Source organism: Budorcas taxicolor, chromosome 17, assembly GCF_023091745.1.
Source record: "Budorcas taxicolor isolate Tak-1 chromosome 17, Takin1.1, whole genome shotgun sequence".
NCBI classification, from domain to species: Eukaryota; Metazoa; Chordata; class Mammalia; order Artiodactyla; family Bovidae; genus Budorcas; species Budorcas taxicolor.
In genome coordinates this window covers 31,609,061-31,897,418 of record NC_068926.1, presented here as the reverse complement: position 1 = coordinate 31,897,418, position 288,358 = coordinate 31,609,061, and positions in this window count along the sequence as shown.

Below are 288,358 nucleotides of genomic sequence, written 5' to 3'. Positions count from 1 at the left end.
ACAGAATTTGGTATTCAATTTGGTATTACTGAACTTTTTAAATAATAACTTCAGTTTCTTTAGTAATTACAAAACAACTCAGGTTATTTCCTCTTGGTTGAGTTTTGGTAATGTGTATTACTTTAAGATGTTGTATTTATAAACATATAATTGTTTAAAGTATCCTGTATGATTTTTCCAGTGGTTGCAAAATCTGCAGTGATATCCCATTTCATTCCTCAAGTTTAATTTTTTTTAATGTGTGGGAATATTTTAATATATGTGCTGGTTATTTATTTTTTTTACAGAGCATACCCTGGTTTATAAAAACAGGCACTATTTTAAAAATGTCCTTTTAATACGGTTTGTTAAAATAAGTACCAAACTCAGGACCAGGTATCACACTGTGTTAAATGCTTCTGCCCCACTTTCATATAGTGCAGTCCCTTCTCCAGATATTAACTTGTTGAAGAGATCAGGCCTGCTGTCCCACAGACTGCCTTATATTCGTTATTTGTCTCATTGTGTCTGTATGATGATGTCTAGTTTGTTTATTCCCTGTTCCTCCTGATGATCTGATATTAAACTTTGACGTGAATACATCATAGATGTTGTCTGTTACACCTTAGATCGAGAGGCATATATCTGACTTACTATTGGATTACCATGAAAATAATCTAATTCTTTCACTGTGCATGCTTTCCCTTTACAAAGTTATAAGTATAGTTCTATGTTGGTATTATAAAATTATCTGGACCCCTCATAAACCAATGTATTAAAATTGATGATCTTTACTCAAATCAATAATTTCATTTGGATGTTTTTATTCATTTCAGTTAGTTGCTTTGTTTCTATTTGTGTATATTTGAACATGGAGAAATCTTGGGTCAGGCTCTACCACATAGAAAGTAAACATGAGATTGGTAATTTCAATTGTCAGGTCTAAACTTGAATTTTAACTTGATGGGCATGTCATTCCTCACATTTGTGATTTGTGTTATCTCTCTTTTTATTTTAGTAGTTTTGTTAGTGTGTGCTAAGTTGCTCAGTCATGTCTGACTCTTTGTGACCCTCTGAACTGTAGCCTGCCAGGCTCCTCTGTCCATGGGATTCTGCAGGCAAGAATACTGGAGTGGGTTGACATTTCCTCCACCAGGGGACCTTCCCCATCCAAGTATCAAACCCGCATCTCTTAATCTCCTGCATTAGCAGGTGAGTTCTTTACCACTAGCGCCACCTGGGAAGTCCCAGTTTTGTTAGAGGCATACTATTTTTATTGTTTCTTAAAGAACTAACTTCTGGTTTCATTAATTCTTCTTTACCGGTTTCCTTTTTTCAATTTCATTTTATTCTGCTTTTATTTGTATTACTATTGTCCTTCCTTCTGCTTACTTTGGGTTGTCTTTTGCTCTTGTTGATCTAATTTAGTGTCAGGGATTTAGATTACTGATTATAAACACTTCTAATGAAAGCATTTAGTGCTAAATATTTCCCTCTTTTCATTGCTCTAGTTGCATCCACACATTTTTGATATAAAATATTTTAACTTTCACTTAGACCTATGTATATATTTCTATTTATTTTGAGATATAATCTTTGACGTATGGGTTTTTTAGCCCCATGTTGTTTACATTCCAAGTGTTTAGTATATTTTCTGTCATTTATCCTGTTTCCTTATATTTCCCTGTTTCTTTTATTAATTTCTAGTTTGGTTTCATTTTGGTCAAAGAATATAGTTTGTGTGATTTCAATTCTGATAAATGTGTCAATCTTTATATTACAAACCTGGGTATGATTTAGAATGGTAAATCTATGGATGCTTGAAAAGAAGGTGTAGTCTACATTCTGGAGGTGAAGCATTCTATAAATGTCAACTATATTCTTTTGATTGATAGTCTTATTCAGTTCTACTATATCTTTACTAAATTTTGTCCAGTACTGTGGAAAAAATTAAATGTGGGGCACTGATGTCCCCAGTAATTGCTTATTTGTCAATTTCCTCTTTCATCCCTATCAAGTGTTATTTTCTTCATGTATGTTGAAGATCTCTTGTTTTGTGTTTATACATTTAGGATCACTATGTCTTTGGGGTGAATTATATCATTGTGTAATGTCCCTCTTTGTCCCTAGTAATTATCCTTGCTATGTGGTGTATTTTAATATGAATAAAATTATTCCTGCTTATTAGTTGATGACATTAGTATGATGTATATTTTTCGTCATTTTTTATGTTTAGCTGTGTCACTGTGTTTAATATGAGTTTCTTAGATGGTATACAATTGGATCTTTCAAAGGAATCCATTCTGGAATCTCTATATTTGGATAATTAAAAAAAATCATTGATATGTTAAGGCTTATATCTGATATTTTATTATTCATTTTCTGTGTATTTCCTTTTTCTCATTCCCCTGCTTCGCTTTTTTTGACCTCCAGAGTTGGACGGTGAAGAAAGCTGAGTGCCGAAGAATTGATGCTTTTGAACTGTGGTGGTGGAGAAGACTCTTGAGAGTCCCTTGGAACTGCAAGGGGATCCAACCAGTCCATCCTAAAGGAGATCAGTCCTGGGTATTCATTGGAAGGACTGATGCTGAAGCTGAAACTCCAATACTTTGGCCACCTCATGTGAAGAGTTGACTCATTGGAAAAGACCCTGATGCTGGGAGGGATTGGGGGCAGGAGGAGAAGGGGACGACAGAGGATGAGATGGCTGGATGGCATCACCGACTCGATGGGCATGAGTCTGAGTGAACTCCAGGAGTTGGTGATGGACAGGGAGGCCTGGCGTGCTGTTATTCATTGGGTCGCAAGGAGTCGGACATGACTAAGCAACTGAACTGAACTGATGGGCTATTTCAATATTCTATTTTTTAGGATTCTTTAACATAACTTGTTACAGCCTACTGATATTGACATTTTACCCCTCCAGGTTAGTTGTTGAAAGCCTACTTCATAAATGGTCTGTTAAAGTCAGCTCATAGAGGAGTGATGGACCCCCACCCAGTCTACAATTGGCTCAGATATCTAGACTGGGAATATCATGCATGCCCCCAAAAGGTATGAAATGTTTATTTCCAGTCACATAATGAGCAGAAAAGCTCCCAAGCAGGTCCACAAATAACTTAAGAGAACTGGAAAATAATTTTGGCTAGGGTATAATTATGAAGAATTATTATTTAAGAATTATTCTTAATCCTCAACTGTTAAAGATATTTAATGATTATGTTTGGAATTGGAATAAGATTCTTATGCGTGATCTAGGGCTTGTATAGTTTGAAATTCCCAAAGAACAGAATACCTGGGCTTTCATATCAACTTCCCTAGGTGTGGTATAATGGTGGAGTGGGGAATGTTGAGGCATAAACATCGTTAGCTATCAAATGTCAAAAGTAAATTCAGACTTTTCATTGCATTTACCCCTAATGTTTGCTAGGTAACTGAAATATGCCATGTTTTATTTGAAATTGTGTCATTAAGACATTTTTGCACATATTTGTTCCCCAGAGCTAGTAAGGAAGTTGAAAGGAGGGAGGGAGGAAGGAAATAAAAAAGGTAAGGAAGGTGAATTTTCTGTTGAATGCTTTGTTCAAGAACTCAAACATAAGTATTCTGTGAAGTGAATGTGTGTGTTGGTCACTACCAATAATGTCTGGAACTCTGAGGGGTCACTAAGTGTCTTGGTGGGACCATGTAATGTGGCCATCACATGCAGAGGCATTTTTTTCACCTTCAATTTATATTTTGCGTATCTATGAGACAGGAGTTTCACAGTGTTCTTTATCCCAAAGGAGGCAGTCTTGGATAAGAAACTGCTGTTGCTGTTGCTGGCTGGCCCAGGTAGTTAAGATCAATGAAAATATCCCAAGAGCCTTTAAACATGTGCAGGTGGGGCTGTTATTCCTGGGTCTGCAGTGTTAAGATTAGAAGTTAGGCCAATCGTCAGGCTTCCCTGGTGGCTCACATGGTAAAGAATCTGCCTTCAATTCGGGATGCCTGGGTTGGGACGATCCCTTGGAGAAGGGCATGGCAACCCACTCCAGTATTCTTGTCTGGAGATTCCCCATGGACAGAGGAGCCTGGCAGGCTTCAGCCCATGGGGTTGCAAAGAGCGGGACACAACTGACCGACTAAGCACAGCACAAGTACAGCACAGGCCAATCATCACGACTTTTGAGTCTTGCTGATGATCTGGGACATCTTGATTAAGGGATGAATAGCAGCAGCGAGGGCCATCATGTATTATGGTTCAATATCATCCACTGCCTACTAACTCCCTTGCTGTTCACTCACTTGATCCCAAAAAGTTTCAAGTGTAGTCAAGAGGTCTGGGTAAAGGATGGCTTCCTCCTACACAATAGGCTCTTAAGGTAAGCTTTTAAGGACAGTAGAGGCCACTAACTTCCATAGATATGGTGTACTAGAGGGCTCAGATTTGACTCTGTCCTGTAGATACAATTTTTATTTAGAAAATAGACACTGGTGGCTATGCACAGCTTGCAAACTGTACCATTAATGACCCAGAGCGGAATAGGCCATTTGGTACATGGTGTATGGATTCAGATCCTGTCAGAGTCTGCTGTTCTAGGGGATTTCAGTATACAGATAGTGTTTTTCTAAAGATTAGTATGCCATGTTGGGCTAAAGGATGCAGTGTCTTGCACCAGAATGCCATGAGCAACTTAAGGCTATTGTGGGTACAGAATCTCCAGGAGGTCTAAGTTATTCAGTGGCTCAGTTGTGTTTGACACTTTGTGACCCCAGGGACTGCAGCATGCCAGGCCTTCTTGTCCTTCACCATCTCCTGCAGCTTGCTCAAACTCATGTCCACTGAGTCAGTGATGCCATACAATAATCTCATCCTCTGTTGTCCCCTTCTCCTCCTGCCTTCAATCTTTCCCAGTATCAGGGTATTTTCTAATGAGTTGGCTCTTCACATCAGGTGGCCAAATGATTGGGGCTTCAGCTTTCAGCATCAGTCCTTCCAATTCAGGACTGATTTCCTTTAGGATTTACTGGTTTGATCTCTTTGTAGTCCAATGGACTCTCAAAAGTCTTCTCCAACACCATAGCTCAAAAGCATCAATTCTTCGGCACTCAGCTTCCTTTATGGTCCAACTCACCAATCCATACGTGACTACTGGAAAAACCATGCCTTTGACTAGACAGACCTTTGTCAGAAAAGAAGTGACTCTACTTTATAACAGGCTGTTCAGGTTGTCAGAGCTTTTCTTCCAAGGAGCAGGCATCTTTTAATTCCATGGCTGCAGACACCATCTGCAGTGATTTTGGAGCCCAAGATAATAAAGTCTCTCACTGTTTTCATCATTTCCCCGTCTGTTTGCCATGAAGTGATAGGACCAGATGCCATGATCTTCACTTTTGGAGTGTTGAGTTTTAAGCCAGCTTTTTCATGCTCTCGTTTCACCTTCATCAAAAAGCTCTTTAGTTTCTCTTCACTTTCTGCCATAAGGGTGGTGTCATCTTCATATATGAGGTTATTGGTATTTCTCCCAGCAATCTTGATTCGGGCTTGTGCTTCATCCAGCCCAGCATTTCTCATGATTTACTCTACAAAGAAGTTAAATAAGCAGGGTGACAATCTACAGCATTGACATGCTCATTTACCAATTTGGAACCAGTCTCCTTGTTCCATGTCCGGTTCTAACTGTTGCTTCTTAACCTACATACAGGTTTCTCAGGAGGCGATAAGGTGGTCTAGTGTTCCCATCTCTTTAAGAATTTTCCACAGTTTCTTGTGATCTACACAATCAAAGGCTTTAACATAGTCAATGAAGCATAAATCAATGTTTTTCTGGAATTCTCTGACTTTTTCTATGATCCAACGGATGACGGCAATTTGAATCGCAATTTGATCTCTGGTTCCTCTGCTTTTTCTAAAGTCATCTTGAACTTCTTGATTCACATGGCAATTTGATCCCCGGTTCCTCTGCTTTTTCTAAAGTCATCTTGAACATCTGGAAGTTCTCAATTCACATACTGTTGAAGCCTATCTCGCAGAATATTGAGCGTTCCTTTGCTAGCATGTGAAAAGAGTGCAGTTGTGGAGGCCTAAGGACAGACTGCAAAAACCTCCATAGTAAAGAATCACAACAAACTGTGGAAAATTCTTAAAGAGATGGGAGTACCAGACCACCTGACCTGCCTCCTGAAAAATCTGTATGCAGGTCAAGAAGCAACAGTTAGACCTGGACATGGAACAATAGACTGGTTCCAAATTGGGAAAGGGGTATTTCAAGGACGTATATTGTCACCCTGCTTATTTAACCTATATGCAGAGTACATCATGAGAAATGCTGGACTGGATGAATCACAAGCTGGAATCAAGGTTGCTGGGAGAAATACCACCTCAGATATGGAGATGACACCACCCTTATGGCAGAAAGTAAAGAAGAACTAAAGAGCCTCTTAATGAAAGTGAAAGAGGAGAGTGAAAACATTGGCTTAAAGCTCAACATTCAGAAAACTAAGATCATGGCATCTGGTCCCATCACTTCGTGGGAAATAGATGGGGAAACAGTGGAAACAGTGACAGACTTTTTATTTTGGGGGGGCTCCCAAATCACTGCAAATGGTGACTGCAGCCATGAAATTAAAAGATGCTTGCTCCTTGGAAGAAAAGCTATGACAAACCTAGAGAGCTTACTAAAAAAGCAGAGACGTTACTTTGCCAACAAAGGTCTGTCTAGTCAAAGCTATGGTTTTTCCAATAATCACGTATGGATGTTGGACTACAAAGAAAGCTGAGTGTCAAAGAATTGATGCTTTTGAACTGTGGTGAAGACTCTTGAGAGTCCTTTGGACAGGAAGGTGATCCAACCAGTCAGTCCTAAAGGAAATCAGTCTGAATATGCATTGGAAAGACTGATGCTGAAGTTGAAACCCCAATACTTTGGCCACCTGATTCAAAGAACTGACTCATTTGAAAAGACCTTGATGCTTGGAAAGACTGAAGGCAAGAGGAGTAGGGGATGACAGAGGATCAGATGGTTGGATGGCATCACCGACTCAATGGACATGAGTCTGAGTAAACTCCAGGAGCAGGTGATGGACAGGGAGGCCTGGCGTGCTGCGGTCCATGGGGTCCCAAAGAGTTGGACATGACCGAGCGACTGAACTGAACTATAGTCAAGAAGTCTCGGGGATACAGTAGGAGTGATATTTTTATTCAATTTGGACAGATTCTAGAGATTTCTGGGAAATTACATTCAAGGTGGTCTGATTTGTAACAGCCTATATGGGCTTAGGTCTTCCCTGGTGGCTAGGCAGTAATGAATCTTCATGCCAATGCAGGAGACTCAGGTTTATCCCTGGGCCAGGAACATGCCCTGGAAAAGGAAATTACAACCCACTCCATTTTTTTTTTTTTGTCTGGAGAAAATTTCATGGAGAGAGGAGCCTGTTGGGCTACAGTCCATGGGGTCACGAAGAGAAAACAACTTAGTGACTATACACCACCAACATAGGGGCTTAAGTAAAATTTATAAATGAAGAATATGTTTCCAAGATCCAGAAGACTTAAAAGACGTTGCCTTTGTTTTCACATTGTGGATGCTGAGAGGGTAAATAGCTGTTTCTTGACAATGTCAAGGTCTTCCCTGGAGGCTCAGATGGAAAAGATTCTGCTTGCAAGGTAGGAGACCTGAGTTCAATCCCTGGATTGGGAAGATCCTCTGGAGAAGGAAATGGCAACTCACTTTAGTACTCTTGCCTGGAGAATTCTGTGGACAGAGGAGCCTGCCGGGCTGCAGTCCATGGCGTCACAAAGACTCAGAAGCAACTGAGCAACTTTCACTTTTTCTCAGTGTCAGAGATAGAGTGACTCTTGGCAAATCAAAAAAACTAAGGTGGTGAGGCTTCCACCATGTGTTGGGCAGCAATCCATCCATCTCTTTATGTGAGCTCCTTTGTTACCATTTATGTCCTAATAAGTGTATCAAATCTCCTTGGAGAAGGATACCAGCAATGAAATATCATACTTGTATTCTGGATAAAGGTGCATGTGGTTAAGAAACTGCCTGCTAGGTAGTTGTGAAGACTGTTAAGGCTGGTGGGATACCATATGGCATCAGACTTTTTATTACAAGATCCATTTACTCTTCCTGCTTTAAATATGGTCTCAGTTATTCTCTCTACATATATTGAGTAATATAATAGATGTAATTTTTGCTTTAATGATCAAATACAATTTAAGAAACTCCTGAAAAGTTTTTACCCATATTTTCACCCACTGTTTCTTTTTTTTTTTAATTTAAATTTATTTTAATTGGAGGCTAATTACTTTACAATATTATATTGGTTTTCCCATATATCAACATGAATCTGCCACAGATGTACACGTGTTCCCCATCCTGAACCCCCTTCCCACCTCCCTCCCCATACTATCCCCCTGGGTCATCCCAGTGAACCAGCCCCAAGCATCCTGTATCCTGCATCGAACCTAGACTGGTGATTCGTTTCTTATATGATATTATACACATTTCTTTTCACTATTTTCTAAAGTTCCAATCGTTTTTCTATCATTGTCTTATTTTTATCGGAGAGCTTCAGTCAGCTTTTATCAGTAGGTCTGTGAGTGGTGAATTTTTCAATTTTCCTTGACCTGGAAGTATCCTTCAGTTCAGTTGCTCAGTTGTGTCTGATGCTTTGCGACCACATGAATTGCAACACGCCAGGCCTTCCTGTCCATTACCAACTCCCAGAGTTCACTCAAACTCACGTCCATCGAGTCAGTGATGCCATCCAGCCATCTCATCCTCTGTCGTCCCCTTCTCCTCCTGCCCCTAATCCCTCCCAACTTTAGGGACTTTTCCAATGACTCAACTCTTCTCATGAGGTGGCCAAAGTACTGGAGCTTCAGCTTTAGCATCATTCCTTCCAAAGAACACCCAGGACTGATCTCTTTTAGAATGGACTGGATGGATCTCCCTGCAGTCCAAGGGACTCTCAAGAGTCTTCTCCAACACCACACTTCAAAAGCATCAATTCTTCAGCGCTCAGCTTTCTTCACAGTCCAACTCTCACATCCATACAAAACTGACCACTGGAAAAACCATAGCCTTGACTAGATGGACCTTTGTTGGCAAAGTAATGTCTCTGCTTTTGAATATGCTATCTAGGTTGGTCATAACTTTTCTTCCAAGGACTAAGCGTCTCTTAATTTCATGGCTGCAGTCACCATCTGCAGTGATTTTGGAGCCCCCCCAAAATAAAGTCTGACACTGTTTCCACTGTTTTCCCATCTATTTCCCATGAAGTGATGGGACCGGATGCCATGATCTTCGTTTTCTGAATGTTGAGCTTTAAGCCAACTTTTTCACTCTCCTCTTTCACTTTCATCAAGAGGCTTTTTAGTTCCTCTTCACTTTCTGACATAAGGGTGGTGTCATCTGCATATCTGAGGTGATTGATATTTCTCCCAGCAATCTTGATTCCAGCTTGTGCTTCTTCCAGCCCAGCGTTTCTCATGATGTACTCTGCATAGAAGTTAAATAAGCAGGGTGACAATATACAGCCTTGATGTACGCCTTTTCCTATTTGGAAGCAGTCTGTTGTTCCATGTCCAGTTATAACTGTTGTTTCCTGACCTGCATGTAGGTTTCTCAAGAGGCAGGTTAGGTGGTCTGGTATTCCCATCTCTTTCAGAATTTTCCACAGTTTCTTGTGATCCACACAGTCAAAGGCTTTGGCATAGTCAATAAAGCAGAAATAGATGTTTTTCTGGAACTCTCTTGCTTTTTTGATGATCCAGTGGATGTTGGCAATTTGATCTCTGGTTCCTCTGCCTTTTCTAAAACCAGCTTGAACATCTGAAAGTTCATGGTTCACGTAATTTGAGCATGTGAGATGAGTGCAATTGTGTGGTAGTTTCCTTATTTCCCCTTTAATCCTAAAGGATATTTTAACTGAGTATAGAAATCACAGTGTAAAATTATTTCCTTTGGGGACTTGCAACATGTTCTTGTGCACCATTCAGCCTCAGTGATTTTTAATGACAGATCCATTTGCCTCTGCTGTGTTTTGCTACTAGCAACACACTAATGTTTTCCCCTGGCTGCTTTCAAGAGTTTAATTGTTTCTTTGTTCTAATATTTATTTCCTTTTAATTGATTGATGTTTGCTTTACAATAATGATTTCTGTCATACATCAACATGAATTAACTGCATGTGTAAGAGTTTAGGCTTCCCTGATAGCTCAATTGGTAAAGAATCTGCCTGCAGTGCAGGAGACCAGGGTTCAATCCCTGGGTCAGAAAGTTCCCCTGGAGAAGGAAATGGCAAACCACTCCAGTATCCCTGCCCTTTCTTTAGTTTTTAGAAATTTAACTCTGATATATGTTTTGGTGTGAACATTTTGGTACTTATATATTCCAAAAGTTAAGTGAACCACAGATTTAATAAGTTTACATCTTTCACCAAGTTTGGGAAATTTTCAGCTATCCTTTTTTTTTAACCTTTAAGGCTTACATGCTTTCTCTTTACTTTCTGGGACTTCAAAGATACAGATGTTAGATACTGTCCTTATGCCCTAGTCCCAAAGAGCCTGCGTTTTTTCTTGGTTTTTTTTTTTTTTTTTTGACCATTTTTTTCTATTTTCAAATAAATTTTATTGCTCTGTCCTCACCCTCACTGATTCTATATCACTGACACTCTACTATTGATCTCTTCCAATATAAGTTTTTAATGTAGTTATTTTATTTTTCAGTTCTACATTTCCCTTTGGCTTATTTTTATACATTCTATTTCTCTGTCGATATTTTCTATTGTTTCATATGTCTCAAATAAATGCATAATTACTTGTTGAATCTCTTTGAAGATTTCTGCTCTAAAGTCTTTGTCAGATAATTCCAATAATTGATCCTTAGCTGTTGGTTGACTGACTTTTATCATTTAATTTGTGATTTTCTTGGTTCTTGGTATGACAGTGTTTTTAATTGTATAATGTATAATTTGAATATTGTGTTGGGAGACAATTTGTCCTATTTAAATATATGTTTTAGCAGGCAGTTTTCTTTTTCAGGTTCAGCATATTCATTTTGGTGCCCTCTCAGGCTCTACTGAAATAACCACTAGGGATAGATCAGAGCAATATTTATTTGCTATATTATACAAATAATGGAACAACTAAATATTGTGCTTTATTGTTGACTATTTATACTTTCAATGAGCTTATAAGTTTTAAGAATCTAGAAGCATTTTTCACATAAGAAACAGTAAAAATATTAAAGAAAGAAAACAAATATACTTTAAATTTATCTAAAAACTCTTAATGAATTACCATGAAATAATTATATTTCAGTTCCACCTCTGAAAATTCAAAGCGTATTTAATTTTTTCTTGTTTCATAAGAAAATTATGTCTTCTATAGCAGTATAATTACTAAAAGTAGATTAAAATGAAATACTTGATAATATATGGTTTCTAAGGATTGAAAACAAAGACCATGTTAATATGCAAGTGGAAGAAACAGAAGTTTATCCTGTCTTAATAGATAATAACTGACTTAGATGGGACAATTTCCAAATTTTGAAGTAATGACAGAAAATCAGTAAAGTCTTTAATTTCAGGCAAATCTATTATATGTAAATAACTTTATTGATTTTAAATTATATATGTTGAAAATAAAAATGAGTAAAGTTTTCAAATGTATATTATTTTAAAATATGGTAACTGAAATTTGTCTTGATGTTTTAATTTTTTTATGAATAAGACTATTTCACTAGACATGAATTATCAAGCATCAATTATGCATATCTAAGTAAGACTGAAGTTGCTCTCAAAGAAAATCATAATTACAGAAGTCTCAAACACTAAAAAAAGTATGAAAATCTTAATAATTTTCTCTCCAAGTTTGATTTTCATTTTGTTATCTAATTCATTAACCAGAAATATGAGCATATTTTATTGCTAGCAAATGTAATATTATACTTCATTTTCTAAATTGGACTGAATGTACATAGTCTATAGATTGACTATGGAAAAATATTAATTAGAATATTGTGTTTAAAATATCCAATCAGAAAATTTATGCACAATTGAATATGAGGCTTGTAGACCATTAAAAAAATAGAGGTGAAATGTATAAAGCATAAGAAGAAGTATTTAAAATCTTGCAGGTCAGTAATTAGACTTGTACATTTGAGTTTTATTACCTCCTTTCTTATAAACAGAAAATGAGTTTTCATAAATTTTCATGCATTTGAATATTTGGTTTATTTGGAAACATACTGCATAACTTATTTTAATTTATTTAAATTTGTTTATTTGCTTTAAATTAAAAAAAAATACGTTACTTAAACCATGCCCAAAAGAAGTAAAGAATACCCTTAGAACATAAAATGTCTGTCCTTCTGACTCTCTCCAAATTTATATTGAAACTTTATTTTCCCCCTGAAACCAGGAACATGTACTGATCCATGGAACTGTAAGGTTTGAATCATTATTTCTTCCCCTTCTCATGTTCTGTTTTTAAGTTGGGATCTGTCACAAATAGTAGTATTATCATGTGGATCTGATTAAATGTAATGGACACCCAGTTTGGGAAAATAACCCATGTTTTTTTGCCTATTAGTAAATAATATTGATTCTTCTTTACACAAATCACTAAAATCACACCCAGTAATACAATGGTCTTTAAAAGCTTGCCCAGCCTTGTATATAAAGTTTTATTTTCATAGTTTAATTCAGTTGATTATTTTCATTGTTTTTTTTTTTTTTACCATAATAGCTATGAGATTACCTACTGACATAAAATATTTTAAACATCCATAATTAAAAACTAGGGGGAAAAAAGACAATAAAACTTCAAAACTAGTTTAAAGCTTTGCAGTAATATTTTACTGCCAAAGAAAGCAGATAAGACTTTCACACTGTGCTGAAAACTGCAGGTAATTAATTCCCATGGCAGAGAAGTGAAGGAAAAGCACATTCCATATTCTCAGGGCAAAGTGTAAAAGGAATTTGTAGCAGATCCTATTAGGTTTCAGCATTAGACTGCAAGGGATACTTAGAGTAGACTAGGAAGGGGGGAAGCTGTGAGAGTACAAATAATAGAATAGAAATGCTTCTGACAACAAATCATCCACAACAAGAGAAAAAGCTCTAGGTGATACAGTGGAAGGACTTATTAGGTATCCAAGTTTTTCACTCATTTCACTCTTAGCCAAATCATTGCTTTCCTTTCCCTGCCATGCTTTCCTAACTCAACCACAATTAAGCTCAGATTTTCAGAGTATCCTTGGCTTTTGCCTACTTTATATTCTGAATTTTAAAAACTAGATGTTTCTTCCCTTTAGGATTTGTAATTCTGATTTGCCTCACCCATTTCAGTCATTGATTTCAAGGGGGTAATCTGTAGTTTGTCACTAATTCAAGGAAATATGTGAGATCTCACAAATTCTGGAAGTTGTAAAAAAAAAAAAAAAAAAAAAAGGTGGGGATGGAGTGAGTAGAAGACAAAGGCCTGCACACAATTAATAAGGAAAACTTGTAATTTTCCTGGATTTTGCCAAAACTTGACTGTTTCAAACTGTCTGCAGTGTGTTTGAAATATCAACAGGGAATATAGTAAACAATCCACCAGGGTAGCCAAGGCAGATCATAACATCGTACGCACGGCATCTATAGAATATCAGCTTTCTTTAAATTCTTCATAAGCATTCAGTTGGGCAATGTTTAATATTAAGATTATGACTATGTGTAGAACAATGAAAAATATTTTTAGCAGTGACTATATTTTAGGTCATAGACCCAAAACACACCTTGATGAAAGCATTGTCTCATAATTTTAAAGAGTTAATGAGGGCAGAGTTTGGATGAAAAATTTAAAAATATGTGATCCTGCTTGAGGGCAAAATGCACTTTCAAGGGAGTTTGTAATTTCCTCAGTTCTGTCTCTTTGCAACAAAAATTTGAAGCAATGGACCAGTGTTACAGCTCTTGGACAGACCAGTGTTATAGCTCTGTGTTACAGCTCAGTTTTATTCAGAAAGTAAAGGAAAATACATCCTAGAGGAGTAAGGGCATGCTGACCCAAAAGACATGAAGAGAAGAGAGGCCCCCAGCCCAATTTTGGCTCCTCTTTTTTATGGTTTTTTTTTTTTTTTTTCTCCTCCCCCTGGGCCTGCTCTATGAAAATTGGACTAGCCAGGAGTGCTGTTTTGTTTTTCTTTTCTTACCTGAGGTCCTCATTCTGGTCCTCAGACCTTCCTTTGTTCTATTTTCTTGGGCTTTTCCCTTCTTTGTCTTTTAGCCACCTCCATTTTGGACTCCTTTTTCCTATTCTAACTACCTAACAGCACAAACTAGCTTAAAGAAATCAATGCAAACATCTCTGAGAATAACCTCACAAATCCCATAGTTATTCCTGTTTTCCACAAACACTTGATAAAATTTTAGGTATTCAAGAATTTTAAAGCCTATGCCAAGTACGAAGGTCCCGCAGTTGGAGGTGCCTTGTGCTAGTAAAGTAATGCTCAAAATTCTCCAAGCCAGGCCTCAGCAATACATGAATCGTGAACTTCCTGATGTTCAAGTTGGTTTTAGAAAAGGCAGAGGAACCAGAGATCAAATTGCCAACATCCGCTAGATCATGGAAAAAGCAAGAGAGTTCCAGAAATACATCTATTTCTGCTTTATTGACTATGCCAAAACCTTTAACTGTGTGGATCACAATAAACTATGGAAGATTCTTCAAGAGATGGGAATACCAGACCACCTGACCTGCCTCTTGAGAAACCTATATGTAGGCCAGGAAGCAGCAGTTAGAACTGGACATGGAACAACAGACTGGTTCCAAATAGGAAAAGGAGTACATCAAGGCTGTATATTGTCACCCTGCTTATTTAACTTCTATGCAGAGTACATCATGAGAAATGCTGGGCTGGAAGAAGCACAAGCTGGAATCAAGATTGCTGGGAGAAATATCAATAACCTCAGATATGCAGATGACACCTCCCTTATGTCAGAAAGTGAAGAGGAACTAAAAAGCCTCTTGATGAAAGTGAAAGAGGAGAGTGAAAAAGTTGTCTTAAAGCTCAACATTTGGATAACTAAGGTTATGGCATCCGGTCCCATCACTTCATGGGAAATAGATGGGGAAACAGTGGAAACAGAGGCAGACTTTATCTTTTGGGGCTCCAAAATCACTGCAGATGGTGATTGCAGCCATGAAATTAAAAGACGCTTGCTCCTTGGAAGAAAAGCTGAAACCAACCTAGACAGCATATTAAAAAGCAGAGACTTTACTATGCCAACAAAGGTCCATCTAGTCAAGGCTATGGTTTTTCCAGTGGTCATGTATGGGTGTGAGAGTTAAAATATAAAGAAAGCTGAGAGCCGAAGAATTGATGCTTTCGAACTGTGGTGTTGGAGAAAACTCTTGAGAGTCCCTTCGACTGCAGGGAAATCCAACCAGTCCATCCTAAAAGAGATCAGTCCTGAGTGTTCATTGGAAACTCTAATACTTTGGCCACCTGATGTGAAGAGCTGACTCATTTGAAAAGATCCTGATGTTGCGAAAGATTGTAGGTGGGAGGAGAAGGGGACGACAGAGGATGACATAGATGATTGGATGGCATCACCGACTCAATGGAGATGAGTTTCAGTAAACTCCGGGAGTTGGTGATGGACAGGGAGGCCTGGCGTGCTGCAGTCCATGGTGTTGCAAACAGTCGGATACGACTGAGTGACTGAACTGAACTGTAAACATATTAAACGCCATTGAATTTACTGAAAGATCCTGTCCATGTGTGCCAATGGAGTCTTCTACCATTCAAATCATTTGGATAGATGAAGAGAGAAAGATAGACACTTTACTTTTCCAGGTAGTATTTTTGAAGAGGTGTTCTACAAACCAACAGAGTTCTAAAGATACAGAAACCTATTACAAGCAGTGAGGGAGGGGGAGCCAAGGGCCAAGCAAGCAATGTTTTGAGTTCCCCAAATGTACTTTAATCAGAGCAGGTTTGTTTTTATCTGCTTTACATTCTGAAAACCTTCTCCCACTTAAACTGTCACTGCATTACAAAGGCTATTCTGGTATAAGTTAAAAGATCCAGACCATAATTACACATATGTAAAAAGGAGAATAAATTTTATGTGTCCTAACTGTTTTACTGCTAAACTATTAGAGAACATACAAAGAATTTGCTTTTGTGTTCTTCGTGTGCTTGCTTAACAGACTGCCAGGTAAACAGTCATAATTAACAAAGGCTTTCCACTCCATTGTGTTAATTTCAAGTTGTCCTTATTACTCAATACAGAACTCTTAAAAACTTAGCAGTGATTTATTAAATATGAGGACATTCATTAGTGTTCAGAATTATGAGTTTAAGTTCTTCTAATTCATTCTGTATTGATCCCCACAGCATAAATAAATATCAGTCTGTAGCAAGTTCCTCAATGTAAAAGTAGTATCCATGATAAAGTGTTGAAAGCAAGGAAGCACCTCAAGTTGACTCTCACAAAGTTTTGTGAAAACCTAGAAATAAAATGTCTATTTAAATTTGTGAATAGTAAGTTTTCAGTGAAAAAGCTGACTCCTCATTACCCACCCCCATTCTCCTTATTTAACTTAGATTCCTTTACTTTATTGGCTTCGCCATTAAAACATAACCAGAAAAAAAGTTTCTTGCTTTCCAAAAGTATTTTAGAATGTTTGGCTCACTTTTGGTTTTATGTCAATTTAGGATAATCACATAAGTTGTTGACAAATAAACATTCAAGAAATTTTTATGAAGGATAATCTTGGCAAACCACAGCAGCCTTTAAACTTTGCTTTAAATTAAAATTCTAGCAGTTTATTATGTCACTTTGTGCCAGGATAAGGCTATAAACTGCTCTCATATTCAAAAGAATGTTTCCATTTAAAATTTACATTTACAAGTCTAATAAGATATTGGAGCTCATTCTAGTCACAGAAAATCTATTGAGTTGTATAACTTCATTAGGAACTCAACTCACATTGTTTCTTGAATCAGCTGAAGGTTAGTTAATAGCTTTTGATGATGGAATTTTGTAGGTAAATTAGAGATAATGATAGCATCTTTAAATTACAGGGTCGTTTACTATAGACAGCTAAGTTCTTATTGTCAAGAGAGTTTGTCCAATGATTCCATTTTAAACCAACTTTGAATTGCGTATTACTTTTGGATCAGTTTAAGTAGATTATTTGGAATCTTCTGTCATGTCCAGTTTAATTTTAGAATATAATTTATAGAAGATATTTAGAGAACTATATGAAGTACATTAAATGCATATGGCGTTTGATTTCATCCACAGGAGATTCCTCCTCAGTTATGAGAAATATTATGGCCAATAAGCTTATTATGTTTTATAGGTAGAGGGTAATAAATTATATGTCAGTTTTTTGAGAATATAAATTGTAATCTTTAAAATTCTTACAGAGTTTCAAAATTCAAAATTATGGGACATAATTGACAATTTAAAAAAGTTAAATGCTTGCAAATTATTTTGGCAACTGAATTACTTCATGAATATTATGTAATCTGACAAATTCATACCCTGCATTTTGTGCTTAAGTTATTTAAATTTTGAGCAGTGTGGGTATTTTGAGCACTGTGGATGATATATAATTCTCTTAGAAGATGTATTCAGTTCCTTAGATAATCATGTGTTGGAAGTAGAAAGAGAAAAATATGATAACTAAATTGGCTTTAGTGGGAAAACTTAAACTGATTTCTGTGAGAACCAAAATGACTTGCATTTTATTTACAGCATGTTGTATAAGTATTCTCTAAAAAAAGGTCTGAATTGAGAGTTAGAATTTGAACTACTCCAGAGGACCACAGCATCTCTATTAAAGTCTTCACAGTAGTTATTTATTGGGTCACCTAAGGAGTGGCAAGTGTTTACAAACCATTTATAATCTTCCATTGTACCTTTAAAAAAATAACAGAAAGTTCTACCAAGTGGTTTGATTTTTTTTTATGAACATAAAGAACACATACACACACACACAGGCAAACACACAAGTATACACATTGGGGAAGATTTCCCAAGATTGAGGAGTAGCACAGATATGCTATTGAAACTGAAATGAAACAAAAATGTCTGGTCTATTTCATGGTGAGTAAACTACCATGGATGTTTTTAAGTGAAGTGGAAGATATGAAAATTTGTAAATCTAGCATTTTCATAATTATGTATGGTGATGGATATTTACTAGACTTATTGTGATCATTTTGCAATATATACAAATATCAAATCATTTTGTTGCATAGCTGAAAATAAGATACTCATATGTCAATTGCATCACAATAAATAGATTAAAAAAGAGAAAAGAAACTGGTGCGTATAGACTCTATGGAGATGTAGACCGATAATATGCCACTTGCTAGCTCTGTATATGTACAAATGTAATAAAAATTATCACTAATTATTAACATATAAGTAAATTTAAGGAAACTTTTCTCTGTTTTGACAGATGAGAAAACTGATACTTACACACAGTATCTAACTTGCTCATGATATACAGGTATGTATAAATGGTAAACTCATGATCTGAACCCAAATTTAATTTTAGTGTAATATCTCCAGTACATTATGGCTTGGTTGTGTGGATTATATAAGGTAACATTCATAAAATACCAAATATAGTGCCTGAAATACAGTAGCTGTTAAATATCATCTATAGTTATTAAACTTTATTAGCAATTAGTGCCTACCCTTTGGAAGATTGTTGGCAGTTAAATAAATTATTTTGCATCTTTTTTATTCTCCATTTAAACTCATTATAAACTGATTATAATCCTATAGATAGTTATGGATATAAGAAAGAGTATAATAAGCTGTGTCTTTGTTGCATATATTCATCATACTTTGTTTCTGATAGTGATGACAGTTGCAGTAGAGCTTGGTATTCAGCTTCCTACTTACAGCCTCAACAGACAGGGATTTACTTATGGTAATAATTGAAAATTCCATCATAAACTAATTATATTTTCATTAATCTTAATTCTTACAGACTTTTTGTCTGCTACCAAATATTTTCAGTGTTCAAGTTGTGGTTGGAATGAAGGAAGTTCTAGGGAGATCAAATCCTCACTAGGCATATTGTAAACCTCATCCTAACTTTACAACTCTCTCTTATTCAACATTTCTTCCAAAATATATATTCCAGTCTTATTTTGTCAGAAATGTGTGCAAAATCATTGAAGATACAGTTGTGTGCGAAGAATCCACTGTATCTTGCCAGCACATCAATTAGAGCCTTTACTGTATTCAGACAATACTAACTTCAAATACAATAATGTGTGCTAAGTGCTTTGATAAGGGAAAAAACAGACTGCTGTGAGATGAAATACAAGGAAACTTTTGCCCCGTCTAAAAGAGTTAGAGAAATTTCCCTAGAGAGAATGAAGTTAAGGCTGAAAACTGCTACAAATTATAAACTGTGATTGCTTTTCAGCTTTTTTCAATTGCAATGAAAATCTTTTCTACCTACCATGTCATACTTGATATAAATGTTATTTTATTCTAACATTTGGACCTTTGTCCCCAAACTGAATAAAACAAACAAATATTATGAAAAGAGTGAATATAGTATCTCCCCCAAAATGCATTTTATTAATAAATGTGTATATATTCAACTGCTCTTATGCCTACCAAAGAAGCAGAGAACTAGACAATTTGACTTGCCTGGCTTGTGTATAAGTGTGTGTGTGTGTGTTTATATCCCAAAGAGGCATTATATCAGATGACATAATTATTGTTTAACATTTCATAGGATGAGACTACTCTACAAACATTGTACTTTGTGATACTCTGAATCTAAGTGGATAGAGTAAAATTTCAGAAAATGAAAAACAAGTAACAAAATAATTAAGAAACAGAGGAATGTGAATTATATAAAAGATTTATTGTGATTCTTTCACATTATATAAAAATATTAAATCATAGTGTTGTATACCTGAAACTAATATTAATGTTATATGTCAGTTATACCTTAAACATTTGTTTTTTAAAATGTCATATTCTGGCTTCAAAGGAAAATGAAATATATAGGCAGCTCTGTATTTCTGTATAAGTATTTGTGTTAATTTTAGTCATAAATACAGAAAGGTGACTATGAGTATTTTGCTAAGTGGCCTATTTATACCATGGATAACATAAGGAAACATATGGTAGTCACTGACAGAAAAGCAAATTGAGAAGCATTTTGATAACTGAAAAGTTATATCAATTCTTACATCGGGGAAACAAAAGCAAGCAAGCTTTTCCTTTACAATACCAATAATTGAACCTGACAGGCAAATTTTCTGCCAAAGAATGAAAATAAATCCTAAATTTCAGATAGTGATGTAATGAAATAGCATAAAGTGAGAATAATAGTGTCCCCATTGTTCTATAAAAATAGCAAACCAAACTTCTAATATTAGCTAATATTTTTAGATTGCTTACATGTGGGAGGTTCTTATCGATATGATTTAGACGTTGGTAATCCCAAAACAGTAATCTTCATTCTAGCATTAATTATATTCATTTTACAGATGGGGAAATTGAGGCAAATTGAGTAAGGCAATTTTAATATACAGTTGATCTTTGAACAATGTGGGCTTGACTGCACAGATCCACTTACATGTGGGATCTTTTCAGTAGTAACTAGTGAAGTACTCCACAATCTGTGGTTGGCTGAATCCTCAGATGAAGAACTGTGGACACAGAACTATGTGTAGGAGGGCTGATTCTCAGTTATATGGGGTTTTTAAACTGTACTAAGGGTTGATGTCCCCAACTCCTGGAGGTATTCAAGGGTCAATTGTTTATCCACATACTCTGGTAGTCCTTCCTTCAACAGGTGAATACTCCTTTCTGTATTTATGGCTAAGATGAACAGAAACATTTGTACCAGAATACAGAGCTGCCTATATACTTTTATTTTCCTTTGAAGCCCAGTGCTCTTCTGTTGAGTGTGAGCTGGACGCAGTGCCTTCCTTATTGTGAATAGAATGTTGTTAAAATGTAGTGTGTGACTTATAAGACTCTTTCATACAAGACACGTTTGCTTCTCCTTTGATCTCTGTTAGATCACTTGCTCAAAGGGAAGTGAGCTACCACGGTATGAGATCTCCCAAGAAGTCCTGAGAAAAGGCCCACATGGTGAGTAACTCAGGCCTCTAACCAGCAGATAGACAAGAACTGAGGCCTTTTATAGACCACTGTGAGTGTAAACTTGGAAAAGAATTCTCTGGTCACAGTCAAGCCTTCAGATAGTATAACCCTGACTAACACCTTGACTGCAATAATGAAGAAACTCTCAACTCAACCCACAGAAAATGGGAGATAAATGCTTATTATTTTAAGCCATTAAATTTGGGTGTAATTTGTAGAAATGGAGAGTTATTTGACTTATTTAAGTGGAATACTTCAAAATTAAATTCAGAAAGTATTTCTTCAGAGCTGAAGCTCTGCATATAGAGTGATGATAATGATGACAGTCATTGATGACATTCTGTCATGTACTAATAATTTTCCTCACACTTACAATAGCACCAATCAGTTGATAATATTGATATTTTATTTTACTCAGGCTCACATGGGTCATATTCCATGTTCAAAGTTACTGTGTTACCAAGGTGGAGAAAACAAAAAATGGTAAGGACTAATTTAAGGCTATAAAATGAATTAAATTGGGAAAATAAAATTTGATACTAAAACTTTAATACTATTTTATACTCACTCTATCTACCTATAGGAAAATTGAAAATTAGGCAATGTAATACTTGAAATCATTTTATAACATAATTTTTAAAATACACCTTAGGATTGAAGATGTTACTACTGCTGCTGCTGCTAAATCGCTTCAGTCGTGTCCAACTCTGTGCAACCCCATAGACGCTAATAATAATAATACTTAATATATTTAAATAAAAAATGAATAGATATGTACCTAAATGAGAAAGGTGAAATGTCATCTTTTTTGATGCAGTCTTATCAAAAATTAGCAAAGTTTTTACTTAACATTTTAGATAGTAAATATTTTATGTTTTGAGGGCAATAAGAATTCAGTTATAACTGTACAATGTAGCCACTGTAGTACAAAACCAACCATAAATAATATATAAATAAATGGTATGGTTTTGTTCTAGTAAAACTTTATTTATAAAAACTGGTAGTGAGCTGCCTTTAGTCTGTGTGTCATAGGTGGCTGATCCCTTCTCAGATATGAAGTATTTGATATAAGAGAAGTAACAAATATTTCTGATGTATTTTAGTTTATAGGTATTTTAGCCTACATTATTCCCATTCCCAGTATTAGACAAGGCTGTTTAAAAACGGGGTATATAGAGAGAGTACCAAAATTAGCAAACAGGATTTAGTTATACTCCCTTATCACAAATAAAAACGAACAAAACCAAAACAGTTTTTCTAGGAGGCAAATGAGAACAAATCAGGATAGGGCTCAAGATATCCCAGAGAAGATTATCGTGAAGCAGTAAGTGTGACCACAGTGCTGGATATATAGTGTGAAGACTTTTATCAGCTTTGTCCCGGATCATTTGGGCTACTATATTAGAATACTGTTGCTGTGTGATGTGTAAACAAGAGAATTTTTTTTATTTTTTTCCTCACAGTTCTAGATGCTGAGAAAACTAAGATCAAGGCACCAGCAAATTCTGTGCCTGGCAAGAACTTTCTTCCTGGCTTATAGATGCCTTTCTTCTCTTTGAAGAAGGAGCAAGGGGACTATCGTGGGCTTCTTCTAAGAGGGCACTAATTCTATTCATGAGGACTCCACTGTAATGATCTAATTACCTCCTCAAGGCCCCATATTCTATTACTGCCACAATGGGGATAAAGTTTCAACATATGAGTTTTGAAAAGACTCAGATATTTAGCCTATAGCATTCTAGCCCTTCTCCCTCCACACACCAGATCCATGCCCTTCTCGAATGCAAACTATGTTCATTCCATCCCAATATTCCCCAAATTCTTAACTTGCTCCAGCATCAATTTTAAAAGCTGAATGTGCACAGTTCAGTTCAGTCGCTCAGTCATGTCTGACTCTTTGTGACTCCATGGACTGCAGCACACCAGGCCTCTCTGTCCATCACCAACTCCCACAGTTTACTCAAACTCATGTCCATTGGGTTGGTGATGCCTTTCAACCATCTCATCCTCTGTCATCCCCTTCTCCTACTGCCTTCAATCTTTAACAGCATCAGGGTCTTTTCAAATGAGTCAGCTCTTCACATCAGTTGGCCAAAGTATTGGAGTTTCAGCTTCAGCAGCAGTCCTTCCAATGAATGTTCAGGACTGATCTCTTTTAGAATGGACTGGTTGGATCTCCTTGCAGTCCAAGGGACTCTCAAGAGTCTTCTCCAACACCACAGTTTGAAAGCATCAATTCTTCGGCGCTCAGCTTGCACAGTCTCATCTAAATGTCATCTAAATCATGTATGCATAAGATATGAGGTACGATTTATCCTGAGGCAAAATTCCTCTCCAGCTGTGAACCTGTAAAACCAAACAACTTATGTGCTTTCTAAAATTCAATGGTAGAACTGACATAGGATAGATATTGGCATTCCAAAGGGAGAAAAGAGTGACAGGTCCAAAGTAACTTCAAAACCTAACTGGGGAAATTCCAGTAGGCCTCTAACATTTGGTAATAATCCTCTTTGGCTTGATGCTCCGTCTTCTGTACTCACTGGGTTGTCTACCCGGGTCCAGCCCCAGTTGGATCCAGGGTATCCTCAGGGTGACAGTGTCGGCGACTGGGATTTAGAGATAAAGAGATAAGGAGAGAATGACATGGGGTTGACCAAGCTTCAGTGAGTGAGGCACCCCACTTTATTTTCAGAGAGGGCTTTTATACCCTGAGTTGTACATACAGCAACGTGAAAAATGCAGAGTCAACTCAACATTCCATCAGTATTAACTTTTATCGATACCAGGTTCTTTCCTGCAAGAGTCTTATTTTTTGTACATTATCTTCTGGCCCAGAGGCCTGTTGATATTTTATGACCCCTTTTTGATAAAGGTTGGTCAGCTAAAACACTTACTTTTCCTTGAAATGTCTTTTCTTAAATTCCTTAGCCTGCATCACCCTTAAAGTACAGAGTTACATTTTTTATGGGGCAAAGATTCAGCGGGTTACAGCAAAGAAAGAACTTATTAACTCAAAGTCTAATGTTGCTAATGCTAAAGCTGCTGCTTGTTTTTTCTACATCCTGACTATATGCACTCCCAGGAACACAATGGATAAGGGATGTGAGAACTTGGCAGCAAGCATTGGCTCAACAATGTTGCAAGAGTCTGGATAAACCTGCCAAGTAAGTTAGAATGCTAACAGGGGGTTTGAATTGAAACACTCTTTTCATGCCCAGAAGATTTATTAGCTAGAGCCCTAAGTTGATTTTCTTCAGAGAAAGGTGGTCAGGGATAGCCCCCTGTTAATGTCAGAGGAGTTGGTGAAAGTCAGGAAAAAACAGATTCTGGTTTTGGGGTAGATGCTCGAGAAGGGGGGCCCCTCGAGGCCCGATCTCGCCTTTGCCCGTCAGGCCTTTTCCTCATGACCTTTGCCATGGGCGGGATTCTCCACGCTGGCTCCCGGCAGTTGTCAAAGTCTCCCTAGAATTTGGAGGGCTGCTGCCGACAGTGTGACTCTTTGCCAGGGTCCCACTCAGGTCATGGCCCCACTGCACTGGCTGTAAATTGTGCTGCAGCAGTCTGATGGGGTCACAGGCATGAGAGTCTAGGCAGGACATCCTGGCCCACCTGTACTAGAGAGGTGGCTGCATTCACTGGAGTAGTTGTTTCCCCTGGAAATGTGGTGGGAGTGGTGGCCCTGATGACCTCTGAGACACTTTCAGGTGGTCATTCTTGTCTTGAAGAACAGTTTCTGTGTCCTGACAAGATGGCTGTTAAGATCCATGGTTTATATCCACACTAATCTCCTTATCAAAAAGTCACTTGGCCACACCCTGAGTAATCTCTTCTGAATACCCTTTCTCAATTTATTGCAGTATGAATAAGCTAAGAATATTCCCAGAGGGTAAGTTCTGCTTTCTTTTAGCTCAGTAATTCCATCTTCAAATCATTCCTCCTGTCTATCATTTTATAATAGGAGAAGGCGATGGCACCCCACTCCAGTACTCTTGCCTGGAAAATCCCATAGGCGGAGGAGCCTGGTAGGCTGCAGTCCATGGGGTCGCGAAGAGTCGGACACGACTGAGCGACTTCACTTTCACTTTTCACTTTCATGCATTGGAGAAGGAAATGGCAACCCACTCCAGTGTTCTTGCCTGGAGAATCCCAGGGACGGGGGAGCCTGGTGGGCTGCCATCTATGGGGTCACACAGAGTCGGAGACGACTGAAGCGCCTTAGCAGCAGCAGCAGCAGCATTTTATAATAAGCAGTTAGGAGGAACCAAACAGCAGCTTTAACACTTTGCTTAGAGTTCTTCTCAGGTAAGTATCCAATTTCATTGCTTACAAGGTCTAATTTCTATAAAACGCTAGTACATGAACAAAAATCAGTCAAGTTTTTTCCTACTTTATAACAGAGACCAGCCTTTCTCCAGTTTCTGATAACGTGTTTCTGATTTCCTTCTGAGGCCTCAGCAGAAAGATCCTTACCATCTGTATTTCTTTCAACCTTTTGTTCATGATGACTTAGGTATTTCTAAGAAGATGAGGCTTTCTCTCTAGTTTTCCTCTTTTCTTTCCCTTCTCTCTCCAGAATCATCCTTATTTCTAGCTTACAGTTCATAACTCTTCCATCCTCTACCTGTTACCCAGTTCCAAACCCACTTCGACAATTATGGTATCTGATGCATCAGCACCCTACTTTGCATGACTAATTATTGTCTTGGTCTGTTCAAGGTGCTATAACAAAATATCATCAGCTGTGTCTGGGTAACTTATAAATAGAAGATATTTCTCACAATGCTGAAGGCTGTGAAGACCAGGATCAAGGTGCCAGCAGATTCAGTGTTAATAAGTACCAGCTTCTTGGTTCACAGGCAACTGTCTTCTCTCTATGTTCTGCTGTGGATGAAGGAGTGGGTGGGTGGGGGGACTCTCTGGGATCTATTTTATAAAGGCACTGATCTCATTGATGGGGATTATAGACTTATACCCTAATTACCTCCCCAAAACTCCATTTCAAAATATCACATTGGGGATTATGCTTCAACATAATTTTAAGGGAGCACAAATATTCAGCCTTTAGCAGTGTTTATGCTACATTCACAAAATGGACTATGAGGTGCTATTGAAATGAATAAACCCCTTTTACATTATTCACAGGAGTTATGTTCTATAAAATTGGTTCTGAATTAGCAAATACAGAACCATTGCTCCTAAAGGAATTATAGTGTTAGGTTCCATTTGACCATAACATTTTTGCCAACTGATCAAGTGATAAACTTATACTATGTGTGTTTCTGTTCAAAGGCATATTATGTAATATATATTTCTTATAAGTGATTAATGATACTGAAGTAATGTAAAGTCAGAGGCTCTAGGGGCCATCTGTGTTATATAGATTTGTTTAACAATTTTTTTATAAACAAGCCAGTCTTATCAGCATTGAAAATCTGCTCTTAATTCATTACATGTGTAACACTTAGTAGGTATTTTTAAAAATTGCTTCCACAGCCTCCTGATGTGAGAACCAGCCTCGTTTGCATGTTTAACATTTTTCAAGCTGTATCACCTTTTAAAATGTGCAAGTCAGCCAACACTAACCAAGAAGTTTTAACATTTTCGTGACCCAGGGTAAAGTGACTATAAATTTCTTTGGCTTTCAGCTTCACAACAGTGCTGTCCACTGCACTTTTATTATTAGTCATCATCTCATGAATCCACAAATTTGGCTTCTTTTTCATTATTTCCATAGCTTCATCCCACATTACAGATGTTGCTTAGCACTTCTGGAGTGGCCTCACAGACAGATAGACACATTTGCTTTTTCTTTCTCTGGATGTACCCTATTATTAATTAATTAACATAGAACTTATGGTCCAAAGCAGTATAAATCAAGCCTGGATGAAGTTTATCTAACATGTATCTTCTACATAAGACACATCACCGACTTCTTGTGCTAACAAACAATAGACAACAGTTCATCACTCTGCTTGGGGGCCATTTAAACAGTGAAATCATTGACAAAAGCATACAAAAGCAAAATTTAAAAATGTGCTAAGTAGATAACAAGAAGAACACTTGTTTAAATAGAAGAGCTGAAATAACAAGGCAGAGTGTCACCTTGTTTGACCTCAGTTGGAATGTGCACATCAGACAGCTCAAATTTTTAACTGTTCTGCATGTCTGCAAATGATCCTGTAAAACCCACAAGTACTGACTGGGATTAAAAATAAATTTTGGTGAGTAAGCAAACCCTTAAATACAGAATCCATGAATAATGAGAATCAATAATACATATGAAGAAGGAATATTATAGCATATTTTATCTGCTTGGATTCACTTATGAAATATTTTAAAAGCATTTGATACCTGATAAATACCAAGTTTATAAGGATTTATGAACATTCATTCTCTTAGAAAGTACACATACATGTATGTACAGTAGAATGAATATGAAATTATTCTTACTTTGTCAGTTTACAATTTAGTGTGTTTACACATTTTAAAGTACAGTTATATTTTGTATATGGGCACAGGAAAGAGAAAATAGATTCATCTGATTAACAGTGGAAAGTTGATCTTTCCCTTCACTTGTGGTATGCACCTCACTCTGACCAGCACTCTCTTTACTCCTCCTATATTCTATACTCTTCATACCAATATAGAAAATGAATAGAGAATAATAGAATGATACTAATTAAACTTTACAAATTATCTGCTTTCCTACAATTTTAATAGCAAGCTAATGAATATATTAGAACTATAAAAGTAAAAAATGTAAAAAAGTAAGATTTTATATTTTTTACTGAATTTTTAAATTTTCTTACTTAGGATCACTGTACTTGGAAAAGTGGCATGCACTGACAAGGTAAGCTTTTTTTCTTTTTTTTTTTTAATATATTTGAGCATATTCAATTTAAGGTCAGTGGCATTTACTTATTTATGGCTGCGATGGGTCTTTGTTGATGCACAAGGGCTTTCTCTAGGTGAAGCAAGTAGGGGTTACTGTTTTGTTGCCCTGTGCTGGCTTATAATTGCAGTGCTTCCCTGGTGGCTCAGAGGTTAAAGCATCCCGCCTGCAATGCGGGAGACCTGCGGGGTCTGGAGAAGGAAATGGCAACCCACTCCAGTGTTCTTGCCTGGAGAATCCCATGGAGGGAGGAGCCTGGTGGGCTACAGTCCACGGGGTTGCAAAGAGTCAGACACGACTGAGCGACTTCACTTTCTCTTGTCACAGAGCACAGGCTCTAGAGCTGTGGGCTCAGCAGTTGCGGTACTCAGTCTGTATTTTATTTCAACAAAAAGATAGTCCATCACTTAAAAACTGCATAGTGAAGTCTGTCAGCAACAGTTCAGTTCAGTCCAGTCGCACAGTCGTGTCCGACTCTTTGCGACCCCATGAATCGCAGCACGCCAGGCCTCCCTGTCCATCACCATCTCCCGGAGTTCACTCAGACTCACGTCCATCAAATCCGTGATGCCATCCAGCCATCTCATCCGCGGTCGTCCCCTTCTCCTCCTGCCCCTAATCCCTCCCCGCATCAGAGTCTTTTCCAATGACTCAGCTCTTCGCAGGAGGTGGCCAAAGTATTGGAGTTTCAGCTTTAGCATCATTCCTCCCAGTGAACACCCAGGACTGATCTTTAGAGTCGACTGGTTGGATCTCCTTGCAGTCCAAGGGACTCTAAAGAGTCCTCTCCAACACCACAGTTCAAAAGCATCAATTCTTCAGTGCTCAGCTTTCTTCACAGTCCAACTCTCACATCCATACATGACCACTGGAAAAACCATAGCCTTGACTAGACGGACCTTTGTTGGAAAAGTAATGTCTCTGCTTTTTAATATGCTGTCTAGGTTGGTCATAACTTTCCTTCCAACGAGTAAGCATCTTTTAATTTCATGGCTGCAGTCACCATCTTCAGTGATTTTGGAGCCCCTCAAAATAAAGTCTGACACTGTTTCCACTGTTTCCCCATCTATTTCCCATGAAGTGATGGGACCGGCTGCCATGATCTTCATTTTCTGAATGTTGAGCTTTAAGCCAACTTTTTCACTCTTCTCTTTCACTTTCATCAAGAGGCTCTTTAGTTCCTCTTTACTTTCTGCCATAAGGGTGGTGTCATCTGCATGTCTGAAGTTATTGACATTTCTCCTGGCAATCTTGATTCCAGCTTGTGCTTCTTCCAGCCCAGAGTTTCTCATGATGTACTCTGCATAGAAGTTAAATAAGCAGGGTGACAATATACAGCCTTGATGTACTCCTTTTCCTATTTGGAACCAGTCTGTTGTTCCATGTCTAGTTCTAACTGTTGTTTCCTGACCTGCATATAGGTTTCTCAAGAGGCAGGTCAGGTGGTCTGGTAGTCCCATCTCTTTCAGAATTTTCTGCAGTTTCTTGTGATCCACACAGTCAAAGGCTTTGGCATGGTCAATAAAGCAGAAATAGATGTTTTTCTGGAACTCTCTTGCTTTTTTGATGATCCAGCGGATGTTGGCAATTTGATCTCTGGTTCCTCTGCCTTTTCTAAAACCAGCTTGAACATCTGGAATTTCACAGTTCATGTATTGCTGAAGCCTGGCTTGGAGATATATATTAGAGTACTTCAAAACATCTTGGTTAGTACTAAAGGGAGAATAAAGATATTGTCAGTGTCATAACTTTAAAATCAAGAGCCCCAAGCCAACAATTTAAAACATACTACCTTTCTTTTGAAGCCTGTATTTTTCCTGGCTACAACTTTGCCACTAATAGTATCAGGTTTACAGTGAACAATCCAGTGTGTTTATTATTAGAGTAATATTGTTTACAATGTTGTGTTTGTCTCTGCTGTACAACAAACTGAAAATCCCCTCCCTCTTAGCCTCCCTCCCACCCCCTCATCCCACCCCAGCCCTCTGTGTCATCACAGAGCACTGAGCTCTGCTCTCTGTGCTATACAGAAGCTTTCTACTAGCTATCTCTTTTGTACATGGTACTGTATTTATGTCAGGGCAACTTTCTCCATTTGTCCCACCCTCTCCTTCCCTCGCTGTGTCCATAAATCTGTTCTCTAAGTCTGTCTCTCTATTCCTGTCCTGCAATAGGTTCACTAGTACCATTATTCTAGATTCCATAAATGTGCAGTTATACATGGTATTTGTTCTTCTGAGTCTTTTTACTCTGTATGGCAGACTCTAGTTTCATTCACATCACTACAAATAATTCACGTTAATTCCTTTTTATGGCTAAGTAGTATTCCATTGCATATATGTGCCACAGCTTCTTTACCCATTCACCTACTAATGTATACTTACATTGCTGCTATATCTTGGCAATTGTAAATAATGCTGCAATGAACATAGGCATGCATATAACTTTTCAAATTAATGTTTTTTTTTCTTCAGATTCTTCAGATATATACCCAAGGGTGGAATAGCTGGATCATATGGTAATTATATTTTTTAGTATTTTTGAGGGGTCTCCATACTGTTACCCATAGTTGCTACACCAATTTACATTCACACAGTGGAAGAGGGTTCCTTTTTCTCCACATCTTTGCCAACATTAGTTATTTATGTTCTTTTTGTTTTTTAGATATAATTCATTAAGTATATAATTCATCTATTTAAAGTATACAATTCAGTGTTTTAATGTATTTGCAGTGGGATGCAACCATGTAATTTTAGAATATTTCAGTATAAAAGAAACCCTGTACTATCAGCAGTAAATTTTGCTCTCTTCCACCCTTCCACCCTCAGTCCTAGACAAAAACCAAGCTACTTTCTATCTCTCTAGATTTGCCTCTTCTGGACATTTACTGTAAGTAGAATTGTACAATATATGGTGTCTTATGACTGATTCATAATGTTTTAAAAATTCATCATGTTATAGCACATGTCAGTACTTATTCCTGTTTACGCCTTAGTGATATTTCATTATATGGATGTACCACATTTTATTCATCTATCTCGCAGCTAATGGGCATTTGGGTTGTTTCTACATCTTGGCCCTTTATCATGAATAATGCTGCTATGAACCTTTGTGTGATTATCTATTATTTCTCTTGTATAGATAGATAACCAAAGAATAGAATTTCTTGTTTGTCTAGTAACTTTAATATTTTGAGGAGCTGCCAAACTGTTTTCACAAAGTAGCTGTACCATTTTACATTCCTACTAGCAATCTATGAGGGTTTCAATTTCTCCTGATTGATACTTGTTCTCATCTGTCATTTTGACTGTAGCCATTGTAGTGGGTATGAAATGGTGTCCCTGTGGTTCTGATTGACATTTCCATGATAACTAATGACACTGAGAATCTTTTCATGTGCCTTTTTGCTGTTTGTATACTTTCTTCAAAAGACGTATACTCAAGTCTTTTACTCATTTCTATATTGGGCTATTTGTCTTTCATTGCATTTTAAGAATCCTTTATATACTCCAGTTACTAGTCTCATATCAGATACATGGTTTGTAAGTATTTTCTCCCATTTTGAGGTCTTTTTGATGATAGCCATTCTGACAGGTGAAAGGTGATATGTTATGGTTGTTTTAATTTGCATTTCTCTAATAATTAGTGATGTTGAGCATCTTTTCTTATGCCTACAAGCCATCTGTTAGTGTTCTTTGGAAAAATGTCTTCAATTTTTCTTTTGGATACTGAGTTTGAGTTGTATGAAATATTTATACATTTTAAATATTAACCCCTTATTGGTCATATCATTTGCAAATATGTTCTCCGATGTGGTAGGTTGTCTTTGTTTTGTTGATGGTTTCCTTTGCTATGCAAAGGCTTTAAAGTAGGTCCCCTTTATTTTGCTTATCTTCCCTTTGCCTTAAGGAACAAATCAAAAATGTATTGCTACTGTTTTTATCAGAGCATTCTGCCTGTGTTTTCTTCTAGGAGTTTTATGGTTTCCAGTCTTACATTTAGGTCTTTAACCTATTTAAGCTTACTTTTATATATGGTATTAGAAAACATTCTCATTTTAGTCTTTAAATGTAGCTGTCCAGTTTGCCCAGCACCACTTACTCAAGAGTTTATCTTTTCTCCATTGTATATTCTTGTCTCCTTTGTCTCCAATTGTTTATTTTCTACAGCCTTTCCTTTTTCTGTTTTATAAGCATGCTTGTTCCTATTTGTCAACCAGTTAGGCTGGTGTCTGCATGTCTGTAGATTACATGGGTATAAATAAACCATCCAGTGGTACTCTGAGATCCAGATGCAGAACACATTCTTTCACAGCTTTTTTTTTTTTTTTTCCAAATACTACTTTTTATAGGTGGTTGAAAGTTGAGACTGGGGCAATCTCTTTTTAGTCAGGCTTGTCTAGTGTTCTGCCATCCTACAATTGTGTATACTTTTTAAAAAATAGAAAAGGAAAGCAGAGTGGGAGGGTTTGTCTTCATTATCTTGCTGAAAATGAAGAAATGGGGTGTTTTGTTCATAGGAAAGTCTCCCCTGCAAATCTTTTGGAAGTTAGTGGTATTTTATAGATTCTCTACTCATTCTACTTCTGCTGTGCCAACCACTCCCCACCAAATTCAGAAAATGCCTTTGATAGATGGAATTATTGACCTCAATTCTTTATCCATTCCCTTTACCATGTAACTTTGCAACCCTTCCCACAAAAGAGTTTTCCACTAGCTATGACTTGCTTTGGCCAATGGGATGTGGGTGGCAGTTACCCTGTGCAAGTTCTATACTTGGAACTTAAAAGGTATCACTGCTCCCATCTCTCTGAGAAAAGCTTTCTCTAGGCATCCACTACTCTTCTACACAAGGCCTAGAAGAATGCATTGGGAACTTCAGCATGGAGCCAACTGCAACTGGGTGTACAGCCTCAGGCAGAGCCACTTAGCTGAAAATAGCCTAGCTGAGCCAATATCTTGCAGACCTGTGAGCAAGAATAAATGATTACTGTTTTAATCCACTGAATTTTGGAGTGAATTACTTGTTATGTAATAGCAAGTTATAGCCAACTGATATGATGCCCTTACTCCTTTTGTCTCCTCAATTCATATATTCATTCTTAGCTCAGTATGTTGTTGTTGTTCAGTCACTAAGTCATGTCTGACTCTTTGCAACCCCATTGACTACAGTATACAAGGCTTCCCTGTCTTTCACTGTTTCCCAAAGTTTGCTCAAATTCATGTTCATTGAGTTGATGGTACTGTCTAACCATATCATTCTCTGCTGCCCTCTTCTCAGTTGCCTTCAGTCTTTCTCAGCATCAGGGTCTTTCCAATGAGTCAACTCTTTGCATTAGGTGGCCACAGTTTTGGAGATTTTCAGCATCAGTCCTTCTGATGAATATTCAGGGTTAATTTCCATTAGGATTAACTAGTTTCATTTCCTTGTATTCCAAGGCATTCTCAAGAGTCTTCTCCAGCACCACAATTCAAAAGCATCAGTTCTTCAGTGCTCAGCCTTCTTTATGGTCTGACTCTCACACTGATACATGACTCTTGGAAAAACCATTAACTTTGACAATATGAGCCTTTGTCAGCAAAGTGATGTCCCTGCTTTTTAATATGCTGTCTAGGTTTCTCATAGTTTTCCTTCCAAGGAGCAAGCACCTTTTAATTTCATGGCTGCAGTCACTGTCCACAGTGATTTTGGCACACAGGAAAAGAAAATCTGTCACTGCTTCCACTTTTTTCCCCTTTTATTTGCCGTGAAGCAATGAGACTGGATGCCATGATCTTAGTTTTTTTTTAATGGTGTGTTTCAAGCTAGCTTTTTCACTGTTCTCTTTCACCCCCATGAAGAGGCTCTTTAGTTCCCATTCACTTTCTACTATCAGATCAGCACATTTATGGACAGATGAGTATTTCTTCGAGCCCTTTCAAAGTGTTGCGAGAAATGATTGATTATATGCATTGGCTTTAGTAACAACAAACTGCTAGCAAACAAACAGTTCCCTCTTCCTAACGAATAATAACTTTGTGGAAGGGACTACATCTTCCAGTCTGTATGTCCACAGCACCAAGCTTGTGCATGAGACAGTGCAGTCTTGTAAAGTCATGCTTCTATCACTGAATCACTGTGTTGAACCCTTTAATCTCTCTGAATTTCCCCATCTGTTGGGGAGAGAGTTAGTAAAGATAGTGTACATGAAGTGCTCAACACACAGTGTTAACAGCTTCTATTTATTTATGTTTGTGGAATAAATCAATGAATGCTATTTTTCCTTAATGTTGGTGACCTGGTATCCTTTAAAAGGTACCCATCTCTTCCTTTTTGCCAAATATGGCACTTTCCTTGAGCACTTTCTGGTGCCTGTCTAGGTCTAATAGCACATGTCAGCACTGTGTCTTTCTTCCCTAGTTTCTACTCAGTAAGCTACCTTCCTAGTGGGTGTCCCGCAGGAAACCTGGCCGTCCTGGTCAGATGGTGCTCTTTACTCAAACAGCAGCAGTGGTATCTGATGGTACACTGAATGATTAGTAAGCTCAAATACTTCATATGAATAATCTAATTTTTCAAAAAATTAAATGATATGGGCTGAACTGTGTTCCCTTCTCCCCCAATCTCCCAGATTCATATGCTAAAGCCCTTACTTCCAATGTGATTGTATATGAGGACAAGACCTTTCAGTTCAGTCACTGTCATTTCCGACTCTTCGCAACCCCATGGACTGCAGCATGTTAGGCCTCCCTGTCCATCACTAACTCCCAGAGTATACTCAAATTCATGTCTGTTGAGTCTGTGATACCATCCAACCATCTCACCCTCTGTTGTCCCCTTCTCCTCCCACCTTCAGTCTTTCCCAGCATCAGGGTCTTTTCCAATGAGTCAGTTCTTCGCATCAGGTGGCCAAAGTATTGGAGTTTCAGCTTCAGTCCTTTCAGTGACTATTAAGGACTGATGTCCTTTAGCATGGACTGGTTGGATCTCTTTGCAGTCCAAGGGACTCAAGAGTCTTCTCCAACTCCACAGTTCAAAAGCATCAATTCTTCAACACTCAGCTTTCTTTATAGTCCAACTCTCATATCCATACATGACTATTGGAAAAGCAATAGATTTGACGAGTCAGACCTTTGTTGGCAAAGTAATATCTCTGCTTTTTAATATGCTATCTAGGTTGGTCATAATGTTTCTTCCAAGGAGTAAGCATCTTAATTTCATGGCTGCAGTCACTATCATCTTCAGTGATTTTGGACCTCAAAAAATAAAGTCTGCCTCTGTTTCCACTGTTTCCCCATCTATTTGCCATGAAGTGATGGGACTGGACACCATGATTTTAGTTTCCTGAATGTTGAGCTTTAAGGAAGTCATCATGTCATAAGGGTGGGGCCTTAATCTGAAGGGATTGCTATCCTTATAGGAGGTGAGGAATATTATTTTATAATTCATATATTATAAAATGTACACTTTGTTATGGTTTATGCTTTTAACCCTCAGATACTCTAGACTACACTTCTGACTGCAATGGTAAGCTTCAAGTTGACAAGCTGAGGATTTTAATGTATTCATTCAAGGTATAGTCAGAGCACCGTAAAGCTTCTTTGACATTGGAAGAATTTTCACCCTGGGTTGAAGAAGTTGAAAGCCAGAGACTGAGTTTGATTCAATGGTTTACAGTATTAAGAAGTAAGTTAATAAGTTAACTTCATGGTCTCAGCAGTTTCTGGTGCTACTTCTGGGAATTTGATTGGAAAAGAGTGGGAATCTGCATATTGGAGTAGAGAAATTATAATGGATTTGGATAAGTCTGAACATGTACATTCCCTTACTGCTGCTGCTGTTCCCTTGCTAGGAGAAGCAACATTTTCCCCTTCTAATGAATCTATTTCTTCTTTGAATGAAGAGCACAGTATGCCAGCTTCAATCATTTATCTTTCAAAGATATGAAAATTTTATTTATGATCTTTACCTATCAACCTGCATATCTTCCAGACCTATAATGAAGTTGCAGCATGTTCCATAGACAAATACAGAATCTGACTTCTATGAGGTGAATTTTTTGTCAAAAAAAAAGGTAAGTTTTTTTTAAAAATTTACATTGTCAGAAATATAAATATGTAGAATATGTTTTAGAATGAATTCCAAATCTGTTAAACCATGCTGGAAAGAACATATGAATGGCATGGATTTATCACTATGAGTATAGCTTTCAGATAATTTTTGAATTCAGTGTGCTACTTGAATGGTTGGAAATGGCTGCAAAAGTTTTCCACAGTGATTTTCTAGAAGAAAAATGTGACCCACATTAAATAATTCCAAAGATATTTTGGTGTAACACAGAGAAAACAATCCAAAGAGTTAGTGAGACTGGAATGTTGGAGTTCTGACATCAAATACAAGGTCTCATTTTAAACTCTTAAAATTTATTACACACTTTGAAATAACAGTCTATGCACTTTGTATACCTCAGATATATGCTGTTTCTTTTTGATATTCATAAATAAACACAGGGTCAAGTTTTATATCTCTAGGCCTCAGTACTTACCAACATTAAAATATATAGCTGACTTGTGTGATGATAAAGCATCTCTGTTAAATCTACCTAAACATAGAGAGTAAACATTTAAATGATTTCTAATAAACCACACCAGAGCAGTAAGGCTCATTATGGGCACTGTTATCAGGCACACTTGTACACCCTTCTCTGCTTCCCCCTTCCAATAGCAGCAACCAGATGTGCTGCTGTAATTGTGCTATATCCAGCCCATCTAAAAACTGTGGACTGCCTGCACCAAAACAGATCAAGGTAACAACACTATAACTTTTATGATACTAAATCTATTTCATCAGTTCAAACTTCACTTAGTGATGGCTTCACAATGCAAATCTGATCATACTACTCCCCTTTAAGACACTTCTGAGTTGTCTCATTGTCCTAGAGATGGACACTCTCAAAATGATGACTGAGGCACACAGAGGCTACCCTCTAACTAACTTTAGAGGGTCATCTGGTTAACCTTTCCCTCCTTGCTCTCTGCCTTTCAGAAAACTAACTCTCCTTCCCTTTGTGGAACATAATACCTTCTTTCACATTGCAGGCCATTTGTATATGTCATTCTGTGTCCAAAATTCTTTCTTACTCTCCTTTACCTAGGCACTTCCTAAATTTATCCTCATATTGTATCTCATGTATTATTTGTACCCATCAACATAGAACACTCCTTTATAGCATTTAGGCCTTTTATGTGTGTTAAGTCGCTTCAGCTGTGTCCAACTCTTCATGACCTTATGGGCTATAGCTCTCTAGGCTCCTCTGTCCATGGAATTTTCCAGGCAAGAATACTGGAGTGGGTTGCCATGCCCTCCTCCAGGAGATCTTACCAACCCAGGGATCGAAACCTTGCCTCTTACTTGTCCTGAATTGGCAAGTGGGATTTTTACATCTAGCACCACCTGGAAAGCCTATTATAGTTATATACTTATTATATTTATTTAGACTCTTTAATAATTACATATTAGTCTGGGTCCTCCAGAGAAATAATAATAGAACCAGTATATTATATATGTGTGTGTATATACACACAGAGAGAGAGAGTGGCAGGGAAGGGAGGAAAAGAGTAAAGAGTAGTGAGAAAATGTATATGTGTATAGAGGGAAAGAGAGAAAGAAGATATATCTATTTTAAAAATTTATTGTAAATGGTTCAAAAGAATATGGAGGCTAAATTCTAAGATTTACAGTCTGCAAGGTGGAGATACAACAGAACTAATGGTATGGGTCCACTCCAAAGGCAGGAAAAAATGATGTGTCAGCCCAAGCAGTCAGGTATTTCTTCTCACGCATAGAATGTCAGCTGCTCAGTACTATGGTAATATTTTATTTATGGTGACAGTGGAATAGTGTTCCTCTAATATGTTTGCAGTGATGGTTGCAGGAAGGGATGCATCTACAGAACAAAACAGGTGAGAATGAGTAAAAAGGACAGAGGAACCTCAACTAGAATAGCTCTTGCCAAGTGAACAGGCTTGACCACAGGTAGGTCATCCTAATAGGAAGATCGGAGTTGTTGATCATTCAGATTGACCTCAAACTCTGCATGCACCATGGCCTCAAGCCTGAGAATTTAAGAAAAGTGGGCAGTAGGACCAAAATTGTATTAAAATATTTATAAAGTACTAGAAGCATGAGACACAAGTCTTGGAAATACTGGTGAAGATATAGTAGGGTAATTTTGAGACACAGAATTGTATATTAAAACTACTGTAGCAACTTAGGGCTGTAATATGCACTATTAGTGGCTGAATAGGATGTATCATCTGGTACCATTGCAGGGTCAATAGCTGCGTTATTTTTAGTGCTTAGATATTATCATTGGCATTTTAAGCTTTGCAACAGCAGACATCAGGGAATGGAAAAAAGAATGGCTAGCACCACACATAATCCTGTGTGAAACTCTGTCAGGAAATTTTCAGATATGTGTGGAATATTAAACTGCTGGGAGGTCTCACAATATTGAATGGAGTCAAAGGTAAACTGTGATTCCAAGTTCCACTGGAACTCTAGATTACAGAAGGTCATTGCAAACAGCTGCTACTATTTACACTGTTTGCATGCATGCTTAGTTGCTTCGGTCATGTCCAGTGCTTTGCAACTCTATAGTTGGCAGCCCACCAGGCTCCTATGTCCATGGGATTCCCCAGGCAAGAATACTGGAGTGGGTTTTCATTCCAAGGGATCTTCCTGACCCAGGGACTGAACCTATGTCTTCTCTATTGCAGGCAGATTCTTCACTGTTTGAGCCACCAGGGAAGCCCTTACAGTGTTTAATGAACTATTAATTGAAATATCGTTACTTGGTCATAGAGAAATACAAATGTATTTTTCTTTCTCACTGCATTCCTTCAAATTAAGAAAACATATAACAGGTGATGATTGCTTGGACTCCACATAGCTTCATATTATATACCATAAGAAGTCTTTGAAATGCATACAGTGTAATAGCATTCTTTTTATATATTCATGTCTGTCCAAAAGTTTCCATTTGAAAGAAAATATTATCAACCTATTGCTGCTGCTTCATACGTGGTTCACCCATTCATCATCACTAACATACTATGGGATGCAGAGTGACTCTGAAATCTTTCCCCAAACCTATGTTTTGAGAAATCTGCCAGATTATTTTGACTCCCAGGGATTGAAACTTTGATGAGGAGAAGAATTCCTCACAATATCAGCAGACACACACAACACACACACTTGTGTGTACATATGCACACTATTCACATGTAAGTAAAACTTTGGGTTAAATACTGAATCTGTATATTCTACCTGTGTGCCCATGAATCACTTGCATAAAAACTTTCTGAGCCTTGATGTATTTGTTTTCAAATGTCTGGAGATAATTATATCGGCCTCAGAAGATCTTTGGAAGGACTTAATGTCTTTCTAAACATTACTTCATTAACAGAATGCCTGAGTCACAGTAAGTGCTCAATAAATTAGTAGTTGTTTGCAAATTGAGTAAAGAAAATAAATGTTAACTCCAAAATCACTTCACTGTAACACCTAAAGAGAATAACAATTTTGAGCAGAGATTATAGTTTTTTATTGCTTCATCAGTAAAAGTATACTTTCAAAACTACTCATATTCTTTTTTTACTTCATTTCCTTCTAGTTCTAATTTCGCTGTTACACAAACTTAAGGTTTGTCTGTAGCTTCATAATTTAGTTTTTTCCAACCAATTAATTCCTTAAAGTAGTTAAGCCAACTATCTCCTCTTAGAGTTTACTCAGTGCTTTTCCCTATAAAATATATTTATTTAACTATATGTATAGCTTGTTTGCTTTGACTGAACTAATTGCACATTTCATGTTTACATATCCATAAAATTTTACCTTCTGTAATGTCACATGATTAAATACATAAAATGGATTTATGACAAAAATTTACTTAATAGTTTTATGGATTTCATGAGCCTCTAATTCAAGACTCTCATTGTTTCAGGTTAACTCAAGTATTGTTATCTCAAGATGAACCTATCTCCTTTATACAATACTACATGAAGTGTATATGTTACATAGTTTTTCTACACAGGTAATACAACAAGAAATCGCCCAGCACATTACAAGCAAAATTACACTTAGAATTTATATATCATTAGCTTCCTGTCTAATGTTTTCTGGGGGACAAAAGAAGCTTAGTCCTGATGTTCAATTCTTGATAAGAAAGGCCTGGAACCAAAATGAATTTGACTGTCACCTAGTAAATTGAGTAGGCTTTGGGCTCATTCCATCCTATCTTACCTGGTAAAATTTTAAACTGTGTTCTATGCAAAGTCTATTAAACTGACAGCCTAACCAGTGTTCCTATTTCTTTCAGTGTACTGATTCTCAGTACCCCTTCTCCTTCTCTGGATGGCTCCTTAACTCTCTGTTACTCTCCACTGCTTAATTATTTCATTAAATTTATTAATTTTACCTAGATCAATCCCAGAACCAAAGAAGAAACTTGGAATTTTCTGATCATTATATTTCTTAGCCATAGTACTTAATATGTGAGAAGAACAGAGCTGGCGGAATCATGCTCCCTCACTTCAGACTATATTAAAAAACTGTTGTAATAAAAAACAGTATAGTACAGGCACAAAAACAGATACATTGATCAATGGAACAGACTAGAGAGCCCAGATATAAACCCGCAAAATTATGGTCAATTAATTGGTGACAAAGGAGGTAAGAATATACAACAGAGAAAAGACAGTCTCTTCAATAAGTCGTGCTGGGAATACTGGACAGCCACATGTAAAAGAATAAAGAGAGAACATTTGATAGTACCATATACAAAAATAAACCCGAAATGGATTAAAGACCTAAATGTAAAACTGGATACCATAAACCTCCTAGAGGAAAACTAGGCAAAACCCTCTTTCACATAAACTGCAGCAATATTTCTTTGGATCTGTCTCCCAAAGGAAGTAAAAACAAAAATAAACACATGGGACCTAATTAAACTTAAAAGCTTTTGTATAGCAAAGGAAAGCATCGACAAAATGAAAACACAACCTACTAAATGAGAGAAGATATTTGCAAGTGATACAACCAATAAGAGTTAATATCCAGCATATATAAACAGCTCATACAATTCAACATCACAAATACAACCTGATTAAAAAATGGGCAGAAGAACTGAAAAGACATTTTTCCAAAGAGGAAATACAGATGGCCAATGGGCACATGAAAAGATGCAAAGATATTCAACATTCCTAATTATTAGAAAAATGCAAATCAAAATTAAAACGAGATATCATCTCACTTCTATCAAATTGGCTATCATCAAAAAGACCACAAAGAAACAAAATAACTGGCCACGATGTGGAGAAAAGCGAATACTCCTCCACTGTTGCTAAGAAGGTACATTGCTTCAGCCACTGTGATAAACAGTATGAAGGTTTCTCAAAAAACCTAGAAATAGAACTACCATATGTTACACCAATCCTGGGTATATATCCCAAAGAAACCAAAATACTAATTCAAAAAGATACATGCACCCTAATATTCATAGTAGTGTTAGTTACTATTGCCAAGGTATGGAAGCAACCTTAGTGTCTACCATAAAGACATATCTTCTTTCTCTACCATAAAGAAGATATGGCATACATACAATAGAATGCTACTCAGCTATCAGAAAAGAATGAAATTTTGTCATTTTTGTAGCAAGGTGAATTGGCTTGGAGGCACTATGCAAAATGAAATAAATCAGACAGAGAAAGACTAATAATGTATGAAATCATTTATGTGTGGAATCTATAAAACTAGTGAATAATAGAAACAAACACAGATATAGAGAACAAAGTAGTGGATACCAGTGGAGAGAGGGAAATGGGAAGAGGTAATAGAAGGGTAAGGAGAAAAAGGATTATCGTGGGATTATATGAAATTATGTGTGTAAAACTTCTGAAATGTACTGTAGAATTTAAAGCTTTAATTCATTAAAATTTTATTTTTAAATTAAAAAAATTTTATTGAACCAGTCAATTTACAAGATTGTGTTAAATTTCAGGTGCATAACAAAGTGATTCAGCTAAACATGCATATGTTTTGCTTTTCTTCCCAGGTCCTTTTCCCTTATAGGTGATTTAAAAAGATTGGTTGGTTATCTCTTTTATATTCAGTAGTATGATGTTAATCTCAAACTCCTAATTTATCCCTTCCCACCACATTTTACCTTAGGTAACCATAAGTTTGCTTTCTATGTATGTGGGTCTATTTTTTTTTTAAGTTAAAGAATACTGTAAAGATAAATTTCGAAGTCAGTGGCTAAGACAGATGAAGTCAATTAAAAGAAAGATTGAAAGGGAACAAGTTTAATAAAATTGTCAAGATTCAAAAATTATCTGTCAAAACCCACAGAACTCAACAATGTAAGTGAAACTATGCAAATTAAAAAAAATCACTTAGGAGGTTGGGGGATCATAGGATAGATATATTTACACTTGAACTGAACAGCTTAGTAAATGTATGGCAAATGACGGGACTCAAATTTCTCACTGTTGGCATAGGAGGTTATATTTATACTTAAAGAGAGGAGGCTGGAATGATTCATGTGGTGATGGATTAGAGGTGTAGACATCAGTATGAACTCACATTCAGCTTAATATAAATACAGTTGGTTACATATAGAAATATTTATAAAGATATGTTTACTACATGGGTGAGTATACCCTGGCTTTGTCAGCTGAGGAGGTCCTAAAAACAAGAACTCAAAAAAGCAAAGAACATACCTAGCTTTTAATACCATTCTCCAATAAAAAGAGGCAGGACTCCTTGGAGAAATGGTTGACTCTAGTTCAAGGGTGGGAAATACACAATATGTGCCTAAATTATGTAATGCTGGAAGTCAGGGAACCTTTCAAAGCAAGCAAACAAACTATAATGATGGAGGTATGTCAAAAGGACACAACACCCACTAGAGAGCTTCTAGGTGGCCAAAGATAGAATAGCTTGTGCAACAAAATAAGTAAATATTATTAGATTATAGCTCAGTGTATAAAATAAATATTTAAATTCCAACTGATAGAAATGACTGAATAAATAAATACACAGAGGATATGAAACAAATCTTCTAAAACCAAAAAATTTAACATAATTTATGGATTATTTCGTCCTCAAGAAGATGGTATAAAATTACCCATTCTTTAAGCGTGAGTTGCACATACTGATGTACTTCCAAAGATCACAGTATAGAAAACGGAGGAGTAATTGTTCAACAGGGAAAGCTGGCAAATGCTACCTCTGCCAGATTATCAAGGTTAGTATTAATAACAACAGACTGATTTCAAACGGGGAAAGGAGTACATCAATGCTGTATATTGTCACCCTGCTTATTTAACTTATATGCAGAGTATATCATGAGAAACGCTGGGCTGGGTGAAGCACAAACTAGAATCAAGATTGCCAGGAGAAATATCAGTAACCTCAGATATGCAGATGACACCACACTTATGTCAGAGAAGAACTAATGACCCTCTTGATGAAACTAAAAGAGGAGAGTGAAAAAGTTGGCTTAAAACTCAAAATTCAGAAAACTAAGATCTATTATCTGGTCCCATCACTTCGTGGCAAATAGATGGGGACACAATGGAAACAGTGAGAGACCTCATTTTGGGGGGCTCCAAAATCACTGCAGATGGTGACTGCAGCCATGAATTTAAAAGACACTTGCTCCTTGGAAGAAAAGCTATGACCAACCTAGACAACATATTAAAAAGCAGAGACATTACTTTGCCAACAAAGGTCTGTCTAGTCAAAGCTATGGTTTTTTCCAGTAGGCATGTATGAATTGAGAGTTGGAATATAGAGAATGCTGAGCGCCAAATAATTGATGCTTTTGAACACTGGTGTTGGAGAAAACTCTTGAGAGTCCCTTGGATTTCAGTCCAACCAATCCATCCCAAAGGAAATCAGTCCTGAATATTCATTGGAATGACTGATGCTGAGACTGAAATCCCAATATTTTGGCCACCTGATGTGAAGAACTGACTCATTGGAAAAGACCCCGATGATGGGAAAGACTGAAGGCAGGAGGAGAAGGGGACAGCAGAGGATGAGATGGATGACATCACCGACTTGATGGACATGAGTTTGAGCAAGCTCCAGGAGAGGATGATATACAGGGAAGCCTGGCATGCTGCAGTCTATGGGGTCGCAAAGAGTTGGACACTACTGAGTGACTGAACTGAATGATATGATTAAAATGTCATGTTTGTGGTCTTCCTTTCCCAAACTCATAAACCAAAATAATCCTGAGAAAAAGACAAATCCCAGTTGACAGACATTCTACATAACACCTGACCAGCATCCCTTAAAACTACCAATGTCATCAAAAACAGGAAGACCCAATGAGTAAGTGCAGTGTGAATCCTACATGAGATCTTAGAAAAAGGAAACTGGATAAAAAGTAGGGATGTCTGCATAAACCCGGTGTTCAGTTAACAACCAATGGTAGTTGTTCAATTGTGACAACTATACCATACTAATGTCAGATGCTAAAAACAGAGATACTAAGTGTGGAGTATACAGGAACTATCTATATCACTTTTGAAATATTTCTAAAATAAAAACTTTAATAATGTAATACATAACAAATCTGTTTTGACAGGAAGAGTAAAAATAATCTATACAATCAGTGGGAAAACCAAGAAATCTTTTCACTGTATAGGAAAATACTTGGCATTTTATTTTTTTATATAAATTTATTTTAATTGGAGGCTAATTACTTTACTATGTTGTATTGATTTTCACCATACATTGACATGAATCCACCACGGTGTGCATGTGTTCCCATCCTGAACCCCCCTCCATCTCCCTCCCCATACCATCCCTTGGGTCATCCCAGTGCACCAGCCCCAAGCACCCTGTATCATGCATCAAACCTGGACTGGCGATTCATTTCACATATGATATTATACATGTTTCATTGTCATTCTCCCAAGACATCCCACCCTCGCCCTCTCCCACAGAGTCCAAAAGACTGGTCTATACATCTGTGTCTCTTTTGCTGTCCCACATACAGCACTATCATTACCATCTTTCTAAATTCCATATATATACATTAGTATACTGTACTGGTGTTTTTCTTTCTGGCTTACTTCACTCTGTATAATTGGCTCCAGTTTCATCCACATCATTAGAACTGATTCTAATGAATTCTTTTTAACAGCTGAGTAATATTCCATTGTGTATATGTATCATGGCTTTCTTTTTCATTCATCTGCTGAGGGACATCTAGGTTGCTTCCATGTCCTGGCTATCATAAACAGTGCTTAAAAGCTGAACAACAAGGGAAATTATAAGCAAGGTGAAAAGACAGCCTTCAGAATGGGAGAAAACAATAGTAAATGAAGCAACTGACAAAGAATTAACCTCAAAAATACATAAGCAACTCCTGCAGCTCAGTTCCAGAAAAATAAATGACCCAGTCAAAAATTGGGCCAAAGAACTAAATAGGCATTTCTCCAGAGAAGACATACAAATGGCTAACAAACACATGAAAAGATGTTCAACATCACTCATCAGAGAAATGCAAATCAAAACCACAATGAGGTACCATTTCACGCCAGTCAGAATGGCTGTGATCCAAAAGTCTACAAGCAACAAAAGCTGGAGAGGGTGTGGAGAAAAGGAAACCCTCTTACACTGTTGGTGGGAATACAAAACTAGTACAGCCACTATGGAGAACTGTGGAGATACCTTAAAAAACTGGAAATAGAACTGCCATCAGTTCAGTTCAGTTGAATTCAGTTGCTCAGTTGTGTCTGATTCTTTGCAACCCCATGAACCGCAGCACACCAGGCCTCCCTGTCCATCAACAACTCCTGGAGTTCACTCAGACTCACATCCATCGTGTCAGTGATGCCATCCAGCCATCTCATCCTTTGTCGTCCCCTTCTCCTCCTGCCCCCAATCCCTCCCAGCATCAGAGTCTTTTCCAATGAGTCAACTCTTCACATGAGGTGGCCAAAGTACTGGAGTTTCAGCTTTAGCATCATTCCTTCCAAAGAAATCCCAGGACTGATCTCCTTCAGATTGGTCTGGTTGGATCTTCTTGCAGTCCAAGGGACTCTCAACAGTCTTCTCCAACACCACAGTTCAAAAGCATCAATTCTTTGGTGCTCAGCCTTCTTCACAGTCCAACTCTCGCATCCATACATGACCACTGGAAAAACCATAGCCTTGTCTAGACGGACCTTAGTTGGCAAAGTAATGTCTCTGCTTTTGAATATGCTATCTAGGTTGGTCATAACTTTTCTTCCAAGGAGTAAGCGTCTCTTAATTTCATGGCTGCAGTCACCATCTGCAGTGACTTTGGAGCCCAAAAAAATAAAGTCTGACACTGTTTCCACTGTTTCCCCATCTGTTTCCCATGAAGTGATGGGACCAGATGCCATGATCTTTGTTTTCTGAATGTTGAGCTGTAAGCCAACTTTTTCACTCTCCTCTTTCACTTTCATCAAGAGGCTTTTTAGTTCCTCTTCACTTTCTGTCATAAGGCCCAGCAATCCCACTGTGGCATACACACCGAGGAAACCAGAATTGAAAGAGACACATGTACCCCAATGTTCATTGCAGCACTATTTATAATACTGCATTTTAAAGCAATTTTCTATAATATATATTTAGAGTATCTTTCAGAGGTGTCTAAATATAAGTCTAGAACTTAACATGTGTTTTCTAGGAAGAATACACTTATTGATTTAATAAAAATTAAAATATAACTTCAATTTCTAAAGAATTGTGTGATTTACTGAGTGACTTCATTAAGTCTCTCACTTCTTCTAAAGAGAGTAGAACAATATTGCTTTCATAACTTTATAATGAGAAAACTAAAGCTCGGATACATTAAAGGTCATGTTAGTGCCATAACAGGGTTAGCAGATGGCAGAGTCAGAACCTAGAAATGATCTCCTCCAATTCATTGACTTGCTTTTCAACTTTGCCTTGAAAAAAAACATCTAATGAGATTCTTTAGTCATCTGCAAGACAAGTGCATATTGGAATGTTGGAATTTCAGCTACCTTTAAAGAGAACAAGGTTAAAGGATGTTCAACTAAAATTAAGTATAAACTATAACTACATTTTCTCTCTGCTTTCTTGCAATGTTAGAGGCTAAATTTTTATCTTAACTTCAAAAGTAGGAAATTAGCGAGGGATAGTTTTCATGCCAGGACTGTGGATTGTGCTACAGACACCCAGTCATGGAAAAGACAGACCCATCTATGTGCTCCAAGACCAATAAGCAGTAATGAGAAGTCCAGGTACCCAGTCTTTTCACTATCCCCAGTAGGAAGATTTCAAACCGACTGATGACATCTTCACTTCTTTTTATTTGGTTCTGATACTGATTGATGGCTACTAATATTTTGGTTTTTATCTCTTGTAGCCACGGGAATTATTTCAGGAATGGATGTGTTAGAACTGACCTGATGAAAGGCAATCCTTGAATTCATAGGAGTAAATTACAAAGAGTTTTTCACACTGATGTTGGCCCCTCTACTGTCCCTATTTGGGGATAATTTATGTAAAGTGTATTTGTATTATAAGTGTAAAATTCAATGATTATTAATAAAATTATCAAATTGGGTATTTTAATAAAACCATCAAATTGTTCTAACATCTGTTAGAACATTACTACCACTCCAAATCGATAGTTGTACCTGTATGCAATTAACTCCTTTATCTGTAGTCCTAGATAACTACTAATTGCTTTCTAACTATAAATTTGCCTTTTCTGGACATTTCATATTGGTGGAATCAAGAAACTTATGGTCTTTTGTATATGGCTTCTTTTATTGATAAAATGTTTGACTTTTGAGACACACATGGTGTGCCATGTATCAATATTTCATTACCTTTTATTGATAAGTTCTTCTATTGTATGGACGTACCACATTTGACATTTGAATTGTTTCCTGCTTCGGCTACTATGAATAATGCTGTTATGACCATTTACCTACAAATCTTGTATGACACATTTATTTTTCTTTGTTGTATTCCTAGCAGTAAAATTACTGGCTCATATTCAGTATTCTTGCCTTGAGAAACCCATGGACAGTAAGAAAAGTGAAAAAAAAAAAAAAGATATGACACTAAAAGATGAGCCCCACAGGTTGGTGGGTGTTCAATATACTGCTGAGGAAGAGCAGAGAAAAAGCTACAGAAAGAACGAAGAGGCTGAGCCGAAGTGGAAACAACACTCAGTTGTGGATGTGTCTGGTGGTGAAAGTAAAGTCCAATGCTGTAACGAGCAATATTGCATAGGAACCTGGAATGTTAGGTCCATGAATCAAGGTAAATGGGATGTGGTCACACAGGAGATGGCAAAGTGAACATTGATATTTTAAGAATTGGGGAACTAAAATGGACAGGAATGGGCAAATTTAAATCAGATGACCATTATATCCCCTACCTTGGGTAAGAACCCATTAAAAGGAATGGAATAGCCCTCATAGTCAACAAAAGAATACAAAATGCAGTACTTAACTGCAATCTCAAAAATGACAGATTGATCTTGGGTTGTTTTCAAGGTAAACCACTCAACATCACAGTAGTAATCTAAGTCGATGGATGCCCCAACCACTAACACTGAAGATGATGAAGTTGAACAATTCTTTGAAGACTGGAAAGACCTCCTAGAACTAACACCAAAAAACATGTCATTTTCATCATAGGGGACCGGAATGCAAAAGTAGGAAGTCAAGAGATACCTGGAGTAACGGACAAATTTTGCCTTGGAGTACAAAATTAATCAGGACAAAGACTAACAGGGTTTTGCCAAGAGAATGCATTGGTCATAGCAATGCCCTCTTCCAACAACACAAGAGACAACTCTACACATGGACGGCACCAGATGGTCAATACCGAGATCAGATTGATTATATTCTTTGCAGCTGAAGATGGGTAAGTTCTATACCATCAGAAAAACAAGACCTGGACCTGACTGTGGCTCAAATCATCAGCTCCTTATTGCAAAATTCAGGCTCAGATTGAAGAAAGTAAGGAAAACCACTAGGGCATTCAGGTAGGAACTAAATCAAATCCTTTATGATTATACAGGGGAGGTGGTGATTAGATTCAAGGGATTATATCTAGTAGACGGGGTACCTGAAGAACTATGGTGAGAAGTTGTTAACATTGTACAGGATGTGTGTGTTAGTCACTCAGTCATGTCCGACTCCTTGCGACCCCATGAACTGTAGCCTTCCAGGCTTCTCTGCCCATTGGATTCTCCAGACAGAGATACTGGAGTGGATTGCCACCCCCTTCTCCAGAGGATATCCCCAACCCAGGCATCCAACCCTGGTCTCCTGCACTTCAGGCAGATTCTTTAAAGAGATGGCAACCAAAACCACCCCCAAGAAAAAGAAATGCAATAAGACGAAGCGGTTGTCTGAGGAAACCTTACAAATAGCTGAAAAAAGAAGACAAGTGAACAGCAAAGGAGAAAGGGAAATATATAACCAACAGAATGCAGAGTTCCAGAGATTAGCAAGGAGAAATAAGAAAGCCTTCTTAAGTGAATAATGCAAAGAAACAGAGGAAAAAATAGAATAGGAAAGACTAGAGAGCTCTTCAAAATATTGGAGGTACCAAGGAAACATTTCATGCAAAGATGGGCACAGAAAAGGACAAAACTGCAAGGACCTCACAGAAGAAGAGTAGCAAGAATACACAAAAGAACTGTCTTTAAAAAAAAAAAAAAAAGCTCCTCTTAATGACCCAGATAATCACAATTGTGTGGTCACTCACCTAGACCCAGATATCTTGGAGTGTGAAGTCAAATAGGCCTTAGGAAGAATTACTATAAACAAAGCTAGTGGAAGTGATAGAATTCCAGCTGAGCTATTTCTATTCTTAAAAGATGATGCTGTTAAAGTGTTGTACTCAATATGCCAGCAAATTTTGAAAACTCAGCAGTGACCATAAGACTGGAAAAGGTCAGTTTTCATCCCAATGCCAAAGAAAGTTCAAATTACTGTACAATTGCACTAATTTCACATGCTACCAAGATTATGCTCAAAATCCTTCAAACTAGGCTTCAGCAGTACATGAACTGGGAACTTCCAGATGTACAAGATGGATTTAGAGAAGGCAGAGGAACCAGAGATCAAATTGCCAACATTCACTGGATCATCAAAAAAGCAAGAGAATTACAAAAAAAACAAAACTACTTCTGCTTCACTGACAACATTAAATCCTTTAACTGTGTGGATCACAACAAATTGTGGAATAATCTTAAACAAATGGGTATACCAGACCACTTTAACCAGCCTCCTAAGAAAGCTGTATGTATGAAAAGAAGCAACAGTTAGAACCAGACATGGAACAATCAGTTCAGTTCAGTAGCTCAGTCGTGTCTGACTCTTTGCAACCCCATGAATCGCAGCATGCCAGGCCTCCCTGTCCATCACCAACTCCCGGAGTTCACTCAGACTCACGTCCATAGAGTCAGTGATGCCATCCAGCCATATCATCCTCTGTCATCCCCTTCTCCTCCTGCCCCCAATCCCTCCCAGCAGCAGAGTCTTTTCCAATGAGTCAACTCTTCGCATGAGGTGGCCAAAGTATTGGAGTTTCAGCTTTAGCATCATTCCCTCCAAAGAAATCCCAGGGCTGATCTCCTTCAGAATGGACTGGTTGTATCTCCTTGCAGCCCAAGGGACTCTCAAGAGTCTTCTCCAACACCACAGTTCAAAAGCATCAATTCTTCAGCATGGAACAATGAACTGGTTCAAAATTGGGGAAGGAGTACATCAAGGCTGTATATTGTCACCCTACTTATTTAACTTATTTGAAGAGTACATCATACAAAATGCTGGGCTGGATGACTCCCGAGCTGGAACCAAGATTGATAGGAGAAATATCAACAACGTCAAATATGCAGATGATACCACTTTAATGGTAGAAAGAGAAGTGGAACTAAAGAACGTCTTGATGAAGGTGAAATAGGAGAGTGAAAAGGGTGGCTTAAAACTCAACATTCAAAAAACAAAGATTTTTGGCATCCATTCCCATCACTTCATGGCAACTAAATGGGGCAACTTTGAAAACAGTGAGAGACTTTATTTTCTTGGGCTCCAGAATCACGGTGGTTGGCGATTGTAGCCATGAAATTAAGACACTTGCTCCCTGGTAGAAAAGCTATGGAAAACCTAGACAGTGTATTAAAAACCAGAGATATCACTTTGCTGACAAAGTTTCGTCTAGTCAAAGCTATGGTTCTTCCACTAGTCATGTATGGATGAGTGAGTTGGATCATAAAGAAGGCTGAGCACTGAGGAATTGATGCTTTTGAACCGTGGTCCTTGACAAGACTCTTGAGAGTCCCTTTGGCTGCAAGGAGATCAATCCAGTCAATCCTGAAGGAAAACAACCCTGAATATTCATTGGAAGGGCTGAAGCTGTAGCTGAAGCTCCAATACTTTGAACACCTGTTGCAAAGAGCTGACTCATTAGAAAGACACTGATGCTGGAAAGGATCTTTTGGGGTATTAGTTCTAAAAGGTCTTGTGGGTCTTCATAGAACCATTCAACTTCAGCTTCTTCAGCATTACTTGTTGGGGCATAGACTTGGATTACTGTGATATTGGGTGGTTTGCCTTGGAAATGAACAGAGATCATTCTGTCGTTTTTGAGATTGCATCCAAGTACTGCATTTCAGACTCTTTTGTTAACCATGATGGCTACTCCATTTCTTCTAAGGGAGTCCTGCCCACAGTAGTAGATATAATGGTCATCTGAGTTAAATTCACCAATTCCAGTCCATTTTAGTTCGCTAATTCCTAGAATGTCGACACTCACTCTTGCCATCTCCTGTTTGACCACTTCCAATTTGCCTTGATTCATGGACCTAACATTCCAGGTTCCTATGCAATATTGCTCTTTATAGCATTGGACCTTGCCTCTATCACCACTCACATCCACAACTGGGTATTGTTTTTGCTTTGGCTCCATCCATTCATTCTTTCTTATTTCTCCACTGATCTCCAGTAGCATACTGGGCATCTACCGACCTGTGGAGTAACTCTTTCAGTATCCTATCATTTTGCCTTTTCATATTGTTCATGGGGTTCTCAAGGAAAGAATACTGAAATGGTTTGCCATTCCCTTCTCCAGTGGAACACATTCTGTCAGAATGTCCACCCGAAAAAGATGTCATTTTCATTATAGGGGACTGGAATGCAAAACTAGGAAGTCAAGAAACACCTGGGGTAACAGGAAAATTTGGCCTTGGAATATGGAGTGAAGCAGGGCAAGTAGAGTTTTGCCAAGAGAACACACTGGTCATAGAAAACACCCTCTTCCAACAACACAAGAGAAGACTCTACACATGGACATCACCAGATGGCTTAGATCATGAACTCCTTAATGCCAAATTCAGATTTAAATTGAAGAAAGTGGGGAAAACTGCTAGACCATTCAGGTATGACATAAATCAAATCCCTTATGATTATACAGTGGAAGTGAGAAATAGATTTAAGGGACTAGCCTGATGAACTATGGAATGAGGTTCGTGACATTGTATAGGAGACAGGGATCAAGAGCATCCCCATGGAAAAGAAATGCAAAAAAGCAAAATGGCTGTCTAGGGAGGCCTTACAAATAGCTGTGAAAGGAAGAGAAGTGAAAGCAAAGAAGAAAAGGAAACATATTCCCATTTAAATGCAGAGTTCCAAAGAAGAGCAAGAAGAGATAAGAAAGCCTTCTTCAGCGATTGGTGCAAAGAAATAGAGGGAAACAACAGAATGGGAAAGACTAGAGATCTCTTCAAGAAAATTAGAGATACCAAGGGAACATTTCATGCAAAGATGGGCTTGATAAAGGACAGAAAGCAGAAAGACCTAACAGAAGCAGAAGATATTAAGAGGTGGCAAGAATACACAGAAAATTGTAAAATAAAGAGCATCATGACCCAGATAATTACAATGGTGTGATCACTCACCTAGAGCCAGACATCCTGGAATGTGAAGTCAAATGGGTCTTAGAAAGCATCACTACTGCCAGTGGAGCTACTTCAAATTCTGAAAGATGATGCTGTGAAACTGCTGCACTCAGTATGCCAGCAAATTTGGAAAACTCAGCAGTGGCCACAGGACTGGAAAAGGTCAGTTTTCATTTCAATCCCAAAGAAAGGCAGTGCCAAAGAATGCTCAAACTACTGCACAGTTACACTCATCTCACACGCTAGTAAAGTAATGCTCAAAATTCTCCAAGCCAGGCTTCAGCCATATGTGAATCGTGAACTTCTGATGTTCAAGCTAGTTTTATAAAAAGGCAGAGGAACCTGAGATCAAATTGCCAACATCTGCTGGATCATCGAAAAAGCAAGAGAGTTCCAGAAAAACATCTATTTCTGCTTTATGGACTATGCCAAAGCCTTTGGCTGTGTGGATCACAATAAACTGTGGAAAATTCTGAGAGAGATGGGAATACCAGACCACCTGACCTGCCTCTTGAGAAACCTATATGCAGGTCAGGAAGCAACAGTTAGAACTGGACATGGAACATCACACTGGTTCCAAATAGGAAAAGGAGTATGTCAAGGCTGTATATTGTCACCCTGCTTATTTAACTTCTATGCAGAATACATCATGAGAAATGCCTCGCTGGAGGAAGTGCAAGCTGGAATCAAGATTGCCAGGAGAAACATCAATAACCTCAGATATGCAGATGACACCATCCTTATGGCAGAAAGTGAAGAGGAACTAAAAAGCCTCTTGATGAAAGTGAAAGAGGAGAGTGAAAAAGTTGGCTTAAAGCTCAACATTCAGAAAATGAAGATCATGGCATCTGGTCCCATCACTTCATGGGAAACAGATGGGTAAACAGTGGAAACTGCCGGGGGGCCAGCGTGAGGAAATCCGCCCATGGCAAAGGTCATGAGGAAGGAGGCTTGGCATACACAAAGGCGTGATCAAGCCTCAGGAAACCCCCTGTTCCCGAGCATCTACCCCAAAACCAGAGTCTGTTTTATGCTCTCCCCCAAAACCGTTTTTCTCGGAGAAGGAGTAAACGTGCAGCTCCAAGGCAATAAAAATTCCTGGGCATGACAAGAGTGTTTCAGCTTACGGACTCCTCTGAAGGTTATCTAGCCCACCTGTATAGGTTCGTCTGGCCACATGTGATTGTTTACAGCCTCCCAACCTGAGAGGCATGAGATGTTTTAGACTTACTAAAGGCAAATTCTTTTGGGGAGTTGGAAATTATTAGTATAGTGGGTTGATTAGGAATTATATTGGTGAAGGGTTTGCCAATAATTGCTGCTAATTCCCTACCCTGGGTGTGACAAGGGTGTCTTAGGTCAAACCTCTCTGCTGACAGACTAGCTTGTGTGACAGGATTATCCATACTCCTGCCACTATGCACATGATTGTTTACTACCTCTTAACCATAAACAGCACAGAGAGTTTTGGAGTATTTTGAGAGTCTTAATTAGCATACGGCTCTTCTCATTGTTGAGTCAATGATTGCCACCAGGCCTCCATATCCTTAGGCACCTGGGAATATATTAATCAATGTATTTGGACTATAGAAAAGGAAATACAGTAGTTTTTAAGGTTAGCAATACTAGACTTTTTGAGTTAATGAATTTTCTCTTTTGTAATAGATCACTGTACTTTGTTATAAATCACTGTGTCCTTGCTATGTAAAAATGAAACTTTATCACTATCTTAAGACTAAATAGATCTTAAGGGGAACATTGATGAAAGGATTTTCATTTGTTGGGTTGATGGTTGCTGCTAAATCTCCATGTTCCCTGCCCTTATAATGAATATAACTAGCATATAGGAGAAATAAGTATTAACCTTTAAGCATATAGGAGAAATAAGCATTAACCTTTTAGATTAATCATGTTAACCTTGGGTTAAATAAATTCCTTTCTTGATTGTAACTCACTACACCCTCACCCTATAGGAATGTAACTTTATTTGGAGGGTGGTGCCTGGTTTAAGAAAAAACATCCTTGGAAGAAATAAGTTTTTTGGTTATCAGAAAGAAAGGATCATAAAATGTCAGCAGGTCTCACTCATGGCCAGAAGATGATGTAAAATCCCTAAGACCTTTTTATGTGAAGCACCTGATTTTGATAAAGGTCAGGACTGCTGACCCCCGCGTGACTCTGTATTCATCCCTATGTGTAACAAAAGGTATATAAGCAAACCCCAAAATAAAGAAATCGGATCAGTTTCTGGAAAGACTGATTCCCCCATGTCACTTCTTTCTTGCTCCCTGTTATTCTGGCTGAATTCCCATCTGGAGCATGGATGCTATTCCACGTAAACCAAGTTATTCAGCCTCTTTTTCTCCACTAATTTTCCTACTACACTATCCGTATCTAATCTCTCTATATATCTGTAATTAAATATGTATTTTTCCAAGGACGCCGACGCCATCCCCACCTTCGAATTCCCTGGATCCACCGGGGCTGGACCCCGGCAGGAAACAATGTCCGATTTTATTTTTTGTGGCTCCAAAATCACTGCAGATGGTGATTGCAGCCATGAAATTAAAAGATGCTTACTCCTTGGAAGGAAAGTTATGACCAACCTAGATAGCATATTAAAAAGCAGGGACATTACTTTGCAGACAAAGGTCCATCTAGTCAAAGATATGGTTTTTCCAGTGGTCATATATGGATGTGAGAGTTGAATTGTGAAGAAAGCTGAGCACCAAATAATTGATGCTTTTGAACTGTGGTGTTGAAGAGGACTCTTGAGAGTCCCTTGGACTGCAAGGATGTCCAACCAGTCCATTCTAAAGGAGATGAGTCCTGGGTGTTCACTGGAAGGAAAGATGCTGAGACTGAAATTCCAGTACTTTGGCCACCTCATGCAAAGAGTTGATTTATTGGAAAAGACTCTGATGCTGGGAAAGATTGGGGGCAGGAGGAGAAGGGGATGACAGAGGATGAGAAGGCTGGATGGCATCACTGACTTGCTGGACATGAGTTTGAGTGAACTCCAGGAGTTGGTGATGGACAGGGAGGCCTGGCGTGCTGCGATTCATGCAGTCTCAAAGAGTCGACACGACTGAACTGAACTGAACTGATGCTGGTAAAGACTGAAGGCAGATGATGAAGGGAATGTGAGAGGATGAGATGGTTGAATGGCATCACTGATCAATGGACATGAGTTTGAGCAAGCTCTGGGAGATGGTGAAAGACAAGGAAGCCTGACATGCTGCAGTTCATGGGGTCACAAAGAGTCAGACATGACTTGGCTACTCAACAAACAACAACAGTTTTACAAACTAGGTAGACTACAGCATTAATTGCATCTGTCTACAATGCAGAAGACCCGGGTTCGAGCCCTGGGTTGGGAAGATCCCCTGGAGAAGGAAATGGTATCCACTCCAGTACTATTGCCTGGAAAATCCCATGGACAGAGGAGCCTGGTAGACTATAGTCTATGGGGTCGCAAAGAGTCGGACACGACTGAGTGTCTTCACTTTACTTCAAGATATGTTTATGTTTGTGTGTCTATTCCTTGAGTTATCTAACTGCTAGTTCATGTGATTTGTAAAAACAGAATAGTGTCTTACTCTTTTCTTTCTAATATGGGGGCCTTTAATCTCTTTCCCTCCTCTCATGCTTCTTGAGTGGGCATGTACCTTACTGTAGTGCTTAGAACTTCTAGTTTTATATTTAAGTGGAATAGGCTTGATGGACATCCTTGTTTTGTTCTCTTTCTTAAGGGACTGAGACCCTTCTATTTTCAATCATTAAGTGTGGTTTTAGCTGTGGGTTTTACTTAGATGTCCCTTACCAGATTGAGGAAGTTCTTTTCTATTTATAGTTTACTGAGGATTTTTACACAGTGTGGGTCTTCTCAAATGATTTTTCTGTATCTGTTGAGATAAGCCTTTTTAAATAATCTTTCTTTCTGAATTATGACACAGTAATTGACTTTACCATGCTAAATCCACAATGGGGTCAAGACATACATGTTTGTGGATTCTATTTGAAAATATTTTGCTAGTGATTTTAATGTTTATGTTCATGAAGGATATTAGCCTTTAGTTTACTTTCCTTGGGATGTCTTTTCCTGGCTTTGGTATATAGGTGAGCACAACCTCATAACAAGAGTTTAGAAAGCCTCCCTCCCTAATTCTCTCTTTTCTGAAAGAATTCCTAAAGTACTGGTGTTATTTTTCTTCTTTAAATACAGAGAAAAATCATCAGTAAAAACCCAGGGAGGCCCAGCTTTCCTTATGGCTACAGTTTTAATTGGGCTTCCCTGGTGGCTCAGAGGTTAAAGTGTCTGCCTGCAATGTGGGAGACCTGGGTTTGATCTCTGGGTTGGGAAGATTCCCCTGGAGAAGGAAATGGCAACCCACTCCAGTATTCTTGCCTGAAGAATCCCATGGATGGAGGAACCTGGTGGGCTATAGTCCACAGGGTTGCAAAGAGTCAGACACGACTGAGCAACTTCATTTTCACTTTCATAGTTTTAATTACTAATTAAAGTTCTTTGTTAATTTCCTATTCACAATTTTTATGATTAATTTTTATTTGAGTATATTTTCTTCACAATGTTGTATTAGTTTCATTTCTACTGTAAAGCAAAGTGAATCCTATATATATATTCACCCTTATTATCTTTCTTCCCATTTAGGTCCACACAGAACACTGGGTAGACTTCCTTGTGCTATGCTATAGGTTTGCATTAGTTAACTATTTTATATGTTAGTTCAGTCATGTATAACTCTTTGCAACCCCATGGACTGCAGCATGCCAGGCTTCCCTGTCCATTACTAACTCCAGGAGCTTTCTCAAACTCATGTCCATTGAGTTGGTGATGCCACCCAACCATCTCATCCTCTGACATTCCCTTCTCCTGCCACTTTCAATCATTACCAGCATCAAGGTCTTTTCAAATGATTCATTTCTTTGCATGAGGTGGCCAAAGTACTGGAGTTTCAGCTTCAGCATCAGTCCTTCCAATGAATATTCAGGACTGATCTCCTTTAGGATGGACTGGTTGGATCTCCTTGCTGTTCAAGGGACTTTCAAGAATCTTCTCTAACACCACAGTTCAAAAGCATAAATTCTTCCCGGCTAGCTTTCTTTAAAATCCAACTCTCATATCCAAATATGACTACTGGATAAACCAAAGCTTTGACTAGATGGACCTAGGTTGGCAAAGTAATGTCTCTGCTTTTTAATATGCTGTCTAGGATGGTCATAGCTTTTCTTCCAAGGAGTAAGCATCTTTTAATTTCATGGCTGCAGTCACCATCTGTAGTGATTTTGCAGGCCAAATAAAGTCTGCCACTGTTTCCATTGTTTCCCCATCTATTTGCCATGAAGGGATGGAACCAGATGCCATGATCTTCAGTTTTCTGAATGTTGAGTTTTAAGCCAACTTTTTCACTCTGCTCTTTCACTTTCATCAAGAAGCTCTTTAGTTCTTTACTTTCTGCCATAAGGGTGGTGTCATCTGCATATCTGAGGTTATTGATATTTCTCCTGGCAATCTTGATTCCAGCTTGGGCTTCATCCAGTCCAGCATTTTGCATGATGTGCTCTGTATATAAGTTAAATTAGCAGGGTGACACTATACAGCCTTATGTATTCCTTTCCTGCTTTGGAACCAGTCTGTTTTTCCATCTCCAGTTCTAACTGTTGATTCTTGACTTGCATACAGATTTCTCAGGAGGCAGGAGAGGTAATCTGGTATTCTCATCCCTATAAGAATTTTCCACAGTTTTTTGTGAACTACACAGTCAAAGGCTTGGCATAGTCAATAAAGCAGACAAAGATGTTTTTCTGGAACTATCTCACTTTTTCAATAATCCAACAGATGTTGGCAATTTGATCTCTGATTCCTCTGCCTTTTCTAAATTCAGCTTTAACATCTGGAAGTTCACATATTGCTAAAGCCTGGCTTGGAGAACTTTGAGCATTACTTTGCTAGCGTGTGTGATGAGTGCAATTGTGCGGTAGTTTGAACACTCTTTGGCATTGCCTTTCTTTGGGATTGGGATGAAAACTGACCTTTTCCAGTCCTGTGGCCACTGCTGAGTTTTCCAAATTTGCTGGCATATTGAGTGCAGCACTTTCACAGCAGCATCTATTAGGATTTGAAATAGCTCAACTGCAATTCCATCACCTCCACTAGCTTTGTTCGTGGTGATGGTTCCTAAGACCCACTTGACTTCACATTCCCAAATATCTGGTTCTAGGTGAGTGATCACATCATCTTGGTTATCTGCACCATGAACATCTTTTTCGTATAGTTCTTCTGTGTATTCTTGCCACCTCTTCTTTGTATTTTCTGCTTCTGTTAGGTCCATACCATTTCTGTTCTTTAGTGTACCTAACTTTGCATGAAATGCTTCCTTGGTATCTCTAATTTTCTTGAAGAAATCTCTCGTCTTTCCCATTCTATTGTTTTCCTCAATTTCTTTGCACTGATTACTGAGGAAGGCTTTCTTATCTCTCCTTGGTATTCTTTGGAACTCTGCATTTAAATGGGTATATCTTTCCTTTTCTCCTTTGCCCTTAGCTTCTCTTCTTTCCTCAGCTATTTGTAAGGCCTCCTCACAACCATTTTGCCTTTTTGCATTTCTTTTTCTTGATAGTGGTCTTGATCACTGCCTCCTGTACAATGTCACAAACTTCTGTCCATAGTTCTTCAGGCACTCTGTCTATCAGATCTAATATCTTGAATCTATTTCCCACTTCCACTATACGTGGGGGAGGGATGGATTGTAAGTTTGGGTTTAGTAGATACAAACTACTATATATAGAGTGGATCAATAACAAGGTCCTACTGTATAGCACAGAGAACTACATTCAATATCCTGTGATAAATCATAATGGAAAATATACAAAAATGTGTGTATATGTATATAACAATAACTTTGCTATTACAGTAAAATTAACATGTAAGTCAACTATACTTCAATAAAATAAAATTTTAAAATATTTGATTTCTTGATTCATTTATTGTTTTATACCTTGTATATTATTTTATTTTATATCTTATATATTATTTTACTATCTTAATGAATGCCTAGGTCAACTGTGTGCCATGTTTTAAGTGGTAAAATATGCCACTATTGTCCTTCCTGATAAATTAAGTATCAAAGCACTCTGAATTAAGAAATTTAGAGGCTCTTTGTCCTACCTATTGCCAAATATGACAAAATATAAATTACTATTATAATTATAAGCCCTACCTCTATCACATTCCTGCTTAAAATTAATATTGTCAAATACAAGTTGAAAATATTAATATTTGTAGGGAAAAAGCAATTATTCTGTTTCCTGGTTGCCCAACATGATGAAAACCTCTACCCTTATATGGTGAATCCTTAAGTTCATGATCCCATTTGCTAGTACTCAGGTAGTACTTACCTTATCAATCAGGTTTCATCTGAATGCAAGAAATATTTGCTTTTTATCTTCAAATAGAAAAAAAAAATACTGGAGAATATTTGAGAAGTTGACAACCTGATTGATAAAATACCCTACCATTGTGGAGTAGATTGATAATATTATCATCATAATAATAATATACAAAGTCATATTATCAGTTTAGCAACAGAATTCAATTAAAAATAGATTTACTGAAAAATATTATTGTAGTTATTGAAATGTCACAGGGGTTTTGAAGACAACAGTATCTACTAAATGTCATTGTCTCCATAGATGATGTGTAAACAACCATATCAATTTATTGAATGTAAACTTGGATTGATATAATTTTAAATTTTTTTTAAAAGCAAGAATTTAGACACAAATGATATTGAGACATTAACACTTTTAGATAGGTTAGTATTCTTGCCCTTGGAAAAAGAGCTCCTCATTATTCCTGTAAATTTACTAAACAGAATTTGGGTCTTAAGTTTGCATTCCTCCAAATTCTTAAATAATGGAGAAGTATAATCAACTTTAGGGAATTTTTTCAATTCTATTCTGGAGTTCACAGAATTTACAGGTAGAGTGAAAGTGTTAGTCACTCACTAATGTCCAGCTGTATTTAACCCTATGGACTGTAGCCTACCAGGCTCCTCTGTCCATGGAATTCTCCAGGCAAGAATACTGGAGTGGGTTGCCATTCTCTTCTCTAGAGCATCTTCCCAGCCCAGGGATTGAACTTGAGTCTCCTAAACAAAATCCTAAAAATTTTCATTACTGGCTGCATACAGGGATAGGTTAAAATAAAACTCTTCTTGAAAGAGTTAAACTAAATTTCTTCTTCCCTCCCTCCCTTCCTTTTTTCTTCCTTCTACTGTATTTATCATATGCCTATGTATCAGGTACAATTAAATGCATCATGCTAGCAGTTAATGTGTTACTACAAATGATAATATTAAAATTTTCTTGTTTCCACATGTGCACATGCACATACACACACACACACACACAGTATTTTTAAATCCTATGTTACTCCATTCTAAATTCTTTTTAATGTAGGTATATGGCAATTACTTGTTTGGGAATATATGTGAAAACCTAAACAGTTTCACTGAGGTCTAAAATGCTCTTGTGTGTTGAGAGATTTTTTTCAAGTATAACTGCAATATTCAATGCTTCTAAACATTATGCTATTTCTTCTTTTCTACTACATGCTACACAGGACCTATAATATAATAGAAAAACCGAGGTCACAGATGGAAGTGGTAAAAGGATTCTTGAGCCTATGAATATGATCTCACTGGCAGTCTTAAAATCCTATTTTCCTAAGCTATCTGAAACTCCAGCCAAACATTAGAGCTAATTATACAGAGAAATGTAATACTAAGTTTATTTTTAAGGCAATCAATGCCCTTGAAGCTAAACACACACAGTGAGATTCCAGCATGCCCTGAAGATTTACAGCAACTCTCAGTGTGAGGTGAAATTATTTAATGCTCTTGAAAGTTACCAGTCAGAATTGTATCGGTATTTTTTGGAGAACTAGAACAAATAACTTCACAATTTGTATGGAACTACAAAGTCTCTCAAACAGCCAAAGCAATCTTGAGAAAGAAGAATGGAACTGGAGGAATCAACCTGCCTGAGTTCAGGCTATACTACAAAGCAACAGTCATCAAGACAGTATGGTGCTGGCACAAAGATAGAAACACAGATCAATAAAACAAAATAGAAAGCCTGGAGATAAATCCACATACCTATGGACACCTTATCTTTGACAAAGGAGGCAAGAATATACAATGGAGAAAAGACAATCTCTTTAACAAGTGGTCCTTGGGAAACTGGTCAACCACTTGTAAAAGAATGAAACTTGAACACTTTCTAACACCATACACAAAAATAAACTCAAAATGGATTAAAGATCTAAATGTAAGACCAGAAACTATAAAACTCCTAGAGGATAACATAGGCAAAACACTCTCTGATGTAAATCATAGCAGAATCCTCTATGACCCACCTCCCAAGTAATGGAAATAAAAGCAAAAAGTAAAAAAATAGGACCTAATTAAAAGCTTTTATACAATGAAGGACAGTATAAACAAGGTGAAAAGACAGCCTTCAGAATGGGAGAAAATAAGAGCAAATGAAGTAACTGACAAAGAATTAACCTCTAAAAGATACAAGCAGAGGGAGAGGGAGAGGGTGGGATGATATGGGAGAATGGCATTCTATCATGTATACTATCATGTAAGAATTGAATCGCTAGTCTATGTCTGACACAGGATACAGCATGCTTGGGGCTGGTGCATGGGGATGACCCACAGAGATGTTATGGGGAGGGAGGTGGGAGGGGGGTTCATGTTTGGGAACACATGTAAGAATTAAAGATTTTAAAATTAAAAAAAATAAAAAAAATAATTAAATAAAATAAAAAAAAAAAAAAATAAAAGATACAAGCAACTCCTGAGGCTCAATTCCAGAAAAATAGCAACCCAAGCAAAAAATGGGCCAAAGAACTAAACAGACATTTTTCCAAAGAAGACATACAGATGGCTAACAAACACATGAAAAGATGCTCAACATCACTCATTATCAGAGAAATGCAAATCAAAACCACAATGAGGTATCATCTCACACCAGTCAGAATGGCTCCTATCAAAACGTCTACAAGCAATAAATGCTGGAAAGGGTACAGAGAAAAAGGAACCCTCTTACACTGTTGGTGAGAATGCAAACTAGTACAGCCACTATGAAGAAAAGTGTCTATATTCCTTAAAAAACTGGAAATAGAACTGCCATATGACCCAGCAATCCCACTGCTGGGCATATACACCAAGAAAACCAGAATTGAAAGAGACACGTGTACCCCAATGTTCATTGCAGCACTGTTTACAATAGCCAGGACATGGAAGCAACCTAGATGTCCATCGGCAGACGAATGGATAAAGTCGTGGTACAAATACACAATGGAATATTACTCAGCTATTAAAAAGAATGCATTTGAATCAATTCTAATGAGGTGGATGAAACTAGAGCCTATTATACAGAGCGAAGTAAGTCAGAAAGTGTTAGTCGCTAAGTCATATCTGACTCTTTGTGACCCCATGGGCTGTAGCCCACCAGGCTCCTCTATTCATGGGATTTCCCAGGCAAGAATACCAGAGTGGGTTGCCATTTCCTTCTCCAGGGGGTCTTCCTGACCCAGGGATTGAACCTGGGTCTCCCACAGTGCAGGCAGCTTCTTTACCATCTGAACCACCAGGGAAGAAAAACACCAATATAGTATATTAACACACGTATATGGAATTTAGAAAGATGGTAATGATGACCCTATATGCGAGATATCAATAGAGACACAGATGTAAAGAACAGACATTTGGACTCCGTGGGAGAAGGCAAGAGTGGGATGAGTTGAGAGAATAGCACTGAAACGTATATTATCATATATGAAATAGTTCGCCATCCAGGTTTGATGCATGAGAAGGATGCTCATGCCTGGTGCACTGGGATGACCCTGAGGGATGGGATGGGGAGGGAGGTGGGAGGGGACTCAGGATGGGGAACATATGTACACCCATGGCTGATTCATGTGCATGTATGACAAAAACCACCACAATATTGTAAAGTAATTAGCCTCCAGTTAAAATAAAATTTAAAAATATATTCAAAAAAAGAAAATCTCATCCCCATTTCATCTTTGGTTTCCATAATTCACTATCCTATTATTAATTTTTTGTTGTTCCCTAAAGGTAAACAGAAGTATACAGTGAAGCAAAGAAATTAAAATTTACAAAAGCCAACTATATTAGACTTCTTACAGTACTTCAGGTAATTTGTAATAAAAATATTTGAGATAGGCTTTATAACTAATTTCCAGATGATGAAATAACTGATTGAGGTTAAGCACTGGATCTGTATAAACAGAAAGATGTATTGATACAGTCTTTCATTCATTCAGTTGGTCACCTAACAAATATTTATACAGACATGATAGGAATAAAATAGTTTCAATTTGGTAACTGAAAATCCTATAATGAGATATTGTTTGTGAATTATATTCTGCATATTATAATATTTTGAATTTGCATCACCCTGGAGAAGGAAATGGCAGTATTCTTGCCTGGAGAACCCCAGAGACAGAAGACCCTGGTGGGCTGCCGTCTATGGGGTCGCACAGAGTAGGATGCAACTGAAGCGACTTAGCAGCAGCAGCGGCAGTGTTCTCAGGGCCATGTTAACCAGATATAGTTGGGACTTTAATTTTCACATACTGTGCTTTCATTGCTGTGATAACTGTGTCTAAATTTTCTTGCCATTTAAAGTGTTAGAGATTTGTTAGAATGTAAAGTTCAAGAAAGAAAAGATTTTCTTATTTATCAGTGAAAATCTCCTGAATCTAAGATACTGCCTTATTAGGTCCTCAATAATGATTTATTTGAATGAATGTATGAGATTACAGAAATATGATATTTTTGTAAGTAAAGTGAGGATATATATTTTTTTCAATTAAATAATTAAATTTACATCTGGTTAAACTTAGAGTTAGAAATCATGGTAGTAATTTTCAGCTTAGAAGTTATCTGATAAAACATTTAAATTTTGTACATCATTTTGATTTTGTCCATACAGTGTGGAGCATAAATTTGAAATCAAACTTACAAACATTTGCATAGCAAAGAAAATCATTAACAAAATGAAAAGACATTGCCATCTTTCTAAATTCCATATATATGTGTTAGTATACTGTATTGGTGTTTTTCTTTCTGGCTTACTTCACTCTGTATAATCGGCTCCAGTTTCATCCATCTCATCAGAACTGATTCAAATGAATTCTTTTTAACGGCTGAGTAATACTCCATTGTGTATATGTACCTCAGCTCTCTTATCCATTCATCTGCTGATGGACATCTAGGTTGCTTCCATGTCCTGGCTATTATAAACAGTGCTGCGATGAACATTGGGGTACATGTGTCTCTTTCAATTCTGGTTTCCTCGGTGTGTATGCCCAGCAGTGGGATTGCTGGGTCGTAAGGGAGTTCTATTTGCAATTTTTTAAGGAATCTCCACACTCTTCTCCATAGTGGCTGTACTAGTTTGCATTCCCACCAACAGTGTAGGAGGGTTCCCTTTTCTCCACACCCTCTCCAGCATTTATTGCTTGCAGATTTTTGGATTGCAGCCATTCTGACTGGTGTGAAGTGGTACCTCATTGTGGTTTTGATTTGCATTTCTCTGATAATGAGTGATGTTGAGCATCTTTTCATGTGTTTGTTAGCCATCCGTATGTCTTCTTTGGAGAAATGTCTATTTAGTTCTTTGGCCCATTTTTTGATTGGGTCGTTTATTTTTCTGGAATTGAGCTGCATAAGTTGCTTGTATATTTTTGAGATTAGTTGTTTGTCAGTTGCTTCATTTGCTATTATTTTCTCCCATTCAGAAGGCTGTCTTTTCACCTTGCTGATATTTTCCTTTGTTGTGCAGATATATATGGAATTTAGAAAGATGGCAATGACAACCCTGTATGCAAGACAGGAAAAAAGACGCAGCTGTGTATAACAGACTTTTGGACTCAGAGGGAGAGGGAGAGGGTGGGATGATTTGGGAGAATGGCATTCTATCATGTATACTATCATGTAAGAATTGAATCACTAGTCTATGTCTGACGCAGGATACAGCATGCTTGGGGCTGGTGCATGGGGATGACCCACCCACAGAGATGTTATGGGGAGGGAGGTGGGAAGGGGGTTCATGTTTGGGAACACATGTAAGAACTGAAGATTTTAAAATAAAAATAAATAAATAAATCCAAAAATAAAAAATAAAAAAAAAAAAAATTAAAAAAAAAACCAAAATGAAAAGACAACTTACAGAATGGGAGATCTTTGCAAATGAAGCAACCAACAAATCTTTAACCTCCAAAATAAACAAAGAGCTCATACAACTCAGTAACAATAAAAAACAAATGTCTCTATCCAAAAATGGGCAGAGGACCTAGCAGGCATTTCTGCAAAGAAGACATACAGCTGGCCAACAGGCACGTAAAGAGATGCTCAACATCTCTAATTATTAGAAAAAGGCAAATCAAAGCTACAGTGAGGAATCACCTTACACCAGTCAGAATGGTATCATTAAAAAGTTTGCAAACCATAAACACTGGAGAGAGAGTGGGAAAAAAGGGTACTCTCCTACACTGTTGGTGAGAATGTAAATTGATATAGCCATGATGGAGAACAACTTGGAGGTTTCTTCAGAAACTAAAATAGAGCTACCATGTGATCTAACAATACCACTCCTCCTGGGCTTATATCCACAGAAAATCATAGTTTAAAAGGATGCATGTACCCCAGTGTTCATTGCATCACTGTTTACAAATAGCCAAGATATGGAAGCAACCTAATGTCCATTAATAGAGGAATAACGATGTGATATATATATATATATGTATATATATATATATACACACACACACACACACACACACACACACACACACACACAAACACATACATACATACATATGATGGAATATTACTCTGTCATAAAAAATGAAACAATGCTATCTGCCACAACATGAATGGATCTGGAGATTAGTATACTAAGTGAAGTAAGTCAGAGAAAAACAAATATATTGCTTATTGGACAATATTAAAAGGCACAAATGAACTTATTTACAAAACAGAAACTTACAGACTTAGAAAACCAATTTATGGTTACCAAAGGAGAAACATAACAGAGAGGAATTAGGAGTTTAAGATTGAGTAGTATATACATACTACTATTTTTAATATAAATAATCAACAAGGACCTATGGTATAGCACAGGGAATTCTGCTCACTATTATGTAAAAGCCTGAATTGAAAATAATTTGAAAAATGATAGATAGATGCTTATTCATAATTGAATCACTTGTCTGTATACCTAAAACTAACAACACTTTTCATGAATTATCATCTAATATAAAATTAGGATAAAGGAACATATTATTCATTTTTAAAAGAGAAATGAATGTCCAGGGGTGAAAACTGTAGGGAATTGTTGGAAATTAAATGAGGATTAATACCCTGAGTAACAGTATTAGTAAGTGAAGAAGATGGTCACAAACAGAGATCAGTCAAGTCTAGGTCATCTGAACCTTGGTAAGACATGGATAGGAGTTTTCATTTTATTCAGAGAGAATTAAGAAAAGCATTTTACATAGGTAGGGCACTTACATCAAAAAATCGGTTGATCTGAAAGAACACTCTGGCTAGTGTTGAGCACTAACCAAAGGAAAATACAGCTTGAGGTAAAGATATCAGTTTGAAGCCTGTTGTATTATTCAAAGGATACCAAATATTAGTATAGACTGAAGATGTGATATCAGCTTTGTTTATAGGAGAAGGAGTGAAGACAGACAAGTGCACAGATTTGAAAGAGATCTACAATATACAATTTTAAGGACTCAGTGGTAGATTATGTATAGATAACCTGCAGAAAAAAGAAGAATCATGGATGTCTCCGAAGACTGTGGGTAAGACTCTGGGGGTTTGGTAGTGCTACACCGTGTGATCATAAAACAGATCAATACACTGAGAAGAAAAATAAGCTTAGGCTTATGCACCTAGATAGCGTTTTCAAAAGCAGAGACATTACTTTGCCGACTAAGGTCTGTCTAGTCTAGGCTATGGTTTTTCCTGTGGTCATGTATGGATGTGAGAGTTGGACCGTGAAGAAGGCTGAGCACCGAAGAATTGGTGCTTTTGAACTGTGGTGTTGAAGACTCTTGAGAGTCCCTTGGACTGCAAGGAGATCCAACCAGTCCATTCTGAAGGAGATCAGCCCTGGGATTTCTTTGGAAGGAATGATGCTAAAGCTGAAACTCAAGTACTTTGGCCACCTCATGCAAAAAGTTAATTCATTGGAAAAGACTCTGATGCTGGGAGGGATTGGGGGCAGGAGGAGAAGGGGACGACAGAGGATGAGATGGCTGGATGGCATCACTGACTCGATGGACGTGAGTCTGAGTGAACTCTGGGAGCTGGTGATGGATAGGGAGGCCTGGCGTGCTGCAATTCATGGGGTCGCAAAGAGTGGGACATGACTGAGCGACTGAACTGATGCATATTGAATCTAACCTTCCTATATGTTATAAAGTATCCAACTAGCAAAATAGATTAAAAAAAAAAAAAACATCTGGAACTCAACAGTGAGCTCCACACAAAGAATACTATGGAATTTCAACATAGAGCTGGTACATAGAAGGTTTTAGTCTCACCTAGAAAGATGACAGGGTCTTGAACAGAATCATCAAGGAATCCAGAGTAGACGATGAAAATTTTAAACTCAGATTTCTTCTGGGGCCAGTCAGATGGTATAAATAATAACAGTAATAGCATAAAGAGATGATAAATGGCCACTGACACTATGTCTCAAGGTTAAGGGTCAAAGAAAGCAATGGAGGCTGTAGTGGCCGCAGAACAGATAGAGCTATTAGTTAATGGCCTTTCAGGTAGAGCTGTTAGTTAACTCTGAACAATTTTTCTTACTATAAAATGTATCAAGGAAAGCTCAAACTCTGGATATTCATACAATTGTTTAAATACTGATAACAAATTTTTAAACATTGTGAGTGCAAACAAAGCACAATGGTTGATCAGATTCTACATAGAGCCACCCCATTTTAAGGGATGAAACAAGAAGAAAGAACACCAACAGAGGAGACTGGGACTGTATGAATGGAGATATACAAATGCAGTGATTTTAAAGAGTTAACAGACTCCCTTATCCACAAGCAAGTGGTGATAAGCTGTGGGATAATATATCCTTGTGCTTGGAAACTGCTTCAAATATTAAACAGGCTGTACTGAAGTTATTCACAACATTGCCTTCCACCTCCTACTGTTCATCTTCATCATGTAGGATTTATTATGCTCCCATGTGCAGAAGTTGCAATGATAGTTGTTCAACTAGTAAATGGAATATACAGTTTATCTTTTTATCAGAAATATTTATCATTTGTGGTTTAACATTTTTTGTACACCAACATATTGTTTCAGGAATGTTTTCATCCTAAGTTCTCCTTAACTTGAAGATATTTTCTTCTATTTTTCTTTCCTTAAATAGCATGGCAATATATCCTTATTGGTTGGATTTCTTGATAAGATTTTGCAAATGCTCCAACTGGAACAGAATGTGATTGCCAGGATCTGTGTAGTTGGACTGACAGAGAACGTTTATTTTTTGAGGTATTTATTGGATAGAAGTCAAACACTATATTGACTTGGCTCTAACAAGCTTTCCCTTATGCACCCTATATGGTATTATTCTTCCTTGGCAAATGTGAAGTGCTAACTCCTCTCCCTTGGGATTGAGGTAGATCCTTCCCCAGCAGGATGGACACGATAACCTCACAGGTATTTTTCAATTCATGACTACTGTGATCTAAGTCCAATAGACAGCTCGAAATTTTAAAACATTTCATTTAAAAACAATTACACTTAAATTATCTTAAGATATATCCTATGAAATATATATTAGCTTTAACATATGTTGCAATATTCTGAGCAATTTCTTCCAGCTGTATTGTGCTCTATCCTAAAGTTTCCAGGAATCAACTTGGGAAACCCAATGTCCCATGGATTTTTAGGAGTATGTCAAAGCTGAATTCAATTTGCGAAGAATAATATTTTCTCAAGAACTGTATCAAGCTATTAGACGCTCAATTTTCACATTTTCTTATTTACAAATGTCACTCTAATCTATAACTTTCCTTATAAAATCTTTCAAATATGATAAAAAAAACTATGTGTGCTTCATACTTAAAATTTCAGTATATTATTTGAGTCATCAAAGTAAATTCTAGTATTTGAAACAAATCTTTTATGAACTATCTGTCCAAATAAGGCACATAATTTTGTGCAAAATTTAACTATAATATATATGCACTTGAATTAAGTATCAATGCAGCTAATCATTTCTGTTCACCTATCAGCTAAGTAGCCTGTTCCTTCACACTTTGGCATGTAAACTTTATATGTGTATGACCAGCAAAGTTAATACTTACTATGCTTTATGGATTTTTTGGGCTCCTGTAAATGAAAAAAGCTGGAGACACTGAAACCCCAAATGGCAAGCTTTAAAGAATAAATCAAAAGCTCAGGGAAGAAACAGTGGAACAGGCTGCACATGCAATTATTTTATTCTTCCCCTTTGCTACAGGTTGATTACATGGCTACCACAAAATACATTTATCTCTAGTCGTTCTCTTTACCCACCTCATTCTTCTTTGACTCCTATTTATCTCTTATTGTCTTGAGTTTCTTGCCTATTACATTTTTTAATCAGTTCATGAGGTATAACTAACATATAAAAGCTATATTTAATGGATATAATTTAGTTAGTTTGAAGGTAAGTATACATCCCTGAGATTAATTATCACCATACTTATGCCATGAACTCATTCCCTCCAAAAGTTTTTTCCTGCACTATTTCTTTACTATCAATGTGCATGTCTGTACAATAGAAACACTCAACAGAAGATTAACTCTCTTAGCAAATCAGGGAAGTATTAGTCTAAGAATGTGTGTGGCATACTTAGTCACTCAGTTGTGTCTGACTCTTGTTACCCCATGAAGAGTAGCATACCAGGCTCCTCTGTCCATGGAGTTTTTTCAGGCAAGAATACTGGAGCGGGTTGCCATTTCCACCTCCAGGGATCAAACCCATGTTTCTTGCCTTGCAGGCAGATTCTTTACCCACTGAGCCACTGGGGACACACACAGTCTAAGGATGTGTGTTGCATGTATGTGCATTGGTCAGTCATGTCTGACTCTTTGTGATGCCATGGACTGTAGGCCACCAGGCTCCTTTGTGCATGGGATTTTCCAGGCAAGAATACTGGAGTAGGTTGCCATTCCCTTCTCCAGTCTAAGGATAGAAAGTTTCAAATATACAAAATGAGTAACTCCTAGATCTACTGTACAACATATTGCCTACAGTTTACAAAACTGTATATCATATACTCACTGTGTCTACTAGTATATAATCCACCCTGACCTGGGACAAATAAAGCATGTTTCAGGTAAAATGTAGGAAAAAAGAAAAAGCAACCAAAAAAAGAAAAGAAAAAAAAAGTTACTTTGTCTGTCTCTTACGTGCCCTTAACTGTAATAAGGCTGTTTCCTAGCAACATTTTCAGTATTTATACCAAGCCTGAATACCTCAGTGCATCACACATTGTTCTTCATCATCACTTCCCATATTTAACTATCTCTGGGCCCTAGGATGAGACAGTTAGGTAGCATCACCGACTTAATGGACATGAATTTGAGCAAACTCCAGAGGATAGTGGAGGACAGAAGAGCCTGGCATGCTGCAGTTCATGGAGTCGCAAAGAGTTGGATACAAGTTACCACTGAACAACAACAACAATAGGCCCTAAATACTTTTATATGTCTTATAAATATCTTATCAAGCTACTTTTCAACCTATCAAGGCTAGGCACTATCATTTTTCACCAATAAATTTCTAACTACTCTCCCTATAAAGGCTCTTATCTCATTTAATAATATTAAAGACGCATGTTTGTCATGCCATTTCAACCCACTCTTACACAAAACTTGCATATTTCCAAATATGTGTAATTCCCAAATGATTTGCTCCTATCCACCCTTGCTAATTTGCTTAGCAACATTCTCTGGCTTCATACCTAGAATTATTCAGTCCCTCAAGCATTCCAAATTCTATACACCTGCAGGCCTGTCTATCTGCATGGAGTTCGGTTTGCCTCACCCTTTGAGAATACTACACCCACCACCACATTCCACATGTCCATCAGCTCTTCCTCTTTCTATGACAAGCATTTCCCCAAATTCCATTAGCTCCTCCAGTCTACACTTTGTAAAGACTCAATACTTCTTTCTGACAATTCATTGCATTTTTGTTCAATTGTTTTATGCATGTCTTTCTGATCTGGATTCTAAAACACATGCATCTCTAGTGTTTATGGTATTTGGTATATTAGAGAGTTAATAAATACTTAATAATAAATAAATGAAATAAAAATAAGCCAGAAAGAAAAACACCAATTCAATATACTAACACATATATATGGAATTTAGAAAGATGGTAATGATAACTCTGTATGCGAGACAGCAAAAGAGACACAGATGTAAAGAACAGACTTTTGGACTCTGTGGGAGAGGACGAGGGTGGGATGATTTGGGAGAATGGCATTGAAACATTTATACTATCATGTAGGAAACAAATCGCTAGTCTAGGTTCTATACAGGATACAGGATGCTTGGGGCTGGTGCACTGGGATGACCCAGAGAGATGATATGGGGAGGGAGGTGGCAGGGGGGTTCAGGGTTGGGAACTCATGTACACCTGTGGTGGATTCATGTCAATGTATGGCAAAACCAATACAGTATTGTAAAGTAAAAAAATAAAATAAATTAAAAAATTTTTAAAAATACCCATATTTAAATCATTTGGCTCATATTTTGAGAGATGAGATTCCTAAATGAACTCACCATATATGACTCACAAAAGTACCTTTGATTAAAAGTAAAACACAACTTGATCTATACTTAGTGTTTATGTCTTCCTCCTTAATATATATTATGTTAAAATGATTTATGAGTCAATTTAAAATCTTTTTCTGTTACATTACTATTTGATGCATCCAAGCAAAATTTATCAAATCAAGCACACCTAATTTTTATTCTTTAAACTACAGACAAATCCAAAGGAAGAAACAGGCGTTTTAAAATCCCACAGGAAATAGTGATACTGTCACTACATTAGTTTCATTGTCAAGACATTGTTTTCACTTACCTTCTGAATCTCAGGTCAAAATTTTTTTTTTGAAGTATTTAGGGGATATTTTTTAAAAGGGAACAAATTCCTAGGTATTGATAAATACTTTGAATTTTTAAATTACCATAGAGGGCATCTTGTTTTATTCACTAGAAAGATGCCACAATTATATTTTAAAATATTGTTATTCATCCATTCATTAATTCATCCATGAAGTCTCCTCTGATGCCCATTTTTCTTACTATTCTTTAGTTTCCCTGAACCACAGGATTTGTTTAGAATATCCCTCCAGGTCTGTTTACCTTAGTGCAGTGAGAGAGGTAGTGACATGGTTAACAGTGTGTCCTCAAGAGCCAGTCAGCTTGGATTTGCATGACTTTGTCACTTGCTAACTATAGAAACATTTCTGGAACATCAGAAATATGGAACAATTAATTTGATGGCCTTTAGCTCAGAATGAAAATACTTACAAGGTTGCCTTTAAGCCCTAAATAAATAATCTGCCAACCTCAACATCAACCTACATTTCTGAGGGAAAATATCCTATGATCTGTTACCTCAACAATCTGAAGCATGTCACTTACAACATTATTGTTACAATCTAAAGGTCATTTATTTCAGGCATTTCCTTAAACACAGACTGTGGTACACACACACACGCACACATGTAACACAGTAAGACAATTTTGGACAGTGCCAACATGCTGCCTGAGTTCTTTGGGGCAGTTTCTATTAATATTTATATTTCATAATTCTTCATTAATATAGGAAAAAAGTTATAACTTGTATATTTTAGATTTTCAACTAGAGGGGAGTAAGTTTATTATTTCAGTGTGCATAGGCATTTTTTCTTGCAATTTTATAGAAGATGAACACAAATTAATAAATAAGCCACTGGATAATAACACTAATAATTGTCTTACTAAAATAATACCTTACATACATTTGTATTCATGTTTGTATTCATTTATTTCATTCTTATAATGTGCTGTTGATATTAAATTATTTCATCTTAATTAATCACATTTAATTGATAATTAGAAAAAAGGGAAACTAATGTTTTTATTTTCCTTATTTAAGAAGAATAGTAAACTATTGGAAAATATAAATAGTTAATAGGATATTTAAAACATCCAAATTATTTGAAGCAAAAAATATATTTTCCTACAAAATTTGACTAACACTGTGTAGTCCAAAAATGACCTGCCATTGTTTGGGAGCTTAAAAAGAATTTAATATGTAATCATTGGCTATCCGTGTGCTCTCTAACTCACACAGTCTATAAAACATACAGCACAAAATATTGTCAAAGGCATAATGACAGTCCAGTGTAAGAGAAGTATCTTGGCTAGTGCACTACAATTAAGATCATCCTAGTTCAGAAAGGCATCTGATGCAGGTGTACTTGACTCTGGCTGAAGACCAATCAAAAATGATTGATGTCAAGATGGTAAGGCCTATGTAAGAGACAGTCAAGAGCACTTTGAACGTTCAATGAGAGAAAATCACTCTAATAATATGGAAGCTAAAGAACAAATAAAAGCATGCATACTGATTCATGTCATTGTATGGCAAAAGCCATTACAATATTGTAATTTTCTTCCAATGAAAATAAATGAATAAATTAATTAAAAAAAAAAAAAAAGCCCTTTGTCCTAAGGGCTGTATTACCATTCAGAGGCTCTTCCCTTTCTCCCACAATGTGATTGTTAAAGGGCTTCCAGGGTTAATAAAACAAAATTATTTAGACTTCTAAAGGACTTGAAGTAAAGAAAAACCTTCCAAAATTTATCAGTACAATTTGTTTCTTTAAGAAATAATGAGATTCTTAAAAAATGAGGAGTCTGTCCCCCTGTGTGTCTCACCTGCCTATTCTTATGCTCTTTTCCTAGCTGACTTCAGAAAACAGAGTAGCTCAGTGCCATCACCCATCCATATGACAGACCTTTAAATAGCTTAAAGCAACTCTTTAGTGTCCCGTTATACATATTCCCATTGAAAAGACCTCAATTTATTAGATTAAGGACAGTATAGAGTTTGGTAACTCCAGGAATCTGACAATAAGTACAGGCTTCATCATCTTCACAACCAGTATTCTAACACAGTGGTCCTCACTCTTTCCTTGGTCAAGTGTGGCAGCTCAGACTAAATCTGTTAGAATGACACTGAGATTTCCCAAGTCACATACAATTCCAGATCAATACATCCTGTGTGATAAATGATCAGCTGCTGATTTGAAAGTGAAAGTGAAGTCGCTCAGTCGTGTCTGACTCGTTGCGACCCCATGGACTGTAGCCTACTAGGCTCCTCCCTCCATGGGATTCTCCAGGCAAGAACACTGGAGTGGGTTGCCATTTCCTTCTCCAGTGGATCTTCCCGACCCAGGGATTGAACCCGGGTCTCCTGCATTCCAGGCAGACACTTTAACCTCGGAGCCGCCAGGGAAGCCCTGATGATTTGAGTTGCCCATAACTAATCTTCTCAACGCCTATTCTTTGGTATGGCTAAGAATCCTGTGTCCAACTCCCTTTACCTTCTCAGTCTGGCAGGCTCCATGGAAAATCTGAAAATTTCACAATGGAAGTCTGGTAAGATTCCTCTCCACCCAAACCAAACAGTTGGAGCTCTACCAGAAGAGTTTATGGTTCTTTCTGAAAAAGCAGGATTGGGGGGAGAACTCTTCTAAAGGCTGCTGCACTGTTGTGACAAAGTCAACCACAACCACTAAAACATAACATACTCCTCTTCTCTTCTGCCTAATTTTACCCTGAGTTACTCGGAAGAGTCAGCTTTCCCAAGTTGATTATTCCTGTTAATCAGCCTTTCTCTTGTTCCCCAGAAATTTTCTAGTTCTCTTTAAATAGGGTATATGACTTCCTTTGAAATGACCCTGCCGTATTCTATAGGCATTGCTTTCAGACACCTGGAATGTTATTCAAATAGTGTCCCTATTCAAATATTTCATGGATTTGTTTCTAATATTCAGTTTCAAATATTTGTTCCTAATATTCTAATTTTGTTTCAGTGAAACTATTTATATAGTAAATAAATAGATTTAAGATTTAATAGTTTTCTTTATTTAAACAAATAAAACATTATTTATTTATTTAATATTTATTTAACTGACACTAAAGAGTTGGACTGTGAAGAAGGCTGAGTGCCAAAGAATTGATGCGTTTGAACTGTGGTGTTGGAGAAGACTCTTGAGAGTCCCTTGGACTGCAAGGAGATACAACCAATCCATTCTGAAGGAGATCAGCCCTGGGATTTCTTTGGAAGGAATGATGCTAAAGCTGAAGCTCCAGTACTTTGGCCACCTCAGGTGAAGAGTTGACTCATTGGAAAAGACTTTGATGCTGGGAGGGACTGGGGGCAGGAGGAGAAGGGGACGACAGAGGATGAGACGGCTGGATGGCATCATGGACTCGATGGACGTGAATCTGAGTGAACTCTGAGAGTTGGTGATGGACAGGGAGGGCTGGTGTGCTGTGATTCATGGGGTCCCAAAGAGTCAGACATGAATGAGTGACTGAACTGACCTGAAAGGTTATAAAAATAACTTCCTGTGAATCAATAAACATGGCATTTTCTTTTCATATGCTCTAGTCAGCTAAAGATGATGAAGCATGATATTATCAAGGTACCAGCTTCTTTCTTTCAAACAGGCATTAAAAAATACCAAGTATTTATGTAGCCATGATATTCAATATGTTTATTTTCTTAAAAATGAGAGATATTTCAATTAGCAATATTTGTGAAGCCAATTGTTTTGTATCAGATTCGACATCAACAAGTGAATGAAACATATGGAGTTTATATTAATTTCACTTTAAGGAAAGTACTACCATTGTTGTTTTGTGCATAATTTCATATTTTCCTCTGAGATTCATTAAACACATATGCTGACATTTGGAAATGGTTAAGAGTTTCTAAAGTTCTGCATGAATTTACTTTGTGATATGAAAATATTTTATCATACAAAATCAAAATTATTCAGCTCTATTTGAATTATTCAGAATATTAAGTAGTCTAATGACTTTCATATGCTTATATCAAGAGACATTTTCAATAACAGATTAATCTTTCTCAACCTTCATGGAATGTTGATATTTCTTCCTTTAAATCTTGTTAAATGTTTCATTTTTTAAATATAAATTTATTTATTTTAATTGGAGGTTAGTTACTTTACAATATTGTATTGGTTTTGCCATACATCAACATGAATCCGCCACAGGTATACATGTGTTCCCCATCCTGCAACCCCCCTCCCTCCTCCTTCTCTGTACCATCCCTCTGGGTCGTCCCAGTGCACCAGCCCCAAGCATCCAGTATCATGCATCAAACCTGGACTGGCGATTCCTTTCATATATGATATTATACATGTTTCAGTGCCATTCTCCCAAATCATCCCACCCTCACCCTCTCCCACAGAGTCCAAAACACTGTTCTATACATCTGTGTCTCTTTTGCTGTCTCACATACAGGGTTATTGTTACCATCTTTCTAAATTCCATATATATGTGTTAGTATACTGTATTGGTGTCTAAATGTTTTAAAATATGTAAATCACTTAGGAAAATGGGTTGCATATAGTAAGCAGTATATGTATTTATTATGATAAATACTAAAGAATTATAAAATCTTAAACATAAAGAAATCTTAATATGAAAATAAATTCCAGAAAAATTGTGAAGCATTTGTCATGAAAAATCAATATATTAAGTCTTCAGTGTTACAAAGATAGATGGGTTCTGAATTCATATGTGTTTCAGTTATTTTTTATGTCAGTACACTACACATGTAACAAATATGTTTAATTATTTTACACTGTAATATGTAAAAATCAAATTTCACCTTTGGGCATAAAAAGAATCTACCTGTTAAAACATAATTTTCTCTCACTATAAATTGATGTTATGAAAATATGTTCATTTTTAAAGCAAAAATTATGCTGTCAAATTACTCTTAAAAAGCTAGTCTTAGAGTAGTAGTTCTATATACTTAAAAAAAAAAATAAACAAAGAACACAATATTCCCAGAGTTGACTGGAAATGTTGATGGGATTTTGCAAAGGTTGTTATGCAAGCCTGGAGTAACTGGAAGGCAATAAAAGTGTGACAAAAAAAAAATCATGGTTGGATTCCAAGATAAGCTATGTGCCGTGTTTTCTGTTGCCTCTTGGTGCAGATCTACTAAGCTCAGTCAACTGAGTTAGAAAGATGCAGAGGTATTCTACGATGTGCCATAATTTATAGTTTGTAATAAAAACCAACATGTTGTTTAAATAATACAGATTTTAAACAACCTCTGATTATTATATTTGGGAGTATTATTTATACCTATCAATTACTTTACATTTATTCTTATGGCTTAAGATATATCCATAAGCATTTTAATGAAATATCACAGAAAAAAAATTACCTTGAATTTATGTCACTTTTAAGAGAATTACCAATTTATTATTCCATGTTTGTTCATTTTTTTTTAATATGAAAAAGTGTGACAAGTTTGCTCACATTATGTGTAAGATATTAGTACTCTAAGGAATAAAATTGGTCTAAACAACTTAGTTTAAATGTTCTTTCATGAATATCTGCTAATATAAAAAATAGTCACTATAATGAGGCTTACAGAAATGGAAGAAGATTTAGCTAGTACCTGATTTTTAAGACATTCTCCAATATTCTGCTGCTTAACCAATCCCAGAAGGAAATCAAAACATGTATTTTAAAAGTAATAAAAGCACATGACTCAATTTTAAAATGGACAAATAACCTGAACGGAAATTTCTTCAAAGACTATATGCAAAAAGCCAAGAAATATATGGAGAGGTACTAATCATCACTAATCATGAGGGAAGTGCAAATCAAAAGCAGAATGAATTATCACCTCACATCCAACAGGATGGCTACCACTAAAAGCAAACAAAACAGCAAATAACAAGCATTGGTGAAGATTTAGAGAAACCAGAATCCTTGTGCACTGTTGGTCCTAACGTAAAATGGTGTCACTGCTATGGAAAACAGCAAAGAGGTTCCTCAGAAAATAAAATTACTGTGTGATACAGCAATTCAACTTCTGGGTATATACTCAAAAGAACTGAAAACAGGGTCTTGAAGAGATATTTGCACAACCATGTTCAAATATCATGTAGCACTATTCACAGTAACCAAGATATGGAAACAAAATAAATGACCATTCCTGGATGAATGGATAAACAGAATGTGATACATACATGCAATGAAAAGGAAGGAAAGGAAGCGTTCAGCTTTAAAAGGAAGGAAAATCCTATCACATGCTACAATATCAATGAGATTATGCTATGTTAAATAAACCCACACTGAATGAACAAATACTGTATGAGTGTACTTATGAGCTATCTAGAGAAGTTAAATTCATAGAAATAGAAACTGTAATAGTAGTTGCCAGTGGCTTGTGGGGAAAAGGAAATGCGAGTTGTTTATTAGATAGAGCACTTCAGTTTTACAAGATGAAAAATTCTGCACAACAGTGTGAATATACTTAACACTACTGAAATATATACTTAGAAATGGTTGGCATGGTAAATTGTATATGGTTTTTTTTAACCACAATTTAAAAAAAAGAGATTAAGCAATAGTTATAACAATTTATATTTAAAAAGTTTGCTTAGAAAGAGTCACTAGAAAGTAATGTCATCTTAATACATTTTGTCCTCATGGTTTCAGATGAGAAGTCAATCATTAAGTATATGAAGCACAACTATACCTACTGAGTTGATTTTCTGCTTTCAAGGTTTTCTCTTTTTCTTTGGCTTCCAAGGGGTCACTTTTTACCTATTTAGCTTAGTGGTTAGTCACTATTCAATGGTTTTCTTCAAACTCCACGAGTCAATAAATCTTGAATTCTCTGTAAAATGTCTGTATGGAAAGAAGAGCACTACTACTGTGCACTTAGCCATTATGTCATGTCCAATTCTCTGGGACCTCATGGACTGTAGCCCTCCAGACTCTTCTGTCCATGGGGTTCTCCAGGCAAGAATGCTGGAGTGCGTTGTCATTTCCTGCTCTAGGGGATCTTCCCAACCCAGGGATCTAATCTATGTCTCTTGCATCTCCTGCATTGGCAGCCAGATTCTTTACCACTAGCACCACCTGGGAAAAGTACACTCAGAGTTAATTTTTTTTTTTTTTTTTTACTGATTTGCCCTGGCTTTTATTTTATACTGGGTCCTTTTTTTTTAATATCCTGTGTACATGTTCTCATAGTTACAGTTGGTTGAAATTTGTATTTAGCATAGGCCCTCAGTGTTCACTGCACACGCACACAGCCTCAGCTAAGTAATTCATATGCCCCTACTACCACTGTGACCCTGACTAGTAAAACCATTTATCACCTGACTCACAGCATGTGAGGTCATTTCCATCAGCAATACCACTGCATGTGAGCCTGATGCAATTTCTTCAAATCTTATTTACAGCTACTATTTAAGGTACACAATTAGAAATTTTGTTTGAGTATTTTTGTGTTAGTTGCTCAGTTGTGCCCACCTCTTTGTGACTACATGGACTGCAGCCTGCCAGGCTCCCCTGTCCATGGAATTCTCCAGGCAAGAATACTGGAGTGGGTTGCTATTACCTTCTCCAGGGGATCTTCCCAACCCAGGGATTGAACTTGGATCTCCTCTTTACCATCTGAGCCATCAGGGAAGCCCCTTTTTTTTGTAGGATCAATATGGTAGGTAAATTATCTTCAATATAAAATAATACCTTGGCAAATAACTTAGTCTGTATATGGTAATCCCCAAAGTTTTTTAATTTGCAGGGAAGAAACACATTATGGATAACAAATGCAAGTCAGTTCCCATAATCTGCTTTCATGATTTCTCAGCAGTGGCCACAAGACTGAAAAAGGTTACTTTCATTCCAATCCCCAAGAAAAGCAATGCCAAAGAATGTTCAACCTACCACACAATTGCACTCATCTCACAGGCTAGCAAAGTAATGCTCAAAATTCTCAAAGTGAGGCTTCAACAATACACAGAGAACTTTCAGATGTTCAAGATGGATTTAGAAAAGGCAGAGGAACCAGAGATCAAATTGCCAACATCTGTTGAATTATAGAAAAAGCAAGAGAATTCCAGAAAAACAACGATTTCTGCTTCATTGACTACGCTAAAGCTTTTGACTGTGTGGATCACAACAAACTGTAGAAAATTCTTAAAGAGATGGGAATACCAGACCACCTTACCAGCCTCCTGAGAAATCTGTGTGCAGGTCAAGAAGCAACAGTTAGAACTGGACATGGAGCAACAGACTGGCTCCAAATTGGGAAAGGAGTACATCAAGGCTGTATATTGTCACTCTGCTTATTTAACTTACATGCACAGTACATCACGTGAAATGCCAGGCTGGATGAAGCACAAGCTGGAATTATGATTGCCAGGAAAAATATTCTCAGATATGCAGATGACACCACCCTTATGGCAGAAAGTGAAGAGGAACTAAAGAGCTTTTTGATGAAAGTGAAAGAAGAGAGTGAAAAAGCTGGTTTAAAGTTCAACATTCAGAAAATGAAGATCACGGCATCTGGTCCCATCACTTCATGGCAAATAGATGGGGAAACAATGGAAAGAGTGACAGACTTTATTTTCTTGGGCTCCAAAATCACTATTGACAGTGACTGTAAGCATGAAATTGAAAGATGCTTGCTCCTTGGAAGAAAAGCTATGACCAAGCTAGACAGCATATTAAAAAGCACAGACATCACTTTGCTGACAAAGGTCCATCTAGTCAAAGCTATGGTTTTTCCAGGAGTCATGTATGGATGTCAAAATTGGACTGTAAAGAGAGCAGAACATCAAAGAATTGATGCTTCTGAGCTGTGGTGTTGGAGAAGACTCGAGAGTCCCTTGGACTGCAAGGAGATCAGACCAGTCAATCCTAATGAAAATCAGTCCTGAATATTCATTGGGAGGATTGATGCTGAAACTCCAATACTTTGGCCACCTGATGTGAAGAACTGACTCTTGATGCTGGGAAAGATAGAAGGCAGGAAGAGAAGGGAAAAACAGAGGATGAGATGGTTAGATGGCATCACCGACATGATGGACATGAGTTTGAGCAAGCTCTGGGAGTTGGTGATGGACAGGGAAGCCTGGTGTGCTGAAGTACATGGGGTCACAAAGAGTTGCACAGGACTCAGTGACTGAACTGAACTGACTGACTGAAAAGTTGAATCAAGAAAAAATATATACATATTTTAACAGTATGGTTTTCCTCATGCATAAATTATAAAAATTAATAGTCACAGTATAAAATATGGGAAGAGCATATTAAATCTTAATTCAATTCTTTATAAAGTCTTATCCCTTGATATATTCAGAATAATCTGCGAGGGAGGCACCATGTGTTGAAAGAACAATGTCCTTTACTATCAATATGTTTCTCTTAATTATATGCATGTGTGGATTCTCTATTGATCTTCCTCAATATGGATGAGTTCAATTGACATCATTGTGAGTTTTCAATGCTGGGAACATTTATCTTAAAAAATGCAGGAAGTGGAAATTGGGAAAAGGCAGAAAAATAGTAGAACTCTTGAGGTGGAAGAATTGGTGCTTTTAAATTGAACTTATAGATTGATCCAACAGAGATTCAACAACTCATTCTCATGGTTGTTCAAAAATTTATTATAAATTAAAATCTATAGGGTTGCTGTGAAAAATAATAAACCTTATTTGAGTCAAATCCATAAATCAAATGTTCCCTATCACAAATATTTTTTTTATTTCAGAATTACAGATACCTTTGAATTTTAATGAAAATCAACCACTGTAGGATACATTAATTGTTCACCAAAAATAATTTTTGTGCAATTACTATGTTACGAATAGTAACATGTTCCGGAGATATGGCGTGATTAGGAAATGCACAGTAGCTGCCCCCTTAGAGCTCTGCATTCTTCAGGGATAAGGATATTAAACAAATTAGACCAACAATATTACACTAAAGGAGCAACTCCTGTGCACAACAGGAGCATCTAAACTTATCTAGATGTCATCTAGAAAAGTTCTTTCACAATATTCAAAATTTCTTCATAATAGTTTAATTAAAACAAAAAGCATGATAAACAATCATTAGGTAAGTGGAGATGTAGTAGAAAGGGAAAAGAAAATGTGCAAAGGCATGAGAGCAAGGGAAGATTGGTTTAGCGATACTGTGTGGAAAAAGAAATTCATCATGGCTAAGCAGGGTGTGCAGTAGAAAATGTGAAGTAAAGGAGGCTGGATAAAATGTCATGAGGCAGGACATGAGATCTCACCTAACCTTCAGTAAGGTTTTAAAATACATCCTCGTTTAGAAACACCATATGAGCTACAAAATGGAGAGAAAGAGGTTACAACTGTAAAGGTACAAGAAAGGGAAATGTAATTGCTTAGGTGAGGGATTCTGGTACCTAATTAATGATGAGAATAGTGAGGACTGTGTTGGAACAGAATTGTGTGTTGTAGGTGGAATGGTGAGAACATGATTGACATGATTGATAAGAAGGGCATACAGAGTAAAAGAAGGGTTTGCATGTTTAGACTTGGGCCCTTGAGCCAATAATGGTGATAGAGCACTGGTGAGAAACAGCCTGATATATTCAGCTTAGAACCTGGTAATTCTGTGGTAACTGAGCCACATATCAAGTCGATGTGTCTTGCAGACAGGTCCAGAGTGCATAACAAAGACACTAATCCTAGGAAGTAATTACAAATGGAGTAAAGTACTAGCTGATGGCGGCGGTGGCCAGAAATGCCTTTGGTAGAAGAGGGGGAACTCCTTCAGTACACAGCTCAGGACTGACCAGGGCTGCCCCACAGCTGAGGTATAATTACACAGTTGCCCTACTAGATAGTTCATAACTTGAAAGTTGCAATGTTTTACCGTCTTTACACGACTCTTCACCCTGCCACTCAGTCAGCTCCTTGGCGGAGCAGTTCTAGGACTATATCTGTGTAAAAGCATTTATCTCACGTGAAGCTAGATACTATCATCTGCTCCTTCTCTTTGGGTATGAGTCTAGAGCCCAGAGAATGCTTACTGAACTTACGTTCTTGAAGTCTCAGTTCTCTGACCTCAGTGCCAGATCATCAGATTCGTAAGTATATCAGATTATATGATTTGGAAGTCCTTCCTAGCTCCACGTATATAGCTTTCCAGCAGCATTTTATAACCTGGTCATCATAACTAGAGGATATTTTCTTAAAAGTTTTAAATGTTCACTTAAAATTATTCCCAATGTTGATTCACTATTTCTTAAATTACATTCGAACATTGATTTGGTCTCTAATTTTAATAATATTCAAAGTCACATTTTTAATGGTATAATTTTCTTTACCTTTGAATATTTTATATATCATTTATATATATTTATACATATATATTTTACAATTGATTTATAATGACCTAACCAGTAAAATACACTATTTATTCACTATGAATCATATACTTGCCTCATGATTCATCTTATTTAAAACATATTTAATCTTTTTATATCATTTAAGATATGAATTATCTTTAATATACAGACCTGTGTCTTGGGAAAATTCATGCATCTAAAATTCTATGATTTTAAAGAGTACAGTGAATGGCTTGTGTTTAACCTATCTAAAATTCAATGATGCAGTAAATATTGAATTACACATTTTCTATTATTGAATTATTTTGTAATGTGTTTGTAAAATGATCATGACTCTTTAATTGATGCTTTAGGAACACATATTTGGAAATCTCCCTCTAAATTATTTTTAAATTTTATTATATATTCTATTTTCTATTATATTATCTTGGGGCTTTTTTGAGTTCTGAAAATAATTTTGATAATATAATATATTTTGGGATTGTGTGTTTCAAATAATGACCTGTATTTTAAAGGAATATTTCCTGTGATATACTTGCACATCATTCAGTAGCCATTTGCATCTTATTCTAAGAAGGTGGCCAATGGACACATAAAAAGATGCTCAATATCACTAATCATTAGAGAAATGTAAATTAAAACCACAGTGAGATATCACCTCACAACTGTCAGAATGACTATCATCAGAAAGAAAACAAATAACAAATGTTGGAAAGCATGCGGAGTAAGGGGATCCTAGTACAGTATTGGTGGGAATGTAAATTGGTGCAGTAGGTATGGAAAATAGTATGGAGGCTCCTAAAAAACTAAAAATAGAACTACTATATGATCCAGCAATTTCACTCCTGGGTATATACCCAAAGAAAATGTAAATGGTAATTTAAGGACGGTACAGGGAGGGAGGAGGGAGGGAATTCAGGATGGGGACACGTGTAGGCCTGTGGCAGATTCACGTTGATGTGTCACAGAACCAATAATATTGTAAAGTAATTAGCCTCCAATTAAAATAAATAAAGGACTTCCCTGTAGCTCAAACGGTAGAGAACCTGCCTGCGATACAGGAGACCAGCGTTTGATCCCTGGGTTGGGAAGTTCCTCTGGAGAAGGGAATGGCAATCCACTCCAGTATTCTTGCCTGGAGAATCCCATAGACAGAGAAGCCTGGCAGACCAGTCTGTGGGGTCTCAAAGAGTCGAACACGACTGAGTGATTAACACATACATACAAAATAAATACATTTAAATTAAAATAAATAAATAAAAGATGCATGCACTCCAATATTCATAGGAGCATTATTTATAATAACCAAGCTATGGAAGCACCAAAGTGTACATGAACAGATGAATGGCGGAAGGAGTAGTAGTACACACACAGTGGAATATTACTCAGCCATAAAAAGAAACACAAACAATGGACTCTTACTCAGGCATCAATTAATGAAATTCTGCCATCTGCAACAAAATAGATGGACCTAAATGTTATTATGCTTAGTGAAATAAATTAGATCAAGAAAAAATACTACTGTATGTTATCATATGTGTGGAATCTAAAACAACAAAACGAATGAATATAACAAAATAAAAACAGACTCACAGGTATAGGGAACAGACTAGTAGTTGCAAGTGGGGAGAAGGATGCAGGGAGAGTCAGGATAGAGGTAGGGCATCAAGAGATACAAACTATTATGTATAAAATAGAAAAACAAGGACATATTGTTTAGTACAGCAATTATAGCTGTTACAGTTTTCATTCAAATCCCAAAGAAAGGCAATGCCAAAGAATGTTCAAACTACTGCACAACTGCACTCATCTCACATGCTAGCAAAATAATGCTCAAAATTTTCCAAGCCAGGCTTCAACAGTACATGAACCGTGAACTTTCAGGTGTTCAAGATGGATTTAGAGAAGGCAGAGCAACCAGAGATCAAATTGCCAACATCCACTGGATCATAGAAAAAGCAACAGTTCCAGAAAAGCATCTACTTCTGATTTACTGACTATGCCAAAGCCTTTGACTGTGTGAATCACAACAAACTGTGGAAAATTCTAAAGAGATGTGAATACCAGACCACCTGACCTGCTAACTGAGAGATCTGTATGCAGGTCATAAAGCAACAGTTAGAACTGGACATGGAACAACAGACTGGTTCCAAATTGGGGAAGGAGTAAGTCAAAGCTGTATAATGTCACCCTGTTTATTTAACTTATATGCAAAGTACATCATGGGAAATGCTGGCTGGGATGAAGCACAAGCTGGAATCAAGACTGCCTGGAGAAATATCAATAACCTCAGATATGTAAATGATACCAAACTTATGGCAGAAAGCAAAGAGGAACTAAAGAGACTCTTGATGAAAGAGAAAAAAGCGAGTGGAAAACATGGCATAAAATTCAACATTCAGAAAACTAAGATCATGGCATCTGGTCCCATCACTTCATGGCAAATAGATGGGGAAACAATGGAAACAGTGAGAGACTTTATTTTGGGGGGTTCCAAAATCACTGTAGATGGTGACTGCAGCCACAAAATTAAAAGATACTTGCTCCTTGGAAGAAAAGCTATGACCAACCTAGAGAGCATATTAAAAAGCAGAAACATTACTTTGCCAACAAAGGTCCATCTAGTCAAATCTATGGTTTTTCTAGTAGTCGTATGGATGTAAGAGTTGGGATATAAAGAAAGCTGAGCACTGAAGAATTGATGCTCTTGAACTGTGGTTTTGTAGAAGACTCTTGAATGTCTCTTGGGCTGCAAGGAGATCCAACCAGTCCATCCTAAAGGAAATTAGTCCTGAATATTCATTGGAAAGACTGATGCTGAATTAAAACTCCAATACTTTGGCCACCTGCTGCGAAGAACTGACTCATTTGAAATGACCCTGATGCTTGGAAAAACTGAAGGCAGGAGGAGAAGGGGATGACAGAGGATGAAATGGTTGGTTGGCATCACCGACTCAATGGACATGAATTAGAGCAAGCTCCAGGAGTTGGTGATAGACACGGAAGCTTGGTGTGCTGCAGTCCATGATGTTGCAAAGAGTCAGACACGACTGAGTGACTTAACTGATAATAACTTTTAATGGAGTATGCTGCTGCTAAGTCACTTCAGTCGTGTCCGACTCTGTGTGACCCCACAGACAGAAGCTCACCAGGCTCCCTCGTCCCTGGGATTCTCCAGGCAAGAACACTGGAGTGGGTTGCCATTTCCTTCTCCAGTTCATGAAAGTGAAAAGTGAAACTGAAGTCGCTCTGTTGTATCCAACTCTTAGTGATCCCATGGACTGCAGCCTACCAGGCTTCTCTGTCCATGAGATTTTCCAGGCAAGAGTACTGGAGTGGGGTGCCATCGCTAAAAATACTGAATCACAGTCTTAATGAATACAGGATTGATGGCTAAAAAAATATATATGTGTGTGTGGGTTTGTCTGAAACTGGCCTTTTTACTCACTTTTCCTTTCTTCACCCAACAGGTCTAATGCTAGCTCAATAATAAAGAGGTAATTATAGGATGAGCCCAATGAAAAAGCCAATCTCAAGGTTATATATCCTTTTAGAGATAAAGAACTACCTTTTTGTTGGTAAACTTGGAGAACTGAGTATATTTTACAACACAGAAAAGATAGCCATTATTTAGGTTAAACTACTATAGCTAATATAATGGTGTGAATCAACAATAGTGTGATAAAATAGTGCAAAAAATGAAAAAAATAAAATGAAAAAGCCATATATATATATATATATAATTGGTCATTTTTTAAAACATTTATTTAGTGAAAAGAACTTTCACCAAAACTTTATATTCAATATTACAAATTATGTGTTATTTTGCAAAGAATTCAATAATTCTGTTATCTCAGAAAAATATAGGTCACAATTTTTTTAAATGTCCAACTAGGCTACATTTTTTGTTGTTGCTTCTTTGTTTTTAGTACAAATAAATAAGATTTTATATATAACCATATTCTGACCTAATATAAAAAGCTAACAATTTTATAATCACTTTATTTTTGTGAATTAGAACTCATTATTAATAAAAAGCTAAGTTTTTTCTTTGTGATGTGTGTCTCCTTTCTCCATGAATTTAAAAATTCTACAAGGATATCTATCAAGTTAAAACAATATAATAAAGATACTCAAATATTAAAATACTCAATTAAGTTAAAATGTGTAGTATGATATAGATTAGAAATGTTATTTCTTCATTTAACCTTGATTTGCAATGACTTAAGTCAAACTGGTTTATGTAGCAGCCTATTTTAGGAATATCAAACTGAGATTGTTGACTTTTAATCAATATCAAATCCTTTGAATTACTGTATTTCTAGTTTTTCTTTTCCTCTCAACACTCAAAATTCATTCTGCATCATAATGTAATAAATACCTTTGCATGCAATACATTTAAATTACGAGTTAATAATTTGAACTTTTTCAATCAGTTATCACCCAGTATATACTCAATATTAAGTCAATTAATTGATACACCCTGATATTTGGGAAAATTGAATGTTCATTATTCATTAATATTAATAATATTCATTAATGAATATTCACAGATTTCTTGCAATGTGCCTGGATGGTATATAAATCCTCAGGACACACCTACAATAGACAGACAGGTAGATAGATATTGCTTCATTTTACAAATGAGGAACCTAAATTATAACTAGACTATTAATAAAGGTTACCCTCTGATCCACTGTTTGCTAAATGTTTTACTGAAGCCTAAAAAACTTCGTTCTCTAAAAGGTTAACACTTTATTGAATACTGCAAACTCATGATGCAAATTATAAGTTTTCTACCTAAAAGTCTTTGTATTCTGAGAAGTTATAACTAAATTCTTGAAATATGGAATTCCCTAGATAGTCAATCACTTTGATGAATGGTAGGAGGGGATACAAATATAGATTAACAGTTTATCCACATTTAAAGATAGGTTCAAGCTTCCCTGGTGGCTCAGAGGTTAAAGCGTCTGCCTGTAAGGCGGAAGACCTGGGTTCAATCCCTGGGTTGGGAAGATCCCCTGGAGAAGGAAATGGCAACCCACTCCAGTATTCTTGCCTGGAGAACCCCATGGATGGAGGAGCCTGGTGGGCTACAGTCCACAGGGTGGCAAAGAGTCGGACATGACTGAGCGACTTCACTTTCTTTCTGCTTTCTAAGGATAGGTTCCATTCAGACTCTACACTTTGAATAAAAATAGATGTTCATGATTGGATTGTTAGAGATTTTAAACCGAGGTAATGAACTATCTGACAAAATTAGTTCTATATTGTACCATGAAAAATATACCTTCCAAACACCCAGGAAGAGTAGGATGAATTTAAAGTTCTCAGGCTCCTTGGGAACGTGGTACTTGAATGTGTTAGCCAGGGGAGAGCTGGATCCCAGCTTCATGTCTTCAGTTCACAACTTGCCCCCATTATCCTTGGTCTTTTATTATTCCTGGAGGGGCATCATGCACATAAGTGGTTACATCCCAGCTGTTACTTTAGGCTTCAGTCAAACAACCTCTCTATGGAGCCTCCCCTTGGCCATTCTTTGGGCTCAGAAGCATGTACCCTTCAGTGTGTTCTGCCCTGAGGAGGACAGACTCAAAGGAACAGCTTATGCAGTAACTGAGAACAAGGTCTGGGCATTTAGACATTGACTTCTAAGGTCCTGGATACCTAGAATATGCCCCAGAAGAGGAACCTCTCAGTTTTGGTTCATCTTGACTCATCGGTTCTAAAGACTCCTCCCAGGGCATGTCCTCTGGTATAAAAATGATAGTTTATACTGCATATTAGATGTGATGTAACCCTATTCTATTATCACATTTGCTGATATTGTCCATGAATCCTAACTAACATAAATAAGTGAGGAGACATATGGATCATCGTCATCTTTCTAACAATCAATTCTCTTCATGAACATCAATTCACGTATTTCAGAGAACTTGCTATCCTCTTTTAACCATCACTATATAGTGGGGGCCATTCTTTTTGCCACACGTCTAAGGATGTACGAGCTTCCCTGGTGGCTCAGCACGTTAAGAATCCACCTGCAATGCAGGAGACCTTGGTTCCATCCCTTGACTGGGAACATTCCCTGGAGAAGAAAGGGTACCCAACTCTGGTATTCTGGCCTGATCGCAAATACATAATTTATTTAACCCCTGACTTAGGGGTAGGTAAGTATTATGAAAGGAGACTAAGTCTCTCTGAATTAGAGGAATTTCAAGGTATGAGATAGGAGAGAGCTATCTGGAAAGCAATTATTTTCAATCATCAGGGCCAAAATCTAAGAAAATGAGGCCAATATGTGGAACAAAGCACAGAAGGGAGCTAGTAAGCTCCAAACAATGTCCCTGATTCTCTTAGGATGAGCCAAGGCTCACAAGGTGCTTTTCTTCAAGGCTTAGGGACCTTACAAGACAATGGATTGTTCAAGAACCTAAATTATCTGGGCATTATCAAAAAAGTATGAGAACTGTAGAAACAGCCATAAGCTTGTTAAAGAAAATCTCCACTTTGTTTTACTGGAGAATATCAGTTATTTTCACTAGTTTGAGAGCAGCTTGCTTCTCAATACTGTGACAGATTTTCAGTCTGTAACCTGTGAGTGCAGAGGATCCCTGTGAGTTCTAGAGGCCATATGGTGCTTCTCTACAGTCATATGGAAGCCCAGCTGGGCCACCTAAAGATTTATGATCAATTATCTATGCTCAAAGGCCACAAACCCATTGAACAATGGCTCTTTCTGAGTTGCTATGTCAGGAAAACAACCAGCTATTGTAGAGTCCCTTTGTCAACAGGAGAAGTTATTAACTTAAATTACACAAGTTTATACTTCAAATGGGCTTTTTTGTTGATTATAAAATATTAAGTGCCTTGAAAGAAGTTTTAGTCTTCAAATAATAAACATATCCACAGACACAAACGTACACACAGAACACACACTCACACCCACATACATCAGCACTATAGAACTTTCTGGTATAGCTTATGTAAACACTGCCATAGGACATATGTAATAAAATGAACAATTTTTTCCTTGTTTCCTCCTATACTTTCATGATTATTTTATTCTAAGTTGGGCCAACCTGGAAATATTTTATGAGTTGAAATCCCATTTTTAAGTTGAGTTATCATCTTATTGTCTGTTATCCTCTATAATTTAACGGCAAACAGCTCTGGGGAAAAAACTGTGTTTTCTTCAGGTTCTCCTTAATTTAAAGATTGCTCAGTTTATTGGTAATATTTTCGCCTGTTTACCCTGCCCACTGGCACATGCACATGTTTTATTTCCACATTGTTCCAGGAGGAATTTGAGAAAGAATCTCTATAAAGTACTTTTACTAGTTTGAGTAAAAGTTTTATTTATTAGTACTTCATTTCCAATACTCTGAAATTTAGTATTCTAAAGAGAGTTGTCCCTATATATAAGAAAAATGAAAAATAGTTACTTCTAACTCTGTTGCTTAGAAAGGATGAATGGAGAATGGTGGAAAGACATAAAGTGAGACTTGGGCAGAATTAGAAATAGGGCCATTAATTTTCTAATCTTCTAAAATTCAGGATGAAAATCTCGGACTCAAAAATACTATATCTCTTCTGTTTCATCAGATGTCACATTATTTACCCCCAACAGCTTTGTATATTAGAATAAACTCTTTACTATAAATTATATTAAGCTTTCTCATATTTTTACCATTATTAGTTTATGACATATTTAAGTTTATTGACATACTAATGTACTACATAAATCCCATCCGATGGTTTTATATTGCAAATAGAGCCTTCCTTGCTTTGTGTTTATAATGCATCTCCACAAGGGTCCTTAATTATGATTAATTCTGAGAGTTAGCTGAACTATAACATGGATAGTATTTTTTTGACAAATTCTTAATCAATTAATATTTATTTATACCCTGCCATTTCAACAAAATAATCAGACTCATGTCTCAATATCACTACAGAGAAAATGACAATCTATTCTAGAAGTAATTTAGAAGTCTATTTTTCCCAAAACAAGAATTAACAAACTTTGAGTTATGAAAATTTCTTTTTAAAAATCAATGTAAGTTTTTTGGTGATACACTGCCAGTGAACATATCTTGAGCTTTTAAGTTACATATATCTTTTTTTTAAGACTATTGTTAATTTCCAAGAAAGAAATCATTCACATACAAACAAAACAAGTATTATTTTCACTAAATTAGTTTAAAAAATGACTAAATTCAATACAACAGTAGTTGTTTGTTTTCTATAAGTGTCAAAAAGCATGAGACATTTTTAAATTGTTTTTTAAAATTAAAAAATTTGCACAGATATTAAATGTTAATACTAATGTTAGTATGTTATCAAGTTTATAAAAGTATCAAAAGTATCAATGATGTTTTTCTATTAGGTAGTTACTTCATGTTATTAATGAGCTATTCAATATCTTTTATCTTTACATAATGAAAACATGTTTCTAAAAATTTACATTGCACATGAATATGACTCAAATTTTTTAAAAATGCGGCACACAATTCCAGAGATTTCTCCATTGCACTATGACTTATTTGTTCTCTTATTTTTGTGGATTGTTATATTGGGGGAGATTGTTAATCAGAAGAAAAGAAAGTATGTAAACAGGTGATTTCTAGAAAATTACTGATACAACTATTAATCTGCAAGGGCATATATGACCTTTTTCAAATCTCTGAGCTTCCCTAAATGCATCTGTTATTATCCAAAGAACTTCTTAGTATGTAGAAAGTCTGTACTACATGAAATTATAATGGCAGAATTTTTCACACAAAAAGTAGTCAGTGGGACAAAACAGATTTAGCAAGTAAATAATACAGTTGTTCTCTAGATAAAAGTTATCCTCATACACTTATATGTAGATAATAATATCAGATCCAAATAAGAATTAGGAATGTTGATTAAGGTATGTAAAATATACTGAAATCAATTATTATTTGTTTCTTTAATTAGAAAATATAATTTGTGTTTGCTTTTAGATTTTCAAAGTACTATTTTAGGTATGGCTATAAGCTTTACCTTAAAAAATGCTTTAGTGTTTATATGCTATTTATTCCTTGACATTTATTGTCATTGCTAAATCAATGAAACAAGAAAATAATTCAGATTTTGTGACACAGCAGTGTAATAAAAATAATGTCTAAAATTATAATGATTGAAGATGTGCATTTTTAAAACTCCAAAACATAATTAGGAAAGATGAAAATGATATCCAAAGTTTTCCTCTATTTGCACTCCTTCAGTAAAATCAGAATAATGAGATCCCTGTAGTCATTAAAAAATATGAGAGGTGCTTTAATTGTTTCGGGGGCTCCCAACCTGATGCTTATCCTAGAACTACAGCTCAGACAAACCATATTTATCATGGACCATAACAAGTGAACCTATAAAATCTATAGAGTAAAATGATATAAATCACCAGGCAGTAAATAGTCACTGGACCTCTGGACTTTAAGAATTCCCACTTCTTCAATTAAATGATATGAACTCTAAAGAATGGTAGAAGGAAAAATTTAATGATCTAGAATAGAGATGACAAACTGGTGGATTAAGACACTAAATATTCACTGGACTTATGGGGTTTAAAGAATTCTCATTTCTTTAATGAAGCAAATGAATTCTGTATATGGTTGAAATATATACAAAGATGATATATCAGAGACATTGCACACTAGAGGCCTAAGGGATTTAACTTAAAAAATGTGTTGCATTTGCACTGAATTGAGTAGGTAGGCAGTCTTGATTCCAATTTGAACTTCACTGGCAACATTTAAAAATTCTGAGTTTTCCTATAAAAATCCGTTTCTAATTTATGTTAAAATTGAAAAAATCTGGTCACTGGTACCTCATTAACACACAGTGATGCTCCATTAAGTCTATAGTGCAGCTGCATCTTAGCCAGGATGGATACGAACTTTTATCACACCCTTTACCTCTCCTTCTTTGAGTCATGAAGGTCAAATTTCACATGCAACTGTCTGTAGACCCTCCTTGCCTATCCATTGACTGAGTTTATTCCCTATTCTATTTCTCTGCCCTATATTCAAGGCAATTATCACTCCTGAAAAATCTTCTTTGCTTACTTGCTAATGACTGGTCAAATTTTTATAGAACTGAAGTGTTGACTCCTTAATACCTTAGCATGTTTCCTAGGAGCTAGAATAAAACCTGGGTATGCAAGGCTGCTTCAACATTCAAAGATTAATCAATGTAATCCACTATAATTTTTATTATCTTTTTAAAAAATTTTTATTTTTACCTTATTTTACTTTACAATACTGTATTGGTTTTGGCATACATTGACATGAATCCACCACGGGTGTACATGAGTTCCCCCCTCCCACCTCCCACCCCATATCATCTCTCTGGATCATCCCCATGCACCAGCCCCAAGCATCCTGTATCCTGTATCGAAAACAGACTGGCAATTAGTTTCTTACATGATAGTATACATGTTTCAATGCTATTCTCCCAAATCATCCCACCCTCTCCCTCTCCCTCAGAGTCCAGACGTCTGTTTTATACATCTGTGTCTCTTTTGCTGTCTCGCATACAGGGTTATCCTTACCATCTCTCTAAATTCCACATATATGTGTTAGTGTACTGTATTGGTGTTTTTCTTTCTGGCTTACTTCACTCTGTATAATCAGCTCCAGTTTCATCCATCTCATCAGAACTGATTCAAATGTATTCTTTTTAACGGCTGAGTAATACTCCATTGTGTATATGTACCACAGCTCTCTTATCCATTCATCTGCTGATGGACATCTAGGTTGTTTCCATGTCCTGGCTATTATAAACAGTGCTGTGATGAACATTGGGGTACACGTGTCTCTTTCAATTCTGGTTTTCTCAGTGTGTATGCTCAGCAGTGGGATTGCTGGGTCATAAGGCAGTTCTATTTGCAATTTTTTAAGGAATCTCCACACTGTTCTCCATAGTGGCTGTACTAGTTTGCATTCCCACCAACAGTGTAAGAGGGTTCCCTTTTCTCCACACCCTCTCCAGCATTTATTGCTTGCAGACTTTTGGATCACAGCCATTCTGACTGGTGTGAAATGGTACCTCATTGTGGTCTTGATTTGCATTTCTCTGATAATGAGTGATGTTGAGCATCTTTGCATGTGTTTGTTAGCCATCCGTATGTCTTCTTTGGAGAAATGCCTATTTAGTTCTTTGGCCCATTTTTTGATTGGGGTGTTTATTTTTCTGGAGTTGAGATGCATAAGTTGCTTGTATATTTTTGAGATTAGTTGTTTGTCAGTTGCTTCATTTGCTATTATTTTCTCCCATTCAGAAGGCTGTCTTTTCACCTTGCTTATAATTTAAAAAAATCATACAATCAGAGAAAAATATCATAAAAAAAAACAAGGTCCATTGATAAAAGTTCTAGTAAACTAGAAATATCACCAGAATTTGATAAACAGAATCTTAAAGCAAAGAACAAACTTATAGCTAACATCTTATTTAATGAGGAAAGACATTTTGTTCTGAAGATTAGGAAAAGGGCAAGAATGTTTGGTCTCATACTGCTATTCGATGTAATATGGCAAAGTGAACAATTAAAGGGCAGAAAAATTTGGAAAAGAGAAAAATAAAGTTGCCTATTTTTGAAGATGAAATGATAGTCTACATAGAAAATCTCAAGGAAATTACAACCACCACTGTTGGGAGCCAGCGTGAGGAACTCCGCCCATGGCAAAGGTCATGAGGAAGGAAGCTTGGCATACGCAAAGGCGTGATCAAGCCTCAGGAAACCCCCTGTTCCCGAGCATCTACCCCAAAACCAGAGTACTTTACGGGGAGCTCTCCCCCATAACCATTTCTCTCAGAAAAGGAGTTAACTTGCAGCTCCAGTTAATAAAAATTCCTGGGCGTGACAAGAGTGTTTCAACTTAAGAACTCTGAAGGTTCTCTGGCCTGCCTGATCAGGCTTGTCCAGCCGCATGTGATTGTTTACAGCCTCCCAACTGTGAGAGGCATGGGATGTTTTAAAACTTTCCAAATACAGACTCTTTTGAGAAGTTAGAAGATCATAAGTACAGTATAGTGGGTTGATTAGGAATTATATTGGTGACGGGTTTTTTCTTCATTTGTCATGCCAATAATTACTGCTAATTCCCTGCCCTGGGTGTGACAAGGATGTCTCAGGTCAAACCTCTCTGCTGACAGACTAGCTTGTGTGACAACCCCTAAACCATAAACAGCACAGAGAGTTTGGAGCATTAGCGTAGGGCTTTTTTCATTGATGAGTCAATGATTGATTGCCATCAGGCCTCCATATCCTTAGGCACCTGGGAATATATTAATCAATGTATTTGGAACATAGAAAAGGAAATATAGTAGTTTTTTGATGTTAGCAATATTAGACTTTTTGAGTTAATGAATCTTCTCTTTTGTAATAGACCACTGTACTTTGTTATAAATCACTGTGTCCTTGCTATGCAAAAATGAAACTTTATCACTATCTTAAGACAAAACAGATCTTAAGGGGAACATTGGTGAAGGGTTTACATTTGTTGAGCCAATATTTGCTGCTAAATCTCCATATTCCTGCCCTTATAATGAATATAACTAGCATATAGGAGAAATAAGTATTAACCTTTAAGATTAATCATGTTAAACCTTAGGTTAAGTAAATTCCTTTCTTGATTGTAACTCACTACACCCTCACCCTATAGGAATGCAACTTTATTTGGAGAGTGGCGCCTGATTTGAGAAAAAATCACCCCTGGAAAAATAAGTTTTCTGGTTAATTGACTGGTATCAGAAAGGGCCATAAAATGTCAGCAGACCTCATGGCCAGAAGATGATGAAACTCATAAGACCTTTGTATAATTTTATATGAAGCACCTAATTGTGACAAGGGTCAGGTCTGCTGACCCCCGCGTGACTCTGTGTTCATCCCTTTTTGTATAACAAAAAGGTATATAAACAAACCTGTAAAATAAAGAAATCGGATCAGTTTCTGGAAAGACTGATTCCCCTGTGTCATTTCTTTCTCGTTCCCCATTTTCCTGGCTGAATTCCCATCTGGTACGAGGGTACGCACCAAGCCTACTGACTTTGCCGGGGCTTCTAAGATCGGACCAGGGAGGCCTCGGTGCCTCCTCTCCCTTGGGAGAACGGAAAGATGCCTGTGGCCTGCATAGGTGGTGATTAGTATTCCACGTAAACCAGTTATTTAGCCTCTTTTTCTACTACGCTATCTGTTTCTAATCTCCCTCTATATCTGTAATTAAATAAGTTTTTTCCAAGACGCCGATTCCGTCCCCACCTTCAAATTACCCTGGATCCACCGGGGCTGGACCCTGGCAAGTGGTGCCCGAACAGGCTATTCGAAGGTAAATTCTTTGGAGCGAAAGCTCCCCCCAGAGCACTCTCTGTTGCTCCCCCGGGAGTGATTCAATCACTCCCCCCAGAGTAATTTCGGTTACTCCCCCAGTGTTGAGTTTTCGGGACGGGCAAAAATATTTGTAGAACAAATAAATGAGTCCAGCAAGGTAGCAGTTTGCGGAACCAGAAAAATCAATTGTGTCCCTATAAAAATAGCAAATACATGATAACTAAAATTAAAAGCATGATGTCATTTACAGTTACTCCAAGGAAAATGGAACACTTAGGTAAAAATAGAACAGGAGTATGGTTTGTGTGTTTAAAATTACTAAATGATCATAAAAGAGGTTTTAATGCCCAATGAATTGAAAGACACATAATGTTTACGTAAAGGAAAACTCAAAGATTCAAATCTCCTTGCATTGCAATACGGGATTAACACAATTCCTATTAAAAATAAACAAACAAACAAACAAGGAATGTTTCATGTAGACACAAACAAACTTGTTCCAAAATTTATACAGTAAGTTACAGGCCCCAGTACATTTAAAACAATCATGAGAAAGAATAAGGAGGGAGAAATTATTCTTCCCAATATTGAATCTTACTATACAACTACAGAAATCAATGATACTGGTGCAGTAACAGACATGCAGATCAATCAAACAGAACAGAGAACTCTAAATCTGACCACATTAATATCCCTAAATGACTTCTGACAAAGGTGCAAAGTAATTCAATGGAGGAAAGATAACCTTTTCAACAAATGATTCTAGAGCTATTGAAAATCTACTGGCTAAAAAAAAAAAAAGTATGTTTCAGACATTATCATACAAAATTACTTTAAAAAGCTAACAGACAATATCAAAAAACAAAAAAGAATTAAAAGGAAAGCTCAAGTCTAAGAGAATCTATTTATAAACTATCTAACACAGAAATTGTATCTGGGATATAAAAATAACTCTTCAAACTCAAAAGAATCCAGATTCGAAATGGATAAAAAATATGAGCAGATTTTACAATCTCATACTCCTAGAAAAGAGCTCAAAATGTAGTACTTGGATGAAGTCTCAAAAATGACAGAATGATCTCTGTTAGTTTCCAAGGCAAATCATTGAATATCATGGTAAACCAAGTCTATGCCAGACCAGTAATGCTGAAGAAGCTGAAGTTGAATGGCTCTATGAAGGCCTACAAGATCTTTTAGAACTAATACTGCCAAAATACATCCTTTTCATTATAGGGGACTGGAATGCAAAAGTAGGAAGTCAAGAGACACTTGGAGTAACAGGCAAATTTGGCCTTGGAGTACAGAATGAACCAGGGCAAAAACTAATAGAGTTTTGCCAAGAAAACGCACTGGTCATAGCAAACACCCTCTCCCAACAACACAAGAGAAGACTCTACACATGGAAATCACCAGATGGTCAACAATGAAATCAGGTTTATTATATTCTTTGCAGCCAAAAATGGAGAAGCTTTATACAGTCAGCAAAAATAAGACCAGGAGCTGACTATAGCTCAGATCAGAATTCCTTATTGCCAAATTCAGACTTAAATTGAAGAAAGTGGGTAAAACCACTAGACCATTCAGGTATGACCTAAATGAAATCCCTCATGACTATACAGTGTAAGTGAGAAATAGATTTAAGGGACGAGATCTGATAGAGTGCCTGATGAACTATGGATGGAGGTTCGTGACCTTGTACAGGAGACAGGGATCAAGACCATCCCCATGGAAAAGAAATTTAAAACAGCAAAATGGCTGTCTGAGGAGGCCTTACAAATAGCTGTGAGAAGAAGTGAAAAGCAAAGGAGAAAAGGAAGGATACACCCATTTGAATGCAGAGTTCCAAACAATAGCAAGAAGAGATAATAAAGCCTTCCTCAGCAATCAGTGAAAAGAAAAGAATAACAGAATGGGAAAGACTAGAGATCTCTTTAAGAAAATTAGAGATACCAAGGGAATATTTCATGCAAAGATGGGCTCGATAAAGGACAGAAATGGTATGTACCTAACAGAAGCAGAAGATATTAAGAAGAGGTGGCAAGAATACACAGAAGAGCTATACAAAAAAGATCTTCATGACCCAGATAATCACAATGATGTGATCACTCACCTAGAGCCAGACATCCTGGAATGGGAAGTCAACTGTGCCCTAGGAAGCATCACTACGAATAAAGCTAGTGGAGGTGATGGAATGCCAGTGGAGCTATTTCAAATCCTAAATGATGATGTTGTGAAAGTGCTGCACTCAATATGCAAGGAAATCTGGAAAATTCAGCAGTGGCCACAGGACTGGAAAAGGTCAGTTTTCATTTCAATCCCAAAGAAAGGCAATGACAAAGAATGCTCAAACTACCACACAACTGCACTCATCTCACACGCTAGGAAAGTAATGCTCAAAATTCCCCAAGCTAGGCTTCAGCAATACATGAACCGTGAACTTCCAGATGTTCAAGCTGGTTTTAGGAAAGGCAGAGGAACCAGAGATCAAATTGCCAACACCCGCTGGATCATCAAAAAAGCAAGAGAGTTCTAGACAAACATCTATTTCTGCTTTATTGACTATGCCAAAGCCTTTGACTGTGTGGATCACAATAAACTGTGGAAAATTCTGAAAGAGATGGGAATACCAGACCACCTGACCTGCATCTTGAGAAACCTGTATGCAGGTCAGGAAGCAACAGTTAGAACTGAACATGGAACACCAGACTGGTTCCAATAGGAAAAGGAGTATGTCAAGGCTGGATACTGTCATCCTGCTTATTTAACTTATATGCAGAATACACCATGAGAAATGCCTCGCTGGAGGAAGCGCAAGCTGGAATCAAGATTGCCAGGAGAAATGTCAATAACCCCAGATATACAGATGACACCACCCTTGGCAGAAAGTGAAGAGGAACTAAAAATCCTCTCGATGAAAGTGAAAGAAGAGAGTGAAAAAGTTGGCTTAAAGCTGAAAATTCAGAAAACTAAGACCATGGCATCTGCTCCCATCACTTCATGTCAAATAGAAGGGGAAACAGTGGAAACAGTGGCTGACTATTTTTCTGGGCTCCAAAATCACTGCAAATGGTAACTGCAGCCATGAAATTAAAAGACACTTACTCCTTGGAAGGAAAGTTATGACCAACCTAGACAGCATATTAAGAAGCAGAGACATTACTTTGTCAACAAAGGTCCATCTAGTCAAGGATATGGTTTTTCCAGTGGTCATGTATGGATGTGAGAGTTGGACTATAAAGAAAGTTGAGCTCTGAAGAACTGATGCTTTTGGACTGTGGCGTTGGAGAAGACTCTTGAGAGTCCGTTGGACTGCAAAGAGATCCAACCAGTCCATCCTAAAGGAAATCAATCCTGGATGTTTATTGGAAGGACTGATGTTGAAGCTGAAATTCTGGTATTTTGGCCACCTGATTCAAAGAGCTGACTCATTTGAAAAGACCCTTAAGTTGGGAAAGATTGAAGGCAGGAGGAGAAGGGGATGACAGAGGATAAGATGGCTGGATGGCATCACTGACAATGGACATGAGTTTGGGTAAACTCCGAGAGTTTGTGATGGACAGGGAGGCCTGGTGTGCTGTGGTTCAGGGATCGCAAAGAACTGGACATGACTGAGCGACTGAACTGATTGATTCCTAGAAACTCTTCTACTGTGTTCCTGTGAACAGAACCCAATTATCTGAAAAGGCCTGTATATAATGATCCCCACCCTGAGTGTTCTCTTCACCTTCTTTCTTACTCAAAGCAGGCTGATGAACATGACCCCACTGTTCAGAGATTAGTATGTGTAAAGTCACAACTCTCTCATTTGCCTATGTGTGTGTGTGTAGAGTGGGTTGTTGTTACCAAGCTCCACTCCCAGGAACCTTGATATTGAGCATATATTCTCCAGGCTCCTCAGAGCCACTCGCATATAGTTTTCTGTGGGTCTCAAGGCCTTCAGCTCTCTGAAATTACAGGTTGCTTCCTTTATATTGATTGAAGATTTTAACACCTGAATTCACCCTCTCTTCTTACATAATTTATTATTTCAGTACCACCACATCAGATCCTTTCAGTAGCCTATTCTTCTATCACCTTGACTTTTTATCCTGTATGCCATCTCAGCTACTCATTTATGTGATGATATATGAAAAACCTATTATTTCTAATGACATTATCTCTATTTAAATGCCACTTTCTGGAACACAGCCATATGTCTGTTGAATATTCTATCTCTAATATCCCAATTCCAATAAATATTCAAATGTAATGGGACCTATAATTTATTAAACATTTTCATTCTCTTCCAAATTGAATCCATTCTTTTCTTACTTACCCTTTAGAAACTTACTTACTTAACCTTCCCTGCATCTGTCTTTGACCCTGGTGTGCTAGGCCCACCCCCTCCCATCTCATTTATGGTGGTGTCAAGCTGAGAGCTTCAATATTTACCCCACATAGTCAGTAACATTTTCAAGCACATGACAGCCTTCAAATCCCTTAATGCTAGCACTTATACCCATGCCTTTGATAACATCATGTCCATAAATATGGGTCTGATTTTATCTTCCCTGCCCCTTGATCTCTGCCTCTCACCACAGATGACACACCGTATTTTTTTTTTAATAACCCGTCTTTGTGTTTCATAGTTATTTGTTCAATTATGAAGTCTAGCTGCATCTAGGAAAACACAACCTTCATAAAAGGAGGGTATATATATTTTTTTGCTCTTCCCCCCTCTGCTGTACAAAACACAATCTAGAATACTTCCTGGCATATTAATAACAAATATTGACATATTTTATTGAATCAGTTACTGAATAAAATATCAATATTGTAAAACATATTTTACCTATGTATATAATGTACCATTTTTTATTTTTAATATAATGATTTGGATGAAGAATATGTATAATTAGAATAAATACCTATTAAATATCTCCATTTTAAATATTAAATACTTAATACAGTATTTGAAATATATTTAATATTTGCATGTTTAAATAAAATACTTAAATATTTACATTTAGTATTTAAATATATACTTAATACAGTAGTTAATAAATATTAAACACTGGTATTACCAAATCAGTATTTTTCTCATCTATTCAATTATTCTGTCTCCCCTCCTTGGTAACAATTAAATCAAATTGGTCCTTGCTATTTCCATAATGTTAAAAAGTCATTTCATCTAAAAAAAGTACTGTTTGATTTTTAAATTATATAGAATTATATAATATGTGTAGTCTTCAAAAACTAGCTTTTTTTCATTCTCATGTATGTTTTAATTTAAGATGTTACATATAGTCATCATTTATTTTCAATACATGAATATCATGCTTTCAGTTCAGTTCAGTTGCTCAGTCACGTCTGACTCTTTGCAACCCCATGAATCGCAGCACACCAGGCCTCCCTGTACATCACCAACTCCCGGAGTTCACTCAAACTCATGTCCATTGAGTCAGTGATGTCATCCAGCCATCTCATCCTCTGTCATCCCCTTCTCCTCCTGCTCCCAATCCCTCCCATCATCAGGGTCTTTTCCAATGAGTCAACTCTTCGCATGAGGTGGCCAAATTATTGGAGTTTCAGCTTCAACATCTTGCTTTACTTGGCCTATTTAAAGTAGACTATTGTTTCATGTATTTGCATTTTTTGGAATTGTGCAGAGTACTGCAAAGACATTTCTTATAAATATTACCTGGTACACATTTTTATGATTTACTCTGGAGTAAACACTGGAAACAGTGTCAGACTTTATTTTTTGGGGCTCCAAAATCACTGCAGATGGTGACTGCAGCCATGAAATTAAAAGACACTTACTCCTTGGAAGAAAAGTTATGACCAACCTAGATAGCATATTCAAAAGCAGAGACATTACTTTGCCAGCAAAGGTCCATCTAGTCAAGGCTATGTTTTTTCCAGTGGTCATGTATCGATGTGAGAGTTGGACTACAAAGAAAGCTGAGTGCCGAAGAATTTTGAGCTTTTGAACTGTGGTGTTGCAGAAGACTCTTGAGAGTCCCTTGGACTGCAAGGAGATCCAACTAGTCCATTCTAAAGGAAATCAGCCCTGGGTGTTCTTTGGAAGGAATGATGCTAAAGCTGAAACTCCAGTACTTTGGCCACCTCATGCGAAGAGTTGACTCATTGGAAAAGACTCTGATGCGGGCAGGTACTGGGGGCAGGAGGACAAGGGGACAACAGAGGATGAGATGGCTGGATGGCATCACTGACTCGATGGATGTGAGTCTGAGTGAACTCCAGGAGTTGGTGATGGATAGGGAGGCCTGGTGTGCTGCAAATCATGGGGTTGCAAAGAGTCGGACATGACTACGCAACTGAACTGAACTGAAACAGAATCAATTGCATTTTCATTTCTCTCAGGAATCAATGGGGAAAATATTAAAATAATGCATTTAAAATAACTGTTCAAATATAAAATGCTTAAGAATAATCAGATTTTGAAAAAAATCTGCATTGAAAACTATAAAATGCGAGAAAATAAAGATTTAACTATATAGAAGATATATTCATCTATTAACCCAATGCTATTAAAATATTATCTTTAAATTTATTAAAAGATGAACTACAATTTCAAATATGTTGAACTTTTTAACTCAAAACTATAATAGAAGTATTACTTATATTTTTGGAATACTGTCCAAATACACATCACACTTATTTTTAGCATTACATAAAATATTAAAAGCTTGATGTTATGATAAGCATTAATGACTCTGAAATCCTAGAAAGGATACTCTATTTTAAAGAAATTTTCAGGTAGCTGTGATGTATGCCAAATTTTAAGAAGAAAGAATCTATCTCTGTACTCATTTTTTAAGGTTTAAGACTTTAAATTCTTAGTTCAATAATTGAATTCTCAATAGAATATAGTCATTGAAATCCAATCAATACTGCATTTTTGACTTATGGACTTATCAGAACACATCAAATTCTTCTCTTTCTTAATATCCTTCAAAAATATCCAGCACTTAAGATTAGAGAAGTAAATGAATATTTTACCCACAAATTTTATAATAAAAGTGATAATTATCTGTTAAAAGGTGTTGAAAAAGGAAAAAATGTTCAATATCTCATAAGCGGCAATAATTTCATGTACTTTGTGAAAGCTACAGAAATGTGAGATGTGTTTGATTTCTGATTTTATACAAACTGAAAACTGTCTGTTGGAATTGGCAAAGCACAATAAAGTCATTTATTTGACTATTTTGTTCTAAGTCACCATTGCTAACTTAAAAAAAAAAAAAAAAAAACATAAAACCTAGTTAATGCACCTAATACTGTACCACAGGGTATATTTTCCACCAAGCCATCTGGAAAGCAGCTAACGCCTTGAAACATGAGAATTGATGGCCCTTTTATTTTTATCCCTGCCAGTGTAAATCTTTAAAGCACTTTATAACTTCTACATCAGACATACTAATATTCACATCAGAATACAAAATGGTAACAATGACCAAAGCTCAAGAGCCTAATAGTTAACAAAATTTTCATTACATATTGCATACTGTCTTATGTTGTAATTTATGTCAAGAGTAAAACAAAACACAAAGTGAATTCTAATTCAGCACAGCTCCCTTGAGTATCCTCAGTCCATATATAGACCCACATATACATATATGTAATATTATGTATATCATGGAGCAAATGATTACTTAGAAAAGTCATGCTGGTTGCATAATAGGTCTTAAAAGACTATCATATGTAGCAATGTTTATTCATGAAGTAGAATTCAAAGATAATTAACGTGTAAAAACTAAATGAACACTGACATTTTAGGAATCAGTGAACTAAAATGGACAGGAATGGGTGAATTTAATTCAGATGGCCATTATATCTACTACTGTGGGAAAGAATCCCTAAAGAAAAGAGTAGCCCTCACAGTCAACAGGGCTTCCCTGTGGCTCAGCTGGTAAAGAATCCGCCTGCAATGTGGGAAACCTGGGTTCAGAAGAATCCCTAAAGAATAGAGTAGCCCTCACAGTCAACAGGGCTTCCCTGTGGCTCAGCTGGTAAAGAATCCACCTGCAATGTGGGTCCCTGGGTTGGGAAGATCTCCTGGAGAAGGGAAAGGCTACCCGCTCCAGTATTCTGGCCTGGAGAATTCCACAGACTGTTTAGTATATGGGGTCACAAAGAGTTGGATATAACTGAGCAACTTACACTTTCACTGTCACAGTCAACAGAAGAGTCCAAAATGCAGTGCTTGTGTGCATGCTAAGTTCCTCCAGTCATGACTGACTCTGCGACACCATGGACTATAGCCCTCCAGGTTCCTTTTTCCATGGGAGTCTCCAGACAAGCACACCAGAGTGGGTTACCATGCCCTTTTCCAGGCTGAAATGCAGCACTTGGGTGAAATCTCAAAGACAACAGAATGATTTTGGTTCATTTTAAAGAGAAACATTCCAACATCACAGTTATCCAAGCCCATGCTCCCAACTGCTAACACTGAAGAAGCTGAAGTCAAACAGTTCTATGAAGATCTACAAGAACTTTTAGAACTAACACCAAAAAGAAAAAGAAAAGAAAAAGATGTCTTTTTCATCATAGGGGACTGGAATGCAAAAGTAGGAAGTCAAGGGATACCTGAAGTAACAGGCAAATTTGGCCTTGGAGTACAAAATGAAGCAGGGCAAAAGCTAATAGACTATTGCCAATAGAATGCACTGGTCGTAGCAAACACCCTCTTCCAGCAACACAAGAGACAAATCTACACATGGACATTACCAGATGGTCAATACCAAAAGCAGACTGATTATATTCTTTGCAGCCAAAGATGGAGAAGTTCTACACAGTCAGCAAAAACAAGACGGGAAGCTGACTATGGCTATGACCATGAGCTCCTTATTGCCAAATTCATACTTAAATTGAAGAAAGTAGGGAAAACCACTAGGCCATTCAGGTGTGACCTAAATCAAATCCCTTATGATTATACAGTAGAAATGACAAATAGATTCAAGGGATTAGATCTAATACAGAGTGCCTGAAGAACTATGGATGGAGGTTTGTAATACTGTATAGGAGATGGTAACCAAAATCATCCCCCAAAATAGAAATTTAACAAGGCAAACATTTGCCTGAGGAGGCCTTACAAATATCTGAGAAGGAAAGAGAAGCAAAAGACAAAGGAGAAAGGGGAAAATATACCTAACTGAATGTAGAGTTCCAAAGAATAGCAAGGAGAGATAAGAAAGCCTTCTAAAGTGAGCAATGCAAAGATAGAGGAAAATAGAATGCGAAAGACTAAAAATATCCTCAAGAAAATTAGAGATACCAAAGGAACATTTCATGCAAAGATGGGCGCAATAAAGGACAGAAATAGTAAGGACTTGACGGAAGCAGAAGAGATTAAGAAGAGATGGCAGGAATATACAGAAGAATTGTACCAAAACAGTCTTAATGACCCACAAAACCACTATGGTGGTCACTCACCTAGAGCCAGACATCCTGGAGTGTGAAGTCAAACAGGCCTTAAGAAGCATTACTACAAACAAAGCTAATGGAAGTAATGGAATTCCAGTTGAGCTGTTTCAAATCCTAAAAGATGATGCTGTGAAAGTACTGCTTCCAATATGTCAGCAAATTTGGAAAACAGCAGAGGCACCAGGACTGGACAGATAAGTTTCATTCCAATTCCAAAGAAGGGAAATGCCAAATATGTTGAAACTGCAGTACCATTGTGCTCATTTCCCATGCTAGTCAGGAAATGCTCAAAATCTTTTAGGGTTTACTTAAGCATTATGTGAACTGAGAAATTCCAGATGTACAAGCTAGACTTAGAAAAGGCAGAGAAACCAGAGATCAAATTGCCAACATCCTCTGGATCATCAAAAAGTGAGAGAGTTCTAGAAAAACATCTACTTCTGCTTTATTGACTAGGCCAAAGCCTTTAACTCTGTGGATCAGAACAAACTGTGGAAAATTCTAAAGAAATGGGAATACCAGACCACCTTACCTGCCTCCTGTGAAATCTGTATGCAGTTTAAGAAGCAACAGTTAGAACTGGACATGGAACAACAGACTGGTTCCAAATTGGGAAAGGAGTACATCAAGGCTGTATTATGGTACCCTTCTTACCTAACTTATATGCAGAGTACATCAAGAGAAATGCTGGGCTGGAAAAAGCACAAGAGGGAATCAAGATTGCTGGGAGAAATATCAATAACCTCAGATATTCAGATGACAACAAACTTATGCCAGAAAGCAAAGAAGAAATAAAGAGCCTCTTGATATAAATGAAAGAGGAGAGTGAAAAAGTTGGCTTAAAACTCAACATTCATAAAACTAATATCACGGCATCTGGTCCCATCACTTCATGGCAAATATATGGAGAAACAATGGAAATAGTGAGAGACTATTTTTTTGGCCTCCAAAATATCTGCAGATGGTGTCTTTCAGCCATGAATTTCAAAGGCACTTGCTCCTTGGAAGGAAAGTTATGACCTACCTAGACAGCATATTAAAAAGCAGAGATATCACTTTGCTAACAAAGGCCCATCTAGTCAAAGCTATGGTTTTTCCAGTGGTCATGAATGGATGTGATAATTGGACTGTGAAGAAAACTGAGTGTCAAAGAAGTGATGCTTTCGAACTGTGGTGTTGGAGAAGACTTTGAGAGTCCCTTGAACTGCAAAGAGCACCAAACAGTCCATCCCGAAGGAAATCGGTCCTGAATATTCATTGGAAGGACTGATGTTGAAATTGAAACTCCAATACTTTGGCCACCTGATCCAGAGAACTGACTCATTTGAAAAGACCCTGATGCTTGGAAAGATTGAAGGCAGGAGGAGAAGGGGATGATAGAGGATGAGATGGATTGATGGCATCACAACTCAATGGACATGAATTTGAGTAAGGTCCGGGAGCTGGTGATGGACAGGGGAGCCTGGTGTGCTGCAGTTCATGGGGTCACAAAGAGTCGGACATGACTGAGCGACTGAACTGAACTGAAGGTCTGCTTCACTGACTATGCTAAAGCCTTTGCCTTTGTGGATCACAATAAACTGTGGAAAATTCTTAAAAGTGTTGAGAATACCAGATGATCTTACCTGCCTCCTGAGAAACCTGTATGCAGGTCAAGAAGAAACAGCTAGAACTAGAGATGGAACAATGGACTGGTTCAAAATTGGGAAAGGAACCTGTCAAGGCTGTATATTGTCAGCCTGCTTATTTAACTTCTATGCTGAGTACATCATGCAAAATGCTGGGCTGGATGAATCTCAAGCGGGAATCAAGACTGATGAAGTTGAAAGAGGAGAGTGAAAAAGCTGGCTTGAAACTTAACATTCAAAAAACTAAGTTCATGTTGATGTATGGCAAAACCAATACAATATTGTAAAGCAATTAACCTCCAATTAAAATAAATAAATTTATATTTTAAAAAAACCTTAAGTTCATGGCATCCATTCCCATCACTGCATGGCAAATAGATGGGGAAACATGGAAACAGTGACAGACTTTATTTTCTTGGTCTCTGAAATCACTGTGGATGGTGACTGCAGCCATGAAAGTAAAAGACATCTGCTCGTTGAAGGAAAAGCCCTGCCAAACCTAGCCAGTTTGAGACATCACCTTTCTGAGAAAGGTCCATCCTAGTTAAAGGTATGTTATTTCCAGTAGTCATGTATGGATGTGAGAGTTGGACCATAAAGAAGGCTGACTGCCAAAGAATTGATGATTTCAAACTATGGTGCTGGAGAAGACTATTGAGTGAGTCCCTTGGAGAGCAAGTGGATCAAACTAGTCAATCCAAAGAAAATCAACACCAAATATTCATTGAAAGGACTGAAGCTGAAGCTCCAAATATCCTGGCCACATGATGTGAAGAGCAAACTCATTGGAAAAGACCCTGATGCTGGGAAACATTGAAGGCAGGAGGAGATGGGGGTGAAAATGTTGAGATGGTTGGATGACATCATTGACTCAATGGACATAAGTTTGAGCAAACTCCAGGAGGTGGTGAAGGACAGGGAAGCCTGGCATGCTGCAGGCCATGGGATCACAAAGAGTTGGACATGCCTTAGCAACTGAACAACAACAAATACATTTATAACCTAAAGTTAAAAAAAAGAATTTAAATATTTCTTATATGTCATCTTATAAATATTCACCTTTACAAAGCACACATTTTCTCTGCAATATTCATTGCAACATATTGCTTTGCATAACAAGGAGAAATAAACTAAAAACAGTACTTGAACCTGAGTATCTCCCTAGAGAATTAATATCACACAGTATTTAGGAAAGTAAATTTAAAAATTTGCAACTCCTATATATATACACATACATACACACACAGAGACATACACACAAGCAATATAGAGAAAATTATATCATGGAGTACTAACAGAAGTCAGAAATAGTACTTTAATATTATAATAAATAGTATTATGCTAGGAGTTAGAAATGTTCCTCTCCTAAGTGTTCTTAAATAAGCAAACATCATTCAAAATGAAAATAGTCATGATGAAAACAGAATCCAGCCATATTAATATGGTTTAAAATAGGATCTGTTTATTTTCATCTTGGATTTGGAATGTTCCAGTATGAAGACAGACAGAGGGATAGAGAGCCTGAAAAGTCTGTAGAACCCTTGGGGGTGAGAGTCAGAGAGAAGAGGCTGATCGGTTGTGGGTGAGGACTCAATCCCTTTTTATATGGGACACAGAAGTGCAAGAACACTGCCAAGATGACTGACCCCAAAGGTCTTGTCTAATGGCTATGTCTGTTTATATATTATGGACTATAAATGTCTTTACCTTTGATCATTCAAAAATAGTAATTTTACTTTTGCAGGGTCTGTAGAGGGTAGGTAGTTACAGTGGATTTGCAGAAGAATAACATTAGCTGGAGGGACAGAATCTGCTGTCTCATTAATGCCAATACTGATCTTCATATGATGCATGAACTGTCTTCACAAAATCGAACAGGAGAATTCTTTTTCTCACATATTTTATGAGAAATATTTTAACGTTTTAATGTCAAAATCAAAGTGGACCTATTTCCAACAGACACAGGTTTCACTAAACTTTAAAATAAAACATAGAAAATTTAATGTTGGTTTTACAGCAGGTGGTAGCACGTTTCATTCCCAGAGATCTCCATATAGTATTGGGTTGACCAAAAAGTTTGTTTAGGTTTTTTGGTAAGATATTGCAGAAAAAGCCTAAGGACCATTTTGGCCAACCCAATATAAGCTTGAATTTCTATTACATTAGGGCTACCTTGGTAAAAATATTTCCTAAGTCATAGGTGTTAAGGAAAAGGAAATGGATCTGAATTAGCTTTTTGAGCCCACACAGCACTTACTGGATATGAGGTCTTGGCCACAGATCAATAGGTCCTTGCTTCACTTTCCCTTTTCTGAGACAGAAATAATTAATATGTAACTAGGAAAATGCATGTAAATAGGGAATACATAACAAGCTTTCAAACAAAGTCTTGCCTTCACTACTATTACTATTAATACTATTACTACCACTATTATATTATTACCAATTCTGCCACCAGTAGTACTACTTCTTTCATTGGGTACCTACTTGAATAATTCCAAGGACACTGGCTTTACTACTATGTACAACAAGATCTGTGTTGTTAGATGGATCAAATAATTTATCATATTTTCCTTACTGTTATTAAATAAAAACTTGCCTCCGAATAATTTGTATCTACTTTGTTTCTCTTTATGGAAATGAATTCTCCTTAGAGTAACCCCTATTCTGATATCTGACATAAATGTCACATCTCAAGTTTGTTCAGTTTCCTCAGACACTTCTCATAAGTGGTTTCTATTATTATTGTCCTGGTCTCTCTCAAATATGGTTTGGTTCCTCAGTGTCCTTTGTAAATATTGTGCTCTGAATTGTATGAAGTGTTAATCATGCAGCCAGAACAACACAGTAAATATGAAACTCTTTTACATGTTAACAGTTTCTCAATTAACTTTATTTAATTGTTAAAAGTTAGTTTATTAACTTTATTTAGAATTATGATGTCATGTTGCCATTAAACTGACTGGTATTCTGATGACTTCCCCTTCCTGGCTCCTTTCATGAAATTAATCTTTATGCTTTCAACTCAATTATTATTATTTTTTATTGAAAAGTGAGCATTCCTCTTTGTCTCTACAATATTTTAAATTATCTGTTTGTTTGACTGACTCTCTTATGGGACTTGAAGTCTTTATTCACATGGAAAATCACATTCATCTTGATATCTTCTGTGTTTATTGAATAAACATATAAGCAAAATACTAGACTGAGAATTCCAATTTTAAGTCCAAAATCTGGTGTTTCACTTTTAAATGCATATGCTTGGTAGTAAAATATTCAGTCATAAAACTCTTCCCAACATTTATTTCAAATGATGAACCAAGAAATAAAAAGCATCTACAACTTACTTCTATAATATGTATTCAATAGGTAGAAATATGAGCATTTTGTTCTTTTAATGTGAACCAAAAATCATTTTAAAGGATCATATAGATAATGCTTCATTGCAATAAGCACTAGTACAAATAATACTACACCTATTCAAAAACACAGATCTCAATATTCCTAAATAGTGTTACATTTAAAAAAATAAGATTTTTTTCAAGGAAAATTTTTCTTTAGCTCAGTTTGTTAAAGACATTTCCTTAACAAATTAGCTTTCTAAAAAAGCAAATATAGTTGTCTTAATTTCCTGATCAAAATTAAAAGTTACTGATACAGAGAATTTTCTCTGTAAATGTATGTAAAGAAATGATAATTTTACTAATAACCTAGAAATATGAGGTTTTTAAAAACTGTTTCATTTACAGATGGAAAAATATTATATTTTCAAGAGCCATCTGTTGCTGAAACCTTTTACTTGCTATTTGTTGGCACTTGTTTCAAGATAAAACACTTAAATTTTGTGTTTATGTTTATCAGAGTAATTTTATAAAATTAATCCCATTAAAGATGCTGCTATCAAGTGCTAATGGAAAAATTGAGACTATTATCTTCAGTAATCTTAAAGCTGGAAAATGCTCTAATGACAGAGTTCCACTTTAATTTTTTTTAGTTTTAGTAAGAAATTATTTGTTATTTATGCTGAGGCTGTGAGTATATAATGACAAACAGCAATCTAATGGAACTAATTAAACTCAAAAAATTTGACTTTTTAAAAACCAGTGTTTAATTTTTCTTAAAACAAACAACACCAAGAAACAAAACAAAAAATTAAGCTCCCTTAAAACAAAGGTTGAAATTTCTTATATTCACCTTTTAGTCTACCAGATACTTGGGTTTTATTTTATAGCATTATAGATCCTTAATGACCTTAAGAACATTCACTCAAAACTAAACAATTTACTTTATACATTTATTTTATTTAATATTTATGTTTACCTTCATTTTATCCTTCTAGGTGTGCTGTCTTTTCTTATAAAATAAAAGTCAAGTTAAACTGACACTAAAAAACTCAGGGACATGTCCAAATACTTCTAAGTGCTTTGGTTTGCTACACTTTTGAAATATCTACTTTGATCTACATAAAAGTAATGTTGTTTAGAAATACTTTTTAGTATATACTCCTAGCCTTTTTCTCTCAATTTATTTATTTATTTTTTTTACTTTATTTTACTTTACAATACTGTATTGGTTTTGCCATACATAGACATGAATCCGCCATGGGTGTACATGAGCTCCCAAACATGAACCCCCCTCCCACCTCACATCATCCCTCCAGATCATCCCCGTGCAGCAGCCCCAAGCATCCTGCATCCTGTATCGAACATAAACTGGCGATTCGTTTCTTACATGATAGTATACATGTTTCAATGCCATTCTCCCAAATCATCCCACCCTCTCCCTCTCCCTCTGAGTCCAAAAGTCCACTCTACACAGCTGTGTCTCTTTTGCTGTCTTGCATACAGGGTCATCATTACCATCTTTCTAAATTCCATATATATGTGTTAGTATACTGTATTGGTGTTTTTCTTTCTGGCTTACTTCACTCTGTATAGTAGGCTCCAGTTTCATCCATCTCATTAGAACTGATTCAAATGTATTCTTTTTAATGGCTGGGTAATACTCCATTGTGTATATGTACCACAGCTTTCTTATCCATTCATCTGCTGATGGACATCTAGGTTGTTTCCATGTCCTGGCTATTATAAACAGTGCTGCAATGAACATTGGGGTACATGTGTCTCTTTCAATTCTGGTTTCCTCGGTGAGTATGCCCAGCAGTGGGATTGCTGGGTCATAAGGCAGTTCTATTTGCAATTTTAAGGAATCTCCACACTGTTCTCCATAGTGGCTGGACTAGTTTGCATTCCCACCAACAGTGTAAGAGGGTTCCCTTTTCTCCACACCCTCTCCAGCATTTATTGCTTATAGACTTTTGGATCGCAGCCATTCTGACTGGTGTGAAGTGGTACCTCATTGTGGTCTTGATTTGCATTTCTCTAATAATGAGTGATGTTGAGCATCTTTTCATGTGTTTGTTAGCCATCCGTATGTCTTCTTTGGAGAAATGCCTATTTAGTTCTTTGGCCCATTTTTTGATTGGGTCGTTTATTTTTCTGGAATTGAGTTGCATAAGTTGCTTGTATATTTTTGAGATTAGTTGTTTGTCAGTTGCTTCATTTGGCATTATTTTCTCCCATTCAGAATGCTGTCTTTTCACCTTGCTTATAGTTTCCTTTGTTGTGCAGAAGATTTTAATTTTAATTAGATCCCATTTGTTTATTTTTGCTTTTACTTCCAGTATTCTGGGAGGTGGATCATAGAGAATCCTGCTGTGATGTATATCGGAGAGTGTTTTGCCTATGTTCTTCTCTAGCAGTTTTTTAGTTTCTGGTCTTACGTTTAGATCTTTAATACATTTTGAGTTTATTTTTGTGTGTGGTGTTAGAAAGTGATCTAGTTTCATTCTTTTACAAGTGGTTGACCAGTTTTCCCAGCACCACTTGTTAAAGAGATTGTCTTTACTCCATTGTATATTCTTGCCTCCTTTGTCAAAGACAAGGTGTCCATAGGTGTGTGGATTTATCTCTGGGCTTTCTATTTCATTCCATTGATCTATATTTCTGTCTTTGTGCCAGTACCATACTGTCTTGATGACTGTGGCTTTGTAGTAGAGCCTGAAGTCAGCCAAGTTGATTCCTCCAGTTCCATTCTTCTTTCTCAAGATTGCTTTGGCTATTCGAGGTTTTTTGTATTTCCATACAAATCTTGAAATGATTTGTTCTAGTTCTGTGAAAAATACCGCTGGTAGCTTGATAGGGATTGCACTGAATCTGTAGATTGCTTTGGGTAGTATACTCATTTTCACTATATTGATTCTTTTGATCCATGAACATGGTATATTTCTCCATCTATTAGTGTCCTCTTTGATTTCTTCCATCAATGTTTTATAGTTTTCTATATATAGGTCTTCAGTTTCTTTAGGTAGATATATTCCTAAGTATTTTATTCTTTTCGTTGCAATGCTGAATGGAATTGTTTCCTTAATTTCTTTTTCTACTTTCTCATTATTAGTGTATAGGAATGCAAGGGACTTCTGTGTGCTGATTTTATATCCTCTTGATGAGCCTGGCTAATGGTTTGTCAATTTTATTTATCCTTTCAAAGAACCAGCTTTTGGCTTTGTTGATTTTTGCTATGGTCTCTTTTGTTTCTTTTGCATTTATTTCTGCCCCAGTTTTTAAGATTTCTTTCCTTCTACTAACTCTGGGGTTCTCCAATTCTTCCTTTTCTAGTTGTTTTAGGTGTAGAGTTAGGTTATTTATTTGACGTTTTTCTTGTTTCTTGAGGTATGCCTGTATTGCTATGAACTTTCCTCTTAGCACTGCTTTTATAGTGTCCCACAGGTTTTGGGTTGTTGTGTTTTCATTTTCATTCACTTCTATGCATATTTTGATTTCTTTTTTGATTTCTTCTGTGATTTGTTGGTTATTCAGAAGTGTGTTGTTCAGCCTCCATATGTTGGAATTTTTAATAGGTTTTTCTCCTGTAATTGAGATCTAATCTTAATGCCTTATGGTCAGAAAAGATGCTTGGAATGATTTTGATTTTTTTTAATTTATCAAGGTCAGATTTATGGCCCAGGATGTGATCTATCCTGGAGAAGGTTCCGTGAGCACTTGAGAAAACGGTGAAATTCATTGTTTTGGGGTGAAATGTCCTATAGATATCAATTAGGTCTAACTGGTCTATTGTATCATTTAAAGTTTGCGTTTCTTTGTTAATTTTCTGTTTAGTTGATCTGTCCATAGGTGTGAGTGGGGTATTAAAGTCTCCCACTATTATTGTGTTATTGTTAATTTCCCCTTTCATACTTGTTAGCATTTGTCTTACATATTGCGGTGCTCCTATATTGGGTGCATATATATTTATAATTGTTATCTTCTTGGACTGATCCTTTGATCATTATGTAGTGGCCTTCTTTGTCTCTTTTCACAGCCTTTGTTTTAAAGTCTATTTTATCGGATATGAGTATTGCCACTCCTGCTTTCTTGTGGTCTCTATCTGCGTAATATATCTTTTTTCCAGCCCTTCACTTTCAGTCTGTATGTGTCCCTTGTTTTGAGGTGGGTCTCTTGTAGGCAGCATATAGAGGGGTCTTGTTTTTGTATCCATTCAGCCAGTCTTTGCCTTTTGGTTGGGGCATTCAACCCATTTACGTTTAAGGTAATTATTGATAAGTATGATCCCATTGCCATTTACTTTATTGTTTTGGGTTTGGGTTTATACACCCTTTTTGTGTTTCCTGTCTAGAGAATATCCTTGAGAATTTGTTGGCGAGCTGGTTTGGTGGTGCTGAATTCTCTCAGCTTTAGCTTGTCTGTAAAGCTTTTGATTTCTCCTTCATATTTGAATGAGATCCTTGCTTGGCACAGTAATCTGGGCTGTAGGTTTTCTTTCATCACTTTAAGTATGTCTTGCCATTCCCTCCTGGCCTGAAGAGTTTCTATTGAAAGATCAGCTGTTATCCTTATGGGAATCCCCTTCTGTGTTATTTGTTGTTTTTCCCTTGCTGCTTTTAATATTAGTTCTTTGTGTTTGATCTTTGTTAATTTGATTAATATGTGTCTTGGGGTGTTTCACCTTGGGTTTATCCTATTTGGAACTCTCTGGGTTTCTTGGACTTGGGTGATTATTTCCTTCCCCATTTTAGGGAAGTTTTCAACTATGATCTCCTCAAGGATTTTCTCATGGTCTTTCTTTTTGTCTTCTTCTTCTGGGACTCCTATAATTCGAATGTTGGAGAGTTTCATATTGTCCTGGAGGTCTCTGAGCTTATCCTCATTTCTTTTAATTCGTTTTTCTTTTTTCCTCTCTGATTCATTTATTTCTACCATTCTATCTTCTATTTCACTAATCCTATCTTCTGCCTCCATTATTCTACTATTTGTTGCCTCCAGAGTGTTTCTGATCTCATTTATTGTGTTATTCATTATATGTTGACTCTTTTTTATTTCTTCTAGGTCCTTGTTAAACCTTTCTTGCATCTTCTCAATCCTTGTCTCCAGGCTATTTATCTGTGATTCCATTTTGATTTCAAGATTTTGGATCATTTTCACTATCAATATTCGGAATTCTTTCTCGGGTAGATTCCCTCTCTCTTCCTCTTTTGTTTGGTTTGGTGGGCATTTCTCCTGTTCCTTTACCTGCTGAGTATTCCTCTGTCTCTTCATCTTGGTTATATTGCTGCCTTTGGTGTGGCCTTTCTAATTCTGGTAATTTGTGGAGTTCTCTTTATTATGGGGTTTCCTCACTGTGGGTGGGGTTGTGTCAGTGGCTTGTCAAGGTTTCTTGGTTAGGGAGGCTTGTGTTGGGGTTCTGGTGGGTGGAGCTGGATTTCTTCTCTCCTTTCTCTGGTGTTGTGGGCAGTGTAGGATCAGTTCCAAGGCGGTTCCCTTTGTTTAACTTCTTCTGTTTGGTCTCTTCAGTGTCTGATTTCCGTCCTGACACAGGGCAGGTGGTGGTGGACACTTTTTTTTTTTTTTTTAGGCTCACTTGTTCAGTAGCGCTGTTTTTGAAGCCAATGATCTGCTTTTCTGGGTGTCTGAGTCCTCTGCCAGCATTCAGAGGTTGTTTTGTGGAGTTTACTCAGTGTTGAAATGTTCTTCTGATGAATTTGTGAGGGAGAAAGTGGTGTCCCCATCCTATTCCTCCGCCATCTTAGGACCGCCCCCTTCCAATTTATTTTCAATTACAATGTAAAGAAAATGAACATGTAGAGAACATTAGGATTTATACCTTTTGAACCTTGACATGTTTATCACTCTAGGTGAAATCTACATAGCTCTTTTAGGATGTGATTTTAAATATTAATCGTGTAAATACCAGCTTAGTGTAAAACTGGTGTTCTACATTGAGGCAGCTCCTCATTCATCTTTTCTGTTCAAATAAATACTTTTCTTGTAAAATATTACTTGTTAAAAATTTAAAAATTCATGATTCAATAAATTAGAAGGAATAAAATCCTCCTCTCACTGGCATATAGGTTATATCTTCATAGCAGTGGATTATGCTCTAATTAAAAGTTTTATACTATTTTATGAGGATGGAGTTCCATTGTACATTCAAAGTTTCTACACATTTGCACCTACTTCATGAAGCCTTTGATGATACACAATATCTTCTTTCTCTTCTCAACTTATTTACAATTATAATCTGCCTATCTTTGAATCATAAACCCTGATCTGATTCCGTAGCTATTGTGCAAACATTTTCTTTGCTTTGCCACCTCCTTTCCCTTCCACTGTGAAACTAGAAGCTTCTCAAGACCATAGGCCATGTGGTAAATTCCTTCATATTGTGTCACAGTACCATTACTGAACAAGGTACAGAGCAAGTGATTGAAATATACTTTATGTTTTGTGTAATTATTCCACTCCTACAAGAAACTTCATTTGGTTATAACATTAAAAAATACCTTCTGAATTAACTTAGGGTTTTGATGAGTCTTTATTACAACTAATTTTATGTCAGAAAAACAAGTGTGTGGGGCAAACAGCATTTAGGCTTTAATAGGGACTGGCATAAGTACTTGTGACTCTGGCAAACATCATGCTGCCAGTCTCAGAGAAAACAGCTGGCAGAGAACCAACAAATAGAAATTCTCAGTATTTTTTCCAACAGTAAACCTAGGGTGAATTAAAGCTCTGAAGTCTACTAAAACAGAAATAACTAAAACATGTAAATTATATATATATTTTTCTTCCTGTCAACAAAATAGGCATGGTTTTAAAGCATGATTTAATCCAAAAAGCAGATACTTTCCCCCTACAATACTAAATGGAACCAACTGGCTCGTATAGTACTTTTTTCCCCCTGTGGTTATTGGAAGTGACAGGTTGAAAGAAGTAAGAATTATAATTTCAGGACATGGCAGTAGATGCAGAGAATTGAGTTCTAATCTGTTGGTGGAAATAGGAAAAAATAGAGAGGAAAAAAAAAAAGGACTTGGGCAAATACTGGCATTGGAAGCAATGATGTCAACCAGAAATTACATTATGCAGTGATGATACTAAAAAGCAAGTATTATAAGTTCCTAAAAGTTCTTCAAAATGTACCTAAAGGACTCTTATGCACTAAATCAATTACTATTCAATAAATTTTTTAGATGTTTGCTATCACTTAACTACCTTCATATTAATATATAAATCCCTTCCTCAAAGAATATAAGATGTATCACATACTTCTCATATGCTGGCCTGAGAAGCTATACTTGTTGAATTTGTAGACCTTTCTGGATAGGCCTATGGATTTTGGCTCTCAGATAGCTTCTTATTTATGTCTGTATTTGTACCACGTACCTTACTGCCAACTACTCCACAACTACCTTTTGGCATTTTTATATACAGATGTGAAATAGTCAAATGGGTCAAGAATATAATTTTGTAGTTGGAAAAATCCATCACTCTGACCCGACACTGATTTGTATTACCTAGATGTATGATAAAATAAAAGTAGTATAAATTTTAAGCTTTGTTTTTGAATTTATAAAAGATTTAAATTAAATCTATATAAAGCTACTTCATTCTATTCCTAGCATATAATAGACATTCAATAAATGGAATTGATTGTTATTAGCAATTAACTTAAAGGCATTACAGTATTTGATATTACAGTGTAAAAGACATTTGAAATTCTAGTTCAGTTCAGTTCATTCATTCAGTCATGTCTGACTCTTTGTGACCTCGTGGACTGCAGCATACCAGGCTTCCCTGTCCATCACCAACTCCTGTAGCCTACTCAAACTCATGTCCATCACATTGGTGATGCCATCCAACCATCTCATCCTCTGTCATCCCCTTCTCCTCCTGCCTTCAATCTTTCCCAGCATCAGGCTCTTTCCAAATGAGTCAGTTCTTCACCATCAGGTGGCTAAAGTATTGGAGTTTTAGCTTCAGCATCAGTCCTTCCAATGAATATTCAGGACTGACTTCCTTTAGAAGGGACTGGTTGGATCTCCTTGCAGTCCAAGGGACTCTCAAGAGTCTTCTCCAACACCACTGTTCAAAAGTATCAATTCTTCGTTGCTCAGTTTTCTTTATAGTCCAATTCTCACATCCATACATGACTACTGGAAATTCTAATTCTGAGTCAAAAAGAGGGTTTTATAGTCCAGGTATATCATACCTTCAGGTTTGCTTTGCTTCCCAAATCCAAAGTCCCTAACTAGAATCACTCTGTGACAAACAAGCTGAGTCCTTAATAGGAGTTTTCTACATTGATTGGTAAAGGAACATATTGCTGATCCTTTTCATGAGGCCAACTGTCTTGCGGTTCAAAATGTCTGCACTGTTTGTTGAACTCAGGTTATGCAAGGCTCGAGCTGAGAGGCTGGAGGAAGACTCAAGATGCTGTAGGAACTGCAAACACATTTATTCTCTCCTGGCTGGCAAAGTGGCCATAAACTCAGCCTTTCTCCTGGCTCACATAGCAACCATAGCAGCAACCACAACACAGCATAAAGTAGCCACAATATAACCTCACATAACATAACCATGATGCTGCCCCAATGTAGACGTGATGCAGTAGTAGCCAGGGCTTTCACAGTAAAGTTCTTACAAACATACTGCACAAAGTAGTGCATGACCAAGCGAGTTCCTCGTGATGCGCATGTGCAGTACTATAAGCGATTTCAGCTGTCACCTAACCATGCAAAGTCACTGTTTACAAAACATGGGGTGAGAGGGCCTAACCACACCATCTTGGCTAATTTGCTTTTTCCCTACAAGGAGCTAAACTCTTCCTTACAAAGTTTGAATTATCAGTAAGAATCTTACACACTTTGAGTTCACAAAACTAGCTTTTATCCAAAATGAGGCACTTATATTAAGATGTTCAGGATGCCAGTAAGGAAAATTACAATTTGAGCATATATTCAAGACCTTGTGACTTGTGACTGATAGCAATAGACTGGAAATAAGCTGAAATGTTTTAGAACTACATCTATCCTATTATTGTATTATATGTCATGAATACAATAGTGTTTAATAAGAAACATAGGGCGTTTTGGGGTGTAATTTGGATTTCATTATGTAGCTAAATCTAGTGTGGAATGTATAATTGCATTTATGTTTGGGTGCCAGGAATCCCATGTTGTTTTGTGCTGCATAAGCCAAAATACTGCAGTTCTATATATGTACTTGTTGCTCAGTTGTGTCTGACTCTTTGTGATCCTGTGGATGGTAGTACGTCAGGCTTTCCTGTCCTTCACTATCTGCAGTAGTTTGCACAACTCATGTCCATTGAATCAGTGATACCATCCAACCATCTCGCCCTGTCGTCCCCTTCTCCTCCTACCTTCAATCTTGCCCAGTATCAGGGTATTTTCCTGTAGTACTGTAGGCAGGAGGAGGAGGTGACAAGGATGAGATGGTTGGATGGCATCACTGATTCAAAGGACATGAGTTTGAACAAAACACAGGAGATAGGGAAAGACAAGCAAGCCTGGTGTGATACAGTCAAGAGGGTAGCAAAGAGTTGTTCATGACTGAGCGACTGAATAACAACAAAAGGCTTTCAAAAGGCTCAATAACAACAACAGTGTTGAGCGTTTGCCATATATATGCTAAGCACACTTCTGTGTGGTTTCTCTGTGTTAACTCATCTACCATCACTGGAACTCTGTGAATTAAGTCTTGTTGTTATCTGTATGTCAGTGTTCTCCAAAGAAATATAATATATATATGTATGTATGTAAGTATGTATGTAAGAAGAAGAGGTCCCACAGTCTGCCTTCTGCAAATTGGAGAAGCAGGAAAGCTTGTGTGTGACTCTACTGAGTTACACAGTTCAAAGGCATGAGAATGGGATAGGGGAAGAGGGGTAGATGTTGTGAGTTCTTGTCTGAGTCAGAAACTCCAAGAAACAGGAGTGCCAGAGTCCAAGGACAGGAGAAAATGGAAGTTTAAGCTCAAGCGGAAATTAGCCCTTCTTCACCTTTTGTTCTATTCAGGAGGCTGGATGATGTCCACTTGCCTTGGTGAGGGAGACGTTTATTCAGTCTGCTACTTCAAATGCTAATCTCTCTGAAGACACATTTGGAAACAAGGTCTACCAGTTATCTGGCATCCCTTCACCCAGTCATGTTGACATATGAAATTAGCTATCACATAATCTGAATCTTACATATGAGTAAACTGGAGAATAGAGAAGTTAAATAATTTCTCCAAGGTTTACTCTTAGTGAAATAAACATATTTTAAAAGATTTTCTAAAATTTGATGTATTTTGAATAATAGAAATTTTAGAGAAAAAGTTCTGTTTCTGATGGAATGCACTGCATATTTATCTATACTCATTTCAAAGTTCATGGGCTCCTGTGGTGGTAAAGAATCCACCTGCAAAGCAGGAGACGTGGGTATGGGTACAATCCCTGGATAGGGAAGATCTGCTGCAGAAGGAAATGGCAACCCACTCCAGTATTCTTGCCTGGAGAATTCCAGGGACAGAGGAGCTTGGCAGGCTATAGTCCATGGAATCAAAAGAGCTGTATACAGCTTAGCGACTAAACCACCACCACCAGCACCATCATCTATAGATTATTTTCTTACTGTTAGATTTTAAATTAAATGTGAATTGCAAATTATATCATAACAACTACAAAGTTTCTCAGACCTTATCTAACTTTAAGAGAGAGAAGAAGCGGTATCTTCTGGTTGCCTCTAAGTCATTCAGAAAATACAGATTACTGAAGAGAAAAACAACACAGCATGTCATTTATGGAGACTGACAGACAGCAGTCCCCTAAGAAGCTGCTAACTGAGGTATGATTTAAGATTCCTGAAGCAGCTGCTTGCCCAGGTCCACTGCCTTTCTCCACAGGATGGGGTCAGATGACATCTCTTTACCAGGAGAAGTCTCTTTCTGTTATACACGTTCTCAGAATTAGACTTAGTTATTCACAGAACTCAGTGAGAGAAAATGGTATCCTATCTTTAAAATTCATATTTTATTTTCCATGATCAATTTCTTCCCATAATGACTGACATTGAAAAAGTCAACTTTCTGTTGAGGAAAGTCCAAATTCTACCCATAGGTATAGGGTTTGCCCCACATCTCAAACAAAGAATCACACAGTTATCACACATGGACCTCTGCTCACAATAGTGCTCTTATATAAATAAAATACAGAAATTATAAGAAAAAACAATTATGTTGAAATAAATGGACCTTTAAATTAAGCTTTAAATAAGCAGATTATACTCTGGGTATAATTAAAATCATAATTCCAAAGGAGTTACAGAGTAAACAGTATTTCAGAATTTTTACAGAAATTGTAATTGAACAAATTTACATCAAAGAAATTGCTTTTGGTGACAAACTCACAGTTACTGCTAATAGTTCAGAAGTTAGTGACAACAGGGAATAACATTATTTTACTCATAATAATACAACTTGCCCTTAGCATTTCATTTGCAAACTCTTTCATGTTTTGAGGCTTTCTTTCTAGGTTATTAACTCTAGTGTAGAGACAAATAAGAAGATTTAAGAGCAGTCATAAAGGGGACCTTATGATAACTGTTGAGATTGAGACAAAAAGAATAGCAAAGTTTGTTTTAAATCATTTGAACAAGATAAATAAACTCTGCATCACAAAACTCCAAGGAAACCTACTATTCACAGAAAAGTGTATTATAGGAGAAATAGAAGTCAAACAGAAATGAAATTTGGCTAATTTTGGAGTGGAGAGGAGAGGTTTGGGACATTACTTGCACTTGAAACTCTACTGGAGGAAAAATTCAGATCCACATGGAAATTTAGGGAAAACATTTGGAAAATGAAAAACTGTTTGAAGGAAACCAATTATATTAAAATATATCGGCCCTCAAAAAGAGGCCAATTGAGTTAATCTTTTTTGATCCTCAAAATACAGAGTGATTTTAACTAACATCTGGGTAAAATAAACAATGTGGTGATGAACATCTTTGTATAAAACCCTGTGTACATCTGTGTATGATTTCTTGGGATATATTTCTAGAAGCAGAATTTCTAGTTCAAAGAATGTAAAATATAGAGGAGTGAATAGCATCATGATCATAAATCCCCCAGTTAAAGAAACAAAGACACCTGTCAGACACCTGCCTTCAGGTTCCTCTCTCCATTGTACCTTCCAGTGTTTGCCACTGGACCAACTTTGCTGGTTTCTTCCCTAAAGCAGCCATGTCTATTAACATGGCCTCTCCAACTTCTGCAGGAGAGTTAAAATTTAGCTGGGACTGAGCACCTGAAAAGCAGCTGACACTGAAAACAAAACAAGTAACCTCACTGTAAACACTGTGAGAAAGAATGCTTAACAATGCTAGCTGAAAAGTTAATAGGAAACATTGTTTCTCCCAAGGTCATGCAGGAGCTATAAAAGGACAGAACAACCACTTCTATGTAACTCCAGCATTCTTAACAATGATGTTCACAGACCCACTTTGCTCTACTCATATAACACCTGGTATACCCAAATGCTAAACCATTCTCACCTCATGGCAGCAACCTGTATCTACTTAATATTCCATTTCCTAATCTTATCACAGAGTTTCCTAGTGGTAAAGAATTCACCTGCCAATTCCAAAGATGTAGGTTCAATCCCTGGGTTGGGGAGATTCCCCCGGAGGAGGAATGGCAACTGACTCCAGTATTCTTGCCTGGAAAATCCCATGGACAGAGGAGTCTTGTGGACTACAGTCCATGGAGTGGCAAATAGTCACACACGACTAAGTGACTGAGCACACACACAGTCTGACCACAGAGACACAACTGATTTAAACTTCCCTTAGTCTCCACCTCAGAATCCCTCAGAAGGATCCCAAACCATTCAAAAGATGCTTCCCTCCTTCCTCTTGTCCACTGGCATTCCGTGGTTCATCTGGGTTGCCCTCTTCACTGTAGAAGGTCAATAAATATGATTCTGTCATATTTAGTGCTTAGTGGGTCTTTGGTATTAGCAGTTCACTCAGATTGTAATTTGTCATCAAGCACTTCTGTGCTTCCCACTAACTCAGACACCCACTGCTAAACTATGGGATTTCCTCTCACAATAGACTCCTCTCCTACACTGCCTCATCTATTGATCACTCTCCAATACTGACCCCCTGCTTCCCCTTATCTCTGACTTCCATGGCTATATTAGATTATTGAGGGGCTGTTTGTCAAAGCCATCGCCTCTACTCTCTGATATCATGAGGGTTTTTTGTCTTTTCTGCTATAAACTACTCTGAAATGCCTACTTGACATCTAATCTTAACTATCTCACAAGCATATAAAATTCTCAACATGTCAAAATATTAAGTCTTTGACTTCCCACCTAAAACCTAATTTTTTTTCAGTCTTTTTCTTTTTAGTTCCACTCTATACAAATAGTTTAACTAAATGCTTGATATTTTCCCTCTTTTCATGGGTTTCAATCCATCAACAAGTTCTGCCAACTCTAGCTCAGCAAGGTAGATTCTGAAACATCCTTTGTCCCCAGCTTCATAGCTACCAACGTTGTCCAAATCGTTATTATATATTACTTGCTCTTCCTTGTTAAGTACTTAATTGTGCTTTCAATTTATTTTGGTTATTTCATGTACATATTTTCAATGAAAATATATTTATATATTTATTTTTAATTACAGGAACTATAAAGCTTTTTTTCCTTTATGTTTTAATTAGCATCTCTTTGCTAGGTACTTTGATAGGCACTGAAATACATGATGAAGCTCTATATTTTCCCTGTCCAGAGGACAGTGGAGAAACAGACAAGGAAATCTAGGCTTAAAATACTAGCAATATGAGAAGACAGGGGTAACAGGAAAGTGTGGGGATGTATGTGAAAATATAATAAGGATAGGCATAAGGATCCTTGCCATAAAGCTAATGAAGCTCAAGCTGAAGGACCTTTTGCCTACAAGAGCCCATTTCAAAGCCCCAAGAGGGGATTCTAGAAATCTGTTTTCACGGTCATATGTTTTTGTGAAATGTGCAAGAGTAAGATACTTTAACCACAATTGTAAAGAGTACTGTCTTTTTCCACTCAGACCTCCCTCAGACACAATCTTTCATCTAAGGTAGCATTGCAGTGGCCACAGTCATTTTGAGGGATCTGGTAAAAGGAAGTTGAGTTGGAAGTATATTTAGTTTTGGCTTAGAGGGATATATTTTTGTGGTTCACAGTATTTCAGTGTATACTTATATTCCTGCGAGCCATCGTCCAGCACTAATGACTGCAAAGAATGTATTTCCCCTTCAATATGCCACTCCACCCATCTTTCAGATATAAAAGGACTATTGGTTGTATCACATATGTCAGGAAATTTAGCAACTTTAAAAGAAACTTGATAAAAGCTTTACCATATTTGGGAAGGGTCATAAAAACTTTTTGGACATTATGATAACAAATTGTGAAGAAGAGAATTATGCAAACTGCTGATGATAATAATTTTAAAGAAGTTCTTAATTATTTTTCTATTCTTACTACTGAAATTTGTATAACAGGATTACTGTCATATGAAGAAGTAATCAAAGAGGCTGATACTTGATTTTTTTAAAATTATCATACACTCTTGACAGCTAATACAATTATTCTTATTATTGGTATGAGTATTGTGATATTTATAGCCTGTGATGACTGTTTTTTATTTTTTTAATTCCAGGTGACTGTGATTACATCTAAAAAAAAATAAGTAATGGAGGAGAGGGCAAGAGACCCAAATGTCATTATTTATTTATTTATTATTATGAAAAACTTAAATAGAATGTACTCTTGTTCTAAGGAATAACAATTTGAATTTACTCTTTTGCTTCTTTTAGGTCAGCCCTTTTAATTATTGAAATTAATATTATTTAAGTTTGTATTATATTCACCAGTGATAGCTGAAATTTATCAGAATAGCCTATCACCTGCACAAAAGAGGCACTTTTAAAGGCAGCTTCCCCAAATCCAGATGGGGGAGTCTGTCCCTAAACTATGTGCAATAATTACAACCAAATTTGAATGAACAAGACCACCAAAGAAACACCACAGATGATGTTACAAGAACTGAAAATTCAAAATGTTTGCTTTATGTTTGTTATAATAATTTTCACTAATATTTATCTTATATTTTAATCTTATTTCAAAATCATACTTTTCTATGAACTTAAACTATTTCAATAATAATGAAAACAATTTTTCCTAGAAAACTTCTTCCCAATTTTAAACTCATATTATAAAAAGTTAATATATCTTACAACTTCCAGATTCTGATCAAGCAGGGGAAAATGTTCTAATGCTGAAAGAATTCAGGGCTGAATGGGTTGGCTGAATGCAAATTAAGAGAAAAAAACAGTATATTCAATGCCTTCAGTTTTAGTTTGAAAGTAATGGAAATGACAAACACTAATCTCTGTGGATTTTCCTGTTACATTTTCTGTCAGTTGTCTTAATAAGACCCTCTCCCATGATGCTAATTTTGCCTTTAAAGAAGTGTTAGATATTATTTAATTTCCAATACTTCTCTATGGTAAAGAAGATTTCGCTGTCTTCTCTTTGAAGATAGTTAAGCTGAAAGGGTTGTGCAACCTTCTGATTATTCTTGATTTTATTTTAAAGTCGGCAGCTGGGAAGAAAATCTTCCTAAAGGAAGTATGATATACGACTTGGTCAGGAATCAAAACACTTTGAAGTGGCTCCTGAGCCAGTGAAAGAAACCATCTGCCTGTGAAATATCTGTGAATGAAGTCTGACAGTAAATATCAGAGAATTGAGCGTTTCATGGCAACAGACTGCCACACACAGTTACAATACATACTGAAATTTCCTTCTATATACACATTCACATGGACATCTAATTTTACCGATGAATAGCAATGATTGCTTGGCAGATCTAACCCATCATCAAATACTTTTTGGCATCTGGGTTGGGATGTCTGTTATTTAACCTCTTTAGAATGATTTAATGGGACTGGACTAGAGGGAATGTGGAGAAATTGAGCCTGCTAGACCAGATTATTGAAGGAATTGTCCAGGTCAAATGCATCTCAAGGGGTCCACTCCTTTTGATCAGTATGTTCCTTTACCTAAATCAACCCCTACATCTGATGACAATCAGGAGTACTTCTTCATTTTTGGTTTCTTTAATTAGATTCAAATTCCTTAGCACTATATTTGGAGAAAAACATCACATGCCATTTCCAGAGATAAACCCTATTAATATTTGTAAAATGTCTTATAATTTTTATCTATGTAAATACACAAACAACATAATATGATACAATGTAAATTTATACAATATGCTTTTCTGTAGCTATATTATATTTTACTTAAGTAAAAAGGCAAAAAATATGTGTGAAACAAATATTGGTAACTTTCATATAAGATGACAATATTATATATATTTTACTATTTTTACTATCATTATAAACATGTTTAGAATATGGTTTTAGTGCCTGCAAATAATATATGCAATATTTTATTTAGCTATTTCCTTCTTTTACAGTTATTCAATATTACAAATCATACTTTATCAGACAGACTACTGGATAATACTCATAATTTCAAAGACAATTTGACCACTTTTTCAATTATTTCTTTAGGTTACTAAAAATGTAATTATGAATAAATCAGCACTACTTTTTATTTGTTCTTTCTGATTTTCATTTCCCTGCCTTCACCTTGGTATTTGAACATTTTTTTAGAATCTTATCCTGATTTATTTGTAGTGTTTTTGACTGTATCTCTTTCTATAACTTTCATGGTTGCTCTCGGAATAAGTTTGCATATATATGTAACACTATCAATATTATCAGTTCCAATGAAGTGTAGAAATCTAATCTTCCTTTATGTTCTTTTATTTTTATCATAACAATTTTCCTTTAAAAACTAGTTTTTCTAAATAAATCAGAATCACTAAAACACTACTAAATTTTTTTTTCTGCTCCAATCATGAAATATAATTTTGAAACCTCAACGAGAGAAACAAACAGTATTTTATTTACTCCCCATTTTGGCTTACTGTGTTTTCTGATATTCCTACATTGCTTCTTTTATTTTTGACTCCCTGTTTAGAAAACTTCCTTTATTCATCCTTTTAGTGTAGTCCTGTGAGTGGCAATTCCTCAAGCATCATTATGTTTAAATTACGATCTACCATTAACTACGAAGACGAAAATGTGCAAAGCTGTGCATGAAGCTTATAAAATGAAGTCTAAGATTTTATTCAACTGGAGTAATTAAAAAGGAACATACTGATTATTTTGCATGACTCCTCCTCATTATACTAATATTCTGTGGGATATTATTACTTTAATACAGATAAGAAAGTCCCTTGCCTATTGTACGTCTAGAAGTAAGCCAGGCAGTAAACTAACAATGATTAACTTTAGGCTACACCTGGAACCACATTTTTCTAAACATTTTAACTGAATTCAAGTCCTTGTGACAACAAATGAGAGAGACTTTTTATTATTCCCACTGGTGGTACCAAGTTCGCATACTTGCCAAACTGAGAGACTTGTGTAAAATCCATGCAATCTGACCCCAGAACCAATGCTGCTGTCTCCTCTACCACACTGTCTTTTTATACCCTGGAAAGATATCAAATAACAATAACAATGTCATTCTATTTTCATTTTTATTGATAATAAAATTAAGAATAAAGTGATTTATTTAAGCTAACTTGATAGCAATAAGCTAAAGAGTCTCCTTTCTAGGTGAAGTGTGAAAATTTCAATCTGGCTCTGTGTGTATGTGCACATACACATGCATGTACACGCACACACACACATTTGCACAGGCATGGCTGCTTAAGATAAACCAAAATTTTACAATGAAATAAAACATGATGAAGACCAGGAAAAAGAGAATGAAGATTTAATATGACAAAGGTCTTCAGAGATTTTTCAAGATATGTTATTACACATCTTGGAAAATTGTAAGATTTCTATGTATAGTCTTCAGTTCAATTCAGTTGCATCCAACTCTTTGCGACCCCATGAATCGCAGCACGCCAGGCCTCCCTGTCCATCACCAACTCCCAGAGTTCACTCAGACTCACTTCCATTGAGTCAGTGATGCCATCCAGCCATCTCATCCTCGGTCGTTCCCTTCTCCTCCTGCCCCCAATCCCTCCCAGCATCAGAGTCTTTTCCAATGAGTCAACTCTTCGCATGAGGTGGCCAAAGTACTGAAGTTTCAGCTTTAGCATCATTCCTTCCAAAGAAATCCCAGGGCTGATCTCCTTCAGAATGGACTGGTTGGATCTCCTTGCAGTCCAAGGGACTCTCAAGAATCTTCTCCAACACCACACTTCAAAAGCATCAATTCTTCGGTGCTCAGCCTTCTTCACAGTCAAACTCTCACATCCACACATGACCACAGGAAAAACCATAGCCTTGACTAGACGGACCTTAGGCAGCAAAGTAATGTCTCTGCTTTTGAATATACTATCTAGGTTGGTCATAACTTTTCTTTCAAGGAGTAAGCGTCTTTTAATTTCATGACTGCAATCATCATCTGCAGTGATTTTGGAGCCCCCCAAAATAAAGTCTGACACTATTTCCACTGTTTCCCCATCTATTTCCCATGAAGTGATGGGACCAGAGGCCATGATCTTCGTTTTCTGAATGTTGAGCTTTAGGCCAACTTTTTCACTCTCCACTTTCACTTTCATCAAGAGGCTTTTTAGTTCCTCTTCACTTTCTGCCATAAGGGTGGTGTCATCCGCATATCTGAGGTTATTGATATTTCTCCCGGCAATCTTGATTCCACCTTGTGTTTCTCCCAGTATAGTCTTTAAATCCTGTTACATCTTGTCATCAAATGTCAGACATTTTATCATATAAAGAATTCTGCCTCTATGATAAAAGCAAGTACTCAGTATCTTCATAGAATAAACTGGATTTTATTATGATAAACCATATCTTTCTTATATACCAATATCATGTGTCTACCATGCTGTGCTTGTACCATACCATACTGTGCTGACACAAAGAGGTTCTTGAGGCTTCTAATGCAATCAGCTAGTTCTAACAAAATGTATCATTTATAATTTTCACAGTGGTTATCTTTTTATAATTCCACAGGAAAATCTAGACATGGAACTATATCTTCTATCTCTATGGACAGTGTTCATATCCTATCAAGTCAAATCAAAATCTTTTTCAAAATTGATCATACATAAAACTATGCATATTTTAAAAATTCCTGTTTTGAAAGCTCCAATGTCAGTTATTCAATTGGCCAAATATCCTACCAACCTGATTTTCTCCACTTAGAAGAAAATTATTCTACCAAAAATTGACAAAGAAAGTTATTCAATCCTGATATATTCCCATATCATGTAATTTAGTAATCCCATGTGATCCCATATCTTTAACCTAGTCTTCTATATTTTCAAAGAAGCATGATTTTCAATATTTCTATGTCACATTTCTTTAATGTTGAGACAGATAGTCAAATAAAGTGTGAGATGAATATAATGAAATTTTATGTCAGAAACATAAAATCTAATCCCTATTCATTACATCAACCAATTTTCACTAAATTTTTATAAACTGAATAAATTATTAACCAGTAGTATAATCTTAATTTCCAAATACTGCTAACAATATTTTTACCCTAGTTTCCAAAATTGTTGTGGAATGCTTTGATATTAGATAAAACCTATGCCTCTAAGGATTTGATGCATGCTGCATATATCATATATTCTATCTCAGCACATTGCTATTTCTAACTATTTTTTTATACAGAAGAATTAAGGTAGCTTATAGGATATACACACATAAAATGATGGCACACTAGAAAGCAATAAGAATTTCAGCCCGAAACCAACATATTGTCCCTGAAATAAGATTCATTTCAAAAAATCTAGATGAAGGGCTTCATATAATTTGCTATAGTTCAGCTTGACAGTAAATTTTGAGTTTCTTGACAACCTATATGAAACATACTCTTTACTGTACAGGGTTCTCACAGGAGAGCACTGACTGAATAAAAGCAACTGGGAGAATGAATTGAATATCACTATGTTTTATGTTTATGTAGTGTCATAAATACATAATTTATGATATATATTGTCACATTCAATGACAATATAAAACACAGTGACAACACTCCGCATGCTGAAAAAATTATTCAGGACATTATCCTGAGAGAAAGATATCTCTACAATAGTTATTCTCCTTGGAGCATTTTTAAATTTATGGAGGCAAGTGAGGCATTATTGGTGTTTTGTTTAAACAGAAAGAGGCTACAGATAGCAAACATGCTGCAATGTATATAACAGTCTTGCACAACAAAGAATTACCTAGAAATCTACCTGAGTTACAAATGCCTTACTAGACATTTTGGTTTAGATGGTAAAAATCTGCTTGCAGTGTGTGACATCCGGGTTCAATCCCTGGGTTGGAAAGATTCCCTGGAGAAGAGAATGGCAACCCACTCTAGTATTCTTGCCTGGAGAATTCCATGGACAGAGGTATAGTCCATGGGGTCGCAAACAGTTGGACACAACTGAGCAACTAACACTTACTTTCACTAGACTTTCACCTGGATGGGACATGTATTTACAAGTATTCGAACTTAGAAACTAACTTCATTTTAAATAAAAAATACAGAGCATTCTTTTGTGGTTTATTATTCATAGAAGGTAACTGCTGATAAATCAATTTAAAATTCTATTTGTTTGGTTTAGAAGCACATCAAGAATTACTTTCCATTCTGGGGAAACAGCATCACTATGTCAAAAGTACTTGAACTGCTAACATCTAATGCACATCAGATTGTTTCTGTACATGCAGATTTTCCCTGGTTCCTAGTTCAGTGAGTACATATGTGTGTGTTTTCTACATTATACTTTCTAGTGTCATGACAACACATATTTACCTTAAAATATATTTATTATGAATTACTTCCTTATTTATATTTCATATTACCATTAGGACTTTATATATGGTATGCTTTGCTTTCTTTTTGAAGTTGTATTATGAGAATAAAATTATGGTATTTACTAATTTCTTTTCAGAAAAGTGTATATCGGGGCTTCCCAGTGGTAAGGAACCCAGTTGTCAATGCAGGAGACACAGGTTCGACCCCTGGTGGGGAAGAACCCCTGGAGGAGGGCATGGTAACCCACATCACGATTCTTGCCTGGAGAATCCATAGACAGAGGAGCCTGACAGGCTACAGTCCATAGGGTTGCAAAGACTAGGACATGACTGGAGCAATTTAGTACACATGCATGCAAAGTGTCTATTATAAAATTACATTTTGTGTAAAACCTGAAAGGGTCTTTATTCTGGTGAGCTTGAGAATCACTAGCTTAAGCTAGTGAGTGAGTGGGTGAAAGCTAACTAAGGCATATTATTTATTTTTATGATGCTTAGCTGCATATAAGTGCAAATATAAAATAGGTAGTGATGTAGAAAAGCGTTTATCTTTAAAATGATTTCCCCAGTTGACTCATTTGCTATTATTTTCTCCCATTCCGAAGGCTGTCTTTTCACCTTGCTTATGGTTTCCTTTGTTGTGCAGAAGCTTTTAATTTTAATTAAATCCCATTCATTTATTTTTGCTTTTATTTCCAGTATTCTGACAAACAACTAATCTCAAAAATATACAAGCAACTTATGCAGCTCAATTCCAGAAAAATAAATGACCCAATCAAAAAATGGGCCAAAGAACTAAATAGACATTTCTCCAAAGAAGACATACATATGGCTAACAAACACATGCAAAGATGCTCAACATCACTCATTATCAGAGAAATGCAAATCAAGACCACAATGAGGTACCATTTCACACCAGTCAGAATGGCTGTGATCCAAAAGTCTACAAGCAATAAATGCTAGAGAGGGTGTGGAGAAAAGGGAACACTCTTACACTGTTGGTGGGAATGCAAACTAGTACAGCCACTATGGAGAGCAGTGTGGCAATTCCTTAAAAAACTGGAAACAGAATTGCCTTATGACCCAGAAATCCCACTGTTGGGCATACACACTGAGGAAACCAGAATTGAAAGAGACACGTGTACCCCAATGTTCATCGCAGCACTGTTTATACTAGCCAGAACATGGAAGTGAAGTGAAGTGAAGTGAAGTGAAGTGAAGTGAAGTGAAGTGAAGTGAAGTGAAGTGAAGTGAAGTCGCTCAGTCATGTCCAACTCTTTGCGACCCCATGGACTGTAACCTACCAGGCTCCTCCATCCATGGGATTCGCCAGGCAAGAATACTGGAGTGGGTTGCTATTTCCTTCTCCAGGGGATCTTCCCGACCCAGGGACTGAACCCAGGTCTCCCACTTTGCAGGCAGATGCTTTAACCTCTGAGCCACCAGGGAAGAAGCAACCTAGATGTCCATCAGCAGACAAATGGATAAGAAAGCTGTGGTACATATACACAATAGAGTATTACTCAGCCATTAAAAAGAATACCTTTGAATCAGTTCTAATGAGGTGGATGAAACTGGAGCCGATTATACAAAGTGAAATAAGCCAGAAAGAAAAACACCAATACAGTATACTAACACATATATATGGAATTTAGAAAGATGGTAATGACTAACCCTGTATGCGAGACAGCAAAAGAGACACAGATGTAAAGAACAGACTTTTGGACTCTGTGGGAGAGGGGGATGGTGGGATGATTTGGGAGAATGGCACTGAAACATGTATACTATCATGTAAGAAATGAATCACCAGTCTAGGTTTAATACAGGATACAGGATGCTTGGGGATGGTGCATGGGGATGATCCAGAGAGATGATATGGGGTGGGAGGTGGGAGGGGGGTTCAGGATTGGAAACTCATGTACACCCATGGCAGATTCATGTCAATGTATGGCAAAACCAATACAGTATTATAAAGTAAAATAAAATAAAATAAAATGTCAAAAAAATGATTTCCCCAAAGTATAACATGTTTTAGTTTTTAATAAAATTTAGAAAAAATGAATAATTCAAACAAATATTTTCTAATAAGTCTAGAAAGTTTTAATTTTTTTTCAATATTGAGGAATGATATATCTGATGTAATAACATTGGATTCAGTTATTTGAGGGAAAATAATCAAAACCACTGGAAAATGACAAATTTTAATATATGAAAATATGGTTAACAGAACTGAAATGTAGAGCTTAATTGAGATATTGACTACTGAAAAGACTGAATAAAAGAAGTTATATAATTTGATATAAATTGTTGTTTTCTGCCCCCAAAATTCCTTTACCCAGACCAGTGTTTTCTTCATAAGATTATGTGGTACACCAGAAATATAATGATAAACAAAGAATTATGGATAACTGTTAACTTAGGAGAGGCAAGTTTCATTTCTGAAATTTTCATCTCTTTTTATCCAGAAAAAAAATGTAAATCTTAAGAATTTATTTTGTAATTTCCTAGGACATAATCCTATGCAATATCTTATCTATAAGAAAACCATTTAAAATTAGATTATAAGAACTGTCACAAATGCGAAACTGTATCTTCAGTGTTCACTCATAACCACAACTGTCACATGTTTCATTGATCCTGAAAATAAATGTGCCATGTTTTCTTTTCTCAATTTTTTCTTCTCAACAGTGGACAAACATGGAGTTTCCCATATCCAATTTTAAAATTAGAATGTTTGGTTAGAAAGTGAAAAGAAATTATAAATTTTTATGTAGGCATGCACAGATGTTTTCAATAAGGGTTTAGACATAATAAAGACAATGAAACTTTCTTTGGAAGAAAAGTTTCCTGTGCTGCTATTGTTACTGTTATTTTATTGTGGGTATATTTAGATCCTAAGGTAAAAGCAGGTACCCAATAGGGATTGCCAGCAATTGACCCTTGGAAAAATAATTGGGTTTACTCTATAATTTATATTTTGTTTTCACATGTAAAGAAAAATACATATAGTATTCAATGATGTATCAAATGCTTTTTATCTTTTAAGCAATAAATGATTTCATTTTTGGATCAACAAATCAACCAACACTTCCTAATGTAAAAGTTTATGTAAACTTTATAACCTAAATTTGGAAACCCCATTTAACCTCCTTTCCCTTAACTTCTATTCCTCTTTTCCAGAAAAAGAAAACAAACTCACTTTTCACTTTTATTTTATATCTTCCTGGCTTATTCTCTCCACATAAAGACACACATACTTCACATATGTGCAGACATGCATTAGCACATTGCTATGCAAGGGGACAGTACTATATGCATTACTGTGAAAATTTTGTAATGTAAATTTAAAATTATACTCTGAAAATTCTCATATATTCCCATAATATGTATTGATTACATCTAACTAACGGTAAAATTTTTTAATAATAAACAAAAATAGCATGGTTCAGGGCTTCTAAAGACATTATTTGTTTTTAAAAAATAATGACTTCAGGGCTTCAAATTTCCACCTCAAGTGCCACATAAATGTTCTGATAGCTTCTCTATGTGCTCTGAAGGTGATGTCTATCTCCTGTAGTCTGAGACTGCTAGAAATGAAATTCAGAACCTCATCCTGTGATTGGCTGAATTATAACCAAGTTGACCTCCCGACCTCATAGCTATTCTACTGTTAATGTTAGGACACTGACTGGGAAAATGTGAGACCATTCAAGTTGGAATAAGGACATGTGGGAAGATCCTGATGAATCTAGGGACACTGAGCCTTTAAATGCTGACATTTCAGACAGTGAAAGTGGCCTCTCTAGCCCAGTGGGAGTGGCCTCAGCACCCCCCATCTGAGGAGATTAACCAGGCATTGCATGAGGAAGCTGTAATAGTCTCTCATGAGGTAGTTGCTGAGCAAGACAATGTTGAGTCTCCACAGGAAACACCCCCACAACCCCATAAGACTTATGGTTAATCCAAGTCCTAGTAGGCCCTAAAGATGAAGTTATAAGTGTGACTCATCATAGATGCACTATACTCCAAAAGACCTACTTGAGTTTTCTAATTGATGCGGACAGAAATCTGGGGAACATGTGTGAGAATGGATACTAAGTGTGGGATAATGGTGGAAAAAAATAAACAAAACTGAGTAAGTTTGAATATACTGATACGGCTCAATAAGCAGACATTCTGCATTTAATGTTGCAGCTTGAGGAGGTAGAAAGGATTTTGGTTGGTTGGTTAGTTGGCTAGAATATGATGAAAAAGGGGCCCACCAAAGTGAGCAAGTTGAAAATACCTGATCTGCCTTGGAAAGGAGCACCTCAAGGTTGTATATTGTTCCCCTGCTTATTTAACTTATATGCAGAGTACATCATGAGAAATGCTGGGCTGGATGAAGCACAAGCTGGAATCAAGACTGCTGGGAGAAATTGCAATAACCTCAGATATGCAGATGACACCACCCTTATGGCACAAAGTGAAGAAGAACTAAAGAGCCTCTTGATGAAAGTGAAAGAGGAGAGTGAAAATGTTGGCTTAAAGCTCAACATTCAGAAAACTAAGACCATGGCATCCAGTCCATTCACTTCATGGCAAATAGATGGGGAAACAGTGGAAACAGTGGCTGACTTTATTTTTTGGGCTCCAAAATCACTGCAAATGGTGATTGCAGCCATGAAATTAAAAGACACTTACTCCTTGGAAAGAAAATTATGACCAACCTAGACAGCATATTAAAAAGCAGAGACATTACTTTGCCAACAAAGGTCCGTCTAGTAAAGGCTATGGTTTTTCCAGTGGTCATGTATGGATGTGAGAGTTGCGCTGTAAAGAAAGTTGAGCACTGAAGAATTGATGCTTTTGAACTGTGGTGTTGGAGAAGACTCTTGAGAGTCCCTTGGACTGCAAGGAGATCCAACCAGTCCATTCTAAAGCAGATCAGTCCTGGGTGCTCATTGAAAGGACTGCTGTTGAAGCTGAAACTCCAATACTTTGGCCACCTGATGCAAAGAACTGCCTCATTTGAAAAGACCCTGATGCTGGGAAAGATTGAGGGCAGGCGGAGAAGGGGATGACAGAGGATGAGATGGTTGGATGGCATCACCGACTCAATGGACATGAGTATGGGTAGACTCAGGAGTTTTTGATGGACAGGGAGGCCTGGAGTGCTGTAGTCCATGTGGTCGTAAAGAGTCAGACACTACTGAGCGACTAAACTGAACTGAACTTTGATTTAATATAAAGCAAAGAATTAAATGGTTCAGGTATATGTAAACATTATAGTCGATTTGTCACATAAGACCTATTTACCCACATTGGGATGGTCTAGAAAATTTGCTTCTCACCAATACTGTGAAAAAATTTTGTGAGATGATCTCCAGAGTCCTTGAAGTGCTGTTTGACTACTCTTCTCTGTAGGCGAGAACTTACAGTGTGACTTACCATCAGTGAGCTGAGAAACCTAAATGCGATGGAAGTGACTGGATCTAGGGATCCAAGAGGGACCAAGTGGCAGGGGCCATGTGGCAACATCCAGTCACTAAAGACAAGCTGGGCATGAATTCTATAATACACAACAGTGTTAAAGCATAAATGGGAATAGTCTGGAGGGCTTAATTTCCAAAATATATAAACAAGGAATACAACTCAATGATAAAAACAAACAATCCAAACAAAAAATGGGCAGAAGACCTAAAGAGAAATTTCTCCAAAGACGACATACAGATGGCCAACAGGCACATGAAAAGAGGGTTAACATCACTAATTATTCTTTGTGTGCTCAGTAGTGTGTGACTCTTTGTGACCCCATGGACTGTAGCCTGCCAGGGTCCTCTGTCCATGGGATTCTCCATCCATGAATACTGGAATGGGTTGCCATTTCCTACTCCAGGGAATCTTTCCCACCCAGGGATCAAACTTACATTTTTTATGTCTCCTACATTGGCAGGCAGGTTCTTTACCACTAGCATCACCTGGGAAGCCCCACTACTTATTAGATAAATGCAAATAAAAACTATAATGAGGTACTATTACCTCACACCAGTCAGAATGGCCATCATTAAAAAATCTACAAATAACAAATGTTGGAGATGGTGTGGAGAAAAGGAAACCCTTCCAGACTACTGGTGGGAATATAAGTTAGCATAGACACTATGGAAAACAGTATCAAGCTTCCTCAGAAAACTAAAAATAGAGTTGCTATATGATCCAGCTATCCTACTCCTGGGCATATATCCAGACAAAACTATAGTTCAGAAAGATACATGGACCCCTATACTCACAGCAGCATTCTGCACAATAGCCAAGACATGGAGACAACCTAAATGTCCATCAGCAGATGAATGGACCTGCCAGGGGACACAGTGGTAAAGAATCTGCCTGCCAAGCAGGAGATGCAGGTTCAGTCTCTAGGTCCACTGAGTCAAGAAGATCACCTGGAGAAGGAAATGGCAAAAAACCCCATAGACAGAGAAGCCTAGCAGGCTACAGTCCATGGGGTTGCAAAGAGTCAGACATGACTTAGCAATCAAGCAACAACAACAAAATACATACATACCACACACACACAGGAATACTACTCAGCCACAAAAAAGAATAAACCAATGTCATTTGAGGCAACATGGATGAACCCAGGGATTATCATATTAAACTAAGTAAATCAGAGAAAGAAAAATACCATATTATTTCACTTATATGTAGAATCTAAGGCATGATACAAATGAACTTATCTATGAAACAGACTCACAGACATAGAGAACAGACATATGGTTGCCAAGAGGCAGGGGCAGACGCGAAAGGGTTGAAGTGAGACTTTGAGATTAACAGATGAAGATTATACATAGCATAGATAAACAACTAGGTCTTACTATATAGCAGAGAGAACTATAAATAAATCACAGGATTCCATCAGTGGAATGGAATGGAAAAGAATATGTGTGTGTGTGTGTGTATACACACACGTGCATATGTATATATAATTGAATCACTTTGCTGTACAGCAGAAATTAGTAAAACATTGTAAATAAACTATACTTGAATTAAATAAAGTAAAACAAGCAAACAAAAACAGAACAGTCTGACTCATACAGACCAATGGCATTGACTGGTTGGTCACAGTATTCCTAGAAGTGAAATATGTAAGAAGGCTTACTAAATTCTTACTTGATCTATATAAGCAGGAAGGTTTGAGGTCAAGTGAATAAAAAGATAACCTGAATCATAACAGTAATGACCCACGGTCTTTTTATTAATTCCCTGATTAGAGCCAGTTGACTAACCTAGAATCTCTGTAATGAAGAAGATGCTGGGTCCCTTTGAGAAAGGATTCTTTTACACTGATAAAAAGATTTATGGCTAACCTTTCTCCAAGTCTACACTAATGGAATCCACACTCTTTTACCAGGGTAACTAGACATTAAGAAAAAGGAAGGACTCTGGGGGGACTACTTGACACTATTTCTGAACTGACACTAATTCTAGGAGACCCAAAATGTCACTGTGGTCCACCAGAGTGGAGACTTATTAACTCCAGGTGATGAATGATGTTTTAGCTCAGGTCCACTTCACAATGGGCCCAACTGATTCTTAAAGCCATTGTGTGGTTATTTCTCCACTTGTCGAACGCATAACTGGAACAGATACGTTCAGCTGGCAGAATCCCTACACTGATTCCCTGGCCTGTGAGATAAGACCTAAAATGTTTGAAAAGGCCAAATAGAAGCCACTAGAACTGTCTCTACCTAGGGAAATAGTAAACCAAAAAAATTACCTCATTAGAGGACAGATTGTGGAGATAAATGACACTATCTAGGACTTTAAAGATACAGGGGTGATGAGTTGCACCACATCCTCATTCAATTCACTAATTTGGGCTTGTGCAGAAGAGAGACAGATCTTGGAGAATAACCACAGAATATCCTAAGTTTAACCAGTTGGTGACTTCAATTGTAGCTGCCGTACCAGATGCAAATTATTGCTTGACCAACTTAACACATGCTCTGGTTCATGGAATATGGTTATTAATCCAGTCAGCAATATTCTTTGACTCCTCTAAATTAGGACTATATCAACTCTCCATCACATTATAATTCAGTCTGCAGAGATCTCGATTGCCTTTAAGTTCCCCAAGATATCACCCTGGTGCATTACAATGATGGCACTATGCTAACTGGACCTAGAGAACAAGTAGTAGCAACTACTCTAGGATTGGTGAGACATTTGTGTGTCAGAGAGGGATACAATCCGACAAAAGTTCAGGGGCCTTCTACCACAGTGAAATGTCTAGGGATCCAAGATGCGTAGTGTGGACATGTTGAGATATACCTTCTGAAGTGAAAGTATTAGTTAATCAGTCACGTTTGGCTCTTTGGGACCCCGTGAATTGTAACCCACCAGGCTCCTCTGTCCATGGAGTTCTCCAGCTAAGAATACTGCAGTGGGTTGCCATTTCCTTCTACACCGCATCTTCCTGACCCAGGGATTAAACCCAGGTCTCTTGCATTGCAGGCAGACTCTTTAAAGTGTGAGCCATCAGGGAAGCTCATACATTCTAAGACGAAGGATAAGTTTTTGCATTTGGTCTCCCTACAAAAGTGAATTAACAAAAAGCACAACACCTACCAGGGTTTCTTTGGGTTTCTAAGGTGACATATTCTTCTTTGGGTGTGTTACTCTGGCCCACTTACTGAGTGAACCTAAAAGCTGCTAGTTTTGAGTGAGACCCAGAAGTAAAGAAGGCTCTGCACCAGGTCCAGGCTGCTAGGCAAGCCACTCTGCCCTCTTGTGCCACATAATCCAGTGGATTCAAAAGTGCTTCAAGTGGCAGATAGGGCTGCTGCCTGAAGCATTTGTCAGGCCCTGATAGGTTAATCATTACTCAGATCCTTAGGATTATGGAGCAAAAATCTGTCATCCTCTTCTGAAAACCGTTCTCCTTTTGAGAAACAGTTTTTGGCCCATTACTGGGCCTTTAGAGACTGAAAAGTTAACTGTACTGTATTGGCAGAGTTTGGTTTTACTTCTCTGGAAAACTCAGTACACATATGTCCACGATAAGATTTCTATTTAAATATTCAAGGCAACAACATTTAAAGTAGCCAAAAACAGGAAATAATCAAACTGAATTAATAAACACATAGTGATATATCAATATAGTAAGATACTCATTAGCCATTAAAAGAAATGAATACGTGCAACAGTCTTAGTGAATCTCAGTCAGTCAGTCAGTTCAGTCGCTCAGTCATGTCTTTGTGGCTCTTTGTGACCCCATAGACTGCATTACATCAGGTTCCCTGTCCATCACCAAACCCAGAGCCTATGCAGACTCATAAACATCAACTTGGTGATGCCACCCAACCATCTCATCCTCTGTTGTCCCCTTCTCCTCCTGCTTTGAAACTTTCCCAGCCTTACGGTATTTTCCAATGAGTCAGTTCTTTGCATCAGGTGGCCAAAGTATTGAAGTTTCAGCTTCAGCATCAGTCCTTCCAATGAATATTCAGGACTGATCTCCTTTAGCATTGACTGGTTTGATCTTCTTTCAGTCCAAGGGAAACTCAACAGTTATCTCCAACACCACAGTTCAAAAGCATCAATTCCTTGGCACTCAGCTTTCCTGAGAGTCCAGCTCTCATCCATACATGACTACTGGAATAAGCATAGCTTTGACTAGATGGACCTTTGTTGGCAAAGTAATGTGTCTGCTTTTTAATATGCTGTCATAGCTTTTCTTCCAAGGAACAAGTGTCTTTTAATTTCATGGCTGCAGTCATCGTCTGCAGTGATTTTGGAGGCCAAAAAAAAATAGCCTTTCATTGTTTCCATTGTTTCCCCATCTATTTGCCATGAAGTGATGGAACCAGATGACATGATCTTAATTCTCTGAATGTTGAGTTTTAAGCCAGCTTTTTCACTCTCCCCTTTCACTTTCATCACACTCTTTAGTTCTTCTCTTTCTGCCAGAAGGGTGGTATCACCTGTGTACCTGAGGTTATTGATATTTTCCCCCAAAATCATGATTCCAGCTTGTGCTTCATCCAGCCCAGCATTTCTCATGATGTACTCTGCATATAAGTTAAATAGTCAGGGTGACAATATACAGCCTTGATGTACTCCTTTCCTGATTTGGAACCAGCCTGCTGTTCCATGACAGGTTCTAACTGTTGCTTCTTGACCTGTATTCAGATTTCTCAGAAGGCAAATAAGATGGCCTATTATTCCCATCTGTTTATGAATTTTCCACAGTTTGTTGTGATCCACACAGTCAAATGCTTTGGTGTAGACAATAAAGCAGAAATAGATGTTTTTCTGGAAGTCTCTTGCTTTTTCCATGATCCAGCGGATGTTGGCAGTTTGATCTCTGGTTCCTCTGCCTTTTCTAAATCCAGCTTGAACATCTGGAAGTTCACAGTTCAAGTATTGTTGAAGCCTGGCTTGGAGAATTTTCAGCATTACTTTGCTAGGCTGTGAGATTAGTGTATTGTGTTGTAGTCTGAACATTTCTTTGGCATTGCCTTTCTTTGGGATTGGAAAGAAAACTGACCTTTTCCAGTCCTGTGGCCACTGCTGCATTTCCCAAATTTGCTGGCATATTGAGTACAGCACTTTCACAGCATCATCTTTTAGGATTTGAAAAATTCAACTAGAATTCCATCACCTCCACTAGCTTTGTTTGTAGTGATGCTTCCTAAGGCCCATTTGACTTCACATTCCAGGATGTCTGGCTCTAGATGAGTGATCACACCACTGTGGTTATCTGGGTCATGAAGATATTTTTTGTATAGTTCTTCTGCGTATTCTTGCCACCTCTTCTTAATATCTTCTGCTTCTGTTAGGTCCATAGCATTCTTGTCCTTTTTTGTGCCCAACTTTGCATGAAATGTTCCCTAGGTATCTCTGAATTTTTTGAAGAGATCTCTAGTCTTTATGATTCTATTGTTATCCTCTTTCTTTGCACTGATCACTGAGGAAGGCTTTCTTATCTCTCCTTGCTCTTCTTTGGAACTCTGCATCCAACTGGGTTTATCTTTCCTCTTCACCTTTGCCTTTAACTTCTCTTCTTTGCTCAGGTATTTGTAAGACCTCCTCAGACAATCATTTTGCGTTTTTGTATTTCTTTTCTTGGGCATGATCTTGACCACTGTCTCCCGTACAATGTCACGAACCTCTGTCCTTAGTACTTCAGGCACTTTCTTCAGATCAGGTTGATTATATTATTTGCAGCCAATGATGGAAAAGCTCTATACAGTCATCAAAAAAAAAAAAAAAAAGACCAGGAACTGATTGTGGCTCAGATCATGAACTCCTTATTGCAAAATTCAGACTTAAAATCCCTTACAATTATACAGTGGAAGTAACAAATAGATTCAAGGGATTAGATCTGATATGATAGTCAATCTCAAAAGCATTTTATTCAGAAAAAAAGACAGACATAAAAGGTGATGTACTATTTGACTCCATTTATATGACATTCTGAAAAATGCAAGACTATAGAAAGAAATAAGCCCTGAATATTCTTTGGAGGACTAATGTTGAAGCTGAGGCTCCAATACTTGGCCACCTGTTGCAAAGAGCTGACTCATTGGAAAAGACCCTGATGCTGGGAAAGATGAGAGCAGTAGGAGAAGGCGGTGACAGAGGATGAGATGGCTTGATGGCATCACTGATTCAATGCATGTGAGTCTGAGCAAATTCCGGGAAATAGTGATGGACAGGGAAGCTTTACATGTTGCAGCCCATGGGGTCACAAGAGTCAGACATGCTTGTGACACTGAACAGCAGCAACACAAACAGGAAGAATTCAGGTCAGTGGTTGTCATGGGTTGTGATTAGGGGCTACTGTAGAACTTTTCAAAATGATGTGAATGTTCTATATTTTGTCTGTGGGGGTGGTTACATAACTGTTGGAGAAGGAAATGGCAACCCACTTCAGTATTCTTTCCTGGAAGATCCCATGGACAGTGGAGCCCGACGTGCTACCATCCTTGGGGTCACAAAGAGTTGGACTTGACTGAGTGACTAACGCTTACTTAACTGTATAAATTTGTCAAATTGAATCATGCACTTTAATTTTTATTTCAAATTATTTAAAATTGCATGATTTAATTTTTATTTCATATAAATTTTACCTCAATAAAGATGAGCTTGAAAACAAAAAGAGGGGGGCAATCCTAAGATGGCGGAGGAATAGGACGGGAAGACCACTTTCTCCCTCACAAATTCCTCAAAAGAACATTTCAACGCTGAGCAAACTCCACAAAACAACTTCTGAATGCTGGCAGAGGACATCAGGCAACCAGAAAAGCAGACCATTGTCTTCAAAAACAGGTAGGAAAAAATATAAAAGATGAAAAAAGAGACAAAGGAGGTGGGGAGGGAGCTCCGTCCCGGGAAGGGAATTTAAGAGAGGTTTCCAAACACCAGGAAACACTCTCCCTGCCGAGTCTGTGGCGAGCCTTGGAAACACAGAGGGCAACATAACAGGAAGGAAAAATAAATAAATAATTTAAACCAACAGATTACAAGCCCAACAGTAACTCCCCCACTGGAAAAGCAGCACAGACACCTGCATCCACCACTAGCAAGTGGGGGCAGGGCAGGGAATCGCGGGAGGCCCGGGCTGCAGAGATTTGTAAGAATTGGGCAGGAATGCCCCACACGCAACCAGAACGATCTAACTTGCGCTAGCAAACCAGACTGTGAGATAGCTACCACGCGAAAAGCTCGAACATAAGATACCACCAGGACCGCACACAGAACAAAGGACAGAATGGAAATAGCTGGCTGTAGACCATCTCCCGCCGGGGACAGGCAGCCAGAGCCGTAAGGGATGGAAAGGGGCAATTGCAGCCCCAGAGAGACTTTACCTACCAAACTGCAAGCAGGCTTCTTTGCTAAGACTTCTGGGGGTGCTGGACAGTCACCATCTGCCTCACAAGGGGCGCCATGGGTCCACCCAGAAAACTGAGCAGCAGAGACAGAAAAGGCGACAAGTCGCAGCGACCGCGCTCACCAAACTCCTGAGCTACTCGGACCTGGGAAGGGCACAAAACGCAGTCCCAACTGAATCTGTGCCTCTGAGGGCTACCTGAGTGCTGAACCTGAGCGGCTTAGACCAGGGAGGTGCACACAGCCTAGGGCCAGCCTCAGACGGTTCCCGACTGAGCATTGTAGAGCTGGAGCAGTTTGTGCACCGTGAGAAGGGACAGGTCCAGCGAGGCTGAGACACTGTGTGCACATGACAGTGCTATTTGTTTGCAGCATCCCCCCTCCCCACAGTGTGACTGAACTAGTGAGCCTAAAAAATCAGCATAAAGAAGTCAAACAGAGGGAACCACCTTGGAAGTGACCCCACACTGCCCACAACATCAGAGAAGGGCCAGATATATCTTTACTATTTTTACAATCATTCCTTTTTCTTTTCTTTCTTTTCTTTTTTTCTTTCTAACTTTTTAAAAAAATTGTTAAGTCTTCTATTTCTCTTCTAATTTTTATTTCTATAACCTACTATTACTTTTCAAAAAAAAGACTATTTTTTTTAAGGCAAACACCATATATAGTCTTTGTGTGGTTGTTGTTGGTGTTTTTTAATAATTCTTGTGGCTTTTTTTTTTCTTTCTTTTTTCTTTTTTTTTTCTTTTTTCTTTTTTCCTTCTGCTACTTTTCTTTAATATTGTATTTTTGAAAATCCAACATCTACTCTAGATTTTTAATCTTTGCTTTTTGGTTTTTGTTGGCAATTTTGTACTTTTAAAAACCCAAACTTCACTACCCAAGTTTACCTGAGAGCAAGATTACTGGCTTGACCACTCTCTCCTCCTTTGGACTCTCCTTTTTCTCCACCAGGTGGCCTCTGTCTCTTTCCTCCCCCATCTCTTCTCTATCCAACTCTGTGAATCTGTGTGTTCCAGATGGTGGAGAACACCTAAGGAACTGGTTACTGGCAGGATTTGTCTCTCTTCTTTTCATTCCTCTCTCTTATCCTCCTGGCCACCTCTGTCTACTTCTTCCCTCTCCTCTTCCCTGTATAACTCCATAAATACCTCTGAGTGGTCCAGACTATAGAGCGCACATAAGGAAGTGACTACTGGCTAGCTTGCTCTCTCCTCTTTTGATCTCACCACATCTCATTCCAGTCACCTCTAACTACCCCCTCCCTCTTCTCTTCTCCATGTAACTCAGTGAACCTCTCTGGGTGTCCCTCAATGTGGAGAAACTTTTCATCTTTAACATAGATGTTTTATCATCGGTGCTGTATAGATGGAGAAATCTAGAGGCTACTGTAAAAATAAAACTGAAAACCAGAAGCAGGAAGCTTAAGTCCAAAGCCTGAGAGCATCAGAGAACTCCTGAATTCAGGGAACATTAAGCAATAGGAGCTCATCAAACGCCTCCATACCTACACTGAAACCAAGCTCCACCCAAGGGCCAACAAGTTCCAGAGCAAGACATACCACGTAAATTCTCCAGCAACACAGGGACACACCCCTGAGCTTCAATATACAGGCAGCTCAAAGTTACTCCAAAACCTTTGATGACGTCTCATAACCCATTACTGGTCACTCCACTGCACTCCAGAGAGAAGAAACCCAGCTCCACCCACCAGAACTCCAACACAAGCCTCCCTAACCAGGAAACCTTGACAAGCCACTGATACAACCCCACCCACAGTGAGGAAACTCCATAATAAAGAGAACTCCACAAATTACCAGATTATAAAAAGGCCACCCCAAATGCAGCAATATAACCAAGATGAAGAAACAGAGGAATACTCAGCAGGTAAAAGAACAGGAGAAATGCCCACCAAACCAAACAAAAGAGGAAGAGAGAGGGAATCTACCCGAGAAAGAATTCCGAATATTGATAGTGAAAATGATCCAAAATCTTGAAATCAAAATGGAATCACAGATAAATAGCCTGGAGACAAGGATTGAGAAGATGCAAGAAAGGTTTAACAAGGACCTAGAAGAAATAAAAAAGAGTCAACATATAATGAATAACACAATAAATGAGATCAGAAACACTCTGGAGGCAACAAATAGTTGAATAACGGAGGCAGAAGATAGGATTAGTGAAATAGAAGATAGAATGGTAGAAATAAATGAATCAGAGAGGAAAAAAGAAAAACGAATTAAAAGAAATGAGGATAACCTCAGAGACCTCCAAGACAATATGAAACGCTCCAACATTCAAATTATAGGAGTCCCAGAAGAAGAAGACAAAAAGAAAGACCATGAGAAAATCCTTGAGGAGATCATAGGTGAAAACTTCCCTAAATGGGGAAGGAAATAATCACCCAAGTCCAAGAAACCCAGAGAGTTCCAAATAGGATAAACCCAAGGCGAAACACCCCAAGACACATATTAATCAAATTAACAAAGATCAAACACAAAGAACTAATATTAAAAGCAGCAAGGGAAAAACAACAAATAACACAGAAGGGGATTCCCATAAGGATAACAGCTGATCTTTCAATAGAAACTCTTCAGGCCAGGAGGGAATGGCAAGACATACTTAAAGTGATGAAAGAAAATAACCTACAGCCCAGATTACTCTACCCAGCAAGGATCTCATTCAAATACAAAGGAGAAATCAAAAGTTTTACAGACAAGCAAAAGCTGAGAGAATTCAGCACCACCAAACCAGCTCGCCAACAAATTCTCAAGGATATTCTCTAGACAGGAAACACAAAAGGGGTGTATAAATCTGAACCCAAAACAATAAAGTAAATGGTAACGGGATCATACCTATCAATAATTACCTTAAACGTAAATGGGTTGAATGCCCCAACCAAAAGGCAAAGACTGGCTGAATGGATACAAAAACAAGACCCCTCTATATGCTGCTTACAAGAGACCCACCTCAAAACAAGGGACACATACAGACTGAAAGTGAAGGGCTGGAAAAAGATATACCATGCAAATAGAGACCACAAGAAAGCAGGAGTGGCAATACTCATATCCGATAAAATAGACTTTAAAACAAAGGCTGTGAAAAGAGACAAAGAAGGCCATTACATAATGATCAAAGGATCAATCCAAGAAGAAGATATATCAATTATAAATATATATGCACCCAATATAGGAGCACCGCAATATGTAAGACAAATGCTAAAGTATGAAAGGGGAAATTAACAATAACAGAATAATAGTGGGAGACTTTAATACCCCACTCACACCTATGGACAGATCAACTAAACAGAAAATTTACAAAGAAACACAAACTTTAAATGATACATTAGATCAGTTAGACCTAATTGATATCTACAGGACATTTCACCCCAAAACAATGAATTTCACCTTTTTCTCAAGTGCTCACAGAACCTTCTCCAGATTGATCACATCCTGGGCCATAAATCTGACCTTGATAAATTAAAAAAACTCGAAATCATTCCAAGCATCTTTTCTGACCATAATGCATTAAGATTAGATCTCAATTACAGGAGAAAAACCTATTAAAAATTCCAACATATGGAGGCTGAACAACACACTTCTGAATAACCAACAAATCACAGAAGAAATCAAAAAAGAAATCAAAATATGCATAGAAATGAATGAAAATGAAAACACAACAACCCAAAACCTGTGGGACACTATAAAAGCAGTGCTAAGAGGAAAGTTCATAGCAATACAGGCATACCTCAAGAAATAAGAAAAAAGTCAAATAAATAACCTAACTCTACACCTAAAGCAACTAGAAAAGGAAGAATTGGAGAACCCCAGAGTTAGTAGAAGGAAAGAAATCTTAAAAATTAGGGCAGAAATAAATGCAAAAGAAACAAAAGAGACCATAGCAAAAATCAACAAAGCCAAAAGCTGGTTCTTTGAAAGGATAAATAAAATTGACAAACCATTAGCCAGACTCATCAAGAAGCAAAGAGAGAAAAATCAAATCAATAAAATTAGAAATGAAAATGAACAGATCACAATAGACAACACAGAAATACAAAGGATCATAAGAGACTACTATCAGCAATTATATGCCAATAAAATGGACAACGTGGAAGAAATGGACAGATTCTTAGAAAAGTACAATTTTCCAAAACTGAACCAGGAAGAAATAGAAAATCTTAACAGACCCATCACAAGCACGGAAATTGAAACTGTAATCAGAAATCTTCCAGCAAACAAAAGCCCAGGTCCAGACGGCTTCACAGCTGAATTCTACCAAAAATTTTGAGAAGAGCTAACACCTATCCTACTCAAACTCTTCCAGAAAATTGCAGAGGAAGGTAAACTTCCAAGCTCATTCTATGAGGCTACCATCACCCTAATACCAAAACCTGACAAAGATACTACAAAAAGAGAAAACTACATGCCAATATCACTGATGAACATTGATGCAAAAATCCTCAACAAAACTCTAGCAATCAGAATCCAACAACACATTAAAAAGATCATACACCATGACCAAGTGGGCTTTATCCCAGGGATGCAAGGATTCTTCAATATCTGCAAATCAATCAATGTAATTCACCACATTAACAAATTGAAAAATAAAAACCATATGATTATCTCAATAGATGCAGAGAAGGCCTTTGACAAAATTCAACATCCATTTATGATAAAAACTCTCCAGAAAGCAGGAATAGAAGGAACATACCTCAACATTATAAAAGCTATATATGACAAACCCACAGCAAACATTATCCTCAGTGGTGAAAAATTGAAAGCATTTCCCCTAAAGTCAGGAACAAGACAAGGGTGCCCACTTTCACCGCTACTATTCAACACAGTTCTGGAAGTTTTGGCCACAGCAATCAGAGCAGAAAAAGAAATAAAAGGAATCCAAATTGGAAAAGAAGAAGTAAAACTCTCACTGTTTGCAGATGACATGATCCTCTACATAGAAAACCCTAAAGACTCCACCAGAAAATTACTAGAGCTCATCAATGAATATAGTAAAGTTGCAGGATATAAAATCAACACACAGAAATCCCTTGCATTCCTATACACTAATAATGAGAAAGTAGAAAAAGAAATTAAGGAAACAATTCCATTCAGCATTGCAACGAAAAGAATAAAATACTTAGGAATATATCTACCTAAAGAAACTAAAGACCTATATATAGAAAACTATAAAACACTGATGAAAGAAATCAAAGAGGACACTAATAGATGGAGAAATAATACCATGTTCGTGGATTGGAAGAATCAATATAGTGAAAATGCGAATACCACCCAAAGCAATTTACAAATTCAATGCAATCCCTATCAAGCTACCAGCGGTATTTTTCACAGAACTAGAACAAATCATTTCAAGATTTGTATGGAAATACAAAAAACCTCGAATAGCCAAAGCAATCTTGAGAAAGAAGAATGGAACTGGAGGAATCAACTTGCCTGACTTCAGGCTCTACTACAAAGCCACAGTCATCAAGACAGTATGGTACTGGCACAAAGACAGAAATATAGATCAATGGAACAAAATAGAAAGCCCAGAGATAAATCCACACACCTATGGACACCTTGTCTTTGACAAAGGAGGCAAGAATATACAATGCAGTAAAGACAATCTCTTTAACAAGTGGTGCTGGGAAAACTGGTCAACCACTTGTAAAAGAATGAAATTAGATCACTTTCTAACACCACACACAAAAATAAACTCAAAATGGATTAAAGATCTAAATGTAAAACCAGAAACTATAAAACTTCTAGAGGAGAACATAGGCAAAACACTCTCCGACATACATCACAGCAGGATTCTCTATGATCCACCTCCCAGAATACTGGAAATAAAAGCAAAAATAAACAAATGGGATCTAATTAAAATTAAAAGCTTCTGCACAACAAAAGAAAATATAAGCAAGGTGAAAAGACAGCCTTCTGAATGGGAGAAAATAATAGCCAATGAAGCAACTGACAAACAACTAATCTCAAAAATATACAAGCAACTTATGCAGCTCAATTCCAGAAAAATAAACGATCCAATCAAAAAATGGGCCAAAGAACTAAACAGATATTTCTCCAAAGAAGACATACGGATGGCTAACAAACACATGAAAAGATGCTCAACATCACTCATTATTAGAGAAATGCAAATCAAAACCACAATGAGGTACCACTTCACACCAGTCAGAATGTCTGTGATCCAAAAATCTGCAAGCAATAAATTCTGGAGAGGGTGTGGAGAAAAGGGAACCCTCCTACACTGTTGGTGGGAATGCAAACTAGTACAGCCACTATGGAGAACAGTGTGGAGATTCCTTAAAAAATTGCAAATAGAACTGCCTTATGACCCAGCAATCCTGCTGCTGGGCATACACACTGAGGAAACCAGAATTGAAAGAGACACATGTACCCCAATGTTCATTGCAGCACTGTTTATAATAGCCAGGACATGGAAACAACCTAGATGTCCATCAGCAGATGAATGGATAAGAAAGCTGTGGTACATATACACAATGGAGTATTACTCAGCCATTAAAAAGAATACATTTGAATCAGTTCTGATGAGAGGGATGAAACTGGAGCCAATTATACAGAGTGAAGTAAGCCAGAAAGAAAAACACCAATACAGTATACTAACACATATATATGGAGTTTAGAAAGATGGCAATGATGACCCTGTATGCAAGACAGCAAAAAAGACACAGATGTGTATAGCAGACTTTTGAACTCAGAGGGAGAGGGAGACGGTGGGATGATTTGGGAGAATGGCATTAAAATATGTATACTATCATGTAAAACTCGAATCACCAGTCTATGTCCGATGCAGGATACAGCATGCTTGGGGCTGGAGCTCAGGGATGACCCAGAGAGATGTTATGGGGAGGGAGATGGGAGGGGGGTTCATGTTTGGGAACGCATGTACACCCATGGTGAATTCATGTCAATGTATGGCAAAACCAATACAGTATTGTAAAGTAAAATAAAGTAAAAATAAAAAGTTGAAAAAAAAATAAAAGGAAAGAAAAAGAAATTGAACTTTAAATAGTGTCGAAATTTCACACAGAAAAGAACAAAAAAGACTCCAGTGTTAGTTAGCCCATTAAAGATATTTTAAATAACAGTGTTAGGAATTTTTAACAATACAACCTATAAATCTTGGTAATATTAATTCACCAAAAATATTTTCCATTTATCTGTAGCTGATTTTTATCATTTATAGGGATATTTTTAGAAAGTGAAAACTGATCTCTTCTGGAGAAAATTGCCAAAGATGACTATAAAAATCTAAGTAAGAGATGTTTATTGTATGAAGTGAAAAAGTAAGAGATGTTCATTGTATGAAGTGAAAATGATTCAGTCTGGGCTCATGCAGAACAGGTAATGACAAATCTTATGAATTCTAGCTTCCTAACAAAAACCAAAATTTGCAATGTGGGTGGATTCAGTCTACAGAGTGGGAGGGGAAATATTGTTTGGCATGTATTTTGGCAAGATGTATGTAACATTCTAGAATAACACAACCTATAAAACTAGTTGGCAGTATTTATAAGAAAAAAGTCTGCCATTTAAAATTATGTTATGCATTTCTTTTAAAAATGCCTATAACAGATTGTAATACAGCTCGTCTTTCAGAAATTGCCCAGCAGATGCTTTGTGTTTACATTTTGTTCAAAGACAATATTTCATTCATTCTTGATTAAATGTTTATATGACTCAAATTTAGGTTAACTTAAAATTATGTGTTTTATTTGAATTCTGAGAGCAGGAAATGCCCTGCCCCATCATGGCATAATGTAAAAGGAAAATTATTTCAAAATATTTCCTGGTGAAATAAACCTGTGTGTTGTGCACAGAGCATTTTATTAGCACTCATTAATACTATGCTCAGCAATTAAATTCTATATTGTGGTGGGCATTATAATAGCTATAATAATTATTTTAAACCTGTCTTCAACAGAAGGTTACTTTTATATGTAATTTTAGAAATATAAACAATGCAAGTTCTAGAACATTAGAAAAAGTTTCCATACAATGAGGCAGACTCATTCAGAATTTTCAAAACTTTTAACTCAGAAGGAATAATCTGGGAAAATTTATGAAAACATTTCTTTAAGTTTAATGGCAATGTAATTATATAGAGTTCTTATAAATAGCTTTTCTTGAAAATTTCAGATGAGTTTGAGGGGAGAGGGAAATAAAAGTAGAAGTAGTCATGAGAGTCTCCATAGGAAATTTGGTTTTCTAAGTGTACTCTCAGAGTTTGTCCAGATACACATGTTGCACTTTCATTCTAGTAACTTTTCATGGAAAGTATTTTTGAAGACTCTGATGAAATACCAATATATGCTACGGTGTTTCAAGGGATGACAGTAAGGAAATACATGGCAAATATTTTAACAATTTTCCTATCAGAACTGGAAATGGGTTTTCTTTCCTGAGATAAGAATAAGAAAAACTTGGAGAAATATGATACAAGAATGGCAAAGATCAGTGCCATACAGGACATGACTGTGTGTGCATGCTCAATCCCACAGCTCAGAAAAGCAATGGATTTAACATATATCATGCTATTAGGAAAAGATAAATTTTTTCTTTCACATTCACTGAAATTGTTACCTATTTACTTTGATGTGATAAGATCACATTCTTTACTGAATATTGCTATGATTATCTGAAACAAATAATATTTAGAAAACATATTAATATATGTCAATATTTATTTCCTGGTGATTAGAAAGACATTCTTATGAAAGATTAGAAACTGGGAAACCAATCTACTCCCTCTCATTCTCCCTCTCTCTCATTCATGTGTGTGTGTGCCTATATACATATGTGTGTGTGTGTGTGTGTGTGTGTGTGTGTGTGTGTGTATTCTATAGAAACATACAAGCTAATAAGCTGCATGCAAAGAAAGATTTTTAAAAAAAGAAGGAAAATCTCTACTCCAAAGGTGTTTTTTAAGGACAAAATTCTCAGAGATCAGTGGGGCAAGAGTAACTTGCACATGATGCTTAAATGGTGAAACATAATATAACTCATAAGATCAGAAGGACTTTATGCTAAAGTTAATCTGTGTGATGTTACTATAAATATCATTTTAAGAATTTACAACAAACAAAAACAACGAAAGTAGAATTGATAGAACATATCAAAATGAAATCACGTTTGGCAATTACGTTCATACAGTGAATCTTCATAATCTTTGTATATAATTTTATTTTTCAAAACTAAGTCAGTAAACAAAATGCTATGCTTATAAACAACTAAAAACAGAAACATATGAAACTTACTTTCAATTAAAATAAATAAATTTATATTAAAAAAATAAAAATAAAACTTCCAAAAAATTCCTTTTTGAATTTATGTTTTGGCTGAAAATTTTCAGAGCAAAAGGACCAGGTGCTTATGCAATAATGTTTCTATTTCTTATGAGCAAAAAAGAGAGAGAATTAAGGTTGTGGTTTAGAATGAAAGGTTGACAGGAGAGAAACTAGACCTCAAGAAATGTTAAACTTTTGTGTGTAGCTTCAGATACTTTTCCAAATATAATTTAACTATTTTTTTCCTCACAATGATAACAGGAAAAATATTCCCTGAGTCATTCCTCTTATTTCTTCTAATATTTATCCTTTGGTAGTATTATGGGAATAGTTTCATAGCTATTCAAAAATACTTCAAAATATTTTTTAATTAATTGCTTTTCCCTAAAATATTTTTCCTTTAAAAATATGTGATTTATTGTTGCTAACTTTTCTTCTTCTCTGGGCAAATACAAAAGAAAAATGAGAATAATCCAAATATCCTCTAGAGATTAGAAGTCTTTCTTCAAGATTGTATGGATTTTCCTTATTAGCTTCTTTCAATGTTAGCATTTTCTGATTTATTTTTATTAATGTGGACTTTCAATCAAAAAAAAAATTGAACTCAACTTTAAAAAACAGATAATATGTAATTTAGAATTATTTTAAAGTGTCTACTTAAAATTACTTGGACTTCATGGATTTTATTAACGAAAAAAAAAAACAAAACATTTATACCAAAAAACTGCCCAAAAAGCCCCCCTCAGGACAATACAACAGGTCCTAGGATTACTAGAAGGTAACAGTTGAGGAAATAATGGTTTCTAGACAGAAGAGTAGCCTACTACCATTTTAGAAAGAAGTATTTGTAGTATATGGCTGTTTGCATAAAATTGTCAAGAATTCTATCATGTTGGATTTTGTTATAATTAGTTATGAAACTGAAGTTGCTCAGTTGTGTCCGACTCTTTGCGACCCCATGGACTGTAGCCCACCAGGCTCCTTCATCCATAGAATTTTCCAGGCAAGAGTACTGGAGTGGGTTGCCATTTCCTTCTCCAGAGGATCTTCCCCACCCAGGGATCGAACCCGGCTCTCCTGCATTGCAACCAGATGCTTTTACCATCTGAGCCATGAGGGAAGCTAATTAGTTATGGTCCTACGACAAACATATGACTGTGAAATTTAGAGACTTAAAACAATGAAAAACATTTTGTTTTCGCTCATGGTCTCTGCAGGAATTTTGTTTTTGCTCACGGTTTCTGCAGTAAGTGCCTGACTGAGCTCTTTAGTTTGGGGTCTCTCACATGGTAGCAGCCAGATGGGGGCCAGAGTTGAGACAGTGAAGGGGAATATGGAGGATCTGGAGTCTGTGCTGGCCCCTTTCTCTTCATGTCAGCTCAGGGCTGCTCCATGCAGTCTGTCTATGGGGGCTAGTTTGGACTTTTTCTGCATGGTAGCCCACTTGCCATCAGACTCCTCACACGGCAGCTAAAGGCTCCAGCAAGCATGTCTGCTGAACCAACATAGCACCTGCTTGGCCTTTTATGACCTGCCATGAGATGACACCTCGCATCTCTCCCACTGTATTCCAGTGGTGCAAACAGTCACAAATATCTGCCCAGTTCTAAATGTCACCATCACACTGTAAGAAGAGCAAGTGGGATGGCAGTTAACTTTGAGGTTATCTTGGGAAAATGTAACTTTATTAAAAATGTATTTTGTTTTATTAAAACTGATGTCAATTTATAAAATAATTTAGTTGGGTCCACAAGTAATCAAAGAATAAAAACTAATCTAAGTAGAAGAAAAATTATGTCAAAGAACCATAAACACGTCATAATAGTCATATACATCATAAACATTTAAACATGTCATAAACACTTTAAAAGAAAACAAGAATACAAATAAATTTCTTAGGCAGTACACTAAGTCTGCACACCTTGACTAGGAGCTTCATATTTTCATTTGATGCTATTCCTTCAACAATTATAATAACTATGGATTTTTGCAGAAACTGTACATTATAGCTACAGGATAACTTTTACACACATCTTTACTCAGCCCTCACTGCTTCTTTATAAAGTAATGCTGTTTTCAATGTTAAAATTAGAAAAAGGAGGGTCAGACAATTCATTTTTCCTGTTAAGAAACAGAACACCTCAGGATAGAGCTTTTGGTAGACAACAATGTCTGTATAAATGTTTGTATTTCCATTCTTTCCATATGCTTTTGCTGTATTAGTGGGTGATGATGTTAGTCTCCTGTGTTCTAATAAAGTGTACATTAGAATCTCCAGGCTTCAAACAAGTCAATTCAGAGGAAGACAGGAAATACATGATAGCTAATGTGGTAGGTGTGCATATGAAACATGAAGGTGAAAGTCACCTGACAAGTTCAGGACACCCTGCTGCCTTACACACAGGGCGAGGGGGAAAATAACTATTAGAATAAAGTTAGAGTTTTTCCAAACATGCACAATTTTTATAAAGTAACATTTTATAGTCTTACTTAACCTTCTGTTCTAGATGTTGTACACTTATTATTGTTTCCCACTGTCTTCACTCTTTAGCAGTGGCAAATGCAACATCCACCCTGCAGCCCGGAGACAGATGGATGGAATCTTAGACTTCTATAATCACAGTGAAGAGTGGACTGCCAGTCAAGTACCATACTTACACTTCTCTTATCTGGCAAGCTCCCGAAAGTCAGAGACCATCACCAATTTAGCAGTCATGGAACTGGGATAAAAATGAAACAAAAAAGGAAAGGGGAAAAAAAGAAAAAAAAATGTGGATTGTTCCTAGAATGATCCCTATTTTATAAAACAATATTAGTAGTAATGATACATTTGAAATATACAAATAAATAACTCCTATTAACTTCTTGCCAAGGAGGCAGTTGGCTTGGGAAAGAGTTAGCTATTTCTTTGTATAATAATTACATTCACTTTCAGATGACAATTGCTAATTACATTAATTTTAGAAATTATCAAGGATTGTAGTATTACAAAAGCTTGAAATCTATGTATACTAAGTATAATTGATATACACATTAGTTTTCATTGCAAAGAGGTTAATTGAGATATTCTCTAAATTCCACAAAATGAACACCAATTTTGGGTGTTTACAGCCATAAAATTCCCCAAGCTTTCACAATTACTGCAACTATACTGACGATCCCCTTTTCTGAGCCCCTCATATTACATTATGGAATGACAGAAATTTCCTGATTGAAATTAAAGTCAGATTGAGGTCTTATTCTAATATTGTGTCACGTAACAAAGTTAAACACGGAGTCTTAAATTTGGTGAAATTATTCCAATTCCTCTTCTAAAATACAAGAATAATGACATAACACCTAACTGTTGGAAAAATGTGAATTATCAACTTGTCAGTGTGGCAAAAAATTGTTTTAGAGAACTTCATGGATAATTCTAAGGAAAAATCTTCACTATTTGAGTTCATATTGAGCATATTTCTACTCTACCATACCTCACTTCTATAAGAGAAAACACATGAGATGTCAAAACATCTAAAGTAAAAGAAATTTATATACTCTAAAAGCATGCAGGTACAAGATACACTGCACACATTTCATATGGAGCATTTATAGAGTATTCATTCTCCTATTGTACAACCCAAAATGTTTACAGGTTATCATTGTTTGACAGCATTTAATCTATAGTACATAGGTGGTCAATAAATTATTTTCCTAAGCCTTGTGAATTACTTTAAAAAATCCACCATGAAAGACCAGATGGCTCAACAGATTGGCAATTTATGAGCTAACTTTAATCTCTCACTGGACAAAATGACTAAAGGTCATTGTCATCTGCCATCTGCCATGTGAATAATGAAGTGGTGGGCTTAGTCTTGTTACCATAGACAGGTGCCTTCCATAGAAAAGATGAGCCTCATTCCAATTGGAAATAATTTATTTACATCTCCAAAGAAAGACCTTTGATAAATGATGAAAGTTGAGTTTCCCAACTAATGCTGAAAAATAGCTCCAGGTTAAATTTAATAGAAAGTGAGAGACTAATAAAAGTGATTTCTAAACTTTCTGTCTCAAAGAGTATAATTATTTCCCCATGTTTTCATGACATTGAGTCAATATATCTCAGAATTAGATGTTACTATTCACTCTTCAAACTTTCAACTTTGTAGAACATTTTGCAAAATTTGTGCATAGATGCTAGACTTATGTTTAGACAACATTAAGCATCAATAATATGTGTAGCATATAATATACTAATATACTATTTTAAAACTGACATTTTTATTTTTAAATATGCATGTATGTAATTGAGATTTTTAACTATATATGATTAAGAAGAGAGAAGTCAGAATTCATGCTTTAGTCAGAGTTAATAAGTATGAGAAAGGGGGAGAGAGAGATTCGTAGAAAAAAAAATCTATAAGCATAATCTTGTTACTCAAACTTGAACAACCCTCATATTTAAATATACTTACTGATATATGAGTTTCTGTGCTATAGTTAAAGAAAATAAGCCTAAATATCAATTATTGGAAAGAATCTGGCTAATGTTTAAAACAAAAATGTTGAGTAGAAAATTGTGGTTAGGATTTCTTTCTTTGTCTGTTATTCATTTTTGCTTGAACACAGAGTGATTAAAATTTGCATGCATTGAGGCATCTTGGTTCCATTAACATCTTGCCAAAAGTGGGTTCTGGTGATTCTGGAGAAGATCTGAGGGGAGGCAGAGTCGCTGTACTTAAATAACTTGGAACCACAGAGCTTGGAAATAACTGACTTTTAATCTTTCTGATTAAATAATGGGGAAACTCATTAGTATCCCTCTAAGCACATGCTAATCCCCTTAACAGAGCAACAGTAGGGCTCAGATGTTGACAAGCAAATGGATACAGCAAAAATGTCATGATATCGTTGCATTTTTATTTTATTTGCATTTATTTCCACAGCTATTTTTAATCATACCTCTAACAGATTTTTCACTTGCTGTTATGGTACAGTTTTTTTTAGTTAAAACTATTTAAACTTTTAAATATACTCAGGTTAAAATCAAGTGATACTAAGACATGGGAAAATCCATAAGGAGCCAAGACAATGTTTTAAAATTATGTAGAGTTTATACTAATTTGTTTCATTATATACTTAGGAAATATATTTATATTATTGAATATTTCATGATTCAATCAATGTGCAACCACAGATTTTAATAAATATATTTTAATTATTTCAGCCTTTGCCTATTTTCAAAATGGATTGCCTTTTGTCCCCTTTAGCTCTCGTTTTTCAGGTCAATAGAATCTATTTTAATCTTAGGCACGTGATCTGTTAGGTGTTTTAGACTGATTTTGAGTTCTCTGTAACTAGTCCCTTGTGACTTTTGTACTATTAATCTGTTAATCTAGTCTGTTAAATTAAAATTCAACTTGTACCTGAAAGCTTAATTCTTAACTTTTGTCTTAGGAATGGTAACAGTTTCCTTATTTAATTTATCGTAATTGAGTTAATGTCTAGATTACTTCATGAATATCATGGTGCTAAATATCTGGTAGCCCTATCTGACAGTTCCTCTGCATGCTAAGTTGCTTTAGTCCTGTCCAGTTCTTGCCACGCTATGGGCTGCAGCCCTCCAGGCTCCTCTGTCCATGGAATTTTCCAGACATTAATACTGGAGTGGGTAGCCATTCCCTCCTTCAGGGTATGATCCTGACCCAGGAATCGAACCCAGGTCTCCTGCATTGCAAGCGGATTGATTCTTTACTGTCTGAGTCACCAGGGAAGTCTGACAGTTCCTCTGTCTGCTGACAAAATTCTCTTACACTCATCAGCTCCATGTCTGTAGACTTTGAAATGTAACATTTTTATGCTATTTTTCCCCTGATGTTGGAACATTATTAATATTATTGGTTAGACTCCTAATAGCAGTTGTTTTCTCCAGATTACAGCCCTTCTGATATCATATTCTTCCTTAAGGATATACCAACAGTGGTTTCCCTATTTCCTTTATCAGAAGAACCACCTTATATATTTTTTCTTCATTTGACTAAGCTTCTTGGTATCCTCAGTCATGAAACAGGTAATAAATATTATGCTTAAAAGTACAAAGTATTTTATTTTTTACCTTATTCACATATATTCACACTATATTAACTTTCAAAATGTATATATTAATAGTTACAGTTACCTGCTTTGATGAATAAAAACTAGGGTAATGTGATAAAAAGGAAGGGGGAAGAGAGGAAGAAACTGATTTAACTAGGATGGTCACATGGAAATGATTTAGACAATATTTTTTCAGGCAATGAAGTACTTCATGGAAAACAGGTTTCATATATATTCAGATGAGTGCAACCAAAATTTTACGGAAGGCAAGTAAAGTTATTTGGCCTTTTACCAGATAAACAGAAAACAAAACAAGGTTTCTGCACACCAAATATTACAATATAATATCAAGATACATGAGTAGAAAAAGATCAGTACATTAAGATAATGTCCAAAAAATTATTTATATACATATACACTTACTTTCACAAATGTACTATTTGAGGTTAAAAAAAAATAGGTTAAAATAAAGTGCAAAAGGCTAAGGCAGTACAGTAGAAGAAGCTACATCCTATTAGAGAAAATAAGAAGCTATTCACTTCACTGGAAGGACTGATGCTGAAGCTCCAATACTTTGGCCACCTGATGCTAAGAGCTGACTCTTCAGAAAAGACCCTGATTCTGGGAAAGATTGAAGGCCGAAGAAGAAGGGGATGACAGAGGATGAGATGGTTGATGGCATCACTGCCTCAACGGACATGAGTCTGAGCAAGCTCCAGGAGACGGTGAAGGAAGGAAAACCTAGCGTGCTGCAGTACATGGGGTAGCAAAGAGCTGGACATGGCCAAGGGACTGAACAACAACAACGGGTACAGATTAGTTCTAAGTAGCAGAGACACAGAAAAAAGGCAAGGCAAGGATAAAGAGAATACATATGAGGTAATTATTAGAGGTGGACTTCTCAGGTGGTGCAGTGGCAAAGAATCTGCCTACCAATGCAGGAGACACAAGAGACGCGTGTTTGATCCCTGGGTCGGGAAGATCCCCGGGAGTAGGAAATGGCAACCTACCCCAGTATTCTTGCCTGAAAAACTCCATGGACAGAGGAGCCCGGTGGGCCAAAGTCTGTGGGGTCACAAAGATTTGGACACTACTGAGCTCACACACAATTCCTAGAGGTAAAGAAAAATAAAAGCATCAGTTTTGTCCAGAGAGTTTTATGTAATCCATTTGGAAAGAAAAATATCAAATGGTAGAATATGTGAATTAAGCACAGTAAAGTAGGTTTCATCATGCTACTGCTTTGAATAGATGTTGCAAGTATATATTATATACACACTGATTTTAGATTTATATAAAATGTACATACATTGAGATGATCAGATGATTTAAATTAGAAATTATTCTTCAATAAAGTCTATAAAACATACATATGTAACACCTAATTTTAGAAAATAAACGTTAATACTGCCCATTGTGTAAAGTCATTAAAAGGAAAAAAAGTGAAAGAAATCTTGCTCAACAAATCAATGTGCAATTGCAGTTCTGGGGAGTAAAAGACTGAGTCGATAGTGGTGTAGAAAAGACTGTTTGTACCATTCAATTGCAAAAAAAAAAGAGAAAAAAAGGAAAGAAATAAAGAAAAGAAAAGAAAAACAGCAACAGTGTTTAAAAAATAATCACATAGCAAATTAGGAAAATGACATGCAATTAAAAATGCATTGCTTCTTGCCCAAACCTCAAAATATGGCAATGGCAGATCATAACTAGCACTGGTTCTAAGAGTATGTGAAGGACTACTGGAAAGAAAGACAAGCAATACCTTAGGACTGTTAAGAGATATATCCAGGCAATCTCTTTGACATTAGGAGTTTCTATAAGAGATAAATTCTATTTTTAATAATAATAAGACATTATTACTTAAATTGTTAAGAATAACTATCTGTGAGCCATATTGACCTATTGTAAGTAACAGGATAAAACTAAACTTATATTTGAAATATTACAATTTAATATGGAAGAAAATAGGACATTTAAATTCTCTATGGTTTATCTAAATGGGGATATTAACTCTGAGGTTCATATACTGTTAGAAAAAATAAGTAGGAAATTAGAATCACTGCAAGTTCCCAGGGTGATATAGCCTACTTTTCTTAAAGAAAGTAAATTATAGCAGTTTTTATTCCTTGAAAACTATTCTATATTATTTTTGAGTCATTTTAATAAATATTAGGGTTGCCCTAGTTAAAAAATAACCTGGTAAGGAAAGGCTTTTTTGGGGAGAATGGGTGAATATGAACAACAACTACTATCATCACCATGAAAAGCTTTATAAAATCATTTGGATACAACCACCTACATTTGCAGGTACTTGCATTTGAAAAAAGTATTAATATATTCATGCATTAATTCAGTAACTATCAAGTACCTACTACATGTCTGGCACAGTCGTAGGGACTGAAGATTCAGTGGTGAAGAAATGAGACAGCATCCTCTGCAGTTATAGTACTATTGTGGGGAAACATAATAAATAACCAAACAATTTCAGACAGTGGCATATCGTCTCTGCTGACAATCGGTTATATTAAAGAGTGATGATAGCAATGGGGAGAGAGTCACTTCCTGACTTAGAATAATTGCAGAAAACATTATTGAGGATGCATGGATACAGGTATCAATTAGAAGATTTGAGGAAAGTACTAGGTTGGAAGAAGCACAAGTGCCAAAGTGAGAGTAAGAAATGAGCCCCATCTTGATGTGTGGCAGAACCAATACAATATTCTAAAGTAATTAGCCTCCAATTAAAATAAATAAATTTAAATTTTAAAAGACGTAAAAAGAAAAAAGAAAAGAAATGAGCCTAGAAAGTTCCGAAAACAAGGAGTAGTTGTATATGGCTGAAATGCAGTGATAAGGGGAAAAGTCTCATGAGGCTGACAAGGCAGCCAGGTACCAGGTAATCTACTATGCTGTAAGCCTTATTAGGGAATTAGATTTCATTGTAACTCCTATTGGAAGCTGGGAAGAGACCCGTAATTATCATCTATCCATGCACTATACACTTCCATAGTGATTGAATACATAACCACACAAAGGTGGGCCAAGGAGATACATTTATCAGCCTCCCCTGTAGCTAAATACACCCAGAGAAGTTTGAACCAATGGAGTACAAGCAGATGCATAAACTGGTAAATAAACTTCCTAAAATTCAAATGCCATGTGCCTCCTCTTGCTTTTTGCCTCAGTGTCTCTTTCTTTCCTGCTGGCTGAAATGTGGATATAATGACTAGAGCTAAAAAAGGCATCAATTGCCTGTAGTGAGCTTCTATTTGTATCTGCTTTATATTAAGATATAATAAACTAGGTTCCTGATGATCTAGTGAGGGCAGAGTCATCATATCAGCTGGGATTCCCTTACCATTCTACTGTTTTCTGAGATAAAAATAAAACTCTGTCTTATTTAGGTTAGGTATTTTGAGCTTTTCTTACTCACAAGCAAAACTAATGTTAATTGATTTCTCTTAATGGAATTTTTAAGCCGAGAAGCATATGATTTCTATGTTTACCAGGATAGTAAAATGCCATACAGTTTGACTCAAGTCTTGAAAGTCAAGAACAACATAATATGTGCCAAGTATCTCCTCATGACAAAGTTAGGCATTGGTCCACTTGTTTGGGAATTGGAAGGATATCATTGAAAACCATTTTATTTCTCATAAGCAAACACTCTTCTAAGAAAAAAAAAAAAAAAGAAAGGATGAATGTTGAAAAGATCAGAAGAGAAAAAGTGTCCCTTGGACTCTGTGACACTCTGTGAAGAGTCATTTTTCCTTGTACTAAAGTCAAATAAGGGGATATAAGGGAACAAGCAGAAAGATTGACTAGGATCCCTTGTTTCTGGGGATACAGTGATGAAGAAATCTGAAGCTGAAAAGTTGTTAACAGTCTGAGGCTTCTAAGTTAACAAACACTGTCCCTTCCTTCTAGAGATGTCAGGGCAACATATGTGAGATTATTTCTTAGGACAGTAAACCAGCTTGATGTTGCCTATTAAGCTAGAAGGGTGATAAGACACTAACAGAAAGGTGCAATCCATAGGGCCTGAGCCACCTAGATCTTAGTTGCCTAGATCTTAAAGGTTTCTGTTCTTAGGTAACTAATGAAAGGAAAAGTAAGTTATGCAGGTCAGAGGATTTGTAATTAGAATTTCTCAGTGGGGACATTTCTGAATGAAAGGGCTATATTAAAGAGTGTGAGATCTAAGTCCTGCCCTGAGAGCAGTGAGCCCTGACCTCTCCTGCTCATTGCTTCCCTTTCTTTCCTTTTTCCAGATCTGGGAGTATCCCAGGACAGACTGGGTCGGGATGGGACAGGAGCAGAGAGGAAGCAGAGCCACAGAGATGAGACAGAGAAGATGCCGCATGTCCTGTGCCAGTTCCTATAGCATGAAGAAAACCCAGGTTGAGAGAGAAAAGAGGCCTGAATTTTAAGCACTGTTTTGAGAAATTTCTGGCCATTTTAATTATCAAACTTAATAATTCTTGTGATTAGAAATGACATTATATCATCCAAATGACCAAAAATGGAACCTGACCTAAAATTGTTTCAAGACACATCTAAAAGAGCTCGTTAAAAGAAGAACCTAGAGCTAGTTGCCTTGGCATGAGCTCTGTGTATGTACGTCTTTGTTTGAAAAGGAGAAAGAAAACTAAAATAGATTGCCAATGGGAATTTGCTGTATGACTCAGGGAACTCAAGCCATGGCTCTGTGACAAAAACCTAGAGTGGTGGGGTGGGGAGGGAGGTGGGATGGAGTTTCAAGAGGGAGGGGATATAGATATACTTATGGCTGATTCATGTTGATGTTTGGCAGAAACCAACACAGTACTGTAAAGCAATTATCCTTCAATTAAAAAATATTATTTTTAAAAAAGGAAAAAAAAAAACAAACCTCGAGCATTCTTTCACTTGTACCTTACTGACTTGAGCCTTTTCAACACATAAGTACTATAATTTTTAAAAGCACATGTTGGCTGTCAAAACTGCAGGGTTGTCTGAATAGAGGTGTGAGACAATTTTAATAGTTCGTGGAAGTGGTTAGAGTAGCTTGCACTCTAGAGAAGGCAAGTCGATATGAAGGGAAGTGGATAAATCCAGCATATATTTTGGAGGTGGTGTCACAAAGATTTCTAGGTACAGAATTCACAGCAGTCTGTCAGACCATCTCTGGCACAAACAGCTTCCCTTGGGGAGAGACACTCTCCTCTCCCCTCCTATTCACAAATCTTTTCAGTCACATTAACCTTGAGAGGAATTACATATTCCCCTTTCTATTATACATTAATTTCTGCTGATTTTAGCACCCTCCTTATACCACTCTTCCAAAGAGATTCTTAGATATGAATTTGTTAACCATATATTTAAACAGCATTAAGTTTTTTTTAATTAACTTATTTTTTAATTGAAGGATAATTTCTTTACAGAATTTTGTTCTCTGTCAAACCTCAACATGAATCAGCCATAGATATACATATATCCCCTCCCTTTTGAACCTTCTCCCCCACAGGGCTTCCCTGGTGGCTCAGATGGTAAAGAGTCTGCCTGTAATTTGGGAGACCTGGGTTCAATTCCAGGGTTGGGAGATCCTCTGGAGAAGAAAATGGCAACCCACGGCAGCGTTCTTTGTCTGGAAAATCCCATGGCCAGAGAAGCCTGGCAGGCTACAGTCCATGCAGTTGCAAAGAGTCAGCCATGAGTGAGCAACTAACAAGTTTTCTTTTAGATGACTAGAGAAACATCTCCCTAAAACCAGTTCAGAGACCCAACATGAACAGTGGAAGAAATGTTATATTGCCTATATTCACTGCCATATGGAGAAACTTTTAAATGGATAAAATATAAAAACAGACAATTCTGAATTTGCTCTATGACTCAGGGAGCTCAAACTGGTGCTCTGTGACAACCTGGGGGTGGGATTGGGGTGGGAGGTGAGAGGGATGTTCAAGAGGGAGGGGACATATGTATACCTATGACTGATTCATGTTGATTATGGCAGAAACCAACACAATATTGTAAAACAATCATTCTTCAATTAAAAAACAACATGCGGAAGCCACAAACAGAGCTTATTCTATGAAGAAGAAAAAAAAAACAAATACTCTTCAGAATTTACTATGGTAAATGTTACATGGAACAAAGTTATTTTTGAGAAAAACTGTTGTCCAGAATTCATAAAGCAGTTTTGTTTTCACAATGCTATTCCTAATAAAACTATTTGAATATAACACTATAATTCTAAATCTATTTTTTAAAAAAAGCTCAGCCATCAAAACCAGAAGAGTAAACTTCAGGAAACCTCCCACTTCTACTTTAAAATAACAAAATGGCCAAATTATTTTTGTTTAAATAATAGGCAGTATCTCTGAGTAATCTTTTTCATAGAATATGCAAAGCTGTTTAACATTTTACTTTTCATTTCAAAGACATGTGAGCCAACTTTTATGTATGATGTATCTTGTAGGGATTTTGAGACCAGCATGACTTATGTTCATAATATTTGGATGTTTTGTATTTTTCTTGGACTTATCTACACCCTGGTGTCCGTGCCAGGAAAGAAAAGGAAAAAATAGAATTTGATCCTCATTCTCAAATGTTTAAAGCTGTAACTGTTCTTGTTCTTTGCTTTCTTATTGTAAGACAGAATGTCTAGTATTTTTCTCATTGAGTGAGCCGGCTGTATCTACGACTTTAACAGCCTCGGTGTAATCTGAAGAGCACACACCTAACAGCAGCTCCATGGCACGAAGAACACGCTGTGTTTGACTGACAGTGGCAAGAAGCTAACAAGCCATTCTTTTGTCTAGACACTCTCTTCCTCTCAAACTTCAGAATAAACAAATTCAAGACTTGCAGCTGCACTGGCATTACATATAGACAAGATGGGTAAACAAAATTTGATTTTCTTCCCATTACAGTAGGCACAGATACTGAAAAACACATTTCCAACACTGCATGTACCCCCATTTCATCTGCCAGAGGGAAGGCCTAAAGAACAACGTGCTCATGCCTGTGTGCCTGTGTGGATGATAGCCACCACATATTTCCAGGATATCCTGTTCTCTCCCATTCATCACAGACACAGCAGCTACAGCACTTCAGTTCATCCATATTAAATGAACAGTGCTTTATGTCTTCCTGACATCACTCCATTTGGGATGAAAGAATAAGCAAACTGAATTTGGACAGAATCAAATTCCACCTAAATCTTTGTAGAACATTTAAAAGAAAGAAAAAAATTGGACATGTGGTAAACAAAATATTTCCTTCCAACTTTTTGAAATTTATTATTATTTTACTTTACAATATTGTATTGGTTTTGCCATTTCATCGTTAATGTAAAGATCTTTACCTGTACCTTATAGCAGGATTGCCCACAATCTTAGTAAATAAAAACTTCTTGGTATGCAGCTATAAAAGCATGCTGTCATTTCACATGAAAAGTGGTTCCCATTTTAAATGGAAATTGTATAAGTACAGAGGCTTTGTTTGACATGCACATATCCACAACATCGACTCTATTAGAGAAGTCTCTAATATTTTGATTTTTAGCTGTAAGTTTAATATTCTGATAAATCCATTTGGTCATTGAGACAGAGGCTTTTTGTGCCTCAGATCAGACACTCCCCTGGTCACCTCTCGCTTTAGCCACAGCTGCAGGTGGGTGATTCTGAACGTGCCAGGCCACCTCATCTCTAGCATGCTCTGTAGTTCCCTGCTTCTCTGCCTCAGGACTTTCTTTGAAGATCAAAGCTCACAATCCTTCAGTGGCTGCAACCCAAAAAGGAGAGTGTGGGAGGTAGGGTTAGTGCTGTGAGGACAATTTTCAACTTATGAAGAGTGGTGAAGCAAGTAGACAAATGCTCCAGTTTCCATACTTCAGATGGAACAGAGATAACTGTGTAATTTCTCAGAAAGTTCCTACAGAGTCAAGCGCTTGTGTGTTGCATACCCAGTAATCACATTTATTGGCTTTTTCTTCTTTCCCACCTAACTTCCCTAATTCTCTCACCCACTTCCTCTGATCACTTTTCAAACAATACACTAACAACCAAGTCCTTTTTTCAGGCGCTACATTTATGAATCTGAAACTATGATAACCCCCAGTGAAATATTATGCTACACAGGACAAGGTAAATGACCAGCTCAGAATTATCCTCTGGATTTCATATCAGTAAAATGTAATGCATATCACTAATGCATGTTATAGCACTGTGAGAGTCTTGAACTGCCAATGAGAATCTAACAGAAGAAAGATCTTCCATAGAGAAAAATTGTGAGGAGTCCATCTATCAGGATATCTTATATACAGGTAGTCTGAATTCCATAAAATTCAGATTGACAAATTGTACACTCAATGATTTTTTTTTAATAATTTTAAAATAAACATGTGGCAAATTCAGGTAAAGGGTTGATAGCACATTATCCTTGGTGGAAAAGACCACAAAGATAATCTCTCTCTTTTTTTCTTTTAATTTTCCCTATACCTTTACGCGGGCCATCTATTGGCAAAGCAAGCACTTTATAACGACATAAAAAACAGATGAATACACCATTTGACAGGATTTCAATGTCTCTATCAACAGGTAGAAAACAAAGTTAATGAAAAATGTGCCTCCTTATACATCAAGCTTCCCTGGTAGCTCAGACAGTAAACAGCCTGCCTGCAATATGGGAGACCTGGGTTCAATCCCTTGGTTGGGAAGATCCCCTGGAGAAGGGCATGACAGCCCACTCCAGTATTCTTGCCTGGAGAATCCAATGGACAGAGGGGCCTAGTGGGCTATACTCCATAGGGTCACAAAGAATCTGACGTGACTGAGCAACTATACATCAAAGGCTGAGTCAAAACTTCTTTTTTTGCATATTCCTTGGGAAGGTTGAGAAAAAGAATAGAGTCCTGTATAAGAATTCTGAACTGTTATGGTATCATTCTATAAAGAAATTTCATTTCAACTTCATTAAAAATGAACACATCCTTCAGGACCTCTGACGATAGCTTGTACCCAAGAATCACAAACCCTCACATTACATTTCTTCTGCTACCATATTGTATTGAGAAGGTCATATTTTTCTAAGAATTTCACTTGGTGCTAGGTAAAAACAAACACTACTTTTTCATAGTAAAAGTAAATGTCGCTCAGTCGTGTCCAACTCTTTGCGACCCCATGGACTGTAGCCTACCAGGTTCCTCTGTCCATGGGATTTTCCAGGCAAGAATACTGGAGTGGGTTGCCATTTCCTTCTCCAGGAGATCTTCCCAACTCAGGGATCGAACCCAGGTCTCCCGCGTTGTAGGCAGATGCTTTACCATCTGAGATGCAACAGTTCTTATGTAGAGTTCCCAGTGCTATACAGTATGTTCTCATTAGTTATCTATTTTATAAATATATCAATAACATATGTGTCAATCTTAATCTCCCAGTTCCTCCCACCCCTACTTTCCCTCTTGGAATCCATATACTTGTTCTCTCCAACCTGAATGGGAAGGAAGTCCTAAAGGGAGAGGGTATATTTATATGTATGGCTGACTCATTCTGCTATACAGTAGAAATGAGCACAACATTGTAAAGTGACTATAAAAATTAATTTATAAAATAAATTTTTATTTTAAATTATCCAGTAATGTATCCAATAAAATTATCCAATAAATTTTATCCAATAGTTAATTAATTTATTTATTTTTATTTTTTTAGCTCTTTTTAAAAAATTTTTATTTTTACTTTATTTTACTTTACATTACTGTATTGGTTTTGCCATACATTGACATGAATTCACCACGGGTGTACATGCATTCCCGAACATGAACCCCCCCTCCCACCTTCCTTCCCATAACATCTCTCCAGGTCATCCCCATGCACCAGCCCCAGGCATGCTGTATCCTGCATCGGACAATTAATTTAAAAAACATAAAATGACCCAGCAATTCTAAGATATAATGGCTGTTACAGCCACAAACTCTCTGATATATCATAATTGAAATTTCAGAAACTCAGACAAAGTTAAGAAAACTTTTGTCACTTTCTTCCATGTAGAATTAAATAACAGTTTCTAACAGCTCCTCATCCCTGGTAGGCAGCAGTTGACTGTTAGTTTAGACTGATCTAACCAAAATTGGTGAAATGTGACACGGAAAATAGTAGGAATCCTCCAGATATCTCTATCGATGTGCAGGAAGAAAGGTGTTCCAGAAGCTGGGGGGAATTACAATGGTTGGAAGTCATTTTTGAGTGAGGGAGATCTGAGGCTAAAGAAACAAAGCTAAGAACCTGGAGCTGTTGGAACTTTCATATGAAGCACATTAAAAAGAAATTATCTTCCTATGTAATTATTCCCTTTTAATTACATGAAACCCTTGATTGATGTTCCATGCAGCTGTAGAGCTGAATGTAAATTATTTTGATGCATAAACATTGAATATTAGAGAGAAGAATAGTCTGTAATGAATCAATGAATTGGATATTAGAGGGAAAAAGAGACGGTGGCACATTATTTTCATTTCTCTAGTTCTTTGGGCGAGAAATCACTTCCTCTATAGGGATGTGGCCTGGGGTTTTAGACAGTGATAAGAACTGACCAACTTCCTTACAAGTAACACATTTGTTCATGCCTAGAGGACTTTAGATAGATGAAAACTATTTGTTTGCTTTTACTTCTTAGCTTGAAGGAAACCTGAGAGATAATGGTGACTCAAATTCATACTACAGCATGATTGATTAAAAGGTAGCTGCTTTGAAATTCATCAGATTTGGAATCAAAGGTTGGAGTGAAGGTCTGTAGCGAAAACATGAGAATAACAGGCACCTCAAGGGTTACAAGGTATCAAACCCCTAGTTGACTCAGTGGTAAAGTGGAAGCTCTTTGCTGAGGCCTTCATCCCTGTCCTCTGAGGGCTGCCTCCTATCTGAAAAGCTCCCTTCCACGACTTTCCAGTGCTGGGCCTCTGATCTCAGGCTCTCCTCTTGAAGGACTCTCCTCATTGGGTGGAGGTCTAGGGAGGCAGGTTGGTGAAGGGGCAGCTGGGAAGGGGCTGATGCGGAGGATTGGATTTGGGGGAATGTGTGGGGGTCTGGCTGTGGGACCTGGACTCCTGCCTCATACATTTGGAGCTTCTTAGGGTTGATATCTTTAATTTTTTCAGATCAGGATGCTAAAATCAATCAATCAATCAATCAATCATCTAATCATTCACTACTCTAAGCAACTACTTAGCATATACCATGATTTCATTAAAAAAGAGAATTTTAGCCATTTTTAATACATTGGAGATGTGCACATGTGTGTATGTCTATCTATGAATATATATACACACATATATATAAAGGTATAGATACACACACACACACACACACACACACACACACACACACCTATGTATGAGTGAGCTCAGTCATGTCCAACTCTTTGTGACCCCATGGACTGCACTCTTCCAGGCTTTACTGTCCATGGAATTTTCCAGGCAAGAATACTGCAGCGGGTTGCCATTTCCTCTTCAAGGGGTTCCTCCTGACCCAGGGATTGAACTGGCGTCTCTCGCATCTCCTGCATTGGCAGGTTGATTCTTTATCACTGAGCCACCAGGAAAGCCCACGTGTATACACATATACATATATACATATATAGTTGTATGTTTGTGTGTTTGTATATGTTACGAAATAACAGTCACTCACATTAGTCTAAAATTTATCTAAAACATCACTATATTATTATTCTCCACATTTGTCATAGTGTGGTTAAAAAAAAAGAATCATAGATCAACATCAGACCTCAAGCTGAAATTTAGAAGCCATGTAATGAGCTGAAATTCTATTTCAAATTAGGAATGCAAACCCTCTTCAGCATTTCCCCTCCTACCGATGTTTGTTGCCCTTCTAAAGTGATAGTTCACAAACTGGCTTCTATACAATTTAGGACTATTCCATGGATGGTAAAAATTTGAACTCAAGACAGGCTTTCCTCACTGAAGTGGCGAGTAGGAACTCACATTGCATTGGACTGTTTGACAATTTAAGTCAAGTGACTCCAAAGTTTTAAAGTCAGCAGGTGAAAAATATCTTAGATAAGTATGAAATAAGGAACGTTTTATACTGTAAGTGTTTATTATATAAGAATGAATAGAATGAGGTGGGAGAAGCATAGGTAGATACACACAAAGAACTCTTGCCACTTTGAATACTAGCCAGAACTATTTTCCTTACAGATGTTTCTGTAAGACTTTTCTCTAAGCACCATGTAATTTTCAGAAGTACTTTAATAAATGTTCTGTTTATACTCATCTCTAAAGAGCTCATTTACCCATGTATATTAGCACATTTCTCTGATGCTTTCCTTTAGTTTTATGCCATGTGATTTCTAAAAAATTAAATCACCTAATAATGAGCTCCATTTCATCCACCTATAACTATACTCTCTTCTATGTGAATAACAAATGGTCCCTTCTTATAGCAAATTTTGAACATGAGGAATATTGTTATGATTAGGTTTCTCATGGTTGTTTTATCCTCTGTACTCTACACATATCATTTTTAAAGGATTCAAATTACTTTGAATAATAGAGGTATTGGCTGTTCATAAAGAAATCAAACACACTTAGCTGCTATTTTCCAGTTTATTTTATTATTTTACAGCTCATATTTCTTTTTATCCAGAGGAACCCATGCCAAAAATTTCAAAAGCACTTTTGGCAGATATGTAAATAATTTGGAAAGCAAATACCCAATTAATACACTTTGGCTGATAGCCTTTTGGATCTGAATGAGAAGAAAAGAACATTTTAATATCCTTGACCAATTTATTACTACTAACATTGTTCTGCAAGTTTTATTGAAGGGGAGTGTGACCAGGGAAATCAGTCAGTTAAGACAGCCTAAATATTTCAGATAACGTGAAGTAGTCTTCTTTCTTTCAGCAATGCTGCTTCTTTCTAAAAACAACTGAAATAAAACTTGTGTTCATTTGTTTTTCTCTGAGTACTGTTTTTATTTTTAATAATGTATAACATTAGAAGATACAAAACTGTTTCAACTACTACGATCTCACACCAGACAGGCAGCCGTGGACAGGAGCCTGACCATTTGTTCTCAGAGCACTTTTTCTCCTCATGAACCTGCTGCTTGCTTCCATAAATCTGTTTAAAGCAGTGACTGTTAGCTGACTCTAAAGGTACTCAGGAAAAAAGCCATGTCTAATATTCATAAATTGGAACACAGTAACTCAGTCCAATTGTTTCCCCTCATGGAGGAAATGATGAGACCTGGAACCATTTCTAAAATGGAAAAACCAAGATTGAACCTTTTCAATGAAAGGATGTAATGCCAAGGCTTAATTTACAAAGCAAGCTTCCATTATTGCAAATAACTTTTAAAACTCCAGATTCTATTTTAAACCTCATACAGAACTTCTTTCATAGATGCTACTTTATAAATAGCACCTTTCAAAATTTCAGTTTTCCGTCTTTTCATTTTTGCCGCTCGGCTGCATGAATGGCTTCAGAATGCTATATACATATGTTGTTTTCCATTATTATCAGAAATAATTATTTTGAATGGTCCTGGCTACCTTTAAGAGAGAGTGCATCAGGCGCTGAGACATAGAGTACTGAGTCTTTGCAGAAGCCTCATGTACTCGTGTCTTCAGTAGACCATCAAATCCAAGCAGCTTTCTGGTCATTTGACTACTTCACTAAGACTACAGAAGCCCTTACTCCTTACATTTTTATCCTTCAAACCATAATGACAGTACTTGCAATGCTGCTGCCAAGTCACTTCAGTCGTGTCCAACTCTGTGTGAACCCACAGACAGCAGCCCACCAGGCTCCCCCGTCCCTGGGATTCTCCAGGCAAGAACACTGGAGTGGGTTGCCATGTCCTTCTCCAATGCATGAAAGTGAAAAGTGAAAGTGAAGTCGCTCAGTTGTGTCCGACCCTCAGCGACCCCATAGACTGTAGCCTTCCAGGCTCCTTCGTCCATGGGATTTTCCAGGCAGGAGTACTGGAGTAGGGTGCCATTGCCTTCTCCGAAGTACTTGCAATAGTGCATGGGTAAAACTCTTCTCTGTAGCATACACTGTGGTAATGGAATCTTCACTTGTTTCTTCCTAATTTACAACCACATCTAAAAACATCACTTGCATATTTTAGGATCTAATACCTTATACATTATAAATTTCCTGAGATTGTGACAAGGCTTACATACAAACTTCCTCGTACACACCCATATGCAATTACATATACGTGCATATTATTACATAAAGTAAATTTCTTTTTTTATGCAACATTGGGTGTATAGCCATACACATTCCATATGTCAAATCACTTCATGTATTCTTTCTTTTGAGGTTGTTATCATTACTGAGTAAACTGAAAATCATTCCGTCATGTCCAACTCTTTGTGAATCCATGGTCTATACAGTCCTTGGAATGTTCCAGGCCAGAATACCGGAGTGGATAGTGGTAGTGGTTGTTGCTAAGTCATGTCCGACTTTTTGCAATTCCACAGGCTGTAGCCCACCAGGCTCTTCTGTCCGTGGGATTCTCCAGGCAAGAATGCTGGAGTGGATTGCCATTCCCTTCTCTAGTGTATCTTTCTGACCCAGGGATCAAAGTGGGTCTCCTGCATTGCAGGCGGATTCTTCACTGTTTGAGCTACAGGGAAGACAACAGTGGTAGTAGGCGGATTCTTTACCATCTGAGCCACGAAGGAACGCAAGAATACTGGAGCGGGTAGCCTATCCCTTCTCCAGTAGATCTTCCCAACCCAGCAACTGAACCAGAGTCTCCTGCATTGCAGGTAGATTCTTTCCCAGCTGAGCTACCAGGGAAGCCCGTTACTAAGTAAGGAGCATATTTATTTTTTAATTCAACAAATGTTGTGGCCCTGTTTTGTATTAGTCCTTTTATCAACTTTATTGAATTCTAATTTACATTCCTTAAAATTCACCTGTTTTAAGTGTAAAATTAAATTATTTTTAGTGAATTTGGAGTTGAGTAAAAATCATCACAATCCAGTTTCAAGTATTTTCATCCCCCAAACATTTCTTCTATTTATGTTTATTACCCCTTTCCTCCCCTAGCCCTAAGCAACTTATTCAACTTTATATTTCTCTTTTGAACATTTTATATAAATAGAAATGTAAATACAGGGTCTCTTATACCTGGCTTCTTCAACAGCATAATTTTTTGAGGTTCATTCCCTGTGGTAGTATGTATCCATAATATATTATTTTCTATTGTTGACTAGTATTCCACTGTATGGATATAGCACATTTGTTTTTATTCTTACTAGTTGATTGGCATCTGGGTTGGTTCTAGTCAGGGACTCTTATGAATAATGGTGCTATGAACATTAATATATATGTTCTTATGTGGACATATGTTTTTATTTCACTTGTATATATACCTAAGAGTAGAGCTACTGGGTCATTAATGTATGACTTTTAAGAAACTATCAAACTGTTTTCCAAAATCATTGTACTATTTTATATTCCCACAAGGAATGTATGAGGTTTTCAATTTTTACCACATCCCCACCAACACTTGTTTTTGTACGTCATCATGATTGCATCCATCCTACTTAGTGTGAAGTAGTGTCTTGTAATTTTGAAATGCATTTCCCTAATGACCCATGATGTTGAGCATCTGTTCATGTGTTTACAGCCATTCATTTATCTTCTTCAGTGAAACGTCCACACAACTCTCAGGCACTGTTTTACATCAGGGGATATTGCAAAGAACAAAATAAATGCCTCACCCTCATGAAGCTCACATTCTAATAGTAGGGAGGCAGATGATAAATGCATATAATCATGCCAATTGGTATTAAGAGATGCGCAAGATGCAAAACAATATAATGGACACAGGGCATACTAGATAGGGGGTGGGGTGATATTTTAAATAGCACTTAAAAGGAAATTTTCAGTGATAAGTAAATTGCAAAAAGCCCTGAAGAAAGTGAGGGACGGACCCATAGGTGTTTATAATGGATATCTGTGTATGTATTTAGTAGCATAATTGCATTAAGACAGGTAGTATCATGAGCAAATATTAAATTCAAAGGAGCAATAACAGTCTCCATCCCTCATCAAGTGTGTGTGCGTGTGTGTGTTAGTTGCTCAGTCATTTGCAACTCTTTGCAAACCCATGGACTGTAGCCCATCAGGCTCTTTTGTCCATGGAATTCTCCAGGAAAGCCACCACCAAGTATACGGTTATTTAAAGGAGAGCCTGAGTCATTGATAGAGATACTAATGTTATTAGTGAGTCTGGTATTTTTTAGAGCTTTTTAAAACCACTTCAAAAACTACACGAGACAAATTATTATAATATTTATGTAACCTGTATTATATTGCTAATGAAGTGAGTGAAACTTCCCAAGTTATTGCTGCTGTGTTGCTTTTTAATTTTGTATCATGGAAATATGATCATTTATATTCTGTTTGATAGGGGCCGTTTATTATACTATAAGAAAGAAATCTCTTCTCACTAAATCAGCTAGAAATATTCTACCGATACTCCACCACAGCAACATGATAAAACGCATCTCAGATAACACTGGAAGGATGAAGACACAGAGTTTCTATTTAGATACTAGAGCACCTCCTAGATTTTTTTGATGTTTGTTAAAGGTAAATTGGGTTATTACAATGTCCAGGATGTACGAAGGAAGGTATATTATTCTATGATAAAAACTCAGACCTGAAATTTTACTTTATATAAATACATAAACAACACAGAACCACATAGCGTTAATAAGAGACACTAGACATTCCAATGCAAGTAACATGGTTTCTACAGAGAAGAGTGAATGCTGGGCCTCAAACAGAAACAATCTCATTATCGCCACCTAGTAAGGGTTATCTGCAGGACCAGTACTTTGCCATTTAATTCCTGAATTTGTATCATCTCACTTTTACATGATGACTATGTGCTCACTTGACCTCTATGGAGATTTTGATACCACATGCCCTTGGTGTCAGGAGACAACATTCATAACCTGCCAACTCTGGTTCTTGTTTTCCCTTCACTTAGACATCTCCAGGCTTCCCCTGTGGCTCAGCTGGTAAAGAATCCACCTGCAATGCAGGACACCTGGGTTCAAACCCTGGGTTGGAAACATCCCCTGGAGAAGGAAATAGCCATTCCAGCATTCTGGCCTGGAGAATTCCATGGACTATACAGTCCATGGGGTCACAAAGATTCAGACACGACTGAGCAAATTTCACTTTACTTAGACATCTACAGGTGGGAATCAGTGACTGGATTGCTGTATGGAATTCTGCTGAGTCACTTGGGGAATTACCATCCACAACAAAGGATCTGGTTAGAATTAACCATACAGACCAAGCCACTGTCCGTGCAAGAGAAATTCTGGGATTACCATCACCAATAGCATCGTCTGGATTGAGCTCCAGAGTTTAAGGAGAGGAAGGAGGACAAGGGCAGAGATAAAGAGAAGGAATGTGCACCAAAGTACTATTTTTTTTATCTTTTATTTTATTATTTATTTTTCACTTTACAATATTGTATTGGTTTTGCCATACATCAACATGAATCCACCACGGGTGTATACGTGTTCCCAGTCCTGAATCCCCCTCCCACCTCCCTCCCCATACCATCCGTCTGGGTCATTAGTAAGGCTTAGAGAGGATTGCAGTAGATGAAGGTGGCAGTAAAGGCTATCATAGCCCAGTAACACTGAACAAAATTTCTGAAACCCACAGGTTGTTGAGCGTGTGCCATTGAAAAATATGGAAATGATTGCTGGCTTGATAAAGTTTATAATCCAGTATGTAGGAAAGACAAGAAAGAATCCAAGAATAGAAACTTTATTATTGCTATCTCTGCAATTTCCTCTGAAGGTAAGAACTGAACAACCTGAAAAGGAATGACAAAAGCCATCTAGATTAGACTGTGTATTTAGGAAGATACTGAATCATCAGTTCAGTTCAGTAGCTCAGTCGTGTCCGACTCCTTGCAACCCCATGATTTGGAGCACACCAGGCCTCCCTGTCCATCACCATCTCCTGGAGTTCACTCAGACTCACATCCATCGAGTTGGTGATGCCATCCAGGCATCTCATCCTCTGTCGTCCCCTTCTCCTCCTGCCCCCAATCCCTCCCAGCATCAGTCTTTTCCAATGAGTTAACTCTTTGCATGAGGTGGCCAAAGTACTGGAGTTTCATAGGCCTGTGTAATTATATGGTTTAATAGGCGAAGCAAAGAGTTGACATGACTGAGCAACTAAACACAGCACAACAGGTGAAGAGTTGTGGTGATTATCCAGTGCAGAAGGTACAGCTTATTCCAAGGTCCTGAATAATAAAAGCACTTGAATTTTGCAGGAAATGAAAGACCAATGAGGCTGACACAGGGAAAAGATAAAGAGCACTGCTTCAAAGCTCATTATTTTGCTTAACTCTGTTTTGTTTACTAGAATATTCAAAAATCCTTAAAACATGAAAAGGTGATGATGTGCTTTGTGCAGAGATACCAGATATGAACATGACCAAGAAATACTACCTTGCTCTGTAGATTTCTTAAAGGGAAAGACAATCAGAAGGGGAAAGATGAATGTGGCAATGGCAGAGAATGTTGGTCAAATCAAGGACTTCGAGAGAGAATCAGAGGGTTTGGGCAGTGCACCTACCCAGGGCACAATCCCCACATCATGAGTGAGGATCCACAGTCTGCCCTCTTTCACTATACAACCTGGTGCTCTTTCTATTTTTACCTTGAGTTTCTCCAATGTCTCAAATTTTCTGCTCCCATATACTAAGTAATATATAAAAACCAAAGTGTGAATACAGAATTTCTCCTGTTTATTACAAATGGGATCTAATTAAACTTAAAAGATTTTGCCTAGCAAAGGAAACCATAAACAAGATGAAAAAGCTCTCAGAATGGGAGAAACTAACTGCAAATGAAGCAACTGACAAAAGATTAATCTCTAAAATACATAAGCAGCTCACATGGGTCAAAATCAGAAAAATAAACTATTTAATGAAAAATGGGCAGAAGACCTAAAGAGATATTTCTCCAAATGGCCAAAACACACATGAAAAGATGTTCAATGCCGCTCATTATGAAAGAAATGCAAATCAAAACTACAATAATATATTATCTTACACCTGTCAGAATGATCATCAAAAACTGTACAAACAATAAATGCTGAAGAGGATATGGAAAAAAGGGAATCCTCCTACACTATTGGTTTGAATATAAATTGATATAGACACTATGGAGAACAGTATGAAGATTCCTTTAAAAAACTAGGAATAAAACTGCCATATGACTCAGCAATCCCACTACTGTGCATGTACCCTGAGAAAATCATAATTCAGAAAGACACATGTACCCCAATGTTCATTGCAGCACTTTTTACAATAACTAGGACATAGAAGCAACCTAAATGCCCACTGACAGATGAATGGATCAAGAAGCTGTTTTACATACATACAATGGAATATTACTCAGCTATAAAGGAACAAATGTGAATCAGTTGAACTGAGGTGGTGAACTGAGAGCCTGTTATACAGAGTGAAGTAAGTCAGAAAGAGAAAAACAAATAGCATATATTAACACATATACATGGAATCTAGAAAAATAGTACTGATACGTCTATCTGCAGGGAAGGAATGAAGACACAGACATAGAGAACAGACTTGTAGACACAGCAGAGGAAAGAGGGGCTGGAACAAACTGAGAGAGTAGCATTGACAAATATACACTGCTGCTAAGTCACTTCAGTCGTGTCAGACTCTGTGAGACCCCTACCAGGCTCCCCCGTCCCTGGGATTCTCCAGGCAAGCACACTGGAGTGCGTTGCCATTTCCTTCTCCAATGCATGAAAGTGAAAAGTGAAAGTGAAGTCGCTCAGTCCTATCAGACTCTTAGCGACCCCATGGACTGCAGCCTACCAGGCTCCTCCGTCCATGGGATTTTCCAGGCAAGAGTACTGGAGTAGGGTGCCATTGCCTTCTCTGATCCTATGTGTAACATAGCCCGTGGGAAACTGCCATGAAACACAGGGAGCCCAGACCAGTTCTCTGTGATGAGTTAAAGGTGTGGGATGGGGGAGAGGGTAGAAGGGAGGCTCAAGAGGTAGGGGGATATATATATATATTCACATTGTTCTACAGTAGAAATCAATGCAACTTTGTAAAGCAATTATCCTCCAATTAAAAATAAATTAAAACAGGAAGAAAAAAACAAAACGGCTTCATCAAAAATTTAGATGTAACAAAGATAAGGTCATGGTGTTTTAAGAGACTCTGTGGTTGAAGAGCACCTACGAAAATTACAGAAGTCTGTGTTTTTCAGAAATGGTTACATTTGGAGCAATATATTTTGGGAAACAAATTCCTCATAATAATGTTGAGGACGTAAAGATGGACCTTTTTAAAAATAATAATAAATCTATGATTAACGATGGATAGTCTTGAACCACCTGATGACTCAAATGATGGACTGAGGTTCTTGACAGTGGAAACCTTACAAAACACTTTTCCCTTGAGATTTTCCGAAGGCTTTGGTTTGTGCCTGGCTTGGAATTCAAGTACAAAAGTCTTTCTTGTGGTGGCTCAACTCTGTCTTTTTTGGATGTAGCCAATGCCAGGAAATAGACTGAGATGAGGAAATATAGTGTGTTTGGGGCTGGCTGTTTTGTTTTCTTTTTTTTTCCTCCTTGATTTTGTTTTACTTCCCCACTAAAAAGCTTGCATCAGGAAAATGAAGGCTGCTGTGTCTCAGGAGAGAGTTTACAAAGGTTAAGTGAGTCCGTGTGCTCAAAATGGTTCTATAATACTGAAATTTTAAATTGAAAAATAAAATACTCTTTGACAAGAACAGACTCACAGACCTGTCAGAGTCGATGGTTGCCAAAATTCTGGACCCTTGCATTACAGTCAACTATGAGACACTTTTGACTTTGCAATCTAGCAATGTCAATCTAGCAAAAATTTGTGTATTACTATGTAGACATAGGTATACAGAAGAGTTAACAGTGTTACCCATGGGACTCAATTTAAGGCAGGGGGAGAAAGTAGAGATACAGTCTTTCTTATTAGGGAATTCTGAAATGTCTTCTACTCACTACAATTTGTAATTCTGTTTATTCAAAGTGAGTAGAAAATTTGAGTTTACTTTCTGTGGTCTGAAGGCCTCCCACTTTGTTCTGGGACCCCATAAGGAAGGAACTTGCAGCCCAAAGGTGTCTCTGGCACTCTTTGGACACCCAAGGAGAGTAAGTCTGCTTAGAAAGTGATATTAAAATTTCAATTACATAGCCATTTTGCAAATAAGCTCTGAGTTTATGTCCCCAGGCAACTTTAGAAGAGGTCACAATGTTGCTTTAGGTGTTGGGTTTTGGAAAAGGGTATAATTTGAGGTCCCTTTTACTTCTGCTTTTTCAAGAAAAACAAGGCCAGCTCCTGGTTTTCTAACCACAATCAGTTTCGTATTAAATTATTTCCTGAACTTTCACCTTCTAACAGAGAAGTGCTCTGAAATGGTTTGAACTATATTCTATATTGGAAAATGTTGCACATTTTGGAAGTTAATTCTTCTACAGTTTAAGTGCTGTTATTTTAGATTATTGCAATCTAGTAGACATTTTCCAACAGATATGCCATAACAATATTTGATTATAATACTATTAATATATTTTATTATTAATCTTAAATAATTTTCATTGTATTATTTTATGTACCTTTACTTCCTTAGTATTTATTAGGAAAATATCATGGCATTTTAGCTAATCTATTTGTGTACACACACACACACAACTGAAATCTTGTCAAAGTCTTTCCTTTCAAAATTTTGTCTAGACTCCCTAAGATACTGCTGTTTAGTGATTACTATTATTAATGATTTTATCAATCATTTTTCTATGTACTGTTTTATACTTAAAATATTATAGAACTATATATATGAATGCAGCTAACATATTAACCTATAAATTCTTTTGTGTATATATCCTATATATTGGATATATATATCCTATATATATTTTGAATATATATATATCCTAATGAACATGTGGGAAATAACTGCTGGAAATGCACAAGTGGATGACAAAGTAGAGGATGAATAAGAAGTACTGGATTTAACATGGTGATCATTTTTAAATGTACAGAAATATCAAGTCACTATGTTGTATAATTGGAACTAACAGTGTTAGAGGCCAGTTACTCTTCAGAAACAAACTCATTAAAAAGAGATCATATTGCTGGTCACTGGAGATGGGGTTGGGGAAGAGGAACTGGATGAAGGCAGTCAAAAGGCACAAACTTGCAGTTGTAAGATAAGCAATATGGATGCAATGAACACCGTGATTAATACAATTAAGACTGATGTATGCTACATACGAAAATTAAGAGAATAAATTTTAAGAGTTCTCATGACAAGAATAAAACAGTTTTTCTACTGATCAGTTCTGTGTCTATGAAAGATGATGGATGTTCACTAAATTTGTCATGGTAATCATTTAATGATGTATGTATGTCAAAACATTATACTATACACCTTAAACTTATACACTGCTGTGTTTCAATTGTTCAATATAATTGAAAGAAAAAATAGTGGTAGAGACTGATGTTTTACCTAACATTTACTGATTTATTAATCTACCCTTCATATCCAGGCAACTACAACCTTACCAGGAATCTATACGCAAAAGAGATCTTTTGTAGCAAATAATGTATGTTTTCTCATACATAGCTTGGTTTCACTACATTCCAAAGAAATGTGCTAGAATCATGTGCATAAGGTCACTGACTTTAAACTGCTTGTTTTATCTTATGTATTTAATGTACAAACTCAGGGTTATTTTTGATATTATTATAAACCCCAATTTGTATATATTTTGTATAAGTTTTCATAAAGTTCTATGTACTTTCATCTTATACTTTCTCAGTTTCTTCCTTCCTTCCTCCTTTCCTCCTTTATTTTTTCTTCCTCTTTCCCTCTCTTCTTTTTCTCCCTTCCTCCCTCCCTTTCTTTTCTCCTCTACCTAGCTATATATTCATTGATATACTCCCTATTCCTCTACCACTTATATGATATATAAATATATGATTTATATATAAATATATGATTTCAACATCTATGATTGAAAGCCTATGCTTGTATTTAGTCAGTCATATATGTCTATGTGTGAGAAGGTATCAATATTATTTTGGCATTGTTTTGATCATTAAAAATTAATTCTTAAGACAGAGCTAACTTGCCAGGCTTAATTTTAAAATAAATTTATTATGATACTAGTAATTAAGAAGGGAAGACATGCCTATTTAAAATTATGTATTCAGGCTTATCATAACCTTGACAAAAATGATCGCTTCGGGCTGAAACTTTCCAAGTTTGGTCTCCATCAAGAGTGCTACCAAAAATGAAGGTATTTGGGCTTCATTTATTTTTATGTTGCCTGTGTGCCAAGATGGGAAAACAATACTTCAGTTTTTAAATCTCAGATTTCTACACTGCTCTGTTTTAACTTATATTTGAACACTAATTCATGGAAATACCCTGGTAAGTTTTTAATACTACTCTGTGTGGCTTTTAGTTCTCAGTAATATTCTGTGTGTGCTGTGCTCATTTGCTTCCATTGTCAGACTCTCTGTAACCCTATGGACTGTAGCCCACCAGACTCCCTAGTCCAAGGAATTCTCCAGGCAAGAATACTGGAGTGGGTTGCCATGCCCCCCTCCAGGGGAACTTCCTGACCCTGGAATTGAACCCATGTCTCCGGCATTGCAGGTAGATTCTTTCCCACTGAGCCACCAGGGAATCATATTTAGTAATACTCTGACTTGAGCTAAATTTGTTAAGAGAGATGGTTTCTGCTTACATGTTTTGTAGATTTAACCTTAAGACACAATTATATCATGATGTATTTGTAAATAGGTAATATTAACATTGTCATGTGAAACACGTTTAAGTATATTTTCTTAAAATTTTACCCATATAATAATGACAAAATAAAAATATGGCTCACATGTCTTAAGTTGACCTTTAAAAAATTACATTGTACTGATTTTCTTCCATTTACTCGCTCGGATAATATAGAGTCACATTAATTAAAACTCTTTTATGAGTTCTCTCTAGAATTGAGTCTCAACTTTTGTTAACAAGATAATCAAATAGATTAGTCTATATATGTGTGTTGATCACCTTAGGACTTCTTTTACCCTAGTAAATTGGTCAAGAATATGACTGCCATTAGTTGTTGACTGGCTAGGCACATTAAAGATCCTCTAAGGAAGAAATCCTTTTGAAAAGTAAAGGAAGCAAAGAGACCTTGCTGATTATGATCATCTTTATACCTGTCTTCAGCTTGTGTTCAGTACAATTTAGAACATGTTAGGAATCTGTGACTTTGCTCAGCTTTTTTGTGTTTCTTTTATATATATATGGGCTACCCAGGAGGCGCCAGTGGAACCTGCCTGCCAATGCAGGAGATGTAAGTGACAAGGGTTTGATTCCTGGGTCGGGAAGATCCCCTGGAGGAGGGCACAGCAACCCACTCCAGTATTTTTGCCTAGAGAATCGCCATGGACAGAGGAGCCTGGTGGGCTTCAGTCCATATATGTCAGGTTCTCAGAAGCAATACTAATGAGACATAGACTCTGAAAAGCAGCAATATCTAAATAGTTAATATAAAATGGTAGTTTCTCCAGTCAAGAAAATTCAACTCTTTAAGACGTCCTGAATTGGAAGAAATACTAACTCAAGTAACTGACAACTTTTTATTTTATCATAGAAAAGTTCAAATAAGTTTCCATTTTACTTTACAGAAATGGATATAGCTAGCTTTCTATGTTTTATTAGAATGCTGCTGTAGGAGGTTCATCTTCTTATATGGATATAGAAATAATTCATTTAATAAAAAATTAACTTGAGTGACTCCTGGAATTATTACTCATCTTAGATGTCTCTTTAAAAATATTTTTCCTACTTTTAAATAAAGGTTTTTTCCACAAACTTTGGTTTAAAGATTATTTTGGAAACATCACAATATTAAAAATATACAGAAGGTCTACTATTTAAATCTAAGTTAAACTTTTATTTTAGGAGTAAAATCATCCTAAGGACTCTAAAAATGCCAACTGTACACCCTTTGGATTATGGCTTCCATAAAGTCTAATTACTTTTCCTATTGAGAAGGAATATATATCAAATAGCCTGCTGCCATTACCAGTGATAGCTTGCCAGGTGTTCACAGTTTATCACTGTCATAGTATTTCAAAGACCTATGTGAAATAATGTATAGTAAAGAATTGTCTAAGCAGGTTCCAAATCATAATTTTTAATTCTTACATGTAAACTCCTGTGTATGTGTGTGTGTGTGTGTGACCACTGTGTCAAGAGATATACTAGGGACTATCTTCAGAAAAAAGTTATTACGTATAGACAATGATTTGATGTCATGATGTATCAAGTGAGTCTATGTAATTATTTATGTTTTCAGTTTAATATCTATAGAGAGGAAACAAGGTTTAAGAATTTGGCAGCTTGATACTTTCCATCATTATCCTTCTTTTGTAATCTTCAACAAATTCAATAGAAGATTTTTTTCTAAAAATTCCCCGTCAAAATTTCAGCTGAATATATCTGTGTGTGTGTGTACACAGAAGTGAAAATATAATTAGAACAAATTTTAAAAGTCATGGGCATAACAAAATCATTCAAGAGAAAATGTTCACTCTCAGAATTCAACACTGATACCAAAAAAATAAAAATAGAAAGCTTCTTTTAATAGTTATAGGAAACTTGAGACTACTTGGTAACAGCAACCCTCAGAAAAAGCTCACAGGAGGACCTTACTCAATCAGATTTGAATTCAAAGTTCCCTGTGGCTTAGGTTTGGGTTGGAATAGACTCCCCACAGATGAAGAAACATAAAATAAAAGTAATCCTTCACTGATTTTCACTCACTAGGCAACCACTTCCTAATTCTCAATGCTCTACCATTTGCTATACCTCATTCTTTCCAGGTTACTTTCATGCACGTTATGTATCAACCCTCCTTTAATAATACTACCTTTACATTTAAGAGGCCAAAGAATAAATGAGCATTGATAGTTTCCTCAGTATATGAGTGCCAAGAATCACTACTCCTGAGTAGGTAAGACATGAAAAATCAAAATAAACCTTTAGTGATACATTTAATTTGATTCTACACATATTAAACCAAGTCTGGCCAAAGTGATAAAAATTCAAAGAGAAACTATACTTCTTGTTCCTTAAAATGTTACAATATAATGTGTGTATGACTGTATATTTTTCTAACTGTGATAAACTTGTGATACATATTCTATCATGAAAGCCATAGCTCTAAGACTTTTCTAAGATACTACACACACCATATTTTCCACATTATCTTTTCCATCATTATATTTGTATCTTTTATGCCCCACATACTATTTTTTAATTTTAGAATAGTCATATTGTATATCTCTAATGGAAAGATGAAAATGGGCTATGGGTAACTTGAGAAAGGGCATATCAAGTCCTGCTAGGGGCAGCTGGGACCAGAAAAGCCCTTTAAAGCACATGGATTTCATTGTTCAAGAGTCAGCTGATTTAAATAGAGATGGTTTTCCAGTGTTAAATCAAAGAATTCAAACCTCCAGCTACCGGCTCATGCTTTAACTGTCGATGATGATGATTGTTTTAATAGAAACAGCACATCAGATGATGCTATTCAAGTTTTATTTAACTCACATAATGTTTTAAAATATTTAGATTCACCTCGTATATAAAAAAAATCAGAGTATTTCACTTAAAAAGCTGCATTTTCAGCTTAAAAAAAAATTAAATCAGAGCTATGGTAAAACCTAACCCTCATCTCTCCATAGCAACAGTTGGCTGAGAACATCGGTTTCCATTTGCCCACCTGGTGCACACCACTCATTTTACTTGCCTGACTGGAAGACTGTCAAGTGAGATTTTACCCCTGCTTGAAAAATAGAGTAAGAAGTATCTGCCTCCCTCATTTTACAGGAAGAATGATAGTATCTCATAGAAAGAGGAAAATGTTTCCCAGAAAAAACAAAAGCTGAAAATAGTCTTATCCATTCAAACTGTCAAAGAATAGAATTGATCCACTTGTTTTATAATTTCTAAATTTTTATGCTAGGATTTGATCCTAAATATTTTAATATAGGTACAAAAATCTAGTCAAAGGGAATATATACCCTATGTTTGTGTGTGAGTGTGTGGGTGTGTATATGTGTGGGTGTGTGTATGTGTGTCTGTGTACATACCAGCAGGTTATAAACATATTAGTAGTTTCTATTACAATCAAGTAAGTTAGGTGTATTCACCAGTGAATTTAATATGATTGGCCTAAATTTATACTCACATTGTGGAAGTGGGAAGCAAACCCGATTATTTTTAGCTACCAGTATAACGTTTCTTAGATGTAAGATGACAGTCAAACCTAAATGAGGCAGAAAATTTCCAAAACACTAGGAATTCATTCTATTTGAATCCTCACAATGGTTTGGAGACCATTGTGTCTAAACTATGGATCACCTATCTTCGATCTTTTATGCTTCTATATTTTCTACATTATCTTTTCCATCATTATATTTGTACCTTTCATACCTCATATGGAGAAGGCAATGGCAACCCACTCCAGTACTCTTGCCTGGAAAATCCCAAGGACGGAGGAGCCTGGCAGGCTGCAATCCATGGGGTCACTAAGAGTCGGACACGACTGAGCGACTTCACTTTCACTTTTCCTTTCATGCACTGGAGAAGGAAATGGCAACCCACTCCAGTGTTCTTGCCTGGAGAATCCCAGGGACGGGGGAGCCTAATGGGCTGCCGTCTATGGGGTCGCACAGAGTTGGACACGACTGAAGCGACTTAGCAGCAGCAGCAGCATACCTCATATACTATTTTAAAATTTTAGAATAGTCATATTGTATATCTCTAATGGAAAGATGAAAATGGGCTATGGGTAACTTGAGAAAGGGAATATTAATGCCCTTAGTTTTTCTTCTAAACTTAGAAGACTTGGACACATAGTTTTTCTTCTAAACTCCATCCTCCACCATTAAAAGTTATTCATTATTGTTATTTGTTTTCAGTACAACTTCCTGAAAAAATTACCTTCCAGAAATCATACACTGGACTTCCACCCTTCTGTTTTCTGCACTAGCTAGCCAAGGTTTAATTACCATACCCAATTGAAGAGTTTATGCCTGAACCCAGAACATATCTAAACATACTGTCTGTATAACAAGGCATTAATTCTCAACAACATGATTATTTTAATTTTTAATTTTCAAACTATGTGTTATTTCTAAAATATATCTAATTTCCCATTTAAAATATGTGAATTATAAAAGATATGAATTATCAAGAACTTACTCATGTTCAAAAACCTCAAAGTCCTAGATGACATCTCTTTTTTAAGATCACATATTTCTTATATTTTTCTATTAAGATAAATTGTCTCCATTAATTTAAATTCAGATTCATACAATAAATGTTTGCTTCAAAGTTATTTACCTTTACTTCCCTCAGTTCAGTTGCTCAGTTGTGTCCAGCTGTTTGTGACTCCATGGACTGCAGCATGCTAGGATTCCGTGTCCACCACCAACTCCAGGAGTTTATTCAAACTCATGTCTGTCGAGTTGGTGAGGCCATCCAACCATTTCATCCTCTGTCGTCCCCTTCTCCTCCTGCCCTCAATATTTCACAACGTCAGAGTCTTTCTCAATGAGTCAGTTCACATCAGGTGGCCAAAGTATTGGAGTTACAGCTTCACATCAATCCTTCCAATGAATATTCAGGACTGATTCCTTTTAGGATGGACTGGTTGGATCCCCTTGCAGTCCAAGGGACTCTCAAGAGTCTTCTCCAACACCACAGTTCAAAAGCATCAGTTCTTTCAGCTCTCACTTTTCTTTATAGTCCAATTCTCACATCCATACATGACTACGGGAAAAAACATAGCCTTGACTAAGATGGACTTTTCTTGGCAAAGTAATGTCTCTGCTTTTAAATATGCTGTCTAGGTTGGTCATAACTTTTCTTCCAAGGAGTAAGTGTCTTTTAATTTCATGGCTGAAGTCACCATCTGCAGTGATTTGGGAACCCAAAAAATAAAGTCTACAACTGTTTCCACTGTTTCCTCATCTATTTACCATGAAGTGATGGGACCAGATGCCATGATCTTAGTTTTCTGAATGTTGAGCTTTAAGCCAGTTTTTTCACTCTCCTCTTTCAATTTCATCCAGAGGCTCTTTAGTTCTTCACTTTCTGCCATAAGGATGGTGTCATCTGCATATCTGAGGTTATTGATATTTCTCCCGGCAATCTTGATTCTAGTTTGTGCTTCCTCCAGCCCAGAAATTCACATGATGTACTCTGCATATAAGTTAAATAAGCAGGGTGACAATATACAGCCTTGATGTACTCCTTTTCCTATTTGGAACCAGTCTGTTGTTTCATGTCCAGATCTAACTGTTGCTTCCTGACCTGCATACAAATTTTTCAAAAGGCAGATCAGATGGCCTGGTATTCCCATCTCTTGAAGAATTTTCCACAGTTTGTTGTGATTCACACAGTCAAAGGCTTTAGTGTAATCAATAAAGCAGAAGTAGATATTTTTCTGGAACTCTCTTGCTTTTTCAGTGATCCAGTGATGTTGGCAATTTGATCTCTGGTTCCTCTGCCTTTTCTAAAACTAGCTTGACTATCTCTAAGTTCATGGTTCACGTATTGTTGAAGCCTGGCTTAGAGAATTTTGAGCATTACTTTACTAGAGTGTGAGATGAGTGCAACCATGTGGCAGTTTGAGCATTCTTTGGCATTGCATTTTTGGGGGATTGGAGAGAAAACTGACTTTTTCCAGTCCTGTGGCCACTGCTGAGTTTTCCAAATTTGCTGGCACATTGAGGGCAGCACTTTCACAGCATCATCTTTTAGGAGTTGAAATAGCTCAACTGGAATTCCATCACCTCCACTTGCTTTGTTTGTAGTGATGTTTCCTAAGGCCCACTTGACTTCACATTTCAGGATGTCTGGCTATAGATAAGTGATCATGCCACTGTGAATATCTGAGTGGTGAATATCTTTTTTGTATAGTTGTTCTGTGTATTCTTGCCACCACTTAATATCTTCTGCTTCTGTTAGTCCATACCATTTCTTTCCTTTATTGTGCCCATCTTTGCATAAAATGTTCTCTTGGTATCTCTAATTTTTTGACAAGATCTCTAGTCTTTCCCTTTCTATTGTTTTCCTCTATTTCTATGCACTGATCACTGAGGAAGGCTTTATTATCTCTCCTTGCTATTGTTTGGAACTCTGCATTCAAGTGGCTATATCTTCCCGTTTCTCCTTTGCTTTTCACTTTTCTTCTCTTCACCGCTATTTGTAAGCTCTCCTCAGACAACCATTTTGCTTTTTTTTTTTTGCATTTGTTTTTCTTGGAGATGGTCCTGATCCCTGTCTCCTGTACAATGTCATAAACCTCTGTCCATAGTTCATCAAGCACTCTATCAGATCTAGTCCCTTAAATCTGTTTCTCGCTTCCACTGTATAATCATAAGGGATTTGATTTAGGTCATACCTGAATGGTCTAGTGGTTTTCTCCACTTTCAATTTAAGTCTGAGTTTGGCATTAAGGGGTTCATGATCTGAGCCACAGTCAGCTCCTGTTCTTGTTTTTGCTGACAGTATAAAGCTTTCCATCTTTGGCTACAAAGAATAAAATCAATCTGATTTGGGTGTTGACCATCTATGATGTCCATGTGTAGAGTCTTCTCTTGTGTTGTTGGAAGAGGGTGTTTGCTATGACCAGTGTGTTCTCTTGGCAAAACTCTATTAGCCTTTGTCCTGCTTCATTATCTACTCCAAGGCCAAGTTTGCCTGTTACTCCAGGTGTTTCTTGACTTCCTACTTTTTTTGTGTTTCAGTCCCCTATAATGAAAAGGACATATTTTTTGTGTATTAGTTTTAGAAGGTCTTGTAGGTCTTCATAGAACTGTTCAACTTCAGCTTCTTAAGCATTACTGGTTGGGACATAGATTTGGATTACCGTGACATTGAATGGTTTGCCTTGGAGATGAACAGAGTTCATTCTGCATTTTTGAGATTGTATCCAAGTAATGCATTTTGGACTCTTGTTTACTATGATGACTACTGTACTTCTTATAAGAGATTCTTGCCCATAGTAGTAGATATAATGCTTTTCTGCATTAAATTCACCTATTCCATTCCATTTTAGTTTGTTTATTCCTAAAATGTCGATGTTCACTCTTGCCATCTTCTTTTTGGTCACTTTCAATTTGCCTTGATTCATGGACCTAACATTCCAGGTGTCCATGCAATATTGTTCTTTACAGCATCAGACTTTACGTCCATCACCCATCACATCCACAATGGGGTACTGTTTTTGCTTTGGCTGTGTCTCTCCATTCTTTCTGGAGTTATGTCTCCACTCTTCTATAGTAGCATATTGGGCACCTACTGGCCTGGGGAGTTCATCTTTCAGTGTCTTTTTTTTTTTTTTTTTTGCCTTTTCATACTGTTCATGGGGTTCTCAAAGCAAGAATACTGAAGTGGTTTGCCATTCCCATCTCCAATGGATCACATTTTGTCAGAACTTTCCACCATGACCCATCCATCTTAGGTGGCCCTACATGGCATGGGCTCATAGTTTCATTGAGTTAGACAAGGCGGTGTTTTTCTGATCTTGGACATGGGGTATCTCCTCATGGCCGCTTGCTCCAGTGCCACACAGCTGCTGCTCACTCCAGCACCACGCAGCCTATTTTTAAAGTAAATTCATATTTAAATGTTTCAGCAAACAAAATATTTTCAGGAGGATCCACAGTAGAATTCCTTCAAATATGATCCTTGGAAAATATTTTTGAAAAATAATGTGTGTTTCACAGATAGTTTTTGCTTAAAAAGTAAATATCTCTGCCAACTATTTTTTATCCTAAATGCAAACTGATAGAGGAGAAATTGTCATTTTTCTCAATTTTTTAATTCCAATGAAGATAAATGAAACTTTCATTGCATATATATTATACCCATGTGCGTGTTACTTTGAGTTTCTTTGCTATCCCCTCTAAAGTGTACTTGAACACACTGATGAATGAACTCTACTCATTTTTACTATGTTTCAGATATAAATCAAATGTATTAATTTAACCTAAACAGTGAGGGAATTCAATATGAAAGCATATTTTATTAAAATAAAATGCCAGACCACCTCTGCAATGCTTTCTATTGCAGTCCAAATCTAGAAATGGACCTAATAATTGAGTGTTCTTATATGGTGGAATTATCTCCTCACTTTCTGAAATTACAGCATTGTATCACTTGTGTATTAAGCCACAAAAAGTATACATTTGGGTATTGAAATATGATGCATTAACATATATGGTTTCTTAAAAAGTGACATATTAAATATATTTTTGGAAAAAATAAAGAAGTGTACAACCTGGGTTTTCTTCTTAGGATTAAGAAGAAATATACCTAATGTATATTTTCTACCTTTATTACACTTTGCAGTTTTTATTTCCTCCATTATTCCATGATCCCAAATAGGTATCTAAACATAAGGAAGGCAGACTGTTTTTACAGCTGCTCTTACAAAGTTATACCTATGCCCTGTAGACCACACAGGGGGAGCACAATTGTTTAACTGTTAAAGCAATACCAAAGACAGTTCAGTCAAGGTTATTTAATTGCCTTGCTCAACAATCACACAGAGTTGGACAAGACTGAAGTGACTTAGCAGCAGTAGCAGCAACAATCATCTCTGCATGCATATAATTGTCAGCATAAGAATAGAAATAGAAGTGGAGAAAGTGGAAGCAGATTTTATTTTCTTGGGCTCCAAAACCACTGCGGATGGTGACTGCAGTCATGACATTAAAGGACACGTCCTCCTTGGAAGAAAAGCTATGACAAACCTACAGAATGTTTTAAAAAGCAAAGTCAAAGCCATGATTTTTTCAGTAGTCATGTACAGATGTGAGAGTTGGACCGTAAAGAAGGTTAAGCACTGAAGAACTGATGCTTTTGAATTGTGGTGCTAGAGAAGACTCTTTTTTTTTAAGGAAAGATAACTGAATTTATTATTATTATTTTTTTTATTTTTACTTTACAATATTGTATTGGTTTTGCCATACATCAACATGAATCAACCACGGGTGTACACGTGTTCCCAATCCTGAACCCCCCTCCCACCTCCCTCCCTGTACCATCCCTCTGGGTCATCCCAGTGCACCAGCCCCAAGCATCCTGTATCAAACCTGGACTGGCAATTCATTTCTTATATGATATTATACATGTTTCAATGCCATTCTCCCAAATCATCCCACCCTCTCCCTCTCCCTCAGAGTCCAAAAGACTGTTCTATACGTCTATGTCTCTTTTGCTCTCTCGCATACAGGGTTATCATTACCGTCTTTCTAAATTCCATATATATGTGTTAGTATACTGTATTGGTTTTTTCTTTCTGGCTTACTTCACTCTGTATAATCGGCTCCAGTTTCATCCACCTCATTAGAACTGATTCAAATGTATTCTTTTTAATGGCTGAGTAATACTCCATTGTGTATATGTACCACAGCTTTCTTATCCATTCATCTGCTGATGGACATCCAGGTTGCTTCCATGTCCTGGCTATTATAAACAATGCTGCGATGAACATTGGGGTACACGTGTCTCTTTCAATTCTGGTTTCCTCGGTGTGTATGCCCAGCAGCAGGATTACTGGGTCATAAGGCAGTTCTATTTACAGTTTTTTTTAAGGAATCTCCACAGTGTTCTCCATAGTGGCTGTACTAGTTTGCATTCCCACCAACAGTGTAAGAGGGTTCCCTTTTCTCCACACCCTCTCCAGCATTTATTGCTTGTAGACTTTTGGATCGCAGCCATTCTGACTGGCATGAAATGGACTCTTGAGACACCCTTGGACAGCAAGGAGATCAAACTAGTCAATTCTAAAGGCAATCAACCATGATAATTCATTGGGAGGACTGAAGCTGAAGCTAAAGTGCCAATACTTTGGCCACCTGATATGAAGAACTGACTCATTGGAAAAGAACCTGATGCTGGGAAAGACTGAAGGCAAAAGCAGAAGAGAGCAACATAGCATGGATGGTTAGATAGCATCACTGACCCAACTGACATAAATTTGAGCAAATAATAGACGATAGTGAAGGACAGGGAAGCTTTGCGTGCTGCAGTCCATGGGGTCGTAAAGAGTTGGACATGACTTGGCAACTGAAAAACAACAAGAACAGATAAGTAAGGAGATTAATTTTGGAGAACTGTGTTTTAGAATAACATGGAAGAGAAGAACAGTATTTGTAACATAATAAAATTGTCCATGTCTCATGATATAGAAAATACATGTGCATTATGTTGTTATCTGTGCCTAAGCACATGTTCATGGCATCTCAAACACATGCTTAAGGGTAAGACAGAATTAAACACAAGTAGAAGCCACAGGGTTTCATACAAGATTATATTCTGCTTGTGAAAGTAATTTCTCAGTACATTAAAGTGAGCTACACCATTTCCTTGTTTATCATTCAACCCAGATTAACACATCTATTAAATAAATACATATACCCCCTCATAGACAAAATTTGTCATCTGTCAATAGTATAATATGAAATAGATGAAAAGTACAACAAAAATACTGAATCTAATACTGTAATACATAGTCATAAAGAAAGTTGAGCCAATGAAGAATTGATGCTTTTTAATTGTGGTGTTGGAGGAGACTCTTGAGAGTCCTTTGGACTGCCAGGAGATCAAACAAGTTAATTATAAAGGAAATCAACCCTGAAAATTCTTTGAAAGAACTGATGCTGAAGCAGAAATTCCAAGACTTTGACCACCTGAGGCAAAGAACTGACTTCTTAGAAAAGATCCTGATGCTGAGAAAGATTGAAGGCAGGAGGAGAAGGGGACAACAGAGGATGAGATAGTGGGATGGCATCCCTGACTCGATGGACATGAGTTTGAGCAAGCTCCGAGAGTTGGTGATGGATAGAGGAGCCTGCTGTGCTGCATTCCATGGGGTTGCAAAGAGTTGGACACAACTGGGTGACCGAACTTAACTGAAAACACTGAACACCGCTAAAGTCATCATCTATTCCTGCAATCAACTGAATCCCCAACTTGTATGCAGCCTTAGAATCTTCTATCCTTCTATCTTTAGGAGAAGGACAGGGACATTCCCAAGCATTTAAAACTGCATTGTAGCATATTCTACTCTTCTTTAAAGTTTTTAAGTTAAGAACACAAAGATGTGGATTCTGCATATCAGCATTGTTTGCCTCCTTGAAGATTACCTATCATATAGCTTTTGAAAAGAAAGTGATCAGTTGTTTAGTAGCTATGAAATATCATTAAAATTAACATTGATTTCTATTTCACTGTTTTCTTGAATCTCCAGACTAGTTCACAAGTTTATTTAATTCCACAGGTGTATGTGACCAAATCACTAAAAAGAAACATATTAGTTTAAATATTAATGCCAGACAGTTTCCAATAATCCCTAAACAAATGTACAGCTAGACTTAGTGGCATTTTTATTAGGTGGCACATCAAACATCCTAGATTCTAGCCAATTTAACAATCTAAATCTTTGAAAATCAACTTCCTTGTATGGATCTCTCTCTGTTCTCACCTGCAGTTGTTTTTATCTATATAATTTAAGATGCCTGATGATGGTGCTTCCTTTTAATAAAAGTAGCTGTTATATTTTGCATTTTTGTCCTTATTTTAAGTCTTTAAAATGTACAAATGCATTTAAAGACTACACTATGAAATGTATAACATTTAAGATAATTTAAAGATGAAAAGCTGATTCAAGGAAGATAGGCTTTTTTCCTAAAAGTTGTATAACTAGCCAAGTGGCAGAGCCAGAATCTGAACCCAAGACTGGCCTCTGAGCTTGTCCTCACGAATACAATGTTAATCTTCCTCTCTGCTTAGTGTCCACTCTTCCTCTTAAAACCCTAACAAAAGATAACACCCACTGTGATCTACAAAGAAAGACCATTTGATCCAACTATATTTATCCTGAACATCAAAAGCATTCTGAATGTGCATAGAGTTTTATAAAGAAATGAAATGCTCTGGCTTATGTCTCAAAATGAATGTAAAAGATTAGAATAACCAAAGGCTGGGAGCAAAATACTAAGTTTCTAAATAGTTGACTCTAGAGGACTTGCTCAAAACAGTATAAGCAAAGCAAAAAAATCACAGATGTTAAAAAAAAGGAAAATTAATAGGTAAAAATATAAGCATTCTCCTAAAACAGATTTATATGACACTAATAATTTTCATCCCTCAAAACTCTATAGCAAGATTGTTTAGAATGACACATATAGGGAGCATTTTTCTTTATGGTTTTTTTAAGTTCCTGCACAAACAGTGAATTGAGACTCATAGTTCCATAAGATGGGAGATGAAGATAAGCTTTCTTACAAAAATTAAAATAAAAAAATAAATGAAGATTAAGGTCCGATAGCTATTTGGTCATATATATTAAATCTTTTCTAATTAGTTATATTTAAACAAAAATACTTCTTGAAAATCTACTCCCATGTAGTTTAAGAAAAAAAAAAATTGGGAAAAATAAGCAGAACTGAAGCCACAATCATCAGGGAAATGAGCCAAAGAGGGAACAAATGTGCTTAAAAATGGCTCTCTTAGAAGTTGAAGAATTGGCCAAATAAATAAAATATTTATTTTATTTCAATTTATTTCAATTTCAGCCATTTCAGTTTGAATCATTTCAAAATCTGTTTGGATTCTCCTACTTCAGGGATACAAAGTATTTTCCCAGAGTCAACTTTCATCAATATTTATCTGTAACTTCATCTCCATCACCCCTTTTACTCTTTTTATCTCCATCTAATATCATTAGATTCATTCCAACAAAAATTAACTTTATACAGACTTCTACATTTAGAGTTGAAAACATCAGAATATTAGTCGGTCTGAAGAAAGCATCTGCATGTTGGAATTTTTCACTTTTTACTTGGATGCTTACTGTCATGTAGACAGTTGTTTTCTAAAGATATGACAATATTTCAATTTTAAATATTTTATTTATTTGGCCAATTCTTCAACTTCTAACAGAGCCCTTTTTAAGCACATTTGTTCCCTCTTTGGCTAAATTAAAAAATGTTGTAGCTCCACTAAACCAAAGTAGCTTTTAATTGCAAAGATTTTTTTTTTTTTTTAAATTTTGGATACATCAAGGTTTCCTTGTGGGAATCATGCAAGTCAAAGTGTGCAGAGTTAACACCTTCTTTTAAGTAGTTGAGTTTTATTGAGATGAAATTTACCTATAGTGAAAAGCAAAGACAGTAAATGTATATTTTGATGAATTTTGACTATATATAGTATTCTCCCATTCGTGGAAAAACATGTTCTTAAAAAACATATGTTTTTAAAAATGGGAAAAATGAATGGAAAAAATATTCAACCCTTCATACTATACACAGACTAAAAATCGACTATATAAATGCACATAAATGAAATATATTTATTATTGACCTATTTGTCTACTTTTCTGCAAAAAGCGTATGCACTTCATTACTTATAACTTTAGAGTGACTCTTGAAATCATGTAATATAATTATTCCAATGCTGTTCTTATATTTTATGATTATTTGGACTATTACATGTGTGGTGCGTTGACACATCATTTTATAATATAAATAATTATATTTAATATATATGACCAGGTAGCAATGGCAACCCACTTCAGTACTCTTGCCTGGAAAATCCCATGGATGGAGGAGCCTGGTAGGCTGCAGTCCATGGGGTCACTAAGAGTCGGACACAACTGAGCGACTTCACTTTCACTTTTCACTTTCATGCATTGGAGAAGGAAATGGCCACCCACTCCAGTATTCTTGCCTGGAGAATCCCAGGGACAGAGGACCCTAATGGGCTGCTGTCTATGGGGTTGCACAGAGTCGGACACAACTGAAGCGACTTAGCAGCAGCAGCAGCTAATATTGAAAAGTCTGTTAGAATTTTTACTGTGATGACTTTGAATCTCTACATCAATTTGTGGACGATTAAGTTAATACTACTATAGAATTTTCCAATCCATAACTTCATATTCACTTAAGCTATCTTCATCTTGCATATTTTTAAGTGTACAGTTTTACATGTATTTGCTAAATCTTATGTAAATATTTCATGTATTGATGGACTTTAAAGTAGTATTTTAAAGCTTTGTATTTCTATCTGCTTTTTTCTATGATATACAAGTGACTTATAAATGCGACTTTTATTTACCCTTCATCCTATAAACCTCCATAAATTACTTAAGTATTTTAATATTTTGTGAGGATGAGAGTTACTTAGAATTTTCTTATGTAATAACATGTGTGCACTGGATATAAGGAAGCTACTGATTTTTCTTGTTAGTTTTTAGGAATTAATTTTATCCCTTACTTTATTGACCTTTATATAACATTGAGCATGTTTAACACAATGGCAAGAACAGACATTCTTCAGAGGAAGCACTCAAAATTTCACCCTTATGATAATGTTGCTATTGGTTTTTCATGGATATTCTTTACACATTGAGAACATTACCTCTATTTCCAACTTGCTGAGAGTGTTGTATCAAGAGTATATGTTTAAAAGCTACAATAATCAAAATGGCATGATACTGGGACAAAAGCACAAATACAGATCAATGGAATATGATAGGAAGTCCAGAGGGAACCCCAAATATATATGGCCACCTAATCTGTAACAAAAGAGGCAAGAATATATAACAAAGACAGCCTCTTCAATAAATGGTGTTGGGAAAACTGGATAGATTCATATAAAAAAAATAAAATTAGAACACTCCCTAACACCATTCATAAAAACAAACTCAAAGTGGATTAAAGACCTAAATGTAAGGCCAGATACTTACTATAAGTCTCTGAGAGGAAAACATAGGCAGAACACTCTCTGATATAAATTGTTACAATATCTTTTTAGATCCACCTCCTAGAGTAATGAAAATAAAAATAAATAAACAAATTGGGTCTAATTAAACTTAAGAGCCTTTGCACAGCAAAGGAAAACATAAACAAAATGAAAAGACAATCCTGAAAACGGGGAAAATATTTGCAAATGAAGTCACTAACAATGGATATGGATTAATCTCCAAAGCATACTAACAGATCATGCAGCTCGATACAAAAACCAAATAGATATTTTCCCCAAAAAGACATTTGCTGTTGTTCAATCACTAAGTCATGTCTGACTCTTTGTTATCCCATGGACTGCAGCAAGCCAGGCTTCTCTGTCCTTCATCATCTCCCAGAGCTTGCTCAAACTCATGTCCTTTTAGTCAGTGATGCCATACAACCATCTCATCCTCTGTCATCCCCTTCTCCTCTTGCCCTCAATCTTTCCCAGCAACAGGGTCTTTTGCAATGAGTCAGTTCTTCACATCAGGTAACTAAAGTACTGGAACCTCAGCTTCATCCTTGGTGCTTCCAATGAATACTTAGTGCCGGGGGCCAGCGTGAGGAACTCCGCCCATGGCAAAGGTCATGAGGAAGGAGGCTTGGCATACGCAAAGGCATGATCAAGCCTCAGGAAACCCCCTGTTCCCGAGCATCTAACCCCAAAACCAGAGTCTGTTTTATGCTCTCACCTACACCTCTGACTTTACGGGGGGCTCTCCCCCATAACCATTTCTCTCGGAGAAGGAGTAAACGTGCAGCTCCAAGTCAATAAAAATTCTTGGGCGTGACAAGAGTGTTTCAGCTTACGGATTCCTTTGAAGGTTATCTAGCCCACCTGTATAGGTTCGTCCGGCCACATGTGATTGTTTACAGCCTCCCAATCTGAGAGGCATGAGATGTTTTAGACCTACTAAAGGCAATTTCTCTTGTGGAGTTAGAAATTATTAGTATAATGGGTTGGTTAGGAATTATATTGGTGAAGGGTTTTTCATTTGTTGTGTCAATAATTGCTGCTAATTCCCTGCTCTGGGTGGGACAAGGATGTCTCAGGTCAAACCTCTCTCCTGACAGACTAGCTTTTGTGACAGGATTATCCATACTCCTGCCACATGATTGTTTACTACCTCTCAACCATAAACAGCACAGAGAGTTTTGGAGTATTTTGAGTCTTAATTAGCATAGGGCTTTTTCTTCTTGTTGAGTCAATGATTGCCACCAGGCCTCCATATCCTTAGGTACCTGGGAATATATTAATCAATGTATTTGGAATATAGCAAAGGAAATATAGTAGTTTTTGATGTTAGCAATACTAGACTTTTTGAGTTAATGGATTTTCTCTTTTGTAATAGATCACTGTACTTTGTTATAAATCACTGTGTCCTTGCTATGTAAGAATGTAACTTTATCATATCTTAAGACTAAACAGATCTTAAGAGGAGCATTGGTGAAAGGATTTTCATTTGTTAGGCTGATGTTTGCTGCTAAATCTCCATGTCCCCTACCCTTATAATGAATATAACTAGCATATAGGAAGAAATAAGTATTAACCTTTAAGCATATAGGAGAAACAAGTATTAACCTTTAAGATTAATCATGTTAACCTTGGGTTAAATAAATTCCTTTCTTGATTGTAACTCACTACACCCTCACCCTATAGGAATGTAACTTTATTTGGAGGGTGGTGCCTGGTTTAAGAAAAAACACCCTTGGAAGAAATAAGTTTTTTGGTTATCAGAAAGAAAGGATCATAAAATGTCAGCAGGTCTCACTCATGGCCAGAAGATGATGTACCCTTTTTTATACATTTATGTGAAGCACCTGATTTTGATAAAGGTCAGGACTGCTGACCCCCTCGTGACTCTGTATTCATCCCTATGTGTAAGAAAAGGTATATAAGCAAACCTAAAAATAAAGAAATCGGATCAGTTTCCGGAAAGACTGATTCCCCCATGTCACTTCTTTCTTGCTCCCGTTTTTCTGGCTGAATTCCCATCTGGAGCATGGATGCTATTCCACGTAATCCAAGTTATTCAGCCTCTTTTTCTCCACTAATCTTCCTACTACACTATCCATTTCTAATCTCTCTATATCTGTGATTAAATATGTATTTTTCCAAAGACGCCGACTCCGTCCCCACCTTCGAATCACCCTGGATCCACCGGGACTGGACCCCGGCAACTTAGGGTTGATTTCCTTTCAGATTGGCTGGTATGATCTCTTTGATGTTCAAAAAGCACATGGAAAGATGTTCAACATTGAGAATTATTAGAGAGATGTGAATCAACACTACATGAAGTCTCACCTCACACCAGTCAGAAAGGCCATTATCAAAATATCTACAAATAATAAATGCTGGAATGGGTGTGGAGAAAAGTGAACCCTCCTACACTGTTGGTGGGAATGTAAATTGGCACAGCCCTTATGGAAAACAGTATGGAGATTCCTTTAAAAATAACAATAATAAATAAATAAAAATAGAGCTACAATTTGTTGTCAGACACTAAGTTGTGTCTGACTCTTTAGTGACCCCATGAACTTAAGCTGGCCAGGCTCCTCTCTCCATATGACCCTTCAATCCCACTCCTGGACTTATATCTAGAGAAAACTATAATTCAAAGAGATACATGCACCCCAGTGTTCACTGCAGCACTATTTACAATAGTCAGGATGTAGAATGAACATAAATGTCCATTGACATTTATGGAGAAATGGATTGTGAAATAAGGAAAATGAAATAATGTCATTTGTAGTAACATGAATGGACCTAGATATTGTCATATTGAGTAAAGTAAAACACAGAAATAAATATTATATATATCTCTTATATGTGGAATCTAAAGAATGGTACAAATGAACTTATTTACAAAGCAGAAATAAAGTCACAGATGAAGAAAACAAACTTATGGTTACCAGGATGGGAAAGGGCTGAGGAATAAATTGGGAGATTGAGATTGATATATACACACTACTGTCTATAAGACAAATAAGGACCTACTGTATACCACAGGGAATTTTCTTAATACTTTGTGATGATTTATGTGGGAAAGGAATACTAAAAGATGGATATACATGTAAACAATTTACTTTGTTGTACAGCAGAAACACAACATTGTAAATCAACTCTATATCAACGAATTTTTAAAAAACAAAGTGTATGTTGAATGCTGTCAAATGCTTTTGTCTGCATCCATTGAGAGGATTGTTTTTCTCACTTAGGTATTATGCTGATTTATTTCTGAATGGAAAACAAGCCATGTATTCCTGAGATAAACTCAAATTTGTTATGATGAAAATTATAAAAATGTATTAAGAATTAGCGCTTTTATACTTAAGGATATTGACTTGTGATTTTTATGACATCACAGACATTCATGTTTATTTTATCTCTCAGTTATATAACATATACGAGATACATGTATGTGGTTATGTTTGTGTATTTTGCGTTTTTTCTTTTATTGGCTAGATTGTCAGTTTTAACAAATTATTAACCTAATTCTAATGGTGTAACTTAAACAAATTATTTACTTAAAATTTGGATTGGTGTTTAACAGTCACAGAGTCAGAGTCCAGTGAATACAAATGTCAGTTGTAAGACTTACTCATGAATTTGTAGGACAGACAGGGGAAGACAATGGTTGAAATCTGGACAAAGAAGGGAGTTCATGTTCTTTGTGAATCTTGACAACAGTAGAGAAGAAATATAGTGTGAATGAATTAAGTCACAACAGCATGTGGGTCCCCAAATATTTCACATCAACCCTTATCACTCACTGTCAAGGAAGAAACAGTTATATGCTTGCAGGTCCCAGTAGATGCATCAGGAATGGCCTGAATCCAGATCTACTGATACGATACTTTCTGCAGCTCTGGAAAGATGCTGTAACCTCCCCTGGCTTTTTTTCAGGAGGAAAATTAATTTGGGGATGTGAAACTAGGTCCCTAGGACATTAACCAAGAATTCATGTCCCATTTACAATGGTACCAGGCTGAAAAGTTCTGAGATTCTTCAGGCAAAATATGACTCACCAATCTTTTATAAATACATATCTAAAACCTATCAAACATTCACATTTCAATGGTTTGAGTAAGCTCTGGGAGTTGGTGATGGACAGGGAAGCCTGGTGAGCTGCAGTCCATGGGGTCGCAAAGAGTTGGACATGACTGAGTGACTGAACTGACTGAGAATTCAAACAACTGCATTAACTTGTACCTGCCGGCTTTATATCTATGCTGTGTGGATTTTACCCTAGTGGACACTCTAGTGAACAATGAAAGAAAGTTTCTCATTAAGATGGACTTTATTGTTCCTATCATTTGGTTATTTAGCCTAGGTCCCTGATAAGGAATTAAGACTATTCAAGGCACAGCACACTTAAGCGTATAGGTTTTCTATTACTTGCATTTGAATGAATCTTGACAAATTCACTCTGTTAACACAACTATCTGCCTTAGTACAAGTTCACTTGTAACGAGGAGGCAACATTGTTACTCTGCTTCTATAAAGCTCACAGTCTGTTGCAGCTGAGGGTTCAGGGTGAAGGTGCCAGGTGAATATTACTTGCATGAAACTCTTACAATAAGAGACCCATTCTGCTCAATCTCTGCTTGGCTTGTGCTATGAAACTTTTACTCTAAAGAGTAAGACACATCTTCCCTGTTTGACAATATTCAATAGGTAATTATTTGTAACTATTTTAAAATTTATATTACAAAAAGAGCAAGTTTCTTCTCCTGTACCCTTCACCCCTACACAAATACTTTTTCTTGACCTTCATTTGAACTGGCAAAATAAGAACTTCATAAATATTCTCAAAGCACAGAATCTCATTAATTTCTTTTTGTATCTCATTTTGGCCTTAAGCTGCCGTTTTTGCACCTGTTAGACTATCTTGCACATGTATTAGTATATTTGACATTTTGAAGATAGCTGCTGTCAATAAAAGTTATAGATACTTATTTTAAGTAGTGTGACTAGAAATCATCCAACAGATCTTGGAGGAAGCCAGGTCAGAATGAAAGCAAAAGCATCCAAAAAATAATCCTTTACCATATGGCGTGAGAGGCCTGAGAAATAGCTTAGTATGGTTTTTAGCTATAGTACTTAATGAATTAAAATCAGTCTATACAAGAAGTAGTTATAATGGAATGAATTGATTTTTAAACAATACATTTAAATAATATTTTAATTCATTTCCCTCTGTCATAGATAATACATATATGATTAGCCACAATTCATTGAATACTGTCATCTGTATGCTCTTTTATTCCTTTCGGTTTTTTGTTTTCTTTGATATGTAACATATGCTCCTATTTTCAAAATTAAAAATGGATCCAAATTCTCTCAACCAAAAGCTGATCTTCTCATCTCTATAACTGAGTTGATATACATATACACACACACACTTATTATTCATCTGTAAATTAGATCACAACAATATTTCTCTCATTATTAGCCACATTTTACACTCTTTTTCATATAAATATATATGCTTCACTTTCTACAATTATGGTAACATACATAAAAATTGCCATTTTCACCATTTTATTATAGTTTCTTATTAAGTACATTTACACATTGTTGTGTAACCAATCTCTAGAACTTGTTCATCTTGCAAAATTAAAACTCTATACCCATTAAACAATGACTTCCCGTTATCCCTTCCTGCAGCCCCTTGCAACCACAATTCAACTTTCTGTTCCTATGAATTTTTGACTACTTCAGACACCTGATGTAAGTGGGATAAAACAGTATTTGCCTTTTTGAGGCTGCCTGTTTCACTTACCATGTTTTTGAAGTTCATCCATGGTATATCCTGTGCCACAATTTTCCTCCTTTTTAAGGAGGAAAAATATTTCATTCTGTTTATATATTACATTTTATCTATTCATTTTTCCTTTGATGGATACAGTTTGAAGTTTTGGCTATTGTAAATAATGCTGCTATGGACATACATGCACAAATATCTCTTCAATATCCTGCTCAGGGCTTTGGGGTATATACCCAAATATTGCTAGATCATATGGTGATTGCATTTTTAATTTTTTGAGAAACTGCCATTTGTTTTTCATAGTGACTATATCATTTTATATTCTACCAACAGTACACAAGGATTCCTTCCAATTTTTCCATATCCTCACAGTTGTCTTTTTCTGTTTTTTTTTTTTTTTTTTGATAGTAGCCATCCTGATGCGTGTAAGGTTCTACTTCAGTTTTAATAGTTATACTTCTTAAATGAAGTATCTTCTAGGTACTAAAGTGAATCTCTGGCCAGTGATCTTAGATCTTTCTCATTTTCATACAATTCATTCAAATGTATAAATTTCCCTCTAAACACTTTTTTTTCTGAATCTCTCAAGTTTTGATGTTATCTTTTCATTCTCTTCCTTAGTTTTTCTACTTCATCTGGACAGATGATTTGGGCCAAAGAGTTCAGTTATCCATCCCTGGATAATTCATCCCTTCTCAATTTACTAGGAGAATGACCAGATTTATTTCTCAAATTGAAGTTTAAAACAACTACACAAAAAATGTCCTCATGATTAGATAATTAGAGTTGTTCACTTAGAAATGTTACCATGTCTACCTCACCCTCCACTATATCTCCCTTCAGTTCAGTTGCATCCAACTCTTTGCAACCCCATGGACTGCAGCATGCCAGACTTCCCTGTCCATCACCAACCCCCAGAGCTTACTCATACTCATGTCCATCAAGTCAGTGATGCCATCCAACCATCTCATCCTCTGCCATCCCCTTCTCCTCCTACCTTCAATCTTTCCCAGCATCAGGGTCCATTCAAATGAATGAGTCAGTTCTTTGCATCATGTGGCCAAAGTACTGGAGTTTCAACTTCAGCATCAGTCCTTCCAGTGAATATTCAGAACTGATTTCCTTAAAGTGACTGACATACAACAAATGTTCTTGATTGAGAAACAAAAAAGAAATATTACTAATAAATGATTGCTGCTGCTACTGCTAAGTTGCTTCAGTCGTGTCCAAACTGTGTGACCCAGAGATGGCAGCCCACCAGGCTCCTCTGTCCCTGGGATTCTCCAGGCAAGAATACTGGAGTGGGGTGCCATTGCCTTCTCCAGTGCATGAAAGTGAAAGTGAAGTTGCTCAGTCATGTCGGACCCTCAGCGACCCCATGGACTGCAGCCTGCCAGGCTCCTCCATCCATGAGATTTTCCAGACAAGAGTACTGGAGTAGGGTGCCATTGACTTCTCCAAAATGATTGCTAGTTTCTCTAATTTCTAAATTGCTCTTTCTAGAAAATCAGTTACAATGCTGATCTCCAAAAACCTTTATACATTCAATGAAATATTACTTTAGAATAAGTTTTTCCAAGTTAATTATTTTATAGAACTTCATAAATCACCTCAAGAAAGTGGGGATTAGTGGATTCGTGTTCAAATATTCTGTCTCCACCTTATACACTTCTAAATTAGCCTCATACCACTTATCCAACTTGGAGTTTATTCAAAAAGTGAAAGGTTTTTTAGAAAAAAAAGTGAGAAATATTCAGTCAGCATAGTGCACATTTGCAGAAAATCCCCTGAAATACACTAGATTAATCAAGGGAACTACATTAAAAAGGGTCATGCTCCCTGGGGGAGTGGAGAGCATCCGTCTAGCACTTCTGAGAAGTGGTGTGTTACTATAACAATACGAGATGTACCAAACTGAAGTACTGTACCTAGAGTTTACACTAGGTAAACTCCTAGACATCTGTGTATATTATGTTGAATTTAATTAGAGCTCTTTTTGTAAATTCTTCAGAGAATCTTTATAAGAAAGGTGTGTGGTTAGAGACAAGGCAGGTGTTTGCAGAAATGAGGATTAACCTTCTAAAGGTCTATGTTTTGAATGTGTTATAGACATTGTGTTAAGTGTGAAGGAGCAGTCACAGGATTTTAAAGGCCTTATGTTTGATGTGTACTCAGCTTTTAGAAGAATAATGTTCAGGATGAAGATTTCATACAAGACTCAAATTGATAATTTAGAAATATTTTAAACTTTGATTATATAATTAACCTATTCAGAGATAATTTTATGAATTTCACACACACACACACACACACACACACACACACACAGAGACATAAAATTTAGCCATAAGTAGCATAAGTTTTATCATCACGCTGCATTAGCTGGCTCATTCCAAAGTCTCAGATTAGGCCAAAACCTGTAAAGGTTCTCTCAGGAAACCCCCAAAAGTTTTATCTGCGCTGATTCCTGTCTTAAAGGTGACATATATGGTAAAAACTTTCTCAGAATGCTTCCACACCTGGTTCTAAGCTCCTACCTTATCCCATAGGCAGCTAATTGACTGAAATATTAGAGAACAAAACAATTTCAAATTAAAGTTAATACTGGAGTGGGTTGCCATTTCCTTCTCAAGAAGATCTTCCTGACCCAGGGATTGAACCGGGGTCTCCTGTATTTTAGGCAGACGCTTTACCATCTAAGCCACCAGCAAAGTCTAAAGTTAAATAATACTATTTTTAAAATATGAGTTAAATAAAACTCATATTAAGATGCTCAGGAATTAATGGGATTCAAGCCTTGTCTAATTTGTTAACAAGTTTGGACAGAATTTTCCCAATTGAAATATAAGTGACCAAAAAAAACAAAACAAAACAAAAAAAACCCAAAAAACTAATACAAGTCAAGACAAAAATCGTTCAGCAAGAAAATTAGGAAGAAGCATGATATTTTGATAATTTTTAGAACATCTTCTGGCAAAAAAATATATTTGTTCTGGAGAATGCAGTTTGACTCACATATTATTTTTTATGTCAAATAATAAACATCTTAATGAGACACCAAAATAAGATTTAATGGAACTGTCAGAGCAAGTAAATGAATTCAAGTGAGGAAAAACACAATCACATAATCAAAACCTAACAAGAACATCTGATCATCTATAGAATTCAGGCTTAAGGAAAAACATAAATTGCTACAGAAGCAGAAGAATAAAGGTGAAAAGTCAGAGAACATTTAGTGTGATGGTTAATTTTATGTGTCAACTTAGGCTATAATACCCAGTTGTGTAGATAAAACACTAATCTAGGTGTTGCTCTGAAAGTGTTTTATAGATGTGGTTAATTAATAACTATAATTATTTGACTTTAAGTAAAGGAGAGTATCCTCCTTGATGTGGTGGGCCTCGTTCACTCACTTGAAGTCTTAAGAGAAAACGAAGGTTTCTCTGAAGATAAATTCTGCTTCAACATTTCAGCATATCAAGAAACATACAAACAACAAATGCTGGAAAGGGTGTAGAGAAAAGGGAATCCTCATACACCTTTGGTAGAAATGTAAATTTGTACAACCATTGTAGAGAACAGTATAGAGATTCCTTTAAAAAAATCAAAAGTAGAAGTACATATTATCCAGCAATTCCACTCCTGGGCATTTATCTAGAGAAAAACCACAGTTTGAAAAGATAGATGTACACCAATGTTCACTACCAAACTATTTACAATGGCCAAAACATGGAAGCAACCAAAATGTCCATCAACAGATGAATGGATAAAGAAGAAGTGGTATGCATATACAACTGAATATTACTCCACCAGAAGAAAAAAAAAACAAACAGAAATATTGTCATTTGTAGCAACATGGATGGATCTAGAGATTATCATAACAAGAAAAATAAGTCAGAGAGCTACAAATATTCTATGAGATCACTTGTATGTAGGATATAAAATATTCTACAAGTGAACTTATCTGTGAAACAGAAAAAGATCACAGAACAAGTGATCACAGAATTAGAACAGAACAAATCTGTTCTCTATGGGGAAGAGAGGAAGGATAAATTATGAGGTTGGGATTAACATATACATACTACTATATATAAAAAGGATAATAAAAAAGGACATACTGTATAGCATAGGGGATGCTTCTCAATATTGTATAATAACCTGTATGGGAAAATAATCTGAACAATAATGGATATATGAATATGTATAACTGAATTGCTTTGAAGTACACTGCGATTCATGGGGTCGCAAAGAGTTGGACATGACTGAGCAACTGAACTGAACTGAACTGAACACCTGTAACTAACACAACATTATAAATCAACTATACCCTAACATAAAATAAAAATTAAAAATATTACAATATCCTTCCTACCAGAGACTTTTTAACATGCCAGTCTGCCCAATGGATTTGTGACCTGACATTCCCCTCAATCCTGGAAGCCAGTTACTAGAAAATTCTCTCTCTTCTTGACAAACCGGCAGACAGAGAGATACATACATACATAGACAGACATCTTCCTGGATCTGTCTTCCTGGATAACCCTGACTGATACAGTAGATATAAGAGATAGATACTAAACAAAGATCCAGAGCATTTATTGGCAAAACTGAAAAATATATAACCAGAGATGCAATAATTTTTCCTAAACTGAAGGCATATATGTATTTTCGGATTAATATATCATACTTTGTTTCAGGAAAACTTAATGAGAGATAATTTATCCATAGTATCATGCAGCTAGTTATTCATTAATAGGTTTCAAGAGAGTTTTAAGTGTCCTGGCAGACTATTCGATCTTCTACAAAGAAGAGTAAATAAGAATAATCACATCCCTTTTAATAGCATGAGATGCCAGAGAAAATGAGCCAATATGCATAAAGTTTTGATGGAGAAAATGATGTAAAACAAGGATTCTTAAATCATTCAAGTTGTGTTTTCCACGAAAGAATATAGAAATATATTATCATTAAGAAAAAAAAAGAAGCATGTTACTCATATTCTTTCCTGAACTATGAAATCAGAGAAAAATCTGTTCTTCAATATCTAAGCAGTTTGTTATCTTCCTTTGTGAAAAACATCTAAAAACCTGTTTCTGCTAGAAACTAGCTTTGAGAAGCCCTAGATTATAGATGAAAATCAGATAATATGGAGATAAAGACTGATAGATTTTATCATTTAAGATAAATATTAAAAAACAATTTAAAAATTTCAATAGTTTCTGGTCTTACATTTAGATCTTTTATCCATTTTGAGTTTATTTTTGTGTATGGTGTTAGAAAGTGTTCCAGTTTCATTCTTTTACAAGTGGTAAAAGATTGTCTTTAATCCATTCTATATTTTTGCCTCCTTTGTCAAAGATAAGGTGTTCATAGGTGTGTGGATTTATCTCTGGGCTTTCTATGTTGTTCCATTGATCTATATTTCTGTCTTTGTGCCAGTACCATACTGTCTTGATGACTGTGGCTTTGTAGTAGAGCCTGAAGTCAGGCAGGTTGATTCCTCCAGTTCCATTCTTTTTTCTCAAGATTGCTTTGGCTATTCGAGGTTTTTTGTATTTCCATACAAATTGTGAAATTATTTGTTTAAGCTCTGTGAAAAATACCGCTGGTAGCTTGATAGGGATTGCACTGAATCTGTAGATTGCTTTGGGTAGTATACTCATTTTCAATATATTGATTCTTTGAATCCATGAACATTGTATATTTTTCCATCTATTAGTGTCCTCTTTGATTTCTTTCACCAGTGTTTTATATATATAGGTCTTTAATTTCTTTAGGTAGATATATTCCTAAGTATTTTATTCTTTTCATTGCAATGGTGAATGGAATTGTTTCCTTAATTTCTTTTTCTACTTTCTCATTATTAGTGTATAGGAATGCAAGGGATTTCTGTGTGTTGATTTTATATTCTACAACTTTACTATATTCATTGATTAGCTCTAGTAATTTTCTGGTGGAGTCTTTAGGGTTTTCTATGTAGAGGATCATGTCATCTGCAAACAGTAAGAGTATTACTTCTTCTTTTCCAATTTGGGCTCCTTTTATTTCTTTTTCTGCTCTGATTGCTGTGGCCAAAACTTCCAGAACTATGTTGAATAGTAGCGGTGAAAGTGGGCACCCTTGTCTTGTTCCTGACTTTAGGGGAAATGCTTTCAATTTTTCACCATTGAGGATAATGTTTGCTGTGGGAGAACATAGGCAAAACACTCTCCGACATAAATCACAGCAGGATCCTCTATGATCCACCTCCCAGAATACTGGATTTAAAAGCAAAAATAAACAAATGGGATCTAATTAAAATTAAAAGCTTCTGCACAACAAAGGAAACTATAAGCAAAGTGAAAAGACAGCCTTCAGAATGGGAGAAAATAATACCAAATGAAGCAACTGACAAACAACTAATCTCAAAAATATACAATCATGCAGCTCAATTCCAGAAAAATAAATGACCCAATCAAATAATGGGCCAAAGAACTAAATAGGCATTTCTCCAAAGAAGACATACGGATGGCTAACAAACACATGAAAAGATGCTCAACATCACTCATTATCAGAGAAATGCAAATCAAGAACAATGAGGTACCATTTCACACCAGTCAGAATGGCTGCGATCCAAAAGTCTACAAGCAATAAATGCTGGAGAGGGTATGGAGAAAAGGGAACCCTCTTACACTGTTGGTGGGAATGCAAACTAGTATAGCCACTATGGAGAACACTGTGGAGATTCCTTAAAAAACTGGAAATTGAACTGCCTTATGACCCAGCGATCCCACTGCTGGGCATACACACTGAGGAAACCAGAATTGAAAGAGACACGTGTACCACAATGTTCATCTCAGCACTGTATATAACATTTGAATCAGTTCTAATGAGGTGGATGAAACTGGAGCCTATTCTACAGAGTGAAGTAAGCCAGAAAGAAAAACACCAATACAGTATACTAACACATATATATGGGATTTAGAAAAATGGTAAGGATAACCCTGTATGCAAGACAGCAAAAGAGACACAGATGTATAGAACAGTCTTTTGGACTCTGAGGGAGAGGGAGAGGGTGGGATGATTTGGGAGAATGGCATTGAAACATGTATACTATCATGTAAGAAACGAATCGCCAGTCTAGGTTTGATGCAGGATACAGGATGCTTGGGGCTGGTGCACGGGGATGACCCAGAGAGATGGTATGGGGAAGGAGGTGGGAGGGAGCTTCAGGTTGGCATCTCATGTACACCCTTGGCAGATTCATATTGATGCATGGCAAAACCAACACAGTATTGTAAAGTAAAATAAAGTAAAATTTAAAAAAAATTCAATAAAGGATAAAATAACTGGTAAAAATTTCAAGTGGAAAAAATTGCAAGCATTTTAATTAGAAAAGAGGCAAAACATAGATAATTCACAAGAAGAAACACAAATGAACTACAAATAAAATAACCTCTTTAAAACTCAAAAAAATCCAAGGAAAGGGTTATATAAGTTTTTTGGCAATAAAATTAAAAATTGTATCATTTCTGCCAACTACAGTGTCATCTAGGCTGTGAGGTAACAGGAGTTGTCTTTACTTCTTTAATAAAGTTTAAGCAGAAATAGCTAGTTTTGAATCAACATATATTTGTTCTCTAAGTTTAAAATGTAAACACTTTCTGCCTTAGCATTTCCAATATTAGAAATTTATGCCATGGTAGATAACTGTATACATTTGCAAAGAATCATGTCCATAGAATCATGTCCATTCTATGGTGCTAAATAAAATAGTGAAACTTATAAATATCAGTTATTAATTGATTAAATTATAATAAATTCATAGATTAGAACATAATGCAGACATTCTAATTATGATGGATACCTATATATATTTATAGACATAACCACAAATTAAAGTTGCAAAGTAAAAAGATTTACAAAACATCATCTTAAAAAATGCCTATAGAGATAACTAGAATAATGGTCACTTAGCTTTCTTCTGTATAGTTTTTATATTACTTATATTTTCATCAATGTGCATGCATACTTTTTATGATCAAAAATTTATTTAAAGAAACCTTGAAAATTACTGTTGGAGAAGGGAGTATTTTTGATGATTTAGATGAGAGAATTACATAGAAATTGCATTTAATAACATTTATATTTTGTTTTCCTTTCTTTTCTATCTTTATCTAGTTCTCTTTCTCACCATCCTCTGCCTCTGTTAACTACATATTGGATCTCTTTTTCTATGAATTTCTCTTTTGACATATTGTTTACCTACAACATTATGTTAGATTTGACATTTCCATACATTAAAATAAGTGCCACAATGTCTAGTTAACATCTGTCACCATAAAAAAATATTACACTATTATTGACTGTATGTGTTTTTTTAACTCTACTTTTGAATAAGGGGCTTCCTAGGTGGTACAGTGGTGAAGAATCTGCCTGCCAGCTCAGGAGACACCAGAGACTGGGGTTCTATCACTGGGTTGGAAAGATTGCCTAGAGCAGGAAATGGCAACCCACTCTGGTATTGTTGCCTGGAAAGTTCCATGGACAGAGAAGCCTGGTGAGCTACAGCCCATGAGATCCCAAAGAGTCAGAAATAACTGAGTGACTCAGCACACACTTGATATAAGAATCTATAAAATAGTTAAGCATTAAGAAGGAGCTGCAAGAAACTATAACCTAACATCACATTTCAGATGTCTAGTCTTACTGTGATTACAATGATATTAATAAAGAATTTTAAATTTTAATGAAAAAATCTCCCCAAATGCTTCCCCCAAAATCTGAAATGATGAAGGGCAAAAGATACAGAATCAGCAGAAAGCATTTGATTACTCACAAAACAAAGGCTAGTGTTTTAAGTTAATGAAATAATATTCTGGAAAGAAAAAAATTATAGCCAGAGAAGACATCATTTTGGCTTTGTGTTTAGTAATCAATTTTACAGAAAGCCCATTACTATGTATTATTTATAGTTCATCTTTTTGATAGAAGATGCAAGTTACATGAAGGTTATATTGTGACAGTAAGTTATAGTATATCTGCTGAGATTGGTATTCTTATCACTCATTATCAATCAATTTATAGTCATCAAAGCACAATGTGAAAAGAGAGTCAGCCTGAAAAAAAATTAAAAATAGAAACTTAATTTTATCACATGCTTATCAGAAGCATAAAATGATAATTCCAAGTCACACAAGCTAGAAAATGTCTAGTATATTCAAGAGAAGGAAACTAAATAGACATGAATTTTCCAGTTCCTGAAGTCCATTTACTGTGAAGCGGGGATGATTCACCTGATTCATCACATTATACTTGAAATATCACTCAAAATTATGCTTTTGTTACACACTAACATCTCACCAAAATGCATTGAGTATAACGATGGTATAGGGAGGGAGATGGGAGGGGGGTACAGGATTGGGAACACGTGTACACCCGTGGTGGATTCATGTTGATGTATGTCAAAACCAACACAATATTGTAAAGTAATTAGCCTCCAATTAAAATAAATAAATTTAAATTTAAAAAAACCACAATAATTTATACATTTACCTGGCCTAGTGTTTGAAAAGGCTCAATCTCTACACTCACATTTTCAGTAATTTCCTACTTGACTTAATACCTCTCAGAGGACAACCTTTTTTACCGTTTTGTAAATTGATGGGGAGGGGGTGTCTGACTATTAACCACATAAACCACCAACACCAACTTGTCAGGATCAAGACCTGTGGCCCACCCATATCGTCCCCATAAAGACTCCACAGCATATTAGCTCAGTCACATCTTGATATTCCATCTGGGCCAGGCATTATTTAAGTGTCTATAAGAAGACCTGGCTCTAAAATGTCAGTAAGTTAAATAATTCAAAGTCAAAGGTGATGTACAAATTCCCTCCACTCTCTAATTTATAGGTTCCTTGAGGACAAAAATAAAGGTGAAAGAGCGTGGTTGGGCTGAGCTGGTTTAGGGAGTGTGAAGGTGGCCTCTTTTAGAGCAGGGGGTCAGACAGTAGTCTGGAATCTAGGCTTTAACCGTAAAGCCACCATTTCATTGAGCCTCGGGGGTCATTTTATAGGTGTTCTATAAACATTTTATAGCTAGACTCTGGCTGTTCCTTTTTTATAACTGCCCATCGCATCATTTCTGGAGATGCTGACCCAGCAGGGGGTGAAGTAATAGCCAGTTATGAAGATCAGAATGGATTGCTTTCTTCACCCACTCACCTTTCACCTACTGTTTAATGACCACCCAACCATTCAACGCACAACCAGGAGAAATCAGCAGGAGCAGCTCTGAAGGGACAAACAAAGAGTAGTTTAGGCCTGAAGTTCTCACTGTTGCCATTCCATGAATAAATGGCCCATTCTGTTGTGCTTTCTTGAGCAGTGGCAGGATTATATTTTATTCATTAAAACAATCAACTGAATCTGATATAGGAAGAACCATGGGAAGGTACAGAAGAATTGGTAAGGCTTCCTCCCTTGTCATTCTGAGAGATAAGCAAAATTATTTTTTCTAAAAATGAAGTATAGTTGATTAATGCACAGCACTCACGTAACAGTTAAGGGAAAACTCAGTGCTCATACAAAATTTTGAGATTGTGTGTCTAGTAAGTCTTTGCTATGGAGGGAAAAATAATATTTAAACTTACAAGCTTCTCTTAAAATATCATAGAATATTTTTTCAAGTGTAGTTCTGGTGTATTTTAAATGTCATTGTAGATAAAATGCTATAAATAAAAATGAAGAATAATAAGTGATATTTTGCTTACTGCGGTGCTAAGTCTTTTTAATTTTCAATTTATATTGGAGTATGGTTGACTTACAATGTTGTGTTAGTGTCAGTTGTATAGCAAAGTGATTCAGTTATACATATACATCTATCCCTTTACAGATTCTTTTCCATATAAACCACAGTGATGTAACTTTTAATATAGTATATTATTATAATCATGCTATTTTATTATTAGTTATTGCTGTTAATCTACTGTATCTCCCTCATAAAATAAACTTTATCGTATGTATGCATAGGAAGAAACAAGGCATACAGGGGTTGGATTTACTCATGTTTTCAGGCATCTACTGGGGTCTTAGCATATATCCACTATGGATAAGGGGGGACTACTGCTAGTAAAGTAATGCTCAAAATTCTCCAAGCCAGGCTTCAGCAATATGTGAACCATGAACTTCCTGATGTTCAAGCTGGTTTTAGGAAAGGCAGAGGAATCAGAGATCAAATTGCAAACATCCTCTGGATCATGGAAAAAGCAAGAGAGTTCCAGAAAAACATCTATTTCTGCTTTATTGACTATGCCAAAGCCTTTGACTGTGTGGATCACAATAAACTGTGGAAAATTCTGAAAGAGATGGGAATACCAGACCACCTGACCTGTCTCTTGAGAAATCTGTATGCAGCTCAGGAGGCAACAGTTAGAACTGGACATGGAACAACAGACTGGTTCCAAATAGGTAAAGGAGTATGTCAAGGCTGTATATTGTCACCCTGCTTATTTAACTTCTATGCAGAGTATATCATGAGAAACGCTGGACCTGAAGAAACACAAGCTAGAATCACGATTTCCAGGAGAAATATCAATAACCTCAGATATGTAGATGACACCATCCTTATGGCAGAAAGTGAAGAACTAAAAAGCCTCTTGATGAAAGTGAAAGAGGAGAGTGAAAATGTTGGCTTAAAGCTCAACATTCAGAAAACGAAGATCATGGCATCCGGTCCCATCACTTCTTGGCAAATAGATGGAGAAACAGTGGAAACAGTGTCAAGATGGTGACTGCAGCCATGAAATTAAAAGACACTTACTCCTTGGAAGAAAAGTTATGATGAACCTAGATAGCATATTCAAAAGCAGAGACATTACTTTGCTGACTAACGTCCGTCTAGTCAAGGCTATGGTTTTTCCTGTGGTCATGTATGGATGTGAGAGTTGGACTGTGAAGAAGACTGAGTGCTAAAGAATTGGTGCTTTTGAACTGTGGTGTTGGAGAAGACTCTTGAGAGTCCCTTGGACTGCAAGGAGATCCAACTAGTGCATTCTGAAGGAGATCAGCCCTGGGATTTCTTTGGAAGGAATGATGTTAAAGCTGAAACTCCAGTACTTTGGCCTCCTCATGCGAAGAGTTGACTCATTGGAAAAGACTCTGATGCTGGGAGGGATTGGGGGCAGGAGGAGAAGGGGACAACCGAGGATGAGATGGCTGGATGGCATCACTGACTCAGTGGACGTGAGTCTGAGTGAACTCCGGGAGTTGGTGATGGACAGAGAGGCCTGGCGTGCTGCGATTCATGGGGTCACAAAGAGTTGGACACGACTGAGCAACTGAACTGAACTGTATTGTGATTTTCTTCTTTTAGTCACAGTATCAATTTTCTTGCATTCCTCTGTTTTAAAATGCTATGGCCAGATCAGGAAAGCACTGCCACTGAAAACACAGTCTGTTTTTCAGAGTCCCCAAGAGGAGGGGCACCCCAAGCCATGCAAGGCCATTGAAATGTGCTTATAGAAGGTAGGGCCAGATGAAATATTAAGAGGATTTAAAAAACAAATAAAATTATCATTTGGATATATGAATAACATTATCCCCTCTTCTTTGCTTCCCTGGAGAAGTGCCAGGATTGTCAGGAGGCTGAGGAACCAAGGGAAGATGTGTTGAAGTTTTGGAGGGAAGGAACAGGTGGGGCAAATAGGTAGCTGAGTAGTTTGAATAGCCTTAGCAGCTCCCAGGGCATGGGAGCTGGCCTTAGGTGCCTGGTACCTAATCCTGGGATGATTAGGGCAGGAGAATATTGGCCCAGAGTATAAGAAGACATGGCGCAGGGGAAGCTCTGAATTGGTTATTTTGCCTACAAATGTTTGTTCACATCCAGCCCTTTACTATATCTGTGTATCTGCCAGCCCTGGGTCTATAAAGCCTGAAAATCAACACATAAGAATAAAAAGACATGCTTAATATACCCTCCTTGTTTTCTATACTTCAACATCTACTCTCAAAGGCTTTTGCTGTAATATTTAAATGGCTGACATATTAAAATATTATCATCCCAAGAAGTGAGCTTATAGAGACAGGCCTCATCAGAGACGTATGTTAAATGTAGGTCATATAGAAGGTTCTTCCAGAGGCTCCTCTCACCACCTGGGACTGAGATTATCCTGCTCTGTGTTTCCAAAAATAATAACTAGGGAGTAGTGAACGGAGTGTAAAGCACACTACAAATACTGCCCTGCTGCTTTGTTTATTTCATGACTCTTTTTGTTGATATTTGAAACAGCTTTGTAAATGAAAATCTAAACTGAATGTAAACCAGGATACTCAAATAAATACACTGGCACTGATACTAGGCTTATCATTAATTAACCATCAAGCAAATGTTTTAAGTTATCTCAGTGATATCAGTCAAACACAGAACTTTCTAATTTCTGACCCTTTTCTTCTCTTGAAATGTTTATCTTTCCCTTTTTGTTAGGAACACATTTAAAAAAGGAAAAAAAAAAATTCCCCCTAAACTCTTTGTAAGAGTTTATAGCTGCAGAAATACTACTGAAGTGATTCTGCCCTCGATATCCATGTTTATTTCAGTTAAATTTAGAGAATCAGGGCAGGAAAATATGGCACAGTGTACCATAGCATAATTGAAAGAACAGAGCAGATTTGTTTATAGGGTGCAAGTCCAAATGAAACTTTAAGAAGATTTAAGAGTCAAATAAAAATAATCATTTCACTATATTACTAATCTTTTCCCCTCTCACAAAAAAAGTATATTTAAAATATGTATGTCAAGAAGGAGGATGTACATATATACATATATATATACAGACATATATATATAGTTATGACTGGTTTGCATTGTTGTACAGCAGAAACCAAGATAACAATGTAAAGCAATTATTCCAAGTAATTTTTTAAATATATATATTCACTATGGTTAAAAAAAAACAAACTGTGTTCTTGTATGTACATTTAATTTAATTCTCACATAAAAGAACTTTGCTTTTAATTGTCCACTCATAAAGTTTTAATTAGCCAATTTCTAAAACATGACGGCATACTGCTGAAAATCAGCTATAGTTTTGATGTATAGGTCTGCAAAGAATTACTTGGTAGCAATCAGAATGAATTGCACAGCTATGTCCAAGGCTTCCTCATGTGGCATAAACACAAGCAAGTGGTGGTAATTCTCCTTGATTGCACTAGCTGGGGGAATTTAGCACAAGTAGTCAAAATGCTAAAGGTATGCTGTCTGCTAGGTTACATGTCATAAAATAGCTAAGCATGTATACTCTCAATTTCATATATAATATGGCATAGTGGTAAAGAATCCACCTGCCAATACAGGAGATGCAAGAGACTTTGGTTAAATCCCTGGGCTGGGAAGATCCCCTGGAGAAAAAAATGGCAACCTACTTCAGTATTCTTGCCTGGAAAATCCCATGGACAGAGGAGCCTTGTGGGCTATAATCTATGGATCACAAAGAGTCAGACATGACTGAATAACTGACACATAATTAAACACACACACACACAACAAAGACACATAATTAAATATAGAAATTACAGCTAAGTTATATCACTAAAGGGCTTGCCTGGTGGCTCAGATGCTAAAGAATATGCCAGCAATGCAGGAGACCCAGGTTCAATCTCTGGTGGGTCAGGAAGATCCTCTGGAGAAGGCAATCGTTACCTACTCCAGTATTCTTGCCTGGAGAATTAAGGCAAAAGTCGAACACAACTGAGCAACTAATACACTTTAAACTTTATATCACTAAGCAAAAGGTGTTATTAGAATTACACTGGGCTGCCCAAAGAGTTTAAGTTTTCCAAGAAGATGGTATGAAAAACCTGATTGAACTTTTTGGCCAACCCAACAGAACCTGACACAGATAGTAGATTTCAGGATTTGCTTGAGCTAAGGTGAAATTCAGCACATTTTGGTATAGATTTCTGTTTTTTTTTTTTTAATATAGTATTATTCTTTATGTGATTTTTTTGTGTACAAATATTGTGGATATTCAGGGACAACAGAGGAATAAAATAGATTAAACAAGACTTTTTTTCTCACTTTGAAAATCAAATCCTTGCCCCATCTTAAATGTTTGTCAACAATTCTTTTAGCCAAATTTTATGATTTTTGCACCAAATTAAATTTCCAAAGAGACACTCAAGGTGCTAGCAGCTTATAGTAACTATGAGAAAAAAAATATTATCTCTAATAACATCAGCATTAGTGTCCCAAACTCAAAGCATGAGCACCATAAACACTAATAACATGGTGCTTAGATTAAAAGTAGTATTTCAACTTTCAAAACATTTCTTATTCATTGGCTGGAGCTCTGCAGGCTTGGGTCATTGCTATCAGGATGTCCCTAAGAATGTAAAAGAAGGAACTATAATCCCTAGGTATGAAGATTTTCATATTAGGTTGAAAGAAGAATGTAGGACTTCCCTAGTGGTCCAGTGGCTAAGAATCTGCCTGCCAGTGCACGAAACAATGGTCCATCCCTAGGCTGGGAAGATTCCACATGCCACAGGGCAACTTAAGCCTGTGCACTGCAACTATTGAGCCCTTGCACACTAGAGCTGGTGCTCTGCGACAGAAAAGCCACCGCAATGAGAAGCCCGCGCACCTCAACCAGACAGCTGCCACCATTCACACAACTAGAGAAAGCGCGCACAGAAACAAAGGCCCAGCACAGCCAAAAATACATACATAAACACTTTAAAAGGGTGTAACATAGTATAAAGCGTGACACATACATGACTGAAAAAGACTCCAGATGAAGTTTCCATCTCCTGCTAACTAAGGCTTCCTCACGGCACACGGGGAATAAGAGTACTATCAGGGCAAGAAAAAGTTCCTCCAAAGAATACAGCAACAGTGTTGGTAGATTCCACTCTCCCATAAAGTACTAAAACAACAACAATAAAATACAAGACTACTTTCGAGTGTGTAGCATAAAAAAAGACAACCTATAGTAACTTAAGTAGCATTTTAAGGTTGAATATAAGTTCATTATATACTTTTAGTCTTTATGTTGGGGAGAAAAGATGAAACACCAAATTCCTATATTTAAAATGCTTACACTGTATACCAGACTTGTGCTAAGAAAATTATGAACATAATTTTACTTAATCCCAGAACAACCCAAACTGTAGGAACTATAGGTGATTTCTTTTTACTAATATAGAAATGGAATCTTAGAAAAATGAGTAACTCCCCCACCTAAGTCCAAGCAAGTGATGTAGCCAGAATGTGAATGGCTCAAAATAGTCATCTAAGGGTGACATTTACAAACACATTCAAATGTTGTTGATAATTTATACTTAAAAAGAAATTTCAGAGCATTTCTGAAAGGCCATTTTATATTATTAATTATGACAAAAATGCCTTCTAGTATAATTTTATTTCCTCCAATAGTGTGTAAATAATCACATTGTGACAAATGTCTCATCACACAGCTAAAACTATAAGGAGTCTCCACTTTTTTAAAACAGATGGTTCATTTATTTCAGCAACTCCTGAGTCAGTTCACATAAGGAAGACTGTAGGAGTGAAGAGGAGGAGGGAAACAAAAGAAGCTGGAAAGGTTTACCATGATGCAGGCTAATGCCTTATATGGGAAATTTCTCTCTTTACAGAAACAAATTTTGACCAGGGTTAGTGGGAAATGATTTTGAATCTTGAAAAAATTGCAAGGTTTATCTTAAACCTTTGGAAGCTACATTTGTCAGGACACTCAAACAAGCCATCATGTTATTACTATTTCTTTAGAAAAGCCAAATAAATAAGTACACAGAGATTACATCAATTTACATAAAAGTTCCTATCCAAAGCTCAGTTCAATTCAGTCACTCAGTCCTGTCCAACTCTTTGCGATCCCATGGACTGCAGCATGCCAGGCCTCTCTGTCCATCACCAATTCAGAAGCCTACTCAAACTTATGTCCATCACGTCTGTGATGCCATCAAACCATCTCATCCTTATTCGTCAACTTCTCCTGCCTTCAACCATTTCTAACATCAGGGTCTTTTCAAACAAGTCAGTTCTTCCCTTTAGATGGCCAAAGTATTGGAATTTCAGCTTCAGCATCAGACCTTCCAACAAATATTCAGAACTGATTACATTTAGGATTGACTGGTTGGATCTCCTTGCAGTCAAGAGCCTTCCCTAACACCACAGTTCAAAAGCATCAATTCTTCAGTGCTCAGCTTTCTTTATAGTCCAACATTCACATCCATACATGAGTACTGGAAATACCATAGCTTTGACTAGACAGACCTTTGTTAGCAAAGTAATATCTCTGCTTTTTAATATGTTGTCTAGTTTGGTCATAGATTTTCTTCCAAGGAACAAGCGTTCTATAATTTCATGGGTGCAGTCACCATCCACAGCAGTTTTGGAGCCCCCCGCAAAAAAATTCTCTCATTGTTTCCATTGATTCCCATCTTTCTGCCATAAAGTGATGGGACTGGATGCCATGATCTTAGTTTTCTGAATGTTGAGTTTTAAGCCACCTTTTTCACTATCCTCTTGCACTTTCATCAAGAGACACTTTAGTTTCTCTTCGCTTTCTGCCATAAGGGTGTTGTCATCTGCATATCTGAGGTTCTTGCTATTTCTCCAGCCAATCCTGATTCCAGCTTGTGCTTCATCCAGCCAGGCATTTCACATGATGTAACCTACATATAAGTTAAACAGGTAGGGTGACAATATACAGCCTTGACATACTCCTTTCCTAATTTGGAACCAGTCTGTTTTTCCATGACCAGTTCTAACTGTTGCTTCTTGACCTGCATACAGATTCCTCAGGAGGCAGGTAAGGTGGTCTGGTATTCCCATTTCTTTAAGAATTATCCACAGTTTGTTTTGATCCACACAGTCAAAGATTTGGCAAAGTCGATAAAGCAGAACTAGAAATTTTTTTCTGAAACTTTCTTGCTTTTTGATGATCCAACAGAATTTGTCAACTTGATCTCTGGTTCCACTGCCTTTTCTAAATCCAGCTTGAACATCTGGAAGTTCACAGTTCATGTACTGTTGAAGCCTGGCTTGGAGAATTTTAAGCATTGCTTTATAGCATGTGAGATGAGTGCAATTGTGCAGTAGTTGGAGCATTCTTTGGCATTGCCCTTCTTTGGGATTACAATGAAAGCTTATCTTTTCCATTCCTGTAGCCACTGCTGAGGTTTCCACATTTGCTGGCATATTGAGTGCAGCACTTTCACAGCATCATCTTTCAGGATTTGAAATAGCTCAACTGGAATTCCATCACCTCCACTAGTTCTGTTCATAGTGATGCTTCCTAAGGCCCACTTGACTTCACATTCCAGGATGTCTGGTTCTAGGTGAGTGATCACACCATCGTGATTATCTGAGTCATGAAGATCATTATTGCATAGTTCTTCTATGTATTTTTGCCACCTCTTCTTAATATCTTCTGCTTCTGTTAGGTCCATAACATTTCTGTCCTTTATTGTGTTCATCTTTGCATGAAATGGTTTCCTTGATATCTCTAATTTTCTTGAAGAGATCTCTAGTCTTTCCCATTCTGTTGTTTGCCTCTATTTCTTTGCATTGATCACTGAGCAAGGCTTTCTTATCTCTCCTTGCTATTGTTTGGAACTCTGCATTCAAATGGGTATATCTTTCGTTTTCTTCTTTGCCTTTATCTTTTCTTCCTTTCTCAGCTATTTCTAAGATCTCCTCAGACAACCATTTGCCTTTTTGGATTGTTTCTCTTGGGGATGTTCTTGATCACTGCCTCGTGTACAATGTCATGAACCTCAGTTCTTCAGGCACTCTGTCTATCCCATCTAATCCCTTGAATCAATTTGTTACTTCCACTGTACAATCATAAGGGATGTGATTTAGGTCATACCTCAATGGTCTAGTCGTTTTCCCTACTTTCTTCTATTTAAGTCTGAATTTGGCAATAAGGAGTTCATAATCTGAGCCACAGTGAGCTTCCGGTCTTGTTTTTGCTGACTGTATAAAGCTCCTCCATCTTTGGCTGCAAAAAATATAATCAATCTGATTTTGGTATTGACTATCTGGTGATTTGCATGTGTAGAGTCTTCTCTTGTGTTGTCGGAAGTGGGTGTTTGTTATGACCAGTGAGTTTCCTTGGCAAAACTCTGTTAGCCTTTGACCTGCTTTGTTTTGTACTACAAAGTCCAATTTGCCTGTTACTCCAGGTATCTATTGCCTTTCTACTTTGCATTCCAGTCCCCTATAATGAAAAGGACATCATTTTGGGGGTGTAAATTCTAGATGGTCTTGCAGATCTTCATATAACCATTCAGCTTCTTCAGCATGACTGTCAGGGCATAGACTTGGATTACTGTGATATTGAATGGTTTGCATTGGAAATGAACAGAGATCACTGTGTCATTTTTGAGATTGCATCCAAGTACTGCATTTAGGAATCACTTGTTGACTATGATGGCTATTCCATTTCTTCCAAGGGATTCTTGCCCACAGTAGTAGATATAATGGTCATCTGAGCTAAATTCACCCATTCCAGTCCATTTTAGTTCACAGATTCCTAAAATGTCAATGTTCAATCTTGTCATCTCCTGTTTGACCACTTACAAATTTGCCTTGATTCATGGACTTAACATTCCATGTTCCTATGCAATATTGTTCTTATAGCATCCGACTTTACACCCATCACCTGTTACATCCACAACTGCGTGTTGTTTTCACTTTGGCTCCATCTCTTCATTCTTTCTGGAGTTATTTCTCCACTGATCTCCAGTAGCATATTGGGCACCTACCAATGTGAGGAGTTCATCTTTCAGTGTCCTATCATTTTGCCTTTTCATACTGTTCATAGGGTTCTCAAAGCAAGAATACTGAAGGGACTTGCTATTTCCTTCTCCAGTGGACCACGTTTTTAAGAACTTCTACCATGACCCATCTGTCTTGTGTGGCCTGACATGACATGGCTCACAGTTTCACTGAGTTATTCAAGGCTGTGGTCCATGTGATAAATTTGGTTAGTTTTCTGTGATTGTGGTTTTCATTCTGTCTGCCCTCTGATGGAGAAGGATAAGAGGCTTATGGAAGCTTCCTGATGGGAGAGACTGACTGAGGGGGAAACTGGATCTCATTCTGATTGGTGCGAGATTCACGTGTCCTGATCACATGAAATCTAGGTTCTTCTCTCATCTCCTGTGAGAGTTCCAAAATTACAACTCACTCCTGAACAACCATAGACAGGAGAATGTTGGATCCCACCAAAATAAGATACCCATGTCCAAAGGCAAAGAAGAGGCCCCAGGAAGACTCAGGAGGGGTGAAATCGCATTTAGAATCAAACACCATACCACCATAACTCCTTGGAGGGCTCAAACAAACCCTGTGCACCCCAGGACCTAGAGACCCCAAAGAGACTAATCCGGAACTGAGTTTGAGTATCTCTTGTGTAGTTACGGGTCAGCAGTGGTCTGCCACAGGGGCAGGGGCTCTGGGTGGCACAGACCTGGGTATGGCATAAGTCCTCTTGGAGGAGGTTGCCATTAACCCCACCATAAATCCGCCAGAACTTACATGGGACTGGGGAAACAGACTCTTGGAGGGCACAAACAAAACCTTGTGCACACCAGGACCCAGGAGAAAGGAGAAGTGACCCCAAAAGAGACTGACCCAGATTTACCCATGAGTGTCCAGGAGTCTCCAGTGGAGGTGAGGGTCAGCAATGGCTGCTGCAGGGTTGGAGGCACTGAGTGCAGCAGTGCCCACATGGGACCTTTGAAGGAGGTCAGCATTATCTTCACCACCTCCACCAGAGTTTGACCTCATGTCACACAACAGGGAGGGCACACAGCCCTGCCCATCAACAGAAAATTCAAAGTTCAATCCTGAGTAAAAACAGTGTGGAGCTTCCAATAAGGCAGATGGTGTTCCTATTCTAGTAAATAATTTGACAATGAAAGGGAAGAAATGAAGCAAGATGGAAAGAAGGTAAATTTTCAATGGTCCTGGTTTTCAGTTCTCTCAGTAATAACTGAGAGATCTTAAGTAGATTATTATTTAATCTGTCTGAACTTTATCATTCTTACCTATAAAACAAGCATACACAATATTAAAAAATTGTTATATATAACACACACCTGAGAGGGTAGGCACTCCAAAACTAGTAGCTATAATCACTAAGGCAACTGAAGTCTTGGACTTATAACTATTGTTAGTGATTGCTTTGGGTCTCCTCTTTAGCAGTGCTGTCTCAAAATTATTTCTCAAAGCATTATACTTACAACATAAAAACCTACAAATCCTTTAAAGATTATATAATAATGTAAACTGAATGTATTATAGTGGGAGTATACAAATGATAATATATACATATTTCCAAAACTACTTTAAATCATGGCATCTTTTTTTTATTATGTATGTTATTGATTAAACCTTAAGTGCCATGTATGTTTCACAATAACCCACAAATAATCATAAATTGAATATATGTACACACTGCCAGAAAATAGGACAAAGACACAGGCAATTGAAAGACTTAAATTGATCTAAAAGACCACCGGTAGTCTTTGAGAATGAAACTGGTTTAAGCTTTCAAACTTCTGAATTCTATAATAAGAGCTCAGGCTTAGAAAATTCTCTCTTCCTTTCCATTAATTCAGAGAGGTACTTCTAACAAATATTCAAATGATGAAAGTGGTGAGCCCAATTTCTTGCTTATAACCATGAAGAGACTTCACAGTTAAATGCTGGATAAAACCCCAAGGATTAAGAAAAAAAAAAGAAGTAGAAAAGCTCCTTATCTCCATCCTGTTTATTCATCATATAAGAACACCCTATGATATAAGTGCAAATCTCTTCCAGAGCAGGGGGAGGGAAGAATGAAAAGGGTGGATAATTAATTTCAGTAAAGGGTAATTACTACATGAACAAATAAAAAAGAAAATGAAACTTTTAGTAGATGACTGGGGGTCAGGCATGTAACCTAAAGCGTATATTCATTCTTTTGATAAAATATGAGAGGGGTTAGTGTTAGACTAGGTGTGAAGTGATAGTTGCTCAGTCATATCCAACTCTTTGTGACCCCCTGGACTGTAGCCCACAAGGCTTCTCTGTCCATGGAATTGTCCAGGTAAGAACACTGGAATAGGTAGCTATTTTCTTCTCCAGGGGATATTACCAAACCAGGGACTGAACTCAGATCTCCCACATTTCAAGCAGGTTCTTTACCATCTGAGCCACTAGGGAAACCTAGATCGGGTGCTAGACACAGAACAATTAGGAAAACTGAAGCAGTTTTTCCATGTACCTTAATACTTAACATCTCTTTATTGTCCTTAGAAATCAGACATGAAAGGTAAAATGTCTAGAGATTATACTTGGGAGAAGAAAATAGAAAGGTAAGAGTCCTGAGGAGTCGGTATTTATTGTTCTTATTCATTCACATGTGCTTCTCACAGAGTCAGATGTTGCTGAGAAAGTAAGAAGAGGAATGGACCATGAAAACTTGCTGAGAACAGTGTTTGGTGAAGTGACTGCCCAGAGGCTAATTAGTAGTGGGTTGAAAAGAGTGTTAGATGAAGAAATGGACACATTAATTATGAACATCTCATTTGGAAGTTGTCTCTGAAGAAAGAAACTAAGAAGAAATTGGATCAGTAACTAGGTTGTTTATTGTCTTTTAATTGGATAAATGCAAGAGTTCAATGGAGAAATTTGAGACTTAAAAAGTGAATACAGGGAATTATAGTTGAGACAGAGAAACTGAATGCACTGGGAAGAAAAGGAATAACATTGTAAATTTCTGAGAAATTAAGAAGAGAAAGAAATATGCCTTCTACAGGCAAAGAAACTGCTTTTCAAAGGACAGAAAGAAACAATCTGTGTTTTCTTCACTTCAATGCACACAAACAGGAAACTTGTTAAATGTAGATCTATGTTCAGTAGGTTCACGTTTCTAACACATTTCCAGGTGATGCCCAAGCTGCTAGTAAGCACAGCACATATGGAGTAGCAAGGCTATGTTTCTATGTTTGGTGCTGAGAAGTAAGTATCTTCTAGCATTTGTTTGTTCGGTTCAGTTCAGTTGCTCAGTCGTGTCTGACTCTTTGCGATCCCATGAATCGCAGCACGCCAGGCCTCCCTGTCCATCACCAACTCCCGGAGTTCACTCAAATTCATGTCCATCGAGTCGGTGATGCCATCCAGCCATCTCATCCTCGGTCATCCCCTTCTCCTCCTGCCCACAATCCCTCCCAGCATCAGAGTCTTTTCCAACGAGTCAACTTTTAGCATGAGGTGGCCAAAGTACTGGAGTTTCAGCTTTAGCATCATTCCCTCCAAAGAAATCCCAGGGCTGATCTCCTGTGGAATGGACTGGTTGGATCTCCTTGCAGTCCAAGGGACTCTCAAGAGTCTTCTCCAACACCACAGTTCGAAAGCATCAATTCTTCGGTGCTCAGCTTTCTTCACAGTCCAACTCTCACATCCATACATGACCACAGGAAAAACCATAGCCTTGACTAGACGGACCTCTGTTGGCAAAGTAATGTCTCTGCTTTTGAATATGCTATCTAGGTTGGTCATAACTTTCCTTCCAAGGAGTAAGCGTCTTTTAATTTCATGGCTGCAGTCACCATCTGCAATGATTTTGGAGCCCAAAAAAATAAAGTCTGACACTGTTTCCACTGTTTCCCCATCTATTTCCCATGAAGTGATGGGACCAGATGCCATGATCTTCGTTTTCTGAATGTTGAGCTTTAAGCCAACTTTTTCACTCTCCACTTTCACTTACATCAAGAGGCTTTTAAGTTCCTCTTCACTTCCTGCCATAAGGGTGGTGTCATCTGCATATCTGAGGTTATTGACATTTCTCCTAGCAATCTTGATTCCAGCCTGTGTTTCTCCCAGCCCAGTGTTTCTCATGATGTACTCTGCATATAAGTTAAATAAGCAGGGTGACAATATACAGCCTTGACATACTCCTTTTCCTCTTTGGAACCAGTCTGCTGTTCCATGTCCAGTTCTAACTGTTGCCTCCTGACCTGCATATAGGTTTCTCAAGAGGCAGGTCAGGTGGTCTGGTATTCCCATCTCTTTCAGTATTTTCCACAGTTTCTTGTGATCCACACAGTCTAAGGCTTTGGCATAGTCAATAAAGCAGAAATAAATATTTTTCTGGAACTCTCTTGCTTTCTCCATGATCCAGCGGATGTTGGCAATTTGATCTCTGGTTCCTCTGCCTTTTCTAAAACCAGCTTGAACATCTGGAATTTCACAGTTCACGTGTGCTGAAGCCTGGCTTGTTTGTACCTTTCTATAAATTAGCAATAGTCATCGAACAGTAAGAGGGGAGAGAGCAAGAGTAGTAAGACCAAACATAGTTAGAGTGTTGACAGATTTTTTCCAGAGACTGAGTGAGCTGATTGGATTTGAGCAACATGGTAAAAATCATGAGTGTTTTATGAAGTGAGTGGTCATCTGCGAATAACAGGACTTGCCTCTGCTGATGTACCTCTCCGCATGTGTCCATTGCAGGTACAGAGAAAACGCATCCTTAGGATCACTGAGAACTAGGGTTGTGTGTAGACATGCGATAAACAAACAGATAGGCAAAGTGTATATTACTACTGAGACTGTGTTCTATGTAAATTAAGCTGGTTAAAGAGGGAAGTTAAGATGAGAGAATGCTAATAAATTGAGCATAGGAAAAATATATATAGGTATGAGCAAAATCCGAGAACCTCTTTTTGCATTTTTGGTTTTATATTTTCCTTTTGACATGTATTTATACATTACTATTTAAGATAAATTGATTAGAGTCTTCCATCAGTAGGCATTAATTATGAAATATAAAGCTGGAAAATTCCCATAGCTGTTGGGTTCATCAGCAAAGATCTTCAGGCTACAGACCCATATTCCAATGTTATCCTGCTCCTGTGCAGAGTGTAAGAGGAAGCACTCCCAGTGGAGGTCTGTGACCTCCAGAATTCTAATCAGAGTTCTAAGGTAATATTAGAAAAATGACAACAAGTAGAATATTGAGAAAAGGATGAAACTGGTAATAAAAAATGATTTCTGTCAGAATCAAGTAAGAGCGTGTATGGATAGTAGTCAGCTAAGGATTCAAAGTTCATAGTAAATTGAGTTCATCACCTAAAAAGAAGGTTTACTTAAACTATTTAGCAGCTACAGCTGGGATTGTAGGTCCTGCTACAGATCACCATAGCAAATACCACGGATCTGCTAAAGACCACCAAGGAAGTCTGGCCTTCTCTTCTGAGAAGCACTGACCCATGCAGATCGTGTGTGAGTCAGGCCAGATTGGCTAGCAAAACAAAACTGGACATCGGGAGAAAAAATAATACTGCTCAAAAAATCCTCAAAGTCCCCTTAGTAATGTTCTATGAACGTTTGTGAAAAACAAACGTTCTCTTTGTGGAAAGCTAGCCAACGGGGATTTACCAATCTTTCATCTCTTCTCTGAAGAACTCTTTCTCAAAAATACATGCACTCCATCCATCACAGAATAGCACACATAATTTACCATAAAAATATTGTATTAATTCATAGGAATTCAAGATATCATGTAACATATAGGTGTCAAAAGGTAGAATGTTTATATTATTAAATTAATTTGGTTTAAAAAAGAATCTCTTATCTTTAAATTCAGAATATTTACTTCACTGCATAGAAAAAAACAATTATTCAGAGCACAACGAAAGATGGAAGCAGTTTCTGATCTTTGTCCTGAAGCTGTGTCCTAACAATCTGTGTCTACCACTCAAATTTAAATAAAATATGTTTTCAAAGCCAACATGATATCTATTCTTTCCCAGTAGAACAAGACCTTTCATTCAGAAATATCTTCAACTCTTTTGTTTTCCAATATCCCACACAAGTTTCTTGATTTGTGATTAGATCATGTTTGCTAACTGGCATCCATCAAAGTTAAGATTCCTGAGCTCATGAAGAAACTGAGATATTGGAGTTCTATCACAGACTGAGATACAGTAATTCTATCTTCCTCGGTGATTACATTTGAGTGGGATGGCTCCTTGGTTCTTTTTTTTAAAAAAAAAATCGTGTATTTATTTGGCTGTGCCAGGTCTTAGTTGTGGCAAGAGGAGATCTTTGACCTTTCTTGCAACATGCAGGATCTTTTTCGTTGTGGCATATGAACTCTGAGTTGTGGAATGTTCCCTGATCAGGGATTGAACCCAGACACCCTAAATTGGGAACACGGCATCTTAACCACTGGACTACCAGGAAAATTGTGACTCCAGGCAAGTAAGATATTTCTGGATTGTAAAACTGGAAAGATGCTTTTTGAAAGATATATATCTTAAAAGGATACAGAAATAATTTACAGTTATATGTTTTCTAAGGTAAAGGCAAATCAGGGCCTAGAGTTAGAAGAAGTCTGTTTAAAGTTCAGTCTAGTTGAAGGAAGCTTTAAGACCATCTTGGTCATTGCCTATTGTTGAAAGAGAAAGTTCTACTCCCGGTTATTGAATGCACAAAAGTAGATTTTAGAAATATTCCTGGGGTACTATCAAGTGATATTCAGGTAGCTTTTATTTAAGGAAGCCCAGAAACATCTACATTTAGCCCCAATTCCTTGTCTTTACTCAGATTTCCCAATAGATGACATAGGTATGAGAATCAAGGGCAAATAGAGACCCAAATATCACATCTGTTGGATACACAGAAACTTCAGTAAAGAAAGTGTGTGTTACTTAGTCATGTCTGACTCTTTTGTGACCCAATGGACTATAGCTCACCAGGCTCCTCTGCTCATGTGATTCTAAGGCAAGAATACTGGAGTGGGTTGCCATTTCCTTCTCCAGGGAATCTTCCCAACCCAAGGACTGAACCCGGGTCTCCCACATCGCAGGCAGACTCTAACCCGGGTCTCCCACATCGCAGGTAGACTCTTTACCATCTGAGCCACCAACGTCATCACTGAAGACAACACTGAGAAATCAGATTAGGTTTTAATGAAGCAACCTCATTTCCTAAATAGTTAAAACTAAATAGAATCTAATCAAGGCTGACTCTGCAACCTGAGGACTACTCTTTTTCCAGCTAAACATCATATAGCAACATCTTTGTTTAAAACAATGCAGTTTATAATTTTACCACATATTGGCCACCAAATACACACACACACACACACATACACACAAGCTATAGAAAGAGAGTTTGATGTTTTTACAACTCCTGCCATAAGTAAATTAGACAGAAACAGAAGAAAAATCTATATCCTCTGGCTTTTTTAATTCTCAGTGCTTCCTAAAATTCAAAAATACAACATTATTTTACCATCTAAAGAAATGGGTATCAGACATATGAAGAATTGGTAGAGGGCAAAAAAAATAAAAAAGATAATAATACTTCCTCTTTTAAAGGTATGATCCCTTGATTATCATCATTTTTCCTCTTTACCCCATTGGAATGTTGGGCCCATTGGCCTTTGATAGGCTAATATTCAAAGAAAAGACCTAGTTATCTCCTCCTGTATTTCACAGAAGACTAGTCTTGCTTTTAAGCTCTCAACACCTTGCTTAAGTTTCTATGGTATTTCAGCTCACTAGTTTGCATCTTCCATATCCTTGTTTTTCACACAAGAGTCCCTATCTAGGACTCCCTAGTTTTACAGTTTGCTAAAGTCATTCTGTTCTTATGATTAAAATAGCTCCTCAAATAACCACCTCATTAACAGTTTTATCCCTCCAAATATTAACAGCAATGCTGAGGACTTATGTTTCTTCTCATAACCTGATATATGTTTTTATGCTTCCACTGAATTATCAAGCTCTTCTCTTAAGCTAACCATAATTAAAGGCCCCAAGTTTAAAGAGGATCTCCTCCAAAGAAGACACAGCTGGTGCCTTAAGAGTAAAAGAATTGCAAATGGAAATCTTAAGTGGGCTTTATTAAAAGATGATTTGTTTTCCATCATCAGTGAAGTACACTGAAGAATCCCATTTCCCTAAACTAGTTAGACACAGAAAGCTTTGGTCCCAACATCCAGTCCCTTTACTGGGTAAAAATTCATAAGACACAATTAGACGGATGCAAGGTTGAGCTTGTGAATGGAGAATAAAATTGGCAGAGATCTGGAAAATCTAAAAACATACAAATTTTTCAAGGTTATATATTTGGAATTTTCTAGAATCAGATGAAGTTGAGAAATTGAGAGGAAATGTGTCATGGTATTTATTTTTGTTGACCACATTGTAACACAGGCAAACTGTAAAATGAGATGTGCATAACTTAATTAAAATTTTTATAAAATAGGTAATGGAGCACGGTTTGTGTGTACCAACAACTAACAAATGGTTCTACATAATTCCGTCAGCCATTCAAAATTTTATAATGTTTATTATAAAATTATAATGATGTTAGGTTTAGATCTTCAGCAAGGTATGAACACTTAGGAGTATATACTTACTCTAGAGGATAAATAGCTTAAGAGAGCAAAATAACCAAAGCATTCTTAGCCACTATAGAATACTAGATGAAAGAGGTACAAGAAAATATGGGGAAGTAGGAAAAAGTGGAAACCAGAGCTACCGGGGAAGGGTTAATCCTTGTGGTGAAGAATAAGAATCACTTTTACTGAGATAAAGCATTAAGGATGAAGGAAGCAAACATACATAAATCGGGGGAAAAAGAGTAGAAATTTGATTTTCATCCAAATAAAGACACACATTTCCTATACATAGTAGGACAAAGATGGTTTGCAGAAATGAAAGTGTAGGTATTAGGGAAGAGGGTTTAAGAAACCTGATAAAAATGTAAATACATGTGAAACATCTGAGAAGATGTTGCCTTCAGAATGGCAACAGAAAGCAGCTTATATATTTTTGAAAATTCAGCTGAAATCTGGAATGAGTTCATGATGGGACAAAATCCATTGGCCATAGTATATTCTGCATTCTGGGTTGATATTTCACCACTAAGTGTGGAAGTACACATGTGGTCATGGTGGGGCTAGTAAGGGGTTAGGAACTTGAAGGTGTTGGCAGGAGGAAAGTGCAAGAAGAGGTGGCATAGCCTGGACAGAAAATAAAGTGAATAACTAAAGACAGAGGGGAGACTGATTATTGATGACATTAGAATAAGGATAGAATTAGAGCAAGGGAAATGGACTGCTGTGATCAGAGGGTGGGATAGTAATATTTGAGGTTTTAGAAGGATTTTCACATTGGGGGATTTGGCATCATTTTTTGAACTTACTGATTTCTTCTTACTGACATTCTCAACTCCTTTCAACTTGTCTCCTGAGCTCATTTCCCTCTGCCAATATTCATATTGTAAAGATAGAAGATGCATTCAATCCTTTTATCTGTTCAGAAGAAGCACTTGTTTCTTAGCACGTGAGATGGTATTTAAGTGTAATGGATATTTTAGATACAGAAAGTGAAAGTGAAAGTGAAGTCGCTCAGTCGTATCTGACTCTTTGCGACCCCGTGGACTGTAGCCCATCAAGCTCCTCCATCCATGGGATTCTCCAGGCAAGAATACTGGAGTGAGTTGCCATTTCCTTCTCCAGGGGACCTTCCCGACCCAGGGATCGAACCCGGGTCTCCCGCATTGCGGGCAAACGCTTTAACCTCTGAGCCACCAGGGAAGCCCTTTAGATACAGAAGGACTAAATAATACAATGGCAGCAGTATCTCAGAAAGTTAGTATGATTAGCAGTAGTGGTAGCCATGTCTTTAGTTTTGGCTTAGTAAATACACCCCTAATGAAAAGAATTTAAATATAATGAAAAATGTATAAAGTCTTTCAAAGCAAATTGACAATCTGGCAAAGAACGTGTGCTGTGCTGAACTGCTTCAGTTGTGTCTGACTCTTTGCGACACTGTGGACTGCAGCCCATGAGGCTGCTCTGTCCATGGGGATTCTCTAGGCAAAAATACTGGAGTGGGTTGCTGTGCCTTCCTCCAGGGGATCTTCCTAACTCAGGGATCGAACCCACATCTCTTATATCTGCATTGACAGGTACGTTCTTTAACACCAGTGCTGCCTGGCAAAGAATACTAAGAAGCAAAAAGAAATGTGAGTGAGTAATGGAAAGAGTATTAAAGGTGGCTTTCCTTTGCAGGATTTGCTGAACTCCGGCAAGCTGTCTTTGTAGAGCACAGGGGACAGAAAGAAAAAGAAGTTTAGGGCTTGCCAAAATTTGGGAACACAAGAGGAGATCCCCACATTAACTTCCTTAGTGTGCAGGGTAAACTAGAAATAAAGCCTGACTCTCACCAAAAACACTGCAAGGGAAATTGTTTATTTTAGACTTTGCCATAGAATTAGACAGAAAAAAACAAAAAATCTTGCTTTGAGAATTTGTCCCCATAAGATGGCAGTCATACATATTTACAGCTGAATTTTATATTTCCTTAGACATTTCAAGCTGATAATTTAGTTTAAAATCATCACAGTTTCTACTCCCAGGGCTCTCTCAAGAAAGCCACAGTCACTATTCCCTTCAAAGAAGTCCTGCAGACCCAATTTCAAGGATGCAAAGTGGCAAAACACATGAGGAAATGAGCTCCCATTAGACAGCCACAGAAACAACACACAGTCCAGATCTTAAAACATGAATACAATAATAATCACCCGTTTTGTTTCTCTCAGTTATATAACAAGGTCATCCTCACAGTTGACCCTAACAACAGCTTCTTTGGATCCCTGGATCCAGGTTACATGTTAGCAGTTGGGAAACATTTGTGACCACACATCACATGCACAGCTGTGCTTGCTCCTGAGCACAGTGACACTGATTTCTAGGCACTTTGTTGAGAATTCAAACCCTAGGAAACTATCACATGGTTGAGAAGTAAAATATGCATGTTAAAATCAGACTAAATTGATCATTTTACAAAAGAAATATGCATCATTCAAATTTGGAAAAAAAAAAAAAGTGAACATATCTTCTTTTCTATGGCTACTGAGATAAAGTTAGCCTGATGCTCTCCTGGAACCTCTGTGTAGAGAGACAGAATCTAGATAAAAATCTAACTAGGTCCATTCTGCATACATCACACTCCATAAATAAAGAGGGTAGAATTCCAGCTTTTCAGACTATTTTAAGGGGCCAATACTATCTATCCTTGGTCTCACCTTGCCTTCCAGGTGTCTCTTCTTCAATATGACAGCACTGGGCCAATTAAATGTGTACTTCATTTTGAATCCTGAGAGTTTCCCTCCCCCTCACCCCTCTTTATCTCTTCCCCTAACAGGTCTTCCTTTGACCTGTTAGCAGGGCAAAGGCTACCAGAGTTTTGCCAAGAAACACACTGGTCATAGAAAACACCCTCTTCCAACAATACAAGAGAAGACTCTACACATGGACATCACCAGATGGTCAACACCAAAATCAGACTGATGACATTCTTTGCAGCCAAAGATGGAGAAGCTCTATACAGTCAACAAAAACAAGACCAGGAGCTGACTGTGGCTCAGACCATGAATTCCTTATTGCCAAATTCAGATGTAAATAGAAGAAAGTAGGGAAAGCCACTAGACCATTCAAGTATAAACTAAATGAAATCCCTTATGATTATACAGTGGAAGTGAGAAATAGATTTAAGGGACTAGATCTGATAGAGTGCCTGATGAACTATGGGCAGTGGTTTGTGACACTGTACAGGAGACAGGGATCAAGATCATCTCCAAGAAAAAGAAATGCAAAAAGTCAAAATGGTTACCTGAGGAGGCCTAACAAATAGCTAAGACAAGACAAGACACATAAGGCAAAGGAGAAAAGCAAAGATATACCCATTTGAATGCAGAGTTTCCAAAGAATAGCAAGGAGAGATAAGAAAGCCTTTCTCAGTGATCAGTGAAAAGAGATAGAGGAAAACAATAGAATGGGAAAGATGAGAGATCTCTTCAAGAAAATTAGAGATACCAAGGGAACATGCCATGCAAAGATGGGCTCAATAATGGACAGAAATGGTACAGACCTAACAGAAGCAGAAGATATAAGAAGAGGTGACAAGAATACACAGAAGAACTATACAAAACAGATCTTCACAACCCAGATAATCACAATGGTGTGATCACTCACCTAGAGTCAGACATCCAGGAATGAGAAGTCAAGTGGGCCTTAGGAAGCATCACTATGAACAAAGCTAGTGCAGGTGATGGAATTACAGTTGAGCCATTTCAAATCCTAAAAGATGATGGTGTGAAAGTGCTGCACTCAATATGCCAGCAAATTTGGGAAACTCAGAAATGGCGACAGGACTGGAAACGTTTGTTTTCATTCCAATCCCAAAGAAAGGCAACACCAAAGAATGCCCAAACTATCACACAATTGCACTCATCTCACAGGCTAGCAAAGTAATTCTCAAAATTCTCCAAGCAACAGTACATGAACTGTGAACTTCCAGATTTTCAAGCTGGATTTAGAGCAGCCAAAGGAACCAGAGATCAAATTGTCAACATCCGTTAGATCATTGAAAAAGTAAGAAAGTTCCAGAAAAACATCTACTTCTGCTTTATTGACTATGCCAAAGCCTTTGACTGTGTGGATCACAACAAACCGTGGAAAATTCTTCAAGAGTTGGGAACACCTCCTGAGAAATGTGGTTGCAGTTATGTCCAGTTAGAACTGGACATGGTATAACAGACTGGTTCCAAATCAGGAAAGGAGTATGTCAAGGCAGTATATTGTCACCCTGCTTATTTAACTTATATGCAGAGTACATCATGAGAAATGCTGGGCTGGGATGAGACACAAGCTGGAATCAAGATAGATGGGAGAAATATCAATAACCTCAGATATGTAGATGACAACACCCTTGTGGCAGAAAGTGAAAAAGAATTAAAGAGCCTCCTGATGAAAGAGGAGAGTTAAAAAGTTGGCTTAAATCTCAACATTCAGAAAACTAAGATCATGGCATCTGGTCCCATCACTTCATGCCAAATAGATGGGGAAACAACGGAAACAGTGAGAGACTTTTTGGGGGGCTCCAAAATCACTGCAGATGGTGACTGCAGCCATGAAATTAAAGGACACTTGCTCCTTGAAAGAGAAGTTATGAACAACCTAGACAGCATATTAAAAAGCAGAGACATTACTTTGCCAACGAATATCCATCTAGTCAAAGCTATGGTTTGTCCAGTAGTCATGTGTGGATGTGAGAGACTATAAAGAAAACTGAGCGCTGAAGAACTGATGCTTTTGAACTATGGTGTTGGAGAAGACCCTTGAGAGTCCCTTGGACTGTAAGGAAATCCAACCAGTTTATCCTAAAGGAAATCAGTCCTGAATATTCACTGGACGGACTAATGCTGATGCTGAAACTCCAATACTTTGGCCACCTGATGCAAAGGACTGACTCACTGGAAAAAGACCCTGGTGCTAAGAAACATTGCAGGCGGGAGAAGAAGGGGTTGACAGAGGATGATATGGTTGGATGGCATCACTGACTCTATGGACATGAGTTTGAGTAAGCTCTGGGCGTTGGTGATGGACAGGGAAGCCTGACATGCTGCAGTCCATGTGGTTGCAAAGAGTCGGACATGACTGAGCAACTGAACTGAAGTTATCTTTTCCCCAGGTCTGGTGCTAACCAATATCCGAAGTGTTGAAATTGAGCAGAACCTGGGCACAAAATTCTTTCTCTGCCCCCCTTTCTTGATTATAGAAAATAGGTTTCATTCAGCCTCCTTGAGTTTCCCTATATTCCATAGGCAGAATAAAACAGTTGCCAATTTGCAGAGAGGGGATGCAGAGATAAGAGAGTATTGGTGAAGGAACAATAGTGCTGCCTTGGGCAGGGTCATTATTCCCCCCTCAAGGGGTATACATATCAAAATTTCTGTGCTGTTTTGCAGATACTGAAACCCCTATTATGTGAGTGAAGTTAATGGTATGCAGTCCATAAGCATGCAGACCCCAGACCAGTTGGAACCAGAAGGTTGATAATGCTGATTCCCATCTACCTCACCACCAATCAATCAGAAGAATGCCCACAAGCTGACCACTCACTCCATTATCCCTTCCAGGTAGAGACACAACAATTTTTGAGGGCATTAGCCCTCTGTGGAAGAAGGCAATGGCAACCCACTCCAGTACTCTTGCCTGGAAAATCCCACGGATGGAGGAGCCTGGTTGGCTGCAGTCCATGGGGTCGCTAAGAGTCGGACATGACTGAACAACTTCACTTTCACTTTTCACTTTTATGCATTGGAGAAGGAAATGGCAACCTACTTCAGTGTCTTGCCTGGAGAATCCCAGGGACGGCAGAGCCTGAGGGCTGCCGTCTATGGGGTCACACAGAGTCTGACATGACAGAAGCGACTTAGCAGCAGCAGCAGCAGCAGCCCTCTATGACCTCCTTTGCCTGACAAGGCAATAAAGCTATTCTCTCCTACCTCACCCAAAACTCTGTCTCTGAGATTTAAATTGGTGTCAGGGTACAGAGGCCAGATTTGACTTCACTATTAACCAGTAGTAGAGTGTAGCCTATCATTGGCATTGTGCTTTAGCCTGATAAATGACAAGTTCCTGATAAATGACAATCCAGCATTCTTAGAAGCAATGACAGCAGGTTCAATATATATATTTTTAAATTACAGCTTAGTTAATATAAACTAGATTCACCAGACATGTCATGTCATTGGACTAACTGAACTGCATTGCAGTGAGATTCCCCATAAGAGATTTCAGTATTTACCATCCAACTATATTCCCAAACATAGAACACTAGTGTGTAGGAATATATGTAACAAGTCAGAAGATCTTTGAGTCTACCAATAATGCAGCTCAAAGCAGAAGAAAAAGAGAGCAGCTCTTTAAACCTAAGGGAGAAATACAGCCTTGTTCCAGGTCATACACTGGGCAAGTATAATACATTGTTTCACTAGGAATGCATTTAATAAACACATTTTCATCTGCAAAATGAAATTGAGAGGATTTTTCTTTATGAATTTTGGCCCATATGTCTAGAAAAGATGAACTCAGATGGCTGGGACAGGATGGGTCTGAAGCAGATAGGTTTGCTCTCTTAAAAGTCTAGGATCAGGTATGTCTCTGCTTTGAAGGATGGCATATCATATGATAATCCAAGGACCAGAGCTAGAATTCAAATTCTCAGTGTCCACAGTAGCCTTCACGGCCCCATTTACAGAGTAAAGGCTGAAAGCCAAATGTTGCTCTCTGTTAGTAACAATGCCCTGTGTCTCTTCCTTAGTGATGTCACTTCCTGATTTTAGTCTGTGGGCCAGTTGTCCCCAAGCTAAGATTCAGCTCATTCTCAACTACAGAGGCTGAGTACTGCCTCATGGTCATAATTTATAATGACTAGTTCCATGTCTATTTGTTAAAAAAAAATTGCAAATAGCCACTCCAATATAGGTGTCACACAGAAGCCGTGTTAGTTAATCCTAGGGAGAGATTCCTTGTGCCTGAATGCGATCAAGTAACCTTTGTCAAGTATCGTGTCATTACAGTAATGACCTAAGTTGATGTTTGAAAGTTAGTCTAACACAGAGAGAAATTCTGTTTCTTCTTTCATTCTGGACGTCAATAATATTCAGAATGTTGTACAGAGACTTCAAGTATTTGAAAGATTTCTCAAGGGTGGCCATAAAAATTAAACAGCCATCAAAGAAGGTGAAGTGCCTGCCTTCTTCACTTCACACTCTTTAGCCACAAGATAATTTTTTTTTTCTCCCTGCTTTATTTCTGTGTGGATTGTTTGAATAAAAGATTTCATTGATTATCAAAAAGCCACTGTTTTATTTCATCAACTAAAATGGTATTTTGTTATAAAGTATTTGGATAGTCACAATTATGCAAGATTTCATTTATGCATAAATGACAAGTTTGGAAAGACGTGTCTGAAACCATAACAACAAAACGAAACAGCACTGTTCTTCCTAAGTTGCCAAAGATGACCAACTACACCCAGTGGGAACATGCTGTGTGCATATGTGTGAATGTCTCATACGACTATGATAATGAGAGTCTGCACATAAAGTAATGCATAATAGCATATTATGCACTAACATTTCTAAGTGTGTCAGCAGAGCTGGTAGGGTTTGATAGAGCGTACTGGTTGCTGCCTTCTGGCAAAGTATGATGGAGATCAGAGATGACACACAGATTTTTTAATTTTCACTTCTTGGTTCTATCAAAGGTAGGGATAGATTTTTAGGTAGTCTCTGGGTACATTTAGCATATGAGCACAATCTCCTATAATTGAGAATGAAGCATACGGTGTAAGAACTTGTCTGAATCTTTCTCAAGCTGTTGTCCAGATTTTGTGGGGTCTTGAAAGACTTATGCTCCAAAATCAATTTGATGTTCCTGATTGCTAATGTTTGCTTTACGGCCTTAACACTAAACACATGTATACACATGTGGCCACTTAACAGCTTAATGTCTCTGCACTTGTGCAGACTGTCAAACTGCTCTTAATTCACCTATGGAGATCTCCCCTGTGAGATGTCTTTCATCTTCATGACTTAGGAATAATGGAATTTGAAGAAGTTCTATCAGTGGATTTAAGAGACCTCTTTTCAAAATGCTTCATTTTTGAAGATCTGTGAGGACAAGTTGAATGCAATCTTCATTCTGCACTGATAGATATTAATGAAGAAAATGTACCAAAAGCTATATCATTTACCTCACATTTGATTATTCACATCAGTTATTATATAAAACTACCAAGAATGATATACTTTATAAGCAATAGCCAATACTCAGAATAAATATCTTAAGTTAAAATAGTGTTACTCTGTAAAACTGCTTCACATTTTAAAAGAAGAATGCAATTTCAGAATGTTTACTTTAAAACAAATCACATTTGCACATCTTCCACACCTCCCTCTTCTCCCTCTTCTCTTTCAGCTAACAGTACTGAGCATGTTTTTGTTATGAGGAAACTATATACACACTGAGAGGTATATTATCACTGGGCTTCCAAGGTAGTACAGTAGTAAAGAATCTGTCTGCCAATGCAGGAGACGTAGGTCTGATCCTTGGGTTGGGAGGATCCCCTGGAGAAGGAAATGGCAACCCACTCCAGTATTCCTGCTGGGAAAATTCTATGCACAGAGGAACTTGGTGGACTACAGTCTATAGGGTCGCAGAGTCAGACACAATTTAGTGACTAAACAACATCATCATCATTAATATCAATTAGGTGTATTTTGTTTTGTTTTGGTTTGGTTATGCTTTTTAGAACTAGCATGAGTTGTTTTGCCACAGGATTAGAAACAAATATATATTGTTTTATTTCACTCCTTTGGTAGATTTGATGTTAAAATGATGACATAAAATATATGAGACTCATAAAGAATTTTTAATCTCATTTAGTACCAAATGTTTACCTAAGAGATCAAAATACATACTCCTATAATAAAATACCGCTTATTTTCTTGAAAGAAAAATTACAGATACAGAATCAGTGTATTCCAAATTATTGTATAATTTTCATAGAAAAGTGTAATAATTGCATACTTAAAATGTTTGAAGAATATTAAAAGACCCCCTTTATCACTGTTTCTATTCCCCATAGTCATTTTTATTACTATTTTCCCTTTTTCCCTATTACTACAAACTGTTGAACTGTTTCTCTTTCTTCTTTGGTTTCTCTCAAGTGAAAATGTTTGAAATGACCTCATAATATTATCCATTTTACTTCTTTGTTTATACAAAACTTGATGTTCACTCTTCTTCAAAGGCAAATGAACTGTATTTCTTTCAGCATACTCAATGATTTTATCTATTAATTGGGTACAGGCATCCTCAGTGTTATATTCTCAGTACATGTGACAGCCGATGAATCTAACTTTACTCTTTTTATCTGTGAGGTCAAACCAGATATATTATGGTATGCATTCATCTGAAGAGATCATAAAGGGAAGACTCAATATGGTGCAATGAACTTATTGTGTCTTCATGGACACGACCTAAGACTTGACTAAAAAGTCAGAGTAATCAGAAACCTTATCAAATTATCATTTTCCAGATATTCCATCATTATCAGACTAGTAAAGTAATGCTCAAAATTCTCCAAGCCAAGCTTCAGCAATACATGAACTGTGAACTTCCAGATGTTCAAGCTGGTTTTAGAAAAGGCAGAGGAACCAGAGATCAAATTGCCAACATCCGCTGGATCATGGAAAAAGCAAGAGAGTTCCAGAGAAAATATCTATTTCTGCTTTATTGACTATGCCAAAGCCTTTGACTGTGTGGATCACATGAAACTGTGGAAAATTCTGAAAGAGATGGGAATACCAGACCACCTGACCTGCCTCTTGAGAAGCCTGTATGCAGCTCAGGAAGCAACAGTTAGAACTGGACATGGAACAACAGACTGGTTCCAAAAAGGAAAAGGAATACGTCAAGGCTCTATATTGTCACCCTGCTTATTTAACTTATATGCAGAGTACATCATGAGAAATGCTGGGCTGGAAGAAACAAGCTGGAATCAAGATTGCTAGGAGAAATAGCAATAACCTCAGATATGCAGATAACACCACCCTTATGGCAGAAAGTGAAGAGGAACAAAAAAGCCTCTTGATGTAAGTGAAAGAGGAGAGTGAAAAAGTTGGCTTAAAGTTCACCATTCAGAAAACGAAGATCATGGCATCTGGTCCCATCACTTCATGGGAAATAGATGGGGAAACAGTGGAAACAGTGTCAGACTTTATTTTTTGGGGCTCCAAAATCACTACAAATGGTGATTTCAGCCATGAAATTAAAAGAGGCTCACTCCTTGGAAAGAAAGTTATGACCAATCTAGACAGCATATTCAAAAGCAGAGACATTACTTTGCCAACAGAGGTCCGTCTAGTCAAGGCTATGGTTTTTCCAGTAGTCATGTATAGATGTGAGAGTTGGATTGTGAAGAAGGCTGAGCCCTGAAGAATTGATGCTTTTGAACTGTGGTGTTGGAGAAGACTCTTGAGAGTCCCTTGGACTGCAAGGAGATCCAACCAGTCCATTCTGAAGGAGATCAGTCCTGGGTGTTCTTTGGAAGGACTGATGCTAAAGCTGAAACTCCAGTAGTTTGGCTACCTCATGCGAAGAGTTGACTCATTGGAAAAGACTTTGATGGGAGGAATTGGGGGCAGGAGAAGGGGACGACCGAGGATGAGATGGCTGGATGGCATCACTGACTCAGTGGATGCGAGCCTGAGTGAACTCCAGGAGTCGGTGATGGACAGGGAGGCCTGGCGTGCTGCGATTCATGGGATTGCAAAGAGTCGGACACAACTGAGCAACTGAACTGAACTGAACTGTGGTGTTGGAGAAGATCCTTGAGAGTTCCTTGGACTGCAAGGAGATCCAACCAGTCCATTCTAAAGGAGATCAGTCCTGTGTGTTCATTGGAAGGACTGATGCTAAAGCTGAAACTCCAATACTTTGGCCACCTCATCCAAAGAGGTGACTCATTGGAAAAGACCCTGATGCTGGGAGGGATTGGGGGGAGGAGGAGAAGGGGACAACAGAGGATGAGATTGCTGGTTGGCATCACTGACTCGATGGACATAAGTTTGAGTGAACTCCAGGAGTTGGTGATCGATAGGGAGGCCTGGCGTGCTGCGATTCATGGGTCGCAAAGAGTAGGACATGACTGAGCGACTGAACTGAACTGATGGAAGCAAAGAAATGGGAGAAGGAAATTGCAACCTACTCCAGTACTCTTTGCCTGGAAAATCCCATGGGTGGAGGAACCTGATAGGCTGCAGTCCATGGGGTCGCGAATAATCAGACAAGACTGGACGATTTCACTTTCACTTTTCCCTTTCATGCATTGGAGAAGGAAATGGCGACCCACTCCAGTGTTCTTGCTTAGGGAATCCTAGGGACAGAGGAGCCTGGTGGGCTGCCATCTCTGGGGTCGCACAGAGTTGGACACGACTGAAGCGACTTAGCAGCAGCAGCAGCAAGCAAAGAAACATATTGTTCAAACCTCTAAATTGTATTTCTTAAACTTGCACTCACTCATTTGTTCAATGGCCAAATATTGAGCATCATAAGCACCACACTGGACAATACCCTTGGAGACACATGGGCCTACTCTCTCAGGGTTTACAATCTTGGCTTTACCATGTATGAACTAATATTTGCATTACCTCATGTCACTTAAACTTTCTGCCTCACTTCCCTTTCCTCACTTTTCTTCATGCTCATAATATGTGAATTATGGCATATATAGTATCATTTGGTAGCTAAGAAAATTTAATAACAACACAAAATGTTTCTGAAGAATGATGGGTTGAAAATGTTAGTTCTTAGTAGTAGTATTAGCAGTACCATCTAAAAGATATAAACAAATAAACAATTATCCATGATGAATGCCACAAGTCTCCTGCCTTGAGGGCATATTCTTTACCAGTTGAGCCATCAGGGAAGCCCAAGAACACTGGAATGGGTAGTGTATCCCTTCTCCAGTGGATCTTCCCAACTCAGGAGTTGAATTGGGGTCTCCTGCATTGCAGGCAGTTTCTTTACCAGCTGAGCTACTAGGGAAGGCTTTAAGAGATATAAACAAAGAAACAATTATTAATTATAAATGCTGCTGCTGCTGCTGCTGCTAAGTCACTTCAGTTGTGTCCGACTCTGTGAGACCCCATAGACGGCAGCCCACAGGCTTCCCTGTCCCTGGGATTCTCCAGACAAGAACACTGGAGTGGGTTGCCATTTCCTTCTTCAATGCATGAAAGGGAAAAGTGAAAGTGAAGTCACTCAGTCATGTCCAACTCTTTGCGACCCCATGGACTGCAGCCTACCAGGCTCCTCCATCCATGGGATTTTCCAGGCAAGAGTACTGGAGTGGGGTGCCATTGCCTTCTCCAAATTATAAATGCTACAAATGTTAAAAAGAAGAACAGCAGCTGAGGAAGCATATAGTGGGATGATTTCACAAATAATAACTTCAACTACAGATAACTTGCCTATATGAGAAAGGGCAAGTGATGCCAATATATATATTAAAAAATATTAGATAGCACTCAGATTTGTAACTGAAACCATCACATCTGTAGGTGTTTCACAATTCATTAATAATGTTTATTTCTAGAAGCTTACCTTTAATTTTTCTCAAATTAACTATTTCTGGATAAAATGTCAAGGAAGAAGTGGTTAAAAACCTCTAAACTGGGGAAAATGATCTGCTTTTGAATTACTAAACAGATAAAGGAGTATGTGAGGAGATAGTAAGATGGGTTTTTCATAGTCATGGTCTAAATAGCAACCATAAACCAGCTATAAAGATCCAGTGCTAACTGGTTCTAGTCCCACCACTCCAAAAACTCCACTTCTGTTAGATGTAATCACACAGGTTAACTATGTGGTCTCAGTCCATCAGATTTTTTTTTTCCCCTTTCTGGCTTTTTATTCTTCATCCTATGAAAGTTTTTTATCTTCTGCCCCCTTTGGTAGTTCTCTGAGACTGTCCATTTCACCATGTGCTAAATGAAGTTTGTTTGTATCACCAAAACTGTCTCCTTAAATCTTTAATTTATGTATTTACTAATGTTTTTTGGAGATGAGGGATGAGACCTGAAGTTGACTACTAATGGCCTATAAGGCAAGATAGGTTGAGGAGGTGCCTGCTGAATCCTTGAGCTCACTATTTCTCTTGTCATTATTGAGATGCTGAGGGTAATAAATAAAATAAAGATTTTATTTATCACTCAAATAAAGATTTCAGCTTTATTCTCTTTCATGCAGCTCACCTATCATAATAAACTTTTGTATATATACACATATATGTATATTATATATCATTTAATTATATATATATACACACACACATATATATAATATAGAGAGAGGTTTCAGGGTTTGCTAAAATTCCCAGAAATGTTCTGGGGTCACAGAAAAATTCTGGGATAGTTATACTGGAATTCTGCAATAGATAGCAACCTTCAAGGGATTCACAAAGCCTTGTAGTAAGTCCATAGCAGAAATAGCCCAAGAAATCCGGACTGTTTCCACCATCAAGATTCAAAGTCTAAATAGGTATAAGTTAGACTATTAAGAGCCATCAGCGTGTCTGCACCATACAGAAATTTTGAGAAAGGAATAAAAATAGCACAGTGTTGTTTAGTTGCTGAGGTACACTGTACAACATCACAAAATCCCCAGCCCAGTGGCACCTAACTCTTAGGTATTAATTGGCTTAACTAAATAAATGGGATCCTCGTGTGAGAACTTAGCTTAGCTTTCTGCCAGCTTGGGACAAGCAGGTTGTTGGTTCTTGCATATGCAGTCAACTCAGCCATCAGGTTACGGGTCCAAATGCACGACTAGCCAGAAGTATGGCTTGCACCCACTTCCAGCTAGATACACCTGATTAGAAAGCTTGCTTGCACCTCATTTGTAGCCAGGATCTCACAGCCTGCTGGCAGCTCTCAGATGAATTATCTAACTCTTTCTTTCTTTTGGTTATCTTTTGGGGAGTGGCTGTGATTCCTACAAGAATAGTATCTTTTCCATCTTATTTGTGGCACTTCTTGGGTCCCTTGAGTCATTTGATAATACCAGGAATATATATTGTTAGTCCCAGCTAGTCTTTCAAGTCATGTTTGACTCTTTGCAACTCCATGTACTATACAGTCCATGGAATTCTCCAGGCCAGAATACTGGAGTGGGTAACTTTTCCCTTCTCCAGGGGATCTTCCCAACACAGGGATCAAACCCAGGTCTCCTGCATTGCAGGCGGATTCTTCATCAGCTGAGCCACAGGGGAAACCCAAGAATACTGGAGTGCGTAGCCTATCCCTTCTCCAGCAGATCTTCCCGACCAGGAACTGAACCAGGGTCTCCCGCATTGCAAGCGGATTCTTTACCAACTGAGCTATGAGGGAAGCCCTAGAACCTGACAGGATATATGAAATTATTTTTTCTTTTTAAGCTCTCAGAAATTGGCCAAACTGGAAGATGATATTCAAAGCCTGATAGCAATTTTTTTAGACCTTCTTCCCTAAGCTAAAAAAAACTGTGAACCCAGAGTACAGGGAAAACATTCCATCTAACCTTACTCATTCTGACATCTTGAATATATTACTGAAAAAGTTATGTTAAAGTATTTAATCAAGTGGGTTTCTCATTTTCTTTTTGTAGCTTTGTCAATTTTTGCCCTATATATATTGAAGATGTATCACTGTGTAAATACAAGAATGTATCATTTAATGTTGTCATGTTCATTTTAATGTACACATTTAATAAAGACTGAAATTCATCTAGATATGTCCTCTTCATAAACAAGATACTCAAAATCTTAATTCTATTATCCCCTAGTAAAATGAAGGAAGTGATTGCTGTATAAGATTTTATATTCACCTTGGTTTTTTAGCTGTTGTACAAAATTTTAGGTATACTTTGATTTTTACCTCTATAAAATGTACTTATATACACATTTAATATCTGTTACATTTATCCACAAATGCTTTGAAGTTATAAAATTTTCATTTAGAAATCTCTTTAGTGAGAGTGTGTCAGATTTTTATCTAGACATTTACCCTCTTAAATGTATCAAAAGTGAAAGTGTTAGTTGCTCAGCTGAGTCCAACTCTTTGTGACCACATGGACTGTAGCTCACCAGGCCCCTTGTACGTGGAATTCTTCAGGCAGGAATACTGGAGTTGGCAGCCATTCCATTCTCCATGGGATCTTCCTGACCCAGGGATCGAACCTGGGTCTCTTGGTTGAAGGAGATGGTAAAAAATTGCAGGGAGATTTTTTTTTTTTTTTTTACCATCTAAGCTATGATAGCATATACATATATTTAAATACACAAGTGTCTACAGTGACACTGTCTTTGAAGATATTATTTCATTACCTTTACATGTTTCTTTGTTGCCATTAAGAAGTAAACAAATGCAGATAATCTTCCCATTCTGTCTTAAAAATTTTTTTAAACTTTCATGGTCCGAAACAACAATTACATTTGTACCAACCTAATATGCTGAGCGTCAAAGAATTGATGCTTTTGAACTGTGTTGTTGGAGAAGACTCTTGAGAGTCCCTTGGACTGCAAGGAGATCCAACCAGTCCATTCTACAGGAGATCAGCCCTGGGATTTCTTTGGAAGGAATGATACTAAAGCTGAAACTCCAGTACTTTGGCCACCTCATGAGAAGTGCTGACTCATTGGAAAAGACTTTGATGCTGGGAGGGATTGGGGGCAGGAGGAGAAGGGGACGACAGAGGATGAGATGGCTGGGTGGCATCACTAACTCGATGGACGTGAGTCTGAGTGAACTTCGGGAGCTGGTGATGGACAGGGAGGCCTGGCGTGCTGCGATTCATGGGGTCGCAAAAAGTCGGACACGACTGAGTGACTGAACTGTACTGAATATGTATATTTCATTTCTAGAACATTAACTGGTTCCTTTTCAAATATGCTTAATTGTATACACTTTCATCTTCTCTATTATTTTTACTTTTAAAAATATAATTCTTGAATTGGCTCTTGATGTGTATTACACAAATCTTGTGGAAGAGAACCCATTGCAAGAAACAGTATTGTTGGTGACCTTTGGATACTCCAGAGAATTTACATTAAAAATATTTTTCCTTATTCACTCTCACAAATGGGGTTCCAATCAGTAACTTCCCAATGGACTGGCAGACAGTTTCTTATAATTTGCTGTAATCCGACTCTTCCCATCGTATTCTTCCTTCCTTTTTTGTTTCTCAGGTATCAGACATACCGCTCCAAATTCCTCTCTTTTATCTACCATTAACATTTCCTCCCATAAACCTCTTGTATGGCTAATTCTGATTTGGCATTTCAGTCACAATGAACACTGGTATTTGAGGTATTTGTGAAAACAGAATTCTGTGATATATAGCTGCTGCTGCTGTGTTGCTTCAGTCGTGTCCGACTCTGTGCGACCCCATAGATGGCAGCCCACCAGGCTCCACCATCCCTGGGATTCTCCAGGCAAGAACACTGGAGTGGGTTGCCATTTCCTTCTCCAGATATATAGCTACTCTCACTTAATTTGACTTGTTTCCTCCTGTCTTTAGAATTTAGTAATTTTTAACTTCAATTTTGGATTTTATTCTTGCACTGAAAAACTATTCATTAAATATAACTGAGCTGTTATTTTTTAAAGAATGGTACGTATGGCAAAACCAATACAATATTGTAAAGTAATTGGCCTCCAATTAAAATAAATTTATATTAAAAATAACTGTAAAAAGCATATAACATAAAATTTACCATTTAACTATTTTAAGTGTGCAGTCTAGTAACATTCTGTATGTTCACATTCTTTTCCAAGAGATTTCTAGAACTTTTTCATTTCACATAATTGAAACTTTATACCCATAGAAAGACTCCCCATTCCCCTCTCCAAACCACAGTCCCTGGAAACCATCTTCCTATTTTGTTTCTGTGAGTCTGATTATTTTGAATAGCTCATATAAGAATCATAAAATACTGTCTTTGTGACTGGCTTATTTCATTTAGCCTAATGTCTTAAAGGTTCATCACTATTGTAGCATGTGTCAGAATTTTTTAAATTAAGGTTGAATAACATTTTGGTGTGTGTGTGTGTGTATACATTTTATTTACCCATTCTTCCATCAGCAGACATCTGAGTTGTTTCTACCTCATGCTATTATAACTAATGTTTCAAAGAGTGAAGGTGTGTATCTCACAGAGATATAGCTCACATATTAAGTTGGTACAAATGTAATTGCAGTTTCGGGCTATGAATTTTAAATCAACATATCTGACAAAGATATGGCTTTCCACTCTCTTGGGACTACATTAAACTTAAAAACTTTTGTTTATCAAGGAAATAATAGAGCGAAAAGTGACCTATATAATAGGAGAATGTACTCGCAAATATCTAGTATGACAAATAGATGGGGAAACAGTGCCAGACTTTATTTTGGGGGGGCTCCAAAAATCACTGCAGATGGTGACTGCAGCCATGAAATTAAAAAACACTTGCTCCTTGGAAGGAAAGTTATGACCAACCTAGACAGCATATTAAAAAGCAGAGACATTACTTTGCCAACAAAGGTCTGACTGGTTAAGGCTATGGTTTTTCCAGTAGTCATGTATGGATGTGAGAGTTAGACTGTGAAGAAAGCTGAGTGCCGAGGAATTGACGCTTTTGAACTGTGGTGTTAGGGAAGACTCTTGAGAGTCCCTTGGACTGCAAGGAGATTCAATCAGTCCATCCTAAGGAGATCAGTCCTGGGTGTGCACTGGAAGGACTGATGCTGAAGCTAAAACTCCAATACTTTGGCCACCTCATGCGGAGAGCTGACTCATTTGAATGGCACTGAAACATGTATAATATCATATATGAAATGAATCGCCAGTCCAGGTTCGATGCAGGATACAGGATGCTTGGGGCTGGTGCACTGGGATGACCCAGAGGGAAGGTACAGGGAGGGAGATGGGAGGTGAGTTCAGGATGGGGAACATGTGTACACCTGTGGCAGATTCATGTTGATGTATGGCAAAACCAATACAATACTGTAATAAGCCTCCAATTAAAATAAATACATTTATATTTGAAAAAAAAAAAAAAGACCCTGATGTTGGAAAAGATTGAGGGCCGGAGGAGAAGGGGATGACAGAGGATGAGATGGCTGGATGGCATCACTGACACAATGGACATGGGTTTGGGTGGACTCTGGGAGTTGGTGATAGACAGGGAGGCATGGCATGCTGTGATTCATGGAGCTGCAAAGAGCTGGACACGACTGAGCGGCTGAACTGAATTGAATAAAGAATATATAAAGAACTCCTACAACTCAACAGCGACAACAATAACAAAAGCCTCCAAACATCCTGTTTAAAAAGAGGGGGGCACAATCCTTGAATACTGAAAGAAAATAAACAAATGGCCAATAAGCATACGAAAAGATGCTCAACATCACTAATCATTAGAGAAATACAAATCAAAACCACAATGTGATATTGCCTCACACCAATTAAAATGACCATTATTTTTAAAAAGACCATAATACCCCAGAAAGAACACACTGGCAAGAATGGGGAGAAATTTGAACCCTTGTGTATTACTGGTGGGATTGTGAAATGTTGCAACATATATAGAAAACAGTATGGTAGTTCCTTAACAACTAAAGATAGAATTACTATGCAATCTAGCATAGCATAATTCTCATATCTGGGCTGCAATTTTAGGTAGAGTGGGTAAACATGATTTCATCAAGCAACTGACACTTAGGCAACAATTCAGGCTGGTGAAAGAATCAGCTGTACTATTACCTGGAGAGCATATTTTACTAGAAAGAGCAGGTAGTAATAGACACTAAAATGAGACTGCTTCGAGTCTATGAAAACCTGCCAGAAGACACAGTAGCTGGAAAGAATTAACTAGAGAGTAAGAGTACTAGGAGGTGAGTCCAGGGAACGGTGTTGAGAAAACTGGTTACACACAAAATAATGAAACTAGACCACTATTACACATCATACATTACAGATTCAAATGTAAGAGCTGAAACCATAAAACTCCCAGAGGAAAACTTCAGTTGAGTTCAGCTCAGTCATGTACAACTCTTTCTGACTCCAAGGAATGCAGCACACCAGGCTTCCCTATCCATTACCAACTCCCAGAGCCTAGTCAAACTCATGTCCATCACATCAGTGATGCCATCCAACCATCTCATCCTCTGGTGTCCCCTTCTTCTCCTGCCTTCAATCTTTCCCAGCATCAGGGTCTTTTCAAATGAGTCCATCTTCGCATCAAGTGGCCAAAGTATTGGAGTTTTAACTTCAGAATCAGTCCTTCCAATGAATATCCAGGATTGATGGCCTTTAGGATGGACTGGTTTGATCTCCTTGTAGTCCAAGGGACTCTCAAGAGTCTTCTCCAGCACTGCAGTTCAAAATCATCAATTCTTTGGCACTCAGCTTTCTTCACAGTCCAACTCTCACATCCATACATAACTACTGGAAAAACCATAGCCTTGACTAGACGGACCTTTGTTGGTAATGTCATGTCTCTGCTTTTTAGTATACTGTCTAGGTTGGTCAGGAAGCAACAGTTAGAACTGGACATGGAACAACAGACTGGTTTCAAATAGGAAAAGGAGTATGTCAAGGCTTTATATTGTCACCCTGCCTATTTAACTTGTATGCAGAGTACATCATGGGAAACTCTGGACTGGAAGAAACACAAGCTGGAATCAAGATTGCCAGGAGAAATAGCAATAACCTCAGATATGCAGATGACACCACCCTTATGGCAGAAAGTGAAGAGGAACTAAAAAGCCTCTTGATGAAAGTGAAAGAGGAGAGTGAAAAAGTTGGCTTAAAGCTCAACATTCAGAAAATGAAGATCATGGCATCCGGTCCCATCACTTCATGGGAAATAGATGGGGAAACAGTGGAAACAGTGTCAGACTTTATTTTCGGGGGCTCCAAAATCACTGCAGATGGTGACTGAAGCCATGAAGTTAAAAGACGCTTACTCCTTGGAAGAAAAGTTATGACCAACCTAGACAGTATATTCAAAAGCAGAGACATTACTTTGCCGACTAAGGTCCGTCTAGTCATGGCTATGGTTTTTCCTGTGGTCATGTATGGATGTGAGAGTTGGACTGTGAGGAAGGCTGAGCACCGAAGAACTGATGCTTTTGAACTGTGGTGTTGGAGAAGACTCTTGAGAGTCCCTTGGACTGCAAGGAGATCCAACCAGTCCCTTCTACAGGAGATCAGCCCTGGGATTTCTTTGGAAGGAATGATGCTAAAGATGAAACTCCAGTACTTTGGCTACCTCATGCGAAGAGTTGACTCATTGGAAAAGACTCTGATGCTGGGAGGGATTGGGGGCAGGAGGAGTAGGGGACAACAAAGGATGAAATAGGTGGATGGCGTCACTGACTCAATGGTGTGAGTCTAAGTGAACTCTGGGAGTTGGTGATGGACAGGGAGGCCTGGCATGCTGCAATTCATGGGGTCGCAAAGAGTCGGACATGACTGAGAGACTGAACTGAACTGAACTAGGTTGCTCGTAACTTTTCTTCCAACGAGCAAGAATCTTTTAATTTCATGGCTGCAGTCACCATTTGCAGTGATTTCAGAAAACTTAGGCAGTACAATTTTCAACATTAGTATTAGCAATATCTTTCTGGATATGTCTCCTCAAACAAAGGAAACAAAAGCAAAAAATAAACAAGCAGGACTACCATGAAACTAAAAAGTCTCTGCACAATGAAGGAAACCATCAACAAAGCAAAAAGATAGCTTACCAATGACAGAAGATATTTGCAAATCATATGTCTGATAAAAAGTTATATCCAAAATATATAAAGAACTCATACAACTCAACAACCATAAAAATAAACAACCTAATTAAAAGCATGAGAAGAGGACCTGAATAAACATTTTTTCTAAAGTAGACAAAAAGATGGCCAGCAAGCACATCAACAGTGTTCAGCTATTAGGGAAATGCAAGTCAAAGCCACAATGATGGTTCACCTCATTCCCCAGGATGGCTATTATCAAAAGGTAAAAGCAAGAAGTGTGCTGAAGAGAATGTGAAGGAAAGAGAATCCTCATATACTGTTGGTGGGAATGTAAAGTAGTGCAGCCACTATGGAAAATAGTATGGAGAAGCCAAAAAAAACAAAAATAGAACTAACATATGATCCAGCAATTCTACTTCTGGGTATTTATCCAAAAAAAAAAAAAAATTCTAAAAGATGCATGAATCCCTACATTCATCGTGGTGTTATTTATAATAGCAAAGATGTGGAAATAACCTAAGCATCCACTGACAGATGGATAAAGATGATATTGCATTTTCACACACACACACACACACATACACACACACACGCAAACACATACAATGCAATACTATTCAGCCATAAAAAGATGAAATCTTGCCATTTGCAAAGCATAGATGGACCTTGAGGATATTATGCTAAGTGAAGTAAGTCAGAGAAAGATAAATACATTATGATTTCACCTATATGTGGAAATTTTAAAAATAAAAATTAAATGAATGCACCAAGCCAAACAAAAGTAAACACATAGGTACAGATAAGAGAATAGTGGTTACCAGAGGGGTAGGGAACAGTGAGGAGTCAAATGGGTAAAGGGGGTCAACTGTATCGTGGGGAGTTTTCTTTTACGTTAAGTAGTGTTCCCTTAAAATTCATGTCCACCTGGACACTCAGAATGTGACCATATTGGAAATAGGACTTTGCAGATTGAACTAAGAATCTCAGGATAAAGTCATCCTGGATTAGGCGTGGGTCCTAAATCCAATGACTGGTGTCCTTATGAGAAGAATAAAAGATGACCCAGAGAGAAGTACATATGGAGAAGGAGACAGAGATGGGGTTCTGCTCCCACAAGGCAAGGAATCCTGGGGCCACCAGAAACTAGAAGAGGAAAGGAAGGACTCTTCCCTATATCCTTCAGAGGAGATGTAGCCCTGCTGACTCCTGGATTTCATACCTTTAAGCTTCCAGAACTGGGAGGGAATACACTTATGTTGCCCGCCTGCCTGCCAAGTTGCTTCAGTTGTATCTGACTCTTTGTGACCCTTTGGATCATAGCCCACCAGGTTCCTCTGTCCATGGGATTTTTTCAGGCAAGAACGCTGGAGTGGGTTGCCATTTCCTGCTCCAGGCGATCTTCTCCACCCAGGGATCAAACCTGCATCTCTTACATTTCCTTTGCTGGCAGGCGGGTTCTTTACCACTAGCAAAATTTATGTTACTTCAAGCCAGACAACAAAGAAAAACATCCTGGTAGTTCATGGAGGAGGCTAAGGTAGACAACTGATATTCCTATGAGACCTGTTTACATACAATCTTTAAGGCGGTTTCTCTGTTGCCTCTGAGAGCTGTATCAGACAACTGAATATTTGATTAAGGTTTTCTGGAATTCAGGTACAAGTACACAGTCCTTCATGAAGACCTAATTCTTTATCTTTTTAAATTAGTCATGCTTTCTTTTTGTTTAATTAAATAAACAATGCTGCCCCAGAGCCCACTGTAGATGTTACAATAATATAATTACACATTTTTACGTCTTTAAACTCCTTAACTTCTGAAAATCAATGCATCTGACTCCAACCAAGGGTTTCAGATAAGAAATTAAGGCCCTATAGTAAGTCTGCCTTTTTTCTCCTCATTCTTCCTTCTTGGGGTTTAAATGAAAAGTTGACAAATGAAAGTTTATCCCTCAAGATTTATTTTCTAGGATCTCCAGGTTAACCACAACATATATTTTTTAGTTCATTTGGTTATATACTGCATGAATTGAAAACACAAGCCAACTTAAATTCCTAATGTATATGATACTATAAAATATTCTGCTAATAATGATTACACTAATCAATACTGATTCTTGCCAGACCCAGTTTCATCCCTCCTAACTGGCAAGAATTTGTGCTCCACTCTGTAACTGAGCCAAGTAAGGAAATATGTCATGAAATTTGTCCTCTTAGTAGTCAAGGCATGAACCTAGCATGTTAATGGAGATCACTCTAGAGCCAGAATCAATAGGTGCACAGCTCTGACAAAGCTTTCTTCAGGGTTCTACCTTCCTTTGAAGTTTTATGACTGATCCTCCACCTGGTTCCCTAGTAATACACTCCAGCCTTCTAGTCTGACTTCCAGCCACCAGCTAGGGCTGGGACTTCCATCCATCCACTCGGGCTGGGTCCCTCTTCTGAATAACATCCAGCCTCTCTGAGCTTGAAAGTTTCCCAGATGTTGCACATTTCCTTGCCTTCAAGACTTGGATCCTTCCCTGCATACTCTAGCTTGGATCTTTCCCCAGCGAGATTACTAAGAGTTATGCTTTCAACCACCAAATTAATTATTTCACTTTTGACCAGACTTCCACTCTGATGCCCTCTAACCTGCTCAGATCCCTGTGGAAGTATACTAATTCAGATTGCAGTGGGAACTTTTGGTTAACCCCATAGTAGAAAGAGTTCTTAAATTCTAAATTTTCTCTATTCCTAGTTTTCATCCTTTCTCACACTCTTGGAGATCCAGTATTCCATTGACCTCAAGTAACAAGGGTTTTGACTTATACACATTCCCAAATAAGATTTGGGAGCTAAAGATTTAAACTCTCAGCCAATATACAATATTTTCTCTGTGTTTAAATATTTCTAAATCTCTAATGGGAATGAGATTTCCACTATTAGAGTAAGTCAACATATGGGTCTTAGTGATCCAGTAAAGGGCAGAAAAACATGGAGGATGGGTCTGACAGAACTCAGATTATTTTATAGTAAATTTTAAAAAATATCACACTAAACTAAGGTTAAACTTGATGTCTGTCTCTTTAATCTGTTAAGTTGTTGCAAATACTAATGAACTTCCAAAAGAAAGTATGAAACAAGTTCACTAAATATATTGCAATGTTGAGGTGATGAATTTACCAGTTACATTGTAAGAATACTCTTCAAGAGGAAGGTAGACTAGCTAACCTGAATATATCCATGTCAACATCCAATGTAACCTTTTATATGTCCTTGTCCTAGTGAGAAGCTTAAGATCTCATATAAACAAGATTATTAAACTGACCTCGGACATGACTGAAGCGACTTAGCAGCAGCAGCAGCAGCAATATGGTCCTAACTACATACTTAACCAGGATTTATAGTTAGAACCCCATTAGAACTGTCTACGATCACTGTTAAGTATATTGTTCCTATTATTTTATTTAAGTGAACGCACAGAAACAGGGTGGACTCTATCAGGAGCTGTGCGTATTTAAGAATGTATGACCAAGGCACTTGAAAATATGCCATAGAACTTTTTAAAAATTTCTTTGTTGAAGAATATAAATAACACAGCTGACACTTACTGAATACTATATATTGAGCATGATTATTGCAATGAACATTTAATTTCTGTGAAAAAGGAAACTGGCATACAACAAAATTAAACTAATCAGTCAAAACCCCCCATCAAGAACTGATGAAATGGAAACTTGATTCGGGTTTCTTGAAACAGAATATTGCAGTAGTTAATCTTATGAGTTCTGGAATCAGATTAGGGAATTTCAAATCCTAGCATTAATATTACATTAGTATTATTGAATAAGTTACCAGGTTCATTAAATGTAAATTTGAGAAATTAGTATCTACAAAAAGCATTCAATAAGATGGTTACGTAAACTTTTATTTATTTTTCAGTCTGGTTTATGCTCTTCACTGTGCCACTTAATCTGTGACCCAATGATGAAACAGTTACATGTATGCCTTTGTTTCTTTTTGTTTCATAGCTATAACTGTCAATGAAAAGATTTAAAAAGTCGTCATTAGTTTGCAGAGCACATCATGAGAAACACTGGACTGGAACAAACAGAAGCTGGAATCAAAATTGCCGGGAGAAATATCAGTAACCTCAGATATGTAGATGACACCACCCTTACGGCAGAAAGTGAAGAGGAACTAAAAAGCCTCTTGATGAAAGTGAAAGAGGAGAGTGAAAAAGTTGGCTTAAAGCTCAACATTCAGAAAACCAAGATCATGGCATCCGGTCCCATCACTTCATGGGAAATAGATGGGGAAACAGTGGAAACAGTGTCAGACTTTATTTTTTTGGGCTCCAAAGTCACTGCAGATGGTGACTGCAGCCATGAAATTAAAAGACGCTTACTCCTTGGAAGGAAAGTTATGACCAACCTAGATAGCATATTCAAAAGCAGAGACAGTACTTTGCTGACTAAGGTCCGTCTAGTCACGGCTATGGTTTTTCCTGTGGTCATGTATGGATGTGAGAGTTGGACTGTGAAGAAAGCTGAGCACTGAAGAATGGATGCTTTTGAACTGTGGTGTTGGAGAAGACTCTTGAGAGTTCCTTGGACTGCAACGAGATCCACCCAGTCCATTCTGAAGGAGATCAGCCCTGGGATTTCTTTGGAAGGAATGATGCTAAAGCTGAAGCCCAGTACTTTGGCCACCTCATGCAAAGAGTTGACTCATTGGAAAATACTTTGATGCTGGGAGGGATTGGGGGCAGGAGGAGAAGGGGACGACAGAGGATGAGATGGCTGGATGGCATCACTGACTTGATGGAAGTGAGTCTGAGTGAACTCTGGGAGTTGGTGATGGACAGGGAGGCCTGGCGTGCTGCAATTCATGGGGTCGCAAAGAGTCGGACATGACTGAGCAACTGAACTGAACTGAATTAGTTACGCATAAAGGGCTTGGTATGTGTTAAAGTGTGGTTAATATCAGATAAAAAGTAGGGGCCTCCTACACACTGCAAATCCAACCTACTAGGCAATTATCAACATATTTACTTATATCTGCTCTGTGTTCTAACCCTAGTCAGTTTCTCGTCATTCGTTTTCTGACTGCACAACCTCTCCTTACCTTCCCTGCAGCCATGCTTTACCACTTCCATATTACTTTGCACAATAGATGTTAAGCTAAACACAGACTGTTCATCAAATACTTGTATGTGTACATTCAGCTGCTGCTATTTTTAATGGCAGCTCTCCAGATTTATGCAATAAGAAAGAAAACTGCACATTCTCCAAATGCTTGATGCCTGTGAAAACTATCTATGCAAGCTGTTCATTCTGTGTCATACTGTCACAGTAGAAGGGATTTTACAAATCTGCCAAGACTTTTTAGAGGGAGAAAATATAATTTCTAAAATGGATATTATTTTGCAAAATTTCCCCCACTGTTGAGATGTGACTTATTTTATGAACATTCTATTTTGAATGACCTGCAGCATTCCAGATTTTCATCCCCATTGTGTGGGTTACCTTTATACATTCCCAAATAGAGTTTTCCATACAATAGAAATATAAATCACATACAAGGACGAAGGGAGTGAATATTAGTAATCACCTATTTTTGAAAATGGTTATTTAGGATTCCATGCAAATAAATTAGAAAATTCCACCTCTAATCTGCATCTAGAACTTGATGTCTGGATAATTCAAAGTTAAAATATTTATTTTACAAACTATGTGCAATTAAGGTTTAAAAGGGAATATAAAGGATGAGGAATACTCCCCCTGTCACTATTTAAATAAGTAAAATTACATTAATCACATGGATATTAAATTTCTAGTATCATTCATAAAATTTTGGGAAAAATCTTTTATCTAATATGAACTTTCTTCCAGCCAGAATTAGGTACTCTTTTAAATAATTTCTTATTAAAATATGCTAAAGTTGCAACTAATTGGTAATCTGCTTGCAGCTTCCCAAGGACAAGTCCAAAATGTATCTTTTTTTTTTAATGTATTTACCTAACACATTTCAAATGTGTATTTTCCAAACATGACTCTATTTCCTTTCTAATTTTCCAATTCCGTCAACAATCAAACTCTTTTTTACCAATAAATAATTTTATGCTTTCCCCATTTACCATCCTGAAATGAGGTTCGGAGATAAAATAAGCCTTTATAAATCGCTGGTATGACTCAAAGTCCAAGTAACAAAATAGAACAGTTTCAACAATTTATTATTTATTATTATATTTTTATGTAGGTGACAAAACTCAGAAGTTATTCTGAATATGATTAAGAGAAAATAAAAGGTTAAGTGTGGATTAAGTATAAACTTTTATTAAGAGATTATAATTTTATTTTACTTGTCTGTGATAAGAGAAAGAGAAAAGGGGAAAATCCATCAAGTCAAAATGCCATATTAATGACTAGAAAGTGAAAACACATCAAGATGTAAACTACTGATATCATGTCAGTAAAATTTTTAATGTATTGTTAAAAGTAAATTACAAAAATATTTAGCAAATTATTAACAAATCAATACGATCTCCCTTTCTAGTTTATTTACTGTTAATATTCAGTTCATTTCAGTTCAGTTGCTCAGTCGTATACAACTCTTTGCGACTCATGAATCACAGCACGCCAGGCCTCCCTATCCATCACCGACTCCCGGAGTTCACTCAAATTCATGTGCATTGAGTCGGTGATGCCATCCAGCCATCTCATCCTCTGTCGTCCCCTTCTCCTCCTGCCCCCAATCCCTCCCAGCATCAGAGTCTTTTCCAATGAGTCAACTCTTCTCATGAGGTGGCCAAAGTACTGGAGTTTCAGCTTTAGCATCATTCCCTCCAAAGTACACCCAGGACTGATCTCCTTTAGAATGGACTGGATGGATCTCCTTGCGGTCCAAGGGACCCTCAAGAGTCTTCTCCAACACCACAGTTCAAGAGCATCAATTCTTCAGTGCTCAGCTTTCTTCACAGTCCAACTCTCACATCCATACATGACCGCAGGAAAAACCATAGCCTTGACTAGATGGAGCGACTGAACTGCAAAGCAATGTCTCTGCTTTTGAATATGCTATCTAGGTTGGTCATAACTTTCCTTCCAAGGAGTAAGCATCTTTTCATTTCATGGCTGCAATCACCATTTGTAGTGATTTTGGAGCCCCAAAAAATAAAGTCTGACACTGTTTCCACTGTTTCCCCATCTATTTCCCATGAAGTGATGGGACCAGATGCCATGATCTTCGTTTTCTGAATGGTGAGATTTAAGCCAACTTTTTCACTCTCCTCTTTCACTTGCATCAAGAGGCTTTTTAGTTCCTCTTCACTTTCTGCCATGAGGGTGGTATCGTCTGCATATCTGAGGTTATTGATATTTCTCCCATCTGTCTTGATTCCAGCTTGTGTCTCATCCAGCCCAGCATTTCTCATGATGTACTCCGCATAGAAGTTAAATAAGCAGGGTGACAATATACAGCCTTGATGTACTCCTTTTCCTATTTGGAACCAGTCTGTTGTTCCATGTCCAGTTCTAACTGTTGCTTCTTGAGCTGCATACAGGCTTCTCAAGAGGCAGGTCAGGTGGTCTGGTATTCCCATCTCTTGAAGAATTTTCCACAGTTTCTTGTGATCCACACAGTCAAAGGCTTTGGCATAGTCAATAAAGCAGAAATAGATGTTTTTCTGGAATTCTCTTGCTTTTTCCATGATCCAGCGGATGTTGGCAATTTGATCTCTGGTTCCTCTGCCTTTTCTAAAACCAGCTTGAACTTCTGGAAGTTCACGGTTCAGGTATTGCTGAAGCCTGGCTTGGAGAATTTTGAGCATTACTTTACTAGGGCATCACAATTATGCACTTACTGACTGATTAGACGTTATACTCTGAATGAATTAAAATTGTCTAGTAGCATCAGAAACATACATTTATTTAAACTAGCCTTCTGTCTACATGCCAGTTTTCTCCTAAATCACAAGATTTTTTGTGAAAGTTTCTGTCACTTTTGTTTTCAGTGTTACTGTGTACAGATGTACAGACACTTACACTTGAGATAAACTTTGGCCACCAAATACTCATAAGTTGTGCTGCCTGTGAGAAAATTAGTTGTTAGGTAGAACTATTTTATGCATTTCATCCCTGGCCTTAGACCACTAAAGAAGCCTCTCCCCAACCATTATTACCAAAAATCTCACCAGTATTTTCTACATTCCCTCTTCCCCATGAGTGGGCTGCTAGGGAGAATCACTATTCCACTTGACCCTGAAAACTGAGGAAGCTATTAAATATAGAGCAATCCATGGCTTGGAGTGACTCACCGGAGTAACAAGAGATTTTGTATTGAAAACATTTTTTAAAATTAAATACATATACATATATATTACAAAAATTACATATCACAGAGACAGGGTTTGTTAGAGTGATTAAAAAAAAAAAAATTCTCCTAAGATGGCCACTGTGTCCCAGTACTAAACTCTTCTTTTTCTTCGTCCAAGGGTCTGATTTTATACAAGCCTTTCATTGTTCAGTTTCTTTCCTTTGGTACTTTCTAATCTTTTCCATAACTGTTGTTCAATATTTTCTCTCGCAAAGTCCAGACGATTTGCCTGTCCATCTCCTAGTGTTCGATCAGATGTCATTTTACATTCACTAATAGAGGCCTGTCGTGCACCTATTTGTCTTCTGAGCCATCTCACCTCATCCACGGCACTTCCCCTATCATTCCACTGTCATCCTCTACCTCATCGCTCCATCTGTTTCTGTTGTAGCACCTGCATCACTTTGTTCCTCCTTCACAGGAGGTAAGAAGGACAACAACCTATGATCAGAACTGTGCCCTCAGCACTTAGTCTACTGCCTGGCACATAGCAAGCACAGTGAGAGGGCCCTAAGTGTGTGAGTGTGTCTCCAATTCTTCCCTGGAAAACATAATCGCCAGATACCTTCATAACTGTACCCGACTTGTTTCTAAAGTCTAGAACTGCTGCTTGCCTTTCATATAGTTTGATCAAGATCTACAGGTGTGGGGGTGGCGGGGTCCTGTCACAATCTTCAAATTTATGCTATAGAGTAATGTTGACATCCACTCCAAACTCATTTCCTTTACCCTCCAAATGTTTGCCTTATATCTCACGAAAATACACAGCTTTTAATTATTTGAATTTTTTCCATAAAAAAGCGTGTATGTTGAAACCACTGAAAAATTTGCTGGTATTACTTGTTCACAATTTTTACTGAATATTGGTTCTTCTGAATCTCATTTTTAGTATTAAATAATTTCCCCAACATAGAATATGGTCATTCCTGGTAGTAGACTGATGTTATCACATTATTTTTCCTTTCCAGATGCCATGGTTTTATGTAGTATAAATGACCCTCTCATTACCAGACGGTATGAGAATGAAACTGCTTCAGGGAGGTATATGCTATATAAGCCTGTACATCGAGTAGCTATAAAAAAACAAAGGTTTGTAACCTAGCCAGTAAAGTATCTGAACTCAGCAGTGTGGACAAGAGAATGCAAACATTGAACTCCCCATCTGACCAGATGTGGACATTCCTAATGGATGGTAAGTTCAGTCAACCAATAAAATGTTTTCAGCTTAAAGCCTTAAGTGGTGATTATAATGCTAATGTTCTTTGCTTAGAAAATACAAGTGAAGCAGAGAGATACAAAAGGAAAAGCAAATTATCCTGCACACCAAATATTTACCAGACTAATTCTTTATCTAGCCTATTTTTAGAATTTCACAACTTACAATATGCAAGATATGAAAGAATTGTATAAAGATTGAGATAACTGCTGATTATATTTTATTGTCCCTTCAAACCTAATCCAAATCACTAGTTTAACTGCAGGACTCTAAAGGTGATTGCAGAAGAAGCATTTATCTCATAACTACTTATCAAGATGATGAGTCTCAAATATTTACTCCCTCCTGAGTTGATATATTTATATTTGAAATTCAAATAATAACATCAATTTAGCAACTAAATCCAATCTCATCTTTCTCTTAAAAAAAAAAAAATCCTCTTGCAGATTTCTCTGTCCACCACAGATACAAATTTTAACAAGAGAGTTACTTGTTGACTCCTATGCTGTAAGACTTCTGTCATACTTGTCATCATTGGATTCATTACTCTTTTCTTTTCCTTTCCTTATCTCATTGTTTCAATTACTTGTCTTCTTTTTCATTCCCACTCACCTGGGAGAATCTCATCAGTGCAGCTGTGAATTATGAACTTTAGATTTTCAATGTTTTCAACCTCAGTAAAATATATTATTAGCCTTAAACTGTAAAGTCAGTTTATCCTCATAGCATTAGTCTCTTCAATAACAGCAAAAAAAATAAAATCTATCTATCTATCTATCTATCTATCTATCTATCTATCATATCTCTAGACTGAGTCAAAATTCATTGAAATACATAGGATCCATCATGACCTAGGTTTCCCATTCAATCCAAAAAGCATAATATGGACTAATATCCAAATAGGAAATCTCATATCTTTTTACTCTCTATTTTTTTACACTCTTAGAGGAGAAGAAACATGGTTCTGAGCATTCTCACCAGCACTGAAAAACCCAAGATTGATGGACTGTGGTAGAGAATCATGGCCTATTGCTAAAAACTAGAAACCTGGGGGTCTCACAACTTTCAGGAATGGAGTTCAGATACCCACAACTAGTATCTATTTAGGATATGTAAGTTTTGGTCTCATATTTCCCTAAAAGCATATATTAGAGATTAAGGAAAGAATAAAAATTCTTTATTTTACTTTTATATAATAAGAATGTAACACATAATTGGCAATAATAATACTGTATCACATTATAATAAATATAGCATACTGGTGGCTCAGACAATAAAGAATCTGCCTGCAATGTGGGAGACCTGGGTTCTATCCTTGGTTTGGGAAGAACCCCTGCAGGAGGACATAGCAACCCACTCCAGTATTCTTGCCTGGAGATTCCCCATGGACAGAGGAGTCTGGAAAGCTACAGTCCATAGAGTCACAAAGAGTTGGACATGACTGAGCGATTAATCACACACAGCAATGCAATATAGTAATAACAGAGATATCTTAATGAATGAGCAATCATATAAATGAGATGTTCTGAGAAAGCTTTCCATCTATTCTTTAACCATCCCCCTAAACCCCCCTCAAATCAAAGTATTACACTTGAATCTAAAAGGTAGTCAAGGTATTACTATCATTTTTATTGCTATCCTTGAAAAATATGAATCATCATTGTTGAATGCTCACCATGCAAAAAGCAGTAAGCTAAACTCTTTGTATAAGCTATAACATTTAATTTATGCAGTAGCCCTATGAAATAAGCATCATCACATCCACAGTATAGGTGGAAAATGAAGCACTTAGTGAATAAGAAGCAGTGGCAACAGTCAAGTTTAAGTCCTCCTGATTCCAAAGCTATAAACGTTCTAATTTGGCTCACCAAATCCCAAGGAAAGAGAGAAAAATAACAGAAAGGAAAGCAAATCATGAAACTTACAAACAAGTTGGTAGTAAGTACACACCTATCAATGATTTCTTTAACTGTGAGTGGACTAAATGCTCCAATCAAAAGATACAGCGCTACTGAATGCAAAAAAGAAAGAAAAAACAAGTTCTCTATATATTCTGACTACAAGAGGCTAACTTCAGATCTAAAGACACAGACTGAGAGTGAGAAGATGGAAAAAAGTATTCCATGTAAATGGAAATAAAAAAGAAAACCAGGGTAGTGACACAACAGACAACAAAGAACAGCAAAACAGACTTTAAGACAGAGACTGTAGCAAGAGACAAAGAAGGATATTACATGATGATACCCAACAAGGATATATAACAATTATGTATGCACCAAACACAGGAGTTCCTAAATACATAATGTAAATATTAACAAACACGGAGTAACTGACAGTAACATGATCATAGTAGTGGACTTCAATGTCCCATTTACATTAATGGAAAGATAATTCAGTCAGAAAATCAGTAAGGATAAGGAAACACTGGCCTTAAATGACACACTAGACCAGATTTATATATATATATGTATGTATGTATATACACATATATATTAATATTTATCCAAAAGCATCAGATCAGAATACTGTGCACTTTTTTCAAGTGCACAGAATATTTTCCAGGATATGTGAAGAATCAATGGGTCACTGGAGAAATCAAAGAGGAAAAGTAAAAAACAATAAAAATAAACAAAAAACTTGGAGACAAATGAAATCGGAAACACAGCGATCCAAAATCTATAGGATCCAGGAGAAGTAGTTCTAAGATGTAAGCTTATATGCATACAAGATTACCTCAGGAAACAAAGAAAAACTAAAATAAAAAAAAATTATTTAAAGAAACTAACAAAGAACAAGGAAAACCCAACATTAATTAGAGGTAAGAAATAATAAAGATCAGAGCAGAAATAAATGAAATAGATTTTTTTAAATTAAAAAATCAAATTAAGAGCTATTTTTGAAAATATAAATTAATAAATCTTTAGCTAGACTAATCAAGAAATGTTATAAAAGAGGATTCAAATAAATAAAATTGGAATGAAAGGATGTTAAAAACACTACAGAGGTTTTGAGTTGGCTCAAAAGAAATATTGGGTTGGACGACATCTTACAAAAATCTCAAATGAAAATTTTGGCCAACCCAATACAAAGGATCCTAAGAGATTACTACTAACAATTATATGCCAATAAAATGGAAAACCTAGAAGAAATAGACAAGCTCCTAGAAACATATAATCTTTGAAGAATGAACAAGGAAGAAATAGAAAGCATGAATACAGCAATTACCAGTTTTAAATTAAATCAGGATTAAAAAAAAAAACAAAAAACACTCCCCTAGGGACTTCCCTAGTGGTCCAGTAGTTAGGACTCTGCACTCTGAATTCAGGGTGCATGGGTTTGATCCCTGGTCAGGGAACTAGGCATTTTTATGATTTTTCTGGGCAGTATAGGGGGAATTCTAAATTAGTGCAGCCACTATGGAAAATAGAATGGAGAGTCCTCAACGCTAAAAAATAGAACTGTCATATGATCTAATAATTTCATTTCCAGCTATTTACCTAGAGAAAACAAAAAACACTAATTTGAAAAGATATTTGCACATCAATGCTCACTGCAGTTTTTTTTACAACAGTCAAGATACTAAACCAACTTAATAGACAAATAAAGAAGATATAGTTTATATAATGGAATATTACTCAGTCACAAAGCACAAAATCTTGCCATTTACAATAACATAGATTGATATAGAAGGTATTATGCTAAGTGAAAGGAGTCAGACAAAGACAAATATCATGTGATCTAACATGTAGAATGTAAAAGAAAACAAACAAAAATAAAGACCGTCTCAGAGAAACAGAGAAAAATCGAATGGTTGGTTGAGTGGAGGGTATAGGGGGATGGGGAAATACGTACAGGAGATAAATAGATACAAAGCTACAGCTATATAGTAAATAAGTCAGAGAAATATAATATACAGCGCAAGGAGTATGGTCAATAATATTGTAGTAACAATATGCAGATAAATGGTTATTAAATTTATGCTGATTATTTCACAATGTGTCAAATCAAATATCAAATCACTATGCAGTAAGGTTGAAACCCTCATAATATTATATGACAACTATATTTTAAATTTAAAACAAAGGAAAAAAGGAACAATAAAGGTAAACAGGATGTAACAAGTCAGATTTCTACTGCTATCCACTGAGTCCTCATGTCATAGATTAAACCTTAAAATGTCACTGATTTATATATTATATATAACTGTATATATACATATAAATAACTTATTTTCTTAATTCCATAATATAAAGGAACTTTGACATGAACAGTTTAGTTCACTTCATTCTTTTAACGATCTTGCACAATTCATTCACCAGATGGTCTGTTTATCATAAAAAATCCTCACTTGTCACTTTACTTCAATTCCTTATGTTGAAGTTATTCTGCAAACCTAAATCCCTCCCCTTGATAATCATGGACTGAAGCTATTTCCTTTAGCTTGTTTCAAGCCACATATTCAGTGTCAAATTTTCTTAAGAAGAGGCTATAATATCTTACTCTTGTTTCTATATCATAAAAATATAAACACAGCATCTGTATTTCATTTCTTCACCAATGCATATTAGCTTTTAGATTTTCATTCTCATTCAACAATCTTTATAAACTTGTCATGAAAATTAAATCATTGTACAGTGATTACCTTGCATGTATGGTCATTAGTTACACAACTTGAAACTTACAAATGAAAGACATAAATGAAATCAGAGACTAAAATGCAAACTGCTTGAAACTGGCACAAAAATAAGAATTTGGATCTATGTCAGTATTAAATTTCATTTGGAGTTCTGAATTCATTACAGATAATATATTCATTCAATTAGCTTATTTGAGAGACATTTTTTCCCTATTCATTCCTATTTATAGTTAGAATAAAACAAAATACTCAGAGCAGTCATTCCAAACACTGTGGAATTCTCATATATTTTTTAATTCAAACTGCTTCCTTTCTGACACTGTCTACTCCTAGCTATACATCTCAGGTTCTGCTACTTCAATCCAGATCTTTTCCTCTTGCTACTTATTCTGAGTGTGGACTAATTTGAAATTTTAAAAATTCAATTTTTAAAATAGATTTTACTTATCCTACTCTATGAATCTTGGTATCCCATATGGTACCAGTAAAATTAATTTCATCCCTATGTCTGAGATTAAACACAGTCAGGGTCTCCAACCTTCCCAAGCTAACCTTGGCTCCCAAGAGGGCAAGGGATTCAGACAATTGATGAAAATACTAATGGCTTACAACCATGGGAGTTTGTTTCCCAAAGGAAATCTGAAATTGGCCTTCATACTCAGAGGTCAAGAAGAGATGGAAGAAAGAGGAGGATCACTCTAGATTGATAGGTGGTGGCAGGTTTAGTAAAGGAGGAAACTTATATTCAAGGCTTGACTTGGCAACCATAAGACAAGTAGATCTCAGCACCCACCTGTCAAAATCTTCAAAATTGATAGAGGCTTTAACTAAGTTCAGTCACGTATTTGGTCCAGATGGTCTCAACATCATAATATTCTTTCAAGGTTGTGTCCTTGAAAATGATTCCCATTGTGGAAATGGTGGGCAGAAGACACATTCCAAGGACAGGGGAATGGGTAAGGAGCCTCTGACAGCCTGGGGCCAACTTATGGGTCAACAGGTGGTCATGTCCTCTCAATGCCACCAGAATGATTCATTTTATCCTTCAGAATGGAACTATTGTGTTAGTAATTTACTGGATATGCCTCTTGTAATTAAGTAATCAGAAAACTGTGAATACAAAGTAATTTATCAAATCCATATTAATTTCCTCATCCAAGTTAGACCTTTCATGAAGTTTTTTTTCTCCTTACTGATAGATGTTTTTGACATAAATGTGGACATTAGTAATAGTATATAAGTTGATATAAGTAATGAATTCATATATAGACATTTCTTGTTTTATTGCACTTCCTTTATTACACTTTGCAGAATTAGCATTTTTTAAAGAAATTGAAAGTTTGGGGTAACCTTCCAGTGTCAGATTATGACTAACATTTTTAATAAAGTATTTTAAGGTATATACATTGTTTTTTAGACATAATGCTATTGTATACCATAATACAATAAAATATAGTTTAAAAATAAATTTTATATGTACTGGGGAGCCAAAACATTTGTGTGAATACTGTCCTACTACAATTGCTTTGTTGCAATGGTCTGAAAACAAAGCTTCAATATCACGGAGGTATGCCTTAATGCTATCTGGGATTTATTTAGTCACTTGAGGGGAAACAATTCAAACAATTAGTGAATCCTCAGGAAAGATTATTTAAATGATTAATCATAATGTTATGACTGTGGTTCAATATTAATTAACATTTTCAGTCATTTAAAATATTTCTGAATGCTACCAAATTTTATTTAAATTGTAGTCCTCAGAAAAGATTCAACGATCCTTTTACACAGGCTAGGGTGAAAAAAAAGGTGAAAATCAGTTGCTCAGTCATGTCCAACTCTTTGCAACGCCATGGACTGCAGCCCACCAGGCTCCTCTGTCCACAGAATTCTCCAGGCAAGAGTACTCGAGTGGGTTGCCACTTTCTTCAGGGGATCTTCCCAACCCAGGGACTGAACCCATCTCTCTCATTGTGGGTGGACTCTTTACCATTTGAGCCACCAGGACACAAAGAAATGCTTTAATTTATAAGCAAGTTTATAACCTAATTTAGAAAGTTCAGCATACATTTAAAATAAAGTAAAACTACCAAAAGGACTGTTCCTAACATTAATGATCATTTTTAAAAACAAATGACAGAGATAGTCCTAGAATGTTGTATATGGTACAATATTGTAGATACTGCAGAGATTTAGCTGGGCAAGAAAAAAGACCTATTTAGCTGTTGGAGTGAGCCGTGAAGAACAGTTATTCTTAGATTTTAAAAAGGAGGGAGGGAATTTTAGACTAGAATGATTAAGCAGTGGAAACTCATTTATATGATAGCTAAATCATTGAGATGGATGGTAATCAAAACAGACATGAACATGATTTGTTTGAATTGATTTCCCCTTAATTTTTTCAAATGTATGAGTTGACCTCCTCAATTTTTCCGAAATGGGTCTCATTTCATCAGATCAGTGTCTACTGATACACATACCCCCCCACACACATATATAATAGTTGAGTTTATCTGCTTGAAAGAAGCAGAAAGAAACTTGATTTTTTTTCTAATTATTTTTGTTATTTCAGCCCAGAGAATTTATTGAGTTTGGTGATGTAAAACTGAAAAAAGCATTCAAGTACTTGGATTAAAAGCAAAATGTTACATGGATTTTATTTTTTAAATTCATAAACAGCACAGGTAGCTGTTTTATATTTCATTTTCTATCCTTGGCATGGCCTATAAGGCTTCACTTGTTCTGACCTTTGCCTGCCTCTCCAGCTTCATCTAGCTACTATCGTACTATACTCAGTTAAGCCATTCCCATAGCTTGCCGAGCTCTCTTACATCTATACTCGTGCACGGATTGGTCTGTCTGTCTGGAGTATTCTTCCCTCATCTGGTTAGCCCCTGTTCCTTCTTCATGTCTCAGAGATCTTAGAGATCATGTCCTCTGGGAGGTCTTCTCTGAGACCACCCCAGGTCCCAGTAAGATATCCTCCTCATCTGTTCCCCTCTGGACCTTTCCCATTCGTAGTGGTTGCACACATTTGTGTTTGTGTGTCTATGTTCCTAACTGGCTGTGAGTCTCCAGTAAGACTGGCACAGGGCCCAGTGGATAGTCAGTGATTACGGGAGATTTGCTGCCAGAGTGAATGTGGTGTCCTGCCCCTTGGGAGCATTGAGGCTTAAAAAAAAAAAAAAATCTCCTTTCCCTTTATCTTTATACAATGGCTTAATACTCTTGCACTTTCCCTGAGGCCTTTTAGTGAGCTCTGCAAGAACAAACTAGTGTTAGAAATCATGTGCTTACATATTTTAATGTGTGATCCATGTATTCATTAAGAAAAATAATCCATAAGAGTTAGTCAATTATCAAGCAGTGTGAGCTGTCAATTCTAAAGCTATGCCTGAAAAATCTGCCATCATCAGTGAGAATTAAGAACAACATTGCAAATAATTTTTGAAGTACACAATAGTATATGGTCAGGACTTAAAATATCTATTATTAGTGCATTCAAAACCTAAGTTTAAAAAAACACAATTGCAAGCACGTGAATTTTCACATATTAACTTTCTCAGACTTTTATTAATCCTAAACTTCAACACAATGGTGAACAGGGATTAAGTAAAATAAGTGCTTAATAAAATTAAAGTATCATCTGTGTATGATATAATTTCAAAAGTATAAAGAAGATAAATACAATTATTTCTTTTAAGGATTTCTAAAATTAGCAAGAGGCATGGTTACATAATTCTGTGAAAATACTAAAAAAAAACCCTACTAAGTTGTACATTTCAAAAGGATAGACAAAGATACATAAATTATATTTCAATAAAGCTATTTTAAATAAGAATAAAAGAAGATAAAGAAGACCCAATACTACAGCATACAGGGTTTCTTTTTGGTTTTTAATGATGGGACCTAATGTAAGGATATCACAACTTGTCTAATGGTTCAACTGCAAAGTTCCACCCCTCTTTTTTTTTTTTTCCTCCTCTTTGTCACCTTTTAATCCCTAAGGAAAAGGTATTTCCTTGGGTTCGTTAGTTACTATCTGATATGAGTTTGTTTTGTTTTAGTCTCTAAGTTGTGTCCAACTCTCTGTGATCCCATGGACTGTAGCCCACCAGGATCTTCTGTCCATGGGATTTCCCAGGCAAGAATACTGGAGTGGGTTGCTGTTTCCTACTCCAGGGGATCTTTTGGACACAGTTATCAAGAAAACAGGTTTCCAGCTTGGCAAGCAGATTCTTTACCATTGAGCCACCTGTGTCTGATATGAGTAGGTCTTGCTAGACTAAAAGGGTATCACCTAGCAGTAAGAATAGAAAACTAAAAAGAACAAAAGCAAAGCCCAAAGCAAGCTGGCAAAACAGGGCAATCTGTTGATACTCTTTATCAGGTGTCATCAAAATATGGCTCAAATCCAGCTACCACCTGCTTGTGCAAAGCAAATTTTATTACAACACTGCTGCTGCTGCTAAGTCGCATCAGTCGTGTCCGACACTGTGCTACCCCAGACAGCAGCCCACCAGGCTCCCCCATCCCTGGGATTCTCCAGGCAAGAACACTGGAGTGGGTTGCCATTTCCTTCTCCAATGCATGACAGTGAAAAGTGAAAGTGAAGTCGCTCAGCCGTGCCCAACTCTTAGCGACCCCATGGACTGCAGCCTACCAGGCTCCTCTATCCATGGGATTTTCCAGGCAAGAGTACTGGAGTGGGGTGCCGTTGCACCATGGCCATTTCTTCACATATTATGTATGATTACTTTTGCTCTACAATTTCAAAGGTGAGTAGTTAGGACAAAGACCTCATGGCCCCCAAAATATGAACATTTGCAATTATCCCTTTACAGAAAAGTTTGCCCATATTTGCTATAATATTTGAAATAATTTATAATATATCTCTTTATATTTGGATTATTGTACACTTCATAACCTGTACACAGTTCTTAACACCTCATATTTCTATCTAAGCATGTCTTAGTATCCTATGGGAAGTATTTGGGATTTTTCACTGAACTTTTAGTGGGATCAAGAAAAGTTAGCAGAGTAAACAGCAAAAGAAATTTGTTTACTCTGAAGTTCATAATCTACCATTCATTTTTTCCTCATTTTGACTCAAATAATATCTAAGCAATGTTCAAAATGTGACAAAACTATATTAACATGTAAATGAGCTAAGAAATGACTGCAAGTGTACTCAGATTCTAAATCTCACATCTGGTGGTAGAAAAGATAGTTGTTGTTTACTTGCTAAGTCATATCCAATTCTTTGTGATTCCATGGACCACAAGGCTCCTATGTTGATAGGATTTTCTAGGCAAGAATACTGGAGTGAGTTGCTATTTCCTTTTCTAGGGGATCTTCCCAATCCAGGAATCGAACCTGTGTCCACTGAGCCACCTGGGAAGTCCAGAAAAGGTTGGCTTGTGCCCTAAAGGAAAGTTAAACCCTTTTTTTTCCTTAAATATGGTCCCTAAATTTTCATGTTAAATTTTTTCCATAATATAAGATTTGATCCTGAAGTCTAAAACTTCACATCAGGTCTCAGGCCTGACTAATCAACTATTGACCCTTTGCTAAGAGAAGAAGAGGGTAACATGAAGGCTAACCCATCCCTAGGAGAATCCCTTCAGCTATGGTAGGTGACTGAAAGTATTTTCCCTATGTATTTTTTGAGGAGAAATAATCCTTGCAAGTTTTGTAATGAGGACTTGGGGAGTTTCTGATGAACATTTTTAAAGCACTAGAAGAGTTAGAAATCTATTTCTTCAGCAAAATTATTACTTTGGTTGCAGTTTTTCTGAGTCTACTCCTAAAGTAAGATGAAATAATCTTCCATTCCATGCACCATAGAGTTATATTTCTAAGTTTTCCAAGCTAGAATTCCAACTTTGGGTTTTTCAAGTTTAGGAAATAATCTTCTATCATCAGCACAGTTCTTTTGGCCTTTAGCAAGCAGTGCTATATGATTATCGAATCTGGGCTATGAGAATTATTTAGGGAGATGACAAAAGGGATATTACTTGTTTTGATTCCTGTAACAACTTTAGTTTTATTTGAAAGATTATTTGGGCATCAGCAATTCTGTCACATTCTTAGGCCACATTACCTGAATTTCATGTGATATCGTTTTGAGTAAAACTTAGCCTCACACATTATCTTAAAATATCATTGAAATATCAGCTTAAAATATCAGCTAAAATGCCAGCTATTTGCTACACACTTCTACATGGTTATACAACTGTGCGGAATCTATCTAATATGTCTCTCGGTGCTCTCTCTTGAGTATCACAGTGGGAAGCTTCTACTGCACTTAATATCAAGAAAGGATTTTTCTTCCCTGGGAAATTAGTTTGTTTCCTCTTTTATAATGAGAGCATAGTAACATTTTTGCCCAAAAGATCCCATTTTACCTTGACTGCCAGACATCTAAAAGATTATTCACAGCCAGAGTGTTGACAATTACTGCCTTTTATTCCTATTTTTTCCATATTTTCTCACATTTTAATAATGTGCTTTATGTGATATGTTGGTCACTGTTGGGGATTTATTCTGAGGAAGTATCACTCATTTAGGAGGGGAAAAGTACAAAATAAGGAAACTTGCAAGCAAATTAAAAAATATATGGGGAACATGCACTGTATATTTAATGTCTTATTATTTGCATGAAGGCCGTGTGAAAACAGTGCTGCTTGACGGTCTGTGTTAACAATAAAGTAACAAGGTTACTGACTTTTTTACTTCACAGAAGTTTTTAGTTCTTGTTTTATTAACACTCAAGCTAAATTTAGAGGTAACTTGGTATCACTATTTTAACTGATAGATTAAGAGACTGAGAAAAATTTAAGTGCTCAGTTCAAGGTCTCAATATCAGGAAATGGGAGAGCAGGTGCAAGGCCTTCTTAGGTCAGCACGGCATGCATGCATGTCAAGTCCTGTCATCATGTTCAACTCCGCAACCCTATGCATTATAGCCTGCCAGGCTCCTCTGTCCGTGGGATTCTCCAGGCAAGTGGAGTGGGTTGCCATTTCCTTCTCCAGGGGAATTAGTTCTTTTCTAATATACGCTTTCTACTAAATTCTTCATTTACAATTCTATAATCACAACTTAAAGGTTATTCTTTCCTCTTTTAAATGAAAACAAAACTATCACCCTAAAGTCAATTTTAATTTATAAAACAACTTCAAAATTAAACTTAGCTTATTTTTATAACAGTCTCAATATGACACTCCAAATACCATATCTATCAACATTTCAGTTTTATTTATAATAGGCTTCTTTTATATGTCACTTGACATTTTAGATACAAACATACAAAAATGTTTAAACATCAAAATGTTTCCCTTGCATCTAAAGAAAATTTCTAAAGGTAGTTTATGTATAAATTTTCAGGTTTCTTTCCTAGGGGAGAAAGGAAAACACGTATCTTTTCATCAGAAATTAAAATTCTCCTTATACAGAAAATCTTGAGTAAATGTATTTTTAAACAAACTAGTCATCATATTTTCTTTGAGATTTACTGTATGCTTTGTAATCAGTATTTCTTCTTTCATACTAGTAATTTTTCAGATATATATTTTAATTCACAAATTTTCTATTAACCTTACTAGAAAAGGTTAATTGAAAGCAGAATATCTCTTAATAATAATATTCACTTGAGTCAAGAGGTTTGAAGGAAGAGAATGACATAATGAATAATGTGCTTTGAAGCAGAATACTTCATAAAGTCTATGATGTATTTGATCACAATTGGATTAATTGGGACTTAGCATTGATCTCCCTGAGCTCAAATATAGCTCAGAATTCTAAGGAGTCTGTTTCTTGACTACTCTCATAAAAAAAAAAAAAAGTCAGTTTTCAAGAATGGTGGGGAGGAAAAGAGGAAGAAACTTAAAAGGAGAATTCCAATTTAGAGTGATCAGATGTGAGCTAATTGGGTAACACATGGGTGCATCATAAGTTGTAACTTAAGATCCTGGTTTGTAGACGCTTTAAAGACTAAGTAGTTGATATGTAAAGCTTACATAAAATGTTTCAAAGACTTTGGTTATTATATAATACCATGTTGCTATAATAACAATAAGAATTCATATTGGCTATTGTCATCATTTTAGTTATGTTTATTTTACAATTTACATTGAAAAGATAACTGGTTAGATAGACTGATTTATCTATATCAGAAAGAGAGCTTTTTATGTGGCCTGAGTAAATTAGACAAAACAATGCAAAGTTTAAAACAGAGATACTTAGAACCAAGGCAAAGAAAGGTACTCCAGTATAACACTTAGTGTATATATTGCTGCTTGAAGATATTTATTCTTTTGAATCAAACACATGATCAAGAGTAAAGAGTTGCTAGAATTTGCTGATTTATTATTTTCCAATTATTTCCAAATATTCCATATATTTCCAGCTACTTTCATCACAAAGGATTTTAAAATACAATATCAAATACTATTTAGTGAGTGTGTGCAATGTGTTAGACTTTAAATAAATCACATACAGTTTTCAGTTTACTTTCAAAGTAAATTTAAGACACAGATAAATTTAGTAACCCATCCATTTTTAAAGATAAGTAAGTTGCAATATGCAGGAAAGATGTATGATTTTTCCAAGGACACACAGCTAGTGACAGATGAGCTCTACATACAAACCTTGAAGTCTGGCTAAAATCTTACTTTCTTTTTCATTTCTCCACACTGCTTCATTATTGTCAGGAATTTCTAGCTCCTCTGATGTCTTAGTTTGCAACATCACCTTAAAATGAGGAACTGTAAAGAGTGAAAATTTTGAGATGTTTTTATTTATCTGAGTAATTTTTATCATACGTAGAGTTAGACAGGTATTGTTTCTTTTGTGTAAAATGTTTCAAATAACATTGTAAAAATAAAATTTTAAAAATCAGATATCATAATGAATAGTTCATGTTGCTGTTGTTGTTAGTGTGATTTCCGTAGGAAAAAATCAGAGATTCTAAGTAAAAACACATAAGATGGAGTCAAATTGAGGCAGGGATGATCAAAAATACATGCATGCAGCCTTAGGTATATCTTGGGGAAAAAGACGGACTGACAGTGATCTGATACAACAAGACAGCTCAGAATAAAAGCTAAAATCAGTCGTTCTTAAAATAGTGGAGGAATGTGAAAGAAAGGATGAACAACGCATTTGCCAACTCTCGCTTGTTTACGATTTGTCTCAGAATCCTACATTGTAGTACATCTTTTCCTCTGACAGAATTTTACAAACATTTTCCATAACATTACTTATGTATTAAAGGTATTACAGAAAAGTTAGAGCTATCCTGAAGTATCAATAAAGGGACCACAAAGAGAGAATTTATGAGTTACTTCTTTGAAAATGTGTATAAACCTGGAATCAGATGAGTCAAAGTGCTCTTTAAGAAAGAGGTCCAGGGGTAGCCTGAGATAAAGCCAGGTTAGGTCAGCAATTCTAAAAGTTGCAAAGTAAATGTTAAGAACAATGTGCCACCTCTTCTCCAAAACAAACAGCCAAAGGAACAGAAAAGAAATAAGAAAATAGAGGAAATCAGGAATACACAGTGACACGAGTTTGTAACATTGTTTTTCAGTTCCAGATTATGCCCCTATAGACAGATGACCTGAGGTTTCATACTACATTCAAGGTGGGATGGAATTAAGAAATTCTCTCTAGGTATTGTTTTTAAAAGAAGTATGTCTGTGTGTGTGTGTGTAGAGAGAGGGGGAGGTGCAGGATTAGATTTTTCAAAAGAGAATATCTAAACAAAGGACAGGCATGAAAACCCATGGTAATTCAGGTATTTTATTCGACATAATCCTGGGAACCAGTAAATTCATAAACACATAATACCAGAATGATGTGATTAAGAGTTTCTTAAAAGTTATTTGAGAGAGAATCTTGTCATCTCTTCCACATCCCTATTTCCACACATACTTAGTTTTCCAATGAAATAAATAAAGCAAATGGAGTTTTGGGGGAATAAGATCATACAAATGATTAACTGCACATTTGTACTGGAATTCATTTCTCCTGCCTATCCTGGCAGTTCCTTCCAGCACTTCAAAACTCCAAGAAGTCCTGAAGGTATTCTGTTCACTTGGGAGTTGTTTTTTTTCCCCTGGACTCTAAATCAACTTAAGCCTGAACTGTCTTCAAAGTGATCACCAATCAGCAGATTCCGCAACAAGCTGAAAAGCACCTGGGATATCCAAATTGTCAAGGAATCATTATAAGTGGTTTGGAAATGTGTTTTAATGAGGTGCTTGTCCCATGGGAAAAGGCCTCACTCTAATTAAAGATGAAGCCAAGATATTTTTTGCAGTTTTCTTTAAAGATAATTTGGGAAAGTCTTTTCAGTTATAAACACTATATGACTCCACCTTTGCACAAACTTTAAGCAGGCTTTTCAGTATTACTAATATGTACCCAAACAACTATTAGGCAGATTTAGCCTTTACTTTGTGAGGAACATGTTTGCAAACAGAAAGTTTCAGAGTTGACAGAAACACTTGGATTCCAAATTTATCAAATTACTGGAATTTGGAGTTTTAAAAACACAAACCACTGAGTTATAATGGCTGATAAATGATAGATGGTCATTTTAGAATGTCTCTTCCACTGAAGCAGAAGCTCAATCTTAGCAAGTACACAAAAATACATATTTGAATCTCTTGCTCTGCTTCTAAATTTATCTTAGAAATGGCTTTTAGAAAGTTATATCATGCCAGAGCTAAAGGTAATTTTAAGATAATGAGTTCAAAATTTCAAGTTCATTTTTAACTTTAGAAGCTACTATGCTTATACTGTTTGTAGAATACTATTCTCTGGGAAAAGCAACACTGCTTTAATACTATCATTACTTTAGTAATTATTGAAATGTATCATATTCCAGCAAATGCAGGTCTTTAGCTCACTCTTATTTGTATCATGACATACTGAATTGTATTACTGAGAAAAAATAAAACCATTAATGAAAAGCTCAAAAGAGTATATAACTATCATACAGGCAATTTTACTAACTTCAGTTTCAAGCCAATTTGTTATTCTTAACTTTATAAAGTATCTAGGCAATTTCAAATGCTTCTTTAAGTACCACTGCTAAAAATCATACATGGACAGATGTATTTGTAAAGATTTTATGAAACAAAAGTTGGAGTATTTCAATAATTTATTACTGAACTCTAGCACATACTGTTAAAGTGGTGCACACAATATGCCAGAAAATTTGGAAAACTCAGCAGTGGCCACAGGACTGGAAAAGGTCAGTTTTCATTCCAATCCCAAAGAAAGCACAAACTACATTCCAATGCCAAAGAATGCACAAACTACAGCACAATTGCACTCATCTCACACATTAGCAAAGTAATTCTCAAAATTCTCCAAGCCAGGCTTCAACATTACATGAACTGTGAAATTCCAGATGTTCAAGCTGGATTTAGAAAAGGCAAAGGAACCAGAGATCAAATTACCAACATCCGCTGGATCATCAAAAAAGCCAGAGAGTTCCAGAAAAACATCTATTTCTGCTTAATTGACTAAAACAAAGCCTTTGACCATGTAGATCACAAGAAACTGTGGAAAATTCTTAAAGAGATGGAAACCCCAGACCACCTGACCTGCCTCCTGAGAAATCTGTGTGCAGGTCAAGAAGCAACAGTTAGAACTGGACATGGAACAACAGACTGGTTCCAAACTGGGAAAGGAGTACATCAAGGCTGTATATTGTCACCCTGCTCATTTAACCTATATGTGTAGTACATCATGTGAAATGCTGGGTGGATGAAGCACAAGCTGGAAACAAGATTGGCGGGAGAAATATCAATAACCTCAGATATGCAGATGACACTACACTTATGGCAGAAAAAGAAGAAGAACTAAAGAGCCTCTTGATGAAAGTGAAAGAGGAAAGTGAAAAAGTTGGCTTAAAACTCAACATTCAGAAAATGAAGATGATGTCATCTGGTCCCATCACTTCATGGCAAATAGATGGGGAAACAGTGAGAGACTTTATTTGAGGGGCTCAAAATCACTTCAGATGGTGACTGCAGCCATGAAATTAAAAGACACTTGTTCCTTGAAAGAAAAACTATGATCAACCTACACAGCATATTAAAAAGAAGAGCCATTATTTTGCCAACAAAGGTCCATCTAGTCAAATCTATGGTTTTCCCAGTAGTCATGCATGAATGTGAGAGTTGGACTATAAAGAAAGCTGAGCACCGAAGAATTGATGCTTTTGAACTGTGGTGTTGGAGAAGACTCTTGAGAGTCCCTTGGACTGCAAGGAGATCCAACCAGTCCATTCTGAAGATCAGTCCTGAATATTAATTGGAAAGACTGATGCTGAAGCTGAAACTCCAATACTTTGGCCACCTGATGTGAAGAACTGCCTCACTAGAAAAGACCCTGATGCTGGGAAAGATTGAAGGTGGAAGGAAAAGGGGACAACAGAGGATGGGATGGCTGGATGGCATCACCGACTCTATGGACATGAGTTTGCATAAGCTCCAGGAGTTAGTGATAGACAGGGAAGCCTGGCATGCTGCCGTCCATGGGGTTGCAAAGAGGTCAACACAACTGAGTGACTGAACTGAACTGAACTAGAACATGTGCTGCTGATTGAATATTGATGGAGCACTAAGCAGGAGACAAGCATGCCTATCACTGTAGATAAAAGTTTCTATGATTTGGCTCATCTCCTCAAGGAGTTTAAAGCTCAGTGAGGGTGACCACTTTTCCATAAATAGTGACATTTTAATTATTTAGATAATTTATCAACATGTGAAAATTATAATTCTTGTCACAAGATATTTATAAATTATAGTAATGGAGATTAGGAAAAACCTCTTAGATGTGATGATGTATTAGACAAAACTGAGTAGTTTTTTCCTAGGAAGACCAAAACAGAAAGGCTCACAAACAGGGAGGTGGGAAAAACCTTGCACAGTAAATCAGGTAATTTCTCATGGCTTTTTAATTGATTGTGTATGGGAGAGGGTGGTATGACAGGAGATAAGTTTTAAGTTGGTGGGGGCCAAATCATACTAATGATTTGTACTTCATACTCTGATAGTAGCTAGACATTTAAAGAGAACAGGAAAAACCAGATTTGCCTTTGTAGAAAGATTCAACACTGGAAGAAGATCACTTCTAATGATTTGTGCAAATATGAGGAAAGAGAACTAATTCAGAGGCCACTGAGATGAAAAGGATGAGATTTAAGCTTGACTTAAGTTTACCTTTCCAAGTTTGAGGTGTTCAACATAGTGTGGCACATGTATGAAAGAATTTTATTTTTTTTCAATAACTGGTATTTAGTTTTTGTTAAATATACTTTTCTGTCCAGCAACAAGAATTAATCTTACAGAACAATTACAACTCAATCTACTCTGATAATTTTCCAGTAAATTCTAGCTTAAAAGTTTAAGACAATTCAAAGTATCTTCTCAAAGAAAATAAGATTTTCAAGTACACAATAAAATATATGAATTTAAAATGACATATTAAAAATTAGATTATGAAGGAATAACAAATTTTTAAGAAGACCACATTGATTTCTGCAACTAAAGCAAAATTAGCTAGAAATTACCTATTTGGTATCACTGAACATATCAGTTAAGGTCTATCAGAGAAGTAGAGAAACTATGACTAATGTTAAAGAGATTTATTATAGGAAGGCTATCATATACAAACCAGTCAATCCTAAAGGAAATCAACTCAGAGTATTCATTGGAAGGACTGATGCTGAAGCTGAAGCTCCAGTACTTTGGCCTCCTGACAGGAACAGCTGATTCACTGGAAAAGACCCTGATACTGTGAAAGATTGAGGGCAAGAGGAGAAGGGAGAGAGAGGATGAGATGGTTGGATGGCATCAATGGACATGAGTTTAAGCAAACTCCAGGAGACAGTGAAGGACAGGGAAGCCTGGTATGCTGCAGTCCATGGGGTCACAAATAGTCGGACATGATTGAGCAACTGTATAACAAATATTGGAGGTCCTCAGATCAGCTCAGTTGCTCAGTCATGTCAGATTCCTTGCAACCCCATGAATCGCAGCACATCAGGCCTCCCTTCCACCACCAACTCCCAGAGTTCACTCAGACCCAAGTCCATCAAGTCAGTGATGCCATCCAGCCATCTCATCCTCTGTCGTCCCCTTCTCCTCCTGCCCACAATCCCTCCCAGCATCAGAGTCTTTTCCAATGAGTCAATTCTTTGCATGAGGTGGCCAAAGTACTGGAGTTTCAGCTTTAGCATCATTCCTTCCAAAGAAATCCCAGGGCTGATCTCCTTTAGAAAGGACTGGTTGGAACTCCTTGCAGTCCAAGGGACTCTCAAGAGTCTTCTCCAACACCACAGTTCAAAAGCATCAATTCTTCAGTGCTCAGCTTTCTTCACAGTCCAACTCTCGTATCCATACGTGACCACTGGAAAAACCATCGCCTTGACTAGATGGACCTTTGTTGGCAAAGTAATGTCTCTGCCTTTCAACATGCTATCTAGGTTGGTCATAACTTTCCTTCCAACGAGTAAGCATCTTTTAATTTCATGGCTGCAGTCACCATCAGCAGTGATTTTGGAGCCCCAAAAATAAAGTCTGACACTGTTTCCACTGTTTCCCCGTTCCCATGAAGTGATGGGACCAGATGCCATGATCTTCGTTTTCTGAATGTTGAGCTTGAAGCCAACTCTTTCACTCTCCTCTTTCACTTTCATCAAGAGGCTTTTTAGTTCCTCTTCACTTTCTGCCATAAGGGTGGTGTCATCTGCATATCTGAGGTTACTGATATTTCTCCTGGCAATCTTGATTCCAGCTTGTGCTTCTTCCAGCCCAGCGCTTCTCATGATGGACTCTGCATATAAGTTAAATAAGCAGGGTGACAATACACAGCCTTGATGTGCTACTTTTCCTCTTTGGAACCAGTCTGTTGTTCCATGTCCAGTTCTAACTGTTGCTTCCTGAGCTGCATATAGATGAGTGCAATTGTGGCAAGTGAAATTCTAGAATTTGATGTTTAAGGAAACAAAGCATTACTGATGAATCTGCCTGAAGTGCTAGCTAGCACCAGTGGTAAGGCAGCAGTTGGCAGGGAAATCCAACATACCACATACATCCAGGGACTAAATTGGAGATGTAAATGGGAGATGAGAGCAGCTTATGGTAAACTCCTGTCTCTGTGAATCCACAGTCAGTCATATGGTGGGGCGCCTTGGCCAGTGTTAGGGAAAACAAACTAGACAATGAGCAGAAGACAAACTGCACCCACAGAAGTCTGTCTGTGACCACACACTCATCTGAGAATAGCTGCTACTGCTTTACTTCTAAATTCCAACCTTCATGCCCGCTTCCCTTCTGGCCAACTCTAGTCCACACCACATCATCTACATGCCAACCTGGTGTTCTTATATGTAACCATGTACACTTTCCCAAGAATATATCACCAAAATTATGCTTTTGCTTACAATTATGCAATTCTGTCTTACAGAAGTGGTATGCTAATGCTTAGGTGAAAGAGATACATAGTCTCACTTTATCCATGTTCTTCTAGTTGAGTCATATTTCTCCATTGATTTATAACTCAAATACTGTGATATAAGGTTAAGTGCTGTAAATACATCTAATGTAGACAGGGAATGATATGAAATGAAAAAAGGGGAACTGAGTAATGCACACACACACACACACACACACGCATTCAAATCAAAGCAAAGAAAAAACAGAACTACTAAAGCATATTTCACTACGACTAGTTAGGTGGTCATAGCTGCTATTTAAAAACAGTCTTCTTCACTTTGCCCTCAGCAAACACCTTATCTACTCACAGTTCGTTGCTTGGTTCATCTATCCAAACCATCATTCCTGATGGGTCTGTGCTAGCAACAGTATTGTCTGTATCTAGGTGTTTTATTTTCCTATTGAAATTTATCACATGATAAAGAAGTTCCCCAGAAGGTCCACTGCATGTAAGATATACTCTTTCCTGTCACTAGGAATTAAATTGTGGACATAAACAACTCATTTTAACCTTGATATTCAGGACCACTTCTTCCAGAAAATAACTCTCTTTTCTGCTGTTAGTTCAGTGGCATGATTAACCCAAGGTAGCTGGGTGGAAGTTTCACCTTCTAATTTAGTAGAACCGTAGCTTTGTCTCTATGTACACAGTTCTACCTTGAAAATTAAGACCTAAAACTTAGCGAAGCCCAAATGTACAGACACAGGAAACAAAATTTCTGTTATAGACTCTTCAGGAGTAAGTGAGAGAAGCACTCACTTGTGCCATACCATGATCCCTGGTTATGAAAGACTGCCAAGTGCAAAATATTGGTTGCTCGATCAGAGGATACGCCACATTTTAAAGGACATTATTACAACCAAACAAAGTACTGTTTTTCCCTAAAGTCATATATGAGTTTTTAAGAGGCCATTAAATAATTCTATTAGTCCAGCTACTTCATGTGATGAGAAACATAAACCAGAGAATTACAGGAGCATAAGCCCATTTCTAAAATTCATTTGCTTACAGAATGTTATGGGAAGGGAGGTGGGAGGGGGGTTCATGTTTGGGAACACATGTAAGAATTAAAGATTTTAAAATTTAAAAAAATAAATAAATAAATAAATTAAATAAAATTCATTTGCTTTCAAGTAAATTTGCTGCTCAGAAGCAGTACTCTGTGGATTACTATGATGATAAACAAGACATTATGGAAATGATGAGTAATTTTGTTCGAAGTATTATTAGAAGGAAAAGTATGTCCCTATCCATAGTAATTTTCTGTTTTAATGAGAACAGGGCACTGTTCCTATTACTATTGAGGTGTTCCAGTGTCATTGACCTGCATATCATTGAGTCAATGTTGGACTCTCTTGTTGGCAAATGAGCACTCACAATGTCCAGAGTCTTTTTTTATATTATTATTTTTGGCCTTGGGTAAAAATCCATGTTACTGGGCCCATGGGATAAGCTCAAGTAATAAGCTATTAAAGCGACTGTTATGCAAGAACAAGGGAGGCTGAGGAAAGAGGCCGACTGACATCCATGGGACAGGTCATTTTAACTACCTGATTACTAAGATTCTTTTTAGCTGAATTTTCTCTGGCAAGTATTGTTTAATAGAATAGAATAAAAAATACTTCTACTCTCCCTACCTGAAAAAGACCATCCATAGTCAACTTCCTCAAGTCTATCTTGTCATCAATTTTCAAAATTATCTCTAAACATTCAGCCACATCATTATCCACTGACGATAAATCACTGAAAATCTGTATCTCTGGCCTTCTCTCATTACACATGAACAGCAGGTACATTTCTAAAAGTTCTGCCATTCTAAGAATTTTCTTTCACTACTTCTTTTACGCCATCCTTGAGGCAATAGTGCTAGACTTTTGCAACTTAGGGTGGATCCAGTATTATTGTTTAGAACCACCACTAAACCATAATTGATTTTTTTTGTTGTTGTTTCTTTTCAGTGAATTACTCATTGGGAAACTTGCCATTAAGGTACAGCTCTGCACTGAAAGACAACCAGTAAATCAAGAAGAAAGATGGTAGGGAACAAAGTAGGGAACACACTTGCTCATGGGATATAATGGCTTCAGGTTCTACTCAAGCCCGACCTCATATATGTCACCCATAGGCACATCCAACTATATAGTTTTGTGGGTCAAACCACATGCGTTTCATGATGAGTCTCTCAGATCTCATAGGAACTTGGCAGTCAGTGCTTAACTGTTCAGTTTCTACTAAAGCCCAGTAGCAAGAAAAGTTTGTTGGTTTTTCTGTTTTTAATTTTTTTCCCAAAGGAGAATATTGTCTACAGAAGATGACATTAGCATTGCTATATCTGAAATACAAGTGTCACCCAAAGTCTTGACACAGCATCTCTATTGGTCACTAATACCTCAAGCACAACTGTATATGTCTAAAAATATATATGAACAGAGTTTCATTAATTGGGTACTGGAATCCCAGGAAGAGAGTGGATAAAACAGAAAAAAATATTGAATGATTAAAGATAAAAAACTTCCAGAATTTGGAGAAAAACATAAGTGTATAGTTTAAAGGATGTTTAATGATTACCAAATAGAATACATTTTTTAAAAAGAAAAGAAACGAACGAGCTAAGGCACATTTGTAGATACTGGGGGGAAAAAATCACTACATCTACTACATCACAACTATATACAGTGGAACAATAATTCCAATGTTTAAAGACAGCTTACCTTTTAGTAGTCACTCCAGATCCTATACTAGGGTATGGAGTATCAACAGTTCAACCCTGCTAACTGACAAGTCCATTTCGAGTGTACAGAATTCTCAGTCCATTATTCAGTGCTTTCTCTTACAGAATTCATGCACAAGAATTATAAATGTTTAAGGAAAGTCAATGTCATGTATTTTGGCATCCATAGAAACAAGACCTGACAGAGAGATTATGCACAAGTGATTTTCAGGGAGTGATAAGAAACCCTATTAATTTAATGAGGAAAACAGGATAAGGGAGGATAAAGAGCTAATATGTTTTCTCGAGAAAGTTGAGCTTTTGGAACATAACACTAGGGCTATGGAGAATAAATTATATGGCAAAACTGTCCCCACCTTAATGAAAGGGGCCTTTTGTAACCCTTGCCTCAGTCAGTCATTATCTGTAGTT